General features: G+C 38.3%; 2 protein-coding genes and 3 non-coding genes across 11 annotated transcripts; 3 read left to right on the forward strand and 2 right to left on the reverse strand.

Annotated features, from left to right (window-relative positions):
* Positions 1-19,863: 19,863 nt before the first annotated feature.
* On the forward strand, positions 19,864-132,659 carry Ubap2 (ubiquitin associated protein 2). 7 transcript variants are annotated; one of them, XM_047525220.1, is made up of 29 exons: positions 46,452-46,584; positions 49,965-50,001; positions 52,980-54,576; positions 66,433-66,510; positions 69,020-69,130; positions 75,286-75,439; positions 77,083-77,160; positions 79,088-79,142; positions 81,266-81,369; positions 84,558-84,610; positions 89,519-89,586; positions 92,023-92,212; positions 102,568-102,781; positions 105,477-105,751; positions 106,719-106,888; positions 108,436-108,649; positions 115,883-115,922; positions 118,213-118,396; positions 119,308-119,377; positions 124,023-124,218; positions 124,963-125,126; positions 125,380-125,427; positions 130,069-130,147; positions 130,347-130,552; positions 130,869-130,968; positions 131,056-131,163; positions 131,302-131,366; positions 131,451-131,642; positions 131,726-132,659. In XM_047525220.1, exons 4-29 carry the CDS (start codon positions 66,448-66,450, stop codon positions 131,819-131,821), a joined length of 3,297 nt encoding a protein of 1,098 aa, XP_047381176.1. In that variant the 5' UTR covers positions 46,452-46,584; positions 49,965-50,001; positions 52,980-54,576; positions 66,433-66,447; the 3' UTR covers positions 131,822-132,659. The 7 variants fall into 7 exon arrangements, with proteins under 7 accessions (XP_047381174.1, XP_047381175.1, XP_047381181.1 ...); XM_047525223.1 differs by having other exon boundaries at positions 54,477-54,576; XM_047525218.1 differs by lacking the exons at positions 49,965-50,001; positions 52,980-54,576 and adding an exon at positions 19,864-19,974 and having other exon boundaries at positions 46,454-46,584.
* LOC124965063 (small nucleolar RNA SNORD121A) lies at positions 92,347-92,427 on the forward strand. Its single transcript, XR_007105073.1, has one exon. It is a non-coding gene; the product is annotated as a small nucleolar RNA SNORD121A (small nucleolar RNA).
* On the reverse strand, positions 102,310-102,416 carry LOC124965072 (U6 spliceosomal RNA). The gene has a single exon (XR_007105080.1). It is a non-coding gene; the product is annotated as a U6 spliceosomal RNA (small nuclear RNA).
* Positions 117,462-117,540, forward strand: LOC124965065 (small nucleolar RNA SNORD121A). Its single transcript, XR_007105075.1, has one exon. It is a non-coding gene; the product is annotated as a small nucleolar RNA SNORD121A (small nucleolar RNA).
* A 1,204-nt stretch (positions 132,660-133,863) lies between the features above and the next one.
* Positions 133,864-234,884, reverse strand: Ube2r2 (ubiquitin conjugating enzyme E2 R2). The gene is made up of 5 exons (XM_047525226.1): positions 234,123-234,884; positions 171,686-171,772; positions 162,385-162,482; positions 140,507-140,641; positions 133,864-137,289 (listed from the first exon to the last, which is right to left on the reverse strand). Exons 1-5 carry the CDS (start codon positions 234,297-234,299, stop codon positions 137,070-137,072), a joined length of 717 nt encoding a protein of 238 aa, XP_047381182.1. The 5' UTR covers positions 234,300-234,884; the 3' UTR covers positions 133,864-137,069.
* Between the last annotated feature and the right edge of the window lie 6,259 nt (positions 234,885-241,143).

The following is a 241,143-nucleotide window of genomic DNA, read 5'->3' on the forward strand; positions in this document are numbered from 1 at the left end:
ATGCTGTCACTGGGTTCTATTAATATAGAATCTAGGTCTGTTTGTATCATTTTCTTCCCTTGTTTTTTTCAAGTTGTTCATGTATCTTCCCCTCTAGCAGTGCAGAACTGGGGTATTGCAGTTTCCCCCCTTATACTCTTATAGTGACCCTATAGGTTTCCAAAACCTTTTCTTTAAGGGGTTGATCAATATTAGCAGTGCCCAGTACAGACATTATGCAGCCCTAAACCAAACAGTCACTATGAAGACATTAACAATATTGTCATAATAAACAAAATGAATTCAATTATTATCTACAGTGTAACAAATAGATTTTTCAATAAGTTCTGCAGTTTCTAATGTAGGACAAAGAGGAGGGGAGGGGTGTAGGATATAGCTGTTAATGGGATAAGAAAAGAGAATATAGAAATTCTAGATCATAGAAAGAGTGAAAGTGTAATCAAAAGAAGTTGGTTGTTAGCATGAGAAAAGGGAGAAAGAGACTGAGGAAACAGGTAAACAAAAGGAAAATAGAGTGAGAAAAGTAAAGAAATAAAAACTTAAAATTTTTCAAAAAGAAAAAAAAACTACACTATAACAGTCATATAGTATTCAAACCTCCCAGTCTTCAGTAGCCTGTTGCATGAAAGGTACCTGACAATAAGCTTCCAGTCTCCAGCAGGCGTCTCATGATGGGATTTACCCCACTAAAAGATGAAGCTACTGCTTCTAGGATAATCCAAGACGGCCGCTGTGGCTTCCAAATGTGTTGGCATATGGGGAGCTGCAGCACGGGGGTGTGGGCGTGGTCAGTCGGGGCTCCTGGAGGTCGGGTGTGGTTGGTTGGGCAGGGGTCCTGGAGTCGGAGTGTGGTCGGTTGGGCTGAAGGGTCCTGGAGAAGGGGCTCTGTCAGTCTGACAGAGGTCCTACAGCCCCTGTAGCCACGTGTAACCAAATGACAATAGCCACGTGTAACCAAACCTGCAGGTACTGTGACAATGGACTTCCAGGCAACAGCAGGCAGCTGGCGATCCACTGGTGGTCTGTAGTCAGTCTGCTGGCTGCTGTCAGAAGATCTGCAGGTGAACCTTGGGCAGTAGTGATGGGTAGGTGAAAGGCAGGCAATGGACAGGCAAGAGGCAGGCAAATGGAGGATGATAGGCGTCAGTCAGTGAGCAATCTGCACTCAAAAAGTAGTCAATATGCTGGCAGACTGCAGGTGCTCCCAGTAGACAAATGGGGTAAACAGCAGGGGATTGATAAGCAGCAAAAACTGCCTCACCGAGAAACAGATATTCTCTGCTTGAAACCCGAGTTATGAAGCATTTTGCGGTGCTGGGGATCAAACCCAGGGCCCTGTGCTTGTAAGGCAAACACTTTACCAACTGAGCTATCTCCCCTAATTTTTATTTTGATACAGGGTCTTGATAAGTTACTGAAGCTGACCTCAAACTTTCAATTCTCCTGCCTCAGCCTCCCGAGCCACTAGGATTACAGGTGTGAGACAGAAACTTCTTTACTTCTCCTGTTTATAACCTACCCTGTATCACCACAGTGAGGCAAGAGGCTAGCCTTGTGGCCCACCCTGGTTGTTGCTGGGAGCAGCGCTTTTTTTTTTTTTTAATATTATTATTTATTGATAGACATAATACCTTTATTTTATTTATATGTGGTGCTGAGGATCAAACCCAGGGCCTCACACATGCTAGGCAAGTGCTCTACCACAGAGCTACAACTCCAGCCCCTGCAACCAGCTTCTTAGAACACTGGGAATTCCATAAACACCTGAGCTGGTACAATTGGAGTGATGCAACAAAAATAGGCATTGGGACTCCTAAGAGATACCCTCCCAGGCAGAAGTAGCCACTGTGCTGACCAGAGAAGAAAGATGACTAGAGCATTAGCTTTGCTCCTCAGACAGTATCTCAGAATCTAAAGGTCCAGTTTTACCTCCATCATGTTTGCAGGTATGTGCTAATTTGTATTTTCCCTGAGATCTCTCCCCTCCCCAAGTCTCCTGAACCTCTGAGCTGATTGTGACTAGTTGGGGACATGAGTTTTGGCAGAGGCTTTTCCTTAGCAGGCATGTTGAGGCCTGCAGGAACTGGTTAAACTGCTTCTGAGTCCTGACTCCACCCCAGACTCCTTTGGTTTCAGGGAAGGGAGGTGGAGAAGAGTGGATATAGCCAAAGAGACCTATCCAGTTTAGGAAGTCTCTGGAGAGATGACTACTCTGAGGAAGTAGAAGGTTCCTCAGGATTCCCTGAACTCCCCCTGAACTACCTCTTCACAAGTCCCAGAATAGGTCTCTGTGTCTAGCTCCTCCCTGCTGTTTTTTGTTTGTTTTGGTACTGGAGATTAGGGGATTAAACCCAAAGCCTCACATATGCTAGGTAAGTGCTCTACTGAGCTACATCCCCAGACATGGGAATTAGTCATTTTTATTATTTTTATTTTGAGACAGGGGCCCACTAAATTGCCCAGGCAGGCCTGGCAATCCTTCTGCCTCAGCCTCCTGAGCATCTGGGATTACAGATGTGCATGACTGCATCAGGGTTCCCTTGTGTTGTTAAAGTTAGTTGTTAAAGTTAGTGTTTGTTTTTTGGATTTTTTTTTTTTTTTTTTTTTTTGAGAATGAGGATCAAGGGCTGGAAATATAGCTCAGTCGAAGAGCACTTGCCTAGCAAGTGTGATGCCCTAAGTTTGATTCCAAGTACTGCAAAAACAAAAACACTATACTGGGCTAGTCTCATACCCCTGGACTCTCTTGGTCCTCATGCCTCCTCAGTCTCTGTAGTAGATGAGACACATACCACCACACCAGATCAGTGTCATTTTTATTTTTCTTGCAGTGCTGGAAATTGAACCCAGAGCCTTAATCATTCTAGGGAGGTAATCTGAATAATTGAGCTACATCCCCAACCATTTTTATTTTGAGACAGGGTGTCACTAAGCTGCCCACACTGATCTCAAACTTGTGATCCTCCTGCCTTAGTCTTCCAAGTGGCTGAGATCACGAGTGCCACAGTATCTAACTCGTATGCCACTTTTAATACTCCAGAGAGTTGCCCCTTATAGACAGACAGAGACACACACTAAAAAAAAAAAAAAAAAAAAAAAAAAGGATTCAGGAGGACTCAGGAGTAGTCCTAGAGGGACTCACTAGGTCTTTACCCCTGTAGGTTTAGTAGCCATAGGGGCAGGACATGAGCTTTTGTCTGAATCCCTGCCATGTCTGAATAGAGTCAAAAACAACCCCTAAAAGTCACCATCCCTCCAGTTCTCTGTTGTTGTCAGTACATGACAGCTTGGTGTCCTAACTTTTTTTTTTTTTTAATATTTTGTTTTAGTTGGAGGTGGATACAATACCTTTATTTTATTTTTTGTGGTGCTGAGGATGGAACCCAGGGCCTCACGCATAGTAGGCAAGCACTCTACCACTGAGCCACAACCCCAGCCCTTGGTGCCCTAACTTGCAGCTTTTTTACTCTTATTGTATTTTAAGTTCCTGGTAGCTTGCTATGCTGTGTACTTCAAGACCAAATTATCATACATGAACAGTATTGTTTGAAATTCAGCAATAGCCAGCAGGTATAGTGACACTTACCTGTAATCCCAGCAACTCGGGAGGCTAAAGCAAGAGAATCATAAGTTCCAGACGAGACTGAGCAATTTAGCAAGACCCTATCTCAAAATAAAATAAATAGGGCTGGAGATGTGGCTCAGTGGTAGAACACCCCTGGGTTAAATCCCCCGTAGCACAAAAACAAAACAAAACAAAATTATATTCAGCAAATGAAGTGACAGTAGGTATACATTCTTCTACCCCTCCAGGTCTATTCTCTGCCCTGCTCGGTACCTGTTTGTTCTCTCAATGGACTTTCTTGTCTTCTGCCTTCTGTGGGTTCATCCAATGAAGGAATGGGAGAGACATGAGGATTGTTATGGTTTAGATATGGGATGTCCCCAAAAGTTCATGTGTTAGACAATGTAGAAATTTTCAGAGATGAAAAGATTGGGTTATGAGAGCCTTATCCTAATTAATGGATTAAACCACTGATATGAACTAACTGGAGGGTAACTGTAGGCAGGTAGGGTGTGGCTGGAGGAGGTAGGTCATGGGGGCATGCCTTTGGGTTTATATTTTGTCTGTGGTAAGTAGAGCTGTCTCTCTGTACTTCCTGATTCCGATGTCTGGACTCTGAGACAGGAGCATTTTATCAACAATTTAGTGAGGCCCTAAGCTGCTTTCTTCCTCCATGCCCTTCCAACATGATAGTGTGTTTCATCTTGGGCCTAGAGCAATGGAATTGGCCATGAATGAACTGAGTCCTCTGAAACCATGAACCCCAAATAAATGTATTCTCTATGTTGTTCTTGTCAAGTCTTCTGTTCATGACAATGAAAAAGTTGACTAAAACAAGGTCAATTATCTCCTTCGTGCACCTGCCTTCCTAAAAGTAGGATCTCTAGAGGACCCTGTCAAGTGGCCCTTTCCATTTGTTCTCTGCTCCCTCTCTTGTCCTCTCAGGCTTGTAGTGATCAGGCCTCTTCACTGTCACTGCACCATATCTTGCTGCCATTCTTTTATTAAACTCACATCAATTATCCATCCATTTCTTGCTGGATCTGATAGATAGAACATGTACCATATCACCACCTAAACTAGCTTTGTTCCTTTTTTGTGGGTCTTTTTGCAAGATATTCAACCTCTCTGAGCATTGGTTTCCTCACAGAAAATATTATAGGAAGAGGAGGGGGGCTCTAAGATCACTTTTAGCTTTTAGAATCTTTGGTTATAAAGCAATAAGAAGATGATAATGCTAGCTCACTTAGAATTTAATCAGGAAAGGGACTGGTGATGTAACTCAGTGATAAAGTGCTTCCCTACCATGATTAATCAAGGCCCTGGGTTTGATTTCTGACATAAGAAAAAGAAAAAAAAATTTTTTTTTTTTTTAACCAGAAGAGTATGAACAAGCCTGAATAGAAAAATGTGTATGCTTATTCCATTGGGTATCTGGGTTTGTGTGAAGGGGGTGCACATTTAAAATAGCCCAGGACTGGGGAGATAGCTCAGCTGGTAGAGTGCTTGCCTCACAAGCACAAGGTCCTGAGTTCGATCCCCAGTACCGCAAAAAAAAAAAAAAAAAAAAAAAAAGCCCAGAGTTAGCTTGGCATGGTGGCATGCGCCTATAATCCCAGTGACTCAGGAGGCTGAGGAAGAAAGATCACAAGTTGAAAGCCTGTCTTAGAACTTAGTGAGGCCCTAAGCAACTCAGCAAGACCCTGTCCCAAAAAATGATAAATGAAAAGGGCTAAATAAAAAAAATCCCAGAGTTAAGAGTTGATGGGGAAAAAAACAAGAAATACCTCTGTGCTACACGTATATTTGTTTATTTTATTTTATTTTTACTTTTTAAAGAATGTTTTTAGTTATAGATGGACTCAGAGCCTTTATTTATGTGGTGCTGAGAATCAAACCCAGTGCCTCACACATGCTAGGCAAGTTCTCTACCACTGGATCACAACCCCAGCCCTGTATATTTATTTTAAACATATTCCTTTCCAAGAAATTCTTCACAGTTGTGGTAGAAATAGGGTTTTTAAAAAATCTTTATTATTTATTAATTTTTTTTTATTTTTACAGACTGCATTTTGACTCATTGTACACAAATGAGGTACAACTTTTCATTTCTATGGTTGTACACAATGTAGAGTCACACCATTCATGTAATCATACATATACATAGGGTAATACTGTCTGTTTCATTCTATTATCTTTCCTTCCCCCAATCCCTCCCACCCCCTTTTCCTCTACACCATCCAAAGTTCCTTCATTCTTCTCTCCCTCCCCCAACCCCTTCTCATTATATGTCATCACTCATTTATCAGAGAAAACATTTGGTTTTTGATTTTTTGGGCTTGGCCTATTTCACTTAGCATGATATTTTCCAGCTTCATCCATTTACCAGCAAATGCCATAATTTTATTCTTCTTTATGGCGGAGTAATATTCCATTGTGTATATATACCACAGTTTCTTTATCCATTCATCAATTGAAGGGCATCTCAGGGCTTCTTTTAATTTTTTGTGGTTTTGGGTGTAATAAAAGTTGCTCCCCTGCCCTTTGCATCACAACCTAGCTTGTCAGTCTGAAAGCTGTTCTCCCTGCCCTTTCCACTGCAGTCATTTTCCCCGCCTCCCAACTACTTGTCAGTCTGTGAACATCCTAGCTAGCTGTTGGTTTATCAGTCAGCTTGCAAATATCCTTCTCCGTTATTGGTCCCCTGTTAGTCCAGCGGAATTCAACTGCTTCAGGGTAGCTACCCTGCCATCTTTTCTCATGCTTTCTCTCCCCCTGACACTTTCTCCTCCTCGCTTTCCTCTCTCTCTAGCGTGCACCCTTTCTCTTTCCTCTCATTTTCTCTCTTACCCTGCAGGGAGACACTCTGTTTGCTTAATAAACTCCCTTATGTGATTTCCCGTGTCCGTCGTGATTTTGGGGGGTTTTCTTACATTGGGGACTGAACTCAGGTCCTCACACATGCTACAACCCCAGTCCTTGGGTTTTATTTATCTATTTATTTGGTACTGAGGTTTGAACTGAGCCACATCCACAACCCTTTTAATTTTATTTTGAGACAGATGTCTCTCTAGTTGCTTAGGGCCTAGCTAAGTTGCTGAGACTAGTCTTGAACTTGTGATTCTCCTGTCTCAGCTTCCCATGTCGCTGGGATTATAGGCCTTTGCTAGAGCTCCTGGTTTAGGAGTTTAGTTTATATTTGAATCTCTGTTAGCACTTGTCTTCTCTTCTTGAAAAATGTCAGAATATCCCAGCTACTTGGGAGGCTGAGGCAGGTTTGCAAGTTCAGGGCTAGCCTGGAAACTTAACAACATAGGAGTGATCCTCTTCAAAAAACAAACAAACAAACAAACAAACAGGGAAAAAGGTTGGGGATTTAGCTCAGTGGTAGAGCACTTGCCTATAGCATGCAGGATGTTCTGAGTTTAATCCCCATTATTAAAATAAATAAATAAATAAAAAGGAGAGGCTGGTTGTGGCTCAGTGGTCACTTATCTAACATATGTGAGGCACTGGGTTTAATTCTCAGCACCACATAAAAATAAATAAATAAAATAAAGGTTCATACACACACACACACACACACACACAAAGGAAAAAATTAAAAGTCAGAAAAAAATTTCTCCTAGTGTTTTTTTTTCTCTCAAGTCTCTACTTCTCTTAGTATTTCTGTTTCTATTTCTGTTTTTGTCCATGAAAACCAAGCAGAGAAAAGGAAAAGGCATTTCCCCCTTAGACCCCGACTCAGCTGGGGGAATTAGTAAGTTCCTAGATAAGGGATCTAGCAGTCTTAGGAATTAAGAAGTCAGAATTGATCAGCACCTACAGCTGCCAGTTAGAGGAGCAGAGTCTGGTATGGACACCAGGGAAGTTTTCCCAGACAGGCCAAGGTTGACAATTAATTTTAACTTTACACTTCAAACTCCTAGCTGTTCTTGTATCACCCAGGTGACATATATCTGTGATTTCAGGAAAAGTGCTTATAAACTAGATAGGGAGACTAAGATTTCTCTATAACTGGAGCTATAGATGACCCTAAGATTTTTTTTAAATATCTTTGTTCCATTTATTTTCATGTGGTGCTGAGGATTGAACCCAGCACCTCACATGTGTGAGGCAAGCACTCTACCACTGAGCCACAACCCCAGCCCGGCCCCAAGATTTTTTAGAGTTGGAAGAACTTCATTATAAATTGGGCAGGGTGGTACATGCCTGTAATATTAACTACTTTGGAGGCTAAGGCAGGAGGATCTTAAATTTGAAGTCAATCTCACTAACTTAGCAAGACCCTGTGTCAAAAAAAATTAATAAAACCACTTTGTTTTACAAAATGAAGTAAATTTAGTGAGGGAAAGGTCTGGTCCATAATCACACAGTAAATTGCAGGACCAATAATAGCTAAAAGGTACATAATGGCTGTGTGTGGTGGTGCACGCCTTTAATTGTGGTTCTGAAGAAGGATTCCAAGTTCAAGACCAGCATGGGCAACTTAATGAGGCCCTATTTCAAAATAAAAAACAAAAAGGTCTGGGAATGTGGCTCAGTTGTAAAGCACCCCTGGGTTCAATTCCCACTACCAAAAAATAAAAAATAAAAGGTACTAATGCTGCCTCTGCGATATATGCTTTTTATTTATTTATGTATTTATTTTTGAGGTGCTAGGTCTTTGCACCTCAAAAATAGGCAAGTGCTTTATTGATATACCACTGAGCTATACTAGCCCTTCCAGATTTTTCCTAAAGGCACTTTTCATTTTTTTTTTTTTTTTGTGGAGCTGGGAATTGAACCCAGGGCTTTGTGCATGTGAGTCAAGCACTCTACCAACTGAGCTATGTCCCCAGCCCCCTAAAGGTACTTTTCATAAACAATGATGGTATTTCAGATAGGTCATGATCAGACAATTGTTAACAGTACACACCAACTTTCAAACTCCTTTCTGCCATTATAAAACCCAATAAAGAGGCTATGGGTGAAGCTTAGTGATAGAGCACTTGCCTAGCATGTGTGAGACCTGATTTGATCCCTATCACCACAAAACAAAAACAGTGCCAGGCATGGTTGTTTTCATCTTAATCCCCTCTACTCAGGTAGCTGAAGCAGAAGCACAAATTCAAGTCCATCTACGGCAATTTAGCAAGACCCTGTCTCAGAATAAATGATAAGCAGATGTAAGGGCAGTCTAGCTGCAGCATCTGTCACCCATTGATTACCGGGCTTGAGTTAACTGCTCTGGATGGCTAGGCAGGTGTCCCCTTCCTCCCTCACCATTTCACATGTATTCCTCCAGAAGCTGGGACACTACGTCAAAGAAGACAACTTTCCTCAAAAGCAGAGGACCATTCTCTGGTGAAGTAGCTGTGCTCCCCTGCTATCTCACAAAACAAAAAATAAAAAGGGATATAGCTCAGTTGCAGAGTACTTGCCTAGCATTCTAGAGATCCTGTGTTCAATCCCTTGTAACACACACACACACACACACACACACACAAACACACATCCCAGAAAAAAACACTAACAACCCAAGATTCAATGAGGTCTCTTGCTACTTTGTTGTAATTTTGATCTGTCAGCTAACACAACAAAAGAGATGATTTACTGTACATATTGTACATGTGTTAACACTGGACCACAACTGAAAACAAAACTAATCCAGAATGCCACAGGTTTAGGACAAACGACAAAAGGGACTTTGTGCCAGGTTTTTAAAATTTTTGTTTTCTTTTCCCTTTATTTTTTTAATTTTTAAAAATGTTTTGCAGTGCTGGGGATTTAACCCGGGGCTTCAGGCAAGTGTTATGCCACTGAGCTACATTCCCAGCTTCCAAGGACTGTTTGGGTTATGCACAAGGTGGGTCTCTCAGAGATAGTCTTGGCAAACAGATAGTGATGAAAGTTCTAGATCCATTGAGAGACAAATTCTAGACAATAGCATGCACTTGTACCCTGGTCTCCAACATTGCTTATTTCTGCTCCTTTGACCAATATGGGTATACAAGCTAGTTCACTTGGACTTCTGACTCATCTTTTATTTCATTTTATTTTTTTTTGTTGCTGGGGACTGAACTAGGAGTGCTTTACCACTGAGCTACATTTCCAGCCCTTTTTGTTTATTTTGAGTAGAGGATCTCCCTAAGTTGCTGAGGTATTTGTTAATTTGCTAAGGCTAGCCTTGAATGTGGAATCCTCCTGTCTCAGCCTCCTGAACTGCTGGCATTACAGGAGTGCCACCCACCACACGTGGCTCATCTCTACTCTTCTGCACTTCACCCTACCTGTTTGCTTCTTCCTCAACTTGTCTTTCATGTTGCAGACGTTTCTTTTCTTTACTTTTCTTCTCAGAATTGGGGGTTGAACCCAAGGATACTCTACCACCAAGCTACATTCCCTGGCTCTTTTTTAAATATATTTTTAGTTGTCAATGGATCTTTTATTTTATTTATATGTGGTGCTGAGCATCAAACCCAGGGCCTCACACATGCCAGGTAAGCGCTCTACCATTGAGCTACAACTCCAGCACCCCCAGCTCTTTTTAAATTGTTTTATTTTGAGACAGGATCTTACTAAATTGCCAAGACTGGCCTTGAACTTTCTATCTTCTTGCCTCAGCCTCCACAGTTGCTGGGATTACAGGTGTGTATCACCATACCCGGCCACTGCAGAGGTTTGTAAAAAGATGGGCTCTAAGGCTGAAAGCCCCAATGAAGTCTTCATTTGATGTTCTGAATAGGGGAAGTTTAGAGCTAAGGTTGACTTTTCACTTTTGACATATTTAACAGCTTTTCATTGTTTGACATTAAATTTCCAGAAGTGAAGTTAAAATGGCAGAATTAAAACTCTGAAGATCCACAATCCAGAAAAGAAACCACTGGTCTTTTGAGAGATGCCATGTTAATGGTGTTACTGGAAAATCCAGATTGACAGACACACCGGTAACCAGTTTGGGGAGATTAAATCCCAACGGGTTTCTGAGATTAAAGAAGTGAAGCCATTGAAGGTGGAGAGGGAGAGAAGGAATGAATTTGAGTTTTTTCACACCATAACAACTTTGTACTAAGGTACTATCAGGAACTCTCTTTCATGGGAGACCGGAGGAAGTCTCTCAAAACTAGGAAGGAGGGACTGGAGGTATAGCTTGGTGGTAGAGCATGTGCACAGAAGGCATTCCATTCAATCCCTAGCACCAAAAATTTAAACCTAGAGTGAGAGGGTATTGCTAATTTGCCACATCAATCCAGTTGCAGATACATCCTATCAGTGACATATACATTTTCCCACCAAAACAACAATGAAATGTTCTGTGTAATAACAACATAGTTTAAAAAAATTCTACATGTTTACAGAACTTGATAAAAAACAAACAAACAAACAAACAAACAAACAAACATAGTATATCAGAGCTGGGTACAGATTCCAGCTACTTGGGGGATTGAGGCAGGAGAATTGCTAAGTTTGAAGTCAACCTGGGCAACATAAAGAGACCCCATTTCAAAAAGTGTATATAGTATTTTGGACTCTACAGTCACTGGAAATACACAGTTATCAAAAGTGCACACACTTGAGCTAGGGGTGTAGCTCAGAGGTAGAATGCTTGCCTAGCATGTGCAAGGACATGGGTTCAATCCATAGCATTGGAAAAAAAAAAAAAAAAAAAGGCACACAGCACACACTTCACTTGATACCTCCAGCACCTTCAGCTTTCTGTTCCTGGTCTCCCTCTTTGGGTACCTTCTCCTTTCTTTGCAGGGTCTTTTTTAGGATTGAGCTCTGGCTTTGGAGAAGCATGTTTATCAGGGAACCTAGAGGTTCTTCTCTGTGGTTCGTCCTTCACCTTGGCTTTCTCTGCTATAGCATCCTCTTGACTTTTCACTTCAGGCATAGTGGCAACAGTGGCAGGACACAGGCACTAGGTATGGGGACACACAGGCTTTGTTCCATTCATGGAGACTGTCATTTCTTCCTAGTCATGTTTTAAAATGTTAACTTGTAATGAAAGGAGGATGAAGATGTGGTATAGTGGTGGTAGGAGCTGGAAGTAGATAGAAATCTTGGGGGCAGAATAAGGAACTAAGAAAACCCAAAGCCGGGGATCCCTGTCTTGGATCCCCCTATCCCTCACTACTTCTACTACTTCTCTTCCTCCTCTTCCTCCTCCTCCTTCTTCTTCTTCTTCTTCTCTTCTTTTTTTTTTTTTTTTGATATTGGGGTTTGAATGCAGAGGTGCTTTACCACTGAGCTACATCTCTAGCCCCTTTTAGTTTATTTATTATTTTTTATCTTGAGACAGGGTCTCACTAAGTTGCCTAGGGCCTCGATAAATTACTGAAGCTGGCCTTGAACTTTTGGTACTCCTGCCTCAGCCTCCCCAGTCTCTGGGATTACAGGTACACACCACCATGTCAAGCTTCCTTATCCCTCACTATTTCTTCTTTTTTGTTTTTGTTTGTTTATTTGGTGAAGGGTTATGGAAAATAATATCCCTGCAACATAGCCCCCAAAGAAAAATGGAGAGAGTTATGGCTCCGGCTCCGGAGGAGGGAGGGGAAACTAGTCAAGGAACAATGGGCCCTGGGGGAAAGGGGCGGATACTGAATGCTGGGCCCTAAACCATGACCTTCCCCATGGCTAATTAGTCCTGAAGGGAAGCAGAGCAAATACCAATGGGCAAGATTTGAATACTCATCCCTGGAATCTGAACTCTTATCTCCCCAGACAACACTGAGTTTCAACCTTTTTACAACCACCTTCCTAAATTAAAGTTTTTTTTGTTTTGTTTTTTTTTTTTTTTTTTTTTTGAGGTGCTGGGGATCGAACCCAGGGCTTTGGGCTTGCAAGGCAAGCACTCTACCGACTGAGCTATCTCCCCAGCCCCTAAATTAAAGTTTTAACCTGTTCAACTAGCCCCTGACTGTCAAGACTGCATCTACACCACTCCCAATGATTACATATTGTACCTTATAAAACCCTAAAATCCCCTCTGTAACTGAAGGCCATTTTTCCCATCCAGAAAGTGGACCTGAATGGCGCCCGAGTCTGTGAAGGAATAAAGGTTCTCTGAATCCATTGAGGTCTGCCTCTGTCCTTTTGCGCTTACAGTTAGTACTGGAGATTTAACTCAGGAGTGCTCTACTACTGAGCTACATTCCCAGTTCTTTTTGTTTTTTATTTTGAGACGGTCTTACTGAGTTGCTGAGGCTGGCCTTGAATTTGTGATCCTCCTGCTTCAGTCTCCTGAAATGCAAGGATTACAGGCATGTGCCACACATCTGGTCTTATCCCTTACTCCTTACCCTAGGTCTCACCTTAGAAATGATCCCTAGAAAAATGGGGATAGTTATAGAATCACCTGACCTCCTGTATGAAGTCTGAAGGCTATACAATCCTAAAAAATGTTCAGTAATGATGGTATGAATAGACTCATACCTGGTCCTCCAAGCCTGTCTTTTTAAGGTCCTAACGCTTGTTAGAGGTACATTCTGTTAAAGCCTGGTAACCTTAGTTGAATGTCTCTAAACTATTTAGGAACTCACTCCTGGTGGTTTCATATTCGTTCTTCAGAAATTGAGAAAATCTCCTAATACTTGCTATGGTCATGGATGGTCCCCACTGAAGTGGCAACCCTGGGTATGTTGTGATGGGCTGACAGAGCTGACTCCAGGAGAATGTTATAGGCCAGACTCTAAGGGAAATGACTAAACAGACTCCATTTTGCTCTGAGACTCCATGTTATGTAGGAAATAAGCTTCTCCCATGGGAATACCTCACCTCTGTGCCCATCATCAGTTACTTGGTGTGACATGTTTAATAATATACAATGGCAACTCCTATGTAGTAAAGAATTGCTCTCTTTTGATTCCTATTGCTCCTAAACAATGTACCATGTGAACAGTGATTGTGTGGATGTTAGTAACCATTCTTTAGTTTGTACTTAGGTAAGGGTCAGTTTGACCCACTTCCCCCTCTGTTGATGATCTCATGATGTTAATGTGTAATTTCAAATCATAGCAACAGACACTTATGATTGATGTAATTTTTGTATAAGAATCCCTACAACCCTGTGATCGGGGCTGTTCTCCCAATAGCCATTTTTTGGGGGCACTGTGTGAGACAGTCAGTTGGCCGGCTTAATAAAGACTCTCAAATTTGGACTTCTCAGTGGTGATCGGTCTGTTCTTAAGTTGCGCCCCATAACAATGTCACATGATCTACTAATAGCCCCAATCTCAGCTGACTGGATCAGGGCTGGTCATCTCCACATCCTATAGGGACCAGTAACATATAACATTAACTGGCTTAAAAATTGAGCTAGGATGCCAGGCATGGTGCCACATGCCTATAATCCCAATGACTTGGAGGCTGAGGAAGAACAGCAAGTTGAAAACTTACATGGCAAGGCCCTAAGCAACTTGGCAGGACCCTGTCTCAAACTTTAAAAAATAGGGCTGGGGTTGTGGCTCAGTGGTAGAGTGCTTGCCTAGCAGGTGTGAGGCCCTGGGTTTGATCCTCAGCACCACAAAAATAAATAAAATAAAGGTATTATGTTCATCTACAACTTTAATTTTTTTTTAAATAATAAAATAAAAAGGGCTGAGGATGTAGCTCAGTGGCAAACCACCCCTGGATTCAAACCCCAGTACCCCCCCCAAAAAAAAAAAAAAAATTCAGCTCAGCTTTGAAAATCTCTATGAATTTGTGCTTGATAAGAGGCAACCTGGGGCTGGAGTTGTAGCTCAGTGGCAGAGTGCTTGCCTCGCATATTTGAGGAACTGGGTTTGATCCTCAGCACCACATAAAAAGAAATAAATAAAAGAAAGGTATTGTGTCTGTCTCCAACTAAAAAACATTTATTTTTTTAAAAAGGACTCAATCTGACTTAACAAGAGAAATTTTCATCTTTTTTTCTCTAAACCAGAGAAATTTCCATCTTTTTATGTCACATATATAGTTTCTCCTCTCTTGACCTTAGCTGGTACCCTACTCATTCTGGTACAATTAATTCTCTATTTCTGTACACTTAAACAATTTCTAGGCTGGGGTGTTAGAGGACTTGTTTAGCATTTGTGAGGCCATGGGTTCTGGCCCCTGTAGTACAAAAAAGAAAAAAGAAAAAAATAGAATATGTTTTCTGCTAGATTTTGAACGCCTTGAAGACAGAATCTGATTCATTGTCTCAGGCATTTATTTTGTGGAAAACAAAATACTTAATGAAGGGACAGCTTGAGGAAAGGAAAGAATACAGCTAATCTCTCTGTGCCTCAGACTCCTCTTCAAAATAAGAATGACAGGGCTGGGGATTTAGCTCAATGGCCTAGCATGCATGAAGACTTGGGTTCATCCCCAGCACATTAAAAAGGTAATAATAAAATAAGGCTGAAATTTCTTTGCCTTCCAGGAAACTGAAGAAGAAGAGCTCAGGAATCATTTCCAAGACCTATAACCTACTTTACAATTTTTCCCTAGAGCAGAGCCCAGTGTCAGAAAAGTCAAGAACATTACAGTTTATCTTTCAACAAAAAAACATTTGGCCTTGCTTTACAAAGACAACAGGTGTAGTCATTCTGTTTCTGCAAAAGGCCAAGCTGAACTATCTTTGGCCCTGAAGAGGGCCTGAGCTATCGGGAGATTAGCATTTGACTAGGGGAATGTCAGGGAAGGCCTGGGATGAACAGGTTGTCAAGCTCACTCCTGACCTCCCTCCTGTGCTGTGAGAGGTATATTTCTTTCATAGTTAGACTGAAAATTAATCTCATCAGAGCAGATTTCTACTGGCAATTGCCATGTGTATATTCTTGGAAACTCAACAGGAAAGTTTTGCTTAATTTAATTTAAAGTTGACATGCAAGTGAGTGCTCAAGGAAAATGCTCTTTCTTTAGCGACTACAGCTGGCCTACACTCAAGTGGCAGAATCGGCACCATATCAGCAGCAGAGGATCTGAGGGTTGGCTTCCTCATCTAAAATACCAGTCCCACCACCTGTCATTCCACCATTAAACCTTAATTCCCCAGTATCTCTTCTGCTTCTAGAGACCCTATTGGTATTCAAATTGTTATGGAAAAAGCCTTTTTATCAGGGATTACAAAAAGGAGGAAATCAATTCCTTATCCTATACTATTAAATACTGATTTTTATACCTTTATCTTCAACTACATTGACTTCCAAAGAATCCTTCCTTCAGTTAAACTTGTTTTATTTCTACTCCACCTGTGGTTCATCCAAAGGCCCTTGCCTGGAATTCTGGTCTTCCTGAAATACCTGCCTATCTACCTTCTCTAAGGTTGTTTCTCTTCATTTCACAGTAGACATTTATTTAGCACATACTACAATGTGCTAGCTGGGGGTGACTTGGGAGACTGGGGCAGGAGAATTGTAAATTCAAGGCCAGCTTCAGCTATTTAGCAAGGCCCTAAATAAATAAAAATGGCTGCGGATGTGGTTCAATGGTTAACTCCTTTGAGTTCATTCTCTGGTACAAAAAAATAAACAAAAAATGTGCTGAGATGAACCTAGGGTCTCAGTCATGCTAAGCGAGCACTCTACCACTGACCTACACCCCCAGCTGCACTTCCCTGCCCCCTGCCCAACTTTTAGTTGTTCATAACATGGAGAACACAGTCAAAAAGTAGTGGGTGTACAATAAATTTGAGGTCTAGTGTTACCCTGTTTCAAAACAAAAAACTAAAAGGGCGGGGAGGTATCTTGGTGGTAAAACACCCTAGGTTCAATCCCTAGTACCAAAAAACAAACAAACAAAACCTGAGGTAAAATTTGCTTCACATTTCTTCCTTCTCTAGAATTTGTAATTTGAATATGCAGGTGGGCATGTATTGGTTGTCACATCTCACTTGTAAGCAAAATGTAGAAATGTGAAACAGACATTTTGCAAGGTAACTTTCAGGGGACATCACTTCTATTTTGTAGGACTGAGGATGGAATCCAGGGCCTCCCACAAATAAGGTCCGTCATTGAACTACATTACAAGTACTCATTGTTCATTTAAAAATTTTTATTGATAATGCTTACTCTAAGTTAGAGCCTGTATTAGGTGCTAGAAATACAAACATGAGAAGACACAGTTCTTCAAGAAGCTTAAAGTTGCCGCATATGGTGGCACACATCTATCATCCCAGGGATTTGGAAGACTGAGACAGGAGAATTCCAAGTTCAAGGCCAGTCTTAGCAATTTAGCAAAGCTCTCAGTAATTTAGTAAGAATCTGTCTCAAAATAAGAAATAAAAAGGGCTGGGGATGTGACTTGATGGTAAAGCACCCGTGGAGTAAATCCCCAGTACCAAAAAAAAAAACAAAACAGAACAAAAAAATTTAAAGTCCAATGGGGAGAGACAGGCAAAGTTATATCAGGTATTAGAGAAAATAAAAGCACCAAGTATCTGGAGTTAAGCTGACTTGTGTTTGAATCATGCCACTGTCAATTGGTAGCAGTATGACTTTGAATTATCTCATTTAATTGGTGATGAAGATGATGGTAATATATTCTTCAGAGTGTCTGTAGGAACAGAAACAGATTTTTATTTAGCAGGGGACCCTGGCCTATACCTGTAATCTCAGCAGCTTGGGAGGCTGAGGCAGAATTGTGAGTTCAAAGCCAGCCTCCAGCAATTTAGGGAAGCTCTAAGCAACTTATCAAGACCTTATCTTGAGGGGTGGGAGGGGTGGGGGGGAAGGGAAAAAATAACAGAATGAATCAAACAACATTACCCTATGTAAATTTATGATTACACAAATGGTATGCCTTTACGCCATGTACAGAGAAACAACATGTATCCCATTTGTTTACAATAAAAAAAAAAAAAAAAAAAGACCTTATCTCTACAAAAAAAGAGCTGGGGATGTGATTTAGTGTTTAAGTGCCCTTGGGTTCAATCCCCTGTACAAAAAACAAAACAAAACAAAAAAAATTATTGGGAATTGAATCCAGAGGCACATTACTACTGAGCTATAAACCTAACCCTTTTATATATATTTTGAGACAGGGTTTCACTAAGTTGCTGAAGCTGGCCTTAAACCTACTATCCTCCTTCCTCTGCCGAGATTATAGGTTTATGGGCATGTGCCACCATGCTGAGTGAAATAAAGTAATTTTTGTACATCTTATACTGAGCCTAGCGCTTTACAGATGCTTGATAAATATTAGTTTTCCTTCCTTCTCTTTATTTTATTTTATTTTTTAAAGGCCTTATTTATTTCTTTTATGTGGTGCTGAGGATCAAACCCAGAGCCTCACATGTGCTAGGAGAGTGCTCTATCACTAAGCCACAACCCCAGCCCCACTTCCTTCTCTTTAAACCACATCATTTATTGAGTCTCTTTTCTGAGTTCCATGTGGGACAGACCATGAGCGAATTCAGAACAAATACAGTGTATTTGAATAGCAAGACCCACACAAATGAAGGGTTAAACTACAATATAGCAAATTTCAAATTGTGAGATGGAGTGAGGGTGGTAGTGATTAATAGGGGTTGGGATTCCTAGGAGAGGTAAGCCTGGAGAGGAAATAAGACTTGGGTTGTGAGAAGAGAGTTATTGTAGGGAGGGTGAAATTAATGGGAACTCAAGGGTACAGAGTCATGAAGTGCTGGAGATACAGGAGTAGAGGATCTTCAATGGATAGCCTCAGCAATTTAGTGAGGTCTTAAACAGTTTAGCAAGACCCTGACTCAATACAAAATAAAAATGGGGGGCTGGGGTTGTAGCTCTGTGGCTCTGAGTGCTTACCTAGCATGTGTGAGGCACTGGGTTCAATTCTCAGCACTGCATATACATAAATAAAATAAAGGTTCATTGACAAGTTCAAGACCAGGCTCAGCAATTTTGTAAGGTCCTAAGTAATTTGGGGTGACATTGTCTCCAAAAAGAAAATAAAAAGCGCTGGGGATGTAGCTCAATGGCAAAATGTCCCTGAGTTCAATCCCCAATACAAAAAGAAAACAAATACCTGTTGGACCCTAAGACTATAAACAGTGTGTGAAAATAATTAAGTTAATTGAGAGTTTCCTATATGCTAGGCAGGTACTTTACATAATCTCGATTTTCACAACTCAGTGATGTTATCAGAATGAAAAACTCTTGGACAAGGCCTCCTGGAATTCAAAGTCCTTCTATCTAACTAGCCTAGGATAATACATATACTTTTGTTTTCCCTCGGGATTGAACCTTGGGCCTGGCCATGCCTAAGCATGTATGTTCTATGGCTGAGCTACACCCTTAGTCCCTGTTTAGTACTGAGGATCAAATAGACCAGTAAATGGAAACTTTAACCCTGCGCTATAATTATAGACCATTACCTCATTTATACTTAATTCCTGGAATTAACAACAGGTACAATCTTACTGAGAGGTGGCCCATTCCAATTTCCGAGACAGAAAACTGATATGGATATCTCACGCCAGGAAATAACTCCCTAAACCTTTCCTTATCCTCAAAATGAGACTTATTCTAGCCTCGAGGGACTGATTACATGACATAATATGATTGTATACAGGGCTGATGTGGAGTAGGAGTTCAATAAATGTTAGTCTTTTCAGGTAAAGGAATTTGGGAATGCAGAACCTGACCCACTTTTAGTTAGCCTGAAATCGCAAGGCCCTTCTAACTTGCGGACTTTCTGTGTCTCAGATTTCGCCGCTAACCGTTGGCATTTTCCCGCGCAGAGAGCAGGGCGGGGCGCGAGACCCGCAGCGTGATAGCAGAACCCGCCCCTCCGCTACCGGGCAGAACTACACCTCCCAGAAGGAACCACGCTGGGTCACTTGGCAGGTGGGACGCAGTGGTATTTTTTCCCGGAAGTTAGCCCTGTTCACTGTCGGTCCAGGCCTTCACTCTATACCAGACTCAGCGTCTGTGCGTCTGTGAACTCGCACGGGAAATGCTGCTGCAGTGGGTGCCTTTAATGTGCGGCATGCTGGGGTTAGTAGTCCCCTTCTACTACGTCTGGAGGACAGGCTTGTCTTGAATGGTTGGGTCACATCACATGATTAGAGAAAGCTGGTCGCATGGGTGCAACTTGTGGTGCCTCATGAGGTCATCACAGCGCGACGAGCTGCAGTTGTGGGCAACCTGTATGGCAGTGGGTAATACTATCTTCATAACTCCAAGTACGATACATGCCAAAAATCTCCTTTAATTGCTCCTTTTCTGGTCTTCGCGCGCTCTGAGATACTAGCTTTGCCCCTGTGGGGCGAATTGGTATGTAAAAGTGGCGGCTTGCTGTGTGAGTCTGCCGGGCAGCCGCGCGCGAGCTACGTGTCCTGGCTCCGCCCTGGCCCGTGACGTAAAGGTCACGTGACGGGCAGGGCCGCCTCTGCCGCGCCGCCGCTTGTAAGAGGCACATTGGCAGGTAACGAGCGGCGGCGGCGGCGGCGACGGGTTCTCAGTCCAGCGAGAGCAGCAGCGGTAATTGCCACCCTCCCCACTTCCTTCCCTCTTCTCGGACCCTGAGTGCGCCAGTGTGCACTTTCTGGACTTGGGTTTAGATCTTCTGAGCACCCAACCATCTTTCGGCTACCCTAGCGCCCGCCTCTAAGGACCGGGCCGAGCTTTCGCTGGCTTCACGCTTCCTTAGTATGTCCAGGCCCGGGCACACCTCCTTCCTCTCCATCTCGGTTGGCCCTGTTCCCTCTTACGCCTTCCTCAATCCTATTTGAACCCGGCCCCACCCAGCCCCAAGGGGCGCCCTACCCTTCCCCCTCGTGGGTCTCTGTCCTGGAGGGTGTGGTTTTCTCTCCCACCTCGGTCTCCTGCGGTGGGCTGGAGCTCTCCTTCCACGCTGTCGCTCCGCATCCTGACCACTTTGCGCTTTCACGCCCAGAGCTTGTCCTGGGACTGGCCCTCTTAAAGCCTAACTTCTGAACTCTCTATCTTTTCTTGGCGTAGTACAATTTTACTTTTTCATCTGGAGGCATCATTCTTAGATAGGACCGAGTTTCCCTTCTTACTCCTGGTTCTTGTTAGTTTGGTTGTGTCACAGTTATTTAATGTAGGTCTAGAACGCTTCGTAAACTGTATAGTGCTGTTAAATATTCAAAATGCTTTCATTGATGCGTTGCGACTAAATTTTCTTTACTGGTGAATCGCTTTCTCACTTTTCTCCTTGAGTTTTCGATCTAGTTAGTTGCTCAGGCATCTCCACAGTTACCACTCTGATCTCTTACCCTGTTCTCCTTAGGGGTTTATCTTATCGCGTTCCTGTTATTTCCTGTTTGACATAATCCTGAAGTTTACTACCACCTCTTACATCTAATCGTAGTCTGCCGGTATTGAGGCCATCTTTCTACAGCACCTGTGTATCTTAACAATTGAGAGCTTTTTACCTTCTTCAGTAAGGCATCCAAAGATCATCTTTTATTCGAAGGTTATATAATTAACATTTTTAGTGAATTCAGTTCTTATATTTTCTCTTCCACCGTGGTAAGGCTTTTTTCACCAATAGATATGCCAACCATTTAGTGTATTTCTTTTCTTTTCTTTTTTTTTTTTTGTACTAGAGATTGAACCCAGGTCGCTCTACCACTGAGCCACATCCCAGCCCTTTTTATTTTTTATTTGAGACAGTGTCTTGCTAAGTTGTTGAGTCTGCTTTTGAACTTGTGATCCTCCTGCCTCAACCTCCGGTGCCACTGGGATTACAGGGGTGAGCTCCCCTGCTCAGCTAGTTAGTGTATTTCTTTATCCTGTTAATTGTACATCCTTTTTACTTTGGTTCCAGAAATAAAGGTGGAAGGAAGGTAAATGCCATTTATACCTAAACTCTTCTCTAACTTAGGCATCAGGTGGGTACATTGGTATGGCCCCCATTTATCTCAGGAAAGGGAATAGATTCCACTCTGTAGAGATGATTGATCATCTTTTACCTGCCTGAGGGGCCCTATTGCTAGGACCATCCTTCCTTTGCTGTTAAGTCTTTTCAGTGGTAATTAGTTTCCCATTCCACTCTTCTGGCTGCTACCAGTGTGCTCTGCCTGATTTCTCTCCTTATGGCTAGTTTACATGTGTGGTGAGAGATTTTTTCCCCTGACCTCTGTCCTACTCTTTTTCCATACCCTTGATTTCCTCAATTGCTTCCTTGCTACCTCTGACCCTCAATAATTGAGTATTTTGGGGGAGATATTCTTGTGACTGAACTATGGCTGGTGGTGGTGGCATGGGACAGAATGAGGCCTTGAGAAAGGATTGTAATTTCTTCTTCTGCCTATTTCCTGCTACTCTTGTTTCCACTGGCCTCAGTATGGGCTAGACTAGCAATAGTCACATGTAACTTCCTTTAGAACTATACTGGAGCCATAATTCCCCTTTCTGGGAAATGGTGAAGCCTGTGCAGTGCTCACCAGGAGTGTCTTGTTATTAATCAGTGATTTTTACTAATTCAGGGATAAATGGTCGGAGAACATGAACAAGTAAGGGTTTATTTCAATATGCTCTTTTTTTTTTTTTTTTTTTTTTAATGGAAACTGGGCATTATCTCTACCCCCTAAAGTATGACATACATGTAGGTAATATAATCCTGTCTTGAAGGCTTGAACTGGTATGAAGTGACTTTATTTTTAAGATATTATCCTTTAAATATTGAAGTCCTTTTTAAAATTATGAGGTAAGGTTTACTTTGTTTAACTGTCTTATGACAGTTTTTTCCAGGGGAGGGGGAATGTATTATAAAGGGATAATCCCTGCTCCAAAGCAGGAGTCTGCATGAATTCACAGATAGTAAAGTTCCTCTGCACTTAACCTAATTGATGTCATTTTGTTTATTTCTCCTTTTGAGGTAACTCATATGTCAGCAAATACCAGTCTACTCTTAGTCGTTAATTTGAGTAAATGGAATGTCCTTAAAGCTAAGTGTTATGGCACCCAAGGTGTTGATGGTGAGGTAGTAATCCTTGATACATCCTAGCAGCAGTTTTTGTTGGTGTTTATAAAACCCAGTAGAGGTGATCCTAAAGGAAGGCAAAGAGAGTGTCTGTAGAGAGTATCACCATGTAAGCATGTGGTACATTGTGAAATAATTTTTAACCCAATTTAAGTGTCTACTATTTTCTCTTTTTGGTACTGGGTATTAAACCAGTGGTGCTTTACCACTGAGTTACATCCTCACCAGCCCCCCCCCCCCCCCTTTTTTTTTTCATTTTGAGATGAGGTCTCCCTAAGTTGCTTAGGACTTTGCTAAGTTTCTGAGGCTGACCTTGAACTTGTGATTCTCTTGTCTCACTCTCCTGAGTCTCTGGGGTTATAGGCATGCACCACTGGCTTCTCATTTTAAAAGTTATTAGGAATGTGTGCCTTATCTTTCTTCATTTGGAACTCTAAAGTTTAATAGAGTATGTAGATGATTGGGTCTAAACCTAGAAAAATTCCAGTGAGAATAATATTTTTTGTGTGTGTGTGTGTGTGTGTGTGGTGTGAGAGAGAGAGAGAGAGAGAGAGAGAGAGATTGAGATGATTGTGAAGTACTGGGGATTGAACCCAGGATGTTGCTGAGGCTGGCCTGGAGTTGATATCCTCCTGCCTCATCCTTCTCTTTAGTGGGTTATCAGCATGTGCCACCATGCCAGCTCAATGAGAAACTTTTTTTATTAGGAATTGAATCCAGGTTTGCTTAATCACTGAACCACATCCCAAGCCCTTTTTTTTATTTATTTTTCATTTTTATTTTGGGACAGGGTCTTGCTAAGTTGCTTAGGTCCTTGCCAAGTTGCTGAGGCTGGCTTTGAGTTTGCAGTCCTCCTGCCTCAATCTCTGGAAACCCCTGGGACCATCATAGGCTTGCGCCACTTTGCCTGTCTCAATGAGAAACTTTTGAAGATTATTTGTGGAAAAGGGAATCTCATTTGGATTTAGACATTTTGCTGTGTATATTTTTTCCTCATTGATGCTGGGGTTTGAAACGAGGAGTGCTTAACCACTGAGGCACATCCCCAGCATTTTACTTACTTAGAGAGATGGTCTTGCAGAGACTGATTTCCTTTTGCCTCAGGCTCCCAAATAGTTGGGATTACAGGTGTCTGCTATTGCACCTCCGGCTTGCTGTAACTTTTGTTTATTGCTGATGTATTATTAAGATGTCACATAGCAACTTTCTTAGTTATATTGTATGTACGTAATCTAGTAATATGTAGTACTTATACTGTTTATACAATTTTTTTTCAACATGTCTCTGGGAATTGAACCCAAGCACATACTACCTCCAAGCTACATCCCAGCTGTTTTTTTTTTTTTTTTTTTTTTTGAAGTTCTAGATGGACATAGTACCTTTATTGTGTTTATTTTATCTTTATGTGGTGCTGAGACTTGAACCCAGTGCCTCAAAGATGCCAGAGGAGTGCTCTACAACTGAACCACAAGCCAGCCCAACTTTTTTTTTTTTTTTTTGAGATAGAGTCTCCCTAAATTGCTCATGCTGGCTGCCAACTTGCAATCCTCTTTCCTCAGCCTCCTGATTGGGATTACAGGCATGCATAACCAACCACACATGGCTCTTCCTTACTTTTTTTTCTTCTTTCTTTTTTGTACCTGGAATTGAACCCAGGAGCACATTTCCTAGTCTTTTTCATTTTCTTATTTTTTATTTGCAATAAGTTGGTTATGGCCCTTGCTAAATTGCTGAGGTTGACTCTGGACTTGTGATCCTCCTGCCTCAGCCTCCTGACTTGCTAGAATTAAAAGTGTATGCCACTATGCCAGGCTCTTTCCTTTGTTCTTGTCTTTCTCTTTTTGTCACTTTTCTTCAACGTCTATACAAAAATACTCTGAATACTCACTAAGGCTCAATTGAGATTGTGGGCCCAGTCTCTTTAGACAGGGTCTTTGGACTATATTTGCCACCATAACATGCTGCCTCCCAGACAAGCATGTTAAAATCTACAATATCTTTGCAACCTCATAGACTTGAGCAAGGTATTTAGTGCTGATTGTATTATGTGTGTCTGCCTGGTTGAACTGTGTGTTCTTTGATGGCTGGATTTGGTAAGATTTGGCACTGTCAAATCATTAAACAAGAAAGTAAGTGGTTATTTATTTATTTATTTTGTGCTACTAGGGATTGAATCCAGGGTGCTCTATGGCTAAGCTATATTCTAAGCTCTTTTAATTAATTTTTTTGAGACAAGGTCTCACCAAGTTGCCTAAGCTGTCCTCAAATTTTTGATCCTCTTGAGTCTGCAGGATTACAGGTGTGCAGCTATAAGTGGGTACTTAATTAAAAGTTCAGATTCAGAGGCTGGAAACTACTCAGTGGTAGAGGATGTGCTTAGCCCAAATGAGGTACTAGGTTCATTCTTGGCACCAAACAACAACCCCCTACTCCAAACCGTAAGTTTCCCTGAAACAAGATTTAGAAGAAAATGTTTTGATTTAGGACTAATTGATAAGCCTAACTTATACATTTTATAAAATGTATATTTTAATTTATTTATTTATTAAAAAGTTGCTGAGAATTTAATCCAGTGCTTCACACATGCTAGGCAAGTGCTCTACCACTGAGCCACAACCCCAGCCCAAGCCTAACTTTTAATTCCAGAGTTACCTCAATGATAGAGTGCTTACCTAGCATTTGAGGCAAACATTTACCAACTGAGCCATATCCCCAGCCCTTTACCTAGCATTTGAGAGGCCCTAGGGTTTGATTTCCAGCACAGCCTTCTAGACTGAGCTTGCCACCTCCCTTTTTCAAATTAATTAATAAATTTCCATTTTAGAGTATGTTTTTGGGTCAGGCTGTTTGGAACTATTTTACTTATGAAAGCAATTTTCAAAAATTTGAAAAATGATAAAGATAACTAATGATTTAAGATATTGATATAAATGCTTACCTGTTTTTCTTTTTTGTTTTTGTGGTACTGGGGATTGAACCCAGTGATATGTGCATGCTGTGTAGGCACTCTGCCACTGAGCTGTATTGTCCTCAGTGGCAATTCTCTAATCTCAGCCTCCAAGTAGCTTATATCACAGGTATGCACACTGCGCAGCTCCTTACCCTTTTTTCTTTACATAAAATATATGTGTTTTTTTATTTTCATTGTTCTGGGATCAGACCCAGAACCTGATGCGTGGTAGGCAAGCACTCTACTACTCGGGTATAACCCTGAACTTTTTAATAAGTGGGGTCATGCCCAGGTATAATAGCTAGCCAGGGCAATTTAGTAAGACTGTCTGTCTCAAAAGAAAATATAAAAAGGGCTGGAGATGTAGTTCAATGTAGAGTACCTCTGAGCTCAATCCCTAGTAATATTCCCTCCTCCTGCCTGCGTCCCCCGCCAAAAAAAAAGAGGTATGATCATACTTTGCATACTTAAGACATTGTTTTGAAAAATATAGCAAGTTCACTGTAGAAGGTATAAGGGCTGGATGTGTAACTCAGTGGTGGAGGGCTTGCCTAATGTGCCAGGCTCTGGGTTCACTTCACAGTACCACAACAAAACAAACGAACAAACACTTGTTATTTACTGTGCTGGGGATTGAAGCCAGGAACTCTTGCATCTGGAATATAGACTTGACCTGTGAGCTACACCCCTATCCCATTGCTACTCTATTTTTTTACTTATTTATTTAAAAAAAATTTTTTTTAGTTGTAGATGAACACAATACCCCGATTTTATTTTTTTTATTTTTTATTTTTTTAAAAATATTTTTAGTTGTCAGTGAACCTTTATTTTATTTAGTAATCTGTGGTGCTGAGAATTGAACCCAGTGCTTCACACACGCTAGGCAAGTACTCTACCAGTGAGCTACAACCTCAGCCCAATACCCCATTTTATTTATTCATTTTATGTGGTGCTGTAGATCAAACCCAGTGCCTCACATGTACTAGGCGAGTGCTCTATCTCTGAGCCATCTCTGAACCACAACCTCAGCCCCCTGTTGTTACTTTAATTACTCATATCATAATTGTATCTCTTTTTAGCCTGACTGGTAGTTTATTTGTAGCATCTCACAAATGAGAAACAAAGTTATTAATGTAAGTCAGTTACAATAAACATAAACATTTTTCTTTTTAATTTGTATAGTTAAATTGTTTGATACTGGGGATTAAACCTAGAAGTGTGCTACAACTGAGCTACATCCCTAGCACTTTTTAGTTTTATATATATATATATATATATATATATATATATATATATATGTTATTTATATATTGTTATTTATATATATATATAAATAATTTTTAGTTATAGATGGACATAATACCTTTCTTGCATTATTTTTATGTGGTGCAGATGATTGAATGCCATGCCTCACATGTGCTAGGCAATGCTCTACCACTGAACCATAACTCCAGCCCACTTTTTTGTTTTTGAGACGGGGTCTTGTAAGTTGCTGAGACTGACCTGGAACTTGTGATCCTCCTGCCTCAGGCTGAGTTGCTGGATTACAAGTATGTGTCACTGCTCATGGCTTCAATTCTTTTTTAATATTGTTATTATTTTTGCAGTGCTAGATATCGAAACCAGGGGTATTCTATCACTGATCTACATATCCAACCCTGTTTCTTCCTTCCCTCCCTCCCTCCTTCTCCTTCCCTCCCTCCTTCCCTCCCCTCCAATACTGGGGATTGAACCCAGAAGCATTCTACCCTCTCTGAGCTATATCCCCAATACTTTTTAATTTTGAGATGGGGTCTCACCAAGTTGCCAAGGCTGACTTTATTTATTTATTTATTTATTTTTTGGGTGCTGGGGATCGAACCCAGGGAATTGTGCTTACAAGGCAAGCACTCTACCGACTGAGCTATATCCCCAGCCCCGCCAAGGCTGACTTTAAACTTCTGATCCTTCTGCCTCAACCTCCCAGTAGGTGGGATTATAGGCATGCACTACCACACCTGGTTGGGTCAAATTTAAATAGTAAGTTTAATTCCTTAATTTTTTTCACTCCCATCAAGATCTTGTTTTATTTAAAAAAAAAAAAAATTGTTTTCTTTTTAGTTGTAGATGGACACAGTACCTTTATTTTATTTTCAGTGCCTCATGCATGCGAGGCAAGTGCTCTACCACTGAGCTACAATCCCAGCCCCAAGCTCTTGTTTTATTTTTATTTCTTAAAAATATTTTTTAGTTGTAGATGGACACATCTTTATTTTTGTGTGGTGCTGAGGATCGAACCCAGTACCTTGCAGGTGCGAGGCAAGCACTCTACCACTGAGCTATAGCCCCAGCCCATCTTGTTTTATTTGATTAGAAACTTCCTGCCATAATATGATTATTTGGTAAAACGTTCCTTCAGATTGTTGGAAACCGGGGGCTGGGGAGATAGCTCAGTCGGTAGAGTGCTTGCCTTGTAAGCACAAGGCCCTGGGTTCGATCCCCAGCACCCTCCCCCCCAAAAAAAAAAAAATTGTTGGAAACCAGATGATCTATTGAACATTCTTAGCTTTGGTACTTCAGTTTATTTAATGCCTTCTACATTCATTATAGTTGGAAGTGTTAAGGTGATGATAGAGAAATATTTCTGTGTACTACAGCGCAATCCAGGTGTCAAAGGAATAAAATCCTTGTTAGGATGGCCATTTACTATTTTATTCCACAGAAGAGTTTATTTTTTAAATTTTACTAAAAGACCCAGTTGAAATGGGATGGAGCTTGCACAGTGAGATGTAGCTAAGCAAACTTAGGTATCTGATAGTTTGCCCAGCTATCAGAGAAGAGAAAGGAAAGAGGATTTTTTGGGGATGATAGCTAGACAGTGGTGCTAATGGCACAGCTTGGTAAATATATACTAAAAATAATTGTATTCTTAAGGATGATGAATTTTATGGTATTTAAGCCTTTCTGCAGTAAATTATTAAAGTCTTTTTGAAAAATGAGTTTAATATTTTGAAATGAAGAGATTGAACAGGAAAAAAAAAGTAGCCAGTGTCCATTAGTCCTATAATTGCTACCTCTTATGGTAACTAAGCATTTGAAGTATATTTTGTTTGCTGCTCCTCACAGATTTGGGAAACAGTGAGATACTTTTTTGTTGCCTAATCTTGAAATTTGTGGACTCCAGATCTGACTTCTAAACTTGTGCTCTTAATCACACTACTGTACTCCTTTACCTATGTGAAATATTGCTGTCTGGGAATACAGCCAGGTGCAAACTGATAAATAAAACAGTGTAAGTAATAGAAAGGAACATTAACACCTTTGTAGTGCAAAAGGCTGGGGTTTTGTAATGTGTGAAGGAGGAGGGATGGGATACACAGATGGGGTCCTTGAATTCCTATGCCAGGTTTCACCAGTTTCACTTTTCTTTTCTTTTTTTTTTTTTTTTGAGGGTGGTAGAGATGGAACCCAGAACCTCACACATGCTAGGCAACAGCTCTATTGTTTAGATTGTTTTCACTTTCATCTATTTTATATGTTGGAGTTTAGTCAAGACATTGGGTTGAATTGAAATACTATGCTTTTAAAGAAAAAGAAAAAAAAAAAATCCCTGCTTTTCTTTGTTTTTTTTTTTTCTGATTTTCCTAGCTGTGCCAATCAGCATGATGAATTGACATCTGTGCCAGTTTAGATGCATCCTATGAGGACATCAGACATACAGTACTGAGAAGTGGCAATTGATAGGTTAGTGAGAAAAGAGAGAAGGCTGTAAAATTATACTTAAGAACTCAAATTCTGGCCAAGTGCTGTAGCACGAGCCTGTAATCCCAGTGACTAGGGAGACTGAGGCAGGAGGATTGAAAGTTCAAAGCCAACCCCAGCAATTTAGTAAGACCCTAAGCAACTCAGAGAGACCCTGTCTCTAAATAAGATATAAACAAGGGTTGGGGATGTGGCTGAGTGGTTAAGTGCCATGGGTTTAATCCCCAGTACCCCCATGCTCAAAAAAAAAAAAACCCAAAAAACAAAAAAACCCAAAAAACTCAGAACTCGAATTCTGCCAATTGTGGTAGTAGCACACCTGTAATCCCAGTGACTCAGGAGATCTAGGCCTGCCTCCACATAAAAAGGGCTGGGGATGTAGCTCAGTGGTAAAGTGCCCCTAGGTTAAATCCCCAATTCTCGGCGGGGGTGGGGGTGGGGGAGTCAAGCTTCTAGTACTTTTAATTTTTTTTTTCTTTAAATGGTACTGGCAGTTGAACCTAGGGCCTCACACATGCTATGGAAGTCCTCCACCATTTAGCTATACCAGCACTTCATTTTGAGGCAAGGTCTTGCTAAACTGCCCAGACAGGTCTCAAATTTGCCATTCTCCTGCTTCAGCCTCCTGAATAGCTGGGATTATGGACCTTTGTAGAACTCAATCTCTGGGGATTGTACATATGACTCAGTAGTAGAGTGCTTGCCTTGGCATGTATGAAGCCCTGAGCTTAATCTTCCACAAAAACAAACAACTTGCTATTTAGTAAGTGGTTATATGACCCTAAATGCCCCATTTTTTTATTATTATTATTTTTGGGGGTACCATGTTTTGAACTGAGGGCACTCAACCACTACCACATCTCCAGTCCTTTTTTGTATTTTATTTAGAGACAGGTTCTCACTGAGTCGCTTAGTGCCTCGCTGTTGCTGAAGCTCGCTTTGAATTCTTGATCCTCTTGCCTCAGTCTCCCAAGTTGCTGGGATTACAGGTGTGCGCCACTGTGCCCAGTCCCATTTATTATTGACATATAGAAAGTAATTGGTGTTCGCAATGAGGAACAGAGAAAATGAAGGGTATGCTCAATACACTTGAGAAAACATGTTTGAGAAAGGTGGAGGCAAAAAAGTAGGTAATATTTGCAAGAATGGCAAGGCCAATTTGACCAAAATGTAGGGAATGGAAAGCAAATAATTGTATTTTATTGTATTGCCAGTTTTTAGTATACTAGAAGATCAATCAGTGCACTTGGGCATCAGTTTATAATTAAGCAAGTTCAGACCGAACATAATGGTACATGCCTGTAATCTCAGGTTCTGGGGAGGCTAAAGCAGGAGGATCACAGGTTCAAAACCAGCCTCTGTCTCAAAATAAAATATAAAAAGGACTGGGGATGTGGCTCAGTGGTTGAGGGCCCCTGGGTTCAGTCCCTGGTACACAAAAACAAAACAAATATGGTAAATAAGGACTTGTAGTTTTAATGTAGTAGAGAAGAGGCAGTGATGATACTATAGTTGATTAAGATACCTTTTAACTCCTGGGCTATGTATATAACAGCAACTTATCAAAGCTAGTATCTGTGTCCTGTGGCATGTCAAGAGGATCACTTGACCCAGGAGATCAAAGTCACCTTGGACAACACAGTAAGACCTTGTTTAAAACACGAAAGAAAGAGAAACCAAGTAATGCACAGAGGTTGGTGGTGTAGTGCAGTGGTAGAACCTGTGATTAGTATTCACAAGCTCTTGTTCCATCCCAGGCACCAAAAAACATAACACTTTATGGTTTTGAGTGCTATCTAAATTATTCCTCTGAAGATGAAGAGGAAGCTTTAGAAATACAAATAACTCCCGATTCGCATGGTGAACACTATGTTGATGGCAGGGAAAGTGTTAAGGAAGGTATATATAGAAGGCCTTAATTTGATCCTGGATGCTGTTACTGAGCTACATCCCCAGCCCACCTCTGCCCCTTTTTATTTTGAGACAGGGTCTCACTTGAGGATGGCCTCATTTGCAGTTCTGCCCCAACCTCCCGTGTATGTTGAATTATAGGCATGTGCCACCTGGGCCTGGTGCATAACTGTTTTGATTGATATATTTTTCAGGTAATTGACCTATTTAAAATAATTTGTTTTTGGAAAAGTGAACAGAAATAAGGATGTTATTCTAATAAAACCAATGTGATTTTTTTTAAAAAATTAAATAAAACCAGGACCATCTCCTGGGTTTATGAGGAAATTTGAAGAATAAAGAACTGTGTGATTGATACATTTAACACTTTTTTTTTATATTTTAGTTTATGATGATAGCTAGAGATTATATAGGTTTGTCTTGAAATAGCTTTTAATGGGTGTACTGAACTGCTATAAATTAGTTGTGAAATATTTGTAAATTTGTGACAGTTGAGTGCCAAATGTTAGTGTGTAATCAAGTCTGGTTTAATTAGAATTTCTGATATGGTAGGTCTAGGATGGGCCCTGCATTTGCATTTGTAAATGGTGATACTAATGCTGCTGGTCTAAACACAACACTTTGAGAACCACTGTTATGTAGTGAAGGTTTGACATCCTGACTGCATATTAGAAAGCTGGAGTCTTTTTAAAATTGAGATATTATTCATACACCAAAAATTCATCCCTTCATTTTGTATGGGGGGGAAGGACTGTACTGGGGATTGAACCCAAGGGGTACACTACCATTGAACTGTATTCTCAGGCCCTACCCCCATTTTTTTGAGATAGGGTTTCACTTAAGTTGTTGAGTTTGGCCTCGAATTTATAATCATCCTGTCTCCACCTCCTGAGTTGCAGGGATTTTAGACAACTGTGTCCTAGTGTGCTCATCTCATCCTTTCAAATTAAACAATTCAGTGGTGTTTAGAATATTGACAAGGTTGTACAAAGATTACCACTAATTACAGAGTATTTTCACCACCCTACAAACATTAGTGATACTCCCATTTATACCTCCCCACAGCTTCTGCCAACCACCAATATACTTTCTGTCTCCATGGATTTGTCCATTCCGAATATGGCATATAAATGGAATCATACGATATCCCTAAATGTTCTTTTGTGACTTTATTTTACTTAGCATGATATTTTGAAAATTTATCCATGTGGTAGCATGCATCAGAACTTCATTTTACTACTTTAATAATATTCTGTTGTGGGGCTGGGGTAGAGCACTTGCTTAGCACGTGAGGCAATGGGTTTGATCCTTGGCACTACATAAAAATAAACAAAGGTATTATGAAAAAAATCTATTAGGCATTTATACTATGTTTCATTTATTCATCAGTTGATAGACATTTCGATTTTTTCTACTTTTGGCTATTATGACTAATACATATTTCTTGTTGAGCATGTTTTCAGTTCTCTTGGATATGTAGAGTAGAATTGCTTGTTTTTTTTGGTAACTGTTGAACTTTGAGGGAACTGCTTGGCTAACTTTTGAAAACAATATTAATATCTGGATTCTGTTCTGAGCATGATTTTTTTTTTGGGGGGGGTACTGGAAATTTGACCAATGTTCAAATTTGGTAAATTGTCACTGAACGGGCTGGGGAGATAGCTCAGTTGGTAAAGTGCTTGCCTTATAAGCACAGGGCCCGGGGTTCCACCCCCAGCACCACAAAAAAAAAAAAAAAAAAAGTCACTGAACTACATCCAAGGCCTTTTTTTTTTTCTAATTTTTTTTTTAATTTATAAATTTATTCTGTTTAATCCATGAGCTTTATATAGTTTTAGTTAAAAAAAAAAAAAAAAAAAACTAAATTGTCACTGAACTGCATCCCCAGGTCTTTTTTTTTTTTTTTGTTCCTAAAATTTAAAAAATTGTTTTTAGTTTTCAGTGGACATTTATTTATTTATATGTGATGCTGAGACTCAAACCCACTGCCTCAAACTTGCTAGGCAAGTGCTCTACCACTGAGCCACAACCCCAGCCTGCCAGACCTTCTTTATTTCTTTTGGTACCAAGGATTGAACCCAGAGGTTCTTAACTACTGCACCCTATCCCCAGCCCTGTTTATTTTTTGAGACAAAAAAAAGTTGCTCACTAAGTTGCTTAGGCCTCACTAAATTGCTGAGCCTGGCTTTGAACTTGCAATCCTTCCTCTTGTCTCAGCTTCGGGAGCCACTGGGATTGCAGGCATGTGCTATAGTGCCCAGCTCTGATTTTTGTAGAACATGGGAGTCATCTTTTTTTAGAAATTTCCTAAATGATTATATTTTGCAACTAGAGACGGTGATGAATAGTAATCCACTCTTCTAGAGTTTTTATTTTTATTTATTTATTTGTGGTACTGGGGATTGAACCCAGGGCCTTGTGCATGCTGGGCAAGCACTCTACCAGTTGAGCTATATCCCCAGCCCCCTATTTTTATTTTTTGAATTGGAGTTTTGCTACGTTGCTGGCTTTGAACTTGCAGTCCTTCATCAGCCTTCCAAGTAGCTGGAACTACAGCCATATGCCACTGTACTCAGCTTCCAGTCTTTGTTTTTTCAGTATTGGGGATCAAACCCATTGGTGCTAGGTGAGTTCTCTACCACTGAGCTACATCAGCAGCATTTTTTGTTTTTGTTTTTTAAATTTTGAGACAGAATCTCACTGAGGTGAAACAGCTGGTTTCAGACTTTTTTTTCTTCTTTTTTTTGGTACTAGGGCTTGAACCCAGGGTCACTTAACCACTGAGTCACATCCCTAGCCCTTTTTATGTTTTATTTAGATACAGAGCCTTGCTAAATTGCTTAGGGCCTTGTTAAGTTGCTGAGGCTGGCTTTGAACTTGGCAATCCTCCTGCTTCAGCCTCCCATGAAACTGGGATTGAAGTCCCTTCCATCATTTTAAGGTTCATTTGATAATGAGGAATTCCTGATGCTTATGTAGTTATTGTCAGTATTAATATGTGGACATAGATGTAATGGCACATGAAGCTAATGATGACAAATCTGGGTTGAGGCTTTCTAGTGTTTCATGGAGTAGATGTTTTTCTGGGCTCCTGCTAACTTTGTCATTTGTTGGTTTCTTAGGCCCATTGAGCCATCATAGGATCAGAATGTGACAGGAGGTAATAGCATAAATATACAGTAGTTATTACTGGAGTTGCTGAGGAACCTGGTAGGTATCAGAAATGAACATTGGAAGCAAAAAGCAGAATGTAGGTATTCTGTTGTGAATGTGAATGGTTGCAGATTCTGGGAAGCAAGTCCAGATGGTAATACATATGAAGGTGAACAGAATCTAATGTAAATGGTGTAGGGTATAAAGGAAAACAATGAAAAGTCCCAGATTTGTGTGTTTAACAAAAATTATAAATACTGAATTCATAAGGATGTTACTAAATATACTCATGTAAGTGGGTATTTTATAGAAAATATTTTGATCTGATTGTGGCCCTTTTTTTAAAGGAGATTCTTTTCTCATCCTCATCTGTTGATAGTTATCTTTTTTTTTCTATCGGTCTGGAGTGAACTCTGGGGCACTCAACCACTGAGCCATAACCCCAACCCTATTTGTACTTCTTATTTAGAGACAGGGTCTCACTAAGTTGCTTAGCACCTTGCTTTTGCTGAGGCTGGCTTTAAAATCCTTGATCCTTCTGCCTCAACTTCCCTAGCTGCTGTGATAACGGGTATCACCCGGCGAGTAATAATCTTTCAATGAAGATATTCTCTTGGTATTTGAGAGTCACTTGTTTGAATAATCTGAAGTAGTGTGTTTATAACTTGATAGGCTTTGTGCAATAATATATAATATAGGTTTTTTTTTTCTTTTTTTGGAAAGAGATCTGTTAGAAGTTAGGATGATGACTGATTTTGATGATGGACTTTTCAAGGAACTGGAGACAAAGAATACTAGGTAGCTGCTGGGTTAAACACAGGTCTTACGGTCTGGGGATATATAGCTCAGTGGTAGAGTGCCTACTTTGCATTTGTGAAGACCTGGATTCAATACCAGGACAGGAAAAACAACAAAACAAAACAAAAAAATAAAACCTTGAGAAAACAGGATTGAAATGGGATGTATGTATTGAAGTAGCTGTAGGCAATCAAATACTTTTCCCTGACCTTAGGTAACCCGAAGTGTGACTGTACCAAATAAAATTTGATGTTCTGTAATGTTCGAGTTCAGCACTCATTTTTTCTGTGGGCGGGTTATGTGCATGGGACAGCTGATAACATTGTGGTTTCTGTTTGCCAAGTGTGGGTGTAGGAGAGTTCAGCCTTGTCTACCAGCTGCTAGAGGTCTGACCCTGCCCTCTGCAGCTGTGGAGAATAAAAGTATCAGCTTAGTCAGCTTCTGGCATGCAGGGCAGTACATGGAATTAGGGCTCCTAGTTGAATACTTTGGAATCCTAGTGGTCTTATTCTCTTGTGGATTGGGTGGGTAGACTTCCTTTTGCTGGCTTTTCTGGGCCTCCTGAATTGATTTTTGTGGTCCTGGGGATTGAGCCCAGAGTACTTGAGATACATCCCCTACCCTTTATTTTTTGAGTCTCACCAAGTTGCTGATCTTGAATTTGTGATCCTCCTGCCTCAGCCTTTCAAGTTGCTGGGACAGGTGTGCACAATTGCACCCAGCAAGATTTTTTTTAAAAAAATATTTGTATCCTTTTTTTTTTTTTTTTTTTTTTAGTTGTAGATGGACACAATGCCTTTTTTTATTATTTATTTATTTTTTTGCGGTGCTGAGGAGTGAATCCAGTGCCTCGTACATGGTAGGCAAGAGCTCTACCACTGAGCTACAACCCCAGCCCCCAGAAAGATTCTTAATCTCTTAACATTAATTTAGTAACACAGAAAAAGGTTGAGAGTAATGGTTCTTTCTAAATTAAAAAAAAAAAAAAAGACACAGATTAGAAATTAAACATAATAATGCATAACCAGTCACAAAAACAGCAGTATAGACTCAAAGAGAGTACCTGTGGTATCTGGAAGACTGGGGAGCTTAGTGAGATTATGAGGCATAACAGATTTTTCTCATCAGACGGGAGCTATGCATGTGATGGTATGCAGTTTTGCTGCCTTGATAAACCAAGTTGGGGACTATAATAATGCATAATGGCTCAGACTATGGAGCCAGATGGCTGGGGTTTGAATCTTTAGTTTTTAGCACTTTGTTAGCTGTGACTCTTTATATCTTAGTTTCTTGATTGTAAAATGGGAGTAGTAGTGTTAATGTCCCTCAGAGTGTTGTTGGAAAGGTTAATGACTTAATACTGTTTATAAAACTCTTAAAATGGTGTCTGGTGCATAGTAAACACCATTTCTTTGCTGCTATTAATGTATCATTGCTTATTGGCTTTAGACATTTTGGAATGAATTTACATACAGAGGACCTGTTCTTACCCTTGCTAGTCAAAGTGGTAATCCCTGTAGTATTTATTGGCTTTGTGATTGAGTAAATAGCATCTCTGAGGTTATTCTTTTTTTTCCCAAATATTTTTTTAGATGTTGATAAACTTTTATTCATTTATTTATATGTGGTGCTGAGAATCGAACCCAGTGCCTCACACATGCCAGGCAAGCTTTCTACCACTGAACCACAACCCCAGCCCCGGTTATTCTTTTTTTAAATTTAATTTAATATTTTTTTTTAGTTCTAGAGGTACACAATACCTTTATTGTTTATTTTTATGTGGTGCTGAGGATTGAACCCAGTGCCTCACATGTGCTAGGTCTACCACTGATCTATAACCCCAGCCCCATTTTTTTTGTTTTTTTAAAACAGTACTGGGGGTTCATCGTAGAAGCTCCCACATAGTAGGCAAGTATTCTGCTACATCTCCAGACTTTTTTTTTTTTTGTTAAATTTCCCAGGTTGAACTTGTGATCCTCAACTTCCTTGAGTAGCTAGAATTAAATGTATGTTCTACCACACCAGGCCTGGCATTCCTTTTTTGTTTTGTTCTTTTTTTTTTATTTTTAAATTTTTTACAGACTGCATTTTGATTCATTGTACACAAATGGGGTACATCATTTCGTTTCTATGGTTGTACATGATGTAGATTCATACCATTCATGTAATCATACATGTACTTAGGGTAATGATGTCTGTCTCATTCCACCATTTTTCATACCCCCCCTCCCTCTCATTTCCTTCTACATTATCTAAAGTTCCCCATTCTTCTCTCGCTCTCCACCCCACCACCCCCATTATATATTATTCTTCACTTATCAGGGAAAACATTCAGCCTTTGGTTTTTTTGGGCTTGGCTTATTTCATTTAGTATGATATTCTCCAATTCCATCCATTTATTGCAGATGCCATAATATTATTCTTTATAGCTGAATAGTATTCTATTGTGTATATATACCAGAGTTTCTTTATGCATTCATCTGTTGAAGGGCATCTAGGTTGGTTCCACAATCTAGCTATTGTGAACTGAACTGCTATAAACATTGATGTGGCTGTGTTACTGTAGTTTGCTGATTTTAAGTCCTTTAGGTATAAACTGAGGAGTGGGATAACTGGGTCAAAAGGTGGGTCCATTCCAAGTTTTCTGAGGAATCTCCATACTGCTTTTCAGAGTGACTGCACCAATTTGTTTTGGTAAAGTGCCTTATCATGTTGCCCAGGTTGACTTTGAACTCCTGGGCTTAAACAGTCTTTGCAGGTCAGCTTCCTGAATAGTTGGGACTATAGGTGTGTGGTTCTGTGGGTCTTCTGTTTTTGTGGTACTGGGGATTATTGAACCCAGGTCCTCCCTCATGCTGTGCAGGTGCTTGGGTCTCTGAGCTGCTATATCCTGATTCCTTTTTTTGTGTGTGGTACTAAGGGATTGAACCTAGGTTCTTATGCATGCATTCTACCACTGTGCTACATCACTGGCTCTTTTTTTGTTTGTTTGTTTGTTTTTAATTTTGAAACAGGGTTTTGCTAAATTGCCCAGACTGGCCTTGAACTTGGAATCTGCCCCAGCCTCCTGAGTTGCTGGGATTGCAGGTTTGGACCACCCCACATGACCAGCAGTGTTCTCTGCTCCCAGTACTAGGGATCGAACTTAAAGCCTTATGAATGTGAGGAAAGTACTCTACCATTGAGTTATACCTCCAATCTTTGTTTTTTTTTCTTTTTGGTGCTGCTGGGGATTGAACTCAGGGGTTCTTTCATGTGAGGCAAGTACTGTACCAACTGAGCTATATCCCCAGCCCTCCAGTTTTTAAAATTTTATTTTGAAACAGGATCTCACTAAATTGCCCACACTGAACTCAAAGTTGCAGTCCTCCTGACTCAGAGTAGCTAGAATTACAGGGTGGGATTGCAGGTGAGAGCCACCACACCTGACTCCCAACAGTGTTTTTTGTATGCCTCAAAGTTAAGTGTCCTGATGGATTTGGCTATTTGTTTATATAAGCTTTTATAGAAATTCATGTTGCAGTTAATCAGTGTTCATTCTAGATTGAGACCTTTGGAAAACACAAATGTTTCACTGTTATTAAATCTTCAAAAGAATACTTGAAAGTTGGGTGCAGTGCACACCTATAATCTCAGCTGTTCCTGAGGCTGAGGCAGGAGGATTGCAAGTTCAAAACCAACCTCAGCAACTTAAGGAGGCCCTACTGATTTAGTGAGACCTTGTTTCAAAATAAAGCATAAAGGAAAGGACTGGGGATGTGGCTCAGTGATTAAGGGACCTAGGTTCTACCCCTGGTACAAAAAAAGAAAAAAAAAAAAAAAAAGGTTAAGGGTTAAATAACTCAGTGGTAGATCTCTCCTGGATATAGTCTCCAGTATTGACAAAGAAAAGAATATGCAAACACCTGAAGAAGCTAAAAATGTAGCAGCAGTTCTTACTTGTGTTAAAATGTATCATATCTTTAATTTGATGAAGTGAGTCAATAAGGGTTTTAAAATTTGACTGGATATATTTGAGTGATGTGCTTCCTGCAGTGCAAGAACCTGAGATATGCTTGTTTGAATTTTTGCTGGATTATTTTTAGAATCTCTTGTTCTTGTCTGTTTCTATTCTAAGAATTCTCTTGGAACCTGTTCTGGAGTAGTAGAGCTCTTGAGGGTGGAGAGTGATACAGGGGATGGAACACAAGTGTAAACTGAATTCATAAGTTCTGGCAACTGGATCCTTGTGCAGAAGCAAGTTTTTTTTTCTTTTTTGATGATGCTGGAGTTGGATATGCCTCAAACATAATAGGCAAATGTTCTATCACTAAACTACATTCCCAGCTCAAGAGGGAATTATGTTACTATACATAGTTCAGTTTCCAGTAGATATTACATATTTTCCCCATAGAGAGTATAGTATGTTAGTTGAAGATTTTTTTTTATTTTTAATTTTATTTGTTTTTGGTACCAGGGATTGAATCCAGGGACACTTTACTACTGAGCTACACCCTAACCGTTTAAGCCCCCCCCCCCTTTTTTTTTAATAATTAAAAAAAATATATTTTGGGACAGGGTCTCACTAAGTTGCTTAGGGCCTTGCTAAGTTGCTGCTGAAGCTGACTTTGAACTTGAAATCCTCTTGCTTCTTGCCTCAGCCTCCCAAGTTGCTGGGATTAAAGGCATGCACCACCATGCTCAGCTTCCCAGCCCTTTTTATTTTTTATTTTGAGACAGGGTCTCACTTAAATTGAGGCTGGCCTCAAACTTGGGATCTTCCTTGTCATCCTATGCCTGGCCATCCTTTATATATATACATACACCTATACTTTGTGTGTGTGTGTGGTGTGTGTGTGTGTGTGTGTGTGTGTGTATGTATATGTATATGTATGTCTATTTAGTGTTTTCCATTATTGATGGACACAATACCTTTATTTATTTTTAAGTGTGGCTGAGTATTACCCATGCCACCGTGTCTCACCCGTGTAGGCAAGTGCTCTACCACTGAGCCACAACCTCAGTCCTTATGTTTTTAGTTGTAGCTGGACACACCTTCTTTGTATTTTATTTAGAGATGGGGTTTCAGTGAGTTGCTTAGTGCCTTACTATTGCTGAGGCTGACTTTGAACTTGGGATCCTCCTGCCTCAGCCTCCTGACTCGCTGGGATTACAGGCGTGCACCTAGCCCAGTTATGTATCTTCTGAAGTCTGTTTTTCCAGAGGATTTTAGTCATATTCCACCCCCACCCCCATATTTGTTCTTCAGTTCTATAGCTGAGTCTGGTTTTTTTTTTTTTTTTTTTTTTTTGGGAGATGGGGTCTCACTATGTCACTGTGTTGCCCAGGCTGTTGAGGAACTCCTGTCCTTAAGTGATCCTCCTGCCGTAGCCTCCTGAATAAGTGGAACAAATGCATACCACCTCTCTTATATGAAAGATTGGTTAAACTATATATATATATATATATATATATATATATATATATTCGTGGAGGGAAAGTGCTGGGGATAGAACTGAGGACTTCATGCATACCTAGTAAGTATCCCCAGCCCTGAAAGTTTTGTTGGATAATTTTTGCATTACAATGTTCCTTTTTTTCCCTTTCTTTCTTGTGGTACTGGGTATTGAACCCAGGGATTCTTTATCACTGAGTTACATCCCTAGCTTTTGTTTTTGTTTTTGAGATAGGGTCTCACTAAAGTCCTTGCTAAATTACTGAGGTTGGCCTCAAAATTGTGATCCTCTTGCCTCAGCCTCTCTGGTTGCTGGAATTACAGGTGCATGCTATTATGCCAGGCTGAGACACTCTATGAATAGGAAGTCAGCTATTCTGACATTTCATTGTTAGTATGTAGATCCATGGTTGTCAGACAACAAACTTGTCTAAATTTGTTGATGTGCATATCCTGTGAGCTAGATCTAGGGCCATTAATGCTTTTGTTTTCTAAGAGATGCGTCTGCCTTTAAGTGGAAGGTTTTTCTCTAAAATTATTTATGAATATGTAATGTAGATCAATATATTAAGAAGGAAAAAGTTGTTTCCAAATAATTCTTAAACATAAAATGGGCAAAGCACTTATGTGTCACATGGAATTTGGTTGTTATTCATAACCTAATTATGTTCATTATGAAATATTTTACTCTAAATTGATATTTGGAATAGAGATAAAGTTTTAATGTTCTTGGTAAATTAGTAAAATTTTAATATTTTGAAATACATTGAAGCTTATGATTTTCCTTATTGACAAATGAATATTAAGGTGTATATTATGTAACCAATATTATGTTTAATTGTAATAGAAATATTTTTTGTAAATTAAAAACTCAATTCACGCTTGTAATTCCAGTGACTCAGGAGGCTGAGGCAGGAGGATCATGAGTTCAAAGCTAGCCTCAGCAAAGACGAGATGCTAAGCAATTCAGTGAGACCCTGTCTCTAAATAAAATACAAAATAAGGGCTGGGGATGTTGCTCAGTGGTTGAGTGCCCCTGAGTTCAATCCCTTGTAGCTCCCTTCAAAAAAACTCAATTCACTTTAGTGTAAGTATATTCCTTTTATTCGTGTAGATTTTTATCAGCAGATGGCCCTCCTGTAAGGAGAAATGCACATTTTGTTATTTTTAGTGCTCTTAGGTTATTTTCATAAATGGAGCACTGATGAACAATAGTATAAAACAGTGGGGGGAAAAGAAACATTTCAATGAACAGAATTGTTTGGAATCTGTAAGCAAACAATTGATTTTTTTTTTCATGTAAATGTTTTTTCTTTTCCTAAGAGCACCACTCAAACTGGTATGTTTGGATTGAATATTTGCTTTAATTTGTCTGAATTTATTTTTTATTGATTCTTTTAATTTTTTTTACAGTCCTGGGGATTGAACCCAGAGACAATCCACCGCTGAGCTACATCCCAGTCTTCTTTTTGGGGGGGGGGATTCGGGGGTGGTGCTGGGGATTGAACCCAGGGCCTTGTGCCTGCTAGGCAAGCACTGTACCAACTGAGCTATATCCCCAGCCCTCCCAGTCCTTTTAACTTTTTTGTAGTTGTAGATGGACAGCATGTCTTTATTTTCTTTATTTTTATGTGGTGCTGGGGATTGAACCCAGTGCCTAACACATGCGTGGCAAGCATTCTGGCACCGATCTACAGCCCCAGTCCCCTCCCAGTCCTTTTTATTTTGAGACAGGGTCTTACTAATTTGCTGAGGCTGGCCTTGAACTTGGGATCCTCCTTAGCCCTTAAGTTGCTGGGAATATAGGCATGCACCTCTGTGCCTGACTTGCATGCTTAATTTTATAATACTAAGATAGATTTACAGGGCGTTAGTGCTGAAGGTGATTTTAGACAAAATGGATTCCCTTCACCTCAGAAATATAGATATGCTTTGTATTTGTATTAAACTTCACAGTTTTAAGAAAGTACTTGTTTATTTGCATTTATTCATGAGACCTCTAAACCCAGAAAAGTTCTAAAAATAATATAATCATGTCATTGACTTTCTTTCATATAATACAACCAAAATAGTCAACTCAAACGAACAAAATCTTAGTTATTAAAACTCAAAATAGGATGCAAAGTAGATACTCAGAGACTTGAGAGGCTGTTGCAAATATAGTAAAATCTTTTAAACTAGACTTTTGAGCATATGAGATAGTCTAGTTAATTGTCTATTATAATGTGAATTGGTATTATAAGGTGAAAGGCAATGCAATAGTATGCCTGTGACCTTTATTTCTATGTCAGACTGGCAATCTAGTTAGCAGAGGACTTATTGAGAAAATAAGTAAATATCAGGACAGCTAATACAGATTTTTTTTTTTTTTTTTTTTTGGTACTAGGAATTGAACCCAGGGCCTTGAACATGTATGTCATTTCTTTAGGTTTATCAAATTCCTCTTATATTGGCATCTACTGAATGAAGGAAACAAACATCTAGTTATGTTTACAGTGTTAGGTTAGGAATATATACATGTTTTAGGTTCTGTTGCATTTTACTTTATGTACAACTAAAAAAATTTTTAATAGACACAATACCTTTGTTTATTTTTATGTGGTGCTGAGGATTGAACTTGGTGCCTTACATGTGCAAGGCAAGCAGGTATTCTACCACTGAGCTACAACCCCAGCCCTGTATTTTTATTCTTATTTATTTATTTATTTATTTATTTTCAATACTGGGGATTGAACTCAGGGGCACTTGACCACTGAGCCACATCTCCAGCCCCATTTTGTATTTTATTTAGAGACAGGATCTCACTGAGTTGTTTAGCACCTCACTTTTGCCAAGGCTGGCTTCGAACTTGTGGTCTTCTTGCCTCAACCTCTCGAGCTGCTGGGGTTACAGGTGTGTGCCATGGTGCCTGGCTATTTTTTTATTTTTATTTTTATATATTTTTTAGATGTTGATAGACCTTTATTTTATTCCTTTATTTTTATGTGGTACTGAGAATTGAACCCAGTGCCTCACACATACTAGGCAAGCACTCTACCACCGAGCCACAACCCCAGTCTCTATTTATTTATTTATTTAATTGTTGATGGACCTATATTTTTTATTTATATGTGGTGCTGAGAATTGAACCCAGTACCTCACACATGCTAGGCAAATCCTCCACCTGAATCACAACCTCAGCCCCTATTTTTTTTATTTTTTAAGGTTAGGAAAATATTAAGGTTAGGAAGGCAAGCCAAAGAAGAAATAGAATAGGTAGAATATAAAGATAAGTATTGAAGAATTCAAAGGAAAATAATGTATAGAAAGTATTAAGGCTGTAGGTGTGCCTTAGTGGTAGAATGCTTCCTGAGCATGCAGGGTCCTGGATTCAATTCTCAGCACCACACATAGTTTCGGAGTGCTAGACACAGTGTGTCTGTAGTCCTACTTGAGTTAAGCTGATCATTGAGCCAGGAGTTCTAGGCCAGCCCGGGCAACATAGTGAGACACCATGTCTTATTTATTTTTGAGGTGCTCTGGGATTGAACCCAGAGCCTATGGTAGGCAAATGCTCTACCATAGCGCTCATATCTGTAGTCGACCCCATCTTAAAAAAAAAGTGTGTGTGTGTGCACACGCACACATTTGCTCTTGTGCTCTGCAGCTGTAGTTCAGTGGTACTTGCCTAGCATGTGTGAGGCACTGGGTTCAATCCTCAGCACCACATAAAAATAAATAGGTGAAATGAAGGTATTGTGTCCATCTATAACTAAAAAAAAAAATAAAAAATAAAAAAATAAAAAAAAATAGATACTAGGAAAATCTGTAGTCTTGTACTAGACTATTTAAAGGGACTTGTGATAGAGAATTAAGGGCTTGTTAAATGACCTAACCTATTAGAATTATTCATACTTCTAGGTTATTTATTTATTTGGTATCAGGGATTGAGCCCAAGGACCCTTAACCACTAAGACACATCTCTAAACTCCAACCCAGCTATCCCCCCACTCCCCTCCCTGTTTTTTTTTTTTTTTTTTTTTTTTGGACAGATTCTCACTGAGTTGCTTAGGTCCTTGCTAAGTTCTGATGATCCTGTTTCAGTGTCCTGGGCTGCTGGCACACAAGTGTATGCCATTGTGCCAAGCCCTTTTTATTTTTTATATTGAGACAGGATCTCACTAAGTTGCTAAGACTGGCCTCAAACCTCTGTTCCTCCCCCACTACTTCTAGGTCATTATGATAAGAAATTATCCAGATATTTTGTACATGGGCCCCCCCTCCCCCACAAATATTCCAAGTATTTTTTTTCCCTCCCCTTTTTGCAATACTGGAGATTGAACCCAGTGATACTTTATCACTCAGCTACATTTCCCACCCTTTTAATTAATTAATTTATTTTAAATTTTGTTTCTTTGTGGTATTGGGATTTGAACCCAGGGCTCCCTGCATGCTAGGCAGGTGCTCTACCACTGAGCCACATCCCTCACCCCCCTTTTATTTATTTGTTTATTAATTGATTTATTTTGGTACTGGAGATTGAACTCAGGGACAGTTAACCACTGAGCCATATCCCCAGCCCTTTTTTATGTTTTATTTAGAGACAGGGTCTTACTGAGTTTCTTGGGGCCTCACTAAGTTGCTGAGGCTGGCTTTGAACTCACAGTCCTCCTGCCTCAGCCTCTTCAGCCTCCCTAGCCTCTGGGATTACAGGCATGTGCCACCACGCCTGACTCCCTTTTTAGTTTTTGAAACAGTTCTCACTATGTTGCTGAGGTCTTGAAGCTTTTGGGGTGGCTGGGATTACAGGCTTGCCCTGACCGATTTTTTTTTTTTTTTTTTAATTTTAAAAGGCAATGTCTTTCAAATATATATTGCTTTCAAATTTTACTATTGAGTAGAATATTTTATTTTGACATAGGTTTTAATATGTATTTTGGTTTTAGATTTTATAGTATGATAGAAGTGTGTGATTAATGGTGTATGATATTTTCACAACCTAATTATAAAGAACAAAAGACCCATGTATGATCACCTAGTTAAGGAAAAAAAATCATTAATTTTTGAAATCCTGGCCCTGTTTTTAAAATTAAAAAAAAAAAAAATTGTTTGTAGCCATCCAAAAAGGTGAAGTAGTAACTTCTGAAAATCATGTTCTTCTTTTTTTTGAAAGTTTATGGATTTTTACTGGGTTTGGTGGTGCATGACTACAATTCCAGCAACCTGTAAGGCTGATATGGAGGGTTGCAAGTTGGAGTTTAGTGAGACCCTGCCTCAATAAGACTGGGAGTGTAACTCAGTAGTAAAGTGCCTCTGGGTTCAATCTCTCGTACCTCCCAAAATAAATGTGCTTGGCACTTAATAGCTATTCAGTAAATAATTGTTAAATAAATGAAGGAGAATTTATGCACTATTGTTTTATTTTATTTCATTTTTTGATACTGGGGATTGAACCCAGAGGTGCTTTACCACTGAGCCACATCCCCAACCCTTTATTGTTTTCTATTTTGAGACGGGGTCTTGCTAGGTTGCTGAGGTTGGCCTAAAACTTACAGCCTGCTGCCTCAGCCTTCCCATTTGCTAGGATTACAGGTGTGTGCAACTTTGCCTGGCTTGCACAATTGTTTTTTGTCTCTTTGGAATGCTGTGGTTCATAACCTATACCTCACCTATGTTAGGCAAGCTGTCTGTCACTGACTGATATCCCTAGCTTTACCTTGTTTCTTAGATCACATTTTGAATTTTGTTTTTTGCTGGTTAAAATCTTGTAGTTACTACAAGTAGCAGTAGCTATCTATAGTGGTAAAAATGGTTGCTAGTTAAAATTATTTGTCCTTCAGATTTTTATTTATCATTGCTAAGATTCTTGTTCAGTTTTTGTCACACTGTCCTCCAAAGTGCTACAAGCAAAATCTAGGATATTAAAGTGCTATTTCTTGAAAATTTGTGTTCCAGGGAGGTTTTAATGTTTTATGTGTCTTCTTTTCCTCTGAATTATGTTTGCCTTTTACCATGATTTGCATGATTTCCTACTTTCTTGCAGATTTTCTATTTTGTACATACGCTATTTTGTATATACTGTACATGATGACTTCATTGAGCAATGACCGTTGCCGAGGAGCTCGGGAAAAAACACAGATACAAGCAACACAACCACAGAAACAAGTGGTACAGGTATGTTTTTGTGGAAACAAAATTAAGGGAGAACACATGATTTAATGTTTTCTTTTGTAGGAAACTTCAGCATTTTAGATCTCCTGTTTAAAAAGCAGATAGTAAATAGGAAAAAGTAATATTGTTGATTCAGGTACAATTAGATGCTGTTCTATTAGAACTAATTAATCCCATATTCCAGCTACCTGTTACTAAGTCAGTTTCTTGCCTTTTTTTCTTCCTTCATTCCTTTTTTTTTGGATGGTGCTAGGGATGAATCTCAAGGCCTCTCCTGTGGTAGGCAAGTACTCCAACCCTGAACTATACCTCCAGTCCTTAATTTTAAATGAAGTGAGATAATTCAAATAAAATGCTAAGCATAGTACCTGATACAGTTAACATTCTATACTCTATTGACTAGATTGGCAAACCTCTTTTCAGAGGCAGTTTGCAAGTGGGTAAATAAACCTAATCTGCTCCATTACAACTTAGATGGATGTTGACTATCCCTTGATAGTTACAAGTGCTTTTTTTTGTTTTTGTTTTTCTTTTGTGGTATTACAGATGGAACCCAGAGGTGCTCTACCATTGTGCTACTTGCCTGGCTCTTTATTTATTTTGAGACATGGTCTTGCTAAATTGCCAAGCCTTAAATTTGCTGCTTCAGCCTCCCAAATTGCTGGGATTATAGGCCTCTACCACCACACATGGCTGTGATGTTTATTCAAACTGATCAAGAAAATTTTGTTGGAAAACTTTGAGGGCTAGGCTCTCCTTTTATAGTCCTTAAGAAAAAATTTATTTTATGAATAGAAGTTAGGAGTAATCATCGGTGCAACCCTGCTAATAAATAAAATGATTTTTTAAAATTTCTTAAAACCTTTTTTATTTAGCAGATCATTAAAAATGAAAAGTGATATTTTTGAAGGAGAGCAAGGTGAAGTGTTGGGAACATAAACTGTTACCCCATTCCTTGCCTCCCAAGCAAAGTCTTTGGGATTATTTACAAGAAGAATTAGCCTCCAAATTGGAGGAGGGGGGAGTATTCCCTTCCTCACAAAGGGTTTTCTATTTATTATTTATTTACATACACACACACACACACATATTGGTGTTAAGCAAGCACTTGGCCATCAAGCTACATCCCTGGCCTTTGACTGACTGATTTTTTCTGGCATGCAGGAGACCCTGGGTTCAATCCCCAGCACTACACACAAACATTCTCTCTCTCTCTCTTTCTCTCCCTCCCCCTCTCCCTCCCCCTCTTCTCTCTCTCTCTCTCTCTCTCTCTCTCTCTCTCTCTCTCTTTCATGCGCACGCCACACACACACATGAAAGAATGAAAAATTGTTCATCTTCCCTTTATACATTAATCCCATTTGGAAACTACTTTTGTTTGTTTGTTTGTTTTTTGGCAGTGCTGGGGATTGAAGCCAGGGCCTTGTGCTTGCAAGGCAAGCAGTCGACTAACTGAGCTATATCCCCAGCCCCCTGGAAAATATTTTCTAAGGAAGTAAACTTAAGTTGGAAACAAAATGACTTTTTTTTTTTTTTTTTTTCCAGTGGTACCGGGGGTTGAACCCAGGAGCACTTTACCACTGAACTACATCCCTAGCCCTTTTTATTTTTTATTTTGAGACAGTTTCTGTCTAAATTACTTGGGGCCTCATTAAGTTGCCGAGACTGGCCTTGATCCTCCTGAATTGCTGGGATTACAGTCATGTGCCACCATACCTCGTAAAATGACTTTTTTCTATAAGATGTTACTCGTTTTGTGTGTGTTCCTGAGGATTGAAGCCAGGGCTTCCTGCATGCTAGGGAAGCTCTCAACTACTGAGTTACATCCTTAGCCCTATTTTCCCATTTCCAAATGTCTAGAGGTAGGGGTGTTCTGAGATGATCTATCCAAGTTGCATGCTAAGAGAGAGCTCTTTTGATTCCATATAAGCCTAGGTTTGGATCTTGGGTTTACCCATGTTACTAATTGGATAAATTTCTTTATTTCATTTACTTTTTAACCCAAGGGTGCTTTACAGTTGAACTATATTCCCAGTCCTGTTCCATATTTAGTTTGTCTCTTTTCCCATCATTTCCACAGTTCTACGTTTTTTTTGGGTGGTGGTGGTGGTGAAGTTTAAACTCAGGTCCTTAAACATGCCAGGCAAGCTCTAGCTCTTTTCTACGGAGCTATACCCTTAGTCCTCCTGAATTCTTTGAGAATAGAGACAAGATACTTCTTCACTCCTAAATACATTAATGTGTTTTTTGTAAAAGTGAATTTCTTTTGCATAAAAGCAGTAAAATTATCTCAAAAGAAGAAAATTAAGTCATTATTTAATTTGCAGTCCATTTTATTTACATTTGTCCTAAATTGTCCCAATAATGTCTTTTATCTAAGTACTTAATCATTTATTGTATTTAGGTGTCTATTCTCTTCAATCTCTCTCTGTTTCTGTCAGTCTTTCTCTTGGCACTGGGGATTGCACCCAGGACCTCATGCATGCAAAGCATACACCACTGAGTTACATCTCCAGATGCTTCATGTGAAACTGTTCCTCAGTTTCACAACATTGACATATTTGAAGAAAAATAAGCCAGTTTCTTTGTACAGCGTTTTCCAACTTGGGTTTGTCTGGTATTTACTCATGATTAGAACTGGGTTATACATTTTTGATATAAATAATGTATAAGTGATCTGATTGATCTTAATCTATCCTATCATGATGTAATAGGATATGTTTGTCTCATTCTAGTGATAATTTTTATTGCTTGGTTAAAAGTCATGTTGGAGATACAAACTAGTTTTTTAAAATATAAAATGGCATATGATATTTACTTTGCAGGATGATGGAAAGCTATTGAATGTCATGTAAGGTTGTAGATGATTTGTGTTCTGTTTATTGTATATTCCACATAAATTTTAAAGTAATTATAATAATACTTGAAAATTCTGATATAAAATGTCATGGAAAATGCATGGTTTCTGTTCATCTGAGAAAAGATGTAAAATTGTAGCAAAACTTTTGAGTATTAATGAAAAAAGGCTAGTAGACTATGTTAATGTTCATTTTTGGTGGGTACAAGAATGATTTGCAAAAATAACCTTACTTCATTATATTTTCCAAATTTTCTGGGTGACAAATTCTATGAAAAACATTTGGCTCATTAGAAAAGCTATCAACACTTTTTTTTTTTTTTTAAACTGTGAAAGCAGCTTAGCCCTTCTAAGCCACACGAATGGATGAAAGATCCAGAGGAAGACAGTGATGATGCTTTTCTTGGCCATACTTCCTTTCGATTTGAAAATTGACTTGTTGGATGTCACTAATGGGGAGGGTGCACTTACCTTGTTTAACATGGAATTACCAGTTGACCCTGCTTTTTCCTCTTTTTTCCCCAAGCTGTACAGACCTCTTGATACTTCTAGAGCTCAGCCTGGTAACTTCCCTATTATACTCTTAATTTATGTTTGGTGATTTATTTATCAAATATTTATTGAAGTGTTTAATAAAGTATTTTCTTCTTGACTAAGGTATGTAGGCTATTTTATAAAGGAAGACATTTAATATTCTGATTAAAATTTTACATTTTATTAATGTGCTAGTGCTAATGTTGCAGTACTGTGCTTGTTAACAGCTGTTAAGTGTATCAGCTGTGCTTTCAGAAATTGTCTAGTCTCTACCCTGTTAGGTTAAAACAGATGATATCACTGAAAAGAAATGCAAAAAATGAGTCATAATTTACTTAAGCCGAAAAAGCTGTTTTTGATTGGCATTTACATATAGCAATGAGTAGTGATTTTAGAGTTGGAAATGTGTAAGTAGTCTGACATGATGGCACTTGCCTATAATCTCAGCTACTTGGGAGGCTCAGGCAGGAAGATAGAAAGTTTGAGGCCAGCCTGGGTGATTTAGCGAGAACCTGTCTCAAAATGAAAAAAGGGCTGGGGATGTAGATCAGTGGTTGTGCACACCTGGGTTCAATCCCCAGCATTACCCACCTAAAACAATTTGTGGGTGACAGAGTATCAAAATGAAAACTTAGAAATATTTGGAGGGTTGGGTATAACTCAGAGGTAGAGCTCATGCTTAGCATGCATAAGGCCATTAGTAATTGTTCTGCTTAAAACCTATGCCAGGTTCTGTTGATTCAAGTTCTTTTTTCATAATATTTTATAGAATGTCTTAATAGAATCAGGGAAGATTTGTTTTTATAAATTGTGTACATTTATAAAATATGGACGGTTCTCACAGTGTTAAAGTATAAATATTGCTGCCTTGGGTTGGGAGTATAACTCCATGATAGAGTCCTTGCCTGGCATGTACAAGTCCCTGGGTTACCCCAGCATTGCAAAACAAATAGTATATCATTGTTTATAAAGCCAACATTTGTTGCTGTTCTCACCTCTTTTCATACCACTTTTCAGAAAGATTTCATCCAGTCTTTCTGGGCTTGGTTTTATACCTTGTTATTTCTATGTGCAGTGTATTCTGTCTGAAACATCTTGAATCAGGCACATTCTTGTAATAAATTCACCATGGAGTGAGTGAATGATTGTCCACAACTGATACATGATTTCATTTTCTTAGAATTTTTTTTTCTCTTTCTCTCTCTTTATTTTAGCTCCCGATTAACTCTCCCCTTCCCTCCTGTTTTTGGACTCCTTTAGGACTGCTTTCCCTATCTGTTGAAATTGGTACTGCCTTAGCATTTTATTATGTAAATAATTAAACATAAAGAAAAGTCGAGGTATGCTGTAAATATTCGTATACTGCTTTGTCTGTTTAGCTGTCATTGTCTTTGTTTTTTTTAATCTTAAATTTTGATGCATTTCAAAGTAAGACTTCAGTGTTCTTTTTTCCTAAACACTCCAACATGTGTTATCATTGACTTGAGTGTAATACCAATAATTTTATTTTATTTTGAATTTTTGGTACTGGGGATTGCACCCAGGCCTTTGTCCATGCTTGTCAAGCACTCTACCATTGAATAAATCCTCTAAGCCTCTTTTTCTTTTGCACAAGCAATATGCCTACTTTAGAGTTCTGGTGGTTTTCTTTGTATACCACTGATCATTTTCACCTTGTTAATCTCTTGCCCTAACCCTGGTGTTTTCTTTTTCTTTTTCTTTTTTTTTTTGCTAATGGGTTGAACCCAGCAGTGCCTAACCACTGAGCTACATCCCTGGTGTGTTTTGTTTGTTTTGAGACAGGGTCTAGCTAAGTTGCTGAGGCTGGCTTTGAACTTGTGATTCTCCTGAGTTGAAAGGATTACAGGTGTGTGCCACATGCCCAGCTTGTTTACTCATTTAAAATAACTTTTTAATTACAAAATAAATGTTTTCAAATTAGAAACTTGGAAAGAAAAGAGAAACATAAAAATTATCACAGATCCACTCTCAAGAAATTACTAATACTTACATCTTCAGGTAGGATATTCCAGTTCTTTTTTGTTTTTAGTTGTTGCAGTATTAGTAATTGAACCCAGGAGTGTTCTAGCATTGAGCCACATCACCAGCCCTTTAATTTTTTTTTTTTTTTTTTTTTTTTTTTCATTTTGAAAGGTTTTGCTAAATTGTCCAGGGTATGACCTGCATTTTGTGATCTTCTTGCCTCAGCCTCTGAAGTAACTAGGATTAGAGGAGCATGCTACCATGCCTAGCTTCTTTTGCTTTTTGGGTACTGATAATTGAACCTGGGGGTGCTTTGCCACTGAGCCATATCCCCAGTTCGTTTTTTAATTTTTAAAATTTTGAGACAGAGTCTCACTAAGTTGTTGAGACCTTGAATTTGTACCTCCTGCCTTAGTCTCGTGTGTTACTGGGATTACAGGTATGTGCCCTCACAACCTACTCCTTCTAGGATTTTAAAGAATTCCTTTCTTTTTTTCCCCCCAGTTCTGTGACTTCCTTTCAATATATTTATGTACTTCACAAATTTTGAACAGAATATACTAATTCTTTTTTAAAATTTTTTTTAGTTGTATGTGGAGGCATTATCTTTTTTTATTTTTATGTGGTGTTGAGGATTGAACCCAGTGCCTCACACGAGCGAGGCAAGCACTCTACCACTGAGCTACAGCCCCAGTCCCAGAATACACCAATTCTTGAGAATGAATGTTCTGAAATGTTTGTGAATACCTTCCATAAATTCAGGCCTTTTGTTTTTTGGACTGGGGATTGAACCCAGGGATACTTTACCACTGAGCTACACTCCTAGCCCTCTAAAAAAAACTTTTTAAAAAAATTTTATTTTGAGACACAGTTTCTCTGTTCTCTGGGCTGGCCTCCTGCCTCAGCCTCCTGAGTAGCTCAGGTTCTAGGTGTGTGCTTACCACACTTAGCCTTCCTTCTCAATTTTAATCCCTTCTTTCATCCCTAAAGTAACTACTGTGATTTCCTTGTTCTTTTTTTGCAGTGCTATGTGTCGTTCCCAGGGCTTTGCATGTATTAGTCTAGAGGTCTACCACTGAGCTACACCTTAGCTCTTATTTTGGCTTCTGAAGTTCTTAGAATTTTGTCATTCATTGTATTCCTAGATATTATGAAAATAAAAATAATCACAATTACTATAATCTGTTGGTTCCCCCTCTGTTTCATCCTTTCTTTTGTGTAAAGTTTTTCTGTTAAAATACCTGGAGCATGCACCTTACGATTCAGTAATCTGGCTATTACTGATTTTATATTCATGGATAAATTTAATGGTTGTCATAAAAACGAAGTGCCCATTTTTCCATCGTTTTTACACCACAAGAATCAACATTGAAGACTACTGTGACCTCAAAAGGTATGGGATTTCTCCCCACTAGCCAACAAGCCGTTATTCTTCAGCAGATATCAGATGGGTTTTCTCTAATCCAATTCAGTTCTAACTCTCTCCGGAGATATTGTCAGATCCCTCAGGATAAGGACTGAGTCCCCAAGGCTATTTACTCTACTCCACCTTTAGATACCAGTTGCAAGCCCCAGATTGCTGGAAGTTTACTTATTACAAGGTACAAATCAAGGTTTCTACAAATTCCTCCTCAGCTTCTATTAATTTCCTTGAGCAGCTCACAGAACTTGACATGGAAGCACTTACTTAGCTTTTTCAGTTTATTATAAAGAAGATTACAAAGGATACAGATGAAGTGATATAGGGCAAGGTATGTTGGAATGGGCTCAGAGCTTCAATTCAATGTCCAGGTTCAGCTCTCTGAAAGCTCTCCAAACCCTGTCCTTTTGGGTTTGTATGTAGATTTCATTGTGTGGGCATTATTGAAGCATGGACACCTGTGTTGTAATGTGATTAGACAAAAAGGGTATGATCCAATGCTTATAGACAAGGTGGGTGGGTCCATCAAGGTGTGTCTACTTCACCTTTTTGGCTTTGGCAGTATTCCTTATTCCAGGGTATTAGCAGGATGCCTCAGGAATGAGATGTGTCTTATGAACTACTATCTGGACAAGAATAGATCAGAGAATTTGTTTATGGCCAGCTCTAGGACAAAAACATGGGCGAAGATTAGAGTTTCTGTGGCTCAGTTTGGGAAAGAGAAAGTTAAAGAGAAACTCTAGTTTTGTGATCTGCCTTGATGAGAGAGTTATGAGCCAGGAACTTCAGTTGAAATCCACAGCGTACATATGATATCATATATTGTTAATCTGTTTTCTGTATTTCTTGTTAATTGATGGCACAGCTTATACTTTTGATCAGGCTTATGTTTTATACTCTTACCATCTTTCACCAATATGCATGTAATGTTCAGTTGCATCTTTTTTGTGATGTTCAGAGCTGTTGATGTTTGATGTCTAGTTAAGTCATTGAGTTTGAAAATTGATGTTAGTCTTTTTGTTTGTTTCGGACTGAGACATGGATGGAACCCAGGCCTTGCACATGCTAGGCAAGCCGTCTACCACTGAGCTATATCCCCAGCTTTTTTTAGAATTTGAAACAGGGACTCACCAAGTTATCCAGCCTGTCCTCGAACTTGAGATCCTCCGGCTTGAGCCTCCTGAGTTTCTGGGATTTGCAGGTGTGTATTACCATGCCCAGCTCAGTTTGTCATTTTCAGAGCAGCTTCTTTGAGGTGTAATTGACAAAGAATGAGCTGCTATATCAAGAGTAGAATTTGATAATTTTTGGCATAGGTATATACCTGTGAAATTATTACTACAATTAGTTAACATAGTCATCACCCCCAAAAGTTTCCTTCTGTCCCTTTGTATTGTCTCCCTACTGTCTTCCCCATCCTGAAGCAAGTACTAAGTGCTTTGTCACTAGATTAGTTTTTGTTTTTTACAATTTTATTGATTTCCTTTACTAATCCTGATTATTTTGAGATTCATCTGTGTCATTGCATCTATCAGTAGTTCCTTTTTATTTGAGATATATGACATTATAATGGTTACACTACAATTTTTTTTTTACCTCTGTTTTGGGGGATTAAACCAAGGACCTCGTGCATACTAGGCAAGCACTTTTCCACTGAGCTACACTGCCCAGACCTGGACAACTGATCTTTGATGAAGAGTAAAGGCAGTGTGGCGGGGAAAGAATCGCCTTTTCATCAAGTGCTGTAGAAATGGTTGAATAACCATTTGGGGTGAAAAAAGAATTGATCTGTACCTCAAACTATGGGAAAAAATTGAACTTAAATGAATCATAACCCTAAAACTTAGTTTTCTCTTCTGCAGTACTGGGGATTGAACATAGGGCCTGTGCATGCTGGGTAAGCTTTACCACTAAGCTTCATCCTAGCCCCTAAAACTTAGTTTGTAGAGAAAATCTTTGTGACACTGGATTAGTAAAAGATGTCTTAATATTGAAAACAAAGGTTTGATCCATAAATTTGAAAATTTCTTTCAAAAGACTGTTAAGAGAATGAAAAGATAAGTCACTGGTTGGGAGAAAATCTTTGCTAAGCTTGTTTGATAAAAGACTTGTCTGTAGAATATGCGATGAATTCTTTTTAGCCATCACATTGTTTTCCGAGGTGCTGGGTATTCGAACTCGGGTCCCTGCACATGCTAGGCAAGCACTCTACAAGATGAGCTATTTGCTCACTCCCTGTGATGAATTCTTGAAACAACAGTAAAGAAATTAATGCCTTCTAAAAGGACTATACTGGTGCAGTGATGCATGCCTATAATCCTAGCTTAGACAGGAGTTTCATAAGTTTGAGGGCAGCCTGGGGAAATTAGTGACTCTCTAAAAAGTAAAAAGGATTGAGGCTGGGGTTGTAACTCAGTGGCAGAATACTTGCCTAGCATATCTGAGACACTGGGTTCGATCCTCAGCACCACATAAAAATAAATAAAGGCATGCTGTCCGTCTGTAACTACCAAAAAAAAAAAAGCACGTAGTTCAGTGGTAAAGCACCCTGGTTTCAATTTTTGGTGCTGTCCAAAACAAAAATAACAAAAAAGGTTGAAAGATTTGGTGATAATATCCTCAACTTCACTTAACTTCATTAGTCTTAGAGAAATACATATTAAAATATCAATGAAGTACCACCATTAATGTTTTAAAAATAGTGACTAAAAATGAATTTCTTTTTTCATTTATTACTTGAACTCTTTGTATAAAAAGGTCTTTCCTATACTATTTGATAGAGTAAGTAATTGTCTTTTGTTTTCTTAATTATAGATTTTGGGGGATAACTATTAATTATAATGTTTGTGAAAAAGTTATTTAAAAAATGCAGAGATCTTGATATAGTCACCTAGCTACTTTTTAAACATTTTACATGCAGAGATGGCAAACGTTTTTTGAGGGATCAGTATGTATTTTTTGCTCTGCAACCCTCATCTAATGTGTTGTAGATTCTTTTTTTCCCCCTTAAATAATGAGTTAAAATCTTTTCAGATTGACCTACTATGCAAAAACAAACTCCAGACCATGGTTTGCTAACTTGTGTCTAACTATCACTTATCAATTCTTATATTTATTTGAAAACAAAGTAACAGGACTTATTAGAGTACCAGAAAGAAAGCGGAACCCCTGAAGAGGGAGGGAGACCCAAGAGAGGGATGCCATGGTTTCTGTTGTCTAGGGGGTTTTTATGGACTCGATTTGTCTTTATGGATGATTGGTGGGATATAGGATTTAGAAAGGGGGCCAATTTAAATCTGGAGAAAAGTGACTTTGAAGTCTCTTGTTGGCACAAGAAGAAGTACCTTTTGTGGTTGGTTGTGTCTAGGGGCCATTAAGTTACTGTGCTTGTGTCTAGGAATAGCTGGGATCAGAAGTTTTGATTTCCAGTTCTCTCTTCTTCCTTTTCTTCTCTGAGACCCTTTTCCTGGCTGCTTATGGGTGGCCTGTCTTTCTGTATCATGTTACTCCCTCTGATGAAGTACCTGACTGATATTAGGGGAAAATGGATGATGACTACTCAGACGGCTTCATGATAAGGGGCGTTGAACACTGTGCCAGTCAGGACCTCTGAGGGAGGTGTCTCTATCTAAAGGGCCTTGGTAAAAGTTAGGAAGGAGCTTCATGGAGGATTGTATTTCCATAACCATGTGGAGGTTAATGAACTCTCTGGGTGTCTTGCCTATGGGGGTAGTCCAGAGGTGTATAATGGTGGTTGACAGGTGACTGGAAAAGGTATATGGGGCAGAGATCATACTAGGAGAACAGTAAACAATACAGCAAAGTATTATTTTTATAAATTATTGGCACAAAAATAATGAGTTATCAGCCAGTCTCTGAGGATCACAAAGATAGTAACTTATTAGAGTTTAAAGGGTGGTCTGACATGTCATTGATTTGTAAGTGGAGGCCATTGAGGCTTTGGAAACATCAGCAGAGTTGTTAAAAACGTATACAACATTTAGTTTTTATAATGCACAGGTGTCCCTTGAGCTGTGGAGTGTCATCAGATTTATACAAAACAACTTTTTTATTGTTACTTTTATGTTAGCAGAAGGATACCTTTAGTTGTTTTACTTAGAACACTCTTGGTAAAGCCTATTAGAATTTTTTATGTGCTACATTATATCTTTAGACCAATCTGAGGGATAAATATCAGGAATAATCATACCAATGAAAAACAAATAGAGTATACTTATGTAGGAGATTAGGAAAATTTGTAGTTCTCAAATTTACTTAGAACAGACTTGTGACTTTGATAGTTTCTTGTTAACACTTTCTTGGTAACTGCCCAGTTTTACTTGTGGGAGAAAGTGACATAAGTGTACATCTCAAGTTACATTAAAAGAGCCATTGTCTTTTTTTCTTTAAAAGTCTACGTGTAGCTGGTCATGATAGTCCACGTCTGTAATCCAGTTATCAGGGAGGCTGAGGTGGGAGGATCACAAGTTCAAGACCAGTCTCAGCAATTTAGTGAGAACCTGTCTCAAAAAAAAAAAAAAAAAAAAAAAAAAAAAAGGGCTAGGGATAAACTCAGTGGTAAAGTGACCCTGGGTTAAATCCCCAGTACAAAAACAAAACAAAACCACAAAAAAGAAAACCAAACCAAACTGTGTGATTGTTTTGGTTATATTCTCCTGCAAGGTGTTAATAAGACCAAGTTGGTCAAGGTGGGCACCACCTGTAATGCAGCAGTTTGGGAGGCTGAGGCAGGAGGATTGCAAATTCAAAGCCAGTCTCAGCAACTTAGTAAGCCCCTAAACAACTTAGCGAGACCCTGTCTCAAAACATTAAAAAAGGCGGAATTGAGGCTTGGTGGTTAAGCACCCTTGGGTTCAGTCCCTCATACCAAAAAAAAAAAAAAAAGGTATTGAGTCAGCAGAGATTCGTCAGAGGTCACTCTTGGGAACTTGGGAGAAGCCCCTTGGCTTCCCCTACCAGTTGTGTCATCTGCCAGGATGGGTCCAGGTCTTGCTGACCCCATGTGGCTTCTCTTGGAAGCTTCAGGGACAGTTCCCTTTCCCGTGACCCTTCTCCTTGCAGAGACTGTGCACTGGTTTTCTTCCTGTTCCCTACGGTTCTCACAGTCCCTCTAATGGGGAAGTCTGGTGACTCACTGAAGTTGCAGGGCCTGTTAGAGGAGTCCTATCTTTTTCTAAAGTTCTGAATGACTTCAGAGGGCAAGGGCCAAAATATTGGCTCACCCCGCACCACCAACCACACTTTTAGCTCCTTGATTTTGATCTCTAAGTTTTGGTTTTAGATATCTAACAGACAAGTTTCACCATTTTTGAAGTGGTAGTACTGGATTTTAAATTTAATGTCTGTAATTTTGAAGTTATTTTTGTTTGATTAGATTTAGTATCAGTCATTTGTCAATTCTAGATGATAATATTGGCATAACATCAACTAAATTTAGAACTTAATTGGATTTTGATTGTTTTTTTCCACTAGTGCCCTTTTTCTGTTCTAGAATCTAGTCCAAATAGTAGTCATTTCTCATTTGATTCTTTGGTCTCTGATTGTTTTTTCATGGTGTTTTATGGCCATTATATTTTTGAAGAGTATTTATCAGTCTTTCAAAGGTGAATAACTAATATTTTTGTGTTTTTTGGTGCTGGGGATGAAAACCCAGTGCATCTTCCATGCTATGTAGGCAGGTACTCTATGCTGAGCTACATCCTGAGCTCAATAATTGGTATTTTTAAAAAGTGTACTTATAAAAGTATACAAACTTAAAATTTGGTAGGTTTCAGTTTCTTTTTTGGGGGATGGGGTGGGTACTGGTGGTTGAACCCAGAGGTGCTTTCCTCCTGAGCTACATTCCCAGCCCTTTTCCTTTTTGCTTTAAGGTGAGGTCTTACTGAGTTCTTAGGGCCTAGCTAAGTTGCTGATGTTGACCTCAGACTTGCCATCCTTCTGCCTCAGACTCGTGAACCACTAGGATTACAGGCATACAACACAATGCCCAGGTGTAGTTATTCTTTCAAAGTCCAGATTAACCCATTTTTGGTTAGTGCAAGTGTCTTCATGTTAGTTCTTGAGTGGATTTGAAAATGGTCATGCTAATCATTGATAGTGTCTTCATAAACTACTATGACAAAATACTCCAGACTTGTATATTTTCTGCTTTGTAACTTGAATCAGCCATTGCTGTTAAGGATCTTGATTTAGTTTCGTTAGAAGTGGTATTTGGTAGCTTTAATTTGGCACCTGAAGATGTTTATTGTTACTGGTTTGGTTACTGTTTTTAGGGTTCTTCAGTGGACAGGGGTATGAAAAAAATTTTCAGGTAAAATGCATCATGAGTTAATGCTGATAGTTTGTTTTGGCAGTGGTGACGATGGAACCCAAGGACTTGCTCATGCTTGGCAAGCACTCTATCTCTGTGCCACATCCCCAACCCAGAGCTCATAGTTTTTTACTTTTTTTGTATTGCATCTTATAATTTCCACACTGATAATCCTTTTCCCCTAGAACTAGGACGCGGTACAGTATCCCCAAATTACTGATTTGCTCTATCCCACTTTATGAATGTAACTTGTAACAATGCTTATACTACCTCTATTTTTCCCACTCTTATTCCGATCTCTCTTTGACTCAGTACTGTTTTGAATTACACAGGAGTGGAATTGGCTCTTTTTTCATTTCAGAGTCCTGTATCAATGTTGACTTCTTTTTATAAATCCTTGTTAATGTATCAGTATTTTTAAAATTAAAAAAAAATTTTTAGTTGTAGATGGACCTTTATTTTATTCATTTATTTATATGTGGTGCTGAGAATTGAACCCAGTGCTTCACACATGCTAGGCAAATACTCCACCACAGCCTTAGCCCCAGTATTTTTTTAATTGCTTTAATATTTTTTTAAGCTGTAGATGGACATAATATTTTCTTTACTTCCTTCCCCTTCCCTTCCCTCCCCTCCCCTTCCCTTTGGTACCTGGGATTGAACCAAGGGCCGCTTAACCATTGGGCCACATACATCCCCAGCCCTTTTTTGTATTTTATTTAGAGATAGGGTCTCGCTGAGTTGCTCAGTGCCTTGATAAGTTGCTGAGGTTGGTTTTGAACTCGTGATTCTCCTGCCTCAGCCTCCCGAATTGCTGGGATTACTGGCATGTGCCACCATGCCCAGCCATGTATCAGTGTTTAACACACTAAATATAAATGTTTAAATTATCACTGCAGATTAAAAAGGTGTGCATCAATCCATTCCTTTATGAATTTTTCTGAAGTAAAAAATTTAATTTTATTCTACCTATTTTAGGTGGGTTGAAGTCAATTGATAGAACAAATGTCTAATCAGATATTTTCTTCTTTTAAATTTTATTTTTACAAACTACATTTTCATTCATTGTACACAAATGGGGTATAACTTTTCATTTCTATGGTTGTACATGATGTAAATTCACACCATTCATGTAATCATACATGTACATAGCGTAATGATGTCTGTCTCATTCCACTGTCTTTCCTTCTGCTGCCCCCTCCCTGCTTCACTTCCCTCTGCACAATCCAAAGTTCCTCCATTTTCTGTTACCTCCAAGCTCCCCCCCAGTCAAATATTTTCTGAAACTGCTGGGTTCATTTGATCTGACTTTTTTCTTTTTTTGTGGTTCTGGGGATTGAACCCAAGGGAACTTAACCACTAAGCTACATCCCCAGCCCTTTTTATTTTTAGAGACAGGGGCATTGCTAAGTTGTGGGGCTGGTCTGAAATTTGCAATTCTCATGCCTCAGCCTCTTGAGTCTCTGGGATTACAGGCATGCACCCCCACACATGGCAGGGTTTTGTTCTTTTTCAATAGTAATAAAAATTATTCCATAGTCAAGAGGCACATTCTTCCATGAACCTGAGAATTATCTGCTATCCCTTTATAAGATAAGGAACTCATAGCCATGCTTTTATAGTTTGCTGTCTCAAGATGTTTCTCAGTATCTGGAACCATTTTCAGCTGTCATTACCAGTATCACACAACCAGTGTTTCTGAGTTTCTTGAATAAACTAGACACTCTGCTAAGGTTCAACAATTTTGTTTATGGTTTCTGCTTCTTTCTTTTGGTCCTTGGGATGGAACTCCGGGTACATTCTGTACCACTGAACTACATCCATCTTTTTCTTCTCTGCGACAGTTCCATGTACATGATCTTTTCCCTTGCACATCCTTGATACAAGGCCACCTCTATTAGTGACCTTAGAAGTGTATTTTACTTGAACAGGGTGGCCTTTGATTTAAAAAATAATAGTGTGGAAGTCCGAACCAGCTGGAAAGCAGGCTAGTGCACCTACTTTATCAGGTGTACAGCCTGTGAGACCCATGTCAGCTGAAATATTTCCATCTGGAAGTTGCAGATTCTCTACCTTTTTCCTTTTTAAGTAATTGTATCATATCTGCATTGTTCGTGTACCCATTGTGGATTATACTTACTGTCTTAATTTAGTCATGTAGGTTTTTTAAAAAAAATTAATTTTTAAAATTCTTTTTAATTATACATGATAGTAGAATGCATTTTGGCAGATTATACATACATAGAGTATAACTTATTCTACTTAGAATCCCACTCTTGGCGGTTGTACATGATGTGGAGTTGCCCTGGTCATGTATACAAATACAAGACTAGGAAAGTTAGGACCAATTAATTCTGTCTTTCCTATTTCCCTCCCCTGTCCCTTCTCTTTGTTTCCTTTTGTCTAATCCAGTGGGTTTCTATTGTGGTCATATAGTTTTGGGTTTTTAAAAATATTTTTTAGTTGTCAGTGAACCTTTATTTTGTTTTATTTTTATATGGTGCTGAGGATTGAACCCAGTGCCTCATACATGCTAGGCAAGTGCTCTGCCACTGAGCTACAACTCCAGCCCAGTCATAATGTTTTAGTTCCAGAAGAAGTATTTATTTGGTAGTTACTATCAACACCAAATATCGGTATCTCGTCATTGTGATTATGTCAAGTCATTCTGTTATTTATTCTTCAGGAAAGGCTCATGGGAATAATATCCCCTGAATTCTTTGTTTTTGATAACAGCTTATGACCTTTGACCTTTATACATGAGAATAAAGTCAATTTGTTTGGTATTGTATTTTCTTTACACCTCTTAAATCCTGTTCTCGTTCTCTCTCTCCTTTTTTTTTTTTTTTTTTTTTTTTTTTTTTACAGTTATGGCACTGGTGATCAAATCAAGGGCCTCCCATATGCCAGGTGTTCATTCTGTCAACTGAGCTCTATCCCCAGTCCTGTTTTTGTTTTTTTATTTTTTTAAATTTTTATTTTGAGATAAGGTTTTGCTAAATTGTTGAGGGTCTTTCTAAGTTGTTGAGGCTGGCCTAAAACTTGTGATTCTCCTGCCTCATTATCCTGAGACACTGGGATTCCAGGTGTGCACCACTGTACCCAGCCACTTGGCATTTCTTTAGGCTCCTGTAATCTTGTAGTTTCTTAGCCTTCTATAATATTGGCAATTTCAAATAAATGTAGATCAGTTACTGTATAAAATATTCTTCTATCTTCACAATTAGATTCAGGTTGGAGATCTCTGATGGGAATACTATGTAACTGGTGTTGAGTTTCATTTTTTTTTTTTTTTTTTTTTTTTTCTGTTTTTCTTTTTTGCAGTACTGGGGTTTGAACCCTGGACCTTGCACATACTACATACGAGGGAAGCAGTTTGTCATTGAGCTACATTCCCATTCTTTTTAAAAATTTTGTACAGATAGTGTCTTGCTAAGTAATCCAGACTGACTTGGAATTTATAATCCTACTGTCTGAACTTTCCATGTGGGATTAAAGGTGTGTACCACTACATTATCATGCCACAATGTTCAGTGTATTACTTTTAGAATATCATACCTAGAGTCACATAATGTCTGCATGTTGCTCATTAAGGATGTTGATTCTCATCACTTAGTCTGGGATTTGTCCACTGTGTCTATTGTTTCTTCTAGCATCTACCAGTGTTTGGGGAGATACATGGATACCATATGCAAATACTCTGTTCCCTATCAAATATTCCCTGTTAAAATGAGTGTTTGTTAATGATTCTTGTATGAATCAGCTTATATACTGTGTTGTTTAAATGGTGATGTTCAAACTCCCCTCATTGTGCTTATTTGTCTTTTTAAATCATGTTCCATATTAATGGGTATAATTTTTATTTATGTTTTTGCAGTGTTGGGGATTAAACTCACATCCTCTTGAATGATGGGTAGGTGCTATACTATTCAGCTACAGCTACAGCCTGCAAGCAATATATATTTGAATTTTTGTCCTGACTAGTCAAATAAGAAGTAAAAATTAAACGTGTACAGTGGTGCACATCTATAATCCCAGTGACTCAGAAGGCTGAGGCAGTAGGATTGCAAATTTGAGGCTGGGGCAGAAATGTAATTCCGTGGTAAAGCTCCCTTAGGTGAATTCAATCCTGAGTACTGCAAAAAGAAAAAAATTTAATTTAATAACTGGGCACAGTAGCACATACCTGTAGTCCCAACAACTTTGGAGACTGAGGCAGGAGGATTTCAAGTTCAAGGCCAGCCTCAGAAACTTAATATAGCCCTAAACAACTTAATGACACACTGTCTATAAAAAATTAAAAATAAATAAAAGCTGGGAATGTAACTCAGTGACAAGTATCTCTGGGTTCAATACCCAGTAACCAAAAAAATTTTTTAAAGCCAAATAGGAACTTTCTTTGGGTGGGGAGGGTAAGGTGTGTGTGCTAGGTGTTCAACTTGTGAATGCAGCATATATTCAACACTCTTATCAATGAGTTACATCCCCAGACCCTAGACAACATTTTTGTTAATTAAAATGACTTTTTTTTTTTTTTTTTTTTTTTTTTGAGTTGACACAGCTAATTTTGGGAAAGGTTTTATGAAAGCAGACTCTTACTTATTGTTGGTTGTTTATACATCTTTGTAGCTTTTGTGTAGAGCATTTTTAAGTGAGAGTAATGTATTTTTTTAGATTGGAGACTTAGTGGAAAGTATTGATTGGTATTGGCAAAATGGGCAATCTCTTCAAGTATGCATTTAGCACCAAGGTCACTGATGATCTGGTGTCTTTCAAAGAAGTTTGCCATTACACAAATTCAAATTCTAATGTGAAAGTGTTGTCTTTCCAGAACTTATCTTCCCTTTTAGTTTTTCTTCTTACTTCATCCATTTATCATGCTGTTGTTTTTTTTGTCTGTAGGGCTGAAACTTCTCAGTTATGGGTCAGGGAAATTATTATCTGATGTGCAGGAGGGATAATAGGAGTGTAAGAAGTCCCTTACATATACTGGGAAGGATTGAGGTAAAATTGTCAGTAAATGTGACACTGAGTATCCCTGCAAATATCTTTCTGGGTATAATGTTGCAGCATTGTAGCAGTTAAACTGAGGTCACAGCAGGCATATATTGGCATGATAGAATTGACCATTGCATTGGCCAGAGAAGGCAACAGCTGCTAGTTTGTGTAATTAGACACCCACATGGACTGAAAAGACCTAGTGAAAAGTGTTCTACAATGCAAAAAAAGGCCCACAACCTTCCCCCATTTTAGTTGAGATTACTAGATTTGAATGCAGTATGAAAGCTGAAAAGCTGTTCATTAGTTCCTTGTGGCCTTTTCCCTCTAAAATCATTTAGTAAACTGTTTAGCTTTTAAAATATTTGTGTTAGGAGTTAAAGCAAACCTTCATTAAGAAGAGCTACTTAAAGGGCTGGGACTGTATCTCAGTGGTAGAGTGCTTGCCTAGCACATGTGAGCCACTGGGTTCAAGCCTCAGCACCACGTGGAAAAATAAATAAATAAAATAGATTTTCTGTCCATCTATAACTTAAAAAAAAAGGCTACTTAAGGAATCAGGCTTAGTGATGTGTTCCTATTATCCCAGCTGCTCAGGCTATGGTAGAAGGATCACAAATTGAAAGACATGCTCAGCAACTTAGGCCCCTTTTTGAATATTAAAAAAAAAAAGGGGGAGGGTCTAGGGATATAGCTTAGTTGGTAGAGTCCTTGCCTCATAGGCACAAGGCCCTGAATTCAATCCCCAGCACCACAAATAAATAAATAAATAAATAAATAAAAATTAATTAATTAATTAATTAAGGGGTTGGGGTATAGCTCATTGGTAGAGCAATCCTGGGTTTAATCCCCCCATACTGAGGAAAGGAAAGAAAGGTAGTTTAAAAAGCAAACAATTTTGAAAGAATTTTAGATTTACTAGAAAGTCGTACTCAAATAGAATGGAGAGTTTGTGTGCTCCTAATAATTTCCCTGTTGTCATAATAATGTTGCCTTTATCAAAACTAAGATACCAGATGGGTACAACATTACTGTTGAGTCGTCCATGAAAGAATAATAACATTATTCTGTTGCCAGAAAGATCACAAAGGGAACTTTTAAAAATTCAGCAATTTGGTTTATGAAAACAAAAAGGATTTTGAATGAATATAGTAACTGGAAGAGCATTTTCTGCAGAGGCAACTAATTTTAATATTTTAACTTTTAATTAAAAACTTCAAAAATTAAGATTTTAAAAAAGGGATAAGTTTAAAAATATTTTCTGTTCAGCTAAATACAGCTTTTTCTCTTCAGAACTGACCAGTGTATCTTTTTAGAGTTGACAGCAGAGACTTTTTTTCCCGTTTTTGATCCCAGGATTGGTTCCAAGCCTATATCTAAGTAATTGTTTCCATTGGTTTTTGTTCTTTCTCTTGTGCTGGTTCCCCCACCTCCTCAAGTGAAAGAAAATCCAAATAAATTGCATGACCAATGAAAATGAACAAGAACTTTTAAGTCCTTTCCAAAGGAATGGGTCCTTTTCACTATTTAATTTGTTGCTTATTTATCTTAATGGGAATGGGTTATATGTAGTTGAGTGACCTAAATTCAGAATCCTTTGGTTGTTTTAGTAAATATTTTTGTTACTAGTGATTAGTGCTTGAGAGCTTTGTCTATTTGACCCCAGATTTTAGCATCTAGCTTACATTTTTATTGCTCAAATCTTTACCATTTGTACATGTTTTCCAGGCAACAGCTGAACAAATGCGTCTCGCTCAAGTGATCTTTGATAAGAATGATTCGGATTTTGAAGCTAAAGTTAAACAGGTATGTTTCTGGCAAAAGATATGCTGATTTTTCAAATCTTTTCTTACTGTGTTTAAAAAGAGAATTTCACTAGAGATTTTACTCTGTGTCTGTGTGTGTGTGTGTGTGTGTGTGTGTGTGTGTGTGTGTGTTCCTGAGGACCCAGGGGTACTTCACTACTGAGCTACATCTCCAGCCTGTTTTATTTTTCATTTTGAGATAGGGTCTCACTAGGTTCCCAAGACTGGTCTGGAACTTGTGATCCTTCTGCTTCAGCCTCCCAAGTAGCTACTTCAGCCTCCCAAGGCATGTGCCACCATGTCTAGTTTGAAGTGGACCTTATTTGTGTATTAAGATTTTGTACTTGTGATTCAGTGCTCTTATTGGCAGTCTTGGAAAGGAATATGTTCATAATATTGACAATAGAATCTTTTTGATTAATAATGTGTGTTTATATGTGAACATTTGGGCTAGACATTTACATATAATTGTATAGAGAAAGTATATTTAACATTTGGCATGTTCTTAGGAAATTGTGATTAATGCTATGGAAGAGTTGAATTGCTTTTTTGAGTATGGATATGATTTCAAACTTCAGTTGGAAAAATATAGTTAGCCAGGTGTGGTGGCACACACTGGTAATCTCAACAATTTGGGAGTGTGAGGTAGGAGGATCACAAGGTCAAAGGCAGCCTCGGCAATATATTGAGGCTCTAAGCAACTTAGTGAGAACCTGTCTCAAAATAAGAACATAAAAAGGACTGGGGATGTAGCTCAGTGGTAAAACACCCCTGGATTCAATTCCTGGTACAAAAAAAAAAAAGTTTTAGGGCAACGTCTTTATTTAGAACTGTCTTCTGCAATTGTTCTTTGGAGTGTTTATCCTATAGTGTACTACTTTACAATGTAGATTCTTTGTTTTTTCCTTATACTTGTTGACAATAGGCTAGTAGTAATTTTTTTTTTTTAAGACCACAGAAATGACTTATTAAGTCATAGAAGTCAGCTGGTTGTTGTATATGCCTGTGTAGTCTTACCTCCTCAGAAGGCTGAGACAGGAGAATCTTTTGAACTTAGGAGTTTGAGACCAGCTTGGGCAACAGAATCATTCTGTCTGTCCCCATCCGCTTACCCCAAATCATAGAACTCATTCTCTGAAATGAGACCTAGTATGGAAGTACATGAAATGTACTTCTACATGTTATATTGCCTTTTATCTCAATAGTATATCAGATCAACGAAACAGAATATTGGTTCAGGAATTCAGAGTGAAATTCTAACTTCAGTTCTGTGTGTTACTCATCCAATCATTAGAGAAATTTTAATGCTTACTGTGCATTTTAACAATTGCATATGGCAGTGACTCTGATCCAACTTTCCTGTGTACATAGATGAATATACCACAGTGAATCTCCACATCTTGTACAACCACAAGACTGAAATCCTATTTTGAATAAGATGTGTATAAATGTCAGAATATACTCTACTATCATGTATAGCTAAAATGAACAAATAAAATGTATCTGTTAACAAAAAACAATTGCATGTGGCAGTTTGTGAAGAACATTGATAAACATATGAAATTACTTGTAAGTATTCAAACATGGAGAAGTTGTAGAGCATGCAGAACTGTACTGGTAGATAAAATAAGAGAAATGTGTAGGCCTAGTGGTATATTTCAAAGAGCCGTGATTCTGAGATCAGGAGATGTGTGCTCTACGTAAGTGTTGCTATTAATTACTTTTGTGGCCATAACCAAATCTCTGGGATTGGTAGGGTCAAGTTGTATGAACTTTAGCTAGTACACATGAAAATAATTAAAGGTAATTAAACCATAATGGATACTTAAATCTCAGGTTTTTTTTTTTTTTTTTTTTTTACAGAAATCTGAAAAAATTGTGCTTAGTCTATGATTGTTCCAGAAAAGAAAATGCTAAGTAGTCTCAGATAACAGACTGAGATTTCTTAGGTTACTAGTACACTGTTGCAGTTACTTGAGAAAATAATTTGTTAAGGAGTGTAGTTTGTGATAGAATTCAACTTGTAAGATTTCAGGTTGTTAAAACTTACTTAGTGTGTTTTAATGTAAGCATTGAGAGCCAGTGTATGAAATGTACCTGTGCAGAAAGTTTGGACTGGTGTATCTCTGAATGTTGGTTATGTACAACCACTTATTGTTTTAGTAGTTCAGAATTTGGGAAATCAAGTGATTCTCAAATTGAGTTTAAGTAGACAGATAACATTATCCTGGATGTTCTGATAAGGTTAGTGTACATATGTTTGTGGTGCTAATTAAGAATCATATTTCATCAGTTTGTAAGACCATTGATTTGTAGTGTGATTCTACTAGTATTAGTAAAAGGATATGGGGTGGCCACAATAAAACAAGTAAACCTGTTTTCTGATTGAAAATTCATAGTCTGGAAGAGTCCATCTCATGTAAATGGATTGCATAATTTCTGTATTTATAGTAGAAAGATCAAGTTCCCTTTTTTGACTTCCCCTAACCATTTTTTGATACTTTGAATAGCTTATGGAAGTGACTGGGAAAAATCAGGATGAATGCATAGTGGCCCTACATGACTGTAATGGAGACATGAACAAGGCTATTAATATATTGCTGGAAGGTAATTCAGACACGGTAAGTATTATTGATTTGCAATGCTGAGATTTGTCTTCAGTTTCATATTGCATCTTCAGCTTCATCTTGGATGGGGTGGGAGTGAAGGGATTATGAATGCCATACTGTATTTGGGTATTCAACTACCAAGCCACATAGCTAGCCCTTTTTTAGTCTTTTAAATTTTGAGAGAAGGTCTCGCTAAATTGCTGACGCTGGCTTTGAACTTTGATCCTCCTGCCTCAGCCTCCTGAGCTGCTGGGGTGTGCCAATGTGCCTGGCCTTGTGTGGTGTCTTCTGTGAAGTTACAGAATGCAAAGATGTGGAACAGAACTTAGTGATCTACTCTATCTGTAAACAGCTTCCAAAATCGTTTGGGCCTGTGGATATTTTCACCACCTGAAAAACTTCTCTTGGTTCCCCAATGCTCATATTTCATCTCCATTTTTACCTTTTATTACTACTTGTATCTCTAGTTTCACAGAAAACCAGAATTTGTTGATATATCTCTTTGCTTATGTGGGAGTGTTTTATGGGCATATTCTGACAACAGTTCAACACACACACACACACACACACACACACACACCCCCCACATTCACACAGACAATAAGGAAAAAAAAAACTTTCTGGTAGTGGAGATTCAACCCAGGGGTGCTCTATTACTAAACCATACCCCCAACCCTTTTTATTTTTAATTTTTGTGGTGCTGGGGATTGAACCCAGGGCCTTGTGCTTCTGAGGCAAACACTCTATCAACTGAGCTATATCTCCAGCCCCCTTTTTATTTTTTGTAAGACACGGTCTCACTAAGTTGCCCAGGCTGGTCTCAAACTTGTGATCCTCTATCTCAGCCTCCTGCCTCAACCTCCTGAGTTGCCCAGTAAGTTGTTTTTTTTTTTTTTTTTTTTTTGGTTTGGTTTTTTTGGGGGAAACCTTAAAGTTTGGCAAATGTGTGGGCACACCACACTAGCACTCCTTTCTTTGATTTTAGGAAGGATGCAGGTTAAGCCACACCAGGCTGTTGTTAGCCCTGATCTCTTGATTTCTGTGTATAAATTGCATAGTATTTCATTTGTATTTTTAAATTGAGGAAAATAAGAGCAGATTAAAACAATAATGTTTTACCTAAAAGAGGATATTAAGATGTTGTGTCAAAAAGTCCCTTTCTTGGGGCTGGGGATGTTGCCTTTTGGCAGAGTGCTTGTTTAGCATGTGTGAGGTCTTGGGTTTGATCCTCAGCACTGCCACATATACACAGGAAAAAGTGCCATTCTTGTCAGTTTTCAGGTTTAATCATGTTTCTTTTTTAAAGGACCGGCCCTAATTGGGAGGTAGTATAAAAATGAAATACTATGAAAAATCAGAAACGGAAATGATTGTTTTTAGTTGATGTGTAACGAGCAGAATGGATTTAAGTATAAAAATTAGCTAATTTGGGAGATATATATATATATATATCACATCACTATTTGAGTGTAGCAGTAGCTGGGGGGAGACTCCAGGCAGGAGAATACTGGTTCACATGATAAACCCCTAAATATATGAATTTTTTGGGAAAACATGTTAATGATAAATTCAAATTTTGAACAGTTTTTGTTCACTGACCCGTAGGGATGTAATTCCTAGGTTTTGTAAAATATGGGGACTATGTTTACCTCATTGCTAATGTAAGCTGCATAGTGATTTAGTTATTTTAAAAATGCACTGAAGAGCATTACTCTCCTTTATATTAAAAAAAAAAAAAGAAGCAGCACTATGAGTAAACAAAACACTTCCAAATCATTAACTGGAGAGGCTCTTTTCCTTTTATAGTAGAGAAATATGCCCAGATATTGTTTGTTTTGCCATTACTTTAGATCCTGTAGATTTCATTCCATTTCTGTATTAGGGGAATTTTTACTTTTTATTTTCTTTGTCAATATTGATATTGAGGATTAAACATAGGGCCTCACATTTGCTAGGCAAGTGCTTTACCACAGAGTTAACATCCCTAGTCTGAATTTAAAATTTTTGAATGTCCAATTCTCTCTTGTATTGAAGTTTTTTTTTTTTTTTTTCCTGTACTGGGGATTGAACTCAGGGCCTATGTGCTTGTGAGGCAAGCACTCTACCAGCTGAGCTATCTCCCCAGCCCGTGTATTGAGGTTTTGTGTGTGTATGTGTGCACATGCATGATTCTAGAGATCAGATCCAGGGCCTTGTGGGTGCCATGCAAAACTCTGCCACTGAGCCAAGTTCCCATCCCTGTTGTATTTGGAACTGAACCCGAAGGACATGGTTCTTGGCTATGTATCAGAAAGTAGTATTGATGTGAGATTTCCCCTCCTAAACAAAAGTTTCTTTAGCACTCTTGAACACAAAAATGTTTTTTTCAATGATCAGAAAATGGCAAATTAGGGCCTGAACGTAGTCAGAAAAGAGTACTCTTGTTTGGAGGTGACTGAGCTATGAGGAAAGTGCTTTTGAAACCTGGTTTGCTTAGAATATATTCTGTGGGACTTATTTTCACTCCTTGTTGCCTTGTTTCTCACCTGGTTGCTGTCCACAGCTGCCCTAGCTATCCAGCTGTAATGACTGTCTTTCCATTGAGTGGGGTGCGGCTAATTGGAGGGGATAGTGATGTAAACACTGTAGGGTTGCTAGGAATAAGAGTATTTCTTAAGCCATGAAAGCAAACAAATCTTGTTTTATTGGTTAATCTTATTTTGTAACAGTCTTCTAAAACAAAATTTTTCTTTGAAAAGGTGGTAAGTAGAATGACCACAATAGTTTGAAGTATGAATTTTTCTCATGTCAGACTAGTTTTGAGAAAGAAAAATATGATCACAATTAGTAAACTATCAGTCTGTTGAATTAGTGTTCTTAATAAGATGTGTTGGTAGCTGTTGGCAAAGCTGAAGGAGTGGGAAAATAATTTTGAACAATTTGGCTTTGAAATCTGTATCCAGGAGGACATTTCATCCTCTTAAAATTTCTGCAGACACATTCTATAATTAGAAAAATACAGATGGCAGAAGTTCTTCTGAAAAGTTTTTTTTTTTTTTTTTTTTGTAGTTGTAGATGGACAGCATGCTTTTATTTTATGTTTATTTTTATGTGGTGTTGAGGATTGAACCCAGTGCCTCACATGTGCTAGGCATCGCTCCACCACTGAGCTACAGCCCCAACCCTGGAAACCTTTTATAAAATGATATGGTTTATTTTGAAAGCCCGTGTACATTTTTTTTTTTTTTTTTTTGGTTGAGGGGAGCAATGCATGTGTACTGGCAATTGAACCCAGTGGTGCTTTACCACTGAGCCACATCCCCAGCCCTTTTTTTTTTTTTTTTTTTTTGAAACAGGGTCTCACTAAGTTGTTTAGAGCCTTGCTCAGGTGTTCAGGCTGTCTTGGAACTTGCGCTCCTCCTGCCTCAGCCTCCTCATAATTACTGGGATTACAGGTTTGCACCACCACACTAGACTTAGTTTTTTATTTTTATGTTGAGACACAGACTTGTTAAGTTACTGAGGGTCTCTCTAAGTTACTAAGGCTGGCCTTGAACATACGATCCTCCTGCTTCAACCTCCCAAGTCTCTGGTATTAAGGGCATGTGCTACTGTTGTTAGCTGTGTACATGTTGTAGAAGGCAGTTGTGGAAAATGTGATGATTTCTTTAGCATTTACAGTAGTATTAGACAAAATGCCTCCTTTAAGTCTCCTTTCCCCAATTCTCCCCACCAAAAGAGATTTTGTTAGTCTATGTAAAGTTTATAAGACAAGACGTGCTTGAGGCAAGTATCTTTGTGGAATAAAATGGAGTAAGATGTTTTTCTCTTTCTCAAATGTTTTACATAGAAAGCTGGCCCCTCTGTAATGATGGAATACCTTTTGGTCTGACTTTATAAAAATGTACACCACACATTATGCTAATTCTGTTAAGTATATTTTTTCCAGAATATCTGAAGTTTACTTTTTGTCTTGCTAACCCATAAGAACAGATTTTTTTCTTGTACAGTTGTCTAGTTCAATTATATATATTAGCAAACATAATAAATTGCATTTGTGAGCTGGGGTTGTAGCTTAGTGGTAGAGTGCTTGCCTAGCATGTGTGAGGCACTGGGTTTGATTCACAGCACCACATAAAAATAAATAAATTTTGTGTCCATCTACAACTAAAAATATTTTTTTAAAAAATGGCATTTGTATACAATGGAATTATTTTCCTTATAATAAATAGCTTTTTTGTTTTCTGTAATTGGAATAGCAGTGCAGAAAGGTGAAAAGGTTAAGTCAAATATAACATACACACACATACACAGGATTGTTTTTTAACTAAAAATATAATTCTATTTCATATGCTCTTTGCTGATAGCTTGCTTTACTTATATCAAGGGCTTTTAACTGTGTATATCTGTGTAACTGTGTATGCTCCATTTATGGATGTACTGAATAGTTTGCTAAATTAGATGTTGTGGGACAAATCCCCTCCTACCACCATTCTGTTGCCCATCATCTCTACATAAATATCTGTATAATTATTAGATTATTTTCTTTGAATAAAGTCCTAGAAGTAGAATTGCTGATTCAAAAATGTATACAAGTTAAAATTTGGATATTATTGCCAGGTAGCAATAGGAATGCTACAATAGAGGCATGCTCACACGGCATGCTCACACTGTACACAAATAGATGATTGGTCCACCTTTGCTTTCATGTGTCAGCATTTTTTTTTTTTTTGGTACCAGGGATTGGACCCAGGGATGCTTAACCACTGAGCTGCATCCCCAGTATTTTGAGACAGGGTCCCACTAAGTTGCATATGGCTTTGCTAAGTTGTTGAGGCTGGCTTTGAACTTGGAATCTTCATGCCTTAGCCTTTTGAACCCCTGGGATTATAGGCATGTGCTACTATGCCTGGCTTAAACGCCTGTATCTTTAATCTTTATTAAAGCTTAGAGGTAGAAAATTACTTACTTAAATTGTTTTTTTTTTTTAAATTTTTACATCCAATTATATTTCATAATGTTAAATGATAAGTTTAATCTAGTGGTTAAATATATGATCAGGTAGAAGTATGTAAAGGACCAAAAATTTATTTAAAAAAATAAGTATTTTGAAGCAGGCTTTTAGTATTTTGAAAATATACAGCCATATCACTTGACTTTTAGTTTTCTAGTGGTTATGTTTATTTTGATATACAATATTACTAGATTGTTTCCCCCCCCCTTAAAACTTTTAAAAAGATTAAAATAGTTATTACTCTTATTTTGGGTTTGAATTATTCAAATTCTTTGTGATATGACTGCATGACCAATATGATCCTACAATATGTACAATCAGAAAAATGAGAAATTATACCCCATTTATGTGTGATCTATCAAAATGTATAAATGCATCCTACTGTTCTATACAATTAATTAGAACAAGTAAAAAAATTATTTAAAAAAAGGTAGGTTATGAAGAAGCAAGCAGAAACTAATAGGTTAAAATAGGGATTTTCCTTTAATAAACACTGCTCTTATGTTCATGAACGTTGTATCTTATTCTTAGCAATTTCTTTATACTTGTGTGTATATGATTAGATTTGGCATTATCATTAGGGAAGTTTGGGAAAGGGGGTTTATATAAGTTGTTTAATTCCTCGTTAGAACAATTGCTTCAGGTTGAAATTTTGGATGCTTATGTTAAAAAAACAACAACCAAACCAAAACCAACCCAAAATTTTATTCGTCCGGTGTTAAATTTTTTTAGATGATTTCTTTGGATAATTGCAAAGACAATGATATATTCTTAGTATTTCACATAATTTTGTAGTCTTTGAATTAATCTGTGTATTAGTATGGTTAAGGCGTACTCCTGAGTTAAGTGGGGTGGCATATAGTAAGAGCTTGGGGAAATAACATTTACTGTATCCCAAGCCAGCTGAAGAAAGGACCCTGTGGTGGAAAAATCTATAGTATATTGTCGTGTCAGTTAATACCTATAAGAATTTGTGCGCTATGTAGTAATAGTGTTTCGTAAAACATTTGTTGTGTTTCTGATCAGGAAGTTAGAACCATATGGAAAATAATGAAATGATAGGCAAATGACTGGAAGTTGTGGGTAGTTAGGTTTGAAAGATTTATCCATGCACCCTGGATAATTGTACACACTTTGAATGACAACTCTTTATAAGGACTCTTCTTTTTGATAGACTTCATGGGAGACTGTAGGGGGGAAGAAAAAGAATTTTGGAAAGGAAAGTTCAGAAAACAAAGAGAATAGAGAGAAGAGAATTGAAAGAGAAGCAAGTCGTGGACGGGTAAACAACATTCGGAAAGGAAGAGGTGGTAATCGTGGCAGAGACTGTAAGTATAGTCTTTTCTCCTCAACTTTTTTCAGAATTTTTATATATTCTGAAATAAATGAAAGAATAAATCCAAAGAATGCTCATAAATCTACTTTCTAAGTGTAAAATTTCATCCAATAGTTAAGACTAGTAATGTGCTGCAACAGAGTAGTTCATTAGAACCTGCCAAGCATTTTCCTATCAGCCCTGACGTGGGCTGTTGTTAGTTAATTATACTTGTGCCTTAAGACTGAATAAATGTCATGAATAAAGTGCATTCTCTAATTTAAAAACATGTTGGAGGTGTTGATTCACTGATTATTGAAGCTATTTTTTCTTCCCCATTTACAGATAGGCCAGGGTTAGATCAGGAGATAAATAGAATAGGCAGGATTTTCTTAATACTTTTCATTAGATCCAGATTTTGGCACTAGGTACCCTAAACAGCCCTTGAAACTTGCTCACTCATTTATTTCACTGATATTTATTAAGTACTTGTTATGTAGTAGATAATTTTATAACCACATACCAATGAATAAAACATTTAAAAATTTTGCACTCCTAATACTTATGTTTTAGTGAAGGTAGAGTGACATGTAGCAATTAGAAGTAAAATATTTTATATAACATTCTGACAGATGCTGGAGATTGAGCCTAGGGCCTTGTTTTTGTTTTTTTGTTTTTTTGTTTTTTTGTTTTCCCGCAGTACTTGGGATTGAACTCGGCCTTGTGCTTGTGAGGCAAGCACTCTACCAGCTGAGCTATCTCCCCAGCCCAAACCAAGGGCCTTGTGCCTGCTAAGCTTGAAGCCTTCCACTGAGGTACATCCCCAGGTCTTTTTTTTTTTTATTTTTTTTTTTAATATTCTGTTTTAGTTGTAGGTGGACACAATATCTTTATTTTTATGTGGTGCTGAGGATCAAATCCAGGGCCTTACACCTGCTAGGCAAGCACTGTACCTCTGAGCCACAACCCCCGCCCAAATCCCCAGGTCTTATTATAGTATTTTAACAGGTGAAGATTATGGGAAAGTTTATGGCAAATGTAAATGTATTGCAAGAAGGTCTCACTGAGACCTTATGTGAGTTATGCCTTGAAGAGAGGTGAGGTGACCAGGGTATGCCAGTATCTCCCATCAGAATTTCTGTATTACATAGATTCATTAATGATAATATAGATGAGGAAAAGAAGAGATTATGTTTTGACACCATCTGGATAGTTCAAGTTTTCCAAGGACACAGTATTTCCGTGGTATTGCTATTTTGCAATTTTGTGCCTTTCTGCGCTTTGAGCTTAACTAATGAGCAAATTCTTTGGTATATATTACATAGTTGTATAATGAAGGTGACTTATTGAAGAAAACTTAATTTCATGAGTAGTCAAGTCCATATAGAAGAAAGAAAAATGCAACTATTTGAATTTCTTTGCACATTTCATGTGTGTGTGTGTGTGTGTGTGTGTGTGTGTGAATTTCACATGTGTTGCCCTTTGGTCTTTAATTCCACCTTTTGTTTTTCTAGTTTTCTGAACTCATCTTTAATTTTTATTTTGTTTCTTAGACTTTTTTCATTCAGTCCTTGCTTTAATAGGTGTTTTGGTAAGGTTATGTATAAAAGGTTTGGAAACAAAAAGTAGATTTTTCTGTTGTTCTTTCTTCCTTAGTTAGAGGTGAAGAGAATGGAATTGATTCTAATCAAGGGGACAAACCTTCAGACCGGGGCAAACGAGCCCGTAGTAAAGGTAAGTCTGAATGAGCGGGAAGGAAATGCATGGCAATGGAGGGAAGAAGGCAGGCTTTATCTTTATTTGGCTCTAGGAGGGATGACTGTGTACTCTGAAAGAATGTTTGGTCTTCTAAAGTCTTAAGATGCATTTACTGATGCCTACGAATGAACTGTTTGACTTGTGTAGTTTTGGGAAAACCTATTGGTTACTTTCAGATGAACTCAAACTCCCTTTTATGAATAATTTAAAACTAGAAATTCTGACCAAAAGTCATATTGGATTTTTTTTTGTCAAGTTGGATTTTTTTTTTTTTTTTTGTGGTGCTGGGGATCGAATGCAGGGTATTGTGCTTGCAAGGCATTGCAAGGCAAGCACTGTACCAACTGAGCTATCTCCCCAGCCCCTGTCATGTTGGATTTTAATACTAGGTGATACTGCTTAAAAGTTTTTAAACTTTGATACCTCTACAGTATTTGATGATTAAATCAAGCTAATTAACTTTTCATGATGACAAATAAAATTTTTTTGTGGTGATGCATTTGAAACTTAATTATTTTGGAATATATAATACGTTATTATTGATTAAAGCCACGCTATTGCTCAGTCTATCTCCAAACTTATTCCTCCTGTGTAGCTGAAACTTTGACCAGGAGCTTCCTTTATCCCATCCTTCAGTTACCATAATTTTACTCTCTACTTCTATTAATTTAACATTATTATTGTTGTTATTGTTGTTATTTTAAATTTAACATTATTTATTTATTTATATTTTTGGATTTGGGGATTGAACCGAGGGCTTCAGACATGCTAGGCACTGTACCACTGAGCTACATCCTCAGGCCTTTTTATTTTTTTGGTAGTGGGGATTGAACCCAGGGGTGCTATATACTGAGCCACATTCTCAGGCCCTTATATTTTTTAAGATAGGGGTTGCCAAGTTTCTCAAGGTGCCTTTGAATTTGTGATCATCTTGCCTCAGCCTCCCTAGTAACTGGGATTACAGGTGCCACCATGCCTGGCATGTATCTTTTTTTTTTTTTTTTGAAATTTATTATTTTGTTTTTGAGTTTTAGGTGTCTGTATGTATATACATTCTGGATGTTAATCTCTTATTAGATACATGATTTGCAAATACTTTCTCCCATTCCATGGGTTATCTGTTGATAGTGTGTTTTGATTCATTCATTTCTAGTTTCCATAAACTCTAAAGTGTCTTTTGTTGTTATTCTTGTCTATGTATTTGGTGTCATATCCAAGAAATTATTGCTAAATCCATTATTGTGATGCATTTGATCTGTGTTTTCCACTAAGAGTTTTGTAGTTTTAGCTTTTAATCTTGGGTCTTTGATCTTCTCTTGTTTGCTTGCTCTCTTGTTTGCTGCCATTGTCATTACTCAGTGTCAGAAACAATGTTTAGAAACACAATCAACTTACTTTGCAGGTTCCTTTTTCTGGTTTTCATTTCATTTTATAGTAGTGGTTTATGATGTTATGTTGTGTCATGCTAGTTTTTTTTGTGTGTGTGTTTCTAGGGTTGTACCCGGGGTACTTTGCCACTGAACTACATCACCAGCCCTTTTTATTTTTTGAGACAGGGTACTGCTAAATTGCTAAGGGTGGCATCAAGCTTGTGATCCTTCTTGCCTTAGCTTCCTGAGTCACTTGGATTACAGGTGTGCACCACCATGCCTGGCTCACTAGATGGTTTTTCCCATGTTCAGCAGTCACATATCACAAATATTATGCATACAGAACTAAATTTTTTTCTTACTTTTGAACTTTCTAACTTGGGTAGGTGATCATGTCACCATGGAACCAGCACATTGGATGTCATGGGTGGGAATGTTAATGCTAGAAGAAACAACAATGATACTGTTTATGTGGTGAATATAGGATAAAGTTGATGAAGACATAATTAGTAAAGCATATTTTTGTTTGAAAGGATTTGGACGTGGCAGAGGGAGAGGAATTGGAAGGTTCTCAGCCCAAAGCATGGGGTAAGTCACCTTCATCCTATTTTTGTAGTTATTTTCTTCCCTTGTTGTTACTATAGTTTCCCTTCCTCTGTGTCGTCCCCAGAGTTTTACATAACAAGTAAAATAGATCAAATGAAATTGTTTCAAGAAAAAAAATGAAGTTTTTCAATGGGCATTAGAGCAGGGTTTCTAGTCTTGGCACTATCGACTTTTGGATTGAAAAATACTTTACTGAGGTAGTGGAGTGTGCTGAAAATTATAGAATGTTTAGCACCCTTCTTCTCTCCTTATTTGATGCCAGTAGCATGCGTTCTAAAGTGTGACAGTCAGAATATAGACACTGCCAGATGTTCCTGGTTTGTGTGTCTTATGTGTGTACATAATCTACCCTAGTTGAAAACCACTACAGAGTTGGTAAATCCAACAGTTCTCCTTCATTGATAAGTACCTGTAATGATTACTCATATGCAAGTGGTACTTTTGTCCTAAATTATGATAGTAAAGAAGAACCTACTAAGTAGGTGCTATAATTAGTAGTTTATAATTTGTCATTGTGTTTGGGTTTTCTTTTTTTGGTTCTGGGGATTGAACCCTGGGGGCCTTTATCACAGAGTTACATCTCTAACCCTTTTTTTTTTTTTTTTTGAGACATGGTCTCGCTAAGTTGCTTAGGACCCCTCTAAGTTGCTGAGGCCTGGAACTTGTAATCCTCTTCCTTCAGCCTCCCAAGTCACTGGAATTACATCATGTCCAACTCTGATTGGCTTTTCTTTTCCCTCATTTTGCCTTGAAAACCTAAGCTTATACTGCAGATATATATATATACATATATATATATACATATATATATATGTATATATATATATATATATATATTTTTAAGTTGTTTTAAAAAATCTTAGGGTGGGCTGAGGGTATAGCTCAGTGGTAGGACGGACACTTGTATAGCATGTGCAGTGCCCTAGGTTTGATCCTCAGTACTGCAAAACAGAACAAAAACTTAGGGTAAGCCAGGTACTGTGGAGTCTGAGCAGGCAAGAGGACAGCAAATTAGCCAGGGCAACTTAATGAGACCCTCTCTCAAAATAAAGTGCTCTGGGAATGAGTGCAGTGATAAGTGCCCCTGGGTTCAATCTCCAGTACTATAAGGAGAAAACAAAACAAAATCTTAGGCTAGCCTTATGGTAAAACTTGATGAAGGAAGGGAGTAGTTCTAGGAAGGGCCCTTTGTTTCTCCATAGCTTTCAGGTGGTACTCTTGGTCAGTTCCTTCTCAGTACCTAATGTCATCCTGTTTTCTCCTGAGCAACTTAAGGAAAAAAGGAGGGATGAAAATACATAGTTAAAACTGACAAGAGCACTAAAATATCCAAGCCTATTTCATTACCTTTAAACTATTTTGTGGATTTTTCTGTTTACTCTTTTTGTGAAAATTTTAAATTTAGTTTTTATTTTGATCCTTGTATGCCTTGTGGGGTTGTTTAGTAGGATTTTAATGGAAGTTTCAGATGTTAAACCTTTTCTTGGTGCTATAAATAAAGGAGGATATAATTTTGTTGTAAAAGATTCATAACCAGGACTGGGGCTATACAGCTCAGTGCCAGAGGGCTTGCCTAGCATATGTGAGGCAATAGGTTTGATCGACAGCACCACATTAAAAAAAAAGAAAAAAAGGTATTAAAAAAAGATTCATAACCATGCTGGGATTCTGACTTGGGAAGAAGAGACTTGTCATATACTAGTTTTCAGTGGGACTTCCTATTTGTGCTTTTATTTTGACTTGTTTAAATACTAACTGATTCTACTTGGCATCCAAGATCATACAAGATTGGGCACTTTCAGGGTGGTATGACCATAGACATGTTTCCAGGTCTTTATGGCTACTTCAGGATGCAGAGGATCATGCTGTAGAAAAACAGGGCCATGTCACAAGACTATATGGAAGATCCCTACTTTTTTTAGAAGATCTGCATCCAAGTGGCTAGATAAATTCACTGCAATTAAATGGTGGAAGGAGGGGGAAGACTTTTCCAGTGGCTGTTAGAAGGAACTGGACTTATTTGGTGAGAAAGATTGTATATAGTTAATTTTGTGGTTTCAGTGCTTGCTTCATTTTCCTTTATTCTTTCTTACTTTAAACCCCAGGACATTTAATCCTGCGGACTATTCAGATTCTACATCTGCAGATGGGTGTGGGACAAAACTAGTAGTTTGGGAAGCTACTCAGAATGGTGCAGAGGAAGGAACTGGTAAGTGTTCTGTTTTTGTTAGAGATGGGGTTTAAATGTTGAAAGTTTTATGTTGCCCTACAAAGGTAAAGCCCAAGTGTGCTGATGGAGACTAAATTGAGAATGATCTTAGTTGGTTCTTGCCTCCAGAGTCTCTCACTTATATACCTCCTTGATGGTAAGTTTGATTTTTCCCTTCTGTACTCTTAAGAGGTTGTGTAAGGTTATCTGCATAAATTGATATCAAGCCATAGTTAATTTCAGTGTGTGTAGCATACACATAAAATTTCTCTGCAAAAGACTTTTTACTGGAATGCAAGTACTTACCCATTGTTAATGGTGGCTAGTAAAATTTGGTGAGATAGTTGGGCACACTGCTGCATGCCGTAATCCTAGCTACTTGGCAGCCTGAGGCAGGGGCATTGCAAGTTTGAGGCCAGACTCAGCAACTTAGTGATACCCTGTCTGAAAATGAAAAACAATTAAAAAAAAAAAAAAAGGACTGGAGATGTAGATCAGTAGTAAACCACCACTGTGTTTGATCCCTGATCCCTAGTACTGTAGAAAAAAAAAAAAAAAAGAATAAAAACATTTTAAAAATTGGCCAGATAAAGAGGTAGATCATAGATGGATTTAGGACACTATTTTCTTTTCTTTTCTTTCTTTTTTTTTTTTTTTTTGCGGTACTGGGGATCGAACTCAGGGCCTTGTACTTGCGAGGCAAGCACTCTACCAGCTGAGCTGTCTCCCCAGCCCCTAGGGCACTATTTTCTTTGCAGGCTTTTTGGTATGCTTGTTGTCAGCGGATTATTTCTGAATTTTATGGGCAAATTTTTTTTACATAGAAAAAAAATAAATTCTCTTCAGAGGATTTATTTGCAATAATATACACCACTTAGATTATATTAATGAAAACATAAATTAATACTTATTGATTGAAATACGACCCAAAACATAGGAGTATAACTCAATAAGTTATTAAAAGGCAAACATCCATAGCATGACCCCTGGGCAAAAAATAAAATATTGCCACCATCCCAGAAGCAAAATTATTAACAACTAATGAGCCAGGTGAGGTGGCCCATTCCTGTATTTCCATTAACTTGGGAGGCTGAGGCAAGAGTTTGCAAGTTTTTGGTCAGTCCGGGAACTTAAGGAAACCCTGTCTTAAAATTAAAAATAAAGGACTGGGGATGTAACTCAATGTTAAAGTGTCCTTGACTTCAATCTCCAATGAGACTGGGTATAGCCAGAATGCTAATTTATAAATTTGCTAAAAAATAGTATCTCCCAAACAGATTGGAAAGCTCAAGTGGGAAGGGAGCTTGGTTAACATGGAGAATGAAAACAGTGAAAAGTTATATAATTTAAATGTTCATGAGCCATCAAGCTTTACAGCTTGACTCACAATATCTTTTCACAATATGGATTGTAGTAAGTTTACTTCTCCTTGGACAGTTAGTACAACATATACAGTGGTGCCTCCCACCTTATTAGAGGTTATGTTCCAAGATACCTAAAACTGCAGATATGTATGTTTGTGGTTGAGTATGCACACATCCTATTTTTTTCCTGTACACACATACATATGTAGGTTTCTCCACAACAGGAAATGTTTTCAATTTTGAATTATCTACACTTTTTATCCATAGCGTAGTGTAGTATTTGTGACCATTTAGAGAAACCTGTGCTGCTTGAATACGTGCATTTTGTGATTATTTGCCATAATCAATCCTAAGTCTAGGACATTCTTTTAAAAGTGTTCCATCAATAAGGACTCTTCTTCAGAAACATGAAGAAGTTAACTGTTAGGTTATTAACATGATTTCAAGGGAGTTAGTTCTGGTTACCTGTGTTTCTTTTTTTTTTTTTTTAAAGCAGAAGTGTGTCCCTACTTTTTCCTTTCCCCACACACACACTTTTGGAGCAAAATGGTATTTTGCATATCAGATGCTTAACTCCTTTCTTCCCATGAAGGAACTGAAAACATCCACAGTCTTACTTTCTAGGGGTGATTATGGTGGTTAATGCTTTCATTCCTTACCTTTTTAAAGTATTTTCTATAGTTATATGTTTACATGCATGCTTTAAAAGCAGGGGGAAAATGCTGTACTTAAGTTAGCATTTTTGTATACCAGCATTTTTCTTCAAAGCACTTATAAATGTTGTATGTAGGATATTTCTGTGAGAACTGTTTGAACACATACTTTCTTCATGTTCTGGCTACTGTGGACTTATGGTGGCAGACCTGAAAAGGAGCAGCAGAATTGTTAACTTTTGAGGGGATCTGTAAGGAAATCATGCATTAGTGCTAATATTTTTATTAAAAGGTTGCATCTCTAAATTTGGTAATTCTGTAATTCATCTGAATTAGGGTCTAGGGCAGATTTGCCTTAAAAATGAATATTGTTCTACTTTAAGGCATATCTTAAGGAATTAGTTCAATGTTAAATGCTTTTTTATTTTTACTTTTTTTTTTTTTGTGGTGTTGGGGATTGGGTGGGTGGGTCTTGCGCGTGCAAGGCATGCACTCTACAAACTGAGCTGTATCTCCAGCCCTAAATGCGTTTTTTCTAATACTGTGTTCAGGTTTTCTTTTCCTTTTCGTTTTTTTTTTTTTTTTTTTTTTTTTTTTTTTTAATAGTTTCCAGGTCATATATTTTTTTTCTTTTTAGTTGTAGATGGACACAATACCTTTATTTGTTTTTATTTTTATGTGGTACAGGGGATCGAACCTAGTGCCTCACATGTGTTAGGCAAGTGCTTTACCTCTCTGAACCACAACCCCAGCCCTCACATTTTCTTTTTCTTTTCTCTCTTTTTTTTTTTTTTTTGCAATGCTGGGGATTGAACTCAGGACCTTGTACTTGCAAGGCAAGCGCTCTACCAACTGAGCTATCTCCCCAGCCCCCTTGTATTTTCTTAATCATGGTAGAATTGTTTGGGCATTATTTACATTGAGGTGAAATCAATTTGAGACATTGATTTAATTTTATGGAGGTAATACTAAATTGCATTTGAAAATATTTATGATTTTATTGAGAATAGATTAAGAATGTCAAATTTCTTGGGTTATAAACTAATTGCTAAAGAGCTATATGATTTTTTTTTTTTTTTTTTTTTTTGGGCATGGTACACAAAGAAGACTCATTAGGGTTAAGATGATATTTGACTTTGAGCTGTATTCTTTGGTTTTCATTTCCCAACAGGTGCCTGGAAGAATTCTATGGAGGAGTGGACAACAGAGGACTGGACTGAAGATGTAAGTGTCTGGCGTCAGATCAGACCCATCTTTTGATGTTTGGTGTGGGCACCTGTGCTTGGGAGAAAACCTGGATCCTTTATTTCATCTTTACTTCTTTTACTAGCTATGTTCTTAGCTGCCTTTTTAAGCATATGATTCTTAGAAGTTAAGTTAATTCAGGTTTGTAAGAATACTTTGTTTTAAAGCATTTGCTGTAAAATGACCTTATGTTAAATAGAAATGAAATAATTTTAAAGCTGTTTTCTGTTTTATTTATATTGAGAGCCAACAGGCACTGTAACCTAAATTTGTGGAGTAATCCTTATTCTTTAAAATGTTTTTATGAAAGGAGAGAGTCTTATGTTTTGGGTCATGGTTTAAACTAACCTGAGTAAGTAGTTCTGATTTTACACTCAACCCCCATTCCATTGGACTACATAACCCACCACCACCACCACCACCTGGGAGGGAACTGAAGGCCTCACCCATACTAGGAGGTACTTAGGAAAGAAGTAGCATAATTTGTACTTGACTTTTTTTTCTTTTTTTCTCTTTGGACTAAGGTTTGAACCCAGGGCACTTTACCACTGAGTCACATCCCCATCCCTTTTAATTTTAATTTTTATTTTGAGAGATTGTCTTGCTAAGTTGCTTAGGGCCTCACTAAGTTGCTGAGGCTGGCTTTGAACTTGTGTTCCTTCTCAGCCTCACCAGTCACTGGGATAACAGATATGTGCCACCATGTCCAGATCTACATGAGTTTTTAATGACATTAGGCAGGGCAATTTTTCTTGATTCTTTTTTTGTTTCTTTGAGAAGAGAGGAATGAGCGCTCCTTTACATAGAGCATCATTTGGCTTCCAGGTGCTGATTTAGAAACACCATAGTGCACGTATAGTTGTAACCCTAGCTACTCAGGAGATTGAGGCAAGAGGAGATCACAAGTTTAAGGCCAGCTTTAGCAACTTAGTGAGCCCTGGTCTCAAAATGAAAAATAAAGAAAGCTGGGAATGTGGATTAGTAGTAAAGTGTCCCTGGGTTCAATGTCTAGTACTGGTGGTGGTGGTGATGGGGAGACCAAAATAAACACACCATAGTGAGCTGGAGATATGGCTCAGTGGTAGAGCATTTGTATTGTTCACACAAGGCACTGAGTTTCATCCTTAGCACTGCCAAAAAATTAAAAAAAAAAAAAAATTAGAAAGCCTTTAAAAATAGGTGGAAATGCTGTAGGATTTAGGTTTACCTTGCAAAAATTAAGAACTTCTGGAGGGGATGATGGTATTGATCAGTGGTAGAATATCCTGTATGAGGACCTGGGTTCAATCCCTAGCATCATCAAAAATAAAAAGATAGGCATTTCCTTCCTTCCATCCTTCTTTCCATGCGCCTTCCCCTCTCTTCCTCTCCCTGCCTCTCCCCTCTTTTAATAAATGAATTCTGGCTATGTTGCCTAGGCTGGCCTTGAATCCCTAGGCTCAAGTGATCCAGTGCCTCTTCCTCCCAAATAGCTGCTACTATTGAACATGCCACACTTCACCCTGTTAAATAAAACAAAGCATACCCCTCCCTTGTTGGCACTGGTGATCAAACCCAGGGCCTTGAGCATGCTAGGCAAGTACTCTACTATTGAACTATATACCTCCAACCCAGAAACCGTACTTTTAGTAAATTCAATTACAAGTATTCCTTAAAAAACTTAACACTTACTATGTTATACTAAATCTGGCTTACAGGGAGTATGCTGGGTAAAGAGTGAGAAAGGAAAGTAGGTGCGCTCAATTTGGGTCTAGGAAATTTATGGTATATTTTTACTCTTATATGTGCTAACCATACTGTTGTGTTATGATGTCATCTAGCTCTCTGACTGTCTCTGCTTTTGGATCATATAGGTTTAAAATACCTATAACAGTGAGGGGCTAATCTAGATACATGGTTATTTGAATCAGTGGAGGGATGGGCACTAGTATTAAAGGCATATTAAAGTGAGCAGCCTGTGGGTACCTTGCCTTAATTTAAAAAGATCTGTTCTCTTTTTTTTTGTTGTTGTTGTTGTTTTTTGGGATGGGGATTGAACCCAAGGGAGCTTTACCACTTTGCTTTGTCCCTGGTCATTTTTCTTTTCATTTTGAAACTAAGTTTCATTTTGAGACTGAGTTGCTAAGCATCTCACTAAATTGCTGAGGCTGGCATTGCTCTTGGAATTCTGCCTCAGCTTCCCAAGTTGTTGGGATTTCCTGCTTAAGATAGGATTCTTTTTTTCTTTCTTTTTTCCTCCCAGTTTTTTTTTTTTTTTTTAATTGGGCATTATAGTTGTACATAATAATGGATTTATTCTTACATATTTATATATGCACACAATATAACAATACAATTTGGCCAGCTCTTTCTCCCTTATTCCCTCCATCCTTTTCCTCTACTGATCTCCCTTTGATTTTCATGGGAGTCCACCCCCACACCTTTCTTTTTCCTTTTTCCTCTCTAACTTCCACATAAGAGGGAAAACATACGACCCTTGACCTTCTGAGTTTGACTTTTCTTGCTTACCATAATGGTCTCAAGTTCCATCCATTTTCCTGCAAATGACATAATTTAGTTTTTCTTTATGGCTGATTATAGCTCTTTGTCTATATACACCACATTTTCTTCATCTGTTGATCTGTTGATGGATACATGACTATTGTGAATTGGACTGCTAAAAACATGGATATGCATGTATCGATATGGTAGGATGACTTTGATTCTGTAGGATAAATACTGAGGAGTAGAATAGCTGTTTCTATGCCTAGTCTTCTGAGGAAACTCCACACTGATTTCAGTAATGGTTGTATATACAATGCCACCAACAATGTAAAAGTTTAATTCCTTTTTCTTCACATTCTCTCCAGCATTTATTGTTATTTGTGTTCTTAATGACTACCATTCTGACTGGTGGGAGATGAAATCTCAGTTTGGTTTTGATTCACATTTCCCCATTTGCTGATGGTGTTGAACATTTTTTCATATATTTGATGGACATTTGTATTTTTTCTTTTGAGAAGCATCTGTTTATTTCCTTCGTCCATTTATTAATAGTTTTGTTTGGGTGTTTGGTGTTTTTGTCTTTTATACTGGGAATTGAACCCGGGGCACTTAACCATTAAGCCATATCCCAGCCCTTTTATTTATTTTTTAAAAATTTTGAGACAGTATCTTACAGTGACACTTAAGGCCTTGCAAATTTGCTGATGTTGCCCTTGAATTTGGGAACCTCCTGCCTCAGTCTTTTGAGTTCCTGGAATTACAGGTGTGTGCCACCGTGCCAGGCTCTCTCTCCCGTATTTTTAAAGCAAGCAAGTTTTGATAGAATGTTCTGGCCAGGTGCAGCAAAAGTGAGGTGCTAAGCAACTCAGTGAGATGCTGTCTCTAAATAAAATATAAAATAGGGCAGTCCCTGGTACAAAAAAAAAAAAAAAAAGTTCTATATTTTACCAGGGTTAGATATCATATAAGTAATTACCTTGAACTTAATTTGTATAATCTTTAGATTTATTCTATCATTGATGTTCATTTTATTCACTCTTAATTCTATCTTAAATTTGTAAGTTTCTTTAAGGCGAAAATGGATTCTTTGGTGGGGTCCTTAAAATACTACTGTGAAATAGGGTGCAACACAATTCCTTGTTGAATCAGTATCACTTGAGCACCTTTTGGTGTCTGTTCTGTCCCTGCTTTTGCATGTTAGTGCCTTGGGAAATTTGATTTTATGGTGTTTCAGAGTTCTGAGACCTATAGGGCTGATAAGAATTATAGGAACCTTTGAATATCATTTTTATTAGTTTTTTTCCATTTTATCTCATTAGAACTTTTTCCAAGCCCATTCTAAAAAGAAAAATATCTTGGGCTGGGAATATAGCTCAGATGGTAGCAAGCACAAGGCCCTGGGTTCAATCTCCGGCACCACAAAAAACAAAAACAGAAACAAAAACCAACAACAAAAACATATCTTTCATTAATGTCAATTGAAGTTTTAAAAAATTTATCCTGAGTACCCCAAAAGTGAATTAAAACAATATGCACAAATCTCAAAATATTAGGATGAGTGAATGAAGCCGGAGAAAAGAATGTATCTTTTGATTTTTTTCATTTAGGATTCTAGAAAATGCATCCTAATCTATAGTACCAGAATGCATGTCAGTGGTTTCCTAGCAATGCAAGTATGTGTGGACGTGAGGTATACAGGGATAGGAGAAAACTTGGGGTGTTAAAAAAATGTGTTTATTGTCTTTCTTGTGGTGGTTTCATGGGAATATACATTGACGAAATTCATTTTCAGTTATTCAGTTTGAATATTTGCGGTTTATTGTATATGGTATGTACCTCAATAAAATTAGTTTTCAAAATAAGAAACCTTTGATTTAATGAAAGGAAATAAAAATTGCTAATCAATGAAACACAAAAGCCATCTTTCCTTAGGGCAAGCAAATGTCAACTGTTTCACTTTTTCTCTTTTTCTTTGTGGTGCTGGAGATCAAACCCAGGTCCTCATGCTTGCTAGTCAACCAGTGAGTTAGATCCTACTGCTCTACTCTTTTTTTTTTTTTTTTTTCCTCCTTTTTATGTAACATTGACAATTTGTTTTGGTGTTTCCATTGTGTATAATAAAAAATAGAGTAGTGAGATGGGACTTGAAGCCTGTATTGACTTTCAGTGTGTTGTTTCCCATTATTCTCTCCCTTAAAGTCATTCTTGTAGGCTGATCTAAGATTACCATTACCTGAACAAAATTACTTGTCATGGTCCCTCCTACATTTCATTCTTTTTAGAACATTCTTTAGGTGAGCCATAAGAGAGTACTAATGATTAAACATTGTTAGGGATTTAGTATATATTTTTTATATAGAATAAGATTTAAAATTTTTTTTTTTCTTCAAATTTTGCATACAGCTTTCTGAAACAAAGGTCTTCACTGCCTCATCTGTTCCAGCAGAGAATCATGTTACACCTACGCAAAGGTAAACACTTTTGGCCATGTTATCTTATTCAAAGCATAATTAATGTTTTTTGCTGTAAGACAAGTTTTCTTGTTTGGGCTTCTTTCTGTAATTTGTTTTTCATCTAAGACTAAGCTTCAATTACTTCTACCTGGTGAGCTAACATCTTTGCTTATTTCCTAATTGGTTGTATTTACTGATTAAAATAGCAATAATTTTTCTGATTTGGTGTCAGTTGTAGTAGATTGTTAAACCTATTTAATGATTGTTTGCTTCACTTTAAAAAAATTTTTTTTGACAGAATAAATAATTATATTCCATCCTTTGGTTACTTCATGTAATAAGATTTATTTAGATCCCTCCAAACTAATATAAACTTTTCATTTGATATGTGTTCTAGTTTCTAATTTACTAAACCACAGAAATGGAAGGGACTTTGGGGACAACAACAATATTCTTAGAATGTGTATTGAACTGGATTCCTGAAGAGTTTTATTACATCATAATTTTCATAATGAAACACCTATGAGAATGGTTTAAAATGCAATGACCTGGAATGATGAAAACCTGGATGTATGCGACATCTTAGAAAAGAAGGCAGTTTTGAAACTCACATGCCCAGTCTCATGCTAAATGAGATAAATTGTAAGAACTCATTATAGGGAAATAAAAATAGTAGGATGTTATATCTTACAATACACCATTGTGTGAATTGCTCAGAATTTCTTGTTAAATTCATATAACTTCATTGTATTTATGATTCAATAAATTTACTAGAGTCATGTTCTTTTTTTCTTTAAAAAATTTTAAATTTTTTTAACATTGAATTCAGTGGTGCTCTATATTGAGCTGCAACCTCAGCACCCTCCCCAACCCACTTTTTTTTTTTTTTTTTTTTCTTCAGATCAGATCTCACGAAGTTGTTGAGACTGACCTTGAACTTATGATCATTTTGTCTCAACTCCTGTATAGCTTGGATTATTGATGTTGCACCACTATGCCTGGCTATTTTCAATTTTTGAAAAAAATAATTAACAATTTTTTTAGTGGTTCCTTTATTTTTCAGAAGCATTGAAATGCTATTTTCCACGTGTATGGTCTTACTGACTTTTTGGAATGAGTTCTGGGTTTTGATAGTTAACACAAGCAACATTTATGATGGGTCATAGGTCATACAACTAGCCTTGATTTGTTTCCTAGGTATTACGTTATCATAAGTGAGAACATTGTTTTGGAGTCTGATGTATTTGTCTAGGAATTCAACTTGGCTATGTGTCAGGGAATGGTAATGTATAAGGGGTGGAGATTAGGGCTGAGAAATTTGCTCTACATGAGTATTAAGTCCTGAATTATTTTAATTAAAGGTTAGTCTTAAAAGGGGGAAACTAAAATATGGAAACACTTGTTCTCTAGCAAAAAATTTTAGAGTGTGTACCAAACTGCATTCCTGATCTCAAAGAATCTGTGTGCCTCACAACCATGCCAAGAGTTTCAGTTGAGAATACTGATGGAAACAGTTCTTTGAAGGGATTCTTGGAGCACCATGTTAGTTAATTTGGTGCATTTTACAGGTACTACAAGATTGTACCTTACCTTGTTAGGTAAGTTTGGAGAAGTTATTACAGGAAGTTAGCAGCTCATCATGTATAATATTTGGAACTTTACTTCTTGATGTTTTCAGGTTTTAGACCATGTTTCTTAAATTTGAATATCTGTTATTCTGGGGGCATTGTAGAAGTCCTAGCGGTTCAATTGTTAATTTGTTTTGCCTTTATTTCTGAATATTTCAGAGAGAAAATTATATACATACATGCTTAAATAGAATGTAAAACTCTTATAGATATTGAATTGTAAATGTGAGACTTCCAGATCTTCTACCATGGTTGAGGTCTTCATTCTCTAAAAATGTTGATTCATTCTGCTATAGGAGACATTTTAAAAAACTGGTTCCAAGGCTGGGGTTCTAGCTCAGTGGTAGCACGCTTGCCTAACATGCATGAGACCCTGGGTTTAATCCTCAGCACCACATAAAAATAAAGGTATTGTGTCCACGTACCACTGCAAAATTTATATATTAAAAAAAAAAAAATCCTGGTTTCAAATAATAAATAAGATAAAATATTCTAAAGAAAACAAGTCAAACTTTTAAGTTTGTTTTCATAATTGCTTCAGGTTTTCATAATAGTGAACAATGTGTCATTTCTGTGAATATGTACAAGTAGTTTTTCATTATTGTTTTCTTCAAAGTCTTGTCATACTCTCTCTGGCATTGTAACATTTTTTGGTGATTCTTATCTTCCTTTTGCCTGTCTTTAGCCTTCAACTCCATTTTACAAAGATTGTGTTCACTTAGATTATTTCTAGTTTAAATTTATTTTATATTGATTGACTTCTCAAATTCATTAGTTGGTAAGATTTGCTTATGATTGGTTCCTGATTTGCTTTTTGTCTGCTCAGCATTGATCTAGTATCCTTGCTCCAGAAGCCTGTTACTTCCAGTCAAGCCTCAGAAGTCAACTCCTTCGAATCCTCCCAACAGCAGGGCTTTGGTCAAGCTCTTGTCTTCACAAATTCTCAACACAACAATCAGATGGCACCTGGAGCTGGTAACTCCACTGCTGCCAACTCCTATTCTCCTCAGAGTCTGGTAATTCACTTTAATTTCAGTATGGGATTTTAAGAAATGTACTCATTACCAGCAGTATTCTAGAGTATGATACACACCTTATAATTATGTTCTCATAACTAGTGTAAATAATAACATTTCTACAGTAGATTTTGTTCCAGAAAACAATGATGTGATGATTTCCAAGCACATATCTGATATTTCCATGTGGAATTTTACTACTGAGTTTCCTGGACGAAGATAAAACTTTTTATTTTTTTTAATTTTTTTTATGATAAGTTGTATTCTTTTTTTAATAGTCACTTTGTGAGCATTCTTTTTTCTTTTTTGTATTGGGAATTGAACTCAGGGGTACTCAACTACTGAGCCACATCCTCAGCCCTATTTTGTATTTTATTTAGAGACAGGGTCTCAATGAATTGCTTAGCACCTTGCTTTTGCCGAGGCTGGCTTTGAAATTGCAATTCTCCTGCCTCAGCTTCCCTAGCTGCTGGGATGATAGGTGAGCACCACCGTGCCTGACGAGCATTCTTCTTTTTTTTTTTGTTGTTGTAAACAAATGGGATACATGTTGTTTCTCTGTTTGTAAATGGAGTAAAGACGTTCCATTTGTTTAATCATAAATTTACATAGGGTAATGTTTGATTCATTGTGTTATTTTTTCCCTTCCCCCCACCCCTTCCACCCCTCTTTTCCCTCTATACAGTCCTCCTTCCTCCATTCTTGCCCCCCTCCCTAACCCTAACTCTAACCTTAACACTAACCCCTCCCACCCCCCATTATGTGTCGTCATCCACATATCAGCGAGATCATTCGCCCTTTGGTTTTTTGAGATTGACTTATCTCACTTAGCATGATATTCTCCAATTTCATCCATTTACCTGCAAATGCCATAATTTTATCATTCTTTATAGCTGAGTAATAGTCCATTGTATATATATACCACAGTTTCTTTATCCATTCATCAATTGAAGGGCATCTAGGTTGATTCCACAATCTGGCTATTGTGAATTGAGCAGCTATGAACATTGTTGTGGTTGTATCTCTGTAGTATGCTGATTTTAAGTCCTTTGGATATAGGCCGAGGAGTGGGATAGCTAGATCAAATGGTGGTTCCATTCTAAGTTTTCTAAGGACTCTCCACACTGCTTTCCAGAGTGGCTGCACTAATTTGCAGCCCCACCAGTAATGTATGAGTGTACCTTTCTCCCCACATCCTCGTCAACACCTATTGTTGCTTGTATTCTTGATAATCGCCATTCTAATTGGGGTGAGATGGAGTCTTAGGGTAGTTTTGATTTGCATTTCTCTTACTACTAGAGATGGTGAACATTTTTCCATATGTTTGTTGATTGCTTGTAGATCTTCTGTGAAGCGTCTGTTCATTTCCTTAGCCCATTTGTCGATTGGGTTATTTGCATTCTTGGTGTAGAGTTTTTTGAGTTCTTTATAGATTCTGGAGATTAGTGCTCTATCTGAAGTATGATTGACAAAGATTTTCTCCCACTCTGTAGGCTCTTTCTTCGCATTGCTGATAGTTTCCTTTGCTGAGAGAAAGCTATTTAGTTTGAATCTATCCCAGTTATTGATTCTTGCTTTTATTTCTTGTACTATGGGAGTCCTGTTGAGGAAGTCTGGTCCTAAGCCAACATGTTGAAGATCTGGACCTACTTTTTCTTCTGTAATTTGCAAGGTCTCTGGTCTGATTCCGAGGTCCTTAATCCATTTTGAGTTTAGTTTTGTGCACGGTGAGAGATATGGGTTTAGTTTCATTCTGTTGCATATGGATTTCCAATTCTCCCAGCACCATTTGTTGAAGAGGCTGTCTTTTCTCCATTGCATATTTTTGGTACCTTTGTCTAGTGTGAGAAAATTGTATTTATTTGGGTTTGTGTCCATGTCCTCTATTCTGTACCATTGATCTACCTGTCTGTTTTGGTACCAATACCATGTCATTTTTGTTATTATTGCTTTGTAGTAGAGTTGAAGATGTGGTATTGCGATAACCCCTGCTTCGCTCTTTCTGCTAAGGATTGCTTTAGCTATTCTGGGTTTCTTATTCTTCCAGATGAATTTCATAATTGCTTGCTCTATTTCTGTAAGGTACGTCATTGGGATTTTAATTGGAATTGCATTGAATCTGTATAGCACTTTTGGTAGTATGGCCATTTTGACAATATTAATTCTTCCTATCCAAGAACATGGGAGATCTTTCCATCTTCTAAGGTTTTCTTTAATTTCTTTCTTTAGTGTTCTGTAGTTCTCATTGTAGAGGTCTTTCACCTCTTTTGTGAGATTGATTCCCAAGTATTTTATTTTTTTTGAGGCTATTGTGAATGGGGTAGTTTTCCTGATTTCTCTTTCTGAAGATTCATCACTTATATATAAAAATGCATTAGATTTATGTGCATTGATCTTATATCCCACTACTTTACTGAATTCACTTATGAGTTCTAAAAGTTTTCTGGTGGAATTTCCTGGTTCCTCTAAGTATATAATCATATCATCAGCAAATAGGGATAGCTTGAGTTCTTCTTTTCGTATTCATATCCCTTTAATTTCTTTGGTCTGTCTAATTGCTCTGGCTAGAGTTTCAAGGATGATATTGAATAGAAGTGGTGAAAGAGGGCATCCCTGCCTTGTTCCAGTTTTTAGGGGGAATGCTTTCAGTTTTTCACCATTTAGAATAATATTAGCCATGGGCTTAGCTTAGATGGCCTTTACAATGTTAAGGAATGTTCCCACTATCCCTATTTTTTCTAGTGTTTTGAGCATGAAGGGGTGCTGTATTTTATCAAATGCTTTTTCTGCATCTGTTGAAATAATCATGTGATTCTTGACTTTAAGTCTATTGATATGGTGAATTACATTTATTGATTTCCTGATGTTGAACCAACCTTGCATCCCTGGAATGAAACCCACTTGATCATGGTGCACTATCTTTTTAATATGTTTTTTATGCGATTTGCTAAAATTTTGTTGAGAATTTTTGCATTGATGTTCATTAAGGATATTGGTCTGAAATTTTCTTTCCTCAATGTGTCTCTGTCTGGTTTAGGTATCAGGGTAATGTTGGCTGCATAGAATGAGTTTGGGAGGGTTCCCTCCTCTTCTGTTTCAGGGAATACTTTGAGAAGTATTGGAATGAGCTCTTCTTTAAAGATTTTGTAGAACTCGGGTGAGAACCCATCTGGTCCTGGACTTTTCTTTGCTGGTAGGCTTTTGATGACTTCTTCTATTTCATTACTTGAAATTGGACTATTTAAATTGTGTATGTCCTCCTCGTTCAGTTTGGGCAATTCATATGTCTCTAGAAACCTGTTGATGTCTTCAAAATTTTCTATTTTGTTGGAGTATAGATTTTCAAAGTAGCTTCTAATTATGTTTTGTATTTCAGTCATGTCTGTTGTGATAGTTCCTTGTTCATTCCGAATTTTAGTGATTTGGGTTTTCTCTGGTCTTCTCTTTGTTAGTGTGGCTAAAGGTTTATCAATTTTGTTTATTTTTTCGAAGAACCAACTATTTTGTCAATTTTTTGTATTGTTTCTTTTGTTTCAATTTCGTTGATTTCAGCTCTGAGTTTAACTATTTCCTGTCTTCTACTACTTTTGGTGTTGGTCTGTTCTTCTTTTTCTAGGGCTTTGAGCTGTAGTGTTAGGTCATTTATTTGTTGAGTTTTACTTCTTTTATTGAATGCGCTCCATGAAATAAATTTTCCTCTAAGTACTGCTTTCATAGTGTCCCAGAGATTTTGATATGATGTTTCTTTGTTCTCATTTACCTCTAAGAATTTTTAAATTTCCTTCCTAATATCTTCTGTTATCCATTCATCATATAATAGCATATTGTTTAATCTCCAGGTGTTGGAGTAGTTTCTGTTTTTTATTCTTTTATTTATTTCTAATTTCAATCCATTATGATCTGATAGAATACAAGGTAGTGTATCTTCTTGTGTTTGCTAACATTAGCTTTGTGGCATAATATACGGTCTATTTTAGAGAAGGATCCATGTGCTGCTGAGAAGAAAGTGTATTCGCTCTTGGTTGGATGGTATATTCTATAAATGTTGGTTAAGTGTAAATTATTCATTGTGTTATTGTGGTCTATGGTTTCTTTGTTCAATTTTTGTTTGGAAGATCTGTCCAGTGGTGAGAGAGGCGTGTTAAAATCATCTAGTATTATTGTGTTATGGTCTATTTGGTTTCTGAAATTGAGAAGGATTTGTTTGACATACATGGATGAGCCACTGTTTGGGGCAAAGATGTTTATGATTGTTATGTCTTGCTGATTTATGCTTCCCTTAAGCAGTATGAAATGTCCTTCTTTATCCCTTCTGACTAACTTTGGCTTGAAGTCCACATCATCTGAAATGAGGATGGATACCCCCGCTTTTTTGCTGAGTTCATGTGCATGGTATGTTTTTCCCCATCCTTTCACCTTTAGTCTATGGGTATCTCTTTCTGTGAGGTGAGTCTCTTACAGGCAACATATTGTTGGATCTTTTTAATCCAATCTGCCAGTCTATATCTTTTGATTGATGAGTTCAGGCCATTAACATTCAGGGTTATTATTGAGATATGATTTGTATTCCTGGTGATTTGGTTCATTTTTTAAATTTTATTTATTTATTTATTTTTGACACGACTTGGTTCCTCCTTTATTTGGCAATTCCTTTAGGATAATTCCTCCCTTTGCTGATTTGCTTCTTTGTTTTTCATCTCTTCCTCATGGAATATTTTGCTGAGAATGTTCTGTAATGCTGGCTTTCTTTTTGTAAATTCTTTTAGCTTTTTTTTATCATGGGATGATTTTATTTCATCGTCAAATTTGAAGGTAAATTTTGCTGGGTATAAGATTCTTGGTTGGCATCCATTTTCTTTCAGGGCTTGAAAAATGTTGTTCCAGGCCCTTCTAGCTCTTAGGGTCTGGATTGAAAAATCTGCTGATATCCGTATTGGTTTCCCCCTTAATGTAATTTGGTTCTTTTCTCTCACAGCCTTTAAAATTCTGTGTTTATTTTGTATGTTAGGTACTTTCATTATAATGTGCCTTGGTGTGGGTCTGTTGTAATTTTGTGTATTTGGAGTCCTATAAGCCTGTTGAACTTGATTTTCCATTTCATTCTTCAAGTTTGGGAAATTTTCTGATATTATTTCATTGAATAGATTGTTCATTCCTTTGGTTTGTTTCTCTAAGCCTTCCTCAATCCCAATAATTCTTAAATTTGGCCTTTTCATGATATCCCATAGTTCTTGGAGATTCTGTTCATGATTTCTTACCATCTTCTCTGTTTGGTCAACTTTGTTTTCAAAGTTGTTTCAAAGTTTTTCTTCAATATCTGCGGTTCTGTCTTCCAGGTGTTCTATCCTACTGGTTATACTTTCTATGGAGTTCTTAATTTGGTTTATTGTTGCCTTCATTTTAAGAATTTCTATTTGGTTTTTTTTCAATATCTCTAACTCTTTATTGAAATGATCTTTTGCTTCCTGTATTTGCTCTTTTAACTGTCGATTGGTGCAATCATTCAGTGCCTGCATTTGCTCTTTCATCTCATCATGCAATGCCTGCATTTGCTCTTTCATCTCATCGTTTGCTTCCCTGATCATTTTAATTATGTACATTCTGAACTCCTTTTCTGTCATTTCTTCTGCCATGCTGTCATTGGATTTTATTGATGTAACATGTAGATTTGTTTGGGGCATTTTCTTCCCTTGTTTTCTCATATTGTTCAGGTATCAGTGGACTGCTGAGATATTGCAGATTTCCTCTATTGACTTATAATGTCCCTGAAGATTTCTTGTTTATCCCATCTTAGCCTTCAGTAGCCTGAAGTCTTAGAGGAAGTTGATAATACGGTGCTCCACAAGGAAGCTGCCTCTCTAGGGGTGGTGACCTTCAGGTGGTGTATATTCCCTGCTAGTGGGCAGAGGTGCCTCCACTTCTTGACCAATGGTCATCCAAAGGGGAACTAGGCTGCGGGCTTAGGCAAGGCCTGTTTGGGTCTGTGTCTCTGGTTTTACCGTCCTTGTGGAAAAACTCACCTGGCAGGGAAGACACACCCGGTGGGGAGGTCTCGCTGGTCAGTTACCCTCCTAGAGGTTCCCCTCAATCCACAACTACCGCCTGGGCTGGGCTGGGCTGTCTTCCTCTGCAACGTTCCCAGGGGCCCGGACCTACCTCCTGGGCCTGGGAGCCTCACCCTTCGCAGATGAGTCTCCTTAGGCTGCCCCTCCTCAGAGAAACTGCCCGCAGTCCTGGAACTTTTGCTCTGCCCCTAAGCGTGTCTTTGTGCGACTCTTCCACCAAGAAGCCTCCAGGTCCTGGGACCCTGCTCTGCACCCAATCGTCTGGCTGTGCGGCCCCTCCTCTGAGCAGCCACCTGGAGCCCCGTACAGTCTCTCCGAATCCCAGCGACCTGCCGCACACCTCTTCCTCCGGGCAGCCACCCGGTGTTCTGGTGCAGTCGCTAGGAGTCCAAGCAACTCACTGTGCACCTCCTCCTCCCGACTACCGCCCGTAGCCCTGGTGCAATCACTCCGAGTCCAATCCACTCCCCGTGCTCCTCCTCCTCCGGGCAGGCCCCCCTGCCCCATGTTCAGGAGTGGTCGCTCTGAGTCCAAACAACTCACCGCGTGCCTCCTCTTCTGGGCAGCCACCCGGAGCTCTGGTGTGGCTGCTCCGAGTCCAAGCGACCCGCCGCACTCCTCCTCCTCCTCCGGGCCGCCCCCCGGTGTTAAGGAGCAGTCGCTCTGAGTCCAAACAGCTTGCCATGCAGCTCCTCCCCTGGGCAGCCACCTGGAGCCCTGGTGGGTTGCTCCGAGTCCTAGCGTTGTGCTGAGTAGCCTCCTCTACGGTGCTCCCAGTTGTCCGAGTTCACTGCTCCAGCCGGGGGAGGGGTGTCTCCTTGCGCAACTCTACTTCACAAAGTTCCCTACATTCTGGGGCTACCGCCCCATCCAGGACGCTTCCCCAAAGGGAGAGACTCACCGGGCGGCTTTGAGTTGGTCCCAAGTCTCTCAATATCTCTTCTTCTTGAATCCTGAGTCCTTAGGCAACATCGGCGACAACTGCCATCAAGAGCAACTCAAGCATTCTTCTTATTAATGATTTTCGCTTGGATTTCGTTTCATAGCCTGTTTTTATTTTTTATTTATTTTTTTTGTGGTACTGGGGATCGAACTCAGGGCCTTGTGCTTGCAAGGCAAGCACTCTACCAGCTGAGCTATCTCCCCAGCCCTGCCTGTCTTTATTCTTAATGTGTTAAAATTTAATTTGATTTTAAGTTTACTTAAATCCAAAGTTTGACCACACTCAGTGGCACTTTCCTGTAATCCCAGTGCCTTGGGAGGCTGAGGTAGGAGGATTGCAAGTTTGAAGCCAGCCTCAGCAACTTAGTGAGGCCCTAAACAATTTAATGTGACCCTGTCTCAACATTAAAAGGGCTGGGGATATAATTTAGTGGTAAAGTGCACTTGGGTTAAATCCCAAGTGTGCATCACACACATACACACACACACACACACACACACACACTCACTCAAAGCAAAGTTTGTTAGTATAAACTTGCTATAAAATCCTGTAAAAACAATTCTTTTTATGTCTGTGTAGGTGCTTATAGTTTTTCCAATTTTCTTTTCTTTTTTTAATTTCATAAAATAAAGCTGCTTTTTCTTAAAATGACAGAATTTGAGGGTCTTACATTTGAATGTGTTTTCATTGAAGCAGTGCATTCAGTGCTATCTGTATGACTGACTTCTGACGAGAACTAGGCTCCCATCAGAAAGAACTTCTGGAGCTGTTAAGGAAGATAGGCTGATTGGAGTCAAAGCTTAGATGCAGAATAGCTTGTGAAAGGATGTAACTGCTAGAGGTGAAATGAAGTCCATAGCCTACTGTAGAATATTCAGAGCTGCCAGATGGAAGGTGGAAAAGACGTGAACACAGACCTGGAGCTTTCATTACTGATAATCATTTTGGTTATTCTTTGCTGTGTTTTACTTGAGATCAGTTGGTAAGAAACTGAATTTCACCTCCATAAATTTGAATGTGCAGACATTCTATTATTCTCTTTTGTTCTGCAGTCACATTTCATTGTGGGCATGGGACCTGGCATTTGTAGTGTCATTGGTATATAAGTGTAGTCAGTGATTTGAAATTAGCCTGGTATTCTCTCTTTTATGGGATAGGCCTAATAAATTCCCTGAAATTTGAAATTTGAAACAACAATGCCCCTTTCTTCTCTGCCTTGCCACTTGCTTCTGTTATAATCTGTTCTTGGTGATTTTCTGGTCTCAGCCTGGTCACTGAATTCATAGGTAAAGCTTGAGTATTTTCAGTGACCATTAGTTGGGTTGTGCAATAACCAACAACTTGAGGCACTAAAGTAAGAATTGTTTGTGTAGCATTATATTAGAGAAGTTATTCTCAAACCTACTACAGTTTATAACCATTGGGGAAATTACACACAACAAAATAAATTGGAATCTACTGGATTGGGATTTGGGACTGTATGTTTGTATGTGCATTATAAACACATGCATGTGATTAATTCACATGTTTTTAAGGCTTTTTATATTGGTTCAATGGTTAGGTGTCATTCAGAGGTACTAACTAAGTGTTACCTAGGGCAAGGCAGCAGTTGATTGACTCAGTGAGTTGTTGTAAAGTGCAGAGAAAATACATCAATAAAACTAGCTGATGTAAGAGAGTTTATGTAAGAAATGGGAAAGGAGAGCAACATCTGGGTATACTTCTTGAACAGGTTGTCTAGAACTGGCTTTTGTGGGATTGGTGGTGTCATGAACAGCAAATCTGGAACAGTGACAGTAATGTTTGTACAACTGTTCCTGTGTTCTGTGTACTGTGTTATATGTTTTGAGTCATGGAGTCAGATTCTGTGATATGTTACAGTGAGCATTTTGCTCATATGAGAGAATTTTGAATTTCCTTATAACTAGAATATTCCCTGCCTTTGAAAATTAATGACAAATAATTGCATCAACTTCCTTGCACTAACTTTTTTTTTTTTTTTCTCCTGGTGCTGGGGATCGAACCCAGGGCCTTGTGCATGCAAGGCAAGCACTCTACTGACTGAGCTATCTCCCCAGCCCCTTGCACTAACTTTTATGGGAATGTGAAGTATTTATTTTTGACCATGGATGGCTTTTTTTTTTTTTTTTTTTTTGCGGTGCTGGGGATCGAACCCAGGGCCTTGTGCTTGAAAGGCAAGCACTCTGCTGACCGAGCTATCTCCCCAGCCCCCATGGATGGTTTTGACATGTTATTTTTGACAGAGAATGTATCATGATAACTTTAACATGAAAAAGGCAATTGCTCTTGCTCTGTATTTTTTAATCGTTGGCCTTTATTCTTTTTGGACCTTGATATTTGACTATACAGGACAGATGGAGGAGGAATAGCATTATTTTTTGTGTACTTATGAAGAAACTTTGTTGTTTTTGGTCATCTAAAAAAACTGGAAATGAACCTAGTAGTAGACAAGATAATGACTCACCCTGAAATACCCATATCTTTCTTTGTCTAATTTTGGAATATTAACGTTGTAAGTTCTGTGACCTTTATTTAACCTTGAAGGGTGACCTGAGAGATTACCTCATTTGTGACTAAGCCTATTCTAATTCAAAGAGAATACAGTGGTTCATAGATTAAGACAGTATTGTGTTTTTGTTTGTCAAGCATGTGTTGTATTATTTACTTTTTCTTTTCAACTTAAGTGATGTTTAATAGTATATTTGAGGCATCACTTAAAAAAATTATTGCTAGGTGTGGTGGTGCACACCTGTAATCCAAGCTACTCTGGAGACTGAGGCAGGAGTATCACAAGTTCAAGGACAGCCTGGGCAACTTAGTAAGATCTTGTTTCAAAATAAAAAATAAAAAAAGGACTTGGGATATAGCTTAGTGGTAGAGCATCACTGGTTCAATTTCCAGTGCTGGACAATGTGGGTATTCTTCAGATCTGTGGCAAATATTCCTATTCCCTTTACCTTTATATCAGAATTGGGAAGGAATGATTATTGAATTTATCTAGTAAGTTACTGCATCATCATTTTTTTGTATAGTATTTTTCTTTTCTTTTTTTTTTTCCTCCATTATAAAAAAATATGGAACGCTTCACGAATTTGCGTGTCATCCTTGCGCAGGGGCCATGCTAATCTTCTCTGTATAGTTCCAATTTTAGTATATGTGCTGCCGAAGCGAGCACTGCATAGTATTTTTCTAAAGTGAGGCTTACCAATTCCAATTTTCCAGGTTACAATTTAAAAAATACTTTTGAAAATTCTTGTTTTGTTTTTAAAGCCTGGGTTAGGAATTCTGTATTGCTAAGAATTTGTTCTTTTTATTTCCCTTTAAAGTCATCTGTCCTTGGCTCAGGATTTGGAGAGCTTACTCAATCAAAAATGGCAAATATCACAAACTCCCAGATATTGGACCATTTAAAAGCTCCAAGTTTGGGACAGTTTACCACTGCTCCAACTGCACAGCAGAATAATATGAGTCCCCCCAAAAGTACTGCTTCATGGGACCTCAAGCCCTCGGCATCCCAGGCCTCCGTTCTCCGTCATTTTGGTATGTATGTATTTTCTGTGCTGGTTTGCCCTTTACTGAGGACATGCTAAATCATTAGCAAAGTGTGTTGACTTGTGAACTCTTGAACTTGTCCAGAGATGTTTCTGTTTAGAACAACTCTTGTGGTTTTTAATTAAATCAGTCTAATTTGTGTAGACTATTTGTTGTTGTTGGTAGTAATTGTAATATTCATTCATGCTTGGAAGAGATGTGCAAGAGCAAGGTAGCATGAAAATATGAATATACAATACTTTGACTAAATGCATATGCAGAATTTTCTGAGCTTATTGTAAGTAGGGTGGTGACAGAAGATGAGATGTGACATATTTAATTACACCTTCTATGGATTTGGACATAGCATTTGCCTAGTGTATGTGAGGCCCTGGGTTCAATCCCCAACTTTGGTTGGGGTGGGGAGAATCTATACCCTCTGAAATGTTTTCTTATTCTGACATTTTGCCTATATCCATCATAATTTGGTCAGACTTTGCTTTCTGCTATTTGTGTTACATGTGTAAGTTGGATGTTTTCTAAATAGAACTCCCACAGAAATTGTGATATTTAATTACCATTCCCTACCTACACTCTCCTGCCAGTGTATTAAGGAATAGTGGGGGTTACTTTAATCATAAGACTTAGTTATGGGCTGGGGATATAGCTCAGTTGGTATAGTGCTTGCCTCACATGCATAAGGCCCTGGGTTCAATCCCCAGCACCACAAGCACACAACAAGTTGGTTTTGTGGGCTTCTTTGTATTTAGGACTAATGAGAAATGGGGAAGCACATTTTTATGCTCAATGAAATGGTTTACTGTGTTGGAAGTACTTGCGATGACTTCTAGGAAATCTAGGGAATTTCCTTGGGAGATTCTACTGGAGGCTGGATACATAGGTACCTTCTATCTAATGCGTAGAAAATTAGGGATTCCCTGAAGGAAAATAGGTATTAGACATAAACCATGTTGTTTGTATAGACATTCTAGACACAGTGAGCCACTCTTTCGTTGATGTGTTGGTACCTGTAATAGAAGTTTTTAGATGTAAGCATGTTATTCCCATACTCTTTATGAAGTTTGACTTTTCCATATATGCTTCTAATGCCAGGTCTAAAAATATCTTCACCTAAAACAGATCTGCTGTTTATTTTTTTTGTAAATTATGTTTTATTGGAACTTGGCCAGTGTAACCAAAGTCTGGCTGTTTACCACAAATTCAGCATCGAGAAGTTTCTGACAGATGACTTTAAAAGGCTAAAGTTTGTTATCTGTTCTTTCAAAAAAGATTTTCCATGTCTCTTCCATATGCAGAGGTGGCATTTCAGAGACACACACAAATGAATTAAGGGTCTTTTAAAAATATATTGTTAGTTGTCAATGGACCTTTTTTTAATTTATTTTTATGCAGTGCTGAGGATTGAACCCAGAGTCTCACACATGCTGGGCAAGTGCTCTGCCACTGTGCTACAACCCCAGCCCCTAAATTGAGGTTTAATAGTGTATCCGTCTTTGTGTTTTGATGCATTGTTTCTGAAGAGACCATGAAACTGATTACAATTGCTTGCCTCTAGACTAAGTATGAAAGCAGCAATGGAAGGAAGATTTGTATTCATCATATGCATTCCTATCTAAATTTTGTAACAACACATTTATTTGTCAAAGACTTAAGTAAAATAATTTTTAAAAGTTATATGTAGGGCTGGGGTAGTGGCTCAGTGGTAGAGTGCTTGCCTAACACATGTGAGGCACCGGTTTTGATCCTCAGCACCACATAAGGTAAGTAAAGTTATTGTGTCCATCTACAACTAGAATTAAAGAAAAAAAGTTATATGTAAGTGGGTGGGGTGGTACATGCCTGTAATTCCAGCTGCTTGGGAAGCTGTAGCAAGAGGATGGTAAGTTTCAGTCCAGCCTTAATAACTTAGTAAGACCCTTTTTTAAAAAATAAAAAGGGCTAGGACTAGGGTTATTGCTCAGTGGTAGAGTGCTTGCTTAGCACATGTGGGGCACTGGGTCGATCCTCAGCATCACATAAAAATAAAAAAGGCATTGTGTCCATCTGCAACTAAAATAAAAATTAAATAAATAAAAAGGGCATGATCAGTGGTAAAGCACTTCTGGGTTCAATACTGAACAACACACACACAAATTATGTGTACAATCCATAAAACAAGACCAGGTGCCTGGGGTGTGAATCTATTAGTCTGACTATCCAGATAGCTGAGATGGGAGGACTGTGAGTTCAAGGCTAACCTGGGCAACATGCTAGCACTATCTCCAAAAAAACAAACAACTCAAAAAAACCCCACAACAACAAAAGCCATAAACAGTGAAAACGTGATTATCTGTTAGCTAATGGCCAGGCACAGGTAGCATGTCAATAGTGTTCTTGAACATCCCTACTCCATATGCTCTAGCATAAAGTATACATCTTCTCTGCATAAGAAATAAGGTATCAACCTATTTTGGCATTCTTTTCCATTTACCATATTATACGTTTTTAATTTTCTCTCTTCCCCACTCCCTCAGTGTGTGTGTATCTGTGTTTGTGTCTGTTTGTCTCCAGATTCAACTAGAAGATGATTCATAGAAACTGGTTGTGATTGAGCTCTTCATAATCAGTGAGGGTACAAGAGGGATTTTGAAACCCTTATTGCAAAATAATTGTTGCTTCTTTTTTTTCTTTACATATTTCGTAGATTTCAAATCTCAGCCTGAACCATCCCCAGTTCTTAGTCAGATGAGCCAGCGACAGCAGCACCAGAGCCAGGCAGTTAGTGTTTCTACTTCTGGTTTGGAGTCATTTCCTTCCCAGGCAAAACATCAAGAATCAGCACCTGGGGATAGTATCTCCACTATGAACAAACTTTTGCAGCTGCCTAACATGGCTGTTGAAAATATTGCTGTATCTATCCACCAACCACAACCCAAACACATCAAACTCCCTAAACGACGGATGCCTTCAGCTTCTAAGGTGGGTATTCCATCAGGAAGTCTTTGTCCCAAGGATTCGGTGGATGTTAATCTAGCTCAAATAGTGGCATACTAGGCTTAGAAACTGTAATGCAGTGTTTTCAAACGCTGCTTGCTGAGGATTTGGTCATTTCTGAGTAACTGGGCTAATATTAGAGGGAACAGCTTTGTACTGAGAAACAGAGTCCCTTAATTCAAATACAGACTTTAGAATTTGACTCAAAGCATCTCTTGTTCTTATGTATTCTGCTCTGTGCCATAGTCGGAAGATGTGTGGTATCTTGACCAGGTAATGCTTTTGTAATTGCTGTGTCCCTTAAAATAGGTAGCTTAGTGCCCCGTCACTGCGTCAACTCCCCCCCAACTGCTTAAAGAAGCAGTTAGTGCCATTTATACTGACCATTCATTCCCCTGTGACCTTTTAATTTTACTTTGTTCTTTTTTCCCTTTCCCTTTCTCTCTCTCTCTCTCTCTCTCTCTCTCTCGTACTGGAGATTGAATTCTGGGGCACTTAACCACTGAGCCACATGCCCAGCGGTTTTTAATTTTTAAAAAATTTATACTTTTTAAATTTTTTTTTATTTTTATGTGGTTCTGAGGATCGAACTTAGTGCCTCAAATGTGCTAGGCAAGCACTCTACCACTGAGCCACAACCCCAGCCCTGTTCTATATTTTATTTAGAGACAGTGTCTCACTGAGTTGCTTAGTGTCTCACCACATTGCTGAGGCTAGCTTTGAACTTGTGATCCTCTTGCCTGAGCCTCCCATACTATTGGGATTACAGGCAGGTGCCACTGTGCCACGACCCTTCATTCTCTTTTTAAAGGATCATATTGCTTTTTCTTTTTTTTTCTCTTACTCCTTGTTTCTACCTTTATACCCAGGGAACCCAATTGTGTGCTTGGCTGTGTTATAAACCTTTCAGACTTGGAGTTCCTGTCATTATAGTTCAACTTTGCCGTTTCAGAATCCAACTACTGCAGTGGAAATGCCTGGTTCAGCAGATGTCACAGGATTAAATGTTCAGTTTGGGGCCCTGGAATTTGGATCAGAACCCTCTCTCTGTGAATTTGGATCAGCTTCAAGCAATGAAAGTAATAATCAGATTCCCATCAGCTTGTATTCAAAGTCTTTAAGGTATAAAACTTTCCACCTCTCCAAATTTTAGTTCTTTCTGTGCAAAATAAAATAAAGCTTAAGAAAGCATGTGGGGGAGAGAATAATGCATCCTGTAGTAATGAGTTTATGCAGCCATCAATAATGTTTAATTCCAGAGCTTTTCTTCCTCTACCCCAAGAAAAACCTCCTACCTGTAGCAGCCACTCCCAGATTCTCTTCTCTTTGTCACCCCTTGACAACCAATAATCTGTGCAGGAATTGCATAACCTGGACATTTTATACATCTCAAGTTAATGTAAGATGTGACCTTTTGTGCCTGTCATCTTTAACTTAACATAAGGTTTTCAAGGATCAACCATGTTGTATGTATACTTTTTATTGCCATACATTTTATGGAACAAATATGCCATATTTTGTTTATCCTTTCATTATTTCGCAGACATCTGGCTTCTTTCTCTTTGGTAATAGTGAATCATGTTGCTGTGGACATTACGCTACAAGTTTTGTGTACTTTGATTTCTATTGGTTGTACCTAGGAGTAGAGGTATTGGGTCATACGGTAGCTGCTATATTCACACTTTTTCCACAGTAACTGCATATTTTGGGGGGTTGTAGAAGCTTAACTGCATCATGTTAACATTTCTTGTAGTAATCTGGGAAATATCCAGTTCTTCCATGTCTTTGCAATACTAATTTTCTTTCAGTGGAATATTTTTTTTTTTGAGCAAAATATATTTTAATTTATTGCTGTAAAAAGAGGTGACCAACATATTTTAGTTTTTTTTTTAAAGGTTAGGAAAATACTGGATTATAATGCCACCACGTACATAGTTTATATTTTTTTTTATTGTTTTTTTTATTGTAAACAAATGGGATACATGTTGTTTCTCTGTTTGTACATGGAGTAAAGGCATACCATTTGTGTAATCATAAATTTACATAGGGTAATGTTGTTTGATTCATTCTGTTATTTTTTCCCTTCCCCCCACTCCTCTTTTCCCTCTATACAGTCCTTCTTCCTCCATTCTTGCCCCCCTCCCTAACCCTAACTCTAACCCTAACACTAACCCCTCCCACCCCCCATTATGTGTCATCATCCACTTATCAGCGAGATCATTCGTCCTTTGGTTTTTTGAGATTGGCTTATTTCACTTAGCTTGATATTCTCCTCTCATCCATTTGCCTGCAAATGCCATAATTTTATCATCAGTGGAATATTTTATAAATAGAAAATCCCAGATTTGAGATTTTGTCAATTTTTCCATATCACAGGCACAAAATCAGTTGTTTTGAATTACTTTTTGAATTACCTTGAATTGCATGGTTCTAGATAACTGATTCATTAAAATATCTTAAGGATTTCTAAAGCTATCCCTTCACCTGTCAATAATGTAGGTAACCTTGTGTGGGTGTGGGGAAAGGAATTATTGGACTTTAATAGATCATAGTAGTGTAATTTTTTAATTGTGTGTTTAATTAGAATATAACAGTAAATTGATGACATGGTTCTGTTTAATGAAACCTATGTCAAGCAACATCAGTCTGATACTTTTTATTCTTTTTAGTGATCCTCTGAATACCTCTTTACCAATGACCAGTGCTGTTCAGAACTCCACCTATACAACTTCAGTCGTTACCTCCTCCATTCTGACCAGCTCATCCCTCAGCTCCACTAGTCCAGTTACAACGTCTTCCTCCTATGACCAGAGTTCTGTGCACAGCAGGATCACATACCAAAGCTCTGCAAGTCCATTGGAGTCAGCTCCAGGAACCGTTAAAGTAAGTGGTACTTCTGGGTTCTTCTCTTAGAATATCTTCTTTGGAAGTGTGATAAATTATGCTTTGGGCATAAGATTTAATTTGAAATTGACTAACCTTAATATTTTTTTTTAGTTGTAGATGGACACAATACCTTTATTTATTTATTTTTATGTGGTGCTGAGGATTGAACCCAGTGCCTCACAAGTGCTAGGCAAGAGCTCTATTACTGAGCCACAACCCCAGCCCCAAAATTGGCTAACCTTTTGAGTAGAATCCTTGTAGTTTGCTGAGTTTGGTTGTTGGAGGCATCTCTAGAGCCCATGTATAGACCTACATATACTTGGTTGAGAAAACCAAGACTCTAAGTAGTACATGCATTTTGGCTTTGGTATTGGATGTTCCTATGTGGTTTAATATGTCTGCATTCTAAATGTTTGTTGTATTCCTCCTGTGTTACTAATTATTTTTCACTGACTGCATATGGTTCTGCATTACCATAGCTATATTTGTTTTGTAATTATGTATTATCTACTCATCTTTTGTTAAAGATACTAGAATATAGATAAAGAAGTAAAATATCTGTCATATTTCAAAGTCTTCCTCTGCAGAGGTTTGCTTCCTACATATCTGTTATTGCCAGTGAGAGGTTTTCTTTTAAGTTGAATAAATACCTCCCTAGAATCTGAGAAGGAAATTTGAATAGTAAGAAAAAAAAGAAACACAAAAGTACTAGGCCAGTTCAACTGTTTTTATTATTTCCATGTATCTCACTCACAATTTAAACTAGCTCATACTTGTAATGTCTGCCTTGCACAAACTAAATTTAAGCCTATCATTTCATGTGTCCCCTCCAAACTACTATGAACACTTTTCAGGCGTATATTCTGCTCATTTCTTCTGTTTGCATATCTTGTGAGATTAAAATCAGTGTGTTCAGTAAGGAATTTTTCAGCGGGATGGTAACATTCTATATCTTGATAGGAATTTGGCTTATATATGTATGTGTTTGTTGAAACTCACCAAATGAGTCTCTTAAAAAATATGGTAAACAAATTTGTAACTCTAGTTAATGATTTGCATGTTGAAAAGTTCTAGTGTCTATAAACTTAATTTGAAATGCAGCAAAAAGCATTTAGGAGACAAGATGGATGGATAAATAGGTCAAAAGAAAATGTAGCAAAATGTTAATTATTCAGTGTAAGTGATATGGGTATTTACTAAATAATTTTTCAATACTTGAAATTTTTTCTTAAATATTGGGAGAAAAATCACTATATTCTGTTTTTATCACTTGACATGATTTTGTACATATGACATAGTTTCTTGGAATTTCAAATCTATAACTCTTGTCTCTATTTTAAATTAATTTATTTGTGCATGTATTTATTTTATGTTCATTTATTGGGGGTGTAGTGACAATGAAACCTGGGGTGCTCTACCACTGAGCTATATCCACAGTCATTCTAAGTTTTTTTTTTTTTTAGACACAGGGTCTTGCTAAGTTGCTCAGACTGACCTCAAACTTGGGATCTTCCTGCTTTAGCCTCCCAAGTAGTTGGTATTACAGGAGTGTACCATCAAGTTTAACTTTTACATTAAACTTTGGTACTGGGTTTAAACCCAGAGGTCTTCTACTACTGAGCTGTATCCCCAGTACTTTTTACTTTTTGACACAGGGCCTCACAAAGTTGCTGAAGCTGGTTTTTTACTTTCAGTCTTCCTGTTCAGCCTCCTGAGTTGCTGGGTTTGTAGATGTGCATCATTTCACCAAACTCTTAAGTGAATTTAGAAATTTAACTCTACTTTTTATTAATAGTGCTGGTGATTACTAATCTTGTTAGTAAAATCCAAACTGTTGCCTCACAGGAACCCCTCTCACCATCTTCACATAGTCATACAATAAGCTTGCACATTTACTTTGTGTAGATTATGCCCAGAAAGGTACATACAAATTTCCAGTTTCGGAGAAAGCTTTCTTAGCACCGAGAAGACAATCACAGTATGGTGGTTCTTTATCATGTCAGCTGGCATGCATCTGAAATCCTTTTTTTCACCCCCTTGGTACCAGGAATTGAAGCCAGGGTCACTTAACCACTGAGCCATATCCCCAGCCCTTTTTATATTTTATTTAGAGACAGGGTCTCACTGAGTTGCTTAAGACCTCACTAAGTTGCTGAGCCTGGCTTTGAACTGGAAATCCTCCTACCTCAGCTTCCTGAGCTGCTGGGATTATACGTGTGCAACCACTGCACCCAGCTGAAATCTTAACTGTGTTTGAATTAAGATATCTTATTTTAATAAAACACTGAGACATTGAGAAGATGTAGAATACCCAATAATAATGTTACTTAAGCTGTGTTTTCTGAGGTTATGCTCTCATATCTCTAGTGATAACAAAATCACAGGCTAACTAGGTGCGGTGGTGACCATTTATAATCCAAGGTACTTGGGAGACTGAGGCAGGAGGATCACATGTTGGAGGCCATCCTGGGCAATTTAGCAAGATTCTACCTCAAAATAAAAATTAGAAAGGATTGGAATAAATTAAAGAGTTTCAGTGGTAAAGCAAAGCACCTCTGGGTTCAATGCCCAGTACCCAAAAGAAAAAACAAAATGAACAAAATCACAGGCTAGAACAGAATCTTGGAACATATTATCGGAGTTAGATGGAGCTTTTCTCATTTTGTCCTTTCCACCATTCCCATCACCTGAACATTCAGAAATACATCTGTGTTCTCTGGCCACATTAGAGTAATTTTTGTGTCTCTCCCTCTGTCTCTGGAGTGTGCATGTACTTGTGCATGCACATACACACACCTGGAATATCTACAGATTAAAATTGCCTTCCCAGGAACCATTTGATTGGCAGGTTAGTGTCTGTAAATCAAAACAATCACAGTATAGGCTACATCCTTGTAATACTTAGATTCAAATAAGTTAAGCTCCTGGATTCCATGTAGCTGTCATGATCCAGTTCAGTTCCCTTAAACACACTGCTTTCATTGCTTTTGGTCTTATTCCAGTTCCCATAAAACTTTTTGCCTCATAGCAGACAGCCTGGTTTTTGGGAGTATGTCATTGCCAAGAAGGAACTGGCAGGCTCATTATCAAACTACTTTTCTGACATGGTGGTGGTTCTGTAAATTATGGGAGGACTCTTTATCTTTGCTCTTTAGTTCTAACTGATAAATTTTCCTGTAACCCTAAAAGTTATTTTTTTTAATCTTGAGCTTTCTCCTCTATATTCTCAACTGCTTATTAGATAATTCTAGTTAAATATACTTCAGACACAGTTAAATTGAACTTCCTTTAGCTTTTCTCCTCTTTATATTTATATTATTATTTTTGCGGGGGAGGCGCGTGCAGTTTACCCAGGATTGAACTCGGTGTAATTTGACCACTGAGCCACACCCCCAGCCCTATTTTGTATTTTATTTGGAGATAGGGTCTCACTGAGTTGCTTAGCACCTCGTTTTTGCTGAGACTGGCTTTGAATTGGAGCTCCTCCTGCATCAGCCTCCCAAACTGCTGGGATTATAGGTGTGTGCACCTGCACCTGGCCTTTTTATATTCTTATTCCTTGATTCTTTAACCTGATTTTTGGCATTAGTTATTGACTTTACACTGTATAATATAATTTTAACTGTCTTTTATTACCACCAACCTCAATTTGTGTCTTTATTTTCTAAGAGTGTTGAAGATTGTCCTTTTTCCTGCCTGAAATATTTGGTATCATTCACAAGTAAAGCCATCAGGCCAGAAAATATCTTTGTAAGGAAGCTTGTAATTCCAATTTTAATTTCTTTAATTGGTGAAGTGATATTTTTATTTTTTTAAATTTGTGACAAGGAATTAATCTGTTTTCTAAGTTGTTAATTTCTTGCTATAAAATCTTTGTTTTTTTTCTTACTGTCCTTTCAACATCTGTAGGGACTATAGTGATATTGTCTACCTCTTTTATTCCTTTTTGCAATATTTGATTTATTTGTCAACAGATAGGTAAAAATATAAAATTGTACATGTTGTGGTAATCTAGTATTTCCATATATGTGTACATTGGATAAATATTGTATAATACTTAAATCAGGTTAAACATTTATCTCTGGAAACACTCATTCCTTTGTGATAAAAACTTTCAAAACCTTTCTTCTAGCTTTCCCTTTCTTACTTTTGAAACTCAAATCAGATAATATTCATCTATTAGTATGGAGAAGCATTGGTTTAACTGGGTGTCTCAAGATTCAATTTGTCTCCATTGTCTTGGTCCTTGTGATGTGTACAGCTCTTGGGTGAAAGCAGTGGGGGAGATGGGGTTGCGCCACCCACCTGCTGTGCAAAGGAAAGAGCAGGTCTAGCTCTGCAGGTTTTAAGTCAGTTCTCTATTTGACTTCCCCACCACTCCTGCTCCCAAAGTCAGCTCATATAGATCAATATTAGGTACTTGGAGTGGTTCTTTGATATGAGATGGGTTGTCCTTTGGTTTCCTTACTACTGACATGATTTGACTTCTCCATTTTTAGCTGAGTCAGATACTATCCTCAGTATGCTTTCTGGTATACAGCGTTTTGTTATTATCCTTTTTTCCCCCACTGGTTTTTCCTTTTGAGTTTATCCATTTTTAAAATGTCATGTATTTTTGATCTGTCATCTTTAACATTAACTTTATTCCTGTATTTTTCCTATTTGGCAACTACTAGCTAAATGTGGCTATTTAACAATGAACAAATTAAATAAAATGTCAGTACCTTAAAAGTTAGCAACATTTTAAATGCTTATTAGCTAGGTATAGTTAGTGGATACAACATGGGACTATGCAGATGGAGAATATTTCCAACATTGCAGAAAGTTCACTTTGACATTGCTGGTGTATTCTGTTTTTGACAAGTAAATCAGAATCAGACCATATGCTGTTTGTGCAAACATACTGTTATCTCCCTGACATTTTAGTTTTAGCGCTAACTACCCCTTACTTATTGTGCATGTCACTGCTACCTTCATTCCTTGCTCAGTTACTTGATTTCTGATCTCTCCTGTAGGGTTTTTTTTTTTTTTTTCTTTTGTAGTACTGGTTATTGAATTTGAATCCTAGGACACTCTACCACTGTGATACATTTCCATCCCTTTTTATTTTTCATTTTGTAGATAGGGTCTCACTAAGTTGCTGAGGCTGGTCTCCAATTTGTAATCCTTCTGCCCTAGGCTCCTGAGTTCCTGGGATTACAGGACATGTTGCCATGTTTGGCTGGTCTACAGATTTTTTTCTCTCTCTCTGGATCCTTTGATAATTGTTTGCTTTCTCTCCTACCATTCTTCTGCTTAAAATCCAGCTTACGTAATACCCTTTATCAGTTTGTCCATTGTTCGCATTTTATTTCATTCATTTATTTTGCAATACTGGTTATTGAATCCATGGCCACTCATGCTTAGGCAAGTGCTCTTCCACTATATTTCATCCCCAATCCTTTTTATTTTTTATTTTGAGACAGTGTCTTGCTACAATACTTAGGTCCTCACTAAGTTACTGAAGCTGTGATCAGACTTTCAATCCTCCTGCCTCAGCTTCCTGAGTCACTGGGATGATAGGTGTGCGCCATCTCACCTGTCTTGGGAAGACTTACAAATCTTAGGGTTTGTACTGAATCTATTAGATAATCATAAAAGATATTTAGTGGTGAGTGAACCCTACTTTAAAGGGAGAAAAGAGACTAGACTTTTCATTAATCTCCACTCAGTTTTCTATATTTGGTGAGGTATCCTGTGTTACCTTTTCCCTAACTATAACCAACAGTTTCCTTTTTTTTCCTCTAATCATTTTGTTTTACCGTCTACCATTTCTCTCTCTCTCTCTCTCTCTCTCTCTCTCTCTCTCTCTCTCTCTTTACTGTCTACATTTCTTTTAAATAACTTCAGGTAATTTATAGAACAAAGAGTACTATAAATAAGTACAGTAGTCATAAGTATAAGTTGTAGTAGATTTGGGTTAATGCAGAGGCCACAGCCATAAAACCTTTTTCTTTAGTAGCTTTGACATTTGCAAAAAGGAATGTGCCTTGTAGCTTTTTTCAAGTTCCTCTCCTTATCTAGGGACAGTGCCTAAGCCTGTAGTCTCTGCTATTCATCCTGCCATGCCATGGCTCCCTGGCTTGCTCAGCAGAGGCAGATGTCATTTCTCGAATGCCTTTTTCTGTAGCTGCAATTGTGGCTCAGAGGTAGAACACTTACCTAACGTGTGAGGCACTCGGTTCAATCCTCAGCACCACATAAAAATAAGATAAAGGTATTGTGTCCATCTACAACTAAAAAACTTTTTTTTAAATGCCTTTTTTGGTATTGGTTCTATTGAAATGTTTTGCAATTCACTCAAACCAGTTTTCAGGTTCTGAATTTTGACTCAGGATACTACATTATTCTCACTTTCTACTTGTGTACTTCAGAAAAGCCATGTTTTAAGGCCACATCTCTTTTTCTCTGAGAAGCATTTTGTTTTTAGTGATCTAAAACACAATAAGTTTTCTTTTGTTCTATTTTGTACATTTTCTTTTTTGTACACATAATATTCAGGAGCTAGAATTTGCCCGAGATAGGAAAGTGCCTGGTGATTTCAATATAATAGTCTAGTTTGTGTGTGTTTGTATGGGGGGGTATACTGGGGGTTGAACCCAGGGGCACTTAACCACTGAGCCATATCCCCAATCCTTTTTATTTTTTGTTTTGAGATGGGGCCTTGCTAAATTGCTGAGACTGGCCTTGAACTTGTGATCCTCCTGCCTCATGAACCTCCTGAGTTGCTGGGATTACAAGTGTATGCCATTGCACCTGGCTCAGTTGGATATTTAAAAAAATTTTTTTATTTTTACAGTGCCGGGAATTGAACCCAGGGCCTTGTGCATGCATGCAAAGCAAGCACTCTACCAACTGAGCTATATATCCCCAGCCCCTTAGTTGGACATTTTAATGATAATACTGGGACTGATTAATTGTTTCCTTTGATATTCTTACTTCCACAAATACTCAATCTAGTTTCAAAAATATCAGGGTGGTTTGGAGATAATTTAAAATGAGATAATGAGGTATGAAGTATCGGAAAACAAATCCTTGGGATTTGTTTGTGGGATTCCTTTAAAAAAAAAAGATAGAATAAAATAGACAGTTTGCCCACCATTAACCAATATGTCATATGATTGTTTCTGAATTCTAATAGAAAGTCAGGTAGGTATGGGGTTTACTTACTTTCTTTTTTGTTCCTTGTAGAATGGACATGGCGGTGGTCGAAGTCAGCAGACAGCAGACAGTAAGTATATCAGCTAACTACTCTTGTCCATGGCTGGTGAAAATCAGAGGAAAGCATGGCGGATATGATGGAGAAAACAACAGTTGAGCAATGGCTATTTCTCCAAAAACAGACCAGTTGGATTTTTTTTCTTGAAACTGTTCTGATCCATCACTGGGACAGAATATATCCATACTCATTGCTTAAGGGGAATCAATTCTCATTTCTGTGGCAGAGCTAACAAAGGTTGGCTAGTTTCCATTTGCTAAGGTGATGGTTGGTGGTATTATTAGAAATGTTGTAGCCACAGCAAGAATTATAGTCTGGTATTATTCTGCCCTGATTTGCTTAGAGACAGGTTGGAGAATGCGCAGTCACACGAGTAATGTGATGGACTTTTAAAGCAAAAAACTGCTATTCCTGTTCAGGAAAGACGTGCTCATTGCTATCAGAACCTGAAGGACTGCTGCTTAGGAAGAGATAGAAAGTGTACCCTGGGAATGCTCTGGAGAAAAATGAAGGGGGATTCTACCCTTCCAATAGCTCAGTGATCACTGGAGGTATAGTGCAGGTGATTCCGTAGTAGTTTTTTTCTTTTTTTGGTGCCTGACTGGCTTGTCTGTGATTATTTATATTATTTCTGTTTCATCATTCAGTGAGTCAAATGGTTCTGCACTATTGAGTATGGAAGCCAGAATGACTTTTTTAAATTAGAATTTTTGGGAGTGTGGTATAGAACTCTTATCAGATGCCATTGAAATTGAAATGATGGAATTGATGCACCAGGGTTCGTTTTTAGTATTAGTGATAAAGCTGGGTTGCAAGGGCTGTTTTGAGAAATGTTGGCAGCTTCGAGCTTATTGGATGATGGTATACTTTTTATTCTAGCAGCAGCTGTGGTAAATTTCTTTTGTCCTCTTGGGAATTCAAGAATGCATATAGGGATCCTAGGTGGTTTGGAGATAATTTAAAATGAGATAATGAGGTATGAAGTATCTGGAAAACATAGTGTGCATTTAAGGTATGTTGTTCTTTTTAGGGTACTGGGGATTGAACCCAGGGGTACTTTGCCACTGACATACATCCCCAGCCCTGTTTATTCTTTGTGACAGGGCTTCAGTAAGTTGCTGAGGCTGTCTTTGGACTTGCAATCCTCCTGCCTTAGCCTCCTGAATTGCTGGAATTAGAGGCATGTACTACTGTGCCCAGCTGTTTTTATTTTCCATACTTTGTCCCGTACCTGTTTCCATCTTGCCTCCCGATTTCTTTACTTTGAGAGAATGGCTCTCTATGAGCCTGTTAGCAATGTCATCCATTGACCTGGGAAATACTATTTGGGGTATTAGTTGCGGGGAAGGTACATTAGTGGTATCTTCATCTAATTTCATCTTTGGCATAGAATATCTATGGGGAAGATTCTGGAAAGAGTTGACCTGGCTGTGAGCCTACCTGTCCTTGCCCATTTTTGTTTTCAACTTCCCCTTCCTTTTAGACTATAGAGTCTTCCCTGTGGGTTCACAGGAGTCATGCTGGAAGGTAAAGGTGACTTTTCCTTCCTTACTGGAAAAGACGATGATGTACTTCCAAGCACATATCTGAGTTGTATGTGTGGACAGCACAAGAACTGAGTCTTTTCCACAGGTGGAATTGATTGTATCCATACCTTTTCTGAAGCCTAGTAATTAGCAAGCTTGCTTATATGCTCTGAGATTAATATGTTCATGCATGTACCAAAGAAATTCTCACTAAGCATTTGAAAGTAGGTGTCGTACTACAGGTGTGTATTCTTGCTGTAGATTTTAGGCATATAGATCTCTCCACAGTGTCTATATTCAGGCCTTTATTCTCCTTCTCTGAACTGGCTCTGAGCTTTTGATAATATCCACCTGGGTTGGTATATGATATGTACTCTCGGTGGTCTTGCCCATTGATTTTTTCATTTTCCCTTACTGTCCTTTGGAGGAACATTTGCCTCACTTTATAATTATACCTGTCAATGTCAGCACCTCTTTTCCTTTGTTTGCTGTGAAGGATCAGGTTTCTGTAGGTTGAAGTATACCCACATTATAGGACAGTTTATGATTATAAAAGTGTCATTACTTTCTCTTTCAATGTTGTATGTCTGACCATCACCTGTCCTTTTGGTAGTCTTGTCTCACATGTGTGGGACCATCTGTTGACATGCTTGGGCATTGTCCTAGGAAATGTTAACTTTGTGTGTATTTCACCAAGGCTGACATGTCACAAGATACTGTGTAGATTTCTGATACTCAGGATTGGTTCTGGAGCTAAACAGATCTGTTTCTTACAGCTACTTCATCCGTTCCAGCTCCAAAGACAACAGACCCTCCTTCTGCCCTCCCATCTGTGGGCTCCCTGCCCAGCACCACCTCCTGCACTGCGCTTCTGCCCTCTGCATCCCAGCACACTGCCACTTTGCCCTCCTTGTCCCAGCCTGGTGACCTGTCCAGCAGCCCCCTCTCTCAGCTTAGCAGGTATGGGGGAAAGGTGGGTCCAGAGTGAAAAGTACATCAACCAGAGTCCGAGAGCCTTTATAGAAGGTTGTTGCTATGAACAGAACATACTTGTTGTCTCTGACATGACATCCTGGGCTTTTGAATTAATACTCCACCTTAGGTTTTGCCCAGATCAAGTCTCAAAACCACCAGATAGAAAAATCTTGCTGGGTTATAATACTTCTACTCACATGGAGCATTGATTCTTCTGGAATTGGATGGGGTCTTGGGTACCCTCTGACTCTTCTTGGACATCAGGCAGGTACTCTGCGCATAGCCTGTTCCCAACTCTGGACCCACATCACTAATGTAGAATGTGAATGATGTGGATATCTGAGCAGGTGTCTGACATAACACTTGTCATGACTCCAGAGAGGACGTTATTTGAACAGGGTGTAGGAAAAAGGGGTTGTTTATTACCTACATCTTTGCGTAATGCTCCCATCTTGACCCTTTCCCTTGGGAGCAAGAGCTTTTTATTTGAACTCTGGATCTGATTGAAATCAAGCTCTGACTCTGGGATATGTGGTTGAATATAGACCTTTCTTCACTCACTCACAGATTTTATGAGCTCTCCAGGCATGACAGTGTTCATAGCATAGTCCTGTTTTTACTTTTTCTGTTGCCTAAAGAGGAAACAGTTATAGTGTATGAATTTTTCTTTGGAGATTTCCTAGGCCAGGAGATATCAGATCTTGTCGTGAGTGAAACTTTAGGTCATTTCTAACAACCAGGATCCTGTCATTGGGTTCCAGGGGCATGCACTCTGATGTGTAGGCTTCCTCAGGGATAGGGCCAAGCAGGAATAGAGCCATTGGAGCCAAGTAAGCTTTGTTCTTTTGGAATAATCTGTTTGGGTGGACACAGGGTGCTCTGTTTTTGTCTTCTAGTTCACTCTCCAGTCACCAGAGCAGCCTGTCCTCTGCGCATGCAGCACTGTCCTCGAGTACACCACACACCGTAAGTGTCCACAGGCCTCCCTCTTTAGCACTCCTGGAGTTTTAGTTTATTAATTTTCAGATCCGAGATAATCTGGAGTTGTTTGCATGAAGTATCTTGAGTAGTTACATGGTTCAACCTGTAAGTTTCCTGGGCTCCATAGAAGACATGTTTTCTGATAAGTGGCTCTTTGCATGAATTGCCTCAGAGCCCCATGATATCCCCAAGAACTTCCTGAGTCCCTGTTTTGAATTGGAGATGTTTCTACCCAACAGGGGAGGTTTTGTTTTCCAGCCCTTGTTATGTTGAGGCATTTGAAGTTTTTTTGAGAAAAATAGGTTCACTGTTAAACTTGACCTTTGGGCTCCTCTAAAAACCATTTTTATCAAGATCATTGTTCCTTGAAACCTCTACTATTTTGTGTAGAGCAAGTATTTGAAGGGAAAAGGGAGTGCCTAGCTTAGGCAAGGATTTGCTATCCTGTGCCTAGATAACCTGCACATTTATCTCTGAGACTGACATTCCTAGCTATTGGCCCAGTCAATGTAACTATGTTCCATTCTTTTGGCAGTCATGGGAACGTTCCTAGTGGTAGCCATGGGTGTCCTATTGATCTGTGCCTGTGCCATCTTCCCTGTGTCAGAGTCGCACACTTTGAAGAAGGAAGTCTGAAGGGTGGAAGGGCAAAAATGGAAGCAGAATTATGCTGTCGAGGAAGCCAGGCCGGGAGAGATCCAAAGTGGAGGTACTGGCTAGGAAGTGTTTTTATATGCTATGAGTAACCCTAGATTAGGGTTGTGAATTGTGACTTGGTCAGTTGTGAAGTTATGAGTGTGGTTTTAAGTGGTATAGAGGTCTGGCCAGATGGTGGTGGGTAGAGAAATGAGTGGTAGGCAGAGAGGGGATATTTTAAGAGGTGTTTAACTGAAAACTGGGAAACTTTTAGTTAAAGTTGGATGAGTTGAAAGATGCCTAGACAGGGCAGAATATCCATGCTCTTGGGTGACAGCAGTTTCAGACAAGGTGGGAGTAGGGGAGGATCCACAGGCAGGGATGATTTTTGGATAGAAATGAATAGGAGAGCCACAAAATGGGTGAAGAAATTTGTTTCCTCTGAGGAAGGAATTGGGGCCACAGCAAAATAAGGGGTTGGAAAGTGGCAGTCCTGTTCTTGTATTGGTATCAAACACTGTGACTTTCAAACTATAGTTTTCCAAGTGAAATCTTACACAAAATTCTGTTTTAAAATTGATAACCTTTGTTGGGCATGGTGGCACACACCTATAATCACTAACTCAGGAGGCTAACGCAGGAGGGTGGCAAGTTTAAGCCAGCCTCAGCAGCTTAGTGAGACCTTGTCTCAAAAAGTAAAAAGGGGGGCTGGGGAGATAGCTCAGTTGGTAGAGTGCTTGCCTTGCAAGCACAAGGCCCTGGGTTCGATCCCCAGCACCACAAAAAAAAAAAAAAAAAAAAAAAGTAAATAGGGCAGCCGGGTGCGCTGGCACACGTCTGTAATCCCAGCAGCCTGGGAGGCTAAGGCAGGAGAATTGTGAATTCAAAGCCAGCCTCAGCAACTTAGCAACTCAGTGAGACCCTGTCTCTAAATAAAATGCAAAAATAGGGCTCTGGATGTGGCTCAGTGATCAAGTGCCCCTGAGTTCAATCAATGGTACTCCCCCCAAAAAACAAAAAAACAAAACAAGACAAGTAAAAAGGGCTATTCATGTAGCTCAGTGGTAAAGCACCCATGGGTTTAAACCCTAGTATCCCCTCCTGCCCAAAATGAAAGAAAAACAAAAAGCCTATAGCCCGCCATCTTCTAGGTGGAATACTGTGGGCTCCTGCCTGCCCACCTGCCTCTGTCCTCTCATTGTGGAAATGAGCTACCCTCACTGTTGGAAGGAGGAGAACCTCTACGTCCACATCCCTGTTGCTGGGATCCAGATGGGGAACTGCATGCTGTGTCTCAGCAGAAATCTCTAAGTGTTATAATCCAAACTGCCAGCACCAGCATTGCACTGTTCATGCAGGGAGTTCCACACTCTGTGTGTCAGAATGGTCACATTATTAAATATTCAAAATAATTATTATTGAGTTCTATAAAAAGCTATATACTAAAAGGACTTCTGGTCTCTAAATTTCTTAGTTCAAGCCCTGGACTGCCCATTTTTTCCATCAGTAGTAGCTTAAAAAAAAATCCTTGAAAAAGGAAAAGATAACATTTCCCCTCCTTTTTTGTCCCCTTTGTCCTATGACATAAATGAAAATATTGTATATGATAGTGGTCCTTGAACACCCCACTCCCCCAACGTTAGGCTCTTTGTTCTTTTTTCAGTTGTGCTGTAGAGACTGTGTCCTCCATCCAAGCACTGTTTTAGTCTTGATGCTAGTGTTGAGTGAATGACCTTCTGCATACACTGTTTCACATGTGCAACTGTCTTAAGGGTAAATCTGGTTGTTGAACTGTTAGGCATTTGTCATTTTATTTTTAATTTTCATTTTTTTGGTAATTGGAATTGAACTTTTGGTGTGCTTAACCGCTGAGCTACATTCCCAGCCCTTTTTATTTTTTGAGACAGAGCTCACTATTGCTGAGATGGCCTTAATCTTGGAATCCTTCTGCCTCCCTCTTCTGAGTCAAAGGGTTACATGCATGTTTCACCAGGCCTGGTTCATTTGTCATTACATACACATTGCCTTGCATTGATTTTTAACTGTTAACCTCCATAGGCAGTAAATGAAATGCCTTATTTCTCCACAGCCTTCCCAAAATGGCATTGTCCCATATTTGTACTTTGCTTCTGTGTGTTTTTAAATTGGAGTTGGACATCTTTTTTTTATATATTTGAAAAACAATGAATTCCTTTCCTGTAAGCTGTTTATAATTCTTGGTTCCTTATGTTGAGTCCTTCATATCTTTCTAGGTACCCTCTGTATTAGGGAGACTAATAGATATTTGTAATGGGAGGTATAGCCTCCCCCCCCCCCCCCCCCCCCGCCAACCTAAGGGCGCTCTATCACTGATTTTTTGTATTTTTATTTTGAAATGGGGTCTCAATAAGTTGCTAAGGCTGGCCTTGATCTTGTAATCAATCCTCCAGCCTTAGCTTCCCGAGTCATGGGAATTACAAGCACCCAGCTTATATTTTTCATTTTACAAATTGTGTGTTTTTTTTTTTTTTTTTTAAATGTAGTCAGATATATTTCTTTTCTTTCGTTGTTCTTCCCCATACCAATTTTGAAGGAATCTCAATGTTTTCTCCTTCCCTTGCTTCTCTGGTCCCATCCTTGGGGAGCTGACTCCACAGACTTATTGGATGGACTAAGTGAGACCCTTTAAATGGTGTGCGGGTCAGTTAGGTCCGCATTTTCTCATCACTGGGAGGTGAGGGACAGAGATGGGCCCTGTTAGGGGCAGCAGAAGGGAGGCGCGGCTTTCTAGATGACTTGAGTTCCTTTCAATAAGTCAGGAACTGTCCTCTAGCAGACATTTCTTGTGGATGAGAACAGTTCATTTTTATCCCCTGTGAAAGGCTGGATGACCAATAGTACTTGGAGCCTTGGTGAGAGCTACTGCAGGGACTGGTGGGTGGTCTCAAGTGGGAAGTCTGACTCTTCCTGGGGAAGGCAGCATACCCTTTGTCTTGGTTCTGTGCTGAAGAAGCAAGACTCCCTGGTAGTCCAGGGAAAGTGTATTTTCAGTTGTCCTAATCTTGGTGAATCATTTCTATATGTTCTTCAGATGGATAGGGAAGGCTATGAGATGAGGTGTCTGTCCATAGAGACTTTGCATGGTGGTCCCCTTTATCCTGATGCTTTCTTCTGCTTTTCCTCTTGGAGTTTCTATACTTCTATATTCTTTACAATTTATGGTTTGGAGATTCATGTCAGTCTAAGAGAAATTTTTTCCTACCTATTTGAACTTGATTTGTCCAATCCAGTATATCTCTTCCTCCACCTCCTTAGGGCTTAAAACCCTTCATGATACCTTATTACTAGACTTGAGATGCTGTGCTGGTTTCCTGGAACTCATTGTCTCATAGAACTTTCTACTTGGAAAAGCCCTTCCTTCCTTTCTTCTTGGGTAGACCTTGTTGAGTATGAATAATAGCAGGGCTTTATGGAGTAGACCCTTATGAGGCATTGGTAGACTGAGGTGTTACCAGATTTTGGATTAAAGGCCTTTGGTGGTATCCTGTGTCTTGGACCAGAATAGTTAAGATGCTTAATAGAAAGAAATAACCCAAAGACTCTGACTTGGCTGGGCTGCCTGTGACCCTGTGGTTAGTTCCTCTGAGTCTCTGCTTTTGTATGAGATGGGTTCTTGCCCCATGTTTAAATGGCCTTTGTTCATTTGTGATCACCAGTTTGTTGCTTCTGTGCCTTGTTTTAGATACAAAACTTGATCAACTTGAAGGATTTTTTTTAGATGACTTTTGTGATAGAGCTCAGTTTCAGTGTTGTTGATATTCAATTTATGAGTCCTGTTGGCTGAATTTCGATGCAGTGCTAAGACGCTATAGTGATCACTGAGCACAGAGCCCAGTGTTAGCATTGTGATCTATCTGCCTGTTCAGCCATGAGACTGTGGGCCCAAAGGCCAGGCGGCCCCTCCCAGTACCCTCTTTGCCTCCAGATCCACCTATCTGGGCTTTTGTTTTGACAGCACAACAGCTTAGAAAATGCCCCTGCCCTGCAGTCCTCAGCTACCTTTTCCACGGCAGCAACCTCCGCCTCAAGCACCCCATCCTCAGGTGTCAGCCTGCCTGGCAGCATGAGCACAGCAAACAGCCTCTGCCTGGGAGGGACCACTGTGAACACACCCAGCAGCAGTACGAGGGCTGCACCCTTGGTGACCTCAGGTATGTGCTCCAGGGGACCTTTCCTGCTTACCCATGCCACCTCAAGTGTGCACAGCTGGCTTCCCAGGAACTGTGTATAGTGGTGGCTGCCAGGACATGGTGGATGGCCACAGACATTAGAAGATAATATACTCACTCTGGTCCTGCCACAGCCAGATTTTACTCATGTATTCATTCTGGCCCCTGGGGGTTGGTTGCAGTTGGAGTCTTTTGGGTAGCCTTCCCTGGGGCAGGATTCCCAGCAACTTTTATGCTTCTAGATCCCCAATCATTCTGTCCTCATTTGTACCAGGAGCTGAGATGAAAAGATAACTGAGAACAGGGGTTTCTCTTGGCCATGTTATATGACTGCCTGTGGAAATGGCCCACGCCACCTTTAACACAGCCTGTCCGTCTTCAGACACTGTAGCTTCCTTCTGTTTTGAGGAGGCAGATTGTTTTTTATGTTCATGTTTGATAATTTGACCTTCGTGATTGAGGAATAAAAATGTACCTCTCTCTGGAACAACCCTCTGATATTGAAACATCCTAAATGTGGTGGTGTTTGCCTTCTGTCTTCACTCAAGCCCCTTTCTGGCATGACCTTCTAAATCTGACAGCCATTGCCTTGTCCTCTTGGCCATGGACCCATCAGGCTTAGCACTGACCAACAGTGAGCTCAGTGAGACCTGTGTCTCCTCCCAAAACAGCTGAGGAACCCCTTTATGGTAGGTGTTCTATTCCATTTGATTTTTCTCTCTGCAGGCAAAGCACCCCCAAACCTCCCTCAGGGGGTGCCTCCCTTGCTGCACAACCAGTACCTCGTGGGCCCTGGAGGACTGCTACCTGCCTACCCGGTGAGCGCACAGTGGAACTCCTGGCCATCCCCAGCTCCCCTGGCCTCAGGGCCTGGCACCTGGCAGGACCTGGTGAGGGGGACCTTGGGTTGGGTCGGGGCTGCCCACCTTGGGCTGCTCTTCTTCCCTGAGCCTTCTGTCTTTGCTTCTCTGATTCCTGATGTTCCTTCAGATCTAGACTCCATGTGGGCAATAAACTCCATCTGGGAAGGATCTGTTCACAGTAGCTGAGCTAGGTCCTATTTGTGGGTGTCTTACCCTCCCAATCTTGTTTTGGCCACTAATGGACCTGTTCCCTAATATACCCTTTCTGGTTCTCCTACAGATCTACGGGTATGATGAGCTCCAGATGCTGCAGTCACGGCTGCCTATGGTGAGTGGGAAATAGTGAGGCCAGGACAGTGGCAGTTCTCATTCTTCTAACATGTCCTTCCTCCCTTGACTGCCAACCTGCTTGGTACTTAGGATCCTTGTCTTATGGAATTGCCTCAGCATCACCACCGAGAAAGCTGGTTTCCATTTGGTGGTTGTTCCCGGTGTTGCCATAGCTTTGGCAGATGAATGATCTATGATAAACTCTGGGGAACTTGAGGGCCTTTTACCAAAAGCCCCAGTAAACCTTGCTCCTTACTAAATGTGGGTCTTTATCTTCCCCTCTACCTTTGTGTGTGTGCACATGTGCATGTGTATGTGTAGTTACTGGGGATTGAACTCAGTAACTGCATCCCCAGTTCCTTTTTATTTTCAGAGAGGCTAAAGAGCTGAAGATGTAGCTTAGTGCACTTCTGGATTAAATCCTTAATACCAAAAATAAAAAGAAAAATCACATGACCCAAGACATACCAGTTATTTAGTAGGCCCTGGAATTTTTTTTTTTTTTTTTTTTTTTGCTTGAAGCATCATTTGATTCTTTGGGCCATGGTGGCCAGTGGCTACAATTGGCATAGAAGTATTGCTCTTCTGCCCTCTGCTGAATGAATGGTTGGAGCTGACCGTTAAGGTGTCTTCTGAGTCTCCCCTTGTATCTTTATATGCAATAATGCTCATCCTGGGATCTCCTTGGTGGTTGCTGCCTGGACTCTCAGGTCATAGTTGCCTCTTCATTCTGACCTTCAGAATAAGAATAAAGCACTGGGCTGTCCGTGGGATAACCACAGTAACAAGAAAGAAGGCGGTGGTTGGAGAAGGCCCAACTCTTACCCTGTCAGCTGGCAGGATCTCCTTCTGTTTAGATACCTTTCTTGAATTGACATTTCTTGGGGCATTTGTCAGAACCTGTCAGACCACTATATGTGGTCTTTCCTGTTCCCAGAGGGAGGGGGCTTTGTCCCTGGTAAGATGCCTTTCCCTCTTAAATGTACCTTGTGAGTATTGAACCTCTTGTGCCAAGTCACCAAGAGCTGGGAACTGCAGGTCCCACCTCTACCCTCTAGGCTCCTGTCTCGGAAGGGAAGCACTTCTTTACTGGCTGGAGTCACCTCCAGAGGCAGAGACTGACTGAAGGTCAGCTTGGTCTCCTGATGGAGGTCCACTGGGGAATCACACAAGAGGTGTTCCCACTTCCAGGATCCTTCCCCTCCATAAAATGTCAGCAGAAATTCATTCTTTCTCAGGTCTCTCCTTGGTTCTCCTCCCTTATTCAGGGGATTACTTTCCTTTCTCTGTTTGTGCCTTAGAAGAAACCTCCTTTGAGCCCATGCTTTATGTACCTTTCATTTAATTTTCCTTTGGATTATTAAAAAAAAATTAATTCTAATTTTTTATACATGACAGAAGAATGCTTTTCAAGTCACTGTACACAAATGGAGCATGACTTTTTTTTTTCTCTGTACATGATACAAAGTCACACTGTACAGTCATACAAGTATATAGGATAATAATGTCTGTCTCATTTCAACATCCTTCCCACCCTACACCCCTCCCATCCCCTCTGCCCAATCCAAAGTTCTTCTGTTCTTCCTTACCACCACCCCCATTATGAATCAGCATCTGTGTATCAGAGAAAACATTCAGCTTTAGTTTTTTGGGTTTGGCTTATTTCACTTAGCATGATATTCTCCAACTCATCCATTTACCTGAAAAGGACATCATTTCATTCTTTAATGCTGATTAATTTTCCATTGTGTATATGTAACACATTTTGTTTATCCATTCATCTGTTGAAGGGCTTCTAGGTTGGTTCCATAGTTTAGCAATGGTGAATTGAACTGCTATAAACATTGATGTGACTATGTCACTGTAGTATATTGATTTTAAGCCCTTTGGGTATAGACTGATGTGTGGGGTAGCTGAGGAATCTCCATCCTGCTTTCCAAAGTGGTTGCAGCAATTTGCAGTCCTACCAGCAGAGTATGAGTGTACCTTTTCCCCCACATCCTCACCAACACTTATTGTTGCTTGTATTGTTGTTTTTTTTTTTTTTGTACTGGGAATTGTAGGGGTACTTGACCACTGAGCCCTATTTTGTGTTTTATTTAGATACAGGGTCTCACTGAGTTGCTTATTAGTGTTTCGCTTTTGCTGAGGCTGGCTTTGAACTTGAGATCCTCCTTTCTCAGCTTCCTGAGCCACTAGGATTACAGGCATGTGCCATAGCGCCTGGCTGCTTGTATTCTTGATAATGGCCATTCTGACTGGAGCAAGATGAAAATCTTAGTTTTGGTTTGCATTTCTCTAATTGCTAGAGATATTGAACCTTTTAAAATATATTTATTGATTGATTGTATTTCTTCTGTGAAGTATCTGTCCAGTTCCTTAGCCCATTTATTGATTCGGTTATTTGTTTTTTTGGTGTTAAGTTTTTTTGAGTTCCTTATACATCCTGGAGATCAGTGCTCTATCTGAGATGTGTGTGGTAAAGATTTTCTCTCATTCTGTAGACTCTCTGTTCACGTTATTGATTGTTTCCTTTGCTGAGAAGAAACTTTTTAGTTTGAATTCATCACATTTATTGATTCTTGATTTTATTTCTTACGGTTTAGGAAGTCAGGTCCAAAGCTGACATGATGATTTGGACCTACTTTCTCTTCTGTTGGGCGCTGGGTCTCTGGTCTGATTCCTAGGTACTTGATCCACTTTGAGTTGAGTTTTGTGCAGAGTGAGAGACGGGGTCTAATTACATTTTGTTACATGTGGATTTCCAGTTTTCCCAGCACCATTTGTTGAAGAGGCTATCTTTCCTCCAATGTATGTTTTTGACACCTTTATCTAATATAAGATAACTGTATTTATGTGGGTTTGTCTCTGTGTCTTCTATTTTGTACCATTGATCTACACGTCTCTTTTGGTACCAATACTCTGCTGTTATCATTACTATAGCTCTGTTGTATATATAGTTCAAGGTCTGGTATTGTGGTGCCTCCTGCTTCACTCTTCCTGCTAAGGATTGCTTTGGCTGTTCTAGGTCTCTTATTTTTCAAATGAATTTCATGATCGTTTTTTCTATTTCCATGAAAAATGACATTGGAATTTTTTTTAAATATTGTTTTTTAGTTGTCAATGGATCTTTTTATTTATATGTGGTGCTGAGATTCGAACCCAGGGCCTCACACATGCCAGGCAAGCACTGTACCACTGAGCCACAACTCCAGCCCTGGGATTTTAGTAAGAATTGCATTAAATCTTATATAAATTTTTTGTAGAGTGGCCATTTTGACAATATTAATTCTGCTATCCAAGAACATGGGAGATCTTTCCATCTTCTAAGGTCTTCTTTAATTTCTTTCTTCAGTGTTCTGTAGTTTTCATTGTAGAGGTCTTTTACCTCTTTTGTTAGATTGATTTCCAAGTTTTGTTTTTTCTTTCTTTTTTTTTTTAAGGCTATTGAAAAATTAATTTTCTTAATTTCTCTGTCAGAGGATTCATCACTGATATATGGAAATACATTTGATTTATGGGTGTTGATTTTTGTATACTGCAGCTTTACTGAATTCATTTATTAGCTCTGGAAGTTTCTGGTGGAATTTTTTGGATCTTCTAAATATAGAATCATGTCATCTGCAAATAGTGTTTGAGTTCTTTTCTGATTCATATCCCTTGGATTATTTTTTTAGCCTTTGCTACTTTTGTGCCTAATTCCTGCCATTAGATTTCCATATCTGTGAATGAGCTTCCCCTTCCGGGCTTCTCTATACCTTTTCCCAGTTGTTTGTAATAGGTCCATGCAGTTTACCCCATCCTGCTGCCTCCTGGGGTTCTAGGCTGAGTATACTGTGGGTTTCCTGGATGTTACCTGGAGATGTGGCCAAAGGAAGGGTGTTAGTGACATTCCCAGCCAGGATGCCTTTTTGTCTGGCTTGACCACAGGTCCAGGGTAGCTCAAGGGCTTGTTCTTTACTCAGACAGTATATTCAAGACAGCCAAAGCCCTCAATGGCAAGTAAGAGTCAGACAGGAATCCTTTGCACAAAGTTCCACTGTGTTTTGCCCTGTGTCTCCATAGTATGTCATATCAACTGTTCTTAGTCCTGGGTCCTCTGCAGTGTCAGTGTTGCTAAGGCAGAGTGAGTGGGGAGGGACTAGTTGGTGGCCTAGAATTGACGTTCTGTGTCTACCTGGCACTGTTCTGTCCTTCTTTAAACCTTGTAGACTCTTTATTTCCTACTGACTCTTTTTTCAGATTTGTTCCATTTCGTCAACTTTCCTGACTGGTCTTTTAGACTCCAATATATGAAAAGCTAGTAAAGTTAGTTCAGCCTGTGGCATTGGTCAGGCACCGTTTGTGGTGTAAAGTAGATGTGTCTCTCTCTCTGGTGTGGCTGAGAGATTAGGCCTCCAACTTTTCTGCCTGGTGAATGCCGCCCAGTTGGCCACTCTGTCTACATGCTCTTCAGTTGAGCAGGGCTACCAAGCTGCTCACACACAAGAGCAACATACAACTGCAGCTGTCTGTGAGTGCTACTTTTACGGACTATGGTGTCACCCCAAATGCCATTTGCCTATGTTCCCTTCTGGCTGTGCCCTCCTGGGAGTGGGGTGAGACCTTTTGCTGAATAAGCCCCCCTGGTCTTTCCTAGGATTACTATGGAATTCCCTTTGCTGCACCCACAGCCCTTGCCAGCCGAGATGGGAGCCTAACTAATAATGCATATTCAGGTTAGTTGGCTCAGTGGTTGAGACTGGGAGGGTGTGGACCAGCCTGTAGCTCATCCCAGGAGATTGAAAGGCAGGTGTGGAAGGGCTGAGAAGCCTTTTCACTGTTCATACTTGAGTGGTAGTCAGCCCTGTTCCTGTTTGCAGGAGCCAATCTGGCTTTTCCCCTGGTTTACCAGTGTCAGTGTTCCTCTTATCCTAGGTGATGTCACAAAGTTTGGCCGAGGTGATTCTGCATCCCCTGCACCCCCCACCACGCTAGCTCAGCCACAGCAGAGCCAATCCCAGACCCACCACACAGCCCAGCAGCCCTTTTTGAATCCTGCTCTTCCACCTGGCTATAGCTACACTGGCCTCCCCTACTACACAGGCGTGCCCAGTGCCTTCCAGTATGGGCCCACCATGTTCGTGAGTATTTGTGCGGGGTGCGCTTCCTCCTCAGGCTTTATTTCCCTGGAAGGTTGAAACCTTGAACCTGTATTCCAGCTCCTGGAACAGAAACGGGGAGGGGGCAGGTCATGACACAACTTAGTCTCATGTGACCCTCAAGAACTGGGGTGAGGTTACTTTCCCCATGTGCTTTTAGATCTACCATGTGCTACACTAATGAAAAGGGGTTCCCTCTGGTTGTGGGTATGTCACTTACCACCTTATGCAGAGGATGCATGACCTGCTCTACCTTGCCTTTTTCTTACACTAATACCCCACCTGCCTGCCCCTCCAGGTCCCTCCAGCATCAGCCAAGCAGCATGGTGTGAACCTCAGCACCCCTACTGCCCCTTTCCAACAGGCCAGTGGTTATGGCCAGCACAGCTACAGCACAGGTGAGGGGTGCTTCCGGCACAGAAACACACGGGGTGTAGCAAGGGCTTGCTTAGCTCACGTTTGCCTCTCTTTTCCTGACATGCTAGGTTATGATGACCTGAGCCAGGGGACAGCAGCAGGAGACTACACCAAAGGTGGCTATGGTGGATCATCACAGGCAACGAACAAGTCTGCAGGTTCTGGGCCTGGGAAAGGTAGTGTTTGCCCCTCCTTTGTAGGGCTAAAGCTTGGTGTAGTATCTTCTGCCTGATCCTCTCAGGCAGAGCTCCCTCAGAGTATCCTTAAAGGTGGAACCAAGTACAATGGGAACAACTAACTGATTTTCCTCCTAGGAGTATCAGTGTCTTCGAGTACCACTGGCCTGCCTGATATGACTGGTTCTGTCTACAAAACACAGGTGAGGAAGGACAAGGATGGCCAGGTAGGTTTGTGGGAGGTAGAGTCCAACCTCACCCTCTGCATTGTCTTTGTTGCCTCACAGACTTTTGAGAAGCAGGGATTTCATGCGGGGACCCCTCCACCTTTCAGCCTGCCCTCAGCCTTGGGCTCCACTGGGCCCTTGGCCCCTGGAGCAGCCCCTGGCTATGCTCCTGCCCCATTCCTGCACATCCTGCCAGCCCACCAGCAGCCTCACTCACAGCTGCTGCACCACCACCTTCCCCAGGACACCCAGGTGAGCGCAGCAATGGAGGTGGCTTCCTGGGTAGGGATTTCTACCCCAGCCTTGACAAACTCTTCTCTTCTCATTTTCCTCAGAGTGGTTCAGGTCAACGCAGCCAGCCCAGCTCCCTGCAGCCCAAGTCTCAAGCCTCCAAACCCACCTATGGCAACTCTCCATACTGGACAAACTAGACCCCCTAAGAGAGGAGTGGGTTTTGGGTTAGGGCTTACCCTGCGCAGGAGAGAACATTTGGAGCACATTTTGGGGAGCCCGGTGCCTTTCCCTAGAATTTCTGAGACATGTAACTGTCAGCCAAGCCTACCTGGGGAGCTCCCAGACTCACTGTTGTATGTAGTGTATTTATGTATCTATTTGTAAATGTAAGTGAAATCCGGGGGAGTTGGGGTGTAGCTGCAGATGGCAGCCAATTCTGCTCTCCCCATCCAGACCCCTTTTCATTGTAGCCAAGTAAGGCCCCTGCACCTCTGATGTGTTCAGACCTTCCACAGAGTCCCCGATCCCCGGCTCCTAGGGACAGCCGCTGGAAGGGCTGGTTCAAGGCATGTTCTGCAGTGGGATCTGATACCAATGAAGAATCACGACTTATCTCACTCCCTTGTAACCATTATTTGAGTTTTCTTCAGCCTGCAATTACTTTATACCTGTTTTTGAAACTGGTCCTTTTGTCATTTGTCATGCTGCCATTCCAGGGTATCTTGATCTGGGAATAGCAGAGGTGATCCATTGCCCAATGTAAATCTGGGCCCTATCTTCACATAGAACAAGGGCTTCTGGTCTGGTCCCATCCTTAGAAACTTACTGCCTTCTGGCTGACCACTTTAAAGTAATCTGATCTCAAGATGTTGGGCCCATCAGCTCCCCTTTAAAATGCAAAGATCTGCTTCCACTTTAGTAAAAGCCCATCTCCAAGCAAAGACTCCTCTATTCCAGTTGTCCTGAACCAGGTGGGCAGTGGTGTCAGGGGTTTTCTCTTGCCCAGTCTCCACCTAATAAAGTTCTGAGAGCATGCACGGTCTCTGTGTGGTGTGGCTGAGGGATGGCCCTGGGAGAAACACCTTGAACTTCACAGAGCTGAAGGGCTGTGACTACAGGCTGTAGGGCTTCAGTTGGCATTTCCTTCTTTGCTGGACCTTCTCTTGGCCCAAATAATACAGGTGAAAAGACATCTAACTTCCTGAAAGGGTCCAAGTTGCATTTAAAGTTTTTATGACTTTTCTTGCAGCTACCTAGGAAGAATCAGCAGGAATACCAGAGCAGATGATTTCTTTTCTAAACATCTGCTGACTTTGAAATCTAGAACAAGGCCAAGAACAGAGCAGTTGGCCGGGGAGATTGGGCATGAAAAGGTGTACCTGTCTATCCTTTCTTTGCTTTTTCATCAGCCAGTCTTGACTGGCAGTCAGGGGCCTTGGTGGACTAACAATGTATGTGTGTTACTAGGCAAGCAGTTCAGAGCCTGGAAGCATTACCCAAAGAATTAGCCTCTAATTTCTACCCTAATCACTTCTTCAGACCAAGCTAATAAGCAAACAAAAGGAATACTCCTTTGTGTCCAGTAAGGGTGAATACCCTATCCAAAATGCTTGGCATATTCCAGGTTTTGGAGCATTTATTTTTGGGTTAAGATGCCCAACCTGTATTGGTCAAGTTAGGCTTGCAGGACCAGCGTAGGGTCAGAGTTTACCTTTGTTTGCTGGGCCTCTATAGTTGAGAGCAGTTTAGTTCATCAGATGGGAAATGGCTTTTAACCCATAGGTAAGGGGTCCTACTAGAAAAAAGGTAAAGTTCACAACTAAAACTAAACAGGAACTTTTTATCAAACCATGTTATCTCTTCCTTGATTTCCTGCTATTGGCAGCAGGATGTTGGGATCACAGTGATGAAAATAAAATGTTTACCCAAGGAAGGCAGCCAAGTATCCCTCCCCCCTCTAAAGACTTGTGCTCTATTTTGGAATCATATTTGAAACTAATTTAACAAATGGCTATGCTTTTACGAACTTTCATTGAAAGCCTGTATGAATTGGGATAATTTTTTAGGGAGGGAGATGGATTGGTGGGGACAGGATGCATAATGACGGGTCAGCCAGTTTTGGTGGTGCTGGTCCTATTTTTTTCAGCTGAGTTCTGGGCATAATTTTCAAAGTACCAATGAAAATGTTGAGACCACTATTTAGTTTTAACACAAGGAAAAAAAAAAGAGGGTCATCCCATGGGGAAGTAGCAATACAGGTATATTTTATTTCACATTTTATTAGTAGACAGATGGGCAGAAAAAGACAAAATAAACCACTAAAGGGGGAAGTCAACACAAAATGCATCAGATAATCTTTTCTCATAAGTTAAACTGAAGAAAAACATCTACATTTTCAGCTAAGAAAACTATTAAAGTCAGGTGTGTCCTGCTGGTTTCAGAATAGTTGAAAATTGCATCTGCATCTTTTTAGTTGTAAATGTAAACCTTGTTTATCAGGATGTTAGGGGTGGAAAGTTAATTTTCATCAGAGTACTATACATTTTTCCCTTCCAATCTCTTACTCTATTGCCTCAAACAAGGAAACCAGCAAGTAAAGAAGCAAATAATTGCCAAGGAAGGTTTTGGAAAGAAGGAACTACAAAAGTTTGGCTAGTAGAAAAGAACTCTGGAATGATAAGAAAGGAAGGGGAGGACTGTGAGAGAAGCCAACAACGGAATCATGATATTATACTTTCTCCACTCAGCCTCAAAATACACGGAAGTGAAGAGCATCCTAGTGAGGCCTCAATTAGAACCAAGAGAAATCTAAAAATGCAGGATTTTGAGTTTACTTCACACCAAATAATTAGCACAACTGTACTCATGAGGTTTTGGCATAAGCCAGAGACCTCCATCCATCCACTCCCAAAAAGAAAAGAAAAAACAACACTTACACACTCAAGTATTTTTCCACAGGATATGTTCTCAGGGACAGAAGTCTGGAACCAGCATCTGGTTTTATATGTCAGTACTATCAGAATATCTACCTGCCAACAAGTCAACATACCTCTGGCTTCTGGAACTGATTATACTTTCATCAGAGGCTGAAGGGCTGAGCGGTATGACCTCCACTTGGCGCTCTGGCTCCCTGAGTCAACATGCAACAGAGGCCAACAGGGCCTAATGGGACAAAGCTGAATAGCACAGCACCTCCCATAATGCCAACATGCCTGGCCTACCCTGGGAGTGAGATGCTTTAGCAGTAGGGAAATGAAAGGCTTGATTTGGGGGCTCCAAGAGAGAGACTGGATGTAAACTTGTAGTAGGGGCCAGGCCGGGGCTGGGGTGGGGGGTAAATTGAGAACATTGAGAGGCTTTGGCTCCGGAAGGTTTGCAGGTTATCTGGAAGCATTACTTAAGAAGTATGGGGAGCAAGAAGGCTAGTTCCAATATCCTTTAGTTTTTACTTGGACAACTTCATAGTGCATTGTCCTACAGACAAGTTCCCTGAATCTGTGGAATCACTAGATTTTAAGGGTGCAAATAGCAGCCCTGGCCCTGTGGAGATTACACAAAGATTTGGGATCAGACTTGACAGTATCCCATAACAATCTTTAATGTGTTAAACATGCTCAAGTAACAGACCAAACTTTAGAGGCCAGAGAGGACTGCTGAAAAATAGCATATATTTGAGAAAGTTTGAAGAGCAATGAAAACCCTGAGATCAGAAAGGAAGGAGGAGCTAAGGAAGTAAGCATCACCTACTCTGACCATCCTAGGATCTGTCCTACCCTTGTCCCTAATCTGCCCTTTGGTTCATTCTGAGTATGATCTGAAAGAGATGACACTGGTGCACAGGGAACATAAGTAGGACTGCTGTTACCTTGCAGGTACTTTCCTTCTGAAATCTTATTTTATAGCGGGTTTCCCCACTCAGAACACCATGAACTCACATACCTCAATGACAAAAATCACCTTCAAATTCTAAAGTACTTGGATGATGAAGGCTGCTGGATCTCAATCTTAATTGAAGCAACACATGATCAAGACCTGGGAATCAAACCTGCAGCAACTGCGTGGCTAGAAGATCTAGCCTTGCCTGTCTGGAAACTGCCTGCAGGCAACTCCCTTGGTCCTGCCAGAAGAGACAAACCTGGGGAAGCTCCATGCACAATTTCTGCTGCACTCCAAAGCCAAAGTATACTGAAAGTAGAAAAAAATCCAGATCACATTCAATGAAGAAAGTGAACTGGTCATTCATGTCTCATACACATCCACATTTATCACTATCAGTATAAGCAGCTCAATGAAAACCAAAATCTTAACACATGCACCTAGGATTAATACTGAGTACTTAAGTGGCTACTTAAATAAAATAAACAACAACAACAACAACAAAAAAAAAACCCACCCCACGATGACAGAATAGCTTTGAGGGGAAGGCCAGGTTAAATATAAACAGGTGTTTCCGCTCCCAGTGGCCACCAGTAGTTTTGACTGTTTCCCTCAGCAGCATCAACCAAAATTGGTGTGATTTTTAATTTTGTTCTCATCACTAAAAATCCACACACACTTAATTTCCACTTTCCCCTCCGACTCACCCCACCCCCTAGTGGGGAAAAAAACAACCCTGCCTTTAAAGAATAAATAGCAACCAAGTGCTTAGTTCTATGTAAAGTATGAATATTTATTTCAGGCTTTAGATCCCAATCAATTTCAAAAAACAAAATGATTTCTCTCCTCAAGAATAGCTGAGGCCTCCGTGTTAGGATGATTTCATGAAGGCTTAAGGAGCACATTTCATCAGGCTTAGCATGAAGTAAGTCCCTGATGCCCACTGTATCCTGGTTAGGAAGGGAAAGAAAGAAAATTCACCACCATAGGGCTGAATGAATGCGCACACACTAATGTAAATGAGCAGCTAAACCTTGGCAAATTTGCTTTTTTTTTTTTTTTTTAAAGTTTGTTTTGTGGGGTTTTTTTTCCTCCATTTTCTTTTGCTACCCAGTATATGCAGCACTTGTGAACTCCCAACGCAACGGTTTCCAGCTTTAAACACAATAATGTCTTGAAAAGACTAATTCTTCAGGAATCTAAAAACAGAGCAAACGTGTTTTGCTGTGAACATTCTGCAGAGACGAAGTGAGGCGGGAGTTTGGGTTGTTGTTGGTTTTTTTTTTTTTTGTTGTTTTTTGTTTTTTGTTTTTTTAAAAAAGAATCAATACAGTGATGGAAGGGTAAAGAATGCAAGAATTCAGACATTCTGTGGAGGGTTACTTTCTCTCCATGAAAGGTCCATAAAAAGGAGCAAACTGAGATCCATAAGGGGAGTCAGCAGAAGCTGTGTTTTTTCCCCACCCCCGGTGAATAGGTTTTTGTTGAGGGGCCACTGCTAGGTCCCCACTTGCTCCCCTCCCTTTGGCCTGAGACGGCAGGGCAGTACAGGGGCATCAAAGGAGCACGTCACGACTCCTCGTTCCCAGAATCATCATCATCATAACAGTCGGCATCTTCCTCTTCCTCGTCTTCATCATCAATGTCGTCATCATACAAGTCGTCATAAAGCAAATCTGAGCTGTTGTCATTGGAAGGCACTTTAGTTTTGATGCAGTATTCCGCCAGAGTTGTGGGGACCTTCACTCCATCCTTTTCAGCTTCGGCTTTAGTGGCTGAAACCTGTTTCCTAAAGGGAGAATGACAAAAATAGTTTATTGTCTCTGCTTTGAAAATGGATTTATAATTGAATCAAGATTCCTTATCACACTGCTTTTCAAACTCCAGTTCCTACCTGAAAGCATCTGACAGATACTTTATTATACAATATCAAACCCTTTCAACCCATCAGTTAGCATTTTGAAGGAGACTTTTCATAATGACTTTTTGGGTGGGGGTAAACTATTGACATGAAGTTTAAACATAGTGGTTCTCAAGTATTAAGGAGATAGCAACTAAAAAAGTTTTTTGGTCTAGTCATCGTCAACCTGATTGTGCAGCCTAACAAACATTAACTTAATCATCCTAATTTGCATTCAGAGTGAAAGTCTAAAAACCTGATGCTTGCATTTCAAAAATCTTATTATGATCCAGTCTTGGTTCTCAGTCACACTGCTTTCTCCAATTGTAACATATTCAGGTGACCCTGGTCTATTTTTTGTGCCTTGAACACATTTAGTTGATTTTCTGACTTTCTCTGATTTATGTAGTTCCTTTCATCATTCAGATCTTGACTTAAATTGCATTCAGAATCTCCCCTAACTCCTGGCCCCACAGTTCTGGGCACTGAACCCAGGGCCTCACACATCCTACACAACTGCTCTATCACTGAGCTACAAACCCAGTCCCAGAGACAACAAATTTAAATTAGGCATCAGTCACCAACAGCTTCTTGTTATTATCCTCCAGATCACTCTCTAGTATTTTTCCCCCTTTTTATGATCTTCCTCACTTGTTCATTCTTCTCTCTTCCCCTATCAGAATGAAAACTTCATCAGAGCAGACGTCATGTTTTTCTTAGTTACATGTACTTCCCCAGTGCCTAGAATACAACCTGGCATATAACAAGTATGCAATAAATATTGATTGTATCAATGAAGAATAGTTTCTATCTACCAACAAATATAAAACCTTGAGTCATCAAAAGGGGGAGGATGTTGGAGCAATCTCATCAATACCTCTTTTACTCTGAATTTTGGTTATGTTGCCATTCCTTATATACTGATGATCCTGAGTCTTCTAAGGCTTCAATCTCTCTTTGCAGTCTCAGCCCTAAGACATCTTACCAGTTCCCAAGGTTTTAACCAACCCTTCCTTTGTACTGATAGCTCGAACTTACGCTTTCTTCAGTGCTCTAGACACTTAGAACCAAAAGCCTTTTTGACATCTCCATGCTGATAATATTAACTTTAATTCAGCAAGAGTGCATTTTTCCTTTTCTATTTGCACAGTCAGGGTTTTTTGTTTGTTTGTTTTTTTCATTTTTCATGAAAAGCACTGGTTCCTAAAATCATAAATCCCTCTCCAAAGTTCTATCGCTTTGCAGCCTAATTTCCTCAGTTTAGTCCAGGTTGGTCTTCTGGTCAATCTCAAATAGAATCATCTCTTCCCTACCTAAAATCATGAAGTGATACCCAATCTCCTCTAAAATTAAGAACCATTCTTTCTTATTATGACCTCAATGTCTCTCAAGACATAGTGTCTATCCTGCTTGATTTCCTACTACTTCAAATCAGAATTTACATTCAAGCATTTGAAAACAACTTATAATGTCCTTGGCATGCTATGCTGTTATGTGCCTGTGTCTTAGTTAAATATGTTTCTGTATCCCTTAAAAGATTTTCCTTACCCCCATTTTCTTAAGCCTGAAAAATTCTTTTTTTTTTTTTGGGGGGGTGCTGGGGATCGAACCCAGCGTCTTGTGCTTACAAGGCAAGCACTCTACTGACTGAACTATCTCCCCAGTCCCTGAAAAATTCTCGGTAATAAAGCATTATCTTTCCTAGGAACTCTATTGCCTTATATATTCCTTCCACTATATCTTGTTTGGGAATGTGATTACATTTATTATATTACTTCATTTGTTTGCAAATGCCAAGTATGAGAAAAATTCCCCAAGGAGAAAAGCCTGTCACAATGATCTAGCAGAGCACCCTAACCTGGTACTTAATAAATGTTGAAAAAAAAAATTAACATTATACAAAGAACAGAAGCATCTTGGAAATATTTGTTTGTTTTTTCAGTTACTCAGTTCTACACCTTGAACCACTGGCTCCACTCCTGCTCCTCTAAATTTTTATGGGTCCTTGTTATTTATACCAATTACCTTCAATCTTTAGTATGCAACAATCATTTTGGGTGGCTGAGAACTGTGGAAGCCTGAACTTTATCCTTGAAATCTTATAACTATGGCTTAGGAAGGATCTAAAAGTCCCAATGAGCAGAAAACAGATGCTGGTTTACATCACTCAGTAGTCACATAACACGATTTTCTGGTGTTTTTTTTTTTTTTTTTTTTTAACCTATTACATGGTATCATGCCAACTAGGTTCATAGAGAGGGACTACTCCATTTGCATAAATTACAGTAGTAACCAAATTCCTAACATTCTCCTACAAAGAATGAGTTGGAACTGTACTTTGGGATCCCATTTTAAAGTATAAAAATGTATTATTATTAAAGGTGCTGAATATTTTGCAAAATTCTTATGTACTATTATAAAAATCCTGTCTCCCTTTGCTTGCTTAGGGGTGTGATTAGGAAATGAAAAGGTTGAGACTGTGTCTCCTATTTTTTTACTCTTACACAGATGTAGAAAACTAAACCAAAAGTTAACTGATAAATCATCACAGGACATGTGGCAAAGCCATAGTAGATTCCAAGCTTCTGGTTCTTATCTAGGTCTTGGTAATACCATATATTAGTGTTGCTAATAAAGAGGATATCCAAAAGATATACTTTCTATTAGGGTCAAAAAATACCAAAAATTAGAGAGCTCCATTAATTAAAATTTTGAAAAGAAATTGCTTTTTCATATACCCAGAATGTTGGGAATATCTTGGGTAATTATGTTTGTTAAACTTAAGATGTGTTGAAAATTAGAATAAGTTCCCTAAAATGGCTAGGAAGTAGAGTTTACAAATAACTAGTCAAGAACCCAGAAGGGTTGGTTCCTAGAAAATTGAATCTGCAGTACCATTATCTCCTACTGGGTGCTCCCTCAATTGCCAAGCTTATTAGGTTCAAGAAGTAATCTTTCCTTCCCACACTATATATCTAATTGTGAGAAATTATCCTGGAGTAGGACAGGATATTCAAGTTTGACTTAAATCCTTGGTTCCAGCATACACTTTGGTTTGTATGAAGACTTGAACTAATCAAATAGAAGACCAAACAATATACCTTACCTAATGATTTCAGCATATTCTTTGTCTTTTCCTTTACTGTCCCTCCATTTCCTGAACATAACCGAAGCATCCACATTGGCTGGGGAGAAGGTGTTGGGCTCATTAAGCAGTGAGATTACACTTAATAGAATAGTCCTGAAAGCAAAGGAAAAAGTTCAGCCATGAATATACATATTCTGAGTATTCAAAAGTATTCTGCTTTTTTTGGAAAGTACAGATTTTGAGTTTTCCTTCCCTTAAAATTTTTCTGATACAATTTCATTTGAGACTAAAATATATATTTAAGGCCATGAGATTATCAACATAAAATTTTGTTGCCAGTACTCAGCTATATGGCTGGACTTGAAAATAAGCAACTATCTGGGGGGAAAAGAATAGGAAATATGTTGCAAGTTTAACAATCATGCTGCAGAGTATAACAGAACTCTGGAATGCACAGTGTGCATGTTCAAGTTTGCAAAAAGTGCATCTCTGGAAGCTTTAAAATATGTTTAAAAAAACATATAGCCAGGTGTGGTAGCACACACCTGTAAAACCAATTGCTCAGGAAGCTGAGGTAGGAAGCTCGCAAGTTTGAGGTCAGCCTGGGCAAGTCACTGAGACCCTGTCTTGAAACTAAAAATTTTAAATAGTGGAGTAGGGGTGCTAGGGGTATAGCTCAGTGGTACAGTACATGTGAAGCATGCGGGAGGCCTTGGGTTTAATCAATAGTGAAAAAAAATAGTAGCAGGAAAAAGAAAAGCATAAACAGTTTTCAGGCAATTTTTTCATGGGAAAGGGTAAAAATGGTATTACACATTCAATTTTTATTATCATGACCACTTAGAAGATCTGAAAATATTACATATAAGTCTTCACACATATAAGGAAAAGAAAACAAAACATGAAGAACAAAGGAAAAGGAAAGCTTTGACATGGAAAAACAAACTTCTGAATTATATAAATCTCTATTAAAAAATATTTACCAAGTACCTACTTGTATACCAGAGATACCAAGTGAGATGGTAAATGTTCAATGGTGAGCAAGTTAGATGCCATTCCTAATAATCTAGGGCTTCTAAGTCTAGTGGGAGATACAAACAGGCAATTTTCACCCACATACCAAAATTTGACATTTCGATAGTCCATCATAAAGAATAGTTTAGAGAAATATTAGAGAAAACCCACCAAGGAAGCACGCTAGGCCTCAAAACACTAGTAATTATTCCTAGGTGTTTTCCCCCTGAAAGTTATGCACACGTGTGTAAGGAAAAAAATAGGAGAAAAAAATTAAATTTCTCTACTTCTTCTCACTTGTGGGAGGTCATCCTGGCCCTGAGAAAAAATTAAGGGAAGGAACCAAGTAATTAGATTTCTGAGTTGATGAATTTTTTTCCTAAAAGGGTTAAAGAATTTCTGTATGTGGTTGATGATGAAAAGGATTATGAAAAGCACTTTCATAGAAAACTCTTCCCCCTTTAGTTAAAATCCATTTGTTACAAACTTCTTTTTGGTGAAGAATAACCCTATGGACTCTTCCTCAAGAACTTTCTTAATTTCTTCAGTAATTACATCAAAGATATTTGATCACTGCTAATAATGGAAAATGACTGACATATCATAGAAGTGAAAGAAAAATGTGGGCAAAAAAATCACATTACGGTTCCTTCAAAAGAAAACATAAAATCAGATAAACAAGATAAGGACAAAGTACGGTACAAAGTAGGTGGGGAATACACATACACACGAGCAAGTAGCAAACTGGCAAATACTTTCTACAAACTTCATATTTTTTTAAAGCTTTATTTTTTATTTTTGGTTGTTAATGGACCTGCTGAGGATGGAACCCAGTGCCTCACACATGCTAGGCAAGTGCTCTACCACTGAGCCATAACCCCAGCTCCAATTTTTATATATTTTTTAAGCCAAACAATATTTAAACATGATGAGGTAGCACGAGGGATGTAACTTACTGGTACACAGCTTGTTGAGGATAGGACAAGGCCCTGAGTTTGAACCCCAGCAGTGGAAAAAAAGGTACTTTTAAGGGAGATAGGAAATCAGGACTAGACATACAAAGCAACAGGTAATACTGTTATGTGCTCCCTTTCAACCCAGACAATAGTGATATGGGTCTACTCTATCTCTGCTTCTAGCTACTATGTCAATACAAGCACAACTTTAGCAGGACAGAAAATGTCATAGTTCAACAAGTAAGACCTGGTTCAAGGGTCTCTGCAAGAAAAAAAAAATTTTTTTGTTTGTTTGTTTATTTGGTGGTTTTGTGTGTGTGTGGTATGGAGGATTGAACCCAGGGTTGCTTTACCACTAAGCTACAACTAGACCTTCTGAAGACAGGGTCTCACTAAAGTTGCTTAGGACCTCACTAAATTGCTGAGATTGGCCTCCAATTTGCAATCTTCCTGCCTCAGCCTACTGAGTTGCATGTGCTACTGAGCTGGGCTTTGTTTTTCTTTATTCTTTGCTAGGGATTGAACCCAGAGCCTCCTGCATGAAAGGCAAGCACTTTAACACTGAGCTACATCTCCACCCACTTTTTATTTCAAGACAGGGTCTAAATTGTCAGGGATGGCCTCAAATTTGTGATCCTCCTGCCTCAGGCTCCTAAATAGCTGGGATTACAGGCATGCACCTGACTGAGAGATTGTTTCTTTGTTTCAAAGATACCTGTCAATATTTAATTCAGCATTAAAACAATTGCACTACTGATTTCTCATTTTTCCAATTGGTCCCAAAGAGATTACATCAAAGGAGAGTATATTTTTAAGCCAATAAGCTGCAGGATGTACACCTAAATAGACCCCACAAAAACCTCACCAAAAAGAGGGGACCGGGTATACAAAGAAACTGAAACATCAGCACACTGCCAGTCCATAGCCTGCAGAGAACTATCTTAACAAGAAGGGGTGGCCAGGAAATGCAATCACAATTTCTCTAGTACTGACAGAGACCAAAATGAGATTGCACTTGGAGCAACAGCTTTAGATCCACAAAAGGGTGATGAGATGAATGTCATAAAGCTGAATCAGTGAGGGAAAAAAACAATTTTTTTTTTCTTCCAAAGAGTTGGGAGAACAATTAAGTGGTCACCTCAATGTTAAGGGGCATGTGATCCATTCTGTGAGTGGTTGAGAAGGATTTGTGATGGGATAGAAATTTTCTCAGTCTTACCATCGTAAGTCAGAAAAGTTCAAAATTTTGCAGGATTAAAGATTGTTGTTTCCCTTCAGTGTATACATGTACCCTCCAAGGCTAGACTTGAACTTGTGTTCCTCCTGGCTCTCAACTTCCAGAACTGCTGGGATTACCAGATGGTGCCACAGCACCCTCCCAATACTCATTCTTAAAAACCTAAGATTATCTTATTCTTATTCATATATTCTCATTCTCTCTCTCTCTCTCTCTCTCTCTCTCTCTCTCTCTCTCTCTCTCTCTCTCTCTCTCTCTCTCTCTTTTATTGGCCTACCATAATTTTTGGTTGATTTGTGGAGAAATGAGGCCTAATTCTCTGGCAACAAAAAGGAACACAACATACTGTTGCTTCAACTTGTACTGAGTTTGGATTCTACTCTTACCTTTCTAATTATCCTGGGCCCTTTCAATATTTCATTTCTGCTCTTTCAAAGGAAAGACCAGTAACACTAGAAGATGACCCAGTTAAAATTCATTTTTCACATTTCAACCCAGAAGAGGGATTTAAAGAGGACATCATGACAAAGAAGTCAGTTGCGACTAGGAAAATGTGGCAGCTGATCCTAAATACAGTAGGCTTAACTGATACACATATTAGAAACATTTCTTAATGCTGATAAAGCAACTAAGAAATTTAACTGCTGTGCAATGTTGTAACTACTGCTGATTAATGTATCCCTGAGAATGCAAAGTAGGAATGAGAATCTCAGATTTAAATGTATAAAAATTTTAAAATGGGGGCTGGGGAGATAGCTCAGTTGGTAAAGTGCTTGCCTTGCAAGCACAGGGCCCTGGGTTCGATCCCTAGCACCACACACAAAAAAAAGAAAAATTGAATGGAATATTTCAGTTTAAAAAATAAAAATTTTAAATGCATGAAATATACATGTAAAGAAAGAAACTGGTAAGTTTGATATTAGTGGAATATAATGTGGAAAAATTAAGGAAGCAAATAAAACAACCCTGGTCCAGAGTGGGGCTTAAAAGAGCCCTAGGACTGACTATAGCTCTTCCCCCAGTCTTACCCACTCTGTCACCCCAATGACTGGGGCAGTCTCTGGTACTCTGCCATTTCAGTGAGTTATAGAGAAGACCCAAGAAGATTTCCTACCCTATTCCTGAAAGACACTCTGCTATATGAAACAGTGGCTGGTGGGCTGGGTTCACCAATCTAATGCTGCCAAGACCACTTTCCAATCCCAGAACCTACATCAGCAATGATAAATAGTTCCAGAGGCAGTACCTCAGAGAAAGCAGTTGTGAACTCTTATGGCAAGGTCTGAATGCGCTCCACCCCCAAATTCTCCCACTAGGTTATAGGAAGAACATGGATTAAGGTATGTATTGTTTCTTCCACAAAAGGTATGTGGTGCTGTGTACTTCTAATCAGACATATGTCAGTATAAGGGACCCATATTGCCCACAATCCCACTCTTTTACTGATAAATGCCTACTTCTTAAAACTTTCCAATTCCATAAGGGCAGATCAGCATCTCTTCCCTCCCCACAACATGTCTGGATCTCTTCTTCCAGAGAGTATGCTGGCTTCACCTGGAAGGTAGTAAACAAATGAGCATCTGGATAAATCTCTGGATCCCTACTATTCTAACACCTTTTTCTTGCTTGTTCCCCTATAGTCAACAACTCTTTTTACTCACAAGATATTCTGATACAGATTGACTTAGTAGTTTCTTTAAAGGAAACTATAGTCCCTTGTTGTTCTTTAGGCTACAAAAGCCCTCAGAATGTTCCTTTATTTTATAAATAAGCCCACTGAGGTGCTGAATGACAGGCTGAAGTACAGGTGGTCAGGGAGAAATACAAACATTTGAGAATAAGAAACCACTTTCAGATACCAGTGCAATGCTGAGGCAAGTCTCCATAAAAGATCAACTGAATGCCATGCTAAACTCCTCTGCTATCTTGCTACAGCTACCCAAAATCTGGATAATGGAGTACATAACCTTTATTCAGACAAGCAGCTAACCCTGGAGAATTTAGCAACAAAAGGGTCTAAGGGAAAAGGTTGCCTATCTGAATTATAAATCTTGCCTCTTAACATTTCAGTGCCAAAAATGACCTATAAAAAAAAAATAACAATTTACTATCCCAAAAACCCCCTAGGAATGAGGGATGGCCCCATGGATAGAGTACTTGCCTAGCTTGAGACCCTGTAAAAGGATCACAAGTTTGAGGCCAGCTTCAGCAACCTTAGGAGGCACTAAGCAACTTAGTGAGAAAGTGTCTCAAAATAAAAACTAAAAAGTGCTTGGGATGTATCTCAGTGGTACCCCTGGATTATCCTCCCTTCCCCAAAAAAATAGGAAAGAAAGAAAAGAAAAAGACCTTAGGGCTGATTCAGAGCTAACCAGTTGTAGTGGTGAAGCCTCTAAAAAGAAAAGTATAAAAGCAAAGAGATTCCTGTGATGATGTCAGAGGAATGTCCCTAAAGCTGGGCTTAAATAGCCTTTGGGTGGGGGCGGGGGGCGAGGGAATGATGCTGGTACCCAAGATGTAAAGGACAGTTTCAGAGGGGCAGATGAATATGAAAAGAATCCTCTGTCAAAGAACTGGGTTAAATGAGATGTTAGCTTAGCTTAAAAATATTAAGATCAGTCAAGGCGAATGAGAGTCTCTACATTTTAATTAAGGGGAAAAACTCTTGAATTTCTGTGGGTGGCAACGATATATTTTCTAGGAAAGACAGCAATGAGAAAAGTCTTGTTTAGGGCTTTGTATGTGAAGAAAGAGGAGGTTTGTTTTCTCAGGGGGAATGTGGTAAGTATTGCATTCAACATTCAACTTCCACAAAGAATCAAGCTGGGCATGGTGATGCATGCCTATAATCCCAGCAAACTGTCAAAGCTGAAGCAGGATTATCACAAATTAGAGGCCGGCCTGGACAATCTAACCCTGTCTCAAACTAAAAAATAAAAAGGGCTGGGGATGTAGCTTAGCTGTAATGTATCATTAGCTTCAATATCCAGCACTGCAAAACAAAACAAAAATTAGAATTACTAGTATCTTAGATAATCCTATAGAGCTCAGGGGTTACCACTGACTGGAAAATAAGTACTATAATCGTACTCAAAAGACAACCTGCCTTTTTTTTTTTCTTTTGGTCCAAATTTTCAACAAATCTACCAAAAATTTTCAATAAATCTTTCATACAATCTCCCCCTTATCCTTGGGGGTTAATGGTTTATACATGAGGTGTCCCAGCAAAAGCTCATGTGTAATACAATGTAAGAAAATTCATAGTGAAATGATCTGAGTTCTAAGAACCTTAACCCAATCAGAGCATTAATCTCCTATAAGGATTAAATGCGCAGGTAGGGTGTGGCTAAAGGAGATAGGTCACTGAGAGTGAGTCTTTGGGCATATGTGTTGTCCTTGGTGACAGGACAAATCTCTCTCTCTTTGTCTGATTCCCGGTGGCCATGTCACTTTCCTCTAACACACTCTTCAACCATGATGTTCTGCCACAGAGTACAGACCAATGGAGTCATCATCTATGGACTGAGACCTATGAAGTCATGAGACACAAACTTTTCCTCCTCTACAATTATTTTTGTCAGGTCTTTGGTCACAGCTGTGAAAAAGCTGACTACCTGAGAGGTTATATTCCAAGACCCCCCCAGTGGATACTTGAAACTGCAGGTAGTACAAAAAACCCTAGATATATACAGTTTTTCCTATACATATATACCTATGACAAAATTTAATTCACAAATTAGCACAAGTGGTGCAATTCCCCAACACAACAACTGATACTACAACAAATAGTATTAGTAAGTGACTAACAGGTAAGTAGCATAGACAGCCTGGATACACTTAACAAAGAATGACTCACATCCCAGGCAAGAGGAAGTGGTTATTACACAGAATGGGGTGCAGTTTAAAACTTAGGAATTTTCCATTTAATGTTTTCAGACCATGGCTGACTGTGGGTAACAGAAACTACAGAAAGTAAAACCAGAGACATGAGGGAGTAGTGGGAGACCACTGTGGACTACTTGTTAAATAATACTGTCAAAATAAACTGGCTGTCAGATGTGGTGTGGCAGGCACATCTGTAATCTCAGTGATATGGGGGTTGAAGTAGAAGGATCCGAAGTTGGAGGTCAGCCTTGGTAATTTAAAAATTGAGAAGGATCTGTCTCAAAAAAAATTTAAAGGGCTGGGGATGTAGGTCCTTGGCAGAATGAGCCTGGGTTCAATCCCCAGTACTGCAAAAAAAGTACTTAAATTACTTCTGAAGGCATGTTCTTAATATCCTATCTTAAGCACGTTCTTGAATAAACTTAAAGAGGAATAAATAAAATTCAGAACTTTTATTCTTTAAATTTTTTTTTTTTTTTACAGTACTAGGGATTGAACCCAAGGACACTTTACTACAGAGCTACATCCCTTTTCATTGAAAAAAAAATTTTTTTTTTTTTTTTTAAATTTTGAGACAGGGTCTCACTAAGTTGTCCAGATTGACCTCTAATTTGTGGTTGTCCTGCTTCAGCCTCCCAAGTCCCTGGGATATAGAGTACTTATAACTTTTAATATTTACTTAAAGCCAATTATTAGTTTTAAGATGTGTTCGTGTGTGTGTGTGTGTGTGTGTGTGTGTGTGTGTGTGCATGCATCATTTGCTACATGGTACTTTATTTTTTAAAGTATAATTTATATTATAGAATATCTAAAATAAAATGTTGAAAAAATTACCTTAGTTATTTTCATGCATTTAGCAACCAAGTTATATTCTGTGAACTGTTTGTGATATAGGCATTTAGCAACTGTTTCCCAACAGTCAAATGAAATTAATTTGAGGAATTAAGAAACTTATCCTTTGCTAATATATAGTAAATGATTACTTCACATTTGAACAACCAAAAAAATCACATGAAAAATAGCAATGACTACAGTTCTTTAGATAACAGACACCATTCTAGTGGCTTTACATGCATTATTCATTTACTTTTTTCAGTAACCAACTAAGGTAGGTATTATTCTTAACTTTTAGATAACACAATCAAAAATGTTAAATCATTAGAAATAAATTCCAATAAAACCTAATGTTTTAAGTTTTAAGAATATAAAGCCCCGACATACCACAGTTACAAGTCCATCTCTTACTTCAAAAACTATTCCTAATTCTTCATTTAAGAAAAAAAATAAATTATAAAAGGATCTGTCATAAAAAGAATAAAATGTAAAAGAAATATTAAGACAATATTTAGACAAGAGACACATAATTATTACTTATTATTACCCAAAATAATGAGACAAATATGAAACCAAGATCTCTAAAAATAATCTAAAATTAACATTTCATAATTAAAGCGTAAGATGAGTTTTCCTGTCTCATGCAGAAATCTGTTAATATAAGTGCCCAGTACAGTGAAGAACATCCTTATTCCTAGCATTTGGGAAACTAAGATGAGAGGACCATTTAAGCCCAGTTTCAGATCAGCGTAGGAAAGATATGAGATTCTATCTCAAAACAAGCAAACCAATATTAGCATGAATACAATGTGGTTAAATGTACATTCCTTTAAAAAGATTCAGGTCATACAAAACCATTTCAAAAAGGGCGACCTCACATGTAATCAGAGAAATAATGGAAAATAGTGCAAAATTCCTTAATCATTTATATATATACAAATGCACCCATACTAATACCAGACTTGCAAAATTTAGACTACCATAAAGCAAATTTCTAGCTTCACACATGGCATTGCTGACATCTGAAGAGACCAATTCAAGATTCAGAGAAGGGTAAAGAAAATGAAGTTTGGGATTTTATTAGGCAGTCCACAAATAAGCAAAGTATTGAGAAATCAAACACTGAGACCTAAATCTGAACTATAGAACACAAAGTACTATTACATTAAATGAACCAAAGACTAACTTGGGGAAATAACATTACTAAAAGCACAGGAAGAAAGGGAGAACATAGTGGAATGAAAACATACTCTATTCTGCTACACATAGAAATGCCAGGTAACATTTTAAAAAGTCTTATCATCCATTAGTGTCTATGGTTTGTATTATGGTTTGTATTATCTCTTACATAAAATGGCATACATTTGCATATAACCTATGCACATTCTCTCTTATACTTTAAATCATCTCTAGGATTTTATAATATTTAATGTAATGTAAATGTTATGCAAAAGTTGCTTTACTGTATGGTTTAGGGAATTATAAGAGAAAAAAAGTCTGTCCCTATTTAATAAAGATGCATTGTTTTTTTTTTCCCCAAAATATTTTTGATCAGTTGTTTGAATCCACAGACATAGAAGGCTAACTTATGCATTTAACACAACTAAACTAGAAAGGGTGACAGAAATTAAGAGATGACTCAATACCAGAAAAGTATGTTCTAACTGATGCTCTGGCATATCAAGGATTTATTAAACTTTAAAGATAGGCCCTAACAGTTAGATTCACAAGGAGTTAGAAAATATGAACTTGAGTTGAGCTGTAAAGTAAACTCCTGCTTTGGACAGCTGTATTACTTGCCTAGAGATGCCATAACAAAGGACCACAAACTGGATGGCTTAAAAACAACAGCAACTTACTGTCTCAGTTCTGGAGAATAGTTCAAAAACAAAGTGTTGGTGGGGCCAGGCCATATTCTCCATGAAACATGTAGGGAACAATCATTTCTTTATACTTTTAGCTTCTGGTGTTTGCCATCAATACTTAACAATTCCTTGGCTTGTAAATCCATTCCTCCAATCTCTGCACTCCAAGGTACTGGGAGTTATTACTGCACCATATCTTTTGGGAGTTTATAACATCAGGGGCAGAAAGGATCCAATGAAAAACTGAATCCACAAATATAGTTCAGAAAAGCTCTCACAAAATGAAACAAAAAGAAAAAATTATGTCATCTATGCTGGGTGGCAAAGGATGGTAAATGGTAACCAAACTTTCTAAAGCAACAGTCGAAACAATAGAGAGGGGCTGCAGTTGTAGCTCAGAGGCAGACTGCGTGCCTAGCATGTGTGAGGCACTGGGTTCGAGCCTCAGCACCATATACAAACAAATAAATAAATAAAGGTATTAAAAAGGGGAGAGAGAGAAATGCCTGTGATGCCTCCATTGTCACATGGTCAGCTTGTCCTTGTGCATGTCTTTTCTTTAGGACTCCTCTTTTTGAGGCTGTCTTCTCTTCTTTAAAAAGTTCATATTGGGGAGAGATCCAAGATGGCGGACTAGAGGGAGGCTGCGTTCCTTGTCGCTCCATAACTCCGGTTTCAAGCAGAGGATATCTGTTTCTTGGTGAGGCACTTTTTGCTGCTTATCGATCCCCTGCTGTTTACCGCATTTGTCTGCTGTGACCACCTGCAGTCTGCCAGCATATCAACGCCTTTATTGAGTGCAGACTGCTCACTGTCAGACACCTATCATCCGCCATTTGCCTGCCTCTCGCCTGTCCATCGCCTGCCTTACACCTATCCATCACCCAACGCACGAGGTTCACCTCCCGATTGTCGGACAACAGTCAGCAAATTGATCGCCAACCACCAGTGGAGCACCAGCTGCCTGCTGTTGCCTGGAAGTTCACTGTGACAGTACCTGCAGGTTTGATTACATGTGGCTGCCACCATTTTGAGACAACAGCCAGGCCCCGTAGGACCCCTGAGCAGACTGACTGAGCCCCATCTCCAGGATCCCTAAGCCCAACCAATCACTCCCTGCCTCTGGAGCCTTCACATCGACTGACTGCTCCATGCCGCCAGGACCCCCAGACCAACTGACTGCGCCCTATCACCGGGACCCCAGACCAACTGATTGCAAACGGCCTCCAGGAACCCACAACCACACCAAACACACCCGACCTCCAGGACCTCCTGCTGACCACGGCCACACCCTGAGCTGCAGCTCCCCATTTGCCAAAACATTTCGAAGCCAGAGCGGCCATCTTGGATAATCCTGGAAGCCATAGCTCCGATCTTTAGGTGAGGCAAAACCCATCCCAAAACGCCTGTTGGTGTCAGGTACCTCTCATGCATCAGGCTACTGAACACTGGGAGGTTTCATTACTATATGACTGTTATACTGTATATTTTCTTTTTGCTCCTTATTGAAAAAATTTAAGTTTTTATTTCTTTACTTTTCTTGCTCTCTTTTCCTTTTGTTTACCTGTTCCCTCAGAGTCTCTTTCTTTCTTTTTTGCATGCTAACATCCAATTTCTTTTGATTACACTCTCACACTTTTTATTATCTAGAACTTCTGTATATTCTTTTCTTATCCCATTAACAGCCACATTCTACATCCCTCTGCATCCTCTTTGTCCTCCATTAGAAACTGCAAACCTTATTACAAATCTTTTTGTTTTACTGAAGATAATATTTGAACTCATTCTGTTTATTATGACAATTTTGTTATTGTCCTCATAGGGGCTATTTGGTCTAGGATTGCATAGTGCATGAATGGGGCACTGCTAATATTGATCTCGCCTTAAAGAAAGGGTTTTGGAAACCTATAGGGCCACTATAAGCCTATAGGGGGAAATCGGCAATACCCCAGAGATCTGCACTGCTAGAGGGGAAGATACACGAACAACATGAAAAAACAAGGGAAGAAAATGATCCAAACAAATCTAGATTCTATATTAATAGAATCCAATGACAGTATGTTAGAAGAAATGTCAGAAAAGGACTTCAGATTATACATATTAAGATGATTCGAGAAGCAAAGGATGAGATAAGAGAGCAAATGCAGGCAATGAATGATAATACCAATAAGCTGAAAGAGCAACTGCAGGAAGCAAAAGATCATTTCAACAAAGAGATAGAGATTCTCAAAAAAAAAAAAAAAAAAAAAAAAAAACGGAAATCCTTGAAATGAAGGAAACAATGAACCAAATAAAAAACTCAATGGAAAGCATCACCAAAAGACTAGACCACTTGGAAGACAGAACCTCAGACAATGAAGACAAAATATTTAATCTTGAAAATAAAGATGCCCAAACAGAGAAGATGGTAAAAAATCATGAACAGAATCTCCAAGAACTATGGGACCATCATGAAAAGACTAAATTTAAGAATTATTGGGATTGAGGAAGGCACAGAGATACAAACCAAAGGAATGAACAACCTACTCAATGAAGTAGTATCAGAAAATTTCCCAAACCTGAAGAACGAAATGGAAAATCAAATACAAGAGCCTTACAGAACAACAAATGCACAAAATCACAACAGATCCACACCAAGGCACATTATAATGAAAATGCCTAACATTCAAAATAAAGATAGGATTTTGAAGGCCGCGAGAGAAAAGTATCAGATTACATATAGGGGGAGACCAATACGGATAGCAGCTGACTTCTCAACCCAGACTCTAAAAGCTAGAAGGGCCTAGAACAACATATTTCAAGCTCTGAAAGAACATGGTTGCCAACCAAGAATCCTATACCCAACAAAACTAACCTTCAGATTTGAAGATGAAATAAAATCCTTCCATGATAAACAAAAGAAAAAGACTTTACAAATAGAAAGCCTGCACTACAGAATGTTCTCAACAAAATATTCCATGAGGAGGAAATGAAAAACAACAATGGAGGTCAGCAAAGGGAGGAACTACCTTAGAGAAAAACCACTCAAAGGAGAAACCAAGCCAACTTAATAACCACAAATAAGCCAAATGACTGGGAATACAAATCATATCTCAATAATAACCCTGAACGTTAATGGCCTAAACTCATCAATCAAAAGACATAGACTGGCAGAATGAATTAAAAAGAAAGACCCAACAATATGCTGCCTGCAAGAGATTCATCTCATAGAAAAAGACATCCACAGACTAAAGGTGAAAGGATGGGAAAAAATATACCACGCACATTGACTCAGTAAAAAAGCAGGGGTTTCCATCCTTACATCAAGTAAAATGGACTTCAAGCCAAAGTTAGTCAGAATGGATAAAGAAGGACATTTCATGCTGCTTAAGGGAACCATAAATCAGGAAGACATAACGTTAAATAGTAAATATTTATGCCCCAAACAGTGGTGCATCCCTGTACATCAAACAAATCCTTCTCAATTTCAGGAATCACATAGACCACAACACAATAATTCTGGGTGACTTTAATGCACTCCTGTCACCACTAGATAGATCTTCCAAACAAAATCCAACCAAAGAAACCATAGAACTCAATAACACAATCAATAACCTAGACTTAATAGACATATATAGAATATTCCATCCATCAATGAGCGGATTCACTTTCTTCTCAGCAGCACATGTAACCTTCTCGAAAATAGACCATATATTATGCCACAAAGCAGCCCTTAGGAAATGCAAAAAAATAGAGATACTGCCTTGTGTTCTATCAGATCATGATGGACTGAGAATAGAAATCAATGACAAAATACAAAACAGAAATTACTCCAACACCTGGAGACTAAATAATATGCTATTTGAATGAAACATGGATAACAATAAACATCAGGGAGGAGATAAAAAAATTCTTAGAGGTCAATGAGAACGATGATACAACATATCAAAATCTCTGGGACACTATGAAAGCGTTACTAAGAGGAAAATTCATTGCATGGAGCGCATTCCAGAAAACAATGAAAAGTCAACAACTAAATGACCTAACATTACAGCTCAAAGCCCTAGAAAAAGAATAACAGAATAACAGCAAAAGTAGTAGAAGACAGGAAATCATTAAAATCAGAGCTGAAATCAATGAAATTGAAACAAAAGAAACAATTCAAAAAATTGACAAAACAAAAAGTTGGTTCTTTGAAAAAGTAAACAAAATAGACAAACCCTTAGCCACACTAACAAAGAGAAAGAGAGAGAAAACTCAAATTACTAAAATTCGTGATGAAAAAGGAAATATCACGACAGACACCACTGAGATACAGAACATAATGAGAAGCTACTTTGAAAATCTGTATTCCAACAAAATAGAAACTACTGAAGACATTGACAAATTTCTAGAGACATATGGTCCTCCCAAACTGAACCAGGAGGACATACACAATTTAAACAGATCAATATCAAGCAATGAAATAGAAGAAGCCATTAAAAATCTACCATCCAAGAAAAGTCCAGGACCAGATGGATTCTCAGCCGAGTTCTAAAAGACCTTCAAAGAAGAACTCATTCCAATACTTCTCAAGGTATTCCAGGAAATAGAAAATGAGGGTACCCTACCGAACTCATTCTATGAAGCTAATATCACCCTCATATCCAAACCAGGCAAAGACACATCAAGGAAAGAAAATTTTAGACCAATATCCTTGATGAATATAGATGCAAAGATCCTTAACAAAATATCGGCAAACCATATCCAAAAACATATTAAGAAAATTGTGCACCACGATCAAGTGGGGTTCATCCCTGGAATGCAAGGATGGTTTAACATCCGTAAATCAGTAAACGTAATCCGTCATTGTTAATAGACTTAACGATAAGAATCATATGGTTATTTCAACTGACGCAGAAAAAGCGGTCGACAAAATACAACACCCCTTCATGCTCAAAACACTAGAAAAAATAGGGATAGTAGGAACATACCTGAACATTGTAAAGGCTATTTATGCTAAGCCCATGGCCAACATTCTTAATGGAGAAAAACTGAAACCATTCCCTTTAAAAACGGGAACAAGACAGGGATGTCCTCTTTCACGACTTCTATTCAACAATGTCCTCGAAACTCCAGCCAGAGCAATTAGGCAGACTAAAGAAATTAAAGGGATATGAATAGGAAAAGAGGAACTTAAGCTGTCACTATTTGCGGATGACATGATTCTATATTTAGAGGATCCAAAAACCTCCTCCAGAAAACTTCTAGACCTCATCAATGAATTCAGCAAAATAGCAGGCTATAAAATCAACACGCATAAATCTAAAGGATTTTTATACGCAAGCGACGAAACAGCTGAAAGGGAAATGAGGAAAACAACTCCATTTGCAATAGCCTCAAAAAATATAAAATACTTGGGAATCAATCTAACCAAAGAGGTAAAAGATCTCTACAATGAAAACTTCAAAACATTGAAGAAAGAAATTGAGGAAGACCTTAGAGATGGAAAGATCTCCCATGTTCTTGGATAGGCAGAGTTAATATTGTCAAAATGGCCATACTACCAGATTCAATGCAATTCCAATGAAAATCCCAATGACGTACCTTACAGAAATAGAGCAAGCAATCATGAAATTCATCTGGAAGAATAAGAAACCCAGAATAGCTGAAGCAATCCTTAGCAGGAAGAATGAAACAGGGGGTATCGCAATGCCAGAACTTCAACTAGACTACAAAGCAATAGTAACAAAAACGGCATGGTACTGGCACCAAAATAGACAGGTAGATCAATGGTACAGAATAGAGGACATGGACACAAACCCAAATAAATACAATTTTCTCACACTAGACAAAGGTGCCAAAAATATGCAATGGAGAAAAGATAGCCTCTTCAACAAATGGTGCTGGGAAAACTGGAAATTCATATGCAACAGAATGAAACTAAACCCCTATCTCTCACCCTGCACAAAAATCAACTCACAATGGATCAAGGACCTTGAAATCAGACCAGAGACCCTGCATCTTATAGAAGAAAAAGTAGGTCCAAATCTTCAACTTGTTGGATTAGGATCAGATTTCCTTAACAGGACTCCCACAGAACAAGAAATAAAAGCAAGAATCAATAACTGGAATAGATTCAAACTAAATAGCTTTCTCTCAGCAAAGGAAACTATTAGCAATGCAAAGAGAGAGCCTACAGAGTGAGAGAATATCTTTGCCACTCATACTTGAGATAGAGCACTAATTTCCAGAATCCATAAAGAACACAAAAAACTCTACACCAAGAATACAAATAACCCAATCAACAAATGGGCTAAGGATATGAACAGACACTTCACAGAAGAAGATCTACAAGCAATCAACAAACATATGAAAAAAATGTTCACCATCTTTAGTAATAAGAGAAATGCAAATCAAAACTACACTAAGATTCCATCTCACCCCAATTAGAATGGCGATTATCAAGAATACAAGCAACAGTAGGTGTTAGAGAGGATGTGGGGAAAAAGGTACACTCATACATTGCTGGTGGGGCTGCAAATTAGTGCAGCCACTCTAGAAAGCAGTGTGGAGATTCCTTAGAAAACTTGGAATGGACCCACCATTTGATCCAGCTATCCCACTCCTCGGCCTATATCCAAAGGACTTAAAATCAGCATACTACAGAGATACAGCCACATCAATGTTCATAGCTGCTCAATTCACAATAGCCAGACTGTGGAACCAACCTAGATGTCCTTCAATTGATGAATGGATAAAGAAACTGTGGTATATATATATACAATGGAATATTACTCAGCTATAAAGAATAATAAAATTATGGCATTCGCAAGCAAATGGATGAAATTGGAGAATATCATGCTAAGTGAGATAGGCCAATCTCAAAAATCCAAAGGGCGAATGATCTCACTGATAAGCGGATGATGACACATAATGGGGGGTGGGAGCGGGGCAAGAATGGAAGAAGGAGGGACTGTATAAATAGAGGAAAAAGAGTGGTGAGAGGGGTGGGGGGGGAATAACAGGATGAATCAAACATCATTACCCTATGTAAATGTATGATTATGCAAATGGTATGCTGTTACTCCATGTACAAACAGAAACAACATGTATCCCATTTGTTTACAATAAAAATAAATTAAAAAAAAAAAGGTCCGTATTGGATTATGGACCTATTCTACTCTAGTATGTATTTTAAGGAATAATATCTACAATTAGACTATTTCCAAATAAAATCACATTCTGAGGTACTAATAGTTAGGACTTCAACATAATCATCTTTTTGGGGACACAATTCAACCCCATAATAGTCCACCTGCTAGCTCTCCAAAAATCACGTTCTTCCTACATGCAAAATACTTTTACTGGTACCAAGTTCTCAAAATTCTTAACACTTTTGGCATTAAATTTGAGTCCCAAATTTGCATCTAAATACCATCAATGCAATGTTCCAAATCTCATCATCTGAAATAACTTATGGGTAAGAACTAGGGTATGATTCAACCTAGGGCAAAATTCCTTTCTATCTGTAACCCTGTGAGATCAAATGATAAATTATCTACTTCTAAAATACAATGGTAACTGCAATGAAAGAGTGAGTGACTGATCTATATATGCTGGAATATTAAAGTCATTTTAGCTAAATATATATATATATATAATGGTTGAACAGGCACAGTATAAATTCGTCTCTTATAAAAGGAAGAAATCAGAAAAAAGAAATTGTAGGTCACAAACAGGTCCAAACCTAGCAGGGTAAATTCAATTATCTCTCAAGGCCTGAGAATAATCCCTGGGGCTGCACACACTGTTCTCTGGGCCCAAAGTACAACCCCACCCTTTTGGCCTTGAGTAGTATATATCAGCTCTCTAAAACCAATAAGGAAGTGGGCTATCTCCAAGGCTACCAGTACCCTCTTTGAGGACAGTTCCCAAGCTTCTAGATGCATCACTCCAAGGTCTGCCTCCATGCCTTTGTTGCCATAAAGCTTGTCCCCACCGTGAGCCTACTTTGTCTTCTTCTTAATGAACACAAATCATACTTGATTAAAGACCCATCCTTATTGGTCAGGCTGGTGCATGCCTGTAATCCCAGAGTCTCAGGAGGCTGAAGCAGGAGGATGGAGAGTTCAAAACCGGCCTTAGCAATTTAGCCAGGCCCTGTCTCAAAATAAAGGAAAGAAGGGGGTGCGGTCGAGGATGAGGATGTAGCTCAGTGGTAAAGTTCCCCTGGTTTCAATCCTAAGTACACTCTCCCTGCAAAAAGGGTCCATACTTCCATATCGCAGTCTCATTTTAATTAATTACATGTGCAACTAACTTATTTCTAAGTAAGGTCACACTGTAAAAGTTAAAGACTTCAACATATCTTTTTTTGGGAAAACAATTCAGCCTGTAATAGTGACAGATGGCAGAAAGGACCTAGAAAAAAACTGATTCCACAAATATGGGTCACCTGTGTGGGGTGGAAGGGATGGGAACAGGGTAGCCAAGCTTTTTCACATCAACAATCAACACAGATTAACACCTATAATATTATCGAAAAAAGATATTTTGATTCTGAAATCTTATGCCAAAATGGTCATTTAAAGTATAATGACACTGGGCTCCATGAGGCACACTTATAATCCCAGCAATTCAGAAGGTGGAAGCAGAAATACAAATTAGAGGGTAACCTCAGCAATTTAGCAAGGCCATAAGCAATTTAGCAACATCTTGTTTCAAAATAAAAAATAAAACGGGCTGGGGATGTGTCTCAATGGTTGAGCACCCCTGGTAATCCCCGGTACCAAAAAAAAAAGTATAATGGCAAAACAGGCTGGACATGTAGCTCAGCGATAAGGGTGCCTACTAAGCATGTGCAAGGTCCTGGGTTCTATCCCCAGTACTGCAAAACAAACACAGGCACATACACAAAACATTCTGAACATAAAAGGACTCAATGTTGGCTACCACTAACTATTTTTGCAGAAGTTAGCTAGATAATAGGTCAGAAAGATAAAAGAATTGGCAGAAAGCAGTGAATCCACTTAACAGTAGAAATAAGAATAAATTAGAATAATGCTATAGAACAACATAGACCAAAATCTTATAATGCTGACGGTAAAACAAGAATTTTATTATTGCACTGCTGGACATAGAACCTATGGAACTGGATATGCTAAGCAAGATCTCTACCACTGAACTATATCTTCATACTAAGAAAAAAATTTAAAGCTAGAAAGAAAAGATTAAGCACGCCGATTATGTAAGTAAAGTAAAAGACAGACAAACAAAAAAAGAGCTGGTGATGGAGTTCAGTGGTGGAGTACCACTGGGCACTGAGTCTAATATCTGGACCACCAAAATAAAAATTTTAAAAGGAGTTGCCTAAGAAGAAAGGACTAAAAGTACCCAGAAACCACTCTGGATGCGGGAACTCACACAAGAGATTTTATTAAGCAGACAGGCAGAGTGTCTCCCTGCAGGGGTGTGTGTGTGTGTGTGTGTGTGTGTGTGTGTGTGAGAGAGAGAGAGAGAGAGAAGAGGGAGGAGAGAGTGTGTATGGGGGGGAGCAAGAGGAGGAGAGAGAGAAAATGGAGGGGGAGCTATTCTTAAGTAGTGGAATTTCTCTGGCTAATAACAACGGACCAATAACTGACTAGGAAGTTCATGGGTCATAAAAAGGAATGAAGCAAGCTAAGGATGTAGTTCAGTGATTGAGTACCTGTCCAGCATTCAGGAGGTCCTAAGTTCAATCCCCAGTATCATTTAAAAAAAAAAAAAAAAAAAAAAAAAAAAAAGAGTTGGGTTGCGTCTACAGCTCAGTTGGTAGAGTGCTTGCCTCACATGCACAAGGACCTAGGTTGAATCCCAAGCAACACACACACACACACACAGAGACACACAGATAACTAAGTTAAGTATTGATACATGCCATAGCATTAACAGACCTTGAAAAGATTATACTAAATAAAACGGATCAGTCACAAAATAACACATATTATGTTTGCAACCTTATGAAATGTCTAGAATAGGCAAATCCACAGAAACAGAAAGCAGATTGGTGGTTTCCTAGGGCTGAGAGAATTAGGCAGTAATGAACAGTAATAGTGTACAGATCTCTTTTGAGGGTAATGAAAAAGTTCTAATGTTGATTGTGGTATTGGCACAAATCTGTAGGTATACTAAAAAAACCCTTTAAATTGTAGAATTATATTTCAAGAAAGCTTTAAAAAAAATAGAATGCTGTAAGATTTTTTGCCAAATAACTTAAAAAGAACAGAAAACATTTAGTTTATGTCCTAAAATTTTTATTTTAAAACATTATTCCATTGTGAAATATAAATAAGAATTCTTGATCCTTCTCTTCTAATATACATTAGTATGCATGTATATGTAAATAAAATAGAAGCCATACATTCCCACATTCTAGAACCATATAAATTATTCATGGATCTATGAACTAACAGAAAACAAATGTCTGATTAAGAAATGTATTTCCTGAGGCTGAAGGTATACAACAGTGATAGAGTATTTGCCTAGCAGACCTAATGCCCTCTAGAACAGCAAAAATAAATAAACAAAAAGCGAGATAGAGAAAAAGAACTTTCAACATTTATTTAAAAAGGTATCATCGAATTGTAATATACTGTTTTTAATCACCAGTATGTTAATGATAATGGCAATAACTCAATATAGAATTAGTTTAACATTCAGTGTTAATGTTAGTAGCAAGTAAAAAAAACTTTACATAAAGATTTTTAAAAGTATATAAAAATTTTTAGTTATCAGTGGACAATTTATTTATTTGTTTATTTATTTATTTATATAGGGTGATGAGAATCGAACCCAGTGCCTCACACGTGTTAGGCAAGGACTCTACCACTGAGCCACAATCCCAGCGCCACATAAAGATTTTTGGTGCAGAGAAGCATTACAAGATAAATAGTATGAGGCTACCAAACACTGAAGTTTCAAGTACTAGGACCTCAGTGGGGGTAGTGAGATAGAAATTTGAGTATAAAGGGGAAAAAAAAGTATGTGTGTTGGCAGGGGATGCTGGGGTATGAACCCAGGACCTCATGCATACTACACCATACAATTAAATTATTTTTTAATTGTATAAATGATAATTAAAAAAAATACTTAAGACCAATAGTGTAATTTGTTTTCACAATTTCTGAAGGGCATATGACCATCCCCTATACATAATCTACTATTCTAAAAAAGAGATGATGAAATATCAATCTAGATAAATAATCAATCAAGAGATGGGTAGTCAAAAGGGAAATCATATGAAATATCAGAAGAAACATACATACATACACACGCATATAAAACAAACAGAAGGCACCAGATAAAGAAAACTTTGTAAAGCCACATACGGGGCTGGGGTTGAGGCTCAGTGGTAGAGCACCACATAAAAATAAACAAAAAAAATAAAGGTATTGTGTTCATTTACAACTTTAAAAAAAATTAGTCATATATAAAAACTCAGTTTTGAGTTTGTAAAGTCTAAGATCTGTCTGCAAAAAGTAATAAGAATATTAAAGAAACAAACAATCCAAATATGAAAACACGGGGGTCAAAGAAGCAAGGTAAAATTTATAATAATGTAAGAGAAAGAATTCACACTTGAAAAATTCCTCCACAGTGAACACAGGTAAATGATATCACATGCATTATTCCTCAGTAAATAAAAACATTTTGAAATGATGCATACATACTTCTTAAAGTTCTAACTGAAGATAAACAACCCAAAACAGGATAGATTCTTTTGCATACCTTAAAAAATGATATGTAAATCTTATTTAACTAGAGGCAAAAAAAGGAAAAATGGGCCTCTCAAACACAAAAAAAGACCATTATGCAAGTAGTTTGTAACTATTTAACAGTAATCCTAGTAACTTCTTGGAATGCTGAGGTAGGATTGCTTAAGCACAGCTGAAGGTCAGCCTGAGTAACACAGCGTCAGAGTCCATCTCAAAAACCAGAACAAGACTGGGATCAGGCTCAGTGGTACAGTGCATGCCTTGTACGTGTGAAGCACTGGGTTGGATCCTCAGCACCACATAAAATGAATAAATAAAATAAAGGTATTATGTTCATCTACAACTTAAGAAAAAAATTTAAAAAGTCATTTTTCTTATTTTAACACCTTACCTCACATTCTGAGTAGGATTCCACCTTTCAGAGGGCAGTTCTCCACTCTGTGGGTCATCTACAGGTGGATGAAGAATTGAAATGCATACATCTCCATTCTACAAAACACAAATATCATATTTATTAAATATCCCAAAAGTGCTATACAAAAAGACTTATCAGTTCTGTTTAAGTTTCCTTTGTTCTGAAGAACTTGCTTACTATTAATTAAGGGAGAAAACTTTTTTTTCTAGTATTATAAAGATTAATTTGGACCAATCGCCAAAACATATTTCTTAAACACCTGTAGTGCCATCCTTCTGAAACAAACTATGAAGGAAAAAAAGAAAAAGTCAAACATAATACTTCCTAAATATAGGGTTACAAGAACTCACCACTATAATTATTCTAATTAGTTTCACAAATGTAAATTATAGGACCTAATCCACAATTACATTCTGATTAATTCAACACATATGGATTGCACACAAAGGGCAATACAAAGTACTATTCAATGGTAAGATAGACACTCAAAACATATATTTATATAAATGTCATCATTAATAAAGATGGAATGATTTTAATAGAATAAAAAATTTTAATAAAATAAATGTCCAATACTATATTCTAAGACTTTGTATTAGATGTAGGTCCCAAAGGAATAAACAAAGTATGCTTGGGCAGAGGAAAAGTTTGGGAGGTAAAGTAGATGGATTTGTACTTATAAGGATGTGGGATGAGTATGTAATAACAAATACAATTTTAAAAAAATAAGGGAACTTTTAGACATGAGTTTGGAGAAATAAGCCACAATAAATGGTAAAATGTTTTGGTACTTGTATTTGTTTTTTATAGCTACTGTAACCAATTGTCATAAAATTCATGGTGTAAAACAAGTTCATTTTCTTACAGGCCAATTTGTGAAGCAAAACATTCCATATTTAAAAAAAGAGAGAGACTACCCTTTTCCCTTAGTGCCTTTCTCTACCTTCAAAGCAATGTTTTATTTTTCTTGGCTTTTCTTCTAGAATCACATTTCCTATAATTCATTTTCTGCCTTCTGTGTCTACTAATAAGAACTCTTGTGATTAATTAGACATCCCAGATAATCTCGAATAATTCTGCTATTTTAAAGTCAGCTTATTAGCTACCTTAATTACCCCTTGACATGTAATATATTTAAAGATTTTGAGGGATTAGGATGTTGGCATTTGGGAGATTCATTATTCTACCTACTCTAACATGAACATTCTAATTTTGCTGAAGAAGACTACAGAAGTAAAAAACAGGGCTGGGGATATAGCTCTGATGGTAGAGTGCTTGCCTAGCAAACATAAGGCCTTGGGTTCAATCCCCAACACCACCAAAAAAAAAATGTAGTACAAAAAACAGAGCCAAACAGCAAAAACAGCACAAAAATCAGAATAATATATTACTTGGTTTAGAATTTAAAATGTGTATAAGTAAAAATTCTGGTCATGGAATGACATGAACAGATATGCATTTAGAAATGACACATTAAAAAATGGGCATCTTAGCCAGGGTGTGGCACATGCCTGTAATCCAGAGAGGATAAGGCAGAAGGATGGAAAGTTTGAGGTCAGTACAGGCAATTTACAGAGACCCTGACTCAAAATACAATAAATAGTGACAGGGATATAGTTCAGTGGTACAGTACTTGCCTAGAATGCAAAAGAGAGACCCCTAGGTTTGCTCTCCAACATCCCTCCCCAAAACAGGTAAGTGTTTTAATTAATACAGACAATGCATTTGACAAATTTCAACTGTGAACAGAAGGAAACTATCTTAACATAAAAAGGAGCACTTGTAAAAAACTACAGTTAACATCCTATTCAATGTAAAGAATAAAAGCTTTCTTCTTAAGATCAGAACAAGAAAAAGACACTCACTTTCACTACTGCTATTTAACAGTTTTTACTTTTTCTTTCATTCATTCATGGTACTGGGGATTTAACCAAGGGTACTCTACCACTGAGCTATACCCCCAGGCCCTCTTTTATTTTTATTTTAAGACAATGTCTCACACTAAGTTGTAAAGGCTGGCTTCAAACTTTTGATCCTGCCTCAGCCTCTGGGGTCACTGGGATTACAGGTATGGGCCAACAGGCCCAGTCTAACAATGTTTCTGCTCAGGGCAATTAGACAAGAAATACAAGGAATATGAATTGAAATGAAGAGGTAAAATCATCTCTATTGACAGATGACACAATCCTACACATGGAAAATCCCAAAGAATCCAAAAGAAAGCTACTAGAGGTAATAAATTTAGGAAATTTTAAAACACACAGAAAATTCTCAGCTTTTATTTTTTCCTTCCTTCTTTTCTAGCAGTACTTGGGATTCAACCCAAGGGCTACCACTCAGTTACATCCCCAGCCCTTTAAAAATTTTTCATTTTTGAGACAGGGTTTCCCTAAGTTGCTTAAGGCTAGCCTTGAACTTCAGGCCCTCCTGCCTTAGTCTCATGAGCAGCTGGAATTACACGTGTATACCAGTGTGCCCAGACTTCAAATCAGTTTTATTATCATATGTCAGTAAATAACCTTAAAAAGAAGTTTCTTAAAAATCCATTCATAATAGGCATCTAAATGAATAAATCTAATCAAGGACATGAAAGAACTGTACATTGGAAAAAAAAAAAAAAAAAAAAACATTGCTCAAAGAAATCTGAAAAGACCCGAATAAATGTAAAGACACAGTTAAGATAGTACTATTCCACAATTTAAACTACAAATTCAACACAAACCCTATCAAAATACTTCCTTCCACTTTTGCAAACACTGACGAGGTCATTTTAAAATTTACCTATAAATTTAAATGAACGAGTCAAAATAGTTTTGAAAAAGAACAAAATTTTAAGACTCATACTTCTGTGTTTCAGAATGTACTGCAAAGCTTACAGTTACCAAGAGGTTTAATACTGCTATGACAGACATACAGATCAACTGAAAAGAATTTAGAGTCCAGCAATAATCCCATTTATCTATAGTTAATAGACTTTATTTTATTTATTTATTTATTTATTTATTTATTTATTTATTTATTTATTTATTTATTTATTTTGGTGCCAGGGACTGAACCCAGGGGTGCTTCACCACTGAGCAACATTTCCCAACCCTTTTTGGTTTTATTTTGAAAAGGGTTTGGCCAAGTGGCTGAGGCTACAGGTGTGCTCCATACATGTGGCTAGTCAACAGATTTTGGACGAAGACACCAAGACCATTCAATGGGGCAAGGACAGTCTCTACAACAAATGGGGATAAGTGGATTTCCCTAAACAAAAGAATGAAATTGAACTGTTAACTGAAATCCTATACAAAAGTAAACTAACAGTGGATCAAAGATCTAAAAGCTAAAATCACAAATTCTTAGTAGAAAACATAGGGATAAATCTTCATGACCTCAGACTTGGCAGATTTTTAGATATGACAACATAATCATGAGCAAGAAACAAAAAATGTAACCTGAACTTCACTGAAACTGAAAAACTTTTGTGCAAAGGACATTAACAAGAAAGTAAACAGGCAGTCTATAGGATGGGAGAAAATATTTGCAAATCATATATCTGATAAGGGTTTAATATCTAGACCCTTTCAGAAAGGAAAGGAAAGCAAGGAAAGATAGGGGCAGGGGAGAAGGGGAGGTAAGAGAAAGTGGGGAGAGGGCAAGAAGGGAGTAAAGGACAGACATTTCTCCAAAGAAAATATACGAATGGCCAATAAGTGAAAGAAAGGATGTTCAACATCCTTAGTCATTAGGGAAATGCAAATCAAAACCAAAATGAGATCCTACTTAGCTTATGCATTTCTGATTAAGTAATAAAGTATTCATGTTCATGTGTTCAGGTCCCTTCTTAAAGACAACTGAGTAAAATCATGTAAAATTTAAATCTATGATGGCAACACAAGTATACATAAAACATTTTAAAAAATGAATACCATTAATACTTATTTATTTATTTATTTATTGGAAACAGTATCTTGTCTTTTTTGTTGTTGTTGTTATTGTTGTTGTTGTTTTGTTTTGTTTTTTGTGGTGCTGGGAACCGAACTGAAGAACTTTGTAAGGCAAGCACTCTACCAACTGAGCTATCCCCAGCCCAGTGTTCTTGTCTTTAACTCCTGGACTCAAGTGATTCTCCCACCTCAGTCTCCCAAGTGCTGGGATTACAAGCACATACCACTGGTTCTGGCCATTATTACTGACAACATAACAAAATCTTTTTTTTCCCTCCCCAAATGATGTCTTTGTTTTATATACATACATATATATATATATATATGTACATATACTTATTTTTTTATGTGGTGCTGAGAATTGAACCCAGTGCCTCAGACGTGTGAGGCAAGTGGCTCTACCACTGAGCCACGACCCAGCCCAACATAACAAAATCTTAACACAATACTCAGCACTTTTAAGTGAATTAAGATCACAAAGTTAAAAAAAAGAAAAGAAAAAGAAGTCACAGTAAAGCTCATTTCTGATTATTTAATAATACAACATGAAAGTAGGTTTTGGAATAATCAGAGAAATAAAGAGCATATATGACAATTTTTGTGTGTGTGTGTGTGGTGCTGGGGATCGATCCCAGGGCCTCTACCGACTGAGCTATCTCCCCAGCCCTAATATGTGTTTTTAAGTTTTCCATTCTGTGCTTTATTCCAAACTTTGTGGTTTAGATGATAATATTGAATGAAATGTCTTAGTTTTAATGAATGTAAAATTGGTTATATAAGATTTAACACTGAGAAAGCTGAGTAAAGAATACATGGGAACTGTCTGTACTATTTTTGCAACCTTAAAATTATTTCATATATATGTATTGTGTGTGTGTGTAGTGGTATTGACAGTTAAAGCCAGTGACTACAATCCTAGTTCTTTTTATTTTGCAATAGGGTCTTGTTAAGTTGCTTAGAGTAGCCTTGAACTTGTGATCCTCCTGCCTCAGTTTCCCAAATAGCTGGAATTATAGGCATGCACCACTGCACCCAGCATCTTCCATATACTTTAAATCATATCTTGATTACTTCTAACACCTAATACATGTAAATGCTATGTAAAGAGCTGTTCTACTGTTTTGTTTAGTGAATAATGAGAAGAAAAAGCCTATACATATTCAATACAGATACTACTTTTCCTCTATTTTTGATCCAGAAATATTTGTCAAAAATCAATTGAATCTATGGATATGGAAACCATGGACACAGAGGGCCAACTATACTAAGATCATAAAATATATGTAAGTATGCCCAATTGTAACTTTTATAGCCTAAAAAAGAAAAAAAAATTTAAAGGCTGGGTACTGAACCAAAGTCTCATGCATAGTAGGCAAGTGCTTGCCAAGTGAATCAGCATATGGCCTAAATTTTATATCAAAAGCAATGTTTCTACAGAATTTGCAAAACCTTTAACAGTGAAAATTCTTACAAAATTTAGATGTCATACAGTTTATTGGATGTGTGTTATGAAATGGATATTTGTATACGCCCCACAAATTCATGTTAGTCCTTGCCTTTTTCTATGTGATATATTTGAAGATGAAAACTTTGAATTCAAATGTAATTAGGGTTAGATGAGAATATGAGGGTAAAGCGCTGGTCTGATGGGATTAGTGCCTTATAATAAGAGACAACAGAGAACTAGCTCCAACTATCCCTCTATCACAGGAAGGCACAGCAGGAAGGCAGCCTACTAGCCAGGAGACCCTTACCATACTGGCCCATACATCTTGGATTTAAGAATCCCAAGGATTGAGTAAATGAATTAGTAGTATTCTAGCTACCCAGTCTATATTTTTAGCCACAAGTGACCAAGAGAACATGCTTTAGGAAAAGAGTATTAAAGTAATAGGGCCTATTTTTAAAATATTATTAAACCAATTAACATTTAAAAATCCATGTCCACAGTCAGTGGGTGTAGCTCAGTAATAGTGCTGATGCACAAGGCACTGAGTTCAAACCCCAGCACACATATACATAAATAAAAACATAACACCCTGATACTACTGGAATAGTAGTCAAATTACTACATCTTTACATTGTGGGGGGCTATAGAGATTAATATAATGTTAAGAATCAAGTGGGTAGAGAATCAAGAGTCATTCTCCAGAATTAGAGGATAATGTGAAATAGCAAAATATTTTCATGTAGATTACTATGTAGTCTAAAATACACCATCTTACTAGTCACCTTTATTTCATGACTATGTTAGTGACATTCATTTATAAGCATTATATAGGAAAACTTATTTGTATATTACTTCAAAAACGAAACAAAATCTTTATATTTTTGAAGCAAAGCTCTACATTCTGTTTTATAACACCCTAGTACTAAAAAGATCATTAATTAGCAGATACTTCTTTATATTTTCCACTCAGTTTTGCACCAAACCAACAACTGCTCTGAAAAGTCCATTATTAAAAAAAAATTTTTAAATATAATAAGCAGTGATACTTGGAGTTCCCTTATCTGTGAGATTTGTAGTGAAATACATGTGAATACATGATTTTAATACGGTTTGTGAAGCAAGTGGGACCCACTGATTGTCTACTTCTGAGCTCAAAATAATATGTAACAGCAAACTATTATTTTTTAAAACTTACTTAACATAGTTTAAAACAGAGAAGACTGGATTGTGCAATACAGTCATTAGTAGAAATTTCATATTAAATTCCTTCCTTTATCCATGTTTTCTCTTTATAAATTTCACAGACATGGTAATGATACAGAAATTTTAAAATAATTAAATTCATTCATATAAAGTAGACTTAAGTTTTTGAACTGTAGTATTTAATAAATTGTAACCAAAGTTCCTGATTTTTAAAACTTGCTGTAATAACCTATTTTCTATTGATAACAATCTTTATAACATTTATTTTTAAATGCTCATTAAGTTAATTTACCAAAATTCCTTTAACAATTCTTATGTTTTAGAATTTGTACTGGATTGTGCTTATATATTTTTTTTGTTGTTGAAAACTGTTTCCCCCTCCCTTCTCAGGTACAAATAACCTTGTAGTATATATTTGGGTGACTAGCAATTCAACACCAAGGTCCATTTTATTTATATCATGGAAGATAATACACATGGGTAAGGAGAAAGCAACTCAAGAGCATACCTTTGGCCAAGAGCAATTAATCCCAGATTTGTGGAATCACAAATATTGACACTGGCTCATAAAATACAATTCTGATATAATTTCCCAGAGTATAGCCAAGCATGTAATTAGAGCCTCTTATGATGCTTTTTACTACCTCAAATTTAAATTTTATTTTATTTTTTTGGGTAGGGGGGGTAAGGGACTGCCTTTTGAAATTTAAGAGACAAGGTCTCTCTTAAATTACTGGGGCTGCCTTGAATCCTCCTACCTCTTCTTCCCAAGTAGCTGGGATTACAGGTATGTGCCACTGCATCCAGCTTCAAATTTCATTTCTAACTATAATCTATCTTTTCATTAAAAACAAAAGTTTGCCATGTATAATGGTCATACCTATAATTCCAGCCCCTCAGAAGGCTGAGGCAGAAGAATTGCAAGTTCAAGGCCAGCTTCAGCAACTTAGTGAGGCTCTAGGCAACTAGGCAGGACTGTCCAAAAAATCAAAAAGGGCTGGACGTAGGATCAGTGATAAAATGCCCAGGGATTAAATCCCCATTACCAAAAAAAAAAAAAAAAAAAAAAAGTATGGAAATGCATGTACTTTATTTGAGAAAAATTTATTATGAATATGACATATATATTTTTTAAAATTTGGTACTGGAGATTGAACCCAGAGGTACTTTACCACTGAGTTACATCCCCAGTCCTTTTAATTTTTCATTTTGAAAGAGGGTCTTGCAAGGGTGCTGAGGCTAGTCTAGAACTTACTTGCAATCTGCCTGTCTCAACCTCTGGAATCACTGAGATTATAGGCATGCACTACTGTGCCAGGCAAAAGTATTTTAAATATCACAATCTAATGCTAATTCTTGAGAGATGTGAATAGCTTAAGTAGTAAAAGACCAGAAAGAGGAGTTTAATTAACAACTACAACTTGTTTAGAGCTTCGAGTCCTTTTTCTTATTTGTTTCTTTTGTAAGAGGGGTCTCAAAATCAGGTAACTGTGATAGGAATAAATGAGTATATGACTTTAAGGAGGCTGGTCCTCACTTTTCTCTTGCTACCTAAAATCTATCAATACTATGTAGGTTTTGTTATTGTTACAATAGTTGCAAGAGCTTAACCAGAAACCAAGTCTGTTGATGACTTGATCTTGGACATCCCTGGCTCTTAGCACTGTCAGCAATAAATTTCTGTTGGTTATAAATTCCTCAGTCTAAGATACTTTGTTGTTGCAGCCCAAATGGATTAAAATAGATAACAAAATACTTCTGTGAATATTGAACTCAGTTTAAATTCATGAAACAATAAATTATTTCTATAGACCCTTTCCTACAACAGAATAACTTTGTTTCACAGGACAGTATAATCACTGTATTATGACTATGTTATTCTGGGAACTAAATTCTGGCAAGGAAACTATATATTACCTTTTCAGCACCTGTCCTGTTTGTAAAAGTAAAGAAAACTGAAGACATCTTACAGAAAAGGCAGATCATAGAAAATAACAAAGATGCTTCAAAATGCTAATGCTTTATTCTAACATCCCTCATGAATTAGCCCAAAACTAAGAATGCTTCAATCAACAAAACTAGAAAAGCTTCCTGCAAGCATGTTGACTTGTCCAATAGAAGAACCTCACCTTGGATTTATTCCAAAAGAGGCTCTCAAATGCTCAGCAGCAACTCCTGAAAGGAGGCCAGTCCAAATGTAGTAGGATAAATCCCCCCAAAAAGCTGAATCTCTGATCAAAGCAACAGGTGACCCTTGCTGTGAAGTTAGAGGATAAGTACACAAATAAATTTGCATTACTTTATCTATTAAATTTTAAAAATGCAAATGTTAACACATGTGCATTATAATCTTTAGCAATCAACTGCAAAGATTTTAAGCCTCAATCCTTAACTTAAATATACATGGGCTATTATAAAACTACTCTCAATTTTAAATAATTAAACCAGAGACTCCTAAATAAAAGTGCAAAATCATGAACACTCTTCTGTAGCTACAGCATTACCATCACAACATATGGAGATATACAGGTTTTGTGTATGTGCATGTATTGCTGGGGATTGAACCTATGACCTCAAGCATGCTAAGCACAGGTTTTACCACTAAGCTACAATCCCAACCCAATAGGCTATTTTTAAAAGTATTGATGTGAGAAATTAATCTGCAGAGAAATATATGATGGACATCTCTTACCTCATAAATGTTGGGGTGCCACATTTTGGTCAAGAATCTGAAGGTAGGTGGTGAATATGGGTAGTCAATAGGAAATTTAATATGTGCCTGGAAAGAAAAAAAAAAAGAAATGCTAATAAATGGAACAAGTTATTCACCTGCCTAATAACTCACCCATCCACACTCCACAGAAACAAAGCTTATTTCTAGAGAGTACATGCCCGAGAATAAAATAACTCATTTGTACTATGTTATTATCCCTAGTGCCACAGGGTTACTAGCATGTTCTCAAAGCATCCCATCAAATACTTATAAATGACTATGTTAAATCAAAGTTCATAGGTATTCCCATTCCCAAAAATTCCTGTGAATTTTTAATTCACAGGAGTGAAAAGTTATACTATATGTGTGTGTATCCACTTATGCTACAGAATACAGAAGATAGTATTTTTTTCTTTTTAATGTAAAAATTCCAGAAATAACAAATGCTAACATCTTGATATAGTTCCTTTCAGTAGTTTTTAGGTTTACATGTATGTTCATTTCCTTATAAAAATTATCTTTAAATATATGAACACAACCTATTTTGTATTCAGCTTTTTTGCCTATATTAGCTCATGAATATCATTTCATGTCAAAAAATATTCAATACATGCATGATTGTTAGTATTAACATATTATTCCATCTAGATGAATTATTTTTTAAAACTATTTTCTTATTTTGGGGCATTTAGACTGTTTTCTCACTCTTTTGCTATATTAAGTACTATCACAGTATCTCATTTAAAATGGGAAGGAATTCTGAAAAACAACCCTGGAAAATTCTTTCTTGTATAAAAGCAGTAAGAAAACTGTCCAAAATTTATGGATCAAAGTTTTCAAAATTCTAGAAGATCACCAAAAGCTTGTATCAATTCAGGAAGTATATATTCAATGAAAATGAATAATAAGAACAACAAGCTTTGTAGGTTTAACTATGACCAGTCGAATCCTATAAGCTCAGCAGTAGCCTTAAAACAAATACCTCATATTCAAACCTGTTGGGCATGGAAGAAGACAGTATGGCCTGGAAATTCCTCAAACCCTACTACCCACAGGGAACTGTCATTATTAGACATGCCTACTGATAATCTAGGCGACCCCTCCAGCAAGGCTATTTGATCTGACTTGGAGTTTGGCCAATAAGGAAACATTTTTCCCTGAAGGCGCTTAATTATTTACTTCAAAGTTGCCTGAAGGGTGGAGGGGCAGGGACAGGATAGGACCACAATAAAACACACTAACCAAAAAAAAAAAAAGAAAGAAAAAAGAAAAAAATTGGAGTATACACCATTGATAAAGCACTGTCAAAATTTCTACAGATCTAGAAGACTATGCCAATGCGTACAGTACATTCCTAAGGTTTTGTGTATGATCAAGAATGACTTAGGAAGGCCCTAAGCTCACATCTCTGACTTACATGCAAATAGGAAGTGAAAGCTAAGATAGAGTTTGCAACAGTTTGGCTGAATGTTAAAAAGAATGCCCAAACACACACAGAAACCCAGGTAATTCACTGGTTCCTGCACATTAAGGAAATCTCTGTCTAATCATTAGCTGACCACTAGGCTAAAAGTGAAGAATTCACTGGCTATAAAGAAAGGATAGAGGTATTATAAAATTAGATTAAAATAAAGTCACGAAGTAAACAATTTCAACAGTAACAACAATCCTAGGGAAGGGAACAATCTAATTTCCATAACTTTCAAATTATATTATTTAAATATCCAATAAAAAAGTATTATAAGACATAAAGAGAAACAAAGTATAGTTCATAAACAAGGAAAAAACAACCAGTACAAAGTGGGAACCCAGATGTTGAATTTACTGAACAATGCCAGGCATGGTGGCACACACCTGTAATCCCAGGGACTGGGGAGGCAGAGGCAGGAGGATCACGAGTTCAAGGCCAGCCTCAATAAAAGTTAGGTGCTAAGCAACTCAGTAAGACCCTGTCTCTCAATAAAATACAAAATAGGGCTGGGGATGTGGCTCAGTGGTCGAGTGTCCAAGTTCTATCCCTGGTACCCCAAAATAAATAAATAAATAAATAAAAAGACTTTGAATGACTATTTTGAACAATTCAAAGGATTAAAGGAAAGCATTTTCCATGGAGGAAGGGGGAAGAGAAGCAAGAAGAAAAGGATGACACTGGATTCAGGAGTTCTGGGTTCTGGCTCTGGTACACTTTTCTAGCCCTCTACATTTGGCAAATCACTTAAATCTCTAGACTACAATTTCCCTTTTGTATGAAATGGTGAAAAAACCATGACTATAGAAAGTTATCAGAAGGACGCCAGGTGAGGTGGCACATGCCTGTAATCTCAAAGATTTGGGAGAATGAGGCAAGAAGATTCCAAGTTCCAGGTCAGCCTCAGCAACTTAGTGAGATTCTAAATTAACTAAATGAGACCTGTCTCAAAATAAAAAAAGTAAAAAAGACTGGGAATATGGCTCTATGGGGTTAAGTGACCCTAGGTTCAATCCCTAGTACCAAAGAAACAACAACAACAAAAGAAAGTTATCATAAGGATAACATACAAATTTTAAAAGACTGTAAAAAATAATAAGAAAAACTGATTTAAATTATCAAATCAATATTTAAATTATTTTCAAGCATTAATATTTTCCAAAACTAGTAAAAGGAGAAAATCTTAAAGCTTAATATATCAGAACACTTGTTCTCATTAATTTCCAATCCTAATATCAAAGTATGACCTAAATAGATTACAAATTTATGACAGAAAAAGAAATTTAAACATTGACTAGCTACTAAAGGATTAATTATTTTAGCTAACTGTATTACAGTTAGTTTTCAAAAACTTTATAGTTTAGAAATACATTCTAGCCAGGTGAGGTGGCACACACCTATAATCTCAGCAGCTCAGGAGACTGAGGCAGGAGGCTCATAAGTTTGAAGACAGCCTTGGCAATTTGGCAAAGCTCTAAGCAACTTAGACTCTGTCTCTAAATGAAATATAAAAAGGGCTGGGGATGTGGCTCTGTGATTAAGCACCCCTGGGTTCAATCTCTAAAAGCAAAAAATAGATAGATAGATAGATAGATAGATAGATAGATAGATAGATAGATAAATAAATAAATAAATGGAAAAGAAATTCTTTAATACTACCCCAGCTGTCTACTTTCATATTATGGAAATTTTTAAACATACAAGGAGCTTAAAAAAATTGATTAATACACAATTACTTTTTTTAAAAAAAGTTTTAGGATGCTTTACATTACCAAAATCGTATTTATGCACCAAGTATCACTGCTATCCAAGTAAATACGATGGAATTCAGCAGGGTGACTATACAGTTCATATAAAAGTACATAAAAATACATTTTTCAATTAAAAACAAACAGTAAAGGGAAGGAATTTACCCCAGCAGAGAGAAGCATCCTATAAAGTTATTAAAATTAAAAGAGGAATGACGCATAGACAAGATCAATGCTACAGAAATACAATACAACATGTTTATTCAGAAAACAATAAAAATAACCATTTCAAATAATTAGGGAATGGACCCAAGTAATATTAGGAAAAATGATTTCACTTTACATAAAGATACCTGTGAACATACGAATTGAAACTCAGATCTTGATTTTAAGAAGAAATAGATAAAATCTCATCTTTGAGAAGAATCAACAAGACTAGTGAAGATCTAGATAATCCTTGATCTAAGTTTTTTCTTTGTTTTTATTTTTAATGCTGAGGACTGGAACCCAGGGTTTTACACATGCTGAGCACCCACTCTACCACTGAGGTATGCTAGTTTACCATACTAGCAGCAAAAGATCAACTGTTCTGTACCCATAACAGCAAAGAGTCACCAGAAGTAGTTTTACATTGCTTCATCAATACCTGAGTTTTATAGCTATGGAACCAAAGAACCAATTTAAAATCCCATTAAACAGAAACTTGTTAACAAGTACAAGTCACTGAGTTCAAACTCCAGTACCACCTGCACATAGACAAAAACCAATAAAACAAACAAAAACCAACTTGCCTCAGTTACCATGTTTTGGCATACCAACCTATCAGTAATAGGTTCTTTTTCTGAAAACTAGTCAACTGACATTTAGGAATGATTACATCTTAATACCAACTATTATTATTAACTGTTTCACTTCAAGTAACCATGATTCCATAGCTAATGCCAATCTATCATGCCTACATCCATCAATCACTGAACTTCACACACTTATCAAAAATTCTACCTAATAGTAGTGGTCTTCTTAAGAAAGACCCACTGTCCAAAACTCTTAAGCAGTAAACTCAGCTTTTTGTTTTTTCTAAGAACTGAATAGTGATCTATTCACTATCTTCACACTATAATCTTTATAAACAAAAGACAAATAGGTATGAAACAGAAATATATGTAAGACGTTAACTGAAAAAGGCAAAGCAGTATACAGAATGACACTAGTTTAAAATAATTTTTTATACATCAGTAGGGTATATTTTTCATAAGCATTACTGTATAATGTACTATATAAAAAAAGAATTCCTGATCATTAATAATGATTATCTCCAGGTGAAAGAACAGTGGTGGGAGTAAAATTGGGGCACTGAAAAAATAAGTCTTGGATGCTATAGTGCACTCATGTAGACCCAGGGAACTTCAGATCAAAAATAAATAAATAAATAAATAAAATTAAAAAGTGGTAAAATGAACATATATTGTTTTTTACCTCCCCCTGCCTCGCTCTCTGGAGATTGAATCTGGGGCCTCCTTACACAGTAGGCAAGAGCCCTAACACTGAATATCATTCTCAGCCTGGATATATATTTTTTATAAATTGAAAAAAGAAACTGAAGAGTTCTGCTCATAAATCATCTGTAAGTTCACTATACCTGCTTTGCAATGAATGAGAAACTCAGAGGCCTTATAAAAATTATTTTATAAAATAAGTTAAAGTAACTGAAATACATTACTATGATTGAAATATATTAATAAGGTTGGACATGGTTTGTACATGTGTACTTCCAGCTACTAGGGAAACTGAGATGTTGCTTCTCTTGTGCCGAACTAGCTCATACGCAGGGTAAGCAGCGTGGAGTCAAGACCCAGACTCCGGGAGTTGGATGGAAGCAAGCTTGTGGTGAGCAGCTTGCAAACTCGTTTATTGTGGGACCGGCTATACATTTTATAGGTTTCTTGCCCAATCACAATGTGACACGGGGGATCAGACCACCAGGTTCCTATACTGGTTCCCTTGATAACACTGAGTCAATTTGGGGCAGTTGTGTGCTTTCCTAGGTAGCCAAAGTGGAACGCTCCTCCCTGTAAGTTTTCCTTACACACTTGAGACGTTCACTCCTGCCAGCCAAGAACTAGGATTTCTCCCAACACTAAGGCAAGAAGATCACAAATTCAAAGTAAGCCTGAATAACTTGGCAAGACCCTGTCTCAAAATAAAATTAAAAGTCAGTATACTAAATAGATATATGCACACCCTTGTGGAAACAGCACAATTCACTATAGCTAAGTCATGGATGCCAGGTGTTCATCAACAGATGAATGGATAAACAAAATGTGATATATATACCCAATGAACTTTCATTCTGCCATAAAGAATAATAATATGTCATATGCTGAAAAAATGAATGGAACAAAGAGTTAAATGAAATTAATCAGATACAGAAAATCAAGGGTTATATGTTTTTTCTCATGTGGAAGCTGGGGGGTGGGGTGGGGGGGACTCATGAAAATAGAAGGGAGACCAGTAGAGGAAAGGAAAGGGATAAGGGGAGACAAGACGGAAGGTACTAGGGATTGAAAGTGGTCAAATTATGTTATATTGATGCACAATATTCCACAGTAAACCAAACTATTCTGTATAATTTTTATGCACACATACAAAAAAACAGGATTGGGGAATGTAGCTAAGCAATAGACCACTTGCTCACCATAAGCGAGGTCCTGGGTTTGATCCCAAGTATAGAAACAAAAACAATTTTTAAAAAATGTAATTTTATATATGAAATTTTTACTGTAATATTTTAAAATCTAGATTATGTGCACATGCAGTCTTTGAGTGATACTTAAACTTCCTAGCAAATCATACCATTGGGGAGTCTTGTATGTGAGGATCACATGTGGAATTATTTTTACTTTGCAATTATATACTGCATATACTTAAGTATTGGTTCTTTCTGCAGTAATGTTTTTATTGAAGTTATCAATATAATGACCTTTTTTTCTTAAACATGCTATCTGTGCCTATCTGTTTAAACTATAAAAGAGAAGATTAATAATAGTTTACTGTATCTAATAGCCTAAGTTGTTTGTTCATTTTTAAATTATATGAGACATTTTATCACTTGTGATAAGGGATGGGGGACAAAAAAGTAAGAGGACAAAATAGAAGAGGAAAATTATTTTCATTTACCTATTAGATCTTATTCATTTATATGTGAAACTGTTTAGTATACTAAAGTATAACTGCTAATTAAATTCACATACACACCAAAAAAATTTTAAATATATGAAATTCACCTTTGAAAAAATTGATCCCCTTTGCCCCATACTGGGGATTGAATGCAGGGTCTGACCACATGCTAGACAAACATTGTACCAATGAACTAATTTTACAGTCCTTTTTAAATCTTATTTTAAGACCTTTAAGATCATATCTCATTAAATTGCCCAGGTTGGCTTTGAACTTGGGATCCTCCCTGCTTAGCCTCCTGAGTAGCTGGAACCACAGTCATTTGCCACCTTGCCTACCTTGGATTAAACTTTGAGATTGAAAATTTTAACCAATAAAGACTCGTAATTTGACTTTGAAGCCTACAGCACATTTTATATCAGCACTAGATTTAGTCTGTCACTCTGTTCTTCACATACCATCACTGAGTAATTTGTTTTCACTGTTGGTTGGCAGATTTTTAAAGATTTTGGCAATTAATTAAAAAAAAACAAAACATGTTTTTACTGCTTTTGCTGATGTCATGTTGAAAACATCCTATGGCAAATATGAGCTGATGACATAGCAGAAAAATTTAGCAGTGGGAGTATCTTCATTTCACACTAAATCTACACACTGATCCAAATACAAAAAGCAAACACTCTACAATTTTGTCAACTGAGTTACTGTCAAGTATAAATGTGTTTAGGATTGGGGAACATTTTCTTACTCTATATTTAAAGTATGCTAATAAACATGTTGCATTTTATATGGGATAAATTTCATTACTCATACATGTATTTTTGTAACTGTTCAAACATCATATCAGAATAATTAATGGGATAACAAAATTACTTGAATACTGCACACTAGAGGTCATCAAAATTTTATCTGAAGGTGATGTGAACTTGGCTTTATATATATATATATATATCCCCATACTGGGGGTGTACCCAGGAACACTCTACCACTGAGCTATGTTCCCAGTCCCTTTATTTTTTATTTTGACACAGGATCTCACTTAGTTGACCAGGCCAGCCTTAAACTTGCTATCCTCCTGCATCAGCCTACAGAGTAGCTGGAATTACAGGTGTGCACCACCATGCCAAATTTGTCCTTGATTATATTTCCTGAGTCTCACTGGTTATACTTCCTACATGTCTCAAAATATATCTTGCATTTGTTGCTACTCTTCCTGTCTTTGCTTACAAGTGTGTTTTATACATTCCTTTCCCTCTGTGTGGTGTCTTTCTACCTTGTCCTCAGTTTAGATAAAGTATCATCCTTCACTATAAATCTTCCTGAACATCTCAGCCAGAAATAGGCATTTCTTTCACAGTGCTCTCTGGGCACATAGTAGATATCATATTTAAGGCACATAATTTGTAATCATAGTTTCATATAATCACATAAATTAACATTTATTCATATTAATGCTGAGTATATAACTAAAGAGAGATATCTGGTGACTTTAGTGATTCTTTTTTTAAACCTCATTTTAGAAGTGATCTGAACATTTTAGGGAGGACAAAGGTAGTAATTAATGGTACAGAAATTATTTTGGTGGTACTAGCTCTTTCAAACAAGATTTAAGGAGTTACTCGAAAAAGAAAGTGTAAACAGTGTCTCAGGATCTAAATTACTTCTGTTAACAGCAGTATGTCTTCAGGTGTGACTACCAGATTTATTTTTTGTATTTCTTGGTATAGCAAATGGGGGGATATTAACTTGGTAAAAAAACACTCCTGGGTTCAATCCCCATTACCACTACAAACACAGAAAACAATAGCCAAAACAATTCTTGGGGGGGGGGGGAGTTGGACATACACTACTAGATTTTAAGACTTACCTACCATAAGGCTAGAGTAATTAAGCCTGTGCTACTGGTACAATGAAAGACAAACAAATGGATAGAAAACAATGTCCATAACTCAGTACATACGGTCATCTAATTCAGTGAGGGAAAGGATAGTCTTTTCAATAAATGCCACTGAAGCAACAAGATATCCACATAGAAAAAAAAAAAAAAAAAAAAAAAAAACTTTGACCCATATGGCAAATCATATTTATGGATAGACCATGGACATAACAAAACTAAAGCTGGGCACAGAGGCCCACACCTGTAATCCTTGCTACTCTAAAAAAGCAAGAGGACTCCATGTTTGAGGACAGGTTTGGCAACTTAATGAGACACTGTCTCAAAAGAAAAAATAATAGTCGGGTGAGGTGGCGCATACCTATAATCCCAGCCACATGGGAGGCTGAGGCAAGATGATCTTAAGTTTGAGACTACGTTCAGCAATGTAGCAGGCCATAAGGAACTAAATGAGACCCTGTCTCAAAATTAAAAAAGGGGGGGGGTGGCTCAGTGGTAGTATGTCCCTGGATTCAATCTCTAGTACCACACCAAAAAAATACATAAGGTGGGGGATGGGGAAGTGAAACTAAAACTATAGAGTTTGTAGAAGAAAATGAAAGATTATCTTTAAGCTGGAAGTCGTAGCCAGAGCAATCAGATAAGAAAAAAGAAATACATGAAATTCAAACTGGAAAGAAAAAGGTAAAATCTCTGTTCATAGATGGCATGATCTTATATACAGAAAAAAAAAAGATTACACATACACACCCTCCAATTAGAAATAATAAATCTAGCAAAGTGGCTGAACATAAAATCTACATCCAAAAATCAGCTGCAGAGCTGGGCATGGTGGCACATGTCTGCAATCCCAGCAATTTAGTGCCTGAGACAGAAGGATCACAAGTTCAAGTCTAGCCTAGGAAATTTAGTGAAATTCTGTCTCAAAATAAAAACTAAAAAGGATTGGGGAAATAGATACAGCTCAGCAGTAAAGTTCCTCTAGGTTCAATGCCAGTATGTATATATGCATAAATAAATTAATTAATTAATATCAACTGTGTTTCTATACACTAACCAAGAATCTGAAAAGAAACTTAAGAAAACAATTCCAGTGCTGGGGATGCAACTCAGTGGTAGAGTGCTTGCCTAGCATGCTTGAGGCCCTGGGTTCAATTACCAATACTGGAGGGGGAAAAGAAGAAAACAATTATATTAATAACAGCATCAGAAAGAATGAAGTATTTAGAAATAAACAATTGAAGAAGCAAAAGATCTCTACACTAAAAACTATGAAATACTGGAAAAAAATTTGAAAAGATGCAAAAGACATACTCATGTTCATGGGTGGTGGTGGGTTTTTTTTTGGGGGGGAGGTAGGGGTAGCAGATACTGGGGGTTTAACCCAGGGATGTTTTACCACTGAGCACATCCTCAGTCCTTTCATTTTTTTATTTTGAGACAGTGTCTAAATTGCTTAGGGCCCTGCTAAATTGCTGAGACTGGCCTTCAACTTGTGATCCTCCTGTCTCAGACTCCTGAACCACTGGGATTACAGGCATGCTCTACCATGCCCAGCTGGAATTCATTAATGTTAAGAATTTATTATTGCTAATACTACCTGAAGTAACAAATAGAAAGACATCCTCAAAGCTCATAGGTTGGAAATCATTATCATTAAATGTTAATAGTATCTGAAGTGAATGGCAATTATCAAAAATACAAGCAATAAGAAGAGTTGGCAAGGGTATGGGGGAAAAGGTACACTCATACACTGTCAGGTGCGACTGCAGACTGGTGCAAACACTTTGGAAAGCAGTATGGAGATTCCTAAGAAAACTCAGAATGGAACCACCATTTGACCCAGCTCTCCCACTCATCGGTTTATACCCAAAAGACTTAAAATCAGCATACTACAATGACACAGCCACATCAATGTTTACAGCAGTTCAATTCACCATAGCAAAACTATGGAATGAACCTAGATGCCCTTCAATAGAGGAATGGATAAATAAAATGTGGGGGCTGAGGCTGTGGCTCAGTGGTAGAGTGCTTGCCTAGCATGTGTGAGGCACTGGGTTTGATCTTCAGCACCACATAAAAATACGTAAATAAAATAAAGGTCTATCAACATATTACAAAAATTAAAAAAGAAAAAAATGTGGAACATATACACAATGGAATATTACTCAGCATTAAAGAAGAATGAAATTATGGCATTTGCAGGTAAATGGATGGAGCTGGAGAATATCATGCTAAGTGGAGTAAGTCAATCCCAAAAAACCAAAGGTCAAATGTTCTTTCTGATAAAGAGATACTGATCCATAGTCAGAGGTGGGTAGGGAAGAATGAAGGAACTTTGGATTGTGCAGAGGGAAGTGAGGGAAGGAGTGGGGTGGATGGGGATGGGAAGGATGGTAGATTGAGACAAGCATTATTACCCTATATACATGTATGAAAAAAATTTAAATTAAAATAAAATAGTATCTGAAGTGACCAACAGATGTAATGCAATCTGTATCAAAAGGCCAAGGATATTTTTGCCGAAGTAGAAAAATCCATCCAAAAATTCCTAAAAATGCAATCTCCAGGAAACTTGAATAGCCAAAACAATCTTGAAAGAATAAAATTGAAGTTCTCATACTGATTTCAAAACTTACTAAAAGGCTACAGTAATCAAAACACTCTGGAACTAGCACAGTAACAGACATAAAGATCATCTCTCGAATAGAAAAGAGCACCCAGGAAAAAACCCTCACACAAACAGTCAAATGATTTTCAACAAGAATGCCAAGATCACTTAATGGGGAAATAACAATCTTCAAAAAGTGATCCCTGCAAAGATTGAATGTGGGCCTTTATCTAAGACCATACACAAGAATTACTTCATCAAAGACCTACATATAAGGTCTAAAATTATAAAATTCTTAGAAAAAAACAACAAAACAAGGAAGAGGTTCATGACATTGAATTCAGCAATGACCTCTTGGGGAAAATTTCAAAAGGAAACTAATTAAAGAAAATCTCAAGTACTTGAAAATTTAAAGCTTTGGTGCACCAGAGAACTATAAACAGTGAAAAGGAAACCTGAAATGGGAAAAAAAAATCTGTCATCTATCTGATAAGGAGATAATATCCATAATACATAAAGAATTAAAACAACAAACATGATTTTAAAAAACCAAAACAGAAAAGGGACATAAATAGATGTTTAAAGAAAATACACAAATAATCAATAAGCACATGAAGATACTTACCATCACTAATCATTAGGGAAACAAGATACTATTTCACATCAATTAGGATGGCTAGTATCATTCGTAAATAAATAACAGGGGCTGTGTTGTAACTCAATGGTAAAGTGTATATTTACCAGGCAGGAGGCCCTGGGTTCAATACACAGCACCAAAAACAAAAAACAAAATCCAGAAAATAACATTGCTGAGGATATGGAGAAACTGGAAACCTTGTGCACTACTGGTGGGAATGTAATTTGGTGCATGTACGGATGAAAAAAAGAGTATGATGGGGGCTGAAGTGTAGCTCAGGGGTAGAGTACTTGCCTACCATGGCACAAGGCCTGGATGGATTCCATCCCCAGCACCACCAAAAAGACAAAAAACAAAAAACAAAAAAACAAAAAACAAACAAACAAAAAAAAACCACCACAAACAAACAACAACAACAAAAAGTTGTGGCCACAGGACAAATGATTCCTCAAAAAATTAAACAAAAGATTAGCATATGATCCAGAAATTTCACTTCTGAGTATATGCTGAAAAGAATGGAAAGCAAAGACTCCAAGAGGTACTTTCCCATTCCTGATGATGGCACCTTATTCACAACAACCAAAAGGTAAAGCAACTGGAATGTCCACTGATGGATAAGTGGATAAAAAAAAATATGGTATACATACCATGGAATATTATTTAAATTTAAAAATTCTGAAACATGCTACAAAATGGATGAAACTTGATATTATGTTACAACAGTCATGAAAGGACAAATTTGAAGCTGCTCAAATGGAGAGCTGGAAAAGAACGAATAAAGTGAACTAATTACTTAATAGATTACTATAACAGCAATGAGAATGAGTGATCCTCAATTACACAAAATAATACGAATAAAACACATTAATGTAACTTTAAGAGAAATAAGCCAGACATATAATACTCACATTGTATAACTCTATTATGAAATTCAAGAAAAGGTAAATCTAATCTATGCTGTTAGAAATTAGGATAGATCAGTTCTGGAAGGAAGCACAAGAAAGTTCTATATTGCTTGTAATGTTCTTTTTTCATGATCTTGGTACTATATAAATAGGTGCCCCAATTTGCAAAAATTCACCAATCAGTATACTTAGTTTATGTGCCTTACTGTATTCATGTTTTGATAAGATTAAAATTTTCTCCTTGTAATAAAAAAGTTAAATAGCTGGGCATGGTGGTGCACACCTGTATTCCCAGTACATCAGGAGGCTGAGGCGGGAATACCATAAGTTTGAAGCCAGTGTTAGCAAGTTAGTGAGGTCCTAAGTAACTTAGTGAGATTCTGTCTCGAAAAATAAAAAGGGCTGGGGATAAGACTCAGTGGTTATGCTCCCCTGGGTTCAATCCTTGGTGCAAAAAAAAAGTTAAAATATAACAACCTTGTGTATTTCAACATTTTGGAACAAGATTTATATTTCTGGCAAAATGCAAGGATAAATTACTGATAAGCACATTAGAAAGCTAAATAATGGGAGGTATAAAGGTTGATCAACTCTAGCAAAAATGAAACACTACATGTGATTGAAAATGTACAATGGTATATGGGGTTAATGTATTTATGAGATGGGGTGTTATCATAATGAGGGAAATTCTCATCTTCCATAGCACAAATTGAATAGTTAATAGTAAACTAAACAACAACAACAAAAATGAGAAACAGAGTTGACAATATGGTCCAACTGGTACGGTGGTTGCCTAGAATGAGCAAGCGCCAGAGTTCGAGTCCCCAGCACCGTTTGATGGATAGAAAGAGGAACAGACACTTTCGGGCTGGGGATATGGCTCAGTTGGTAGAGTGCCTGCCTCACAAGCACAAGGCCCTGGGTTCAATACCCAGCACCGCAAAAAAAAAAAAAAAGAGAGAGAGAGAGAGAGAGAGAGAAACAGTCATAAAGATATTTGGAAATATGGGAGCAATACAAGACAGAAATGGTTCAAAGTAATTGGGGAACCATGTTAACGGGAGGAAGGGGTTGGGTTAGTGTAGCGATCCACTGTTTTTCATTTTAAATCTTATAAACTGTATAGTAACTTACTAATCAAGTTTTGTATCTATACTAGTAAAATGTCTATGATACTAAAGCATAAAATGATAGTACATCAAGTTAAAGTTAGTAGATATTAAGATAAAAATAAAGTATATTCTTTCTAAATTTTTCATGTAAAAACATTTTTTTTGCAGGGGTGGTACCAGGGGTAGCTGGGCCCAGTGGTGCACACATGTAATCCTGTAGCTTGGGAGGCTGAGGCAGGAGGATCACAAGTTCAAAGCCAGCCTCAGCAACTCAATGAGACCCTGTCTCTAAATATTTTAAAAAGGCTAGGGATGTGGCTCAGTGATTAAGTACCTCTGGGTTTAATTTCTGGTACCAAAATAAAAGGGGGGGAGGTGTGCCCTATCACTGAACTACATCCCATGCCCTTTCTATTTTATTTTGAGACAGGATCTTGCTAAATTGCTGAGGTCAGCCTTGAACTTGTGATCCTCCTGCCTTGGCCTCCCAAGTAGCTGAAATTACTGAGTAGATGGGTTTACAGGAACACAGCACCATATTCCACTATGAAAAACTTTCATTCTACCAGGTACTTTTGACGGGAATGACACCAAAAGATTAAAAACTCTAAAGAAAATAATTAATTTTATAACACTAAAATTGAACAATTCTATGTAATAAAACAATACTATAGGGCTTGGATTGTGGCTCAGTTGTGAAGCACTTGCCTAGCATGTGTGTGGCACTGGGTACATTCCTCAGCACCACATACAAAACAAAATAAAGTTATAATAAAAAATCTAAGTAAAAAAAAAAACAATATTGTAAGTATGGTTGAAGGCAAAATCCCAAACTGGGGGAAACATTTAAAGCTCCTCACAAAGAATTACACTAAATCAAAGCACAGAAACTAACCCATTTATATGGTAAACAGGCAAAGGATATGAACAAGCCAAAAAGGAAAAAATATACTACTTACCAGCCTATTCATGAACTCTCTAGGACTTTGATTCTAGATAGAAAACTACTCCTATAGACAAACTGATTAAGCAACTTTTTAATAAATAGGGTATATTTTAAATAGGGTGATATGTATGTGTAAGCCAGTGGAAAATAATGAGGGTACATAGCACACAATTTAGCTAAGCAAAAAATATATACCAAGCATCAAGTTTATCAACAACAATAAAAGGAACTGAATAGTAATCTGCCAACATACCTAACTAGCCACCAGAAAAAGACACTATATATTCTTGGGCAGATGATATGCATGATAATCAAAGGGAGTTTAACTTCCCAGACATAAAGAGACCAAACCTGCTGGGTGCAGTGGCATAGGCCTGAAATCTCAGGAGCTTGGGAGACTGAGATGGGAGAATCTCGAGTTCAAAGCCAGCCTCAGCAGAAGTGAGGTGCTGAACAACCTCACTCTAAATAAAATATGAAATAGGGCTAGGGATGTGGCTCAGTGGTCAAGTGTCCCTGAGTTTAATCCCCAGTACCCTGCCCCCAAAAGAAAAGAAACAAAACTCTAAGATTATATAATAAAAGAAAAAGGAAGAAATCTCTAACTCTTGACTTTATCATACCAAATGACAAGCAATAAAGTTTTATTACCAAAGATGGAAGCAGATAGCAGATACCTCTGGTGACAGTCATTTAGAGAACAAACATTAAACTGAAAAGATTTTAAGCCCCTTCCTTCATGAATCCATTTTTTTCTTTTTCTTTCTTTTTGCTTTTTTTGCTTTTTGTGAACTGGTGATTAATCCCAGGTCCTATCCCCAGACTTTTTTTGTTTGTTTGTTTGTTTTAATTTTGAGACAGGATCTTGCTAAATTGCCCAGGCTGGCTGTGAACCTGCAATCTTCCTTAGTTTCCTGAGTAGCCGTGATTACGGCATGTGCCTCTACTTCTGGTCATCAATCCATACTTCACTGTCAAACAGTAACAAAGCATAACTTAAATATGTCTTCTTTTTTGAAAATAAATTTCTGAGGTATAGAAAATAGTTCCCCAGGAGAAAAAAGAAAAAAGAAAAAAAAAAAAAAAAGAATCCTCATTAAAACTGCAAAGGGGAATTGGGGATTTAGCTCAGTGGCAGACCACTTGCCTAGCATATACAAGGTCCTGAGTTTGGTCCTTACTCTGTAAAACAAAACAAAACAAACTGCAGAGGACTGCTGAGCAGAGCGGTACATGCCTGTAAGCCGGTAATCCCAGTGGCTCCGAAGGCTGAGAGAGGAGGATTGCAAATTCCAGGTCAGCATCAGCAACACAGTGAGGCCCTAAACAATTTAGTGAAATCCCGTCTCAAAATTAAAAAATAAAAAAATAAATAAAAACAAAAGGCCTAGGGATGTAGCTCAGTGGTAAACTGGCCCTGGGTTCAATCCCCAGTACCCCTACCCACCCCCCCAAAATTGAAGAGGACTGTGAGATCTTGATGTATCACATTACTAATTACTGAAAAATAACTTGTTAAAACTTAACACTGAGTTAACTCATGTTCTTTTTTTACCACACCACCCCCAGAAAGAAAAAACACATGTGTCAGACATGCCAAACAGGGAAAAAATAGAAATTTTATGTTATACAACCACAGATCTCTGAAACTTCTGATTCTAAATACATATTACTTCAAGATTTGAACAAATGAAAAGTTACTGACAGTAATGTTTTTACCAAGCCAGAGTGGTAGAGCACAGTGGTATGAAATATATGCCTTGCTACTATTCCAAGATGTTGAATTATCAGGCTGGGGCTGTAGCTCAGTGGCAGAGCATTTGCCCTGCAGGTGTGAGGCACAGGGTTCAATTCTTAGCACCACATATAAATATAAATATAATATAAATATAAATAAAGGCTGTCCCATCTACAACTACCAAAAAAAAAAAAAAAAAGAAAGAAAGAAAGAAAGAAAAAAAAAGTGAAAGAAAAATGTTGAATTATCACTCCTCCAAAAAAAAATTTGTAACCTAATCAGCAATAGAAAACATCAGAGGAAAGCCACCAGGAATTAGAGGAAAAGACAAAGTAATACAACACTGATTTACACCAGAGGCTAAGATGTCAGAAGGAAAATAGGCTCATTATACCAATACTTGGGCTGTCCTGAAACTTTTCTTTTCAAGCATAAGATTTCTTTTAACAGAAAGACTTGATAAATGTGTCTTCCTAAAATGCAATTATATTAAAAAAAAAAAAAAAAGTTTACAACCTTCAAGGATTTATGTGCTAAACATTTAACTTATATTTAAATAACCTAAATGTAGTTTATTGAATCCAAAAGCATTCTGGAAAAAAGTCAAAGACACAGTCTCAAGGCTCCTATGTCACACAAATACATATGTAAACTTTTACCTTTAGCTATTCAAGGGGGGAAAAATTCTAGTTCTAATTATGTTTCTAAAATAATGATGTAAGGAAGAAAACTCATATCTAAGAGGTCATCCAAGTCCTAGAAATTTATGAATTCATTAAAACCATAAATTATTGTTGTTCTCACTTTGAAAATATGATCTACAATGTTATAACAGGATATTCTCAGGGTCTAAAACTATGAGGTAGGGCAGAGATTTTAAAATAAACTTGGGCAATGAACCTAAACAAATTTAAATGCAAACCATTCTTCATAGTTCAGCTAAGTTTTCATAAATACCCAAGCATGTCAGTTTGAGGAAATCAGAGCATTCTTAATCTGCCAAAGGCAAATTACATGAACAACAACTACAGTAGCAATACAAATATGGAAAATATGATTTTTTAAACTAAAAATTTACAAAGTTTTAATAGTTTTCAAAATATCTGCATTATACTATCAACCATAATTCACAGCATACAGATGGTATCCTAACTTACCAGACCTTACAATTTTTCAACTTTCAAATGGTACAAAAGCAAATACTGATGAACCTGGTGGGACATGCCTGCAATCCCAGTGACTTGGGAGCTTGAGGAAGGAGGATTTTAAGTTCGAGGTAAGTCTTGGCAACTTAGCAAAACCCTGTCTCAAAATAAAAAATAAAAAGGGCTGGGATGTAGTTCAGTGGCAAAGTGCCTGTGGGTTCAATCCCCAGTAGGGGGGAAAAAAAAAGAAAGAAAGAAAAGAAAGGTGTGGAGGGGTGATACCTATTCAGTAGAAACCTTACTCAAATTTTTATTATTTTTTAAAATGTTGACAGACCTTTATTTTATTCATTTATTTATATGTGGTGCTAAGAATCGAACCCAGTGCCTCACATATGGTAGGCAAGTGCTCTACCACTGAGCCACAACCCCAGCCTCCCTTATTCAAATTTTGATCTTTTCCCAGGCTAGCAATAAGTGGTACCATGCTCTCTGGGGATGTTGGCTGACAGCAGCAAGCCAGTTCCCAGTCAGTCACACAACAAGGGCAAACAATCAATACTCTATAGGGTACTGGTACTGTGTTGTCAACATTTTTTGGATACTAGTATTCAATAAATTAAAAGAGATATTCAGGCCAGCGGTGGTGGCGTATGCCTGTAATTCCAGGGGCTTGGGAAGCTGAAGCAGGAGAATCACAAGTTCAAAGCCACCCTCAGCAACTTAGTGAAGCCCTAAGCAACTCAGTGAGACCCAGTCTCTAAACAAAATACAAAATAGGGTTGGGGATATGGTTCAGTGGTTAAGTGCCCCTGAGTTCATTCCCTGGTACCCACCCCCTACCACCAAAATAGAGAGATTTAAAACTGCACTATAAAATAGGCTTTGTGTTACATGGTTTTGCCAAAACTATAGGTTAACTAATATAAGTGTTTTATATTTGCTTTAATCTCAGGTTAAAATGTGAAGATATTGTCCAGGAGATAAAGAAGCACTATCTTGTAATAATGGCAAGCCAACCTTTGAATATGTAAATATTATCCAGATATATATTGGGCGGGGGTTATGGGACCAGGGAGTGAACTCAGGAGCACTCAACCACTGAGTCCCATCATTGGCCCTTTTTATTTTTTTAATTTTGAGACAGGGTCACTAAGATGCTGAGGCTGGCTTTGAACAGGAGATCCTCCTGCCTCAGCCTCCTGAGCTGCTGGGATTATAGGTGTGTGCCATGGCACCCAGCTCAGAATCTAATTTAATCTGAGATAATTCTTAAGGTATTTCAGGATACTATATCAAAACTGTTATTTTCCAACACTCAGTAATGTACTACATGTAGATGTGTGAAAATAAGCTCTTTCTTTGTGGGGCGTGGGGTAGGGTACAGGGGATTGAACTCGGGCACTGGACAGCTGAGCCACGATTCCAGTCCTATTTTCTATTTTGTTTAGAGATGGGGTCTCACTGAATTGCTTAGAGCTTCACTATCTTCCTGCCTCAGACTTGCAAGTTGCTGGGATTACGGGTGTGTACCACTGTCCCGGAGGAAAATAAATATTTTATCTATTAGAACAGATATGTTAAGTTTTACTATATGCGATAAGTGCAAAATAAAGTTAGCGTCTTGGCCTCATAACAGAGTATGAACCAGGACTTCCTAACATATGTAAGACTTGAAAGAGCATATTTCTTTAGGGTTTTAGTCATTCTTAAGGAAAAACTAAATAACAAATTACCTCTCTATATAGGCAAAAAAAATTAATGTCCCATTCAAAAAAGTCATTTTTTATACAGTTAAAGCATAAGCGGATAAGAATGTTGCCAGTCTAATCAGTTGTTTCACACACATGTACACAAAGTTAAACATTATTACCTTGAAAAGTAAAAGCTAAATGTGACTTTTAATTATGGCTTATTGCAATAAGCAACACTTTCTAATCTAAAATTAAATCAATACTAACCAGTTTAAATACAGAAGAACAAATGTTAAGTATAAAAGCCAGACTAATTAAAACAACAACAACAACATATAAATTCACTGAAGATAAAGAAAATGGCCTGGTCTGATGGTACATGCCTGTAATCCCAGCAACTAAGGAGGCTGAGGCAGAAGGAGCACAAGTTCAAAGTCAGTCTAGACAACTAAGCAAGATCCTACCTCAAAATAAATAAAAAGGGCTGAGGGCTCAGTGGTAAGCAGACCTGGGTTCAATCCCCAGTACTGAAAGAAAAAGAAAGGGAGAGGAGAGAAAGAGAATGAGAGGACAGTAAATGAGATAAAGAGAATTCTGCAATTAAAAAAAAAAAAAAGTAATTTAGCAGACCTCAGAAGGTTGAAATCTTAGTGTGTGGGAGATGGGGGAAGAAGGGTTGAAGCAAGTTCATGTGTATAAAGAAAACTGGATAGGCTTAGGAACAGAACAGTAAGTACTTCTGAAAGTCAAGGTGGGAGGTGGGGCTGAAAATAAAAGGATGGAAGAATATATAAATAAAGTTTAAAACTTTAAACACCCAGATCTCTTCTTCCAGCCCTTTAGTCAGGTGATTACTCCTACACTGTAGAAGACTAACGATTTATATTCTGGAAAGATTAAATAAGATTCTCTAATGAAGTACAGAAATGAGGTTTATTGAAAGTAACGGGAATGAAAGCAAGGGGAATGAATAATAAATCTACAAGCTTGTCTCACTCACTCACCTGCCAACCCTTTATCCCTAAAGTGAAAATTTACAGAATTCTTTTCCAGACACACTGCTGTTTCAAGAGAAAGGCCTATGGATAATGCTGTTTAAGGGGACCGCATTTAAAAAAAAAAAAATCAAGCCTTAGTTTGCTGAGACCCACTAATAAGCCAGCTGCATTCATTTTCCCACTTGCTACTTTTTAGAGACTGACCTAACTTCCTTCCTTCCTTTCTTTTATAGTGAAGACTAAACCCAGGGACACTTTATCATTCAGTTACATTCCCTTGACCTTTATTTTGAGACAGAGTCTGAGTTGGTTAAGGCCTCATTGCTGAGGCTAGATAGCCTTGAACTTGCTTATCTTCCTATCTCTGCCTCTGGAATCCCTGGGGATTACAGGAGTGTGCCACCGTGCCTGGCTTAGTGACAGACTTAAATATAAATAAATATGAAACAGCAACAGAAATTAGAAAATCTCCAAAATAAAGGACAAAGTTAGAAAAGAAAAAACGTAAAAAGGAAACTAAATAAAACCAATACAGACACAAAGATTAGAAAACACCATAATTAATATGCTCAGGGTTTTGTTTAGTTTTTGCAGTGCCAGGGATTTAATCCTGGGCATTACACATACTAGGCCAGCGCTTTACCACTGAGATCCATCCCCAGACTTCAGAGCTTTCATTTCGTGAAACAAAAAAACAGTAAATTGTGAAAGGGAAAAGTAAGAGGGAAAAATTGCCCTCTAATAAAAGAGTTTAAAAATCACAATAGAGAAGCACATTAGATTATAATGGCGTGAGGCATGACACCTAAATCTGCCTTAAGAAACTGAGAAAATACAAAGAAAAAAATGTGTATCAGTAAGTTTGGTAAAAGGTAAACTAGGATTTTGTTGTTGTTGTTGTTTTGCTTTGTTATTTTGTTTGGCATTACTGAAGAATGAACCATTCTATATCTCCAACCTTTTTTTGCTATTGTTGTTATTCTGAAACAGGGTCTCACTGAATTGCAGAGGTTGACCTTGAATTTGAAATCCTTCTGCCCCAGCCTCCCAACAGCTGGGATTACAGGCATGTGCTGCTGTGCCAGCCCCTGACATATTTTTAAATTTTATTTTTGAGATAGGTTCCTAGGCTGGTCTCAGCCTTCGAAGTAGCTGGGATTAGAGGTATGTGCCACCTCTCCCAGTATACAACAATATTTACATTTATTTACATTGTATTAAGTATTACCAGTAATTTAAAGATGATTTCAAGTAAATAGAACTGGGCATGGTGGTGCACAGCTATAATTGCAGAGACCGAGGAGGCTGAGGCAGGAGGATCCCAAGATCAAGGCCAGCTTCAACAACTTAGTGAGATCCTGTCTCAAAATAAAAAGATCTGGGGATATATAGCTCAGTGGCAAAGTGTCCCTGTGTTTAATCCCTAGTAAGTAAGTAAGTAAGTAAGTAAGTAAATAAATAAATAAAATGGAGCATAATGTAAAATATATGCAAATTCTATGCCATTTTATATAAGGAACCTGAACATCTAAAGATCTTGGTATTGAGTAACGGGGGTATGTGTCCTAGAACCAGCCACTTCCCATACTCCAAGGGACAACTGTGAATTAAAAGATTAGAAAATTAAAGTTGAAACAATTAATAAGTACAAGGAAAAGACAAAGATATAGAAAATACAAAAAAAAATTAAATAATCAGATTTGTCAGCAATGAGTTCCAGAAAAAGAGAAAAAAAGAAGAAAGCTAAATAAATAAAAAATAAGTTTTTCCAGAAACAAGACTGGAGTTTTCAAACTGAGAGAAGCCTCCAAGTAATTAAAAACCTAAAGTGAAACTGAGACTACTTTATCTATTTGACCATATGAAAAACAGTATTAAATACGTTTTATAGTTCTATTAGAGAATTTGTAATCATAAAATGAGAATAACAAAGAAAACCAGATAAAATGGATAAATAAAGACAATTATTAACTCTAGGAAAAACAAAAGATTTCCAACAAAGGAAATGTAAACATAGTACATAAATGGGAAGAGTCTCAACACAATACTTTCATAGATTCAAAATAAACACTAGATATTGCTATAACTGTACTGGAAAAAATAAAGGGAGACTATAGTCAGAGACAGTGGTATAAGAGGGTTAAACTCAGGCTCCACAGTAGCAAGTCAAAAGAAAATGTTAATTAAAAAATCATTAAGTACTAGTATATGTACACTATTTAGAAATCTGAAAGCAAATACTGTTGTAACAAGACTAGAAAGGAAATGTGGGAAGGAATAGGTAGAGCAGGGAACTACTGTTTATTATTATAAGCTTAGAAGTATATTTAAAAGAATTTTTTTTTTTTTTAATCATAAAGCAGGGTATGGTGGCTAATGCCTATAAACCAAGTGAATCAGGAGGATAGGCAAGAGGATCACAAGTCTGAGGAAAGCAACTTAGCAAGACCCTGTCTCAGAATTTAAAAAACTGAAAAGGGATGGGGATATAGCTCATTGGTAAAGTAGCCCTGGATTCAACCACTAGTAGGAATGAAGAAACACACATATTACTTTGACAAAACTTAAACAAGACAAAACTTTGGAAAATGATGCTTTCCTGAGGAACAAGAAAGTCATCTGGGAGAGAGAGGTAAATGAATAGGGTGAAAAAAAGTTTCTGCACTGTGTCCTTGGTTCTTCCCCATCGATAATTTGGGAATATCTTTGCCTAACCCTTTCTCCGAACAAATCAACAGCCATATCAGTTTGTAGGTGTATATAGGGTAAAATCAGAACCGTGTAACAGCTCTGCTACTCTAGACATGGATGAAAACAGGTACAGGCTGATACGCCACCCTCAGCATTTATTCTTAAAGCCCTTCTCCTTTCAAAGGCTGGAATAGACTATATAATCTAAAAAAAAAGGGCCTTCTTCATTACTGTCTATTAAATTTCAATGTAAAACCTTGTCTAGCTGGGCACGGTGGCGCATGCCTATAGTACCAGCAGCTTGGGAGGCTGACGCAGGAGGATTGCCAGTTCAAAGCCAGCCTAAGCAAAAGGGAGGCACTAAGCAACTCAGTTGAGAACCTGTCTCTAAATAAAACGCAGTATAGGGCTGGGGATGTTGCTCAGTGGTCAAGTGCCCCTAAATTCAATCCCTGGTTCCCCCTGAAAACCTTGTCTAGTGTTGTTACATGGTGAAGTAGCAGAAAACAGAAATGATTTTGTGGTAACTTGGAAATCATCTCTCTCCCCGAAATGCACAAAGTCTTCATCCTGGCTTTCAATTATATTCCCAACTACATTAACAACCACAGTAGCTCAAAACCCCAGGAATGAGGCTGAGATGGGGGGTAGCACAGTGACAAAGTGTCTAATGTGCATTAAGCTCTAGGTTTGACTTCCAGTATTACAAACAAACACACACCTTAGGAAAAAGAAACTCATGAGTCAAACTAATTATCTGAAGACTACACACAATGAAACAAACAAAAACCAGAAAACATATACCATTCTGAACACTTTATTTCCTTAAATATGTATCATGCTTATTTTAAGTTCTTGGTCCATCTGTTCCAAAGTCCAACTATATGTTATCTACAAGATGTGAAATAGTCTAAAAAAATTTAAAAGACAGAAAAACATAATTGGAAAAACATAAACTAAAAGAATGCTGGAAAAGCAAATGGGGAAGAGGGGGAGAGGAAGGAGGAAGAGGAAGAGAAAGAGAAGGAAGAGGAAAAAGAGGAAGAAGGAAGAAGAAAAAGGAAGAAAAGGAGGAGAGGAAGAAGAGGGCAAGAACGAGGAGGAGGAGGAAGAGGATAAGACATAATAAAATTCAGAGGGATCAACTTTTTATCAGAAATTAAGCTCTTTAACCCTAAAATAATAAATTAGATATTAAGAGCAAAAGGAGAATTTTTAACTCCTCATAAATTTAGAAGCTAAACAAATATACTAAATGACTTGGGTTAAAAAGAAAAATAAAGCCCAGCACAGTAGCATATGCCTATAATCCCAGCAGCTCAGGAGCATCACACATTTGAGAACAGCTTCAATAACTAACAAGACATTAAAGAAACTTAGTAAGGCCCTACACCTCAAAATAAAAACTACAAAGGGCTAGGGATGCAGCTCACTGGTAGAGCACCAATGGGTTCAACCCTAGTACAAAAAAAAAGGAAATGAAAAAATATTTAGAATAGCAAAACACTATATTCTGTGAAGCATGGTTAAAATAATACATAGAAAAGTTGCAGCTTTAAATACATTTATCAAAAAACAACAAAAATATTCAATTCAAAAGGCCTAAAAAAGAACATACCAAACTGAAAAATTCAAAAGAGAAAGAAAAATAGGGGTTTGGGGTATAGATCAATATCAGAGAACAGCCTAGCATGCACCAGCCTATCCATCCTCCCAAAAGATCAAGGGCAGAAGTTAATGAAACAGAGGCTAACAAAATATAAAAACCAAAAGATCATTTGAAAATAAACCAAACAGCAGACCTCAAAGAAAGAATGGGGGGGGGGGGGGTTGCTTCCACCAACAAAGCCAAGTTCTAAAAAATAAGAATAAAAGAGAGTTAGGAGGGGGCACCTTACATGAAGGGTACACTTCCCCACCAGTTCTTTTTTTTTTTATTATGCAAAAACTTAATCCAATTTTGAGATTCTTTTCAAAGGATACCTCAAATAATTACAAAAAGATATTTCATATACAAAAAAATCCTATAAATTAGCAAGGAAACACTAAGTGCATTCCAAAATAAAGTCCAAAAATTTTTAAATAGGAACTTACGAGGAAACCCAATAACAATGTGAAAATGTGCTCAAACCAGTTATTTTTAGACAAAGACATTTTTTAAAAATGAGATACTTCATGTTTATTTAGTTGGCAAAAATGAAAGAGCTATATTGTTGAGTGTTGGAATAATGCAGAGACAAAGGAAATAGCATGTGTTTTGAGAGTAAAGGTTGATAAAGGTATTCTAGAAAGCAATCATACCATTTAAGTCATAATAAGTATACATCATGTACAATCCAACAATTCTACTTCTGAATCTATTATTTTAAAGAAATTTTCACAAAAGTACATAAGGAGCCAAGATGGAAGTTCACTATGGCACTGACTGTTACAAAATAAAACTGGGCAACCTGGGAGGTTGTCACAAAAAAAATAGGTAAACTGTAATGGAAATATATCATATATTATAAAATTAGTCATAAGCGACAAGATTGGGTATATGTAACAACATTAGTGAATCTTTAAAATAATATTGCTTATTGGTTAAAAAAATTAGAATGAAGTATGAAAAATACCTATAACTACATAAACACAAACTAACAATATGTATTTTATAGGAAAAAGTAACAGTCAAAAATTACACATCAGAATGGTTGCCTATGGCAGGAAAGGAATGAAAAATAATTTATGGGTATAAAAGGAATTAATCAACCTGAGAGAGGGCTTACACTGATCAATAACAATATGGGCCATAAACTGAGTACTGTGATTAACTTAACTCTCTACCTCAGATACAAACAATCAAAATGTTTGTGGGTGGATGAATGAATTAGCAGCAACTTGAAAATTATGGAATCATAGTAGATTTTAAAAAGAAGGGAAAGTCAGGTAGATCTTGCTTCCGAAGAGAGAATTTTTTTCCTCAAAACGAGTTCTGATAGTAGGCCTTACCTACTTTTTGAAAAAAAAAATTGTTTTGAAGTGCTGGAAAATATCTCCTACATAAACTACCCACTTAATATCATTACCCTTATTTTTGAGATAACTGGTCCTTCCATCTTAACTCATGTTTCCCTTGCTAAAAATTAATCTTATTCTTTAATTCATACATGTTAATTAAAAGAAAAAACAGAAAGTACATGTTTTTAAAGAGAGAAAATAATAATTATCAATAGAATAGTTAACACATCAAACCACCATTCACTCCTATTCTCACAGAGGCAAGACTTGGAAGTGAAAAGCAGGCCACCTTCTCTTAGAAAGCAAGAAGGTAGAGAAGTCCTTTTTCCTACCCAGTATTTTCCTGGTCCAGTCTCCAAGGATTGTGCCAAAGAACCAGGCATTAACTAACCTCTCCTGAAACTGCTGCCAATTCCTGGAAGCATTAGCAAACCAAATTTGTCCACATTTATATTTGCAGGAATGTGGACAGCTACCGCCAGATGGCAGCAAACCCCAGACTGGACCAAGCCAGAGTTGGAGCAAGCAGTTTGATTTCTGTAATTGTAGGACAGACAGAAATAATATTATATCATCTTTTGTGTGATTAAATTTTTTTAACCCTACTTATTCCATTATGGTAAAGGTTTACCTACCACCAATCAAAATCATCCTGAACAATCTAGAATATGATCTTCTGGACTTAGAGCATATTTTAATATTTTTACAGTTATATATTAAAAATAAGTATAATTTATGTCAATGTCATTTACGCATAAAACAAGAAGTATGTTATCTGAATGTATATAACCCATTTAATAAAACAGGAAATGAGTCCATAAGGTTATAAATAAATAGAGTAGGAATAAAATCATTATGCAGTTTCAAAGTATTTTCCCACACACAAAAAAAAATTTGCCAGGGGAGAGGGGGAACTGGGGAATTGAACCTGGGAGCACTTTGCCATTCAGCTACATCCCTAGCCCCTATTTATGTTTTACTTAGAGACAGGTTATCAACAAGTTACCGAGGGCTTCACTAAGTTGCTGAGGCTGGCCTTGAACTTGAGATCCTCCTGCCTCAGCCTCCCAAGTCACTGGGATTACAGGGGTGTGCCACCATGTCCAGCTTCCCCACAAAATTCTTTTTTTTTTTTTTTTGCGATGCTTGCAAGGCAAGCACTCTACCAACTAAACTATATCCCCAGCCCACCACAAAATTCTCTTTTTTTTTTTTTTTTTTTTTTGCGGTGCTGGGGATTGAACCCAGGGTCTTGTGCTTGTAAGGCAAGCAATCTACCGACTGAGCTATCTCCCCAGCCCCACAAAATTCTTAATTGTACAGGAGATGAATAACTTTACAGTGAAGAAATGTCAGACATCTTCTAAAGTGACCAAAGTTAATGTTACTGATAATGACACAAATCAAAATTGTGTGCCACTTGAACCAAATATAAGATACATGATGAATTTTAAACATCCAAGTGGAAAGGTATTCTCTAAACTAAGTAATATTATTGCCAAAATTATCAAGGCCATGAGTCTTGGATAGGACCAAGGAATGATTACAGGATGAATCAGAGTGAATCTATAAGGCTAACTTATAGAGACAGTAAAACTAAAAGCAATAAGTGACTCTGAATATTAAGATAATTAGCAAAATTGAATGGAATCTGATAATTTCTGATTATTGATAATAACTATGATGGTGCAGCACACCCTTGTTGTAGGATATAGTCTAAAATATTCAAAGTAGTGAGACATCAGAGGTTGGTAATATACCCTTCAAATGACTCAGGAAAAAAATGATATAAGCACATGAGAAATGGATGCCTAAGAAGCAGGAGGAGGCCAGTTGCGGTGGAACACAACTGTAATCCCAGCAGTTCAGGAGGCTGAGGCAGGAGGATCAAGAGCTCAAAGTCTCACTTTGGCTGAGACACTAAGCAATTCAATGAGACCCTGTCTCTAAATAATATAAAAAATAGCACTGGGAATATGGCTCAGTAGTTGAGTGACCCTGAGTCCAATCCCTGGTAACCCCCCACAAAAAAAAAAAAAAAAAAAAAGAAATAGGAGGGGGAAAAAAAGAAATGAATACATTCATACATACATACCAACCACAAACAGGAAATGGCATAGAATGGCCAAAATAATGATAAAGAATCATAAATTGGGGCTGGTGGTGTGGCTAAAAGTTAGAAGCTTTCCAAACATGCTCAAGGCCCTTGGTTTGACATCCAGCACAACGGAGGGAGGAAGAAGAAAAAAGAACCATGAACTGAGAAATATGGTTATTAACTCAATCCTAGAAACAATAACAAAAAATGTTACAAGTAAATATTAGCACATGTGACTAGATCTAAGGGTAGGGCTCACTTCAGGTGTGGTTATTATGCTGGAGGTAACCAAAGACATTCTCTCCATTTTTAAAAACGCTGAAAGAGGTTGCTATTGGGTAGTGAGAAATGGTAGGGACAAATGTTCCTTGTAAAAAAATTACATGGTACATATGACTTTTAAAACTATACATATGAGGGCTGGGGTTTTAGCTCAGTAGTACAGAGCTTACCCAGCACATGTGAGGTGTTGGATCCTCAGCACCACAAAAAAGTAAACAAAATAAAGGTATTGTGCCCATCTACAACTCAAAATATTTAAATATATACATATATATGAAATATTTTCCTAAATAAAAATTAAAGGAAAGAAGCAAGCGTTAAATCAGTAATATGAAGGCACTAAAGAATCTCAATTAACAGCATCTGGAAGGGCAGGCAATTTATAAGAGGTTAAGATGAAGCTAGAAATCAGGAATCCAGACAGGCAGGTTGGTTAAGTCACCAGTCATGAAGACAAATGAAACTTGGTATTGCAAAGGACATCTGAATAGTAAGTTCAGTAGCTCATCAATTCAGCTGATTCTTACCGCACAGCTGGTTATCATGGGATGAAGGGTGGCTATGGGTGATTGAGAAATAGTTACTAATAACAGCATTGTTCCCAGTCTTTGTAGCAATTCTTGCAGCTATTGCCACTTTTCAAACATACCCACAGAATCAGTACACCCTTGACTCCCAGGAGCAATTCTGACTTTTATTTTTATAACCTAGATCCTCAACCTCAATCTAATTCTAAATGGTCTAATTATTGACTCCAACTTCTTTGAGCATAAATACTAGTGCGTGCCCCAACTCTAATCTTGTTCTAAAAGTATATCAGGCTGGGGATATTACTCCTTGATAGAGGGCTTGCCTAGCATGGGGGAGGTTCTGGATTCAATCTCCAGTATCAAATACATATATATTTTTTAATTAAAAAAAAGAATAGTTTCTGTTTGCCATGGTCAGTATCTCTTCCTGAAGGCTGTACTTTTTCCCAAACTCCAAACTACCAGCAAGAGTTTAACTAATCCTTTTACCAGACAACTGTCTGGTAAAAATCTGTCAGAACATTCAAGGAATACCTGCTTTGGGAGGCAGAACAAAATATAGTTTAGGCAAACAATCTTAATAAGATGCAGAACCAATGATGCAAACTAATCTATGTAATCTTGAACAAGTTTCTTTTTTTTTCTTCCCCCGGTGCTGGAGATTGAACCCAGGGCCTCACAAGGTTCAAGCTATATCCTCAGCCCAGACAAGTTTCTTAAATTCCCTGTGAGACTTTATTTCCCCACATCCACAGAACTAGGTTGGTGAGATTTCATCAGGCTGCTACCAGAAATACAACATAGGGCTGGGAATATAGCTCAGTCGGTAGAGTGCTTGCCTTGCATGCACAAGGCCCTGGGTTCAATCCCCAGCACCGCAAAAAAAAAAAAAAAAAAAAAAAGCAACAACAACAACAAAAAACCACCAAGACAGTATTAACAACTCTCATTTATTGTGATTACTATGTACCAGGCTCTCTTCTAAATCCTCTAAATGTTTATGCATGCACAAGGCCTTGGGTTCAGTTCCTGGCACCACCAATCAATCAATTCTAAATGTTAACTCATTTAATTTCTAAAATAAAACTATGGGGCAATTTAGTATCAAACCCATACTGCAAATGAAGAAAATTAATTCAAAATTTTAGAAACTAGCTACAGCTCACAGTGAATAATGGAATCCTGATATTTGTGTGAAATAGTTACTTCTTTCTCACTCTATATAAACATGCACACACACATATATAGACATTGTCCCCTTAGCACAGGGCATGGTACATGTTAACTCAATAAACAGCAGTGATGATTATTTTTGTAGTTCTCTGTTGCTATAAACAATTTTCTCATCCTAACATTAGACTCAGCTAGGTACTGCAGCAGGTGCCCATAGTCCCATCTACCAGGGAGGCTGAGGCAAGAGGATCCTTGAGCCCAGGAATTCAATAACTGCCTTTGGGAACACAGCAAAACCTCATCTCTTAAAAACAAAGATTAGGGGACTGAGGCTGGGGCTCAGTGGCAGAGTGCTTGCCTGGCACGTGTGAGGCCCTGGGTTCAATCCTCAGCACCACATAAAAATACTGTATCCATCTACAACTAAAAAAAACCCCAAAACTTAAAAAAAGAATTAAAAAAAATTAAACTTCTCAAAAAATAAAAACTATCTGAACTAAAGGATAAGAAAACTGCCTGATTATAAACTAAACTGGACCATTTTTCTACAAGTGAGGTTGGCTGAAGTCCAAGCAGTCTTATTTCAACCATGAGAACAAATCTGATGCCAGGCCCAGACCCTTCTCCACCTTACTTAACTTATTCTAAACAATACCCATACATTATCAGGTCACAATCTTTAGCAAATGATTTAATGATTAATAGGATCAGGGGTGAAAAAAATCATATGAACATCTCCACAGATGCAGAAAAGGCATTCAAAATAATTCAATACCTATTCTTGATTTTTTTTTTGGGGGGGGTGGTGCTGGGGATTGAACCCAGGGCCTTGTGCATGTGAGGCAAGCACTCTACCAAGTGAACTATATCCCTGACCCCATTCTTGATTTTTACTAAAGTTTAGATCCTTCATCAACATCATAAAGCATATATGTCTAACCTAAAACCTAACATAATGTTAACTACCACATGTATCTCAGTAAAATCAAGAAAAAAGGGCTGGGGAGATAGCTCAGTAGAGTGCTTGCCTCGAAAGCACAAGGTCTTGGGTTCAATACCCAGCACCGTGCAAAAAAAAAAAAACTTCACCCTAAATTGACATGATTCTACAATTACAGCCAATGTAATCAGAGAAGAGAAAGAAAAGTGTAAAATTTAGGAAGATCTAAAACTATCATGATTTTCATATTATATGCTTTACGTGGAAACCTAAAAAGAATCAACTGAAAAAGTATTCCAAATAGTAACAAAATCCAGTGAGAATGGTGGTACACGTTAACACAATAAAATGCTCACATACCAATGATCTATTAAGAAAAAAATGAGATGATACTCTACTTAAAAACAGCACCAATTAAGTTAAATTAGCAGTCAATATAAATATGCAAAATAACTTTAAAATGTAAATAAAAGGAGGAAGATACTTTAATAATATGAAAAGGTCTCAGATGTATATAATTTAATATTTTTAATTTACAAATCATAATTGTACACACTTATGGTGTATAATGGGATGTTTTGATATATGCATACAATGTAGAATGATTGTCAACCCAATTAACTTATTCATTACCTCACTTATTTTTGTAGTGAGAAATTTAAAACTTACTTATTTTGAAATACATATTATGATGAATTATAGTCACCCTGCTGTCCCAAAACCTATCCTTATTGGGCGCAATCCCCAATACAAAAACGACAAAACCTACCTTGCTCCTCCCCATCTTAAAATTTACACCCTTTGACTAACAACTCCCCATTCCCTTCCTCCCTCCCTTCCCCCAGTCTCTGGAAACCATCATTCTAACTTTCTTATTTCCATAGGTTCAAAATTTTTTTTTTTTTAAGAAGCTACATATAAATGGATCAAATAGTTTCGTTTTGTTTTTCACTTTCTGTGCTTAGCTTATTTCAATTGGCGCAATATCCTCTAGATTCATCCACCTTGTCACAAATGACAGGATTTTCTTTTCTTCAGGCTGAATGTATTCCACTGAGCATCATACAACTTTTTCTTTATCCATTCACCTGTTGATGGACAATATGTTGATTCCATATCTTGGCTATTGTGAATAACACTGCAATGACCATGGACGTGCAGATATCCTTTCAAAAGACTGCCTTCAGTTCTTTTGTATATGTACCCCAGAAATCAATTGTTGATTATATAGCAGCTCTATTTTTATTTTTTAAGGTGCTGGTGATTGAATATAGGCTCTGGATGTGTGAGGAAAGCACTCAACCATTGAGCAACAACCCCTTACCTGGTAGTTCATTTATTAGTTTTTTGTTTTTTCCATATTAATATACATTTCCACCAACAATGTACAATAGTACCCTTTTCTCTCCATGGTCTCCATAATTTGTTACCCTTTCATCTTTTTTGAAAAAAGCTGTTTTAACAGGTATGAGATAATATCTCATTGTGGTTTTAATTTGCATTTCCCTAATGACTAGTGACACTGAGCACCTTCTCATGTGCTTCATGGCCTTTTGATTGTCTTGAGAAATACATATACAGGTCCTTGGCCCATTTCCAAAATTGGGTGGTTTTCTTACTATTGAGTAGAGTTCCCTAAATATTTAGGACATTAACCCATATCAGATGTATGGTTTGCAAATAAATTCTCCCATTCTATGGATTGTGTCATTATTGTTTGATTATTTGGGGGAGAGGGGTAGGGGGGTTAAAACTCAGATCCTCAAAGCATGTTAAACCTGTGCTATGCCTTTCAGCTACATCCTCAGCCTCCACTTAACTGTTTCCTCTATTGTGAAGTTTTGTTTGATACAATTTCATTTTTCTAGTTTTGTTTTTGTTACCTGTGCTTTTAGGATCTTACTTAAAAGTCACCAACTAGACCAAAGTTCTCAAACTTTCCCCCTTGTTTTCTTTTAGTAATTTTAGTTTATTCGTATTAGGTGAAAAAAGGTGCTGCAAATTAAGTATGCCCATTTGTGTAAAAGGAAGAGACCACCAATGAAGAAAGAACAATCTTTTAAAAAATAGTGCTGAAACAACTGGTATTCACATGTGTAAAATCATATGTACAAAAGAATGGTGGCTCATGCCTATAATCCCAGAAGCTCAAAACTTAAGTGGGAGAATTCAAAGTTCCAGTCCAGCTTGGGCAACTTAGGAAGACCCTGTCTAAAAACAATAAAATAAAAAGGGGATGTAGCTAAGTGGTAGAGTTCCCTGGTTCAATCCACAATTGGGGGGAGGGTAATTGTATTATTCACAATAGCAAAAATATGGAATCAGACTAAATGTCCATCAACAGATGAATGGCTAAAGAAAAAGTGATATGATGCACCGTGAAATACTATTCAGCCTTAAAAACAGAAAAATCCTAGCTGGGTGTGGTGGCACAGGCCTGTAATCCCAGCAGTTTGGGAGGCTGAAGCAAAAGGATCATAGTTCAAAGCGAGTCTCTGAAATTCTTCAAGACCCTGTCTCAAATTAAAAAATGAAAAGGGCTGAGGATATGGCTCAGTGGTTAAGTTCCCCTGGGTTCAATCACCAGTACAAAAAAAAAAAAACAACCTGTAAATGTAGCAAAAATAGCATTGCTAAAAGAAATTAAGTCAGAAATCAATGAACAACAACTCTAAATGACTGAATGTGGGGGTGGGGTGGGGGTGGGAATGCCAGCCTAGAATTATATATGCTTTTAAAAAATCCTTCAAAACTAAATGTGGGACCCAAGGGTATACTTTAGCGGTAGGACATTTCTTTAGCATGTGCAAGGCTTCAGGCTCAATCCCCAATTTTGCTGGGGGAAAAAAATTAAAAACTAACAGAAAACGAGACTATTTTCAGGGAAACAAAAACTAATAGAAAACAAAAATATTTTCAGGGAAACAAAAACAGGTGCCGAGCACGGTGGTGCACGACTGTAATCCCAGCAGCTAGGGAAGCTGAGGCAGGAGGATTACGAGTCAACAGTCTCAGTAATTTAGCAAGGCTCTAAGTAACTGAGACCCTGTTTAATATTATTTTAAAAATTAAAACAGGGCAGGCTGGGGAGATAGCTCAGTTGGTAGAGTGCTTGCCTCGCAAGCACAGGCCCTGGGTTCAATCCCCAGCACCGCAAAAAAAAAAAAAAAAAAAAAGGGGCGGGGCGGGGGCTGTGGATGTGGCTCAGAGGTTTAGCGCCCCTGGGTTTTATCCCCAGTACCCCTCCCCACCACACACAAAAAAAACTAACAGGTTTTCAACGAACTTGCAATACAAAAAAAAATTTTTTTTTTCACCTGGAGAATAAACCCAGGAGCACTCTACCACTGAGCTACATCCCCAGTCCTTTTTTGGGGAAGTACAGGGGATTGAACTCAGGGGCTACTGGACCACTGTGCCACATCCCCAGACCTATTTTGTATTTTATTTAGAGACAGGGTCTCAATGAGTTGCTTAGCAACATTTGCTGAGGCTGGTTTGAACTTGCAATCCTCCTGCCTCAGCGTCCTGACCAGCCGGGATGACAGACATGCGCCACCACACCTGGCTCCTAGTCCTTTTATTTTTTTTTTTATTTTGAGGCAAGGTCTCACTAAGTTGCCAAGGGACTCGCCAAACTGCTGATGCTGGCCTTGAACTTGTAATTCTCCTGCCTCGGTCGCCCCAGTTGCTCGAATTACAGGTGTATGCCACCTAGCCCAGCTACAAAAATTATTAAAAGGAAGTTTTCTTTAGGCTGAAGAAAAATATCTCAAATTTTAAAAGTACCATACACTGCAGGAAGGAATAAAATAACATCAGAAAATATTGCTTAAATACAAGGTAATATTTGTAAAACATGAAAATAATATGAAGCTCAAATTTCAATGTCCATAAATGAGGCTTTATTGGAACATGGTCACATTCAATTATAACTCATCTGCAGAGTTTAATAGTTGCCACAGAGAACATATGTAGTATTCTCATCACTTATACACATGCATGGTATACTACAAATAGCAGTGATGTAGTTATGTTCGACAATGTTTGGAGAACTATGTATATCATACTGGGACATTTTTTGTTTTATATTTTATTATCACTGAATAACCCACCATGTCAAAGGAAGAAAAAAGAGAAAAGTGGACTTCCTATGTCACACTTTAAGGTACAATGAAGCATTTTATGTTGTCATCAAATTAGATGGTAAAGCATTGTCTTTATTATGCAATGACACTATGCTAAAAGAATGCATAAATATTACCAGATTGTATCATCTCATAACCATCTCCAACTGACATGGAAAACAATATTCGGAAAAGTTAGAAATTTTTTAAGTGGAATATTTCATTACAACAAAAGTTCTTCATAAATTAAAAATGAAACTATACACAAACCAAGTCAGTGAGTGGTTTATTTGTTAGCCCAGCAAGGAGAGCCATTAACTGATAGTAGATTAATTAAATAGTGTTTGATTACAGAAGTCAAAAAAGTGTGTACCAGAAAATAAAGTTAGGGCTGGGGATATAACTCAGTTGGTAGCGTGCTTGCCTCGTAAGCACAAGGCCCTGGGTTCAATCCCCAGCACCGGAAAAAAAAAAAAAAAAGAAAGAAAGAAAATTGTTTAAGATTATTGGCTTTTTGCTGGTAACAGTTGTTCATCAAGTTGAGGATACTGAGAGCAACAGCAAGTCAATCAAAAAACAAGGTGAATGATTTCAAAGAAGTTTGCCTTGGCTCTAGATGAGTGAGCATATGTTACTGATACTGCTTAACTGCTGTGTGAGCAGTCAATACAGAGTTTGAAATAACTAAGAATTAGCCTCAAAAATGTCTGTCTGGAACAACAGTTTTGGAACTAAGACCACAACAGTAATAACCTTAAATTTCTGAAGGTAGTAGGTTTGGTGCTACTTAGGAGGATGAGGCAGGAGGATCAAAATTTAGAGGTCTGCCCAGACCACTTAGTGAGATTTAGTTTCAAAATAAAATCAATAAAAAATGGGTTAAAGGATGTAGCTCAGTGGTAGAATGCTTTCCTAGCATGTGAGGCCCTGGATTCAGTCCCCTAGTAACTGCAAAAACAACAAGAAAAAAATTTTTTTGATATACCAAAACAAGAGAATGAACCAAAGTAGAGACAAGATTCAGAAAACAGACACTCCTACAAAAGCTGGAAGAGCAGGAATACCCAGTATAATGGTGAAGGGAATGTTCTAAGTCTAACCAATAGTAACCATGCAGAATGCAGGGTTGGGAGTGGTAGCCCTGTAATCCCAGTAACTCAGGAGGCTGAGGCAAGAGGATCCCAAGTTTGAGGTCAGCCTCAGCAACTCAGAAAGGACCCAAGCAATTTAGTGAGAACCTCAAAAGAAAAAAAGAAAATAAGGGGGGGGGGGGGACCTGGGGATGTGGCTCAGTGATAAAGCACCCTAGGAACAACAATAAAAACTCACTCCAATATTCTGATGGGAAGGTAAAATGATGCAGCCAAACTGGAAAAAGTATTTACTATATGACCTGGCAATTCTACTCCTTGGTATATAACCAAGAGAAATGATAATATGTTCACATAAAAAAGTATACATGAAAGTTCACAGATGCATGATTCATAGTAAGATTAAAAGCAGAACAATCCAAACACCTATCAAGAGATGAGTAGGGAAAGAAAATGCAAATGGGGCTAGGTGTATAGCTCAGTGGTAGAGCTTTTGGCAAGCATGCATAATGCCCAGGGTCAATCCCCAGCACCACACAAAGTATATCCACAAAAGGGTATATACTTGGCAATAAAAAGGGCTAGGGAAGAAAAAAAAAAAGAAAGAAAGAAAGAAAGAAAAGGGCTAGGGATGTAGTTCAGTGGTTAAGCATGCTTGAGTTCAATCCCTGGTACCAGACCCAGTGGCACATGCCTGTAATTCCAGCGGCTCAGGGGGCTGAGGCAGGAGGATCCTGAGTTCAAAGCCAGCCTCAGCAACTTAGTGAGGACCTAAGCACCTCAGTGAGAACCTGTCTTTAAATAAAATGTAAAACAAGGGCTGGGGATGTAGCTCAGTGGTTATGTGCCCCTGGGTTCAATTCCCCATACCCTCGCCCCCCCCCCAAAAAAAAAACCCACTGCAGAGAACACAAAATGTGGGAAATAAAAATATTTTATTACTTTTTAATATTATTAATAATGAATATCTATAATTATGACATACTTTTACTGGGAGACCAGAGGACTGTATATGCATGTATGTGTAAGACATTCAGTGTATGTGGGATGGGAGTAGAAGAGAATAAAGAAATTTGTATTTTCTACTGATGGTAATCACAAATAATAAAATTTAAAAAGCAAAAAATAATAATAGGACTAGTGATAGAGTGCTTGTCTGGCATGTATGAGGCCCTGGAGTCCATCCATAGCACCACTAAAACAAATAAATAAAATAAATAAGTAAATAAATAAATAAATAAGTAAAAATAGAAGTATATTATTAACAAGGGGGATAAATGAAGAACAATCAGTTAAAAAGAAAAAAGACAACAGTTATTTTCTTGAGATGGTAAAAATGTGGAGAAGGGTTTTGGAGGATTGTTTGTTGTTGCTGTTATTATTGAACCAAGGGGCACTTTACCACTGAGCCTCATTCCCAGTCCCTTTTATTATTTGAGACAGGGTATCTCTAAATTGGCAAGGGCCTCATTAATTTGCTGAGACTGGCCTCGAACTTGCAATCCTCCTGCCTCAGTCTCCTAGTCACTGGAATTATAGACATGTGCCATCATGCCAGATGGAACTGCTATTTTATATAAAAATCTAGTGGGACCATTTTATTCTTTTTTTTTTTTTTTTTTTTTTTGCGGTGCTGGGGATTTGAACTCAGGGCCTTGTGCTTGCAAGGCAAACACTCTACCAACTTAGCCATGTCCCCAGCCCCCATTTTATTCTTTAAACTACAAAATGTATAACTCCAAAATATTTTTTATATGGTGCTATGGGATCAAACACTGAGCCCACTTTAAGTACTTCTATGTATACTAATACATTTAATTCTCACAGTATCCTAACAAGACAGATGTTATCCCAACCCCACCATTTTAAAGAGGAAACTGAAGCATACCAGTGTTAAATTTTTGACTGGGGATCACAGCTAAAGAGTCTGACTAGAATCTAGTTGATTCTAGAGCTCACATTTTTAACCACTGTATTATACTTCACAGACTTTTGGGTTTTTTTATTTTTGTTTGTTTGTTTGTATATAGGAGAATGGCTATATTGCCCAAACTGGTCTCAAATTCATGAGCTCAAGGAATCCTCCCACCTTAACCTTCCCAGTAAATGGAACTAAAAGCACTGGACATCACTGGGGCTTCCTGAAGGCTATCACTGAGCTATACTCCCATCACCATGTTAATTAACATTAAAGAATGAGGGTTTAGCACAATAAAATTGAAAAGTTCACTAAAACATACAATATCTACTACTCTCTAACTCCACTGCAAAATAAGTATCAATAGTTTGAAGGGGCAGCCTGGAGGTTAAGCACTGTCTTAAAATTGCTTGTAGACTCTAAAGTAATCAGGGCTGGGGTTGTGGCTTAGTGGTTGAGCACTTGCCTAGTATGTGTGGGGGCACTGAGTTCAAGTCTCAGCACTGTATATGAATAAATAAATTAAAAATAAATAAAAAGTCCAACAACAATTAATTTTTTTTTTTTTTTTTTTTTTAAATCCAAAGAAAATAGGAACACTAAATAGTATTTAAAAAGAAAAACCTGGGCTGGGGAGATAGCTCAGCTGGTAGAGTGCTTGCCTTGCAAGCACTAAGGTCCTGAGTTCAATCCCCAGTACGGCAAAAAACAAACAAACAAACAAACAAACAAAAACCTTTAAAATGGGAAAATATAATTCAACCTTTACTCACTGCCTTCTATCTGACAAACTCTTTAGGGGATATAAAGATAACATACTATTATTTTGCTGTCTGGTATATAAGATACTTTCCCCCATAATTTTATGGTTGGTTCCATTCCTTCCCTTGTGATCTTACTCAAACATCTAAGATAGTCCCCACCAAAATTTGTTTCAATATCCTCTTAATTTCAGACCCTTTTTTGACTCATTTTTTTTCCTCTTTAGTGCTTTTTACTTTCTACAATGCCATATACTTTTCATCCTATCTCTAATTTCTGTAATAAATGGAGAATAAACTAAAAGACACTGGCATTCAATACCTATTCTACTCATGCAATGGATATCACTCGGGGAAAAAAAATCTGAAGGTCCTTTAAGAACATATTCAATTTCATATATGTGAAAACTACTAGGTTTATTACAAAAATCCCTAGATGTGTACATATTTGACCCATAAAATTAAAATATTTCAACGAATTTATACTAAAATCAAATTATATTTATAATTTTGTACCAGTGCTGAAGGTGGTTTTAAGAATATTCATTACATTAATATCTCTCTCGTCTTTTTTTTTTTTTTTTTTTTTGGGGGGGGGTGTCTTGTTTTGTTTTTGAGAGAATCTCGCTATGTCACCCAGTCTGGCCTCAAACTCCTGGGCTCAACCAAACCTACCTCACCTGAGACAACAGGTATGTGCCACCATGGTCACCTTTTTCTCATTTTGGGGGATGGGGTTTGGACCTGTTGCCCACATTTGCCTCGAACTTCTGGGCTCAAGTGGATCCTACCCCTTCAGCCTCCCAAGTAGCTTTGCCTATAGGCAAAACTCACTTCACTGCTGACTTAATTTCTTCCTTTTTAGTAGTGCTTAGGATTACACCCAGGGTTTGCACACACTAGGCAAATGCTCTACCGCTGAGCTATTTTGAGACAGGGTCTTGCTAAATTCCTCAGGCTAGCCTCGAATGTGCGATACTTCTGTCTTACCAGCTCAACTAGCTGGAATTAGAGCTGTGTGCCAACAGTATCCACCCCAGTTCTGGAGATTGAACCCAGGGCCTTGTGCATGCTAGGCAAGCACTCTACAACTAAGTTACATCCCCAGCTCTCCAGCTATATTTCTAAACCTAAAATATTTTATATCATAGAAAACAATTCTAATGACCTATGTTGTAAAACTTGGCAACATTTCTTTATATTACAGTAAAAGCTGAAAGAAATGCCCACTAGGTGACGCAAATGTAGTAACCAGGTGCACTGGTGTTTGCCTATAATCCCAGTCACTCAGGAAGCTGAGGCAGGAGAATCTGGAGTTCAACTACAGTGTGGGCAATATAAAAGATCTTATCTCCAAAAATAAATCAGTCAATAAATAATAGCACACACACTACATAGCAATTAAAAACTGGACTGAATGGTTCATTCCCAGGTTTTCTCTCTCTTACACACACACACACACACACACACACACACACACACAGTCAGTATTCAGGTATGTTTTGTCATGAAAGACAGTTACAACATATTAAGTTTAAAAACATATTACAAGAGCCAGGCATGTTGGTGCATGTCTATAATTCTAGCAATTCAAGAGGCTGAAGCAGGAGAATAAGTTCAAGGCATATCTCAGCAATTTAGTGAGACCCGCCACAACTGAGCAAGATCCTGTCTCAAAATAAAAAAAGACTGGGGATGTAGCTCAGTGATAAAGTATCCCTGGGTTCAATATCCAGTACCAAAAATAAACAAACATATAAATGCGTGCACACACACACACACATACAGAAGGAAACAAAAGGAAACATTATTCTGGGAAATAAAATCACAGGTAATTTTTTTCTATTTACTTATTAATTTTTTCATTTTAATATGACCAAGAAGTATAAGTATAATTAAATGTTAATTAGCCACATATGGTAGTGCACACTGTAATGCCAGTTGCTCAGGATGCTGAGGAAGGATAATTACCACTTAAAAGTCCAGTCTGGGAAGAAAGACCCTGACTCAAAAAAAAAAAAAAAAAAGTTAAATAGCTACTTAAAAATTAGTAACCCCAGAACTGCCAAAAAAAAAAAAATTAGTAGTGACTATGTCATAGAAAATGGTGGAGTAAACTGGGTGCAGTGATGCACACCTATAATCCTTGCAGCTCAGGAGGCTGAGGCAGGAGGATTGCAAGTTCGAAGCCAGCTTCAGCAACCTAGAGAGATCCTGTCTCAAATAAAATATAAAACCACCTGGGGATGTGGTTTGGTGGTTAAGCACCTCTGGGTACAATTCTGGTACCCACCTCCTCAAAAAAGGAAAGAAAAGAAAAGAGGGGAGGGGAGGGGAGGGGAGGGGAGGAGAGGAGAGGAAAGGAGAGAAGGAAGGAGAGTAAGAATATGGTGGAGTAGAAAAATTCGAGAATCTGACCCTTCACCTAAACAACTAATGAGTTAAGGGGAAGTGTTGGAAAAAAACATTGAGGAACTCTTGAGTCTAACTGAACATGTAGAAGATAACAGTATTTCTCAGAATACTCAAAAAGTAGAAATAATCCATCCATTGATAGATGAACTACACACACAATGAAATCATACATAGTTATAAAAAGTAATGAAATCCTGCCAGGTGTAAGAGTGCAAGCCATCTACTCAGAAGACTGAGGCAAGAGGATCACAAATTCAAGGACAGCCTCAGCAATTTAGCAAGACCCCTCTCCGAGCAAAATTAAAGGGCTAGGGGTGTTGATCAGTGGTACAGTGCTTTTCCAGTATGCCTGAGGCCCTGGGTTAAATTCCCAGCAATGCCATAAACAAAGAAAGAAGGACTGAGGATGTAGAGCAGAAGTAGAACATTCCTGCGTTCAATCCCCCAAAAATATAATAATAATAAAATTCTGATATATACAACAGATAAATTGTGAAATCATTATACTAGATGACTAAATAAGTCAGATGAGAAAGGACAAATATTGTGTAATTCCACTTATATAAGGGGCAAAAAAATAGGCAAATTTATAGACATAAAGGAGACTAAGAGGTTACCAGGGGAAATGGGGAATTGCTATTGATTGAGTTCAGAGTTTCAGTATGGAATAATGAAAAGGTTCAGGCGGTTACACAATTTTGTGAATGCATTTAATGTCATTGAATCATACGCTTAAAAATGACTAAAAAGGTAATGTTATATATATTTTACCAAAATCGATTTTTAAAAGCTCCTGTCACCAAATCTATCTAAAAAGTGTTCAATTAAGTTTAAATACCTCTTCCCCCATAATCCTCCATTACTTAGAAAACATTATTGATCATAAGACTAAAGAGAACTGTCAAGGTCTTGTTAAAACTCATAAATTTCAAATTATTAGAATCTAAATTAATAAGAATTCCCTAATTACACAATAACTTTTAGATAATCCTCACAGTCATTTTCCTCACTATACTCTGGAAGAAAAAAAATTGATTTCACTTTGTTCTCATACACACAAGTATGCTATGAAAACTGTCCTGCCACATCATGTCACTTTTTCCTGTGAAGATGGAGACACTATACTACCAGTCTGGAGTCTATACTACCAGTTATTCAGGAGGATGAAACAGGAGAACCCCAAATCTAAGGCCAGTCTGGGAAATACTTTGTCCCAACAAAACAAAAAAAGTAGATGTGACTATGCATTCATCAAAATTCACAAACTATACCTATTAAAAAGATTAATTTTATTATGTATAAATTATATATCCATACACCTGACTTTTAAAAAATTACGATACAATTAAAAAATCCAAGGGGGTATAAAATAATTTATTAGTGATTACCATCACTGATTCAATGAACAGAGCTTAGAGACCTGAGTTGTATTGTTAGCTCTATAATAAACTCCCCATGTACCTCTGAGCTAGTTATTTTCCTCCATAGGCCTTGATGTCCTTATTTGTAAAATTACACAATCATTAAGGTTTCTCTCAGCTATAAATACTATATGAAAAATAAAAAACTAATTTTGGTTCTTAGATATTAGACTACAAGGCATTTTAAAAACAGTAATGGCACACTCTCGAAATACCAACTATTCACCTGTAATCCCAGCTATTCGGGAGGGTGAGACCACCCAATCATTTGACTTCAAGAATTTGAGGGCTGGGGATATAACTCAGTTGGTAGAGTGCTTACCTTGCAAGCACAAGGCCCTGGGTTCAATTCCCAGCACAGCAAAAAAAAAAAAAAAAAGAATTTGAGGTCAGCCTGAGCAATCGTATTGAGATCCCACCTCTTTAAAAAAAGAAAAGAAAAGGTGTCCAAGTGTTGGGGATATAACTCAGCAGTACCGTACTTGCCTAGGACAAACAAAGACCTGGGTTGAATCCCTAGCACCAAAAAGAAAAAAGTGTCTAACAACATACTGTTTAGAAAGTAAAATAATCTACAGATCTAACAAAAAGAAAGTAATTAAATAATGGATATTTGGGGATTTTTTGGAGGGGAATACCAAGGATTAAACTCAGGGGGCATTTTATCACTGAGCCATATTCCCAATCCTTTTTATGTTTTATTTTGAGACAGGGTCTTGCTAAGTTGCTTAGGGCCTCCCTAAATTGCTGAGGTTAGCTCTGAACTTGCAATCCTCTTGCCTCAGTCTCCTGAGCCACTAGGATTACAGGTGTGTACCAGTGTGCCTAGCTGGAGAAATACTTTTTAAATGCTGAGTTTATTTGTTGTTGTTGTTGTTATTATTATTTTGGTACCAGAGATTGAAACCAGGGGCACTTAACCACTGAGACATATTCCCAGCGCTTTTTTGTATTTTATTTAGAGACAGGGTCTTGCTGAGTTGCTTAGGGCCTCACTAAATTGCTGAGGCTGGTCTCCAACTCATGATCCTCCTGCCTCAGCCTCCCAAGCCACTGGGATTGCAGGTGTGGTTTAAATGCTGAGTTTAAAAACAGACTGTAAGGGCTGGGGAGATAGCTCAGTTGGTGGAGTGCTTGCCTCACAAGCACAAGGCCCTGGGTTCAATCCCCAGCACCACAAAACAAACAAACAAACAAACAAACCAAAAAAAAAAAACACAGACTGATAGAGGGCTGGGGTTGGAGCTCAATGGTACAGCATTTGCCTAGCATGTGTGAGGCAACACATAAAAATAAATAAAATAAAGGTATTATGTCCCTCTACAACTAAAAAAATGTACATATTTAAAAGAGATTGTTAGGTTGATATATTTTCAAAAGAAAATATAATTAAAATATTATTTTTAGGGCTAGGGGTAGAGCTCAGTGGTAGAGCATGTGCCTAGCATGAACAAGGCCCTCAAAATTAAAAGGGCTGGGAATGTGGCTCAGAGGTTAAGTGTCCCTGGGGGTTCGATCCTCGGTACCAAAAAGAAGGGGGTAGCTAAGTTTGAAACTAGAATTTCCCATAACTTTCTAACCTCCAGTGTTAGAAGCATGGTAACTTCCCATTACATTAGTGCTGTAACAAATTCCTTTAGTTTGTAATAAAATGTCATTATATCCACTCCAATAGTAAATTCCTTAAATCTGAAGGCAGCAGTTCAGCAGTCAAATTAGATTCAACTGTCAACAGTTAATTTTAAAAACAATGAGCCAGGTATTGTGGCACATGTCTATAATCCCAGCTACTCAGAAGGCTGCAGCAGGAAGACCTCAAGTTGCCTGGGCAACACAGACATTAAAAAAAAAAAAAAAAAATAGGGGGAGGCTGGGAATGTAGCTTAGTATAGAGTGCTTTTCTAGTGAACCTGACTGAGCCCTGGGTTCAATAACCAGTACCACCAAAAAAAAGTGGACATGTGTTGGTGAGGATCTAGAGAAATCACCAATCACTGATGATGGGATATAACTTGGTATGGCAACTATGGCACAGTCTGGCAATTCCTCAAATGGTTAAACTAAGATTATCATATAAGCCAGCAATTCAGTTCTTGGGTAAATGCCCAAGAAAAATAAAAACATATGTCCCCACTAACATACATGAATGCTGGTAACATAACTCATAAAAAAACAGTGAAAATCACTCAAGTGTCTAATGGATGGATAAATAAAATATTTACTGTTATATTAACAATAAAAAATAACTAAGTATTGATAATGACACAACATGGATGAACCTACAAAACATGCTAATTTGAAAAAAGCTAGTCACAAAAACCCAAAACCCAGATGCATGATTCCACTTATGTGAAATGCCCAAACAGGACATGGTGGTGCACACCTATATAGTCCCAGTTACTGTGGAGGTTAAAGTGGAAGGATAAGCTGAGCCCATGTGTTTGAAACTAGCCTGCGCAACACAGCAAAACTAGTATCAAAATAACAATAACAACAACAAAAAGTTGGGCTCAGTGGCAGACACCTGTAATCCCAGCATCTTAGGAGGCTAAGGCAAGAGGATGGGGGTTCAAAGCCAGCCTCAGTAAAAGTGAGGCACTAAGCAACTTGGTGAAACCCTGTCTCTAAATAAAATACAAAATAGGGCTGGGGATGTGGCTCAGTGATTAAGTGCTCCTGAGTTCAATCCCTGGTACCAAAAGCAAACAAACAAAAAAACAATCATGAGGGCTTTGTGTATCACACAAATAAATTTTTATTTATTTAATGCTATGGAAAATGATAAGCTGATAGATTTTGTTCATTTGTGTATATGGTCAGGGTTATGTCAGATTAGTTTCAGAAAGGTAACTTTGGTGGCATTATAGCTGGAAGGGCATAAAATAAAAGTTAAGGGGCTACCATCACAGTTCAAGTGAGTGACAACTGAGTGTGAACTTATATGGTGCAGCAGCAATGAAGGGAGGGGGCTAAATACCAGGGACTCAAGGTATCAAAAATAACTAGATGTGTGAAAAGAGGCAACAAAATCATCTGAACTGATTCCAATTTCTAACACTTGTGTGCCTGGGTAGACAGTGTCCAATATCCAGGAGAGTGAGTATAGAAGGCTTTTGGAAAAAGGTAAAGTCCCATCTGTATTTTAAGCCTTTAGTGTCAATACTATATACTACCGGAAATATCTAACAAGCAGGCAAAAACTCAAGAGAGATCTAATTAGAGACGGAGACTTAACAAAAGTTTTCAGGACATACTTGGTAGCTAGAACAGTAAGTAAGAAATAACCTAATCCAAGAGAGCATGTTTGTAATCATTTGTACATAACAGGAATTTTACCCTATCTAAAAAGTTCCTCCAGGGCTGGGGAGATAGCTCAGCTGGTAGAGTGCTTGCCTTGCAAGCACAAGGCCCTGAGTTCGATCCCCAGTACCGCAAAAAAAAAGTTCCTCCAAGCTGGGTGTGGCAGTTCAAACCTATAACCCAAGCAACAGGGAAATCTGCAAATTTGAGGTCAACCCTAGCAACTTAGCAAGACCTTGTCTCAAAATAAAAATTAAAAAGGACTATGGGTGTAGCTCAGTTAGAGCACCCCTGGGTTCAATATCCAGTAAAAGAAATATACAAAGTTTCCTCCAACAAGGAGTACCTCCTTGCAAAGAATTAATTAATTTGGGGATGGGAGTGGTAAAGTATATGCTTAGCATGCTCTTACTTACGGTCTGGGTTCCACCCTCAGCATTACTTTCTATTTTTTAATTTTTTTCAGAACCAGAGATGCTCTGCCACTTAACTATATCCTCAATCTTTTTTTTTTTTTGGAAACAGTTCTTGCTAAGATGCCCAGCCCAGGTTGGCCTCACATTTGCAATCCTGCTGCCTCAGTTTTCTAAACAAATGGGATTACAAGCTTGCGTCACCATACCTAGCTCTCAGCACCATATTAAAAATTTTTCTTTGGTCAGGCACAGTGGTACACACCTGTCTGTAATCCCACTGACTCAGGAGGATTTCAAGTTTAAGGCCAGCCTCAGCAAATTCAGTGAGGCTCTCAGCAACTTAAAATAAAAAAATAAAATAAAAAAGGGCTAGGGATGTAACTCAGTGGTAAGCACCCCTACATTAAATCTCCAGTACCAGAAGAAAAAAAAAAAAAAAAAGTTTTTTTTTTCTTGAGTTGTTCAGTGCACACATATAATCCTAGCAACTGAGGCTGAGGCAAGACTGCAACCAGACTCAGCAACTTACCAAGTACTTATCTCAAAATAAACAATAAAAAAATAAATAAAAATTAAAAAAAAAACAAAAAAAAAAACGGAATATAGCTAGTAATGTGCCCCTGGGTTCAACCACAGTACCAAAAAAAGAAAAGAAAAAAGAGGGCTGGGGAGATAGCTCAGCTGGTAGAGTGCTTGCCTTGCAAGCACAAGGCCCTGAGTTCGATCCCCAGTCCCACAAAAAAAAAAAAAAAAAAAGAGAAAGAAAAAAATCGTTTATTTGCTCAAGATATATACATAAATAGAATGTGCTAGATGTAGTTATCCTCTGTAACTAAGAGACTTTATACTATGAATGAGGAAAAAATACACATATTTGACTAAATATCAAGAGTTCTTAAAACAATACATGCATGTAGAGTATTATCAAAGCATAAATTCAACTATCAAAATGTATTTTTACACTTAGGGTTAGGCTCAGTGGCAGAGCTCTTGCCTATCATATGAAAGGCCCTTGATTTGATTCCAAGTGCTACCAAAGAGAGTAGTTTCCTAATAATTCTAATTCATTTAATACATTAAGAGTCATTAAAGTTGGGTGTGGCAATGCATGCTTCTAATCCCAGCAACTCAGGAAACTGAAGCAGGAGGATCACAAGTTCAAGATCAGCCTCAGCTTGGGAAGGCCCTAACCAACCTAGCAAGACCCTGTCTTAAAATAAAAAATAAAAAGGGCTGGAATGGGGGCTGTAGCTCAGTGGCAGTGCACTTGTTTAGCAAGTGTGAGGCACTGGCTTCGATCCTTAGCACTGCATAAAAATAAACATATAAAATAAAGGCATGCTGTTAAAAAAAAAAAAAAAAAAAAAAAAGCGGGATGTGGCTCAGTAGTTAAGTGCTCCTGGGTTTGATTCCAGGTACGCTCTTCCTTCCACCAAAAAAAAAAAAAGAAAAAAGAAAAAAAAGAAAGAAAGCCACCAAAAGAATTTTTTCTAGTACTGGGGAAAGAACCAAGGAAGGACCTCGTGTAGTTAGGTAAGTGCTCTACCACTAAACCAACATTCCCAACCCCATAAGAATATTCTTAACAAGCCACTATTTTTAAATTCTCAACTTCAATGCAGGGGATATAGATTTCAGTGGTAGAATGCTTGCCTGGTTAAGTGCAAAGCCCTGGGTTCCATCCATAATATCAATCAATCAACAAAACTCTGGGGCTATGCCAGGCTATGTTGACTATAATCCCAGCTACTCAGGGACCTGAGGCAGGAGGATAGCAAGTTCAAGGCCAGCCTGGGCACTTAGAGAGACTGTCTCAAAATAAAATTTAAAAACTGACTAGATATGCCTCAGCAACTTAATGAGGCCGTAAGCAAGTTAACTTCTTCCAATACCTTAAAAATTAAGGCTAACACAGAACTGAGTTTGTTTTGTTCTTTAGATTTTCCAAATGTGGCTAAGTGATCTTTATCTTCATGGAAGGTTCTGCTAATACTTTCCATTATCACTTCTGCAGAATTCTTAACCTTTCTCCTAAATAAGTTTAATTACAGAAGAAGACCTACAGAAAGATACTAATTTGTTGTATTAACTATATAAACAAGATTTTGTTCATAATTAATTTTTAGTTAAACCTTCAGTCATTAAGAACAGTAGATTGGTGGCTAGGGATATAGTTCAAAGGTAGAGAACTTGCCCGCATGTGTGAGGTCCTTGGATTCAAGCGCCGTTCGGCAAAAAATAAAGTAAAATTAGATCTGACTGAGTCAACCTGGTTCAGTTGATAAATGTTACTGATAGAAAACCCCCCAAGTAAAATCCAATTTCTTATCAAAAAGCAAAACTAAACCAGGCGAGGTGGTCCACACCTGTAATCCCAGTGGCTTGGGAGGCTGAGTCAAGAGAATCAGAAGTTCAAAGACAGCCTCAGTAAAAGTGAGTGAATAAGCAACTCAAGGAGACCCTGTCTCTAAAAAAAATACAAAACAGGGCTGAGGATGTGGCTCAGTGGTCGAGCATCTCCAAATTCAATCCCTGGTATCCAGAAACAAAAAAAACAAAAAGCACGACTAAACTTGGGCTCTGTGGTGCATAACAGTAATCCAGCAACTTGGAAGACTGAGGCAGGAGGACCACAAGTTCAAGGCCAGCTTCAGGAATTAAGCAAAGCCCTAAACAATTTAGCGAGCCCCAGCTCGAACAAAAAATAAAAAGGGCTGGGGATGTGGCTCAGTGGTTAAGTGCCCCAGGTTCAATTCCTGGTACCAAAGAAAACCCAAAACTGAAAAAACAAATTAATAAAAAAAAAAAAAAAAAAAACTCCATTATTTACCAATAAAAGAGTAACTTTAGATATGTTGAAATGTTGATATTGAAAAGGTGGAAAAATTTAGGCATTCTAAACTCAGGAAACACTAATCCCTTTTTAACACTTGATTACTTAAATCGATCTAAATTCTACAGAATTTCCATATTTTCAGTGAAACTTATTATCTAGCAAATTTCCTGTCAGTATTTGAGTATACATTGAAACACAATTAACAAACTTCCAAAGAACTCAGCATAGGAACCCTGAGCACATGTATTAGTCAGTTTTTCATTATAATGAAATATCCAAGTTACTTTTAAGAGAACAGAAATCCAAAAGTGTGAGCTAAATGAGCTCATGGAGAAGGCTCTGATAGGGGGGTCCCTTTGGGTGTATCACATCATGGCAAAAATGCATATGCATCACTGTATCCCTGTGCTCCCCTCTCCCTCTCTTTATAAAGCCATCAGGATTCAATGGGGGTTCCACCCCAATGACCTAATCTAGTCACTTTCCAGACTTCCCCTCTAAACATCATAGTCAAATTATGTTTCCAACTTTTAATATGATTAACATATGACTACGGGGATTAAACTTTCGCATGAGTTGAGGAGAGGGGCAAACCATATTCACACCATAGTGGCAGTTATTATACTTGCTTTAATTAACATCAGCACTGAAATTTTCCCTCAGCATAGTCCCTGATTAAAATATATTTCATTTTCCCCCCTATTTAAACAATATGGGTGTAATGTACAAAGCTGCTCTCCGCCCTTTCCGGTGCAGCTATTTTCCCCGCCTCCCAACTACTTGTCAATCAGTGAACATCCTAGCTAGCTATAGGTTCATCAGTCAGCTTGCAAGTATCCTTCTCCAATATTGGTCCCCTGTTAGCCTGGCGGGATTCAACTGCTTCACAGTAGCTACCCGCCATCTTTCCTCATCCTTCTCTCTCTCCTACTCACTTTCTCTATCCTCCTCACTTTCACACTCTTTCTTGCACTGGCCCTTTCTCATTCCCTTTCTTTTCCTCTCATTTTCTCTCTTACCCTGCAGGGAGACACTTTGTTTGCTTAATAAACTCCCTTATGTGATTTCCCGTGTCCTGTGTGGTTTCCGTGGGATCCCTTACAATGGGGGAAATAAGCCCAAGTGATAAGACAAAGATGGATACTTAAATCTCCTACTTTTACACCAAATTACCGGGACTCACAAGAATTGACCCCTTCAAGGCAAATAACTAAGAGGGATGGCTATACCACATACCCACTCCAACAGTACTATACCATCACTGCTCCAGATAATTCAAGATTCTTTCTCAGGATTCCTGTTTTGAGAACTGCCTTCCAAGCATATCATGTTGTTCTCACTGTCATTAATGGAAACGCTCCATATTTTTAATGTGGACTCAATATCATTTCACTTATCATCTGAAAGTTATTAAGATTCTTCTCGAGTGAAAAAAGTGAATAATATGAGTAACACTATTATTTAAAAAAAAAAAATGACATGAATAAGAAGTATTAGACTAAACTTACCTGTGCCTCTACGAACAATTTCAAAAGAAAAGTTTCAAACCATATGAAGGAAAATAATCTGAATAACAACACTTTTTGTTTTGCCTTATTACCATGTATCAAGTATGGTCACAACTAAACTTAAAAATCTGTTTTCTAAGTTTTAAAGTCATTCTGTTTCTATAAAGGATTACTACATATCCTACAAGTTTTTAAAACTTTGACAATTCTTAATGTTATCTTGTAAATGGAGCCAGACATGGTTATTTTCTTTTTCTCACAAGGAATTTAACCGAGGGGCACTTAACCACTGAGTCACATCCCCACCCTTTTTATTTCTTATTTTGAAACAGGCTCTCACTAAGTTGCTTAAGAGCATTGCTAAATTGCTGAAGTTGGTCTTGAATTTGCAATCCTCCAGTCTCAGCCTCCCAAATTGCTGGAATTACAAGACAGGTGACACCACATCCAGCTGTTTTTGTTTTGGTACTGGGAACTAGACCCCAGGGGTGCATTACCACTGAGCTACAAGCTCAGTCCTTTTTTTTATTTTGAGGCAGGGTCTTACTAAATTGCTAAGGCTGGAGGCTTGCCTTGTAATCCTCCTGGCCTCAGCCTCCAGAATTACAGGGATTACAGGTGTTCAAGCCATGGTTTTTTTCAGCAAGGTAGTAAGTAATCATCCAGTGTTTCAAACATTAAACCTACAGTGTCTCCTACTAAATGAGTCACATGATCTGAATTTATTTCAAGGGATTTATTCCTTTGATTAAACATTAGCAACTCATGCAGCAAATACTGCAGACAACTGAAGAATCTGGAACTCCAAATACAGAATTGATTAAAATTATGGCATTAATCTAAAGAGCCTATAACACGGGGGGCATCAAAATACACCAGACCTTAAATTTTTCTACAGAGCAATAGTAACAAAAACAGCATGGTATTGGCACCAAAACAGACACCAAGACCAATGGAACAGAACAGAAGACACCGAGACAAACCCACATAAAATACAGTTATCTCATACTAGACATAGGTGCCATAAATACACATTGGAGAAAATACAGTCTCTTCAACAAATGGTGCTGGGAAAACTGGAAATGTAGCTGAATGAAACTGAATGAAACTGAATCCCATCTCTCTGCACAAAACTCAAAGTAGATCAGGACCTAGGCATGAGACCAGAAATCCTGCATTTACTAGAATAAAGCATAGGCCCAACTTTCCATCATGTGGGCTTAGGAACTGATGTCCTCAACAAAACTCCTAAAGCGCAAGAAGCAAAATCAAGAATCAATAAATGAAATGGTATCAAACTAAACAGCTACTTCTCAGCAAAGGAAAAATCAAAAACATGAAAAAAGAGCCTACAGAATGGGAGAAAAATCTTTACCACCACACCTCAGAGCGTTAATCTCCATGATATATAAAGAACTCAAGAAACACCAAAAAAAATCCCAAATAACCCAATCAATAAGTGGGCCAAGGAACTGAACAAGCACTTCACAAAGAAATACGAATGGTTGACAAATAGCTAAGCTATGGAACCAACCTAGGTGCCCATCAACGCATGAATGGATAAAGAAAATATGGCAGATATACATAATGGAATATTACTCAGACATAGAAAAAGAATGACTTTAGGCTGGGATTGTGGCTCAGTAGTGGAGCACTCACTATGTGTGAGACACTGGGTTCAATCCTCAGCACATTAAAAAAAAAAAAAAAAAAAAAAAAAGAAGAATGACTTTATGACTTTTGCTGGTAAATGGATGGATCTGGAGACTATCATGCCAAGTGAAATAAGCCAATCCCAAAAAACCAAAGACGGAATGTTCTCTCTAATATGCAGATGCTAACACACAATAAGGAGGGGAAGGAAGAATGGAAGTTCAAAGAATAAGGCAGGGGGAATGGAGGGAGGGGAGAGGAGATGGGAACAGGGAAGAGTACAATGAATCAGACGTAACCTTCCTGTGTTCATATAGAATACACCACCAGTGAAACTCCACATCACATACAACCACAAGAATGGGATCCTAATTAGAATAGGTCAAAATATACTCTACTGTCATGTATATCTAAAAAGAACAAATAAAAAAACAGGAAGATGTTGTAATAGGGGCTGGGGGATAGCTCAGTGGATATGCTTGCCTGATATGGTCAAGGGCCCGATTTGATTTCCAGCACAAGAAATGAGGAAAGCTATAATAGAAGTAAAAAGTATCACTTAATGCACTCAACCATAAGAACAACCAAAACAAGATGTTTCCCTATGCTGCTTAAATACACTTGGAAAAGTACAAGGCATTATTTTTAATTCATAAGCCAATACTCTATTGACTTATTTTTTTGGCAGTGCTATAGATTGAACCCAGGGCCTTGCACAGGTTAGGCAAATGCTCTACCACTGAGCTACAACTTCAGCCATTTTAATTTTACTTGGAGACAGGATCTTGCAAAGTTGCCTAGTCTGGTCTTGAATTTGTGATCCTCCTCAGTAGCTAGGATTACAGACCACCACACCTTGTTTGAAGTGAGAAAATGAACTGCATCAATCAAATTCTGTCATTTTAGGGGTGTTTTATCATCATTTCTAATCCCAAGACTAACTTCTTAAACTTCTATTTCTCAATACTAGCACCATTCCCACTCTCCACTGAGAGTAAAGCAAAAGCTGCTAGTATAAAGAATCAAGTTCCGCCAGGCATGGTGACACACACCTATAATCCCAGTGACTCGGGAGATTATGGCAAGAGGATCACTAGTTCCAGGCCAGCCTCAGCAATTTAGTAAGGCCCTAACTCAAAAATAAAAATAAAAATAAAAAGAGCTAGGGATGTGGTTCACTCGTTAAGTGCCCCTGGGTTCAATCCCCAGTACCAAAAACAAACAAAAAACCTCCTATGTCTGATTTTTATTTTCTTAAAACTCTACTTTCAGGCAAACCACTCAAGACCCCTTTCCTTTTGGGAGATCAATTCCCTGTTTCAAAAATAAACTGCTACTTTACAAAAAAAAAAAAAAAAACCTCCACTTTCATAGCTTCAAGTATCACTGGAACTAGTCTAAGATCTCAGTTAACAGTCACAGGCTTTAGAGTCAAGTAGTCTGGAAGTACAGCTTGATATACAACTTTCTAGCTGAAGACTTCCAGAAAAAATAAATGAGCTCTGTGTGACATGATTTCCCTATATGCTCACTGCAATTAACAATAATAATCTCATGGGAGGATTACATGAGATATTATATGTAAAGTATATGGCCAATAGTAAGCATTCAATGATACCTACAACACTGTACTAACAACAGCATACATATGCAACATACGGCATTCCCCATATTACTGTTTTAAGTGTTCATTCTATTTACCTTGTCAGTAAGTTCACAGCAATAATTCAACTTATCATTTGTGCTAGAACTGTTCTGTACTACGTCTTTGTCCTCTTATAATTCTTATATTGAAGGACTAACCCCAAATGATGGTAGAAAGTAAGGCCTTTGTAATTAGACCATGATGATAAAAACCCCAGACAGGATTTATTTATAAGAGAAAACGAGGACTAGGGTGTAGCTCAGTGGTAGAGCCCATTCTTAGTACCCAGCACCACCACCACCACGTCTGACCCCCACCCCCCAAAAGAGGAAAAGAGCTAATCCCTCTTTTGCCATATGGAGGACCCAAGGAGAAGTTATCAGCAAACCAGAAGACAGCCTTCAACAGAATTTGTTGAAACTGATTTCTAATTTCTATCCTCCACAACTATGAGAAATAAAATTGTTCTTGTTTATAAGCCATCTTGTCTGTGGTAATTTGTTTTAATAACCTGAATTAGGAAAATAACTTTTTTTGTTTTTGTTTTTGTTTTGGCCCCCACTGGGATTGGCCTCTTGTATGCTAGGCAAGTATTCCACTACTGAGCTAAACCCCCAGCCCCAAACATTTTTATATTTCTTACTAAAAACAAATCTCTGCCAGGTGCAGTGGCGCATGCCTGTAATCCCAGCAGCTGAGGCAAGAGGATTACAAGTTCAAAGTCAGCTTCAGCAACTCAGCAAGACCCTGTCTCTAAATAAAATACAAAAAAGGGCTGAGGATGTGGCTCAGTGGCTGAGTGCCCCTGGGTTCAATACCACATACCAAAAAAAAAAAAAAAGTAAAAGTGCTAAAGGTGCCTGCCGGCTTAAATACAATCTTTCAGCAAGATGGAGATCTGTAGTCCTAAAATTCTAAATTTCGTACTCTTCTTCACTGTTATTTTCCCCTAATTAGCTTAGTAGAGGTGAATTGATTTGTGAGCCTCCTTTATCTCACTTGTCTCCAATAGACAAGTTCTTAAAGAACTTTAGATTAGGATCAATAACACTAAATTAGAAAGATGGAACAGAATATTATATCATGATGGATAATACTTACGTTGACAAATGTTCTAATTGGCCTTGAAGCTTTAAAAGCTTTGCTTTTCATAAACATTTACAATTACATCAGTAACAACTATAACTTACATTTCTATATTTTTAAATTCAAAGGTTGGGAATATGCTCAGTGTAGATGAAGCCCTGGATCCAATTCCCAGTACTATAAGAAAGAAAAGGAAAAAAAAAAAGTAAAGCCAGAGTAGGTGGCAAATGACTATGACGCCCTTACTTGGGAGGCTGAGGCAGGAGGATCACAAATTTAAGGCCAGTCTCAGCAACTTAGTGAGAAACTGTCTCAAAATAATAAATAAAGGGTTGGAGATGTACCTTGGTGGGCAAGTACCCAGGTCAAATCTTTAGTACCTCAAATAATAAAATTCACACAAAAAATTACTTTAAGGTCAAACGTTCTCTGATAGGTGATGCAAACCACAATGGGGGGTGGAGTTTAGAAGTACTTTGGATTAGACAAAGGGGAATGAAGGACAGGGAGGGGAAATGGGAAAAGGAAAGACAGAATGAATCAGACATTACACTATGCTCATATACAAATACACAACCAGTGTAACTCCACATCATGTACAACCACAAGAATGGGAAGTTATGCTCCATGTATGTGTAATATGCCAAAATACATTCTACTGTCATGTAACATAAGTAAAAATAACAAAAATTTAAAATTTTTTTATGAGAATCATTCATAAAAGTTATAAGGTTATCAATCCCCTACTACTTTCCCTTAGTACCCAAAAGGAAGTGACTTTTCCTACAGTACTTTGCCTTTGATGAGTAGTCAATAAACACTATTCCTAACAAATCTCTGAAGAAAGAAGAATCAAAATGGTGCAGACAGTTTAATTAGGATGGGGTTTAGCTTAATGGTAGAGTGGGGCAGAATGCGGGGGGTGATTAGCAGGCCAGAGGCCCTACATTCAATTCCCACCACCACCAAAAAACCACACATACACACACACACACACACACACACAATTAGACCTATATCCTTCATTCCAAGAAGAATTAATCCTTATTTTATCAAATCTAAGACACTTGATGTTGGCATTTAAAAAAAAAATACAATTTCAATGGAAGGTTCTCTTAAAATTAAATCCCATGTATCATTTGGCTGATGGCAATTTTAAGATTTCATGGATTCTAAGACACACTGTAGCTCAGTGGTAGCAACACATGCCTTGCATGCACAGGGTCCTGAGTTCAATCCCCAGCAAACACATACACACACACACACACACACACACACACACACACACACACGAAAAAGAAAAACACTAAAGTGTCATATTTGCTTTGAAATTTCAAAAAACTAAACATTTAGTGTCAAACCCTTGGACATTCATTATCTGTGTCCATTTACAATGTTGCATTCAAGGTATTCTCCAAGTTCAAAGTTAACTGACAAAAGGTTAATGGAACTATTGGGGAGTGGGGGATAGAACATCACTTTTATAATTTTTAAAGTGTTCAATTCCTCCAGGCACAGTGGTGCGTACCTATAATTCCAGTGACTTGGGAGGCTGAGGCAGAAGGATCACAAGTGCAAAGCCAGCCTCAGAAACTTATGGAGGCCCTACACAACTTAGCAAGACCTGTCTCTAAATAAAAAGGGATGGGATGTGGTTTACAGGGGTTAAGTGCACTGAGTTCAATTCCTTAATACAAAAAAAAAAAAAAAGTTCAATTCTTCTACTTTTAAAAGCGTCTATTCAAATCCCTTAAAACAGGCTTTTTTTGCAGAGTGGGGGGGGGGGGCGGGGGGCAGGGGAACTGAGGATTGAACCCAGGTCCTTGCTACTGAGCTACATATCCTGTCTTTTATTTTTATTGTAAGACAGGGGTCTCATTAAGTGGCCCAGGCTGGGTTCCAACTTTCAAACCCCTTGCCTCACCCTCCTGAGAAGCTGGGATTACAGGGGTATACCACCACACCAGGTAAATAAGGGATTCTTATTCCATAAATTAATGGCCTGAAAATTTATACAAAGTAGATTACAGGTACATTTTTTTCCCTAAGGATAAAACCCATGGGTTTCTCAAAAGGATTCATATATGGGAGGAATTTGAAGAAAGAATTGTTGCAACTATGTATTAAGAACTACGCAGTAATTGTTTGGCAAGGTGTGGTGGCTCACACCTGTAATTGTAGCAACTCAGGAGACTGAGATAGGAAGACCACAAGTTGAAAGCCAGCTTCAGCAACTTAGTGAGACCCTATCTCAAAATAAATTTAAAATAAGGGCAGGGGATGTAGCTCAGTGGTAAAGAACCCTGGGTTCTGGGTTTAATCCTCAGTACAAAAAAAAAAAAAAAAAAAAAAGAGTGGGACTTGGGCATTGTGGTGTCTATAGTCTCAGCTACTTGGGAGGCTGAGCAGGAAGTTTTGAAAGTTCAATGTCAGTCTGGTGGGTGCAGTGGTGCATCCCTGTAATCCCAGCAACTCAGGAGACTGAGAAAGGAGGATCACAAGTTCAGGGCCAGCCTCAGCAACTTGGCGAGACCCTAAGCAAGTCAGACCTTGTCTCAAAATAAAAAACAAATAAATAAAAAGGGTGGGGAATGAAGCTCAAGGGTAAAGCACCCCTGGGTTAAATGCCCAGTACTAATAAAGTTCAAGGCCAGCCTGGGCAACCTAATGAGACTCTGTCTCAAAATAAAAAAATTTTTAAAAGGGCTGGGGATATTGCTCAGGGGTAGAGTGAGTACCCTAGGTTCAATCCCCAGTACTACACAAACAAAAAGATCCCCCACCCCCCCGCAAAAAAAAAAAGAAAACAAGAATTAAGAATCATAAAATAGGGGCTGGGGGATAGCTCAGTCGGTAGAGTGCTTACCTTCTAAACACAAGGCCTTGAGTTCGATCCCCAGCACCCCAAAAAAAAAAAAAAAAAAAAGAATCATAAAATAGAGTATGTGATAATCTACATTACAAAGGTTAGGTCTGGGTTTTTTGGGGAGCGGTGAAGGAGAGGCAGAAAACAGATTATTTTATTCTAGAACAAATGAAGCCTAGTGAATATGCATATTCCTTTTTTTTAATAATTTTTAAAATTTCCTTTTTGGGTGTAGGTGGACACAATACCTTTATTTTATATTTATGTGGTGCTGAGGATGGAACCCAGGACCTTGTGCATGCTAGGCGAGCACTCTACCACTGAGTCACAGCCCAGTCCAATATTCCTTTATTTTTAAAACTGTATATGTGTATGTGTGTGTGTGTGTGTGTGTGTTGTGTATAATTGAAGAGTTTGTTATTCTGATAAGGAAGTATTCCTATTAAGGAAAATTTTAAGTATTTAACAAATACTTTTGTCAGTTTTGGGTTTTTCTAAAAATGGAATACATCTATTAATTATCTCAATCAGATTATTGAATAAAATGAAAACTACAGAAAGTTGTTGGGCACTGTGGGGTACGCCTGTAATTCCAGCAGCTCTGGAGGCTGAGGCAGGAGGATCTCGAGTTCAAAGCCAGTCTCAGCAAAAGTGAGACCCTGTCCCTAAATAAAATACAAAATAAGGCTTAGGATGTGGCTCAGTGGTTGGGTTCCCCTGAGTTCAATCCCTGGTACAAAAAAAAAAAAAAACCTACAGAAAGTTACCTATAGTATTTTAAGCTTTCTTTATCATCTAAACTTTTATGTTATGAATATGATGAGAGGTACTCTCATTTCTCATTCTAAACTCACACTGTCATGCTTTTAGATAAATAATGCAGGAATTCCAAAGAGGTTCTATAGCAAAGCACTCACACTTCATTATGACCATCAGAAGATATTTGAAAAGACAGTTCCTTTTAAAGGGGAGGAAGTGAACTTGTTAAGTCTTCATTAACTACTGCCTTGATCAACAGAAACATAATAAAAATTTCAGCTTGCTCCATAGTAGCAAAATAAGTTCAGAAGTGTTCTCCATATCCTAAGCTATCAACCATTAGAGGAAAAATTCCAAGAAGCAAAGAAATTCAGATGTTCCCTCAATAACATCAAGAAAGGGGTGGGGTGGGGCACAAAAAAGATTTTATAACATGCAAGACAGAAAAAACTACCTTTGCCCATCATATATTCATTCCCTCCAAAGCTAAGAATCACAGTTTAGAGACATTAAATAAGCAAAAGAAGGATGAAGCAAAAAAACAAAATACTAAGAAATAGCATAGGTCTCAGTCTCCAACACAGATCTCGTGCTTAAAACGAACTGGTACCAACCAATGCATGGTGAAAAAGATGTTAGAGACCTATGAACACCTAAAAGTTAAAGGAGTTCTATTTTGAAAAACTTAAAGAATGAATGGCACTTATTCAAACTTATGCCAAATACAAAAAGGAATTTAACTTGAAAATAAATTATACTCAATGTTCAAAGACTAACAACATTTGATAAGGGAGAAGAGTGGTAGAGAAAGCTCTGTGCCAACTTTTAACTGCAGCTGTAGTGGAACACACTAAAAGCCTTGTTTTAAGACAGAAGCAGTGAAATAAAACACAATGACCATAAATTTAAATTTGTCTTTTTCCAACAAAGGATGAATGAGATAGAAAGCAATAGAAAAAAGGACAAAATAGAAGAAAATACTACTGAACAAATTTTTCATACAAGAATGAAACTTAAGACTTGTTGAATGATTTTCATACATTTTTTTACAAGTCAGAATTAGAGGTAAAAGAGTTGGGGATGTAGCTCAACAGTACAGCACTTGCCTAGTATGCACAAGATTCTGAGTTCACTGCCCATATCACGAACACCAAGAATTTTCAGTGGGGTGTGGTGGCACACTCTTGTAATCCCGGAGGCTCAGGAGGCTGAGGTGGGAGGATCACAAGTTCAAAGCCAGACTCAGCAACTTAGCAAGGTCCTATGCAAGTTAGTGAGACCTCATCTCAAAATAAAAAAGGCCTGGGAATGTGACTCAGTGGCTAAGCACCCCTGGGTTCAATCCCAGGTATTTAAAAAAAAAATTTTTTTTCATACTTTTATTTGTACCAGGGATTGAACTCTGGGGCACTCAACCACTGAGCCACATTCCTAGTCCTATTTTGTACTTTTTATTGAGACAGGATCTCACTGAGTTGCTTAGCACCTCGTTTTTGCTGAGGCTGGCTTTGAACTTGCAATCCTCCTGCCTCAGCCTCCAGAGCCACTGGGATTACAGGCATGCCACAGTGCCCTGGCTTTTCATACATTTTTTTACGTGTCAGAATTAAAGGTAAAAAAAGATGAAACAACCCTAAAAAAAAAAAAAAAAAAAAAAAAAAAAAGAATTAAAGGTAAAGGGGCTGGGGGTATAGTGCAATAGTACAATGACATGCCCTGAGTTAGATTCCCAGTACAAAAAAAAAAAAAACCCTAAAGAATTTAAGGTAAACACACTAAAGATTAAGAAATCTAACACATACAACAAAATAGGAGATTTAAGCCACTCTTTTTAATAGAACTGAAATTTAAAAGCTTTTATTTTAAATCAGTATATATGTTACAGGAAATCCTTGCATACTACCAATTCCTAATTGTGAGGTTTTGAACCAATTATTCCAAATTAGGCAAAAATACTACAATTTGCAACTATTATTTTCTTTCACATAGGTTTTTTTTTTTTTTTTTTTTAAACAAAATTGCATTGGAGTAAGATTATTTTAACTAGTACCCATTTGCCTTTACTATCAGTTATTCCAAACAAGACTTTTTAAAAAATTAAACTTTACCCATTGAAGGTAACCAACAGATTTTGCTAAAAAATGTAAAAAGTTATCCATAAATCCCATTTTGTACAAAAATACTTCCAGTATCTATAAATGAAAATTTATATTTAAAAATAAAGAATGTGCCTCAACATGAACACTGCAATACCTTTTCCAATTTATCACTAATAACTTGCACCTTTACTTAGCAATTTTAAATTACTGCATCTGAATAGTATATGTTGACAAACATACACAAAGTGTAATGTACATTCACAAAAAATGAAGTAAACAGTTGGTAAGGACATCACTGTTACATAATATTCTAAAAATGTGCCTTTACTAGGTGTTCTGTGAGTTATCATGGTGTAACTATTAAATATTCTTGTATCAATACCATTTTCTACAAAGTTGACCTAATTTAAAGTCTCAAACTAAGGCTTCTACCTTTAGACAACAGTAGAAAACAAGAGTTAAGTAATTGGTTAAGTCCTAAAAATACACATCACAACTACATGACTAAGATACTCATTTAAAACTTGTGCCAAGATAACCCCTCCCTTCAAAACAAACTAAAATTGACTCACTGGCCTATTTCACTTAATTTTGGAAATAAAAAATAAAGTTAAATGGATTCCTAAGCACTCATTTCCTCTGTCTTGCCACCAAAATTTAAAACATTCAAATCCTCAATTTGGGATTCCTCCCTACAAAAAATGCTAAACTCAAAAAACTACCTCCAAGTCATCTACCTTGGAGTTGAAGAAAAATACACTGGACTCCAGAATAAATTTGGAAGCAATGTTCTAAAATCACAGGAAACAATAGAAACAATGTCTATGGTCTCCGTCTAACCCAGAGAAAGCCATCTCACCGCCCGATACTTTTCATCTGTGAAACGATTCCACTCGCTGGAATTAACTACCTGAGCAAAATCTTTCCATTCTGTTTCCCTAAAGTAGGAAACTATCAATCTCCCCTCATGACACATACCCACCCTTTATGGGTGTTTCTACATGGAGAAAAAAATGCTAGTAAACTTGGTGGCGGGGTGAGGACAAAGGGCATTTTCAAAGAAGCACTGACTGAGGTAAATGGAGAAATGAGGACAGAAAGAAGGCTAAAGTTCCCTCAAGTGGATAATGGAAAGACAACGCAGGCACCTTTCTTTTTTAAACCACCCCTAGGGTCCTCTTCTTTATTACCGCACACTGGAATGCAAAGTTGGAACTATTACCACCCAAGAAGCCCAATGAATCCTCAAAATGTCAGGGCACTGGCAGCCTCTGAAATGACAGGCTAATTCCCCTCCCCCCACCACCCCACCCCCAAAAAAAGAAAAGTCCAATCCAATAAGTGCAGGTCACCCTGCCCTCTGGGGCAGTTCCAGCCCGAGCAGGAGGGCTCTGATGGGAGGTCGAGAAAAGACAGACAGACCACCGCTTTCCACACACCCTCAGCTGGGGAAACAAAGACAGCACTCCTTCCCCCGTAGCCACTACCCCAGCCAGAGAGGCTTTCCTATTTCCCGGTGCAGTCTGGCCTCCCGCCCCCGCCCCATGACAAAGAAAAGGCACTTAGTGAGCAAGGCCTTCCTGCCTCCACGGATGGGGGAGGGGGCTGCGAGGCGGAGAGCCCCCTCCACGCACCCGCACTCACACTCCCGGCCCCGAAAACTGCCCAACGCGGGGAGGAGCCGAGGCCTCGGCCGGGAAAGCCGGGTCCGGGAAAGGGTGAGGGTACCTTGAAGTAGCCGCCTTCGTAGAGGGTGTTGGGTGGTCCGAAGATGGCCACCTCCCAGTTGTAGAGGTCGGACTCATCCACCAGGGTGATCCGGAAGCCCTCCACCGGTTCCTCCTGTAGGGATTTCAGCTCGAGCATCAGGGCCTTCTGCGAGCTGGTCATCTGCTGCTGGGCCATCGCGGCGGCGGCGGCGGTGCCGGGCCGGGGCCCCAGTCCTCGCGCACCGGCCGGGCCGGACCAGGCCCCTCCCCTCCGCTCGCCCTCGGGCCGGGCCGCACGGGGCCCCTGTCTTCACACAGCCGGCGGGCCGGACCAGGCCCCAGACGGCCCGTGGGCCGGCCCGGGGTCCTCCTCACACGCGACGCGGGCCGGGCCGGGCCCTTCTCCTCACACTCGGGCCAGATGGGGGGAGGGGTTGAAGGAGTTAGGGGAATCCGCTCCCGGTCCGGGGCCTCCCCCCCCCGGAGGGGGCCTCTACTTGGGGGGGGGGAGAGGAGGTGGAAGCCGAGAAGGCGGCGAAGGGCCGGCGATGGTGAGCGGAGGGGGCCGAGCCGGCCCGGGAGCGCCGCGCTCGCTCGCCCTCTCGTTCGCCTCGGGGGCCGCCGGGGCCGAAGGGCACGCGGGGCCGGAGGGGGAGGGGGAGCGTGGCGCGCGGGGGTCTCGCGGCAGCGGCGGCGGCGGCGGCGGCGGCGGCGGCTGCGCGGGGGGAGGGGCGGAGGAGGAGAACGAGAGCGCCTCTCGCCGCGGGAGCGACAGAGCCGAGAAGGAGGGAGGGAGAGAGGGAGGAGGGGCGCGCGCCAGGAGGGGGGCGGCTCTCGGCGGCTGGCGGCCCGACGCGCGTGCGCGCGCCCCTCCCTCCCCCGCCCGCCTGCCCGCCTGCCCGCCTGCCCGCCTGCCCGCCGGCCTTGTCCTCCTCCCCTCCTCCCCTCAGTTGCCGGCTTCCATCCCGCCCGCCCGCGCGGTGGCGGTGGCGGCGCTTTGTGACGCCGGCGCGTGTCCCCACCCTTAAAGGGCTAATGGTTGTGGAGAGCAGGCTGTCGGCGATCGCCTTGGCCCCAAAGTGACGGTTGTGGCGCCGCGGTTCCAGAGGCGTATCCCGGAAGGGACTTCTGGTCCAAGAGCTCTCAACACCTTCCCCCAACATACATACACCAGCCTCCAAAGGGCAGTCCTCGGACGAACCGTAGTCCTCTACAGGTCCCCTCCTGGCGACACCCAATCTGCAGTCCCTGCACTTAGTAGGTGCTTGATTAATAAGGGCCGAGAATGTGGATCTTAGCGGTGGAAACAAGATTTCCCAGCTTATCTCCCGCAGATTCAACCTCCTGGCCTGTGTTGCCACTGGGCAAATCACCCACCTTAAGGGAGGGCATTTTCCCAAAGGAGAAAATAAGGTAGACAGGTAGGCCAGCTCTTACTTCTTAACTACAAATAGGAAGTTACGAGGAAAGAGAGAATTAACAAACTGAACTTGGGTCCCTAGTTCAGTGTGCTATGGGACGGACAAATGCTCTGCTTATCCGGGTTTGTAAAACTACCAAAGTTGAACTTTTGACATCCATTCCCATAGTCCTTTCAGCTTGATTGTTCAACCTCCAGCTTCTAAGATAATCATAACTGAAGTGAAATGTGCTGTCTTCCCATTATTTAGACTATTTCTTTGTCGTGGACTGGGTTGGTGGCTCAGTGGTAGAGCTTTTGCCTAGCATATGTGAGGCACTGGGTTTAATCCTCAGCACCACGTAAAAATAATAAAGGTATTGTGTCCATCTACAACTAAAATAATTAAAAAATAATTTTTAAAAAAAATACTTCTTTCTCTTAGAAAGTCATGTGTTGTAACTGTGTAAACCGTTTCGCAGGAAAGCCAGAATACTGAGTTCCATACAATTTTGAGATCAGAGAGATCTTGGTTTCAACCCTGGTTCCACCATTTGTGTTACCTCTCCCTGTTTCATCAGCTTGTATAAAAGCAGACTAATTGTACCTAACACAAGCAATTGTACCAATTAAATGAGATCATCTATGTATGGCATTTAGCATAGTGACTGGCAAATGATCCATAAATAGGAGCTTTAAAGAAATCAAAAGGAGGGCTGGGTGTGGCTCAGTGATGGAGCACTTGCCTAGCATGTGTGAGGCACTGGGTTCGATCCTCAGCACCACTTATAAATAAAATAAAAGTCCATTGACATCTAATAAATATATATATTTAAAAAAAGAAATCAAAAGGATAGTTATTTTGTGGATACCATCTTCATTTTTTTAAATATGCTTTTATTTTACAACAGTTTTAAATTTATAGAGAAATTGAGAAGACAGTAGGATTCTCAAGTACCTGGCACCCAGTTTCCCCTATTAATAACATATCAGTGTACTATATTTATCACCAATATTGATACATTATCATTAATGTATTGTACATTATCATTAATGTTCATGCTTTATTCATATTGCCTTAGTTTTTGCCTAATGTCCCTTTGCTGTCCCAGAATCCCATCCAAGCTACCAGACTACATTTAGTTTTCATGTTCCCTTAGACTCTTCTTGATTGTGACAGTTTCTTAGGCTTTTCTTGTGTTTGATGACCTTGACAATTTTGAAGAATATTGGTCAAAATAATTTTTTTTGTAGAGGGTATACTGGGGATTGAACTCAGGGAAACTTTACCAGAGCTACAGTGGCAAAGTTTTTGTTTTTATTTTGAGTCAGAGCCTTACTAAGCTGCTGAGGCTGGCTTTGAACTTGTGATTCTCCTGCTTCAGCCTCCCAAATTGCTGGGATTATAGGCATGGACCATCGCCCCTAGCCTCAAATGTTTTGTAGATAGTCCCTCACCTGAGATTTGGGATAAGACTCGGGTGATGGGTTTCGAGGGGAAAGAGCATAGAGATAAAATGCCATTTTCATCATACCTTATCAAGGACACATAATAAAGCAACATGACTTAGCATTGTTGATGTTGACTTTGATCACCTGGCTTAGATAGTACATCAGTCAGGTCTCTCCACTGTAGTTACTCTACCTCCTCCTTCCTCCTAACCATTCTATCTATAGACTTTGAAGGAAATCATTATGCACAAAAGAGCCCTTTTCTTCTTTCTTTCTTTCTTTCTTTCTTTCTTTCTTTCTTTCTCTCTTTCTTTCTTTCTTTCTTCTTTCTTTCTTTCTGTGTTTGTTTGTTTTCAGTCAATGAGGTCTCCATTCTCTATCCCCCAGCCCTACCATCTAGGTCTTGAGACCAAACTCCACTGGAATTAGAGCTTTTGTCAGAGGAAAGGGAGTGTTGGGCTGGGGATGTGACTCAGTGTAGAGAATTGTCAGGCCCTAAGTTGGAAGCAAGTGGAGAGGAGTGTCCTCCTATTCAATGCAGCCCTCCTCCCAAAATAATGATATATGCCTTATTCAGGCTTCCAATCCTCCGCCAATTTAGACACATGAGGATTGCTGACCTGGAAACGTGGGAGATGATGTTGACACCTTTAATAGCAAGGTTGTGAGTAGACCAATAGGCAGAAAGTTCATCTTCAAAGCATTTCACGTACATGAAATCATAGCCCCACCCTGACCTATACAATGATAGCTCTCTGGCCGAACCCACTGGAACATACATTTTCTATCCGGACCAGAAGCTGTCCCCTGGGCTCAACTCACAAACTCATACTAAGTATACACCATGGACATGATCCTAAACTGGAAGGCTAGCAGCTTAATATGGTAATGAGTTTTGTACTCAAGGCTCTCCCAATTCTTAAGTCAGGAACTGCAATTCTACAGAACTAGCCCCAGTAAAACATTACCTATGGTAGGCTGCAACTGTGTCTTATTCATCCTTGTATCTCATGAAACCAGCTCACAGCCTGACACAAAGTAGACACTAAGTAATTATTCCCAGACTCACAGTGAAGCGCAGGAAGACAGTTGGTATCACAAAATAACAAATTGGACTCCACCCTCCATCCTCACATCGAGGCTCTCTCAGGCACTCAGGCACATAGTAGGTGCCTCAGGAAAATAAATAAATAAATAAATAAATAAATAAATAAATAAATAAGCAGAGCTGTGGCTTAGTGGTAGAGCATACCTAGCATGCAGGAGGCCCTAGGTTCAATCTCTAAAACAAAACCACTTTTGTCTAAATGAAGAATAGAGGCTGGAGAAGCAGCTTAGTGGTACAGATGCTTGCCTACCATGTACAAGGTCTTGGGTTGAGTCTCCAGAACCACTAGATAGATATATATCCAGATAGAGGACAGCAATTTTTAAAAAATGAAAAATAGTAAAAACCAACTTCCTAGAGCTTTCTTTGCTTTCTAATGACAGGTAGAGATTGACTTGATTGATTGGTGCCCTCTTGTGGAAAAGAAAACAAAATACCTACCTTCCCTCTACCCCTCCATGCTGGGGATGAACACAGGGATGCTCCACCACTGAGCCCTTTTTCTATTTTCTATTTTATTTTGAATCTCACTAAATTGCCCAGGTTGGTCTTTAGCTTTCAATTCTCCTGCCTTAGCCTCCCGAGTAGCTGGAATTGAGTAGCTGGGATTAAAGGTGTGTGCCACTGCACCAGGTCTTACCCTCAGTCTCTAAGGCATCACCTGGTATGTGCAAACCAGGACAGTTGTAATTAATCCATTATCTTTCTTCCAAAGAGAAAAGATATGGAAATCTTGGTAAGTTCAAGTGGAGGAAGATACATTTGCATTATGAAGGTTAATTCTGACATTCAAGAATGACTTTAAGAGGCCAATGTTTTTCTCACTCATCATGTTAACATATATGTAAGACTTGGAGAGTGCTTTTAGGAGCCACAGTATTTCTCTAATAATAGCTAACATTCGCTAAGCATTACTATGTGACAGGATTTTTACATGCAGAATCTCATTCAATCCTCACAAAAATCCATTACATGATCATTTCTAGAATATTTATTTATTGAGTAAAGCAAGGCTTAAAGAGGTTAAAAGATGGGCTGGGGTATAGCTTAACAGTAGAACACTTGCCTAATATATGTGAGACCCTAGGTTTAATTCTCCACCCCCACTCCCCAAATAAAGAAAAAAAAAATTTAAAAAGAGGTTAGTTACTTGAGATCACTCAGTGAGTAAACAGCAGAACTCGAAGTTAACCTCAACCAACCTACTTCAATGTGATTGCTCTTAATTACCATGATGTAATGTTCCCAGTCTAATGTGCCCACAGCAATCTGTGCATGTTATAGCACCCCACACACTATATTGCAGTTGTTTACTTCTTCCTCCCAGCTTCCTGTGTGCTCTTGAGAAAGAGCCATATATTCCTTCTTTCTTTCATTGGACAAACATGTTTTGAGTGTCTCCCACTTGATAGGCCCTGTGCTAAATGCCAGGGATACAACAGTGAATGAAACAAATAATTGGTCCCTGCCATCATGAAGCTTACATTCTAGTAGCTAAGACAGAAACAGACAAAAACAAGAAGTTAGCAGACAAATAACATTGTTACAGTTTTTGGGAGTATCAATCAAAGTGATTAAGAGGGTGCCTAAAACAAAATGCTGGGGCAGGATACAGTTCTAAATGGGGATCAGGACAGGGGCAGGAGAAACTTGTGAAATTACACTTAAATAAATGAAGGGAACTGACTTGTGAAATGGAAGGGCCACAACATTCTCCCAGGTTTCTGGTTTGTAATCCTTAGGCTTATTTAACACTCTATAATGGACAGTAGGCACAGGGCTTGACATTTCTTATTATTTATTTAAATTTTGTTGTGGTGCTGAGACTTGAACTCAGAACCTCTCATATGCAAAGCACACACTCTACACAGAAACCAGTTCTTGACTCCCCCCCCCCACCCCCCCACCCCTGGGGGTGGGGATGGGCAGGGGACTGGATCTTGGATCTCCCTATGTTGCCCAGGCTGGACTTGAACTTGTGATTCTCCTGCCACAGTCTCCCAAGTAGCTGTGATTACAAGCATTACCATGCTTTGATATTCTTGCCTATAGGGCTTAACCATTTTTAGGTGTGAAGGAAAGCTCAACGAATCTCTCTGCTCTGATTTTTCTCAGACTTCAATGGTGCTGCCTCCTCTTTGTTAATTCAAACTAAATCATGGTTCAAGTGCCAGAAATGTTGGTGCATGCCTGCAGTCCCCGTATCTCAGGAAGCTGAAACAGGAGGATCACAAGCTTGAGGTCAGCCTTAGCAAGGCCCTAGGCAATTTTAGCGGGAACCTTATCTCAAAATAAAAAATAAAAAGGGCTAGGGATATAGCTCAGTGGTTAAGCGCCCCTGGGTTTCCAGTGCACCTCCAAGAAGGAAGGAAGGAAGGAAGGGAGGAAGGGAGGGAGGGAGGGAGGAAGGGAGGAACGGAGGAAGGGAGGGAGGAAGGAAGGAAGGAAGGAAGGAAGGAAGGAAGGGAGGGAGGGAGGAAGGGAGGGAGGGACCGACCGACCTTCTTTTTCTCCTCTTCTTCCCCCGCGCCCGCCCCCGCACGGGGATTGAATCCAGGGGCGCTTTACCACTGAGCTAAGTCGCCAGTTCCCTTTTCTTTTTAAGACAGGGTCTCACTAAATTGCCCAGGTTGGCTTCAAACTTGGGATCCTCATACCTCAGCCTCCCAAGCCACCACACTCGGCTGTGTACCATTAACTTTCCGCTTTTTTGTAAAATAATATGTAAATCTATACAGAAAGAACAAATTTTGTAAAATATAAACACCAAGTGAATCTAGATGGGCATTCATTACATTTTTCTTGAAACACGTTTAAATTTAATAGAAGCTGGAGACAAGTTATTATAGTAATCTAAGCACAAAGTGATGTTACTTAGATTACACCCGACAGTGAAGACAAGGAAAAAGGAAAAAGGAATAAATTCAAAATATATTTTGGAGGAAGAAATGACAGGACTTGGGCTGGGAAGGAAACTCAATGGTAGAGCGCTTGCCTAGCCTGTGCGAGGCCCTAGAGTCAATCTGCCGTACCGGTGGCGAGGGTAGGGGGAGACAAGACTTGTTAAAAAAACAAGACGTA

The sequence above is a fragment of the Sciurus carolinensis genome, chromosome 14 (assembly GCF_902686445.1).
Source record: "Sciurus carolinensis chromosome 14, mSciCar1.2, whole genome shotgun sequence".
NCBI lineage: Eukaryota > Metazoa > Chordata > Mammalia > Rodentia > Sciuridae > Sciurus > Sciurus carolinensis.

Coding starts and splice junctions, on each gene's coding strand:
- Ubap2 (XM_047525218.1), top strand. CDS start 46,495: ATGATGACTTCATTGAGCAATGACCGTTGCCGAGGAGCTCGGGAAAAA. Junction 46,585..66,432: donor CACAGAAACAAGTGGTACAG/GTATGTTTTTGT, acceptor CATGTTTTCCAG/GCAACAGCTGAACAAATGCG. Junction 81,370..84,557: donor TGGTGCAGAGGAAGGAACTG/GTAAGTGTTCTG, acceptor ATTTCCCAACAG/GTGCCTGGAAGAATTCTATG.
- Ube2r2 (XM_047525226.1), bottom strand. CDS start 234,299: ATGGCCCAGCAGCAGATGACCAGCTCGCAGAAGGCCCTGATGCTCGAG. Junction 171,773..234,122: donor ACGAAGGCGGCTACTTCAAG/GTACCCTCACCC, acceptor TTTTCTTTCCAG/GCACATATTAAATTTCCTAT. Junction 140,642..162,384: donor AATCCTACTCAGAATGTGAG/GTAAGGTGTTAA, acceptor CTTTGCTTTCAG/GACTATTCTATTAAGTGTAA.